We start from the raw sequence: 288,358 nt of genomic DNA, 5'->3' as shown, positions 1-288,358 counted from the left end.
AATGTTACAGATTGAAAAAAGGACGTAAAAGTCTTTCAGCAGGTAAAGAGAAGTGGTGTTGAAGATCAGCCGTTTGACCTGCAGCAGTGTCAGCTCAGAGAATGGAGAAAATACTCCGGTGTCTGGGGAGCTGACAGAGGCGGCAAATGGGAAGCAGGAAATGGAAGTGCTCCTCGTTTCAACTAATTTCCAGAGAGAACAAATGTTCTCAGAGTGCCAGAGCTTTCAACTGTGGGCTGATATCACAGCTGAAAGGCTGAACTGAAACCTCCACTGCTCTGTCAGCACCTATTTCACACACGTCACTGCAATATAGTGCTCCCTGCATGTTTTATGTATGCTCTTGTTTTCCTCTGGAGTCTTTTATGAATCTTTTCTTTAAGAATTTGTGTCAAAATCTGCTGACAAACGTTTACAAATCATGGTATAAAAAGGTTCAGAATGGTAAACCCATTATAGCATGATGCAACATGATACAGGAAGCTACATTCAATATTAAGGTTATGATTCTACGTTTTTCCAAACCCAATAATCAATCATATTTGAGCCTATCGATATCCTACTGAGTTTTACCTGTAAAGTGACATTTAAACTTTAATGTAATGCTATTTGGAGTAGAGTCATGTCATTTAAATCAAAGATGGAAGTGAAATACAATTTATGTTGCAAAATAATATCTTGCAAAGGGAGGGACACGGCCTACTTGGACGAGCACATCTGAATTGAGATTAGATTAATCCAAACTGCAGTACCTCTGTCTGCCATCGAAAAAAAGTTTCAGTGTTCAATGGACACATCAAGATAAAGAAAATGTAGGTTTTTGGGGAAATTTGAATAAACACTGTTGTCTGGATGACATTTGGGTGTGTTAGCAATATTAAAAGAGATATGCCAGTTGTTTCAATCGTGAGAAGTAGAAAAGCATCGTTACACCAGAGGCCCAGGAGGCCTTGTCCTTGCAGCAGAAGCCAGGCTCTCAATTAGATGGCACTCCCCCAACCTTCAGGGAGGGGATCTGGCATTATTACCACCCGACATTTTATCAACATAGCATTCTTTTGTTACTCATCCTGTCGTGATTCTGGAAACCGACTCAACACCAACTAAAGTTTGCTCTCTTATTTCTCTGGAGTCTTATCCCCCCTCAGAATCTGTCAACGTGAATCTGAAGGTGGCTCAAGTGGACAAGCCGACCGAAGGAGATGCATATCGTATATGGCCCGATTATGAGCCGTGATATGTTAGATTAAAAGTGGAACAAATCAAGTAGGAGTCTTTTTGGTGTTCCATTGAATATTAATTAAGGTAATTAACTGAGGTAAATTGCAATTTAGGATGTAATTGGCAGTGAGATGACATTTGAAGTTCAAACAGGACTGAAATGCAGTCACCCCTAACCATATGCTAATGGAATTTCCCTAATCTTTAGCCTCGCTTTTCAACGGATTGGATTTAACTGTCCAATTAGTTTTGACCAAACAACCTCTGAGAGTGTAGCCGAAAAGTGTTCAAAAGAGGCTCGGGAGCCTCTATATAAGGAGTGTAATGAATAACATCAGCACGGTGAGGAGCACATACTGGTTTGAGGAAGTTGAACGAGGGCGAGACTCAGCACAGGGAGAAAATACACTCGTCTTAGAAAGAGGAGCCGAAGGATTTGTGCTCACACTCAGGGGGGGTGCTTAGTGCTGTTCCCTGATTGAAGAAAATCATACAGTATGGATCTGTACGGCTGCCAAAACAAAATTTCTTTCCCCATGCTCCAAACATAAGATTTGGGGCTGCAGAGAAGAGCTGATCGTCTCTTCTTTCAGAGACCAAAGTGGCCACACCGGAATACAAACTGTTTGATGGATAAAACATTTCTCCTGAGTTAAAACTGAGAATCAAACGGGTCCTGATGTAGTTTGTTCCCTTTATGAACCTGTACATGACATCAAATGCATTTCTCTAAGGATTCAACAACACACATTAGACTTTAATAGCTGACAGAAATATAAATGAGCACTTCCCTTTGCATACCTTTTCATAAACATTTAACAAGTGGTAAATCAGTTAAAGATTTCAACAAAGATATTTTACATCGTACTGATCCACCTGATCACTACGCTGAGGTAAAACTGCTTTCAGTGCTCGAGTAGTGTTGTGTTTGATAACAAGAGAGTCGTCACAAACATCAAAACAACACCCGCTGATTCTGGTCTGAAATAACACCACTCATCACATTCATAGAGGGCTGAGGGTCACACTCAAGCTCAACACATAATCACACATGTCACAAATTCAGCACCACTTGACATGAACCAGAAAAAATACTCAGACACAGTATGGATGTTCTGGTAGAGAGGGAGAGAGAGTGTCAAATCTGGAGAGATGGGGTGAATCTACTCTGGGTTACAGGACAATGGCACGTCCTGATGATGCTATATACTTTACTGTTTGGTTTCATTTGGGAGCTGCAGCACACTGTAAACACACACACTATACTGTGCATGACTGAGAAAAAACTTAAACTGTTGCCAGTTTTCCACCGCCCCGCTCTTCAAATGTATCAGTGACCTTGTTTTAAACTCTCTTTTAGTGCTGCTTACAAACACATAAAGAAGCTGCAGCAGACTGAAGGCAGGATCATAAAATGTGGATGTTATGTTTGAGCGCCGCCCTTATGGACCGACAGCCTCTGAAGATCTTATCTCGTTGTGTGATAAATACCTTTGGCATTTGAGTAAAATGCAATACAAGTTACTTCTAGTATTAGAAGTAATAACATCTGGGGTTAAGTGTCTTGCCCAAGGACACATCGGATATGTTGCTAGGGATGGAACCCTCGACCTTCCGGATAAGAGACGACTACTCTACATACTGAGTCACCCCCACATCCAAACTTTAATCCGACACAGCAGAACCCGGATCGTATTTAGCAAGCCCATTGTTTGAGACATTTGAAGTTATCATGCATGTCTGAACAAATGTTCCCTCAGCCTGTCCACACTCATCTGCGATGACTCAGCCTATACACAACAATTGTCTGAAGTAGAGTCATTAATCTCCAGCGCGCTCCGGAGCAATAACAAAGACACAAAAGTCACATTGTGTGGATCAAACAGGAGAACATACATCTAAATTTTGCTTTTTTTCACAGATGAAAGCAGACAACAGCTCTGAGATGGGAAAAAAGTGAAACAAGGCAGAAACTGATGCTGAGGCCACTGATACCATGAGATACGTCCTTGATTTCATAGGATATAGGTCAATGTGTGAGGTGGCTCTGAGGGGCAAAAAATCACTCTGCAGTCCTTGAGTATTCATTAAACCCATGTAAAGTAGTTGTAAGTGAGTGCAAAGGCAGAATCACACCTTTTACTGGAAAGCCCTTGGACTGAAGCATCAGAGACAGGCAGCAAGAGGAGAAAGCACACAAAGGTTCAAATATATTCTCTTCTACCCTGAAATACAGCATGCAATCAGAGCCACATTTAGAGGGCAGTGTGAAGTTTAATCCATTAATCAAAAGTATTTGGCGCTGAACTTCTATTCACAACATCCTTGAATGTTTTCTTGTCCCAATGCCCCCGCTGCTTCAAAGAGTTTTTGCTCAAAAGGAAAATGACCCAAAAACAGCGCTGCAAATACTCAAAGTGTATTTGTGTGTTTAATATAAAGTTTCCAACTGTGTGAGTGGGTTTGTTTAGAAGAGGAGTTTTCCAGACTTTGGGGATTAAAGGGCTCAAACAGTCATCATTAGTCCCAATGTACATATCTTAAATTGAGAAGTTCAGTCCTGTGGTTAAAGGGCATAAAATATAAACTCTGTTACAGTACCTGCTTGGTTTAAAATACATTTATTTTCTTATCTAACTCATCGCATGCTATTTTGTCCCTTTAGGCACACCGTAGCTTAGCTCCCGCTCAGACAACAGCGTCACCCTGCAGGAAGACTGACTGAAAAGAACGACCCCTCTCCGTCTTTGTAAGGCTCACTTCACTTAAAAAAAAAAAAACACTCCTCGATGGCTCATCTGATGCATGAAGAGTAATATCCACCATAAGATATCAAACATTTTACTCCTCTGCTGCTTTCATTTTCTTTTGGCTTCGTACCTTAAGCCGTGATTAAGTAAATGTTGTAACTGTCGGTCTACCACAGGTTCCTTATTTCCTTTCAGAAATAAAAGCAGGTTTGTATCCCAACAGGAAGTAAAGTACGCTTAGCTTGAGACAGTAGAAAATACAAACTAAAATAACTAAAAACTTTTTTGAAATACAAAATAATGGAATTTCAAACATGATAAAAAATGTAATTAATCTTGATTAACTATTCAATTTAAATGTTTAATCAAGATCTAAAAATGGTATTCTTTAATAGTTCTAGTTTCAATAGATATCACCTTGAGGTTACTTAGTTTTAGTCTCTTCTGATGTTATTTTGGAGAAGTGAAACATCGAGTTTAAAAATCAACCCAATGTTCCAAAATCACATTGAGTATCAAAGACAAAGTTATTTTTATCACACCCCTTGTGTTTTAAACACAATCCTCATCAAGTAGTCCATTCATGAGTCTTTTACTTTTGGGTAGAAAACTGTTGCTGAGAAGTGGAGCCATTAATCACACACAGGTGTGATCACAGACAATCATCAATCAGCAGAAAGAAGAGAAGATTGAAAAGAGCTCATTGACACTATGACAAAAAAAGAGAGAAGATTAAGGCACAGAAACAGTGAAAGAGAGATAAATAAAGTAACAAAGCTACAGTAGGAAGACAGACAGAGATTAAACACTAATTTTGTGAAAAAACATTGAAAAAATAGGAGAAGCACTGTTTATTGATCAAATCAGTGTTAAATGAATAAAATAATAATAATCTTTTACTAATTCCAGTTTTTTTGTGTCTAATAATTGAATAAGCATGACAATCTAAGGCGAGCAGGTTCTCATACATCCAGAATGATGGATGCATGTACCTGCTCCTGTAGGTTATCCCTCATAAAGTTCATATATTTGGGACTGTTGGACTTGTGAAATGCTTTAAACACGCAGTATGTATATTCCACCACCAGGGGGCTCTCATTCAAAACAATAACAAAAGATGATGGTCAGGCTGGCGGGCAATCATGGGAGTGATTCTCTCTAGTACTCCCCCCCAACCCCCGATGAAAACAAACTCTGATTTGACCATAGTCAACATGAACGGGCGAAACCGACCTGAGGAAGAGAAGAAGTTGGCTGACGATGTATCCAAGTTTAGTTCACATGATGTTTTTTTTTTTTTTTTTATCACAGCAGCACATACAGCAGTGCAACAGTAAGGTAGCATTCAGTAGCAGTTTAGCTTCCTTATGTAGCTCTCTTTGATGTAACATCCAGTGTTTCCATGGCGATTAACATTTTATACCTGTAATGACGACCCCCACAACCCATATTGTTACAACTATAAAATGAAGGCAATGTAAGTACAAAAAAAAAAATATATATATATATATATATATATATATATATATATATATATATAAAACATAGTTTGTCCATTTTTTTATTAATTCAGATGCTTAAGTGTAAACATTGTAATAAAATTCTACATATTGTACATTTCATTCACCACTCTGAGCTCCACTTTGAGGTTTTACTTTGAGGACTTTGCAAAGTTCACAAGCTTTTCAAATATGATCTCATTTCAAGTCCATGTTTTTTTCATGCCAACCTCAAATACATATATTAACCTTTTTTTTCTGGTCAATCATTCAGAATAAAAAGAAGTCATCATGCAGGTCATTTCATTTCCTGGCTTCTCTACACAAAGCTAAAAGCACAGTCTGTTATTTTGTCCCCCGGTTTGGCTCTGTGCGCGGAGAAGAATCAACATTTCATGAGCTGAATGTATTGTTATAAATCTTTTTATTCAGCCTCTGACTGATGTTACTTTGACTTTAGTGTCAAAGTTTTTACAGAAAGTTTGCTTTATTACTTTTAGAAGTGCTCACCGTATAAGCAGGAAAGTCATCACCTAGCTTCACCTTTTTGTTGTTATTGTCTTCAATCTTTAGGTTTTCAAAAACATACCTTTGCTGTTCAATATATACACTCCTGAACACGTCTGGGAAGTGTCAGGACTGCCTGGTCCTGAAATTTTCCCCAATTATTTTTTTTCCCACGTGTCCCTCACAGCGTGAAGTTTCCTCTTCAGACGTTTTCTCTTCAGACGGGTCTCAGGAGGCAGGACATGACAAGAGGACGCTGAGGTCTCTATGGTTACAATGTATTCCCCCCCAAAAAGTAAAACCCTCTAACAGCAGTTTTTTCCTTTAAATAAAAGACAAAATGGACATATGACAGTATCAACTAAAAAGTACAAGAGAACAAACAGGTCGGAGCAGAAAAGAGTATGAAACAGCTTCATTAAGAGCACAAAGATGGCGCCAGTAACTTCATATGAACGTCAACACCTTCATAATTTCCAAAAGAAGTCCTACTGTGTGCACACAAGAAGCTCACTCCAAATATTACAGGCACATTTTTTGGTGTTTTGGGCATGTGTGAAAACATCATATGACAATGTTTTTCAACACAAAAGACGCCCGGTGCACATGTCAGACTTGATGGGAACTAATGTCACCCATGGGGGAAACAGCAGCACCCGCTGTGAGAACAACTGGACTAATAGAGTTCATATATGAATCAATAATGAGAAATAATTAGTGGCACCTGTCAACTTTTAGCAATTGACTTTAGACAATAGCTAACACAAATAATTTCTAGGAATGAGTAAAGAAACATGTCCTGGTTTATCATTATAAAGCTCTTACTGGTGCACACACACACACTCACCTGCACACACATAGGGTCTTGAAAGAAATATAAGGTGTCGGGATCCTCCATGCTGTGGTTAGAGTCTGTCTGAGAGATGAATGATGGGGATTATTCATGGTCCCTTGGAGACAGTCTGAACTGATGACTATTAAGGTGGGATTCATTGACCTCCACTTGACTGGCAGTGACACCAGAAAGCGCCTCGTGTGGGCCGGTGGGTCAAATTGGATCAGTCTGAGGTCAGTGCTGACACGCAGACCTGGACAGCTCCTCTGAGTAATTAGGTGAGGGAAGGAAGCAGGCTGCCTCAGAAGGTTAGCCTCCATCACTGAATGCTAGTGGATTTTACACTTTCACTATCGCTCTGCCTCACAGGGACAATAAGTGAGATTTTCTTTTTACCGCTCCGCACACCAAACAGCCTTCATATATCCAGCGGGGGTTGATAAGAGTTGTAGATAAATACCGTTGACTTCCATGATTACTTCACAAGGTGCTGACCTCTCCGGCGCTGAAAACTCGCTCTCTGGACCGATCTGTCTGTTGGACAAGAAAAACGTCCTGCCCGTGGATACTTCGGTGTGATCCAAGCCCTCTGTCTGCCGCAAAAAAACACATCTCCAACCCCAGCTGCTAAAGACAGCACTGCATGACTAGTCTGCACTTTTACACTCTAAAAATAGCTCCATGTAAACGCCTTTACATGACAGATTAGTGCAGTTATTTTGGAGAAAGTCTGAACCAGCTTTTTTTTATAATTAAGTACTACTCTAGCAACCACTTCTGGTCAGAAAATTAGGAATGTGTATTAAATATATGTAATGTGAATCTTGTTATTGGATATCAAGTCAAAGTTTACAGGGTGATTTCTTCACACATGTCTTGTTTGTACAGAATTGAAAGTCTTAAAATAAGCCTCCTCACCTTTCAAATGACGACACTGAACACTCCGACACTCAGCAGTGAACGTGTCCTGATGGAGGCATTAGTATGCAGACACCTCCGAGCAGATAATAATCTGCTGTCTGTTGTCCGTCTCACCGTGCTGTCGCAGGCGGGGAATAAGCTGCATGTTGGTGTTCATCATTTCTGCTGAGCCTCAATGGGATGCTCTGATATGCTTAAAGGAGCTCATCCAAAATTTCACCAGCTCAGCGATGCCAAGTGTTCAGGGCCGTCCTCAGATGCTGCAGCCTGATAGATGTGAAATCTGTCTGACCTATTCTGCTGTCTGGTTCACCTGTGTGGGCTCACCAGGGGGCTCAAGTAAGCAGTTTTATTCTCAGGCATTTTTTTTAAAATCATATCTACATGATAAACCTTTTATTTTGCTTTTAAAAGGTATTATTCAGAGTTCAGAACATTGAAGGCTGTGTGAGGATGTTGCTTTTTAACTTTGAAGTCATTCTCAAAGTGCTTTTAGATATTACAGAAAATGAGGTGACAAGGTTCAGAGCGATGATGCATTTTTTGTACTTTGCGCCAGCCGTTCCTACACAGTGAGGTCAACCGAAGGGCTTCAAATAATGCAGATGACGTTCTCTTTCGCCTCAACCCAAACACAAGGACGTCACTGGAGCATTTTTCATTTCTGCGGTTATGAACGCGCCCTTCTGCTGCACAGACACAAACTTGCTGACGTTCTGAAAGTTCAACTTTCCAGTTTAGACTTGTGTTTTGTTTTGTTTTTATCACATTTTATCGACCCTTACGGCAGAATCCATCTTTTTAAGAGCCGTAGACGCCTATGAGCGTCCCTGAGCAGGTAGATGATCTCCGTCCTGCTCAAGGACACTCCAGCACAGCAGACGTTTGCTGTCACAGGTGACAAAATGTTAACGCCGCGTCTGAAGGGTGACATCTCTGTGTCCCTAAAAACCCTGAGTGTTAATTCAATGATAAACCTTTCACAATCCTCCTATCGTACTAATGTGGCATGCTAAAAGAGAATCAGATGAGACAGCAGGCAGGATTCCCACAAATAACTAAACTGTGATAAATAACACACTGTCTGTTTATTACCACCAGGCAATATTACCAACACATAATTCAATCAGTTCAGTCCTAACTGTTAATACTGTCCCCACTGTGACTGAAACACATCTGTTTATCATATCATTGAGCTCAATTATGATAAACAGCTCAAGTTAAAACCTGCTGATATCATTAGTTAGGATTATCAGGCTGATATCAAACATTGGAGGCATGACTTTAAAGCTGTTTGGTCTTCCTACAAAAACAATTCTAGTTATGAAAAGCTTGAAGGACCAATTTCATGTTTTGTACCAGGCTGTACACATGTTACTCTATGCTGTTTTTTTTAATGGGTGTGTCTGTGACTTCTGGTGCTTCTGTAGCCAGCCTCAAGTGAAAGACTCTAGAAAAAACTGCAGGATTTTATACTTTCGCATCATTTTTCAACACCTTAGGTTGCAGCCTGGTTGTAATGGAGTTACAAATCTGTTCCAGCACATAGCCTGTGTCAAAGCTCCAGAAAGAGCTGTTTGATCACTGAGCCACTGGCTCTGCTGAGTGTCAGAGCCAAACATGCAAAAGACCAGGGAACTGTTGTCTGTTACATAGCTCTCTGTAAAACTACTTTATTTACCCGCTGCTGTGACTTGTGGGTTTTAGCAATCGGTGTTGCCTCGCGTGCTTTACAACCAAACACCTGTGTTCAAACTGGGGATGATGGTATGGTACTGGTGACTGTACGGATACTGCTTTACCACACACCCCTAATGGAGACTGAATGAGAGTCCATACTGAAGTTACTGTATATTAATCATTAAAAGTAGCTAAATGTGCAACTAATGCAACAGCTAGTCTAAAGTTAAATCAAAATAAAACTCTTACATATGTGCTCAGTGAAACTTTTAAAGACCCTCAATGTTAACACTCTTAGATATGTGCTCAGTGCAACTCTTAGAGACCCTCATGCTGTGACTGCCAGGTATTATTTCCTGACATAATAACAGGCTGCATGTGCACTAAGCACATCTTTTTCTGTTCTCCCGTTCAGCTACCTGAAGCTCACGGACTGGATGGAACTGAATCTCCATGGAGCTACCCCACTTAAGTCGGGGAATCGCATGCTAATGGCTGTGTTGAGAGCTCGGGCAAAAGCTGTAAATAGAAACCAAAAGAAACATCTTAACTACTCCCCGAGAAATGTGAAGGTGTGACTCAGTCCATCCATATGATTAGATCTGTTCACAGTGTGCTCTCACTGTGCGACGAGAATACCTTGTCTAAGAAGAGGGATTCAATCAAAAGCTGTGCGCTAATTAGCATCAGGCTGAGAACATTATCATGAATTACCTTTATTCATATGTCTTCATTGGCTCTGTAAAAATCAGCCAAGGTTTGTGAAATCCAATTTAATTCAGTAGAAGTGGTTTGATGAAGTCATCCATGGAAAAACAGCTCACTACTCTGGATTCATGTGGGTGTTATTCATTATTCCATGTGGTTGATAATGGCCACTCTCATCAAAATGCTACTTTACATCCAGCAAGATGTTTACGCCAAAGTTCACCGTTTATCTGACTTCCTCAGACAGAGCCTAATTCATTTGAAGTTGCATCATTCACTCCGGTTGCAAAAAAAAAAAACTATATCTAATGAGAAATAAGAAGATAGAAATGATAGTACAAAAATGTACTTTAACAGAACTAGGTTGTCTCTGTTGGACATGTTCCCCATGCAGCCAAACTGGAAGACCCTGAAATGACCACACAATGATCGATAATGCTTGAAGAGCAACTTTCCTCTTTTTTATCCCATAGGAACAATCGTCTGCTTCCTCTAACTCGATATACTGTAGCTGCAGATTATTTGTTCAGATGATATCAAAGGTTATGTGTGTGTTTTCCCCTCATGTCGAGTGTCAAACTGTTGTGTTGGATGTTTATGGACAGCAGAGAGGGCAGAGGAAAGCTTTTGTAATTCAGAGTCTTGTGAGAGTTCTCTGAGTTTTGTGATTTTAGGTTTGAAAATGCTTCAATCGAGATTGTGGAATCGCAAAATCTATTTTGCCTTTTAGTATAGAAGTTGAGTGCTCCTCACTTATATCATGAGCTAATTTTTCTTAACCTTTTCCTGCATGATAAACTCAGCCTTAACATTTCTAAGATTAACTTTTGAAGAAAAATCACTCCTCATTTTATTTAAAGATTTGTTTTTTGAGGTGGCTGTGTGCCTTCATTGTGAAAGGTCAGTGGATAGAAATCAGGAGAGAGAGTCGGGAGTGACAGGAACCACGGGTCAGACTTGAAACCTGGGTCGCCTGATTGGTGGACTACAGCCTCCGTACATGGGGAGCAACCTTACCACTAGGCTTTTAGCACCCTGATCCTAATTGTTAAGGCAATTTAAGAATTATATTTTTCTATCATGGTGCCAAGGAAAGTCTGGATCTAGTGCAGTGTTAGACCTCATGACACATGAGATTCTAATTGTCATGACATTTAAGGTAGGGTCCTTTGGGCGGCAGAAGCTCAGTCTGGGTTGCATTAACTCAGTCTGTCGGGACTTGGGTCTGGAAAAGTGGGGGTCGCCAGTTCAAGTCCCGGTGCAGACCGAGTCTGGAAATTGGTCTGGTAGTTGGAGGGAGCCAGTTCACTTCCTAAGCACTGCTGAGGTGCCCTTGAGCAAGGAACCAGACCCCCCCCCCCCCCACCAGCTAAGGAGTGCTCGCTGTGAGAAGCCCCCCATTACCCTTACAACTCCCCATCAGTGCATGCAAGATCCTACATGAGTGGGTGTTCAATCCGATGTGTGTGGCATGTTCAACATGCAGGATTAATAAACGTTATCTATGGAGCTATTATTGTGGCAAAACTACTTTAATATGCGTAAATAGATCCACAAATGTGTAAAAAGATCCACAAATGCGTAAACTAATCTGCAAATATGTAGACCAATTTCAAAATATTTATTTATTTATTAATGGCAGTGAACTTTTTCAGCTGTAAATCCTGAAGAGACACACAACTGATCGTTTACAACTAAGGCGGACCTCTCCATTGGTTGTCATTTGGCACGTGATAGCACAATAATAGCTCCATAGTTATCTTCTGTTTTGATGAATGAAATGCAGAAAACATCTTCATATATCTCGTGATTGGACGCTCACTCTCATGACAAACTTTACTTTAATGGAAAAACACAAAAATAAAAAAGACAAATATGGAACAATTTAAAGTGAATGTGGAAGATGTTGAATGAGGTTGTCAGGGCTCTTATCATGTGTCTGTTTTACTGAGTTAAGAGGAGACATCTTTTTACTCCATCACTTCCAGCCAGAGGCAGCCGACTGGTAAATACGCCACTTAAATTCATTAGACATGGGATCATAAAGAGAGTAATTATTTGGAGTCCTGTGCCTCCATCCGGTTAGCGTAAGAGTCAATTAGGGTGAACAGCTGAATGTTAACTGGCTCATTAGATGGCTGGAAACAAAGCAAATGTCACATTTCCATAGGAGGACGGCTGATCTGCACGGAGGAGAGCTTAAAGGCCAGTTTAAAGACAGTCAGAGATTTTAATCACTTGTAATGGACCAAACTCTTTTTTTTTTTTTCACCAACATCAACTGCTCAAACTTTTGTTTCCTAATCATGAACCCACCACACAGGAGTTTAAGTTTGTGTCCTAAAGAGGGTGTGGACAGGTGATCCAAGTGTCAAACATTACTTCCCTTATTTCAACAGTTTTATTTAAAACTTTTCTATCACATCGTTCTCCCGCAGTGAAGGACTGTCTTCATGAAGATAAGAAACTCTTTACCTTCCCAACAAAGACTCCATTTGTGGAGAACAAAATGAATTTCTGAAGATGACGTACAGCATTCAGCTCGGAATTCATCATGAGCGGTGAAGCTGTTCGTCTTTATCGGCCCCTTCTGATGAGCGGAGACTAAAATCAGGTCTCTTTTGTCCATGAGCTGACTCAGATGAACACAATTAGCACGGGAATTAATCAATTCAATGACTTACTTGGTTGTTTCTCGTTTCAAAAGATAAAAACAAAGCTGGAGTGTACTCACTTTGATTCAAACAATGGCGTCTCATTCATCGACTTTGTCGTTGGAAAGGACGTTTAGATTTATGGTTTTTTTTTCTGAACATGTTGTTTACGGTGCATCTGTGCAGTTTGTTTACTCTAAACAAGTGTCTGTTTGCACGACTCCATGTGCCCAAACGATCAAACATGGAGGGTAGAACAGGACGAGTATTTAGATTAAAGCTTTGTTTTGGGGAAACATAGAATAGTGTGCTTGATTCTGAAAGGTATTCAACATTATTGTCAAGACAACTCTCAGTGGAAACATGAACACACTCGGCCTACAGAGCAGGAGGGGTCCATGAGACAGCCAGGAGGGGGCTAAACTATCATAACTAAATCTGAACTATCTGAACTAAATGTAATCTGTAGACAGACATCCAGGTTTCTTCTGTTTTCTGTGAGAGAGTTTTTAATTATTCACAGTCTGGGTTTAAAGAGATTTAAACAAAATCAAATACAATGCCCCTAAAATAAACGTTGTATTCGAGCAGTAGTTGATTATTAAAAAGCAAAAGTCAGTGTCAAAGAGAGTTTTGGCTCCGTCTTTGCCTACCTGCTATCACAGTGTTTGTCTCAGGTTTGACTCTACATGTGAAGAGAGTTAGAGCACAGTGAGCATTGAAGGCAGGGTCCTAATACTCAACAAGAAGCTGTATTTATAAGAAGCTGCAGATCTGCTGCCTTACTTAGAAGTGGCCTTTGACTCACAAGGTCAAAGAATGTTAAACTGGAGCTCTGAGTGACTTAACAAGTTTAACGTCAGCTGATAGAGAAAACATTAGACATGACAAAAATAAAAAAGAAACTCTGATTTCAGTTTTTAAAGTGTGTAAATACACTGAGACACATCTCCATTCTTTAAAACGAGGACCCGGATTCCATTTGTTTTTTGTTCTGGGGTGAAATGTAATCTAACACCTCTGTCCCAGGCAAGAGTTCAAAACTTCAGTTTACAAATGTGTTCAAACAGGCATCCAAAGGGGTTAGCTATATTCTATGGACTGCTGGCTTACTTCCTGGTTTCCAAAAATGCCGCTCAAGCACTTGAATGAAAGTGAAATAATATTGTTATCAGGATTGTCTCTCAACCATAACGGGTCAACAACCTTGATGTACTTTTAAATCGAAGAAGTTTAATAGTTTTTAAAAATCTGTGTGTTAGCATTTGGAGGCTCGAAGCAACTCTGAAGGTTTCACCACGGCTGTGTTGTAAAATAAAAAAAATATACGATTTGGTCGACTCTGTAACATGTCAAAGAGTACCATGCTGACAGATGGTGGTGTTGTCGATGGTGCTGGTGCTGGTTGCAGGGATGGTGGTGGCAGGGTAGTGTTTCAAATAAGAAGTGTATTTAGATAATGTTGGGATGGATGCATATCAGTGATTAAACATGTTTTCACAGAAGTATTAACCATGCAGGTCAAACAGGCTGTGATGTTTCAAAAAGACAGAATACCACACCATGATCATTTCAAAAGAGGGACATGATGGGCTGTTATTGATCGTTTCAGTAAAAGAGAGACGCCACACTGCCTTCAGATCAGATCCAGATCTTTCTGCAGCATTATCATTTCAACACTGCAGAGAACAGGAGCTACATCAGTGTGGAATATCACTCCTAACCTTTTGTCTGGATGAATTCTGCTGCTTTGTGACTCGTGTAGATAGTTATCTTCAGCGAGGACGGATACAGCTCGACAAATTACCCAACATCACACACAGTCATACACAGGCGCGCAGGGAGGAAGGATGAGACAGAGCCTGACAGATGTAACAAGCAGACTTTCAGGTTGGCGATTAAACACCAGGAGTCACTTTAGACAACACAGGAACTGAAGGTTTTTTTTGTCAGAGCTGCAAAGAAGCGATACTCCAGAATCTGGACCACAGAGCCGCCCGCAGCTCTCCATACAAGAGCAGGATCAAACAATGCAGGGCAGATATACAAGAACAACACACAAACAGAAGCAAAAATAAATAAAATAGTCAAATGAATAACCTCTAAATCAAACTAAACAAACAAACATGCACACAGACTCAGACGCATGCAGCTGGTTTCCTTTTTCCTGGCCACAAATAACGGGAGACGGCGGAGAATATGAAGCAAGCACAGGAGAAATATTATTCAATTTTTACTCTCATCCATCAGAGTAAATCCCCATGACTCAACTGAAAGTGTTTTCCTATTGGCAAATGTGGCAGCGCCTCGGTAATAAATCATGAGCAAAAGCCGTGGCCTGCAACTCAGCTGACATGATTCTCAACAATTGGATTTTCTTGGCCTGTGCATATGTTAACCTGGCACCGGCGGCCATGAGGCGCCGCAGTTCAGCACCTTTAGGATGCCGGCCAGTGCAAACGCAACAGACGAGCAAAGAGCACTGCTCCTCTAGTGTACAGAACTTTAACTGTTTAGCATTTGTCCTGTTTTTGCCACGAGTTCAAGTAAGAGTCACTGCATATTGAGGCTTAAAGACACTTATTTTAATTTCACTGCACTGATAGAATAATGTTTTCACATCAACAATGGATTCCTCTCCATTCACACTCTTCATTAATAGAGAATAGATTTTTTTTCTTTGCCCGCAGGCGAAATGTAAAGCTATGCAAATTAAAGCAATGCAGCTATTCACATTCAGAATATATTCAAACTTATCTTTCTTTTTAAATACGGCTAATACAACTCGAAGCAGAACAATCGGACCTGCGAGCGGGGTTAAACATCTGCAGCTGTGCCCTCTGCCTGCGCTATTTCCATCTCCGTCCAACGGATGGTGAGAAGTGTTCAATGAGAGGAGGCTGGAGGAGAGAAAAAATGCAGATTAGTCACCAGGAATTGGATTTGTGCTGGTTAGAGAGGCATCCTGAAAAACATGTGAGGAGCTCCACACAGCCAGAATCGAGTAGCGAGTGAGAGTGGGAGAAGAAGGGAGTGGGAGTGGAGGTGGGCGTGAACAACAGCTACTGTAAGAGTTTTGAAGAGAGTGCAAATAATCCACGGGGGGAAATGACGAGTGCAGGGTCTCGTCGCAGTCAGCAATTCACAAACACAACAGCTCTTATAAGGGCAGGCTGACTGTAATTTTGTCTGCTCCTTCATTTTGTTGTTTTGCTTGTTGTTTTTTATGGGGGGGCGCTGTGATTGGAGGATGATGCCCTTGAGTATTTTTTTTATATGAACACAGTGGAGGGGTTTTATGTTTGTGGGTGATTTCTTCTGATGAAAACTCAGAAAACCTTAGTTATGATTCCCCTTTTTTTTTTAATCTTGGCCGTGTTTTTCTGTAAAGAACTTGTGCTTGCTGGCAGATGGGGAGCAAAAGAGCATCAGAGCATGACAATATAATGAGTCTGCTAATAACCACAGTCAGCCAAGCACACAGAAAAGCCATTGTACAAGAGATACAACACTGACTCCGGCTAAGACAAAACTTTCACTTGGACAATCTTTGACGACAGCACAGAACAGAGACACAGTGACTTTGTAACACTGGTCTGATGTGAAATAAAAGTGTGTCAATGAAGTTGTTCACATTTTCTAGTTTTCTAGCTTTGCGCAATTTCGTACAGTGGCCAGCGAGGGGCAAACGATCAACAACGACTGAAACAACTCACATTAAGACAAATGAGCAGCATATTCAGAAAGCTGCTCCAAAAAAAACAATGACTGAAACACGCTGTAAATGTGCCAAAACAATTGAAATAACATTAAATGTGCTGCAAATACTAAAATGATTCTAAGTCAAAAACACATCATCCAAAAACTGCAATTAGAAAAAAAGCTGCATATCTAGTCTTCAATGGAAGTCATCCAGGCCTGTCAAAGAGTCAAAGCCAACCCACCAAGCTTTTTATTATCTGGCGGTTGGAGTTTGAGGCGTGCAGGCAGGGGGAGAAGTTTACCGTTCCCCAGAGATCAAATGAATCCAATAGGATTCCACTGAAGGCCGTAGGCTTGTTGCTCTTCTTGCTGGGTTTGCAATGATTATGGATTTGCAGACGTTTTGTGTCATTGCAGTTGTTTTTGCCTTTTAAAGCATGTTTTTGATTAATTTGTAGCTCCTCTCAGTCAGACGCTGTAGTTTGAGCTCAGAAAGACTTTAGAAATTGAGCACTTAAGAGGTCTCAAGGTTTGCACCATGAATAAATATTTTACAATAGTAAGTGGACCGTTTTAATTTTTTCTCATCAAACAAGAGAGCAGCTAAAAGAAACATGTGTCTCTATTGATATATTTCTCCTCAATGGATTTCTGTTAACTAAAGGGGACATTTTTATTATTTATCTTTTGTTCAATTGTGTTAAGATGAACAGACTGGACAAGAATAAATGACCCTCTTGATACCTCTCTCTACAAGAGGTAAAGCCTTTGAACGTCATCCAATCAGTACTTTATATAAAGGATGAATTGAATGACTGTAAGTTTGTTACTGTGAGATGACACACCTTTCACTGTATACAAAGAATGATCGTCCTGACGCATTTCCCTCCTCAGCTTTATGAGGCTTTACAGCTTCATTCAGGCCATTTTTTTGGTTGTATAGCTTCACTGTTGTGGTTCACTCTCTGTTATGGTTTAAACCCTCTTGGAAGCAGCTGCCAAAGCATGCTGTACACAACATACAGTCCAACACAACAGACATGAGTTACCCAGCTGGTGAGCTCAGTGGAGAGTTCAGCAGCTAAAGAGTCACATGTTTGAGAATTCAGGAAATCCATCAGAACCTAAAAAAGAGGCAGAATAAATGTGCTTCAGCATATATCCTCAGAGAATAACCAATTAAATGAGCCTTTGTCTGCTGGCTGTGGAGACAGGAAGGTGTTAGGTAACATGTTTGACGTAAGATTAGGTGATAATGTGCTATCATCACGACTTCCTGAGCGCCTCTTTGAACACTTTTAATCAATGTTGTTAAAATTAGCTGTTTCTTTATAATGTACGTCAAAAGGTCTTCTATTCTGAACATATTTCAATCAGGAGCTTTTTCAAGATCTGATATAAAAAGAAACTTGAGACAACGTATCATAATTTGACTTTTGATCATTTCTGTTCAATGGAAACTCGATGTAGTAGAAAAACGTGTTGCTGTACAGCACAACTTCACATTTCAGAATCCCTTTTTCAAACATGGTCACTAAAATATGTTAGTCCAAGAAAATGAGACCCAAGCAATTTCAAATCTATAAAACATTAACACAGACATTCATATTTCAGTGTCTTCTATTAACAGTGTGTATATTTCTTAGACTATCATGTATCATTATGATCTTGAACAACACAGACTCATTCTGTCTCATTATATAAAGGGATTACAGATTCCTTCTTTTCACCGGATGTCTGAGCGTGAGTTCTGATGAAGAAAAGCTGCCCTGACGTTGGTAAATATTGCCCCAGCGATAGCAAATGTTTGAGCTCATATGGAAAAAGGGTATGATGATCAGTCTCTGGGTCTCGTTTAATGCCTCTGAGGTGACACTGAATAATTAAAGATATCACGTTCTTTAGATAGAACGTCATTAGAAATGTGTTATTTGCTTTGGAGGTTCTGTTCAGACTTTGACAGCATTTTAGCTTCTTACCTCCTAATTTGTCTGGACTTTTATTAAATCACTAAAAACAAATATTACATTTACCATGGTGAGAGTTTTTAGTCAATCAAACTAATCATGATGGATTATGAAAAAATCATTTCAGTTTAAGATTGGATTTCTACAGAAATTACAAATGTTTTTTGTTTTTTCTTTACAAAACGGAAACCAGGGACGTTATTTTTTATAATGACACTGAAGGGGATTTTGTTCAGTCCAGACGTTTAAGAAAAAGAGATTTCCAGCCTATCAGAAGGTCTGTGTTTTTAATATTTCTGTCTGGTGAGGGCCCTTGACTTTAGTAAACAGAAAGAAGCTGAACAGGATTTTTCAGGCAGCAGTGAAGATAAGAAAGACTACCACTAGGTATATATAAGTTTTACTTCTTCCTACTCTTTTTCGGACATTGTTACTTTTTTCTTTTTTTCTTTTGTTTATCTTATTTTAAATTTTGGTTCGATAATAATTGATGGAAGTCATTCATTTATTCATTCATTCAAAGCCATTAGATGACCTTTATAATACATGGGAGCCCTGTCAGTCATCACAAAACACATCTCTTCTCCCCTGCCTTTGAGCTGCTCCCCTCAGGTCGACGGTGTGTTGCTCATTAGTAGTGTGTAGGACTGCGGTCTTTAAATCCCAGTTCTGAATGAAATGATGATGATAACTTCTGACTCGGTGGTGAGAGCTGACCACGAGTCACACACACTTGGCTGTTCTGCTGCTCTTCCCTCAAACATCTTTTCCCCTCTCACAGCAACAACTAACGCCATCAACTCGCTGAAGCTTTCTCCTCCCACAAAACACAACAGGAGCGTATCTCTAGTCACCATTTTTATTATTTGGTTATTATGTTATCTGAACTCGACGTTAATCTCCACTGTGGTATCATCACTATGATGAGTGCTAACATCCGCCTCTGTCTCCCCTGGTTTCTCTTTATGCTTTAAGCACATGTTGACCAACATCCAAGTTAAACACCACTTATATTGCACTGCTCGTTGTAGTATTATTTTGTTTTTGTGCCTTTTGGAGTAATCTGTCCCTGGAGAGTTACCCTGCTAGCTGCAGTAAAGCAGTTGTTGTTGCTCGTTGTGTACATGTGCGTATGTTTATTTAAGCTGTAGCTGGAGAAGTTTCCCCTCTTTGTACTGTTCCCCTTTGAAATTATTTATTTCTCTATCTTACTTTTAATTTATTTAAAAGCTGTCATTCTATGCACAGAATGGCAGCTGTTGTTTTTTAACATCATGTTACTTAACTTTCAACCATTAGAAACCATTAGAGCAATGGCAGCAGTATAATCGAGGAGTTCAGCACCAAGGACAGTTCCTTAATAATTTCAGCAAAATACTTCAACCTGCTTAAAACACAAACACAGATTCAGTCTAACGAAGAACAAGTTAGACTACCTCAATGCTCTTTCTAAGAAAGTTAAGATTAGGGGATTTTGGTGATTGAAATATTAACATTTAAGATCAGTTCAGTTCGGACATATTCTCTTTGAATATCAGCGATGCACTTCAGTATGTTGGAGTCATGGCACAGCGTACAGGACTTACAGTCGTTTTTAATTTCCTCTCCAGGTTCATTGCTCATTTCCCATGATGCTCGTCAGAGCTCATACAATTCTTTGTGACCCTCGGTTGTCAATGTACTGTGTAACTACACTTCTAGTTCAAAACTACAGGATAAGGATTTTAATGCACTTCAACTCTTTGATTTCTTCACAGAGGTTACATTTTCCTCTGAATCATAGTCACATCTTAGCTGTTTTTTTTACAGACATGGAGAAGACAACTCTCTGCAAACTACAGAAGCAATCATTATTTCAGCTCTTTCAAGTCCAGCAGATAAATAACCTTTGACATGACCCAGAAAATGTCATCTCTCAAATGTGACAAAGATGTAGACTTTCAAAGGGACAAATAGAGTTCTCCTGTGTATCATATAAACATACTTTATGTAACTCAGGTGGAGTGAATGCATACAGTCTGGTCTACTTTGTGTAACTTCTATTCATCCAAACACAAAACAACACTGAGGCTGCTTGGAAGGTATAGTGATAAAAGAGCTCATCCACATGTTTAGGATTAGTGAAATGAAACTTGATGATGCTATGCTTTAACCACACACTGCACTATATGAGACAGATTTGGGGTTGTTGAAAGGGTGTATTTACTGTCTGCAGGACATCTATTTCAGTGCAGCTTATAGTGCTGCCTGCTATAATGAAGGCATCAGCTCAGTTAAATATATATGTTTTATTCTGAAGGTTGTGGAACAGCCATTGTAATTAGCCAGACAATAGGAGTTATTTGTGGAGGGGCTTATGCTGCCATGTTATTCCTGCTGTTTTACACTCATGCTGGTATTTGCTGAGATGCACACTTTGTGAACTTTGATTAGTACCAAACAAAAGAGGAAGGTCAAGAAAACACAGCGTCTGACAGTCTGATGTTGCAGCTTTAAAGCTTGACATGCTGTTCAGGGGTTGGGAGCTATAAATGGTGCTGTCTGTAAATGAGTGATCGCAGTTTCAGGTGATGCTGAGAATGACATCACTCAGATCCCTTCTTCTGTCTTCAGAGAGCTGTCTGATTAGAGGGACGATAAGCGAGATATCATCCTCCGTTTTAACCTTCTGCGTTCAGGAGAATACTTTGAAACCAGTGTATAATCCACCTCACACACTTAGAGCTGCATTCTCTTTCATCACTTACGTGCCGCATAGGCCAAGAAATGTTTCACATGGAGAAACTTAAGTTGGAGTAAAATCAAAGTTGAAATCAAAAAAGGGATTGCTGTGCTGCTTCCTTTTTTTTTCCCCCTCACGATCCATCTCTGAGGACAGATTCAGAAGTGACTCTCTGTGATGTTTACAAAAACATCCTCTCACACAAAACATCGTCGCAGGAGAAGGTTTGCAGACGCTAAATTATGGAATTTTACAAGGCTCAACACACACAGATAATGTATCATCAACAATAAAGACGTGAAATGAAACACTCTATTCTGAAAATGACTTTAACAACATTCATCTTGTTGTGTCTTTTCAAAAAATATCCTCGAAAACAACCAAAAAGTGTGTCCTATATTTGAAATCAGTTTTCCCACCCGCAGCGCAAGACTCAAGATGTATGATTAAAGAAGACGTGTCTGATGATGCTCATGCAGTCAGACTGCTCAGATCTTGTAAAATCTTTGAATGTCGTGGAAAGATCTCACAGGAATATCTGGTAAGATTTTCAGACACGAGTTTCAAACTGCGGTGAATATATTTGGGAATATTTTTTCTTCTTTGGAAGTCATAGGATTTAAAAAGAAAGCAGAATAAATAACATTCAGAGCTGGTTTTTGGGATAACTTTGAAAGGCGGGGTACATTCGGTTTTAAGCTACTTAATGTACATCCCAGAGACTTTGAAGGTTGCCAGAGTCAATCAGAAATAGAGATTCTAAATGAGGTGTCATGGTGCCTTTTCCATCAAGGCTTCTAGACCTCAGAAAAAAACCTGCCTGCTGCTGAATAAAGCTCATTATTTATTCACTTTTTTCAAATCGCCTTTACAGACCTGCTTCAGCTGACCTCACTTTAAAGTTGTTTTTTTATTCCTTTCTGGTGTTATTTCAAAATAACTGACCTTTTTTAATTGACCGTGCTTTCTGTTGTCATAGTTATTGTCCTAGTTCACATGTGCTGGTTTACCAAACAAGGCTCCATGCAGCACACTGAGACACATCTTTGCACCTGATCAGACGGTAACCAAAGCATGAGGGCACCAAGTATTCATCTGACTTCTTCACTATAGGCTTCCTAAAAGCACTGGACTACTCTTTCAAGGTGAGGTAAAGGCTTTGTCAGCAAAGCACCACACTGTGACCAACCTCCTGCTCAGTCTGCATCATGCTCCTGAAGAGGGAGCAAAACTGAGGGCAGGAGTTTAACAGAGTCTGTCCAATCCGGCAATGCAAATGACGCTCCAACCTCTGAGAGTGAGGAGGGCGACCGGCGTTTTGGGCAAGGACTCAGTCAACCTCCGAGGACGAGTTGCACACCGACAGCTACCTGCCAGATGACCTGGCCTCTCTGCCAGACTGAGCAACAAACATCAACCAGTGCATCACGCAGGAGGGCGATACCTACAGGCTACAGAGTGTGCTACTCAGGTGGCTGCCAACTATTTTTGCTCTGAGTTAGTCCAGCCTGACAAAGCACGAGTCGCAAGTTCATGGTGTCACCTTCAGGCTCATGTCCTTTAGCTAGTCAGCTGTTTATGGCTCACTGAGAAAAATAGCTGCCAGAACTTTCCACTGTGATTCACTGTTTTTCCCCTTAAATTGCCTTTGTTGTTGTCATCACTTGTGGTCTGCATAATAACTGTTTTCACTGCTTGTTCTTAAAATACTATTGGTATTGATTCATCAATGAATATTGTTGTTATCAAACTGAGTCACATCATTAGTAAAGAATTTCAACCTCTGATTGGTCGCATTTTTTACTCTAGACTTCAAATAAACAAATGGGACTCTTTTGTCCTCTTCCCACTCCTTAGAGAAAAGTAAGTACGGCATTTACTCTGTTCCAGCTAGAGGTAAGATACAACTGGAACAAAGCCTGTGCTCCAAAACATGAGTGAATAATAGCATTAATCTTTACAAACTGCCTCATTAGTATCATCAACCACAGAGGGAGAGCGGGACCAAAGCGGCTCCCTGAGGCACGCCAAAAACATTGCCCACAGTGCCCACATGAAAAGCTTAAATAGAGCGCAGGAGAAAACAAGAGGCGACTGGTGAACAGAATATCAAACAAACCCCCGATGAACCCTTTCCTGCATCCCTCAATAATGCATTACCTTTTTTAATTAATTGAGGAACAGCCAGGAAAATATGGTTTCCATGTTGATATAGCATTATGGAGGTGACTTTCTTAACATTTAAGTTAGTATTCGCAGTGATGAACTACTATAATGGGCGCATTATGGAAACTGAAGCCAAATAAACAACAGAGAAAGCCTCAGGGTAATATATATTCCATCGTTTTTCGGGCAGAATGAGCCGTGTGTTTTCCCGTTGTTGACTTTACTCTCTAAACTGGAGATGCAGGCAGTCTGAGGTGTTGCACACGTACTATTCAGAATGTGTGACAGAGGCCTGCAGAGCCTGCAAAGCAGCGAGCAACCAGCTCCTCACAGGCAGGAGAAACAAATGGAATTATTTATAGGTGTAAAATATTTATTTGGGATGTGTCTGTGGCCCCATTGCTAAAATATGACACAGGTGAAAAAACCAGAGAGGGCTGTAACATCCAAAGATAAAATCTCTTCCCATTTCACCACCATGAAAATGATTTGTTAAGGTTGTTTCAACATAAAACTGCAAGTCAATAAAATGAAGCTGAATGTCCAAACAGGTTCACAGTAAATCACTTGTGAAGCTCATGATAAACACAAGAGTTTGACAATTTAGGGAAGAATTGTCCCAGATAATTAGATATGTATGAGACGTACAGTAAGATAAGAAATGCAGAACACCGCCACCTCTAGACTCAGTGTGGGCAACTTAATAATAACAATATTAATGAAGTACATTGTGTGAGGCGAAATGCAAATCAGCGTTGACCTTGTTGTTCAAATAGGACTGTGCAGCCGGAATACAGAGTAAACACTCTCATTTTTCAGGTTGCAGGGGGAGATGTAACAAGAGGTTCATGGGAGCTGCAGCAAAACAAGACCGATCTTAGTCATTAGTACGTGTGCAGAAATGTGCAAGCTGTGTCTTTCTTCCTTTCTTTTTTTGGTTTTGGAGTGGACATGTCTGCGTGAATGTGGGATTCCTTTTTAAAAAAATGATCTTTAAAAATAAGCAGCAGTGCCTTGCAGCTTTCAAGAAGAGAGGCCTGACCTCAGTGTCAAAAGCAATGGCTGCTGTTGATTTGGACAACAGCTTAACACATTTACTGTCCTTCAAGCAGCTTGCACTTTTGAATCTCAGCTTTTTGAAAAATCTGATCTGCTTTGAGTTTGATCACAAGAGAAGTTTATCTTTGCCAGAACTGGTTTGAAGCCTCCAGAGAGAATTGTGTGAAATACATTTTTCTGGTTTTGTCCTGTTTGTCTTCATGTGATTACAAATGCTATCAAATACAAACGAAACAGAAAGAAATATTAAAACAGGAGCTGTAAATCCTCAGCTCACAATGATAGCACTCATTTTTTCATCATAGACAATCGGCCACATGAAGCCAACGTAAAGTCCCAGAGGTCGCAATAAGGAATCTAAATGTGACAGCTTTTTGTTCCTAATAATCTCTCATCAGTGAGCTGACTCACATGGATCAGATGTATTATGTGAATGCAGAGAAATTCAGTCGATGTTTGACATTTAGGTTCTGACATTTTCAGTAAGAAAAAAACACACACAGAGCTCAGCAGAGCAGAGACTGAGGAGAAGAGAGGATCAGAAACTTAACCTGGAACCTGTAACCACATTGGACACTCAAGACAACTACAATATCTCCAGAGTTCGGCTGCTCAACCTTCTCACACGCTCCCTCACCCACGACCACTTCACCCCCGTCCTTCATAACCTCCCCTGGCTCCCCATCCCCCCAGCATTATCCACTTCAAACCCCTTATCATCACCTACAAAGCCCTTCATAAACATAACTCCAACCTGCACGCTCTCAGACACACTCTCATCTGCTGAAGTAAACCTCCTGTCCCCCCTTAGGAGCAATGGTTAGTCCTGCAGGGTCTTCTTCATTGCAATTCACAGCCTCCAGATTTCCCTCCAAAACCTTAGAGACTCCCCTTCAATTCCCACCTTTAAGAAAAAAAAACCTAAAAACTTCTTCAACATGGCCTACAACCATGTTTTTTTTTCATCCTCCCTCTCTTTTCTTCTGTGTAATGTTTTCTATGTTGTTTGTTGTTGAAACGTGCTAAATAAGTCCAATGTAATATTATTGTTATTATATATTATTCACTTCTCAGTGAAGCAGCACTGACCTTCAGAACATTCACTGTCAAGTGAATAGAGATGCAGCTGCATTGAGGAAGAAGATAAAGACATGTCCGCACATACAGTATGTATATATGAGCCGATTTCAATGAATGGAGCTGAGAGTGTCTTCTTTAAAAAGCAGACGACTAAGGATCTGCTAATGGATTTAAGAGGTAACATGCACCTAAATGTGTAGAGCATCATGTAAAGCATGAGCGTGGTTACATCACACAAGTATGTTTGTTCGAGACGACGACTATGAAGCAGCAGCAGCAGCAGCAGAACATTCAGAGCCTCTTAAAGTGAATGTGTTGTTCCCTCTCGGGGCCGTCATCCTCTGTCGTCTGTTTCAACCTTTTATTGAGATTCTCCTCAGTTTTTATTTCATCTGCTGGTCTCACGGCATCGCAGTAAAAACTCAGAAACAGCCCTGAACAGTGTTGTTAAAACCTCTCTTCTGTCACAACTATAGTGAAACAAGGGGATGTGAAGTATTTTAACAACCAATAAATCTTTCATAAAAAACAACATGGCTGCTTCTGCTCATGGTCTGGTTTCTTGACTGACTTTTTGCTATGTTATTAAGAGTATTTGTAAGCTCACCTTTCTAATAGGCTATTTTAAATGATTTTCTTGTATAAGTTCCCTGACAGCTGGGATGTAATGATGCATTGATCACCATATTTGTAATTTTTTTGGACACTGTTTTTGTCTTCTCCAGTATGTGCTCACTTTACTTCTACACCCTGCTTTGAAACAAGACGGTGCTATCAACAATTAAAAAAAAAGCTTCACTCACCTCCACCATGTCTGTACGCCTCTCTTTTTCAGTTACTGACATCAAACGAGAAAAGCCAAAAGCAGATAGGCTTCACCTTGCTTTGCAAGGTATCATTAAGTCCCTATACCTTCAGCATTTGTACTATTTAACCACAGAGCAGCAGCTGAGCAGTGTGATGCAATTATAATGTGAAGAAAAAGGAAGCGAAGCTGTCACATATACACCAAATGTTTTGACTTGAAACGTTTCTCTAATGTGCAGGTAAATAAGTGTGAAGGATGTGACTCCCGGTCCTGTTTCTGTGACAGAGGCAGCCTGACTTTTTCTCAAATCTAACAGGGGGAATGTGAGAGGCACAGCGATGTTTACATCTCCACGACTAGCACACAACACAACTGTTTACAGTCAGCCATAAAACATCTCGAAAACAAAGGCAGCAGCAGCAGCCAGAAGGGAAATATGCTGCAAAAACCAATTCAGCCAATAACATCAAACACAAACATGCACACCCATATTTCAGCACTACACAAACAAGCAAACAGCATGGAGATATTGTGCTGCACAATGCCTAATAATAACCAAAAAGCTCAGCACTGCAGTAAAGTCATTATGCAATGTAAACACTGCTAACAGGTTGCTAGCAAGAGGGAGAAACCTGCTAACACCAAAAAAACAAAAACAAAACAGAAAGTAGATTGGAAACATGGTTTGACATGCTCTAAACAACACAAAATACAACAAGTGAGCTCATAGTATGTAAATTAACACAAGCAGCAAACACCTTGCTGACGTTGAGTTCGGAAACGAGGAAGTCCACTTGCAGCCGACAGGTGGAGGAGGTGGAGGAGGTGGAGGGGGTGGAAGGCCTCTGAGGTGATGAAAGCGTTATGATTTCCTCCACAAACCCGGGTCACCCATAGTTCATGAGCGGACACCCAGCCTGTTTATGTGGGCTTCAGCAAATGCAAAGATAGCAAACGTGCACTACGAGCGAGGATACTATTAACAGATTCTGCAGAAAAGAAAATGAGTATAAATTGAGCTTTCAATCACCTCCTACAAGTTAGTTTGTCAACACCAGCTGCATCCTCAGGTTTCTAGTCGGACTGAGATTTATGAGGACCACAGTTCAAACATATTGCGCGATTGGAGAAGGTGCGTTGGACCCAATACAGACTGTGGTTGGACCTTTGTGTTGTATGATCTCATGTCATCAGGTGTGTGTTTCTGTGTGAGTATGCATGTGTGGATGTGTGTTTATCATCAAAGTGTACTAAAAGTGTTTTTAAATACGTTTTGGTTAAGGCAAATTAAGTTAAACAAATAGACAAATAGTTTGTTTCTTATTTATTTTCAAGATAACGAATTATAAATCATATTAATCTCAGGCATTATTTTACCATGATCGGGCCAAAATAACAAACAATGATAACCTTTCAACATATTGCAATTCAAACTGTCTAGGAGGCCTACTTTTCACCTTTCTCTTTTATCTTTATCTAAGATTTAGAAAAAACCCTTGGTCAATCACCAGTTCAGAGAGGTTGTTTTCATGTGTTGGACAAATGGGTTAGGGTTATAATATACTGATACAATATTCATGTCTCTTTAGATGATGAAGCAGAGACAGTTTGCAAGAAATAGACAGGAAGTTCCCTTCAAAAGTTCAAGATTGGCATTTCAGAAATCACTGTTATTTGGAGCCAGACGTGGCCATATTTGGACAAGACGGTGAGTATAGCCTACTTGTAGCTTTCATATTTTGCTGAGAGCTGATGTCTGTCACCAGGTAGCACTAAAGCATACTCTCTTTTCTCGTATTTGGGGTCTTTTTTTAGAAAATAGCATCTTAATGCACTGAAAAGAAGTGGAAACTATGCATTTAGGAAAAAAAGGGAAAAGTTCTGCACACTCTTCAGCTCCCACTGGAACTTTTCTCTGGAGTCACACACTACTTTTCTCTTTTAAACTATGAAATTAAGACCACAAAGTCATTGAGACTTAAGAAAATAACCCCATGGAGTTGCCCCCTGCTGGCCATCAGAAAAATCTAAGGGATAAGCCACTTTGGCACTGTGCTTTATCTTCAGACCCAGGCACTTCTGTTACTTCTTTAAATCAAATGGAAAGTCGTCCCTGGGTTAAAAACTTGTATAAAAAAATGTATCTGTACGAATACATTCAGACAAAAACATAACAAGTCATAGCCCGTCATAGAATAAGAGAAGGGAAGTGATATTTTACATCTAGTGAGAAAATAGGGCATAACATAACTCGTAATTTAATTTTGTCATAAAATGTGTTCTTCCAGGTTATAATGGCTGAATGAACACGTTTATTAAACCTTGTACAGAATAAAAAACACTGCATTAAATTTAATACAATCTCTGGAGTCATTAATTTGAAAGAAACAATGTTTATCAGAGTTTACTGAGCTGTTCTCACTGCTCAGTTTGTGTTTTTGAAGAGTGCAGAAAACTCATTCCGATTCTTCAATAATCACAAGAGACTGGCCTTTATTGACAGAGTGGTTTGTCAGTCTGGAGGACATTGCAATATAATAACCTTCGCCTTCACTGGAAATAATGAGCAGGTTCTCCTTTGTAGGACAGCACCGTGTGAAAGCCATTAAGTGCGCCTTCTGGTGTCTTTACCCAGACAGGTTTGTCAATTTGTTAAGATGACCTTCTTTCTCCATTGACTGTACCCATTATTTTTGCTGTTTCCAGTACATTCTGCCTCTTGGTCACTGAAATGATTAGCAGCAAAAGCAATGACAGCTCTGTGCATTGCAACGTTTTTCACAGCTACAATGAGTCTGCTCATTTTGTGTTAATAATGACAAATTCCCAGAGGCACGGACTGTGTAATTACTCAGCTGAACTGATGGTGTCGACTGCTGTTATGTCCATTTAAAGAACATTTTTCAAGATCCACACTTTACTGTTAGTCAGTTAATTAATCCAAATACCTCGCTGAGTAAGTTGTTTCCTTTTGATTCAGAAATAATCTGCAAAGCTTCCAACACATCTCAAGCATCTTGGCATCCTTGCTCTTTATTTTTACTTCCTGCATGCTTTCAATAAGGAATGAAAACATTAGTGCATATTTTTACGCTGCATAAATCGTTGAGCCAAATGTGCCCCATAAAGAAATCTGTGTCATAAAAATACAGTCAAGTCATCTTGTATTCATATCACCTTTATTTTGCCTGTGTGTGCATATGCAGTACATACAGTGTGATAAATCAAAGCGTTTGTTTTTCCATATTTCTTGCTTTTCCATATGTGTCACTCTTTAATGCGAGGCATTTGTGGAAAAGGAAGGGAGGGGGGGAGTGTTGTTTGTGGAAACTAGAAAGCCAGAGGAGAGTTGTGTATGAATGACTTCTGCTGTCATGAATGGGGGAGATGTGACCCCCCTCCTGGCAGTGTGTTACCTTCCAATGCAGACCCCGCCACCCCCCTCGCTCCAGCTGTGTGCTCCCTGAGTCTGTCTGCATTCTGTCTCCTAAGGCTCTAAACCATCATTAACAGGGAGAGTAGCCCTTCTCTCTCCACTCTTTCACATAAACATAAGCCTCCTGTGCCGGGACCGGCATTCTTGAAATGTCAGAAGAATTGTCCCAAGGCTTTCCGGACGGTTAAATTAAGCCAGACGTGCAAAACTGAACCTCTAATGAAGTACATTAACCTGGAGGACTGAGCATCCATTCACTGCAGTCTGTTGTTTGCTCACAAGCCTCCATGGGGAAAACAGAGAGTGGGGGGTGGAATGAAAATGAGAGGAGATACACTTGAAAAGCGTAATATTGAGGAAAAGAGTCTGCACTGACTCTGTGGCTGGAACACACTGGTACTTTACAGCCTCTTTTTTTAAAGATAGAAAAGATGAGACATTTGTCCGACATCCCTGATACCTCTGACAAAAGAAGAGGACGGAGGAAAAACAGAACTTTATCTGGACCACATTTGTCAGACCGACACAAGACGATGTGCCCACAGACGATGTGTCAAAATGAGCTATTGTGCGTCCAGCTCCCTGAAAAGGCTTTAAAAATGCATTCATCCAGTCGGACACTGGAGATGATTCAGTGCCGCTGCCTCTCTCTGTGGAGCTCAGCAGCGTTTTTAGTTTGGACTAACAGTGACATCTGTCAAAATATCTCATCTGTTTGTGTAAGAGTGTTTATTAAAAGTGCTCAGTGAGATTTAATATGACTGATGCACAGAAATGGCCGTCATATATCAGGAAAAGGTCTGCAGTGTTTGGGAGGGGATGCTGATCAAAGCCAATGACTCAAATCAACGACGTTGCCAAGTGCTGACATTTCTGCCTCTCAGAATTTCCCCTTCGTCCCCGTCCATTTACAGCTACTTGAAGATGAAGAAAGGTGCAAGAAGAGAGAGCTGCAGAACTCTATGTTCTCATGCCAAAAAGCAAATGACAAAGGAGCTCTTAAAGGAGTAACCTTTTATGTTGTATATTATTTTAACTTGTGTTCTGTTAGGAGATACATATTTAAGAGTCATGGTGCGTTGTTGCCTGTAACAGCACCATAATAAAGTTCTGCTGTTATTACACCTTTGTGCTAACACATTGCATTTGCCACAGTGGTGTCCCAAAGCGCTGTTAGGCCCTGCTGGCTATGACATCATTCATTGCAAACGTCTTTACCCCCATTATGCTTCTGTTACTTCCTGCAATGGCAGACAGCTTCGCCTCACCATTCAGCCTCTGTGCATTACACATTAAAGACAACGCCTACCAGCGGTGTACATGTACCGCCTTCAAATGGCAATATGTTAGCGCCAACAGAAAACATGATAGTTCATGTTAAGGGAGAAGGGAGCAGTTGTATTGGATCTGTGATGGATTTTTTAGTTTTCATCTTTCATCATCTAAATATATGGGTGTTGCTGCCATTCCCCCCCCCCCCCCCAAAAAAAAACACTATCATCTAAAGAAGACCAGTGAGTCAAAACAATGTGATTCATAGGATTTGAGAAAGTCTGAGGGTTTATATTCTTTGTTTGCGGCTGATGTTTATCACCCTGCAACCCCACCCCCCCCTTACACAAACACACACCCACACACATTTTTTCAGACGGCAGTAGTCATTAATTGTTTGTCTAAGAATAGTAAAATATTCCAATCTTGAGATTATGTTAATAAAGGATGTTTTCTTTCCTACTCATCTCTTCTTGAAATATGAATGAAATCATCATCAATCAGTCATGAGCTACGACTTGCAGGTGTGTTTTTCAGCTCCTCTGGTTGCCAGTAGAAACAAACATGAATAGAAACATCAGGGGGCACAAGATGAAACCTTTCTGGTGGGTGTTTATTTTTTTTTCTGAAAATAATCTGATATAACTTGTTTAGTATACTGGTCACAGGAGAGAGGTGAAATGTTTCCCTCCACATATAGAGAAGCTCTCACTTCAAACACACACTGACAGAATATATATATGATGATTTTTTCCACTGAGTTCAAACATCAGAGTGGACAGAGGTGATGAGTTAAGGTCAGGCGGAGGTCAACAAGCAGCTGAGGGGAATTTTACTACTCAAGCTGTGAACTGTTAGAATAACATCTGCTATCCTCCATTTATATCTTCACGAGGTAAATATGGAGGATTTTACCAACATGGTTTATTTGAATCTTAAACAACTTGTGTGCTGGAAATACAAAACAGAAAAAATAAATCCCGGGTTCAGCGTGGCCATCCCTTGTAGGGGATTATAGGCAGCATGGTTTGAGGGATGCTGGTGTCTTTTAAAGCTGCAATATTTATTTACCTTGAGGTAAAAATAGTCACACCATTCTGCTGTAAAATGGTTTTGGTCCATTTTTTTTTGAGGGCACAGGTGACCCAGAGAAAAACGCTGTTGATGGTAATTTAGTGTTTGGCCACCAGGAGACAGTGTCAGAGGTAGTAAGCAATAATCAGAGAGCCAACTGCCCAGGAAGTGTGCTAACTGACAGACGTTTTAAACGCAGTCTTAAAACTTATTTATTCAGTCTGGCTTTTATATAGTGCTTTATATAAACTAAAATCTTAACATTGTTGTATTGTCTTTTTTATCCTACTACAATTTTAAATATTCTTCCTATGTATTAATTGTAATATCTTATTGCTTTTATGTGTCATATTTTATTCTTTAATTTTTATACATATTTTTTAATTCGTATTGGTGTGAATTAGTCTCTCAATGATTTTATCAGTGATTTTATAAACTACTTTTTCGTCAATAACTTTTCTGCACTCTTGTAAAGCACTTTGAACTGCAATTTAATTTGTCTGAAAGGTGCTGTATAAATACAGTTTGATTGATTGATTGATTGAAGTTGAACCGGGTTTTCACAGCTTTTCAAGGCTTTCACAGGGAGGCAATATTGACAAGGAAAATGTTGATTATATTCATTTTCAGAGGCATAATACTAAGGAGGAGAAATATTCAGATCCAACAGGTATTCTGTAGGTTTTAGAATTTCACAGATATGGACACATGTATCAGTTATTAATAGTCTGACAGTGACACTGATCATTCTTTGTTGTTCTTTGTTGTTCTTTCTTGTTCTTTCTTGGAGATGTATAAGTGATGCTGCCACTCACCTTACACTTATTATGTACCGTGTGTTTTGACATTCATGACACAGCTCCGTGTAGCTCCTTGTCCATCACACTGAAGGTAGCTGTCAGCTAACATAAGTCAGTAATGGGCCGGCACTGGGATAATTGGCTCAATTTATTAACTTGATTAATCAGGCTCATGCTGAATTAAGTTTCCAAAAGATCAGTGACGCATGATCCAACTCTGAGCAGAGGCTGCTGAAGGGGACTCTTTTGTCAAAGTGTCACCCACAAGGACCCCATAAGTCCACATGTTCCACATGCTGCACTTATGACAATTTACCTGTCAGCCTATCACTCATCCACACAGGTGTGTTCACTTCACATTGACTCACGTGTTGTTTGACACAACCTGCAAGAACAGCAATGAAACTATGAAAAATAACATCGCTAACCAAGATTTTCAACCCTCTCTGAGAAAGCTTTATTAGAAAGAAAGAAAAGAAAAGAAACACACACACACACACACACACACACACACACACACACACACAGGTTTTTCTATAAAAAAGTCTGAGTCTCTCATTTTATTGTCTGCACAATAGCTTCCATATTTGAACGGAGCCGTTCAGATTTTCCCGGGCAATTCCACTTAACAGCTGCAGCCTTTGTGTAGCGCCGGCTGCTATTGACATTATCTATCACCTTATGTTGAATCGATAAAATTTTACTGCCTATAAAAAGCTGATTTCCTCACAGTGAGTAGCCTACATAAGACTCCTCTCTCTAACAGCCCTGAACACGTTTGTTGTAAGCTTGACTGCTCGCTCCAGATGTAGGGAGCTGTGTTTTATTACTGCTTAAACATTCTTTTAAATCAACATCATGTAAAATACAGCGGGGAAAAAAAACGTCTTCCAAAATGACCCCAGACTGGTGGACTCAATTTCTCTTAAAGGGACAGTTCTGTATTCTCCGACGTGAGGTTGTATGAGGAACAGTACTTGTCAATAGTACAGTAAGTGTATTATCCACAGAAGATGCCTGTCAGCATGGCCCCTTCATTGAGAAACTAGAAACTAGCCAGCACAGAAGCTAAGCTCTATGTCGCTGTAGACGGGGGCCCTTTGCACCACGGACGGCCGAAAAATCAATGATGATGTAAGTACACGCTTTCTATCATTCTTCGCTTTACTGTACCAATGGGAAAGCCAATTTGTTTTCGCATTACACCACATACGCGTTCATCGGTCAGCAGCGCACTGATCAGCCGTTTACCGGATTTGAAAGAGAGAACAAATACAACCAAACTACAAATGAAGCATAACATCTAAAATGATGTTTAATGTGTATACAAGAGATCACCTCCAATGATCGGATAATTATACAAATCTCTGAATGCCAGTTTCTGAATAAAGAGGCTGAGTTGACCAGCATCTCATGTGGGTAATAAACTTATTATTGTCAAGTGCACATCCCAACTTCAAAAGTATTAAATATCCCTTTAAAGATGAGACATCATTGCGTCCTCTCATTTGCATTAATCATCAAATACACACGGTGGAAGCATCTGTCCTGAAAGAGTGAGGAGAGCTTGAAAAGAGTTGTTCACATTGAAGTTACCTGCATGTTGGAGATTTGTGTCTCTCCTTTGATTTTTTTGTAATCTTGTGTCGTTCTTTGAAATCAAATGTAACAGTCATATTCACAGAAGTATACACTAGTAATGGTAGACCTCAGGGCAAAGGCTCTATCAGGGAGCTGTTCTGAACAGTAATGGACTAGTTTTAGACTTTTAGACAGTTTGCTGGTGATGTATAGGGGTTAGGATGGAGGCTCGTTATTATGCACAAGAAAAACATTCTGACAAGGAACATAAGAGATGTGAAAGTGCAGGCTGTTTGTCTCAATGCTTCGGCTGCTGAAAGGGTCTCCTAATGGTTTGGTTCTGCAGCCAAGGACCGCTAATTTAACATGATGGACTTAAAGTACATAACAAGTGAGAAGAGGGAAATCTTGAACCTACAAAAACTGCAAAAAAAAAAGTAAAAGAAAAGACATATGAAATGAAAAAGCTCAACAACTTTTTTAATATCCAATAAACAGAGTATTGTGACGCCTGTTATGGCTCCTACACAGAGATTAAGATGGCTCCGACCCCAGTTTTATAATGCACTTAAGAATATGTACACGCTTAATCAAACAGAAAAAAAACTCTCATTATGGAGACACTGATGATGATTGATGCCGTTTACTTTTAAACACAGGATTTCTGCACGCAGACTGTTTCACGCCATGTTGCTCGCAGTGTCGCGTTCACCCTTCACATCGGCTGACATTGTTTATTTATCAGATAAAGCAGCTGGGTCAGCTCGTCGATTAAATCCCATGACCCTCCTGAGCTCTTCACACAGCGGAGCCACGGTGTCACCACCTCCCGCCAACTCTGCTGATCAGCTAACCGCCTCCATTGAGCCGCCTGCCCCTCTCCTCCATTAATTCTATCAACACAGCCTTTCTTCTTGTACTGCAACATATAGCTGCTCTGCTCTCTCTCATCTTTCATGTGACGAGAGAGGAGGGAGGGATACTAGATACCAGTGTTTGCTCCACAGTGGTTATTTTAAAGAGACTGAAGAAAATTAATTGTTGATTTAAAAAAAGAAAAGCCAATCAGCACAAGATTACTTCAAAGTGTCATGCACCCAAAGAGATGCCCAGCCCACATGGACTTATGAGACATTGAAAACAGACATTAGCTATGACATACTGAGAGAAAAAAACCCAAATACTTGGCAGAATATGTCAAACAAAATATCACAACAATGTTGCTCCTTAGACATTAAAACTATTTCATAAAATCAAACATGAAGTGTCCTCCGACGCTGTTGGAAGGAATTGAACAAGATTATCTGACATTTTACAGAAAAGCCTTAAAGGTCACATATTATGCAAAAATACACTTTCCCATGGTTTCCTAACACAAATATGTGTCCCTAATCTGGCCGTTTGGAGACTTTCCCATCATGACATCACAGAGGGGAGTAAACACTCCTCCCAGGTGGGCGACACCCACACAGCTAGGTGTCTGCCTTCTCAAACAGTTGGGCATTGGTGCAAGAAAGGCCAAGCCACCCCAGCCCTTCTAGAGGGGTGTGGCTGAACACAGTTGACTTGCATATAAAGCAGACATGTCTTGGTGAGCTCTGAGACTTGTTTAAACTCATAGGAAAGAAGAATAATATATGACCTTTAAATCTTAGAGTGTGGTACAGGAGAAAATAACAAAAAGTGCATTTTATTATACTCTTCCCCCAGAACTATACAGATACACATACTAATGGCTTTGGGTGTTAAAACATATAGAGTTCTTAACGTATCATCACATGTCATTAGTTTACTTTCTTAGACAACATATATATGTGTCAGTAGACCAGGCTGTCGTTGGCTTGTGAGAGCCGGGGGCAGGTGCAGACTGATTAACATAATTCTCTGCAATTTGTTTTGCTTATATAAAAGCCTTCATACCAGACAGACCTGCAATTGGTAGCTTCACAGTTCTTCTCATGCATAAATAGCCGATCCACATTTTGCCCGATTGGCACATTACCGCTCTAGGCAAATTGTCTAGTTTTCCTCCAGACATGCAGGCGCTGGTCTTGATGCTAAGCTTTTTTTCGTCTGGCTGTGACCTTACACTGTATTTACAGGTTTAACATTGATCATTTCAGCCTTTAAATATGTTTATTGTGCAACGCCTATTTAATTTTTATATGCTACATACCCAACCAGAGACATTGGCTGTTTTATGAAAGGTAACAAGGTTTTCTTATGTCACTGTATTTTGTTCAGGGTGAGGATGTTGATGAACTATTTTAATAGCTCCTTTACAGGTGACTGTTTCATTAGATGGAAAGGAAATGAAGGGTATTAACTTGAATACAAATCAAATTAATTAAGCTTTCACATATTACTTTGTCCATGGACATAATTTCTGGGTGAGTCATGTCAGCTAGATGTAAATTGACAAAGGTGGCTTGACCCGTAAGGAAGAAAAAAAGTAGCACAATCCCCACGCTTCTTCACCATGTTCTCGAACCGCCTCTTCAATTCATGTTTTCAATGAAGATGACCTTGAAGCTGAATTTATTGACCTTGCTTCACAGCGACAGAAAGAATGTAGTATCAATCTTCTCATCTAATTCTCCAAAAATGGTTTAGCTCCAAATGTCAAACATTACCTTTATTCTCCAATCACTGGCAACTTGTCTTTATGCAACATTCTTCTTTTTAGCTCCACTTGAACTTAAATTCTGCTGCTTTTCTTCAGGGCACCTTGATGAGAACTATTTTAAGAGCTGCTCTGAGGGAGATCACAGTTACTCATCCCACTCATGGGTTTTCCATTCCGAGTGTTAGAGGTCAAACCTTCAGTCAGAAGTCAGGGCAAACCGCAGCCACCTCCACCATCCTCTCCTCGGGGGTGTAAAGCTCAAATGGATAATGGGCACATTTTAAGAGAAGCTGGATAAAAAATGACAATTCAAAGTCTGATGACTATTAAATTAAATTAGATAATATTACATAACTAAATAAGGTGTAAAAGAGAATTGCACCGTGACAGGGGTTTTTGGTCACGGTAATCATCTGCAGCTGGATAATAGTACTTTTATTCATTTTAATGATACAGTCCTCCCTTTTATGAGCGCCTTTTCACTGGCTCTTAGATAAGTTAATTGAAATATAGTGCTGTGGAGATAGCAGCACTCGGAATTGAAAAATAACCATTCTCAAGCATTTGTCAATTATGACAGGTTTACAACCAGGTCGTGTGAAGGGTGATGAACTGCAGTGTGTTTTTACATTTATCAGCGGTTATGTTAAGTCCTCAGAAAGGAAATGTAAGGTCACCGTGAATGACTGGTGACAAATGCATTAATACATGCCATGCTTCCTTTCTGTGGGTCTGTACAGATCAACTATTATTAAACCTGCAGATTGTGTTCAAGATAATAAAAAGATAGATTAAATAGATTTAATCACCTAAAATATCCTGATTAAGATTTATAGTAAACTGTTCCAGAAATATAAATAGCACCTAGCGCAGTCTATGAATCTGAGAATAATCTCGAGTTTTGAGCCTTTTTTCTGCTGTACCTGATTTTCATATTTTTGCATATTCGGATGATTCTTTTTTTTTTGTTTAATGTCACCTTCAAATAGAGCCGTCAGAATTTAACTTTGATGAAAGCCTTTTGTGGAGTTGTCAGCTGGAGCCAGAGCTCCTGCAGGGTTTACTCAGGGGGGCTGAGATTGGACTTCAGAGTGCCGAGGAAAAAAAGATGAGCGACACAGGAAGAGCTAAGGTTACAGATTCACCTCATCCCTGGTTGCTTTTAATTCCCCCCCCACCAGTTTTTCACCAGTCAGTGAAAAAAGAAATGGACACAACCAAAGAAATTCAGAATGAAATATGACACCTTTTTCTTCCATTGTGACTTGTGTATTCTTACATCGTCTCCCTGCAGACACTGTTATAAACCGCTGCAGAGTATGAAAGCCTGTCAATCAATCAACACATCAGAATAAATGCCAGAGCCAAAAAATATGATAAATACTTCTTGGAAAACACTCGTCATGATTCAGCATGACATTTTGATAATAGAAAACTCACAAATCATTCACTTTGAGGAAGCCGAAGACGGAAACTTGGAAATGTGAATGCAGAAAAATATATTTTTTAAAGCAACAGTTTATTCAAAAGAAAAAAGTAGCTACAACAGAAAAAAAACTCAAAAACAGGAACCCTAGCTGGTGAATGACTGTAGCTGTGACTGCTGCTGAACTAAAGAATCCAGGGCAGCAGCAGTAGGAGTTAGCATCTAGCAGTTTTTAAGGCACCAAATGTGCTATAAAGATAAAGTTGACTTGACTTTCTGAATTAATTTGGTAATATACCAAATGGTTGTGCCTGAAAGATAAGATGAAAACTAATATGCAACTTTCTGACTTTGTTATAGCTTATAAAGAGTGAGAGTGGTGGCTGAGATCATAGACTGCTTCAAGCAGTTAGGATGCTAACTGCTAACATGGTGTATTAGCATCATAATGCAAAAACAAAAAAAGCGGAGCAGAATGAAGACAGTAAGAATGTGGGAAGAAGAAGGCTGTCTGATCAAGCTGCATTCATAATGCAAGTTAGCACCTCAGATGAAAGTGCTGTGTGTCCCGGGCTAATGGAAACTATAGCTGTAAGGATAGGATGTATAGGAGTTCTGTGTTAAGATAAGATAATCCTTTATTTATCCCACAATGGGGACATTTACAGTGTTACAGCAGCAAAGAGCAAAGATTGCAGACAAAAAGTGAACACAGTACAATTTGAATAAAAAAATAAAAATTAAGAATGTACAAAAAAAATAGATACAAGAAAATAGATTTTAAAAATAAAAAATAGATCAGCTATTGACAAAAGTGTAGTCCGACAAAAGTGTTGCTCTTTATGTTGTAACTTTACATTAATCTGCTGTAAAGTAGCCAACACAAACCAGTTGTTTTTACTAACAGTGGAAGCATTTTGCAAATTCAAGAATCCCTTTTTTGTTGTGACTATGCATAAGATTTTTATCTTTGCAATTTTCTGGTGTATAAATGTTGTAGGCCTCTGTATCCGTTTGTTCAGAGTAGGCAAAGTACATGGAATTGATAGATTGCTTGCAGTAAACACTTAATAACATAACATGCATTACAATAATATACACACCATAATGGCATATCAGTCTTCTGTAGTAATAGCTTCACTTTTGTTGGGTCAAAGATTATTAGCAACAAATCCGTTGCTATCTATCTAATTTAAAAGGCCTTGTGTTGTTGATAATGACATGCTTGTTTGAATCCACATTACCATCATATGCTTTTAGCTGAGTCTATTACCCAGAGTGACTTCCAGCACAATGAGTAAAGAAGCTTAATTAGTTTAAAAGTCCTCATCTCCAACATCACAGGCAGTGAAGAAGAAGTAAGTGCAAAGGTCAGTGTCACGGTGGCCTGATAATAGAGGGAATACGATATTACCCTGCCTCAAGAGTGATCATGAATAATCACCTTGTTTGTTGTCTCACTCTCACACACTTAAACACACGTAGCTTGAACCTTTTGAAGTATAATGTATGAAAATGACTTTCTGCAGCACCCCTTATCTCTCTCTGTTCTGTGTTTATCTGCTCTCCATTTATCAGCTGCTCTGGCATTTCTGCTAAAGCTCCCCCGCTGCTCGTCTCTCGGACAATGATGGACACAGGTGGTCAGAGCGAGTGTCCACATGGCGGAGAGACCAGAGCGCTGTCCCGGGGCTCTGGCAGTGGCCTCGAAGGCTTATCATCTCTGCACAGAAGTGCTCTTTCATGCTTTTGATCTCGTGTAAATTAGTTTCTCTGGCTTTTCTGTTAAAGCAATTTTTCCTCCCCGCCCCTGTCACCGGGAATCCCAGTGGTGATGGGTATGATCAGAAACTTATGGGAGTGTCACTTCTGCCGCTCCCGTGTCTGAGAATGTGACCTTGATTGACAATCTTTGGGAGGGGAGTTAATAAGAAAATGCATCATCACAACCATGCATAAGAAAAAGGAGTGCAGAAAATACAGCGATATGCTGAGTTCAATACACAATCGTCAAGAGGTCCTAAATGAATTACTTGAACTTTCTTGAAGGAACAATTCTATTAAAACAATCTCCATACATTAATAGAAGAGACTGGAAAACATCAAAGAATTGTTACACATATTACAAGCTGACATCACGCAGACAAAAACAGCAGCATCCAGACGTTATGTTACAAAAACATCAATTAGACAACTGAGTGAAAAAATAGGAGAGAAGGAGAAACGTGACATAAAAAGCCACACAAAACTATACTTTGTTACAAAAGCCTTAGCGGTAATTTTTTCCATGAACTTGATCTGAAAAGGCCCACCATTTCATAAAGCACATCTTGACAGGCATCTGACCTGTCAGGAAAAAAAAACATTTCTTTTTATGCTACTGGGGTGACAAAGACCTTTATTGTTGAATCTTCCAACATCGGGCAAAATGATCCCTGATTGTAATCTTTGGGGGGTGAAAGGAACTCTTAGAACAAGCACACGTGCAAACAAGAAGATGATATATATATATATATATATATATATATATATATATATATATATATATATATATATATATATATATCTATTTATTATCTGTCTGTCTGTTCGTATGTCTGTCTGTCTGTCTGTCTGTCTGTCTGTCTGTTTAAATACATTTGGAGTACAGCATGTATCTGTATATTAAACTACTCAAAGGTGATGCATGTAGTATAAGAACTGATGCAATTACTTTATGACACATTGCTCCTTCCTGCAAGTGAGTCACTTATAATTAAGCGTATTGTTACCAGTATGAGAATTGGTGTTATTTAGGCTTGATTTAAAAAAAACACATTTTTCACATTCAGTTTGTTAATTTAGACACATTTTTCAATCAAAAACATCATCAGCAAAAGGCAACCGGCACAGTTAGTTTCACAGGAAGTTGACTTTTATGTTGGAGTTGAAAAAATCAAATTGACAAAATGACTTGATAACCATAAAGTATCTGGTAATTGTCACTGACCTGCATGATGGAGAAAATAATCCAATCCACTACCGTCTGAGTCTGCGATAAGGAAAAAGCTTTCTGTGTCAGAGAGTTTTATTACAGGACGGAAAAAATGTTGAGACCTTCGAGTAAATCTAATTCCTGGTTGATGCACTGATGTGAAAAAGGAGACTGGATATTTAACTGTTCCGCTTCTGAGCTCCCTCCCTTCAGGCCAGAAATGTTATTCATTATTTCTTCTGTCATCGTATATATGAATTACGACACACCAAAAGAAACACTTCCATATAATGGGAATCAGTTTGCAAAACTTAAGACTCAGTATCAATAAACTTCAGCCAAAGTCGGCTCACTAGAGCTGCTCTCCCAACAATATGTGATTAGGAAATATAAAGGTGCTGTGCATGATGTATAGCAGGTGGAATAATGTTTATTAGTTTGGGGCCACCGTGAGGAAAAGGCCCGTCTCCCTCTGCTGAGGAGTGTCACATGGAATTTGTTTCCATTTGTGCCAGGCAGCGAATCAGTCGACTTCATCTTATTTTTCTCTTTTTCTCTTCTATGCATCCCAATGAGCTGAACACTATATCACAATATTGCAGCAAAAAAAATTTAGTATAATGTCTAATCCGAGCTGCTGCTTCCACTGTCAGTCCCTGTTTCCTGCATGACGTTTAAGTAAAGGCAGAAATACATCTACCAGGAGATGAGCTCACACACACACACACACCCACAGACACACACACACACACACACACACACACACACACACACACACACACACACACACACACACACACACACACACACACAAACACGCAGGCACACAGAGCAAAACAGATGCATTTAATATGCTCGTCTGAAAAGGTCAAGTGTTCAAAGGAAATTGCTTTGTCCAGCTTATTGGAGAATGTAATGAGATGGAATTGTTTATGCATTGGCTAAACACTTGTCACAATTGATGCTTTTTTTCCCCCGGTCGTTCTAATATAGAGCAGAAAATGAGGAATCACTTCAGGTTCCTTTAATATGCTCCTGTTCACTCCTGTCTTTGATTCGGCGTGTGACCGAGATTTCTCTAAAGCCTCCACACACACACACACACACACACACACACACACACACACACACACACACACACTCTGCAGCCCGGCTGTAATTGGTCACAGAAATGCTGCAGGTGTGCTGCTGATTCCCTTACAGCATGCAGGATTGTGGCTTTGCCAGTTGCTATGCCACCTTGTGTAGGAAGCTTGTTAGCGTTCATATTTATTTACCAAGGTGCAGGAGGAGGATCAAATATCTCAACTGTATTTAATATTCAATCAAATTGGCTGCAATTTCAGTCTTTTCACAGAGGGGTTGAATCAGGTTTTCAGTTCAGAGACTCCTGTGGTGAGTTTCGCAAGTTGCATCATATTTAAGCTTTTCATTAAAAAAATGTTCTTATGAATTAAATTGACAGTAATAAATAACTACTTGGATTCTAAAACGTAAAGTGAGTGTGTGTGTGTGTGTGTGTGTGTGTGTGTGTGTGTGTGTGTGTGTGTGTGTGTGTGTGTGTGTGTGTGTGTGTGTGTGTCCTACATCTGCCAATTATCTGCACCCCTCTTTGTATAACCTCCACCACACTGGGAGTATCTCGATTTGTGTCATTTTAGATTAAGATAAGGGATACCGTTTAAATTCATAACTATCATTTAATCAACGTGCATCTGTGGATAAGAACATCGTGGCTAATCTTCTTTGATTTTTCTGTCTGTACTTCTTATTGTGGTGGTTGTTTAAGTACAAATATATGTCTTTTTGCAATATCGAGTGGAGGTCGGCAGATGTTTGGGCAAATTAAGTATCTATATACTTTATCGCATCCTGCACGGCACTTTTTGCAGAAGTTAAGTCGCAGTAGAGTTAGTTGTCAGTTGTTGAATATAGTTGTCATATTTAAACAAGTAAGGAGAAAGAAGGCAACATCTTCCTCTGCTGCTTCACTTTTTGATGCTTTATTTAAAAATGTCCTCAGACAATTTTACAAATGAGCAGATAGCTACTCAGTTTTATTGGAATCACGGGGATGACACTGAGGAAACTGAAATCTTCATAACCGTGATGCTGCAACATAATAAAAAAACATGAATTTCCATTTAAATAAGCTGACTTTGTAATGTGACTGAAACAACACGACTCGCTCTAATTGATAGCACTAATGCTGCTTTCTGAGGCTTCAGTTTGTAGTGTTGTAGTATCAGAATTCACAATGTAGAACATGTATTCCTTATATGTGAACAGTTATTACTCTGGGAACAAATGAGGCAACCTGCATTAGTTACAACCAGAACCAAGTGGAAACTTAAAAATGAAATCTACGGTAGACCTTTGTGTGAAGACAAGCAAAGCCTCGTAAATGTATGCAGACACATACAGCAGATAATGTGCAAACCTTGCTCATGTTCTCATGTCATATTGGAATTACGATTACAGAAGCCTGTGTTACTGAGCTGTCTTTTGCAACGATATTAGAAAGACAAAGCAAATTAAGGAAGAGCAAAAGAGGAGCGGAGCGACGGTTACATAAAAGTGACACTGAGGATTTGTTCCAGGAGACTTCACCCAATCCAATCAAGTGGGCTTTTCTGGATGGCTTCTCAAGCGATTCTTGCATCTCTAAGGAGAAAGCACTCAAGTTAACCTGTCCTTCAGTAATGAGGAGATGAGACTTTTTTTTTGGTACAAATGTGAAATTCTGCAGATTCCTGCAGATTGAACACGGCGCAGCACACAGAGACAACATCTCTGTGTGTTTGAATAGAGTGGAGGAGAGAGATGAACATGTTGTGAGAGGTTGTCGTGGACTTTTTTATTCTCTGACAATTGTCATGCTTATTTTCTCCTAAAAATACAAATACCTTTCAATAGTTGACTCATGAGTCATCACTGTATCTGCCGTTTGCTACAGTTGTGTTTTTTCTGTCAGCAAAGGAAGCTACAAGAATTTGAGATATTTATCAAACTTATTGTTATTATAAAAAGTCTGTGAGCAGTGTTGGTTAACCAGAACTCAAATTCCAATTTCGCCTTTTTCGTTATTTGCAGATGCAAATCTAGAAGACTCAAACCCTTCTCTCATCTTTATTTCTTTATTTCTACCTGACACACAAAACCTACTACCCTCCCAAGCCTCCCTCAACACCCACAAAAAGCATACTACCATATGAACACACACACACACACACACACACACACACACACACACACACACACACACACACACACACACACACACTCACACACACAGGCCCACATACTCGGAAATGGTCTTATTTGTTCAGTAAGAAGTCACGACAATGAGAAAGGAGACCAAAACAAGCATCATCAAGATAAATTCACACACAATTGTTTTGTTTTTTTCAGGATTGATTTATTTACCTCACAAGAATAAAAATTTGTGCAGATTTTCAAAAATGTAGGGTGCTTGCTCCACTCCTTTATGACCCTAAAATAAATTTATAAAAAAAAAAATGTTGAAGGCAATGCATTAATTAGGACGTAGTCACATTAAGTGATGGTTGTACACAGCTAGATGTCTGCTAGCCAAGTCCTCCGCTCATTCAAATCACAGAACCTATACACAGAACCTCTGGAGCGTTTTTAACTTCCTGTCCAAATGTAGTCACTTAAAATACACAAACATGGCAACAACAAACTTGAGAGCTTAAACATTCACAAATGTTGCAACGATAGGACTGCTAAAGAGAGACAGGAAATGTTGGGAGGAGTGAGTGGGGGGTGACACGCAGCAAAGGGCCGAGGTCGGACCCCAACCCTCAGCTGCTGCAACAAGAACTACAGCCTCAGCACATGGGAGCTGTGACATAACCGCTAGGCCAACTGCCACCCCTACATATACATTTCTTTAACCACGCTGCTCTGTGCATGACTCAGCATCAGCCTATCAGGATGAGAGTAGAGTAACATGTACAGGCAGAATATCCGATCAGTGAAAGCGTATACATGTCTTTCTTGAGCAATTGTTTAATAATGTATGTTGTTTACCACGATTTGTGTATGTTAGTTCTTGTTATTTGTGACATCTACATCAGCAGGTAAAGTTCACATCATGTTTACCTGGAGAGAAGACAGGAGTCAGACCTCCTGTTGTTGTGGGGCAGTCATGCACATTTTGTTCCTCGCCGTGACCCGAGTAAGGCACACAAAATATACCACCTATAGCTTTTTTTCCAAGTTATTATACCATCCTCAAAAATAATTTTAAAACACTGCTGTGTTAAAATCCAACATGTTGGGGAAAGGAGGAACTGACACTGAAGTGCTTCTGCTTTTGTTGAAGGTAGCAGCGGAGTCAGCGCTCGGTTGCTTTGGTACTGTTTTATTTTGATGAGCTGCCTCAAACACTGTGGGGGTGTTACTGAAGGTGCACTTGTGACTCTCTGAATTCTTACTCAATGAATTCACGTCTGATAAAACTGCCTCAGCACTCACAGCTCATGGCTATACATTATATTCCACTGTATCAGTAACTATACGTGTTCCCCAGAGGTTCATTGTTTGAATATATTTCCCTTCAGCTTGAAGGCTAAATCCTTTAGAACCACTATCTCCTTCTACAAAAAAAAAAAAATGGTGTCCAGATTTAGTGTGGAGAACTCAATGTTTCAACAGCCTTGCAACTTGCAAAGAATGGTAAATGAAAATGAAAGTGCCTCCTCTGAGCCTGAAGTATCTCTGAGCCTCGTTGCAGGGAGACAAGGACACTACGGTGAGTTATTTAGGATGGTTTTCAACACTGTGGGATCCTGACTACGCAACTATCAGAGCAAAACAATTTGCTCTCTTTGGTCTTTGGACACATCTCATTCCTCCCTGGCTGTGTTGTTGTCAGAGCTGTGTCTACATCATGTTACATACATGTGAAGTAGTGAAGCTACGAGCTAACAAACATTAGCCTGCTGGCATCAAAATAGAGGCCACATGCAATTGCAGCTCCAGCCAAGGACAAAATCTGTCGTTAATGGTGCTTAATTATGGTGCGCTCTAATTGATAACTCCTTTGTGCCGATGCGAGGGCAGATGGGTTGGAGGTGTGTCGCTAGAGCAGAGGCTTCAGAATAGCGGCGGTGTCGCCAAACAGCAGTTTGTTTTGGTTACATGCTGGTGCTCAAGGGCGACATCTACTGGATCAAAGTCTCACATTCGTCATTTAAAGATGTGTTGGTGCTCTGGAGAGACATCTTACACATTGTTTGTTTAACTTTTGACTAAATAATTCAATAACAGCAGTAAATAATGGAATAATGCTCAGATTAAAAAAAAATACCTGATGTATTTAGACACGGTTTGGAAATATGCATGACCAGTTTATCTGCATCATTTTTTAAATTTCTCCTTCCAGCAGGGCACTCACTGTTTTATGATGATGCACTGTAACAGCAGATCTTCATATTTTTATGACTGAAAAAGGAAAATAGGCCCAAGTTTTGAGTAATTTCATTACATTAATGACGATTGAGTGGTTTGAGTATGAAGGACATTATTATCACTGAGCGCACTACACAAGCTCTTCAGGAAAACAAACAGGAGCCAAAGAATTGCCTGATAAATAGTTGAGACTATTTCTAAATGATTTCTACAAACACAGAACTTCATTATTAAATGCATATAAAGTGACCTTGTGACCTTCTTTGGCAAAGAATCAATCCATGATTAAATAATAAGTCTTATTTTGAAGACAAACTGGATCTCCTACAGCTCACCTTTGATCGTGTAACGTGGTTACAGTGGCAGCAGAGGTCTTCTGACACTCTCTGAGTCTTTGTGCTTTACACACTATGCCACCAAAAGCATAATCAAGTCCTGTAAAAACGATTTGCTCAGAGAGAAAACATTTTATATGGAGGACGCCTACAGCAAAACCAAGCAGGGAGTTTCGAAAACTTTTTTTTCTCTCTTTAGAAATCCGTTTTCAGTGAAATGAAAAGACCAAAATGTCTCAATACTCTATTGAGTGAAAGATGCAACATCCTGCAAACATTGTCTGAAATAGGTTTAATCTTAAAGGGATTTTGCTTGAAGCTTTCAATGTTTCAAATAGAGAATTTTCAGGGTTTACTTTGTTTATGGATGTTTATAACAACACATCTTTCCAGGCATGAAGTCTTTCACATGCAAGTCCGACAGTGTCCAGTTGTGATCCTGGGGGCTTGCTGTAGGCTACACACTCTCTGGCAGGCAAACTCCACTGGCTTTTGCCAACAACAGCTTGTTCCAGCTGATTAAACTTTCCAAGTCATGAATTGTAATAGTTTGGATTATATGTGACAAGGTTTGTGTGGATTTTGCCCAAGAACGTATCCTCAGGGCTGATGTGTGATTATCACTGCAAGCTAGGAGTAGATTGTTGATGCGTCTCATTTGTAATCACACTGAATTAGTCTGAAATCCATCCCTTAAAGAGCCCATGTTATGCCCTTTTTGGGGTTCGTATATTTAATCTATGTACCTACTAAAGTATGTTCAAAATAGTTAATGTTATAAAAAAGTGTCTGTTTTCATGAACTGCCGCTCCATGCACCGGCTCTCTTCTGACTTTCTCTCTAAGGCTCTGAAGTGACCACGTTCAGAGTCCCCACGTGTGCCAAGTCTGATCTGATTGGTCGGCCTGTCGGCTCTGCCGTAATTGGTCAGTCACTCAGCACGGTTCTCGGAAATATCCCGCCCCTTTTACCATATTGGGAATGCAGCCACTGGCTCCGCCCGAGGGGAGCATAAACATTAGCACCTTAGCACTGCTGTGCTACCACAGGCTACGGCATATCGTGGGCGTGCTACAGAAGTTAATGGGCGTGCAACATGAGCTGCTGGGCTTACCACAACGAGCCAATGGGCTTAGATCAGTGATCTCACACTGACAATGACGTCACACTGGCAATTTTTTTTCGAGGGGGGCTAGAACCGAGCGTTACATGCAGCTAATGCTACGGCTAACAGGAGGAGGTAGGAGAAGCCGCATTTACTCGGACTTTGAATTTTTGCACATAGATGTGCCTAAACATGCACAGGACACTTGGACAACACACTAAAGAGCATATAAAACCAGAAAAAGCAGAATATAGGACCTTTAATGGTGCATACCTTTCATAGTTAAAATGTACTCTATAGGACATTTGTATTGAACTTTACCTGTCCGGCACCAAACATTGGAAAGACAAAGGTAGCAATTAGCGTGTGATTGTCGTTGAGCAATAGTGAACAAAATCTATTGTTTGATGCAAATGTCTGCTAATGCTGCCCTGTGCGAGGTGGATTTGTGAAAAAGCAGAAGTTTGGAAAACAAAAAAAAGGCAATATCAACTTTAGCCAACGATGACTCATCAACTTTCTAACAGATGAGTATTTGATGCTGTCAAGTGAAATATGTAGCATACATAATGACTTTCAAGTGATATCTGGACAAAGCTAGTAAACTAGCTTGTTAGCACAGTGGTGCAGTTTGCAGCTAAAGGGTCAGCGATTAGATTGGTGGTGACCAAAAACAAAGCAAAAAGTGAAACCAATATTGAACTTTTGTTTGCCAGTCAGACACAAACACAGCTCCAAATGAGAGCTAATGTAGTGCTATGTGTACTGAATTTATGGTAACTTTAGAGGGACACATAAAGGTATATTCTGCTGCCCAAAGTGGACAAGAAATCAATCAATTACTGAAGCTTTAAATCTATCATTATTGAGCTAGACGGTTATCTTTTGTGAAACAAATTACTGCTAGAAAGCTTAGGTTCTGTTTTCATAGGGGAATATATGAATATACACATTTGAGCAAATGTCCATGGACTGACAACAACCCAGTAAACAGGTTGAGTAAGTTAACCCGAACCCTCATTAACTTGACAATCAGCTTGCCTGAAATTTAAGTCGTGCATATACAGTATGTGTTGACAATATTGACAACAAATCAACAAGAAAATGGGTAGTTTGTGAAGTTTAATGTTAAACTGCATGACTTTTTTTCACACATCAGATACATTGTTAATATTTACATCAAACATAATCCAAATTAAAAAAAAACAACAGGTTAAATTGATTCACATAATTCCAGCCCGAGCAACAAAAAAAAAAAGATCTCACAACCCTAATTAATATGTATTCAGGCAATATCCTTCCACAAAAAAATGTACAATAAATGTCAAAAGAAATGTGCTGTAGACCTATATATATGTATATGTTTAAAAAAATAAAACCTAAATTGTTACAGTCTTACAAAAACACAAAACAACAAAGTTGAGGGTGAAAACAAAACATGGCAATAATCTTCAGGACATTCAAAAATAATTCAATGTGACTGAAAATGTAAGGAATCATTGTGAAAATAGATACATGTAAATGCCATTTCAAGCACATACGCAGCGAGTTGTGGCACCTACTTTAACAGTTATGATAATAATAATAATAATAATAATAATGATTATTCTTATAATGACAGGAAGGATCTCATGTAGAGTAAATGTGTCACAAAAAGACAAAAGTAGTGTTTCAGTGTTTTTTTTTTATATCGCACATCAGGTACAGCAATATCAAACTCCTTCAGCGGTTCGTCGCCGCTTCTTAAACTAAATGCTAGCACACAAATCGAGCCATTGCAAGACAACAAGGTGAGCACAGGAGAAAGTCTCACAAGTTTTACTCTATCCCAATAACCACCATTAAGAGTAAACACTAAATTACCTTCAACACCTTAAGGTATTTTTTTCACAATTATCACAAACACAAGTATTTTCTTTTCTTAGTTTTTTTTTTTCATACAGCTGACATGGCAAAAAAATGTGAACTTTCAGTTTATGCAAATTTGCTGTGTCTAGAGGGCTTGTGTGTGTAGGAAGCAGAAGTCTCCTGAAATAGGCTCGTCAAGCACATTAGCTTATGTATGGTCTGAACTGAACAGTCTCAGTGTAAAAGGGACTCTGAAAATAAGTGAAGTGCTATCATATATATAACTACGCAGTCTCTAAAAAAATACAGTAGCAAGCTTTTCTCTTCAGCGTTTCTTCAACTGATTTGAAACGCCTTAGGCTATATTAGTACAAATCATATTCAAAAAAAATATTTAAATATGTTAGAAGTGTGGGCTGTCCTTGAAAAAGTCTTTCCCTTTTTAATGTGGGTACCAACTTAAGTTTGAGTTTTTCCCAGGACAACCCAGGTATGTGATTGTCTTCACCTATTGCACCCGCATAAAGAACAACTCCTGCTGGTTGATACCCCCGCACAAACACAGTGCAAGGACCCACAATGCAATGAGCCTCAAAGCAACCGTCCATGAGGAGCTCTACTTTTCACATACAGATATGGAAAATATGGCATATAGCAGGAGAAATGTAAACCAGGAGAATATATAGCACATTGCCAATCAACTACGTTCTATTTCCCGTCAAACAAAGATGTTGAAAATGTAAACGTTGGCATGAACGCATGTGGACAAAAAGGAATGAAACGATGTCTTTGGCAACTACTTGCAGATAATTATAATAATAGTAGCATTAAAACTCATAATAATAGTGTGGATAGATGGATAATAATACATGGAGGGGTAGACGAAAGTAATACTGTTGGATCTCAAGCCCTTTGTTTTTCTTAGTGCTAATGAGGATAACATTCGCTTCTAATAGTCCGAAATATCCAGTCAAACTCTGTAACAGCAAAGCTATTAAGAAAAGTAATGAAGGATTCAGATGAGAGACTGCCAATTTATATCTTCACATAACAACCCTGTCATTTACTGTCATTAAAGGGGTAGTCCACGTCATTATAGATTGATAATTAAGTTTACAAATTATATGGCATTTGCTTTTCTTTTTTTTTTCCCATGAAAACACACCCGATCACACGTACAGTACAGTATATTACTTTCAAAGAAGCAAGCATATGATTGACAGACAAACGGAAATAAACAAAAAAAAAAAATAGCACGATGCTATAAAAGGTCACTATCACTGTAGGAAATGTAAAAAAAAAAAAAAAAAAAGAAGAAAAATAACATCTTGAGTGATACATGGCATATTCTGTACACGGTCTCAGACAGCTGGCAAGAAAGCAAAATATTCAACAGTGAGGAGGCAATCAGAAAACAAATAGGAAGTGTGGGCACGTGAAGGTGGTGGAGGGAGGGGGGGGGGGAGTGGGGGAAGAGGGTAGTTTGTGTTGGCTACGCTAACATCACAACGTGAGCAGGGGTCCTACAGACAGCCTCAGTGTAGTGCACAATACACAGGGGGGTTCAGGGCCACAGATTACAGACACTTTCATCATGTCAGGGAGAAGCCCACACGTGGTCTAAGCGTACAGAATAAACAGAAGCGAGGTGGGAATGGATGCACTTCCCCTTCAGCAGAGCGTAATTTTCCACGAGGCGTTTTTAGGGGGCACTATCATGTCGCCTCCTGCGGAGCTAAAAGTTATGTGGCATGTCACACGGATTGCTCCTTGGGGAACGTGAATGGAGCGCGGGGGCCAGGGGCGGGGACGGGGGCGGGGAAGCTGGTGTTGGAGTACATAGGCTCGCTGGGTGGCTGCTGCGTGTAGGGGTGCTGAGGCAAGAAGGTAACAGGGGGATAGGCCGGAGCGGGCTGAGACTCAGGGAACTGGTCCATGTTGCAGACGCGCTGGTAGCTCATGTATTCAGCCGGGTTCAACACCTCTTCTGGACGCCTCCCAGAGTCCTGCAGGGAGAAGGACAGAAGAAGAAGAAGAGAGGAGATAATTCTGCCGGGTCACAGGGTTTCCTTTAACTTAGGATGGTTGACTAAACCTGACTTTTACTGTACACAGCAGAACACTAAGTGGTTTATAAAACAAACATTATGAACTGTATTTTTCAATGTCAGAGTTCAGCAACAAACTCAGATTTTAGCACAATGATAATAAATATTCATGCATGTTTCTCTACACTGAGCAACCAACAGGGTCAAAACTAATACTTCTGTTTTGATGCATATTTATGCTTTTAGTTCTTCAAAAAAATATATTTTGTCTGTACTTGTCTCAACATCTGCATTTACTTATCAGATTGTACAGAATGTGTTTTGATTTAATAACAGGTTTTTTACTTTTACATTAACAGTTACGGGAAATGTATAAGCACTTAAATATTACAGCACCAGATGTAGCATTTAATATGCAATAAGTGCATAACTGGCCACTAACGTTAGACACTCAGGGCCCTGTTTTGATGAATCAGAGAGGTACAGATGGTGGTGAGAACTGCTTTAGGCCAGCTGCAGAGAAGTTATTCGAGGGTTTGGATACAGATACAGAAAATAGCTGTGTGGTTTGAAATCAGACATTGAACTAAGTGAAGTGAGTCAGTGAATTGCATTTGCCTTGGTTTCTCTTACATAATTGCAAACGATGATAACTGTCAGTACTTGGAGTTAAAGAGTGTACATTATGTTTTGGATGTCATTAAATAACGTTTTGTGGAAGCATGGGAGACAAACTAAAGAAAGTCTTGTGAAAATCGGTAAAGCAGATGATGAGATCCGGTCTTTTTTGTCCATAGTTTTGATCCAACTAAAGAAAAAAAGGAACTACATTTCCCAACATATAGTTTAAAAGCTTTCTTTCCTATTTCTTACAAACCCTAAGTCGTAAAGAAATCCTTCTTATAATAAATGGCAATTCCCACCTGGAAGAAAACTCTGATGACATCATGGAGGCCATTTTCTAAGACTATGGAAAATAAATTGAAGGGCAACAAACATACTACAATTTGGCAGGCTGACCACTGCTGCTCTCTATGAGTTAATATACAGAGTGCTTTTGGCTGAATTCACAAGGTTACCTGTTATTAACATGTATGTTATTCTGAGGATGCAAACAGAATATTGTGAACTCTTTCACTGCAGACTTTGTAAAATGTTCTCCCTTTTTCTCTCCTAATTGAACCAAAACAACTGCAGCGGCTACTCTGCTGTGTTTGTGTTACATCATAACGTTTAAAGCGTCCATTGTCTGACAGTTTTTCTATTAGAATTCAAAACACAGCGCTGCTCGCTCCACTTCAAACTTTATAATGGCTTAAAGATCTTTAATGGAGCTGTGAACACTATGTCCTCAGGATGTCAGCCACCGTGCTGATGTCTCTCTGCTAACTGGCTGTAAAGCTGAAACTTTGAATACAGAGTTTAGAGTCAACAAGTCTGCAGAGAAACGCGTAGGTTTGTTGGATTTACTTTGCATCATTCGGTTGGTGTGTTAGTTTTTAATCACGGTGCTTGCACTGGGAGAGGAGTTCAGTATTCTGGTGTGCTTTGTGAGATGTGCCAACGTGTGTTTGGGTGCATGGGTGGTGAGTCAACTTCCAAACACCACAGATGTTATGTGCTATTAAAAATGTACTAACACGGTAACCAGTATGCTCCGATATCATTGTCCCAGCACAACCACTGCAGGCCATGAAACCACAACGGAAAGGAAAGGAGCTAAATAACTATAAGGTCAGAGGTTTTATTTCTGCATAAACATGAATGAGGCTCCTTCAGCCTTTAAAGTGGAATCACAATAGTTATGTAGGAAAATTAAGATTCTAGTTTTAAACACACTGCACTCTTAGAGAAACAAACACAAGGTTGTTTTACAGACCAGAATTAAATGTACCAACCACCCAAATTAAAAGACTAAAACAAAACTCATTTTGTTAACTTAATACTTCTCATACTGAGAGTCCCTCGAATGAAATGAACAGATCAGTGGGGAAACAGGATATTAGAAAAACTACAACTACTAATATTACAACTACTACACCTGTGACTACACTACTACAACTACCAGCAGAATGTCATTTAAAAAATCAATGAACACGGGTCATTTTCTATTCATCTTGTTTTAGTGCCCTCTAGTGGCCACGTTGAACCTAACTCAGCATTTTCTCCTGAGGGAGTTTCCATCGTCTGTTTGATTTGTTTACAGGTAAAGAGTGATTTAGATGATTGAGCCATGATAATGAAACAAGAGTTCTGGTTATTAAAAACAAAATAAATAAATGAATAAGAGGACGAAAGGAATTTAAACTTACAAAAAAGGATGATACGAACTCTCTTACACTCTTTAATCTGCATAAAATGTGATGCTTGTGCCAAACAGAAAAGAAAAATATACAATAGTCAATAGTCTTTGTAAAAAATAAGGACGTCAAAGCTGACTGTTTAAGTTGATGAATATATATTATGCATAAGTACTGTATCCTCTTATATCGTTTCGTATTTCATCGTATTGTATCCCATATCTCATCGTATTGTCAGGTATTGCATTCTCAGGTAAAGTATTGCATTGTATCAAATTGTATCAAATTGTATCAAATCAAATCATTCATTATTCTACTGTATCCTTTCATAATATATCTTGTGCATATATTATAAAGTGTATATAATGTAAGTGATTAAAACAAATATAAGGTTGTAATAAGCAGGCCGTTAACAGTCTGAGGTCCCATAAAAGCCTAACATGTGTTTAAACTTTAAACTAAATTTTGTGTGAATTTTCTCAACTGAAATGTTATCCTCATGTTAATCAGATTTAATTTATTATATAAATAAGGATACAAACAACATGTACACTAGAAAGCAAATCATCAATGTCTCAAAGAAAAGACGGATTTAAAATGATTCTGGGATGAATGGGGAGACGAGAACAGCGGATCTCACAGAGACGAAGCGCTGAGCGGTGATTGTGTGTGAAGGTGAATCAGTGTTTTCACAGAAGACGGCGTGAGGGTAAACCTTTCCTGACACACACGCCGGAGACATTGACAGGAACGTCTGAAGTCCTTATTTGTTTCAGAGCGGTTTCAAGGACCACTCAGACAGCTGAAGAAAAAAGTTCTGCTTGGTTAGAAATTTCTTTGCTTTCTGACATAACTTCGGTTATTTCAGGCTCAATTTAAACCAACAGTCTGAGAAATAGTTTGACTCCTCGCAGATTCAGACCTGAAACTTAAGCAAAGTGCTGACAGTACAAGTCTGACAAATGATCGAGTGTCACCCCGATGACAAACACAATCAGCTGAGAAATGCTTTCACTAAGAATTTGTCAGACCAGAGAAAACAGCGTGTCAACTCTTGTCATTTTCCCAAAGTAATAGTTTGAGAAATAGTTTAATTTTCTTTCTTGCACAATGAATCTGTCTTCAACATAAATTAAGTCTGGAGACAGTTAGCTTAGCACACAGACTGGAAACAGAGGGAGACGGCTAGCATAGTTTTATTTTATGGTCAAAATCTTCTGATCACATTTTTTATATCTAACAAATTCAAATATTTTAAATAAGATAAAGTGTGGGTTTTCAGTGTGTTGGTGTGCATGGTTATTTCTAGGTGATCCTTAAAGGTGCTTGTAAGAACATTTTGTTTATTAGTAACAATTGAAGCTAGCTCTTTTGTTTATTCCAGTCCTTTGCTAATCAAGCCGACCATCTACTAAGCTAAACAGTTTAGTATCCATAGTTTCACTGGACTATTAAAATAGGGGAAACTAATTAGCAAGAGAGCTAATTAGCATTTTTCCCAAAATACCAAGCTTTCCCTTTCAAAAATGGCATGGTGAAATTAAGTTTTACATGGATGATTAGTCTTGATTCCACCAAAACAAACATTTTCATTAGCAAACCAGACAAATACTACGGAGGCCCTAAGAGGACATGCATCAATACATTTCCTTTTAACCCTGTTTTCTTGTGTTAAGAAGTAAAACTTATTGTTTTTCTCGATATCTCAACTTATTTATATTTGGATAATGCAGGTTTCTCCTGTTCACAACTTAATTTAAGCTGTTTCCTTGAGATCTCAAGTAACCTAAGTCGTTCACAGTCACAGTCAATCACAGGCTATGCAGCGTTGATATCCCAACATAACGAGATCAATAAATCTGGATCGCTGGAAAAAAACTGTAATAAAGAAATGTGTTTGTTACCACAGAGAAACAGAGCAAAATCAAATGTGTGGATGTTCTGCTTCGGGCTTCTGTTAGACACAGTCCGCCGGCACCAAAACATACTTTCCAGGTTCTACTTGTTTTGTTATTTGCACTGTTTTATGATTCATTTATTAGGTTACACTGTATCTGATGTAAGCGTCTTATTTATCATTTATGAAGGCCAAGTACCTTCTAGAAAGTACGTGTCAGAGTTACATATCTATAACTGGGAGTGGGAGGTATTTACGTTGGGTTCCTTCCATTATGGATGTTGATACGGTCAAATCGATCTCCAGGAGGCTCGTCAGCGCAGCCGGGGCTGAATCACAGATCTCTAAACCTGCTGAGAGCCAAATACCTGCTCCACTGACAGCACACCTACATGCTTTACTTTTATTATAAAGTATTTTACAAAAAACGATCACTAATATGAACCTGCTGTCAGAGAATAAAACATGTCTGCATTGCTGTTAGACAGTTTATTCATTCATTTATATTTTAGATTCCTCCTTCAGTGTCCGTCAGTCAAAGAAAAGTTTGAGCTTTTTTATGTGTGTGTGGGTTTTTGTTGTTGCTGTTTGGTATTTGGCACAAAGAGAATTTTCAAATCTTTTCTTTTTCATAAATTTCACTGAGCCTTGAGCCTCCATACACTTTCCAAAAACTAGTTTAACCTCTAACTTTTTGTTAATCAATACATTTCTTGACGACTGAAATCTATTTCACCTTTGGCTGATCTTCAGCAGAAGTCAAACTGAACGAGTCTTTTTTCTGTTTCTAAGACTTTCAACATTAAACTCTGGGCAGCGGGCCAGGGATTTGGATGATTTAGGATAATGGCTGAATGGAAGACACTAACTTACTTTTAAAGGGAACTTAATGTTTAGTAGGCCATTAATGGAAAAGATTATCTTAGACTTTAAGAATTAAAGAGGCACAAGTCAGGGGTTTTTTATTTGGTAAAATTAAAGTCAAATGATCTGAAAGTTAAAAAAGAGAAGCAGAGAGATGAGTTTTCCATTCCTCTGGTTTGACACTTGTGTTTGAATCAATGTTAAGACTAGAGCCTGTGTGAAATATTCTGTGACCATAAGAGGGTAAAAACGTCTTTGAAAGTAACGATCGAATATTACAGAAATCTCAACCAGCGTCTCAGTAGCAATTATTTGTGGCTGCTGCAAGGATGAAACACGGAAAGTGAGGGAACACTGAAAAGTAAACAATAATCTGGTGATGGAGGGGGGCAGGAACATCTAGACCAGATAAATATCTTTCTATTTACAGGATGCTTTCATGAACTGAGAGTGCTGCCTGGTGTTAGATTTCATTCCCCAGCAGACAGTCTCTATCCTTATCCTGTTTTTCTCCTGTTTTTCTTTTTGTTTGTTTGTCAAAATCATAAATCCGTTTTGCCCAATTTTTTTTATGGAAGATCATTAGTAAACCTACAGCATACAGTATTAATAATCTACTATATCATTAATGATAAATACACCCCCCTCGCCTCCTATTAGCACATCTAAGCAGTAAACAACACTCATCACTCCTCAGTATTGTCTTTGTCTCAATGTTGGCAGCTGACAGTTCAAATCAGAACAATGCAAAAGGATTCTAAAAAATACAATATATACGATACCATACAATGTATACGATATGATATGATACTAAACGTTATCGCTCTATATTCTCTATATTTTTGTTTCTATTATTTTTAGTTAATGTTAATGTGCTGTCTGTTCTGTAATGTTTTGACCCCAGGAAGAAAAGCTCCTTTCTTATCATGAAGCTTAAGGGCATCCAAATAAACAGAAACGCAAACAATAGGATAAGATAAGTAAATTACAGTACGATACACTTTTGTTGTGCACATTGAGACATTTTTCTCGGGCATGAATGCTGCACACATTTAGCTCATTAGCTCGAACATGTACTGCTTTGTAGCAGAGTGATCGGGTTCTCATTTTTTTGGACAATTTCTGAAGAAGCATTAGGTTTGAAAACTTGGCTAACTCGGCTGAGGTTCCCTGCAAGTGCAAAAACTGACGCTGGAGGGCAACTTCAAACTTCATATTTTGAAGTTTAGGGTCACTGACCAAGCTGTTGTATTTGTTGGGAGGAGTTGTTGGAAAGCGACATGGTGCATTCAGGTCCACGCTGCAGAGAAAAAAAAAAAAACCTGACGCTGAAGTTCAGAAACTCTTCACAAAGCTGAGCAGAGGTCATTTGTGTCGTTTCACTTTGTCTCAGGTCAAACAAACTCTTTTCTAACTGAGATGGAAACTTTCTTTTCAACTTTGTCCAAATATGTAAAACGAAGAAGTTGATGAAAATGTTCTCTAATGCCTACATTTCAAACTGAGGTTTATCTAAATGAAATCTGGCTCACCTTGAAGTCCTTCTGAAGCGCCCGTATGTTGGACAGATAGCATAACCTTGGAGGAATATGGCCTGAATACATTTTGATATCTGATCATTATGAATCTGTTATAATGAATATGTATAATAGGTAATACAATCAGGCTGTGATTAACAGACGGCTGATTTATTTAACTGATTACTTTCAAGCCTCTGACCAGAGGTGAACTAAAAGTCCCTTAATCTGCTCGGAGAATAAAAAAAGGAATTTGAAAACCTGGATTTGAACTCGAGGTCCGGTCCGTGGCTCAGCAAACCAAGATTTGATTGAACGCTGCGACCTCGTGACTGGAGCCGGTCAGGACGGAGCTTAATGCTTATTACAAACAAGTAACGTTAACAGGCCATTCCCAGGAGGACCTTCATGTTTAACATCCTCCTCTGCTACGCTGCTGCTGACTGAACACATTGTTAATGCTGACATAACGACTCAAACCCATGTTCATTCATTTGCTTTCCTTGTGTCACAGCAGTGTTATCTGATGCTTCCAGATCAGATTCTAATGATTAAACATTGAGGGGGAAAAACATTCTCATAGAGATTCATTTTCAAGAAGATTTTAATTGTAGAAATCAATCTTAAAAGATGTTTTAAATAGGTTAAAAATGGCCGACAGATAAAGATTATTTTAATTCAATTGAACCTGTTCCAGTGGTGTCCTTAAAACACCCACATATTTGAAAGCAGGCTGTCACGTGCGCCTCCCAGATAACGTTCACTTTGAGCCTTATTTCATGAGAAATGATGATAGTGTAATGAAGATTTTTTTAAAACCCACATCCAGAATAAATTAAGTTTTACTGAATATTTTGGGAAGACTTTGAGGAGCTTCTTCCCACATGCAGCTGCCAAAGATTTAATAGCAAAGATAAAGCTGGGATGTTAATGCAGACTGCAGCACATATAGCAACATATTAAAAATGAGGTTACTCTATGCAAAAATATTCAAATCCGGTCATTTGATTCAGTCGAAGTCATGAGGAGAGAGGCAGAAGAAACAAGGATCTGTTCGCCCTGTTGAAACTTTCATATTTGTCTCTGAATAATCGAAGCTGGGTGTATGGTTGGACTTGTCAAATTGAGACGTAAAGAGGACTTGCTCGAGCACACTGACAAACCGACACTGTCATTGGATTTCGTCCTTGCTGCTCACGATGTTGTGTGCACGCTGCAAAAAAGTCTGCTGCTGCTACACTAGCCGCCTGCTCATGTGTTAAAACTGCAATAAACATTTAGAAGAGTGGCTGTGATGGCTGCCTCCCATGCAGCTTTCCAAAAGCTCTGCCTTTTATTGCAAGGTTTATCGCTGCTGCTCCCCAACCGTCTTCTATCGTGTGCTTTAAGGAGGAAGCTACCCGCAAATACACGAGTGAATCTGTTTAGAATAAAAGATAATGATGATGAATTGTAAATGACCTCTTGCCTACTTAGTTGCAAATGCTTGATGCTGAACATATTTTCGAAATGATGTGCTTTTTCATTCTCATTGTTTTCTTTAAAGGATCTCAGGCGTTTTGAGTTTATGACTTTGAATGGTTGGAACTCAAACTGTATCTCCTGCTGCCAAACAGTGCTCCTGGTGTGGCTTTAAATTGTCTCTGCCCGGGGCGGTCAGACCTGAGAGTCACCTCCATAATGAACCAAAAGCTGCAATGCAAGATGAAAAAACAGAAACAATGTGTCTTCTGCCTGTTAGTTATCATTCCGCTTGTGTATCATACAATTTAAGAAAAAGACAAACAATTTATTCCAGCTGTAGATTTCATTCTGTTTTTTTTAAAGCTTTATGCACGATGATGAATTTTTACTTCTACACATTTATGTCCCTAGAATGCAATTGCCTTTAAATGTGAGGGGAATTGCTGCTGCACTATTTCAATAACACACACTTTGCCGAGCGCCTCAGCAGGTCTCAACAATTGCCTGAAGAAAGCTCCTGAATTGCCTGGAGAATTACCTGCCTGTAGAATTGTCATAGAAACCAGTTTAACCAGCCGAACAACATGGCCATTTGTGCCCCTTTATATCCCACTTTGCTGTATGTGTGTAATGACGGTGTTGAGTGTTTCGCAGAGGGCTGTGTTTGTGTGTGTGTTTGTGTGAGATGGAAGGATTTCTCCGTCTCTCTCCTCTGGGCTCCAGATGAGATATCAGAGCAGCATCTTGGGAGACGAGAGCTTGTTTTTTTTCCCTGCTAGCCAATCAGGGCTGTGGAGTGTGGCATAATCAGCTGAGGAACACATTTTGTTTGTCTGTTTAGAAAAAAAAATAATTTTCACCTGATGCATCTGCAATATTTGACACTGTCATTTTGGTTAGGAAACATCTTAAAAACAGCCTAAAGCACAGTGAAACTTTCTACCGCTAAATTCAATTTCACGGACGGTGATTCAACATTTCTCGTTTACGTTCATGCAACGTACACATGCAGCTAAATCGCCCGTATATATTTGGCATTAATATGAAATGTTAAACATGGCAGATACTATCTCGACAGATTTCTCTACGATCAGGATTCATGCATTAAAATACTGAAAAACAAGAAGAGGATGAAGTGAGTCACACTTTATATTTGAAGATAATAACAGAGCGCTTTTATGTCCAATCTTGTGATGGGCGCACAATTATGTGCAGACTAGGTTCTGGTTTGATTGCATCTCTTCACGTCTCTGCCACGAGTGCTATATTGTGTGGAAATAAGAGCCTGAAATATCTCCGCCTCGATCCAACTTACTGCAGAGCAGCGAGGGGGGGAAATCAAAAGATGGCCAGTACCAAAGAGGTAGGAAGACAAAAGGAACCATGTGAAGAACATAAAAGGGAGGTCTGTGCATGTGGAGGGAGGGGGGGAGGAGTGCATCAGTCTGTGTACCTTGAGGCCAGAGTCTGAGGGGAAAGGCCTATAATGGCATGCGCTAGTGTGAGCTAGGCTGGATGGTTGCATACTCGACAAGATCCCCAGGGCCAGTGAGAGCAGAGCTTCGTGGGCTGGGAGAGGAGGCCAAAGCTGCGGTATCCAGCTCCGCATACTGGACATCACAATCCTTGTGGCCAGAATTCTGGAGACAAGAGAGGCGAGAGGTGTGTGAGGAGTGAGGCAGCCAAAATATGAGAGAGTGAGAGAGACAGACTTTGAGTGGAAGAGAGAGGAGAGATGGGGGGTGGGAAATGTCGGCAGATGATCTGATGGTCATGGGGACATTTTGAGTTTGTGGTCAGCCGTGTTAGAGAGAAGAGCAAAGAGAAATATGTGAAAGCACGGAACAGGTAAACAAAACAAAAAATCAGACAAACACATAAAGATGACAAACAAAAATCATAAGAGTCGGACAGAAATTAGTATGAGACCACAAATAAAAGGTCGGAGGTGGAGAATGACTTCAGACTTTGTTTACATGCACATGAAGACATTTTCCATCGTCGTGATTCAGGATAATAGATTGTTTATTTTTGTCCAGTTGCATTGTGTTTATGTCAGATCTGTTTGCACGATTCTGTTGCTCGTGTACATTTCTCAGGAATGATGCAGAGCTCAGAGTTGATGGGGATGAAAACCGGATCTAAACAAAAACAATTGCTGTAAATAAACAAATCAAAACACACACTGGGCAATGTTGCAACTCTAGACCTGTGTCCGTGCAATCTTTCCAAACTCGAAGGACGTATGTGTCCTGATTGGATTTAAGAATCACTCATGGCTGCAACTGCAGGTAATGTGCTGGAAGAGTTTTTTCTTATGGAGAACATCAGTAGTGCATGTAAACGCAAACAAAAGGCCTTCATTTAACCAGCTTTTGACCACCGTGCACAAACACAAGTCGGATAATTAAGTGACACATTGACTGGATGAGCATTTGGCCGAGTGGATGATTGGGTAAATGACCTTTAATGGGTTAATCAATAAACGACAATGAGGTCTTTCAGCGTTGTTTATCCTATTTCAAAAATTCTCCTCCGAATGTCATCTTCTGCTTCACATGGGAGACCCAGGGGGCAGTGAGTCAATAATCATCTTACAAAATGATGACACTCACTGACAACACAAGTGTATGCACACACTGTGGAGAGTACAGTGTGAAAGGTTTCTGTAAAAAAAAACAACAACAACAACAAAACGGAAGTGTTGACAGAGGCTGGAGAGACAAAGACACAAAGGTAACAGGGCAACATTCAGGCAAACACGTTTTTTGATTTCCTTAAACCCTTTTTTACCTTACAGCTCCTGGGCGGAACTTTTGGTTTGTGTTGATTTGGCGCCCCCTGTGGACAAAGCAGTACCTCTCATTTCCTTGCCTTTTCTTGTCCTGTACATTTGTACGTATATTTTTTTGATGAAAAATCACATCCTGCGTTCTATTTAAAGCCAGATGTATCACTCTGCAGAAATCTTTGTCTTGACTTCATCTGACACCCACCCTGCAGCAGCAGTTTAAGCAATTATACTTACAATATAGAAATAATCCGTCTTGTTGCTGATGGTTTTGCATTCTTTATAAAGTCTTATAAAGTCATGGATATTCATTTCCATCTGTTTCATAACCAGCTGAAAACTCCCCACAGGAGCTTTTAAAGGTGATTATGACGGACGTTTAAATCTGATCACGTTTATGGTGAAGAAACTGACAAAAGGAGGATGTTTGTGTGGAGACGGAGTAAGAAACTTCTCAGACTGCGCTGAGGTTTGTAAAACTGAGCTGAAGGGTGACAGGAATCAGAAGATAATGCACAAGTTTATTCTGCGGCGATGTTTGTTAAGCAGCAGCTCAAATCCTCAGAATCTCCTTTGCTGCTGCTGCTGCTGCTGCTTCGGGGGTTTTTTATGTTTTCTGAGAGTCAAAATCGACTGCATGAGAAAGTCGGTGATTGGATCATATCGTTGTATCTTTCCTGTTCGTCTGTTGGCTTGTTCCTGGTAATGAAAATGGTGTCGATGTGAGGGCGGTATGACAGTAAATGCACAGCAGAGATGTCAGCTGTCATCGTCAGCTGTATATACGATGAGGGGGTGTGAGGGCTGAACTGCAATGAGATGATACCTCCCCCCCCCATGCATCTGTGCATCTGTGTACCTTATTTCCACCCGAGAAAGGATTACACAGAAATGATTGAATCTTTTACACATTTTCACATTAATAATTCAGGTCTGTGCAATCTCTCCAGCGTTGCATATTTACGCAGCACTCACCCCCCTGCACTCGCTGGATATTTAAATATCTGTCATATTTGTCATGACCAGGGAGCAATCAGGGGGAAAATTACAGCCACATCGCACTCCAAAATTGGCAGATAGTGTTTTGCCTCGAGAGAATCATCATTAGTAACAGTCGGCGCTCAGCAGTCAATGCATGCCTCTCACAAATAGTGTTTTAAGAAGCTCACTGATGCCCCATTCATCTTAAGAGCAGCCCTGAACTTCACTTTAAGTGCCATGTTATCGGAGATAAGAAATGAATCTGAGGAAAATCTACCCTCTGTGCCCAAAGATTATCAGAATTTAACATCTGGTTCCTTTGAGCGTAGAACCGAGGATGATAGCTTAATATCCTTGAACGAGTCAACAGAAAATCCAAATCAGTCTGTTCGGGGGGGAAAAGGCGGATCGTAATTCAGTTATCCTTGAGAAAAGATGAGTCATTTAATAAACACATTAATGCAGAGCATCAGAAAAACATCACACTTACACATAATCTGAGGTGAAGTTTAAGAAGGGGGTTAAGCCAGAATAGTGTTCATCTCTTTCAAATCAAGGAGAAATCATTTTTTTTACCAAACACAGCAGACAGAAAGCAGATTAAAGACATGTTCAGTTTATAAACCAGAGTGGCCGGCCTGGTTTTTTACAGCCAATTATTTCTTCTGACCGCTTGTTTACATATTAAAATGTACTTTATGGACAAGTGTGTAACTTTGAAAGACATCTAGTGGTGAGATTGAAAATTGCAGCCGACTGATAACCACTCTCAAAGCGTTGTAGAAGAAGTGTTGTTAGCTGTGCAGCATAAACAGAGCAGAAACTTGTCAGAGTTTAGTTTGTCCATTCTGGGCTTCTGCATGAACATTCAAGCCCTGTGGAGAAGAGCTAACTGCTTCTGTAGAGCTATAGGGACTTTGAGAGAAAGAGTTCTTGACTTTATCTGTAACACATAACTGACTGTGGAATAAAACATAAACTGGATTAAAAAAGGCTGTAAAAGCACAGAGCCAATGGTTAAGTGCCTTAACCTGCTTTCTTTCTAATGGCCAGCAGGGGGAAACTATATGGGTTGCAAAAACTACCTGCCTTTTGGCCACCATGGACAAATATTCAATTTTCTGATGAATTGATGTTCTCAATTACTTTTAATGTCTTCCCCCTGAAGCTAATTCTGTACATGATGGTCCTATTTAGACTTAAATTGATAATAGGGTTGGGAATGCTTTGGGGCAGACTGATTGACAAGTCCCACGTCCTCCAAGTACTCCATGGTCACTATGACTAAAATGAATGAAAAAAAATAGAATGTGATCGGACTGCCTAACTTACCAACCATTTGGAGACAGCATGGTAGCTACATCCACCTCTCATATTCAGCCAATGATACAAAAGATACATTAGAAGGATTCATTCTTTGCAGGTTTTGTTCTCCTCAGTGGATTGGTCTCCAATGAAAAAAATCACAAAATATCCCCTTTTCTTATCTTCCAGAGTTCAAGACCTGAACTCAATGTACTCAAAGTTAATACAGAAAATATTTTTTGGGTTGATTATTTTGTTAAACTGTTTAACAGGAGACGGTGCATGGAGGTAAAAATGCAGGAGTGAATTTTAACACCCACATGTTAATGTCGTTACTTTCTGCTCTCTGGTGCACCTTCCTCTCCACTCTTAACAGCAGATGTTTCCTTGTTACACGCAACATGACACTCTCACCTTCATTAGCAATACAGTAAGCGCTGCTGATACTAATTTAAAACAGACTGTTCCTGTCTGCTACTGTGTGGCTGCTGCATTTACCGCTCTGAGACTCATTTGAAAGGATTTCTCTCTGCCGGCACACACATTGCACACTCTTGAGCCTTCGCATGCACACAAGCTGTCTTAAAGTCCCAGCGTTTTTTTTAACTCAAAGCCAAGACTCCAGCCAAAGCAAATAAAGCCTCAGAAAGTCTCCGGCATCTGTGGCACTGAGGGAGGCTCCGCACAGTTAGCAGAGGCCTCTGATACAACAAGGCAAACACTTCACAGTCAACAGTTAGCACTCAGGGGCGATGATGTACTGTCGAGCATCACACTGCAATTTATCTGCACACGGTTGCCATGCAAACACACGCGTAATTATGATGGATTAGAGGAAGAGGAGGGAGGGTGAGGCAGAGGGCAGAAGCAGGTGATGAGTGTGGGGTCAGAATGTAAAACTAACGCTGCACTCACACACACACACACACACAGAGGAAGTCAGCTGGCCCAGAGTAGGAGATAAAGGTGAGCGGTTCAGATGGAAATGATGAGATAAGGAGCTTAGTCAGAGCACCCAGTGGATTTACTGGTCAGCTTGTTAGAAAAGCTCTCGTGCATTTTTTAACACCCGACAAGCAGCAGGGACATCAGCTCGCTGAAAGATCCTCGGTGACATTCAGGACGCGTCACAGTGCATGCATTTCATTTGTAAATCAATTCTAAAATACCTCCGAGCACAACGTCACACATAAAGTTCAAGCCTTTCACCGGAAATTACTGCGGGCCGACGGCAGAGGCTCTGAACCCGCTCATGGCGTCACAACTCACCGGCTTATCAGTGAAGGGGGTCGACTCAGAGGGCGCCATGTCGTAGTAAGGAGGCTGAAGAGGGAGCTTCTGCATTTCCTCGTCCTTGTCCAGGTGAACCACCTGTGGGAAAACACAGAGAGCTCAGAGAGACTCGTAATGAGATCATACAATATCCACAATCCAGCCAGGTCAAGCAGTTTAAACAGGCAAGGTTACTTTCCAATTTGCACTTTACAGAAGCCACTGCATTTGTCGCATATATATCGGTTTAGAGCTACAACACTACAGCAGTTGAATCTTATTTTGAAAGGCTTTTTTTTGACTCTGTGTTCTCACATTTGTTTTTTTTTCAGTGGTAATGAGCAGAAAAAAAATGCAGCCTGACAGCAGTTTGAACTTTTATCCACTCTGCTGAACTCCATGTGCGCATCACAGATATTGTGTCAAATTAATCACTTCCATATCACACAAAAGGTCTGATGCAAACTTCTGTAACAGAGTTGAACAAGTTCTGACGCTTCAGTAAAGATGCATGGGCTAGCTAGTGTTACTCAGCTGGGCAGGGAAAGAACTGCAGGAAGCTGAATACAAATGAAGAGGATTCCAAAAAACAGATATGGTGCAGATTAAATACAGCTCGTCAAACATCGAGTGATATCGAGAGGTAACGTTAATATAGTTTTGGATGTACTGTGAAGGTTTAATGATTCTTTACTGAATCACCTGATATTCAAAATGTAGCCTCTTCCACCTGCAGAAACTTGTCTGAATAGTTATTTTGGGGAATTGGCTTTGTCCTATTCAAGAGGAATATCTTCTCCGACATGCTGAGTGCAGATACCTCTAGAGGGGAACATTTAAAATTGAAAAGCAAAAAAAAAAAAAAAAGACTCTTCAAAGTGTCTGATGCTTGTTATTTTTGTTATTTTCTGTGAAGTGATATGTATGAAACATGCAAAGGCTTTCACTTCTGTGTAACCAGTTTGATCATTTAACCAAACAGGAGACGCCACAAGTCAACGCAACACAACAAGATATCTGCAAGGAATCATTTGGGAATGTATAACAGATGATGAGATAGAGTATTATGCAGATCATTTAATGGTCACTTTTGTGCAGTGTTTTACTTATCACTGCATAATTCTCTGAACAGCTAAAGGAAGTTTGTTCTCTGGTGTAGACAGAAGAACTTTCAGAAATCAAATACTAATATATTTAATTAAAGTAAATACGAGTTATTCATGTTGAAAGAGAGCAGGCACATGAAATGAAGGGTGAAGATGATGGAACTAATCCTGTTTCACTTTAAATATATACATCAAAACAACATGAGTCACACCATGAAACTGCACGTACATATTTTTTTGTAACCCAAGGCTCCTTTTTTTTCCCAAAGAGACATAAAAAAACAAGAGATGGCACATCGTGACAGCTGCTTTTTTTTTTTAAAGATTCAGCAGACTTTGGGGGGGCTGAGGCATGTATCTGAAGTTGTGTTTAAATTCAAGGTGCAGTTCTCAGGTTTTCTGCAGCATTTAAGAGAACTGCAGGTGGTCAAAGTTGTCCTCTATAGTTTTCCTTCTGCAGGTGGCCGATCTAAAAGTTTCAGCACAGCGTGCTCCTAATTGATCTGTCAAACTCTGTAATAACCACAATAAGAAGTTTGATGCCACTGACAGCCGAGTACCTTTTAAGGGTTTCTTACAGTATATTCAAAACAGGCTCTATACACTTTCAATGACAGGGCGGAATTAATGAATTCTCTAATGACAAATGAACACTCACAAAACATTCATTAAACTTTCATCAGACATGCGCATCGCACTGAAGAAAGAAAAGGAAATAAATGAAAGTCACAGAGAACAATGAAGTCATGGAGGTAATACATGTGAGATTTTATACAAAAGATGTTGAACAGAGTGTCTCCTCTCCACACCTCTGTACGGCTCACTTTGAGGGATCAAAAGGCTGCCAAATGCTGCTTGATCCCCATTTTTATAACTCTGGAAAAAAAGGCGTTTGAATGACAGAGAAAATGCACTTTGTAAGTGTGAACGTTTCTGTTCAAATCACATCGAAAGGTGAAGGATTTAAGTGCAGAGTGCTCGATTGTGTTGAGCTGCAGCAGCACACCTCGTATGTGTTCATTAGTTTGGAGCATGAAGACATCGGCCTCCTGCACGGTTGTCGCGTTTTTGGCTCGCTCAGTAACACACAGCGAGTGTTGGCGATGCAGCGAGCGCCGAAGTTGATACTTTGGCTGCGTTGCCGATGTCGCTCTGTGCATTGGGCGATGATAAACCCACAATTCTGCCAATATTCTTCAGGACAGTCGAGTCATCTAGCAACCCATCGTGAAATAAAGCTGTAATATTCAACTCTATCAGGTTCCAAATGTGATAAAATGCTTTACCTGACGCCTGAGTGCGTCTTTAAAATGTCATTAAAACCTTAAATCAGGTTTTTCATTGATGTTCAGGTCGTGCTGGATTGAGCAAAAACAAACTCATCAGCAAAAAAAAAAAAAAATACAGTTTAACTTGTTGAGATAAGAGTTAATTAACCATCTTTGTCACTATTTCTTTTTTACTAGATAACATGGGCACAGGAAGTAGGGGTGCTGAGGGGGCAGCAGCTGTTCCTAAAACCAGGCTCAAATAAAACCATTGCGTCCTTATACAGCGGTCTTTCCACAGCAACAATTAACATGTCATGTCTGACATGGCAGCTCTGCCATGATGGCCGCCACTAAAGACACAGGGCGTTAAAACTACATTTTTTATTAATTTAGATGCTAATTTATATAGATATTACTTAAAGTCTAGAAAAAACTGGTATGGAAATGATTTATTTTTTAAACTAAAGTCAACCAAAACGTACCATGCAGCTGTAAACGGTCACAGTGAACAATGTTTTTATTGGAGATTGTGCACAGGCGCTCCAATGCTGATTATCTCAGTCATTTAAAGTATCAGCTCATCAGGATGATTGACAGCTACGTTCTGGTCCTTTTTTTCATCATGTTTATGTTTTAAAGTTGTTTCTCAGACTATCCTTCAACAATGTTTTTTGGATGAAAATAAATGACTCGATGTTCAAGGGCCAGTCGGTGTTACATCATGAACGTCTGTGCAGTATGTCTTACAGCCCAAAATAGAAGAAAAAAAAACCTTGGCCCTTCAAAGTGTTTTCCTGTGGGTAATCACATATATTCTGTTCTGCACATGCCCCCTCGTATAACGCTGATGCTTCTTGTTTATGCATCCGTGATTATTGTTCATTCATGCAGACTTTACTCATCATGTCATGAACCTTCTGTGATATTTTTTCCTTTTGCTTACTTTTATTTTTCCGGATGTGAGCTTGCTGAGTGTGCAGATTTTTTTTTTTTTTAAAGCAACTACGGCCATGAAAGGGAACACAATAAATCCAGTTAAGTGTCTTTTACAGGCTCATCTTTCTACTAATCGCCAGTGAGGCTGGCATTAGATGCCTTGCTCATGCACTCCTTTGCAGTTGTTGTGCGGGGAGGAGAGGACATTACCTTCCTCTCCTCCATTACTTCCTCTGCCCAGCTGTCCGGGAGTTTGACCTTGGAGCTATAAAGAGTACCATAAAGTTGGATTTAAAATCTCAGTAGTGCTGATACGCGGTGGCCGACTCTGAGGTTAGGTGAATCTTCAATTATCCACATTCTAATAACTCTTTTTTACACGTTATCTCCCCAATTTGGAATGGCCAATTATTCTGCAACACAGTCCTTGACAATAGTAAAGGTCTCTGCGAGCTCACGGTGACCTCTGAGGACTCGTGTGCACTGAACCGACCGTTTAATGTGCACACATCACATACTACGCTGCACTTTTTGTTTGTTTGTGTTACAGACAAATCTACAGCAAACAGCATGAAGTGGAAGCCACTGGGAGGGTTGATGCAAAACCAGGAAAATCCGAGGATTTCCTTTAAACAGTATACTGACGTGATGAAGTTCATTGCAATATAAAGATTGTGTTCTCATGCAGGCTAGACAAGAGAATATTGTTCTTGAATTGAAATGCTGGTCACACACTGAGGCACAAAAGGAGCTGTGCAGAGTTGATGCAACTTTGAAAGCTACACTTTTACATTTTGAGAGAAGGGCTTTGGAATGTGTTGGGACATAAATCAAAAGGCATTTTGCAAGTTTGTGGTGCAGTTTTGTAATCGTGGTTTGAGTACACACACAGACGGGAGCAAAAGCAATGCGGCCTCCACTGTGTCTCCTTCAAAACTCATCAGCTGTGTCCCAACAAAATAAAGACCTTTTTTGAAGAAGGGGGTCCCCGCCTGAGGCTAATGCTAATATAGGGCCCATTGTCATGGCCAGGTTTGGTCATAACTTTATTAAGCCCTGGTATAGAAGACAACAACATACCTGACTTTTTCAAACTAACAGTAAATAACACATTATGACATCAAGATGACACAACCAATCAAATATAGCCAAGACACAGATCAAAACATGTTGTTCTAATCATGCAGTCATTGTCTTTGCTTCTCAGATTAAAAAAAAAAAAAATTCTGTTTCACCACCATCTACAATTTGTTTATTTTCCCAGCTGTGAGCACTCAGTGAGAAATGGACCATGTTCAGTATTTGCACTCGTCCTGCGTGATTCTAGCAGATTCAGCGATTAAGTGCGTTCAGTTTGGATAAAAAAAAGTTTCCATCGTCTTTAACCTGCGAGCAAGTAACTTCACCGGCACGGTACAATATGATGTCCACTGTGTTCATGCAGCCGTCATGGACCTCTGCATGTTTGTACATCGAAGCAGTAACACTGCCAAAGAGTCAACATGAATCTTTACGGTGACTGTGAGTGTTTGTTCTTTTCCCTACAGATCGGTGATGAGAGTGAACTCACTAATCCCCTCCATGTTGATATGTCAGTGTGTCTCAGTCTCCTCTGGGTTTAAAAACAAACAATGCTGTTAAATGAAGCTGTCTATAACACTCCAGTGGTGCTCCTTAATCGACATTCTTAAGGCAAGGTCCAAATACAGTAGAATGAATCAACACAATAAAGGTAAACAAAGGATAAGTCTCAAGTCAGACAAGCTGCATACACTGCGACTGTAAATCCACTTACTTCACAGTGTGAAGTCCAGACAAACAAACGTGTTCCCACCTCAAACAGGGTCTGTTTAATATCTCTGCTGCACTGTGAGCTCACTATTTATGTTTCAAAACTTACCACTTGCCATTACTTTACTTATTAAAAGGGACGTTAAGGAGCAGCAGTGATTACATTGTAATGACAGTACATGTTAGTGGCTTTCCTTGGAGAAAGAGACGTTTCTATATTTAGACATCCAAGCACTCTAAGCTAATTGTGCTCTAACTGGATTGTGGAAGGAAGTCTGTGACAAGAGCCGGTCCAGAGAAGACGAGGAGAAACACCCAGACTGCTTCACAAGACGGAAAATCTGTTACAACATGTGGGAGAATAGTCACTCAACTGTCTTTCCCATGTTTATCTATGATTATTGCTAAAAAGTCCAACTGATAAAGAGAGAACTCACAAGTGTTGAATAGTTCAGTGTTTTGTACATTTTTGTGCATGTTCTGACTGGTATATTATACCTTTTTTTTCAAAGATTTTAAGCTTCAATCTGCAAAATGTCACACTAACAAGTGGCAAAATGTAGAAACTGAAATCTGTAATGTTCTGAGAGTTTCATTATTTTTTATACACAAACAAAACTCCTGAGACCAAAAAAATCACCAAATCTTTCTTCTCGACTCTTTCCAGCCAGAGCCATGGTCAAATTCCAGGGTGATGTCAGAGTGGACTGATGAGTTAAAGAGCCCATGTTATGCCCTTTTTGGGGTTCATATATTTAATCTATGTACCTACTAAAATATGTTCACAATAGCTAAAGTTATAAAAAAGTGTCTGTTTTCATGAACTGCCGCTCCATGCACCGGCTCGCTTCTGACTCTCTCTCTAAGGCTCTGAAGTGCCCACGTTCAGAGTCCCCACGTGTGCCAAGTCTGATCTGATTGGTCGGCCTGTCGGCTCTGCCGCTATTGGTCACGGTTCTCGGAAATGTCCCGCCCCTTTTACCATATTGGGAATGCAGCCACTGGCTCCGCCCGAGGGGAGCATAAACATTAGCACCTTAGCACTACTGTGCTACCGCAGGCTTCGGCATATCGTGGGCGTGCTACAGAAGTTAATGCAACATGAGCTGCTGGGCTTACCACAACGAGCCAATGGGCTTAGATCAGTGATCTCACACTGACAATGACGTCACACTGGCACATTTATTTCGAGAGGGGCTAGAACCGAGCGTTACATGCAGCTAATGCTACGGCTAACAGGAGGACGTAGGAGAAGCCGCATTTACTCAGACTTTGAATTTTTGCACATAGATGTGCCTAAACATGCACAGGACACTTGGAAAACACACTAAAGGGCAGATAAAACCAGAAAAAGCATAATATGGGCCCTTTAAGGCAACAGGTGAAAGTCAGAAAAAATGGATATGAATATTGTTTTTGGCCTCAATCTGTAAACTTTCACACAGAATAGTGTCAGAAATTTGACACCAAAGCCTGTAAAGTTCTTAGAGTTTAAGACGGGTAAGCTCGAGAGGACGAGAAAAACTAGAAAAGAGGAGGAAGAATGGGAGGAGGCGGATCTTACCTGGATGTCATCGGATGTCAAGTGTCCCTTCATGTCACTGTTCTTCTTCTTGGGCGGGGGCGGGGCAGGCTTGTGGGCGGGTGGGAGGTCGGTCCTGTTAAGAAAGCGAGAAGATAACATGACACTCGGCACTGCAGCAGCAATGGTCTCTTCCTTCCTTCCCTCACCTTCTACAGCACTCTATAATGAGAAGTCCTGCCTGCACTTGCCTTTTTCACTCTTTCCTCGGATTTTGAAAGACCTGGTGTCGGTGGCTTTGTTGCGGCGGCAGCCATTCCCCCTGCCCTTTCAAAGGCTCTCGCTGGAGAGACACTGTGCTAATGAGAGTGGGCTGTAATTGGACACTGAGGTGAGGGGGTTGGGGAATGGAGGGGGTATAGAGGGCAGGGAGAAGGGCATGTGTGAGTCAAGTCCTCAGGGTGGATGGAGCCTCATAAAGTGGGCCGAGCGGGACAAACACCCTGCCCACTGTGCGGCCCTCTGTTTGCGCGACACGAGCTGCGACTGAGGGCTCAGCGGGCGGGCTTCACTTCCACCTGCATCCCTCCTACATACATCCCCTACTCCCAAGACGCTCAGCAACCAACCCCCTCTGTTGACACACCTGGGAAAGAACAAAGCCTCAGCAGCTGAACACCTGTGCTCATTTACATGCCGCCATTAGCAGACTGTAAACAACCATTTTCTTCAAATCGACAGAGGAAAATTTCACTGGCGATAAAGGCCACCCCGGCACACAGTCGATGTTGATACGATTATAAAAAGGGGTTATTAAAAAGAGAGCAGGAGAGACAGCCGTAATTGAAGGCTTGATGTCGAAGTTGTTTGAAGTGCATCTGGATAATTATTTCAGACAAGGAAGCAGAAGGCTTGTTGCTGCGAAAAACGCTACAAAGAAAACCCCCTTCCCACAAACACGCTGGCAGTCAGATGTCATCTGCTGCCTTCTGACATGATATCAGGAGTGATCAAAGATAATGAAGTGGAGCACAGACACTGAGCTGTGTACCTACATGCATTATCTGCAGCTCCTCCTCGCCCTCCCATTCGCACTGGTTCACGTCCTGATTGAATAACATGACCTTTCCGCAAGGCCAAGCCGGCGTTTTAATGTGCAGAAAATTTGTGCATGAGTGCACCTCTTAACTCTTTCTTTCACGCTCATTATTTCCAGTCCGTATCACCTTGTCTCCAGACAGGGCTGCCGTGCCACTGCCAGATTCATGTGGCACCCTCTTCAGCCCGCCTGCAGCACAGAGACTCAGCGAGCAGCAGCACAGAGAGAGGCGGCGTGCGGCAAGCTCCCCTCGCCTGCAATAACCTCTTCCATCGCAGAGCCTTGAGAGGAGAGGCATCCATTTTGTCAGCGGCAGATAATTATGAGTCTTATGGAAATGTAGTTTCTGCAGGTACAGCAGCGTGCTCATTATAAAGTATTGTAATCCTTTGCTGATGATTGACTGGATTCAGATACGGGTGAGAACTTTTAAAAAGAAGCTCAGACAGCAGACATGATCATTTTCGTTCAAGAAATGCTCGACAGAAAATGTAATTTTCACCTTTTTTTCTGTCGTCTGAACACACTGAGACACCAAATCACGACATTTGTTTGATTCACTGAAACAAAAAGCCAATGAATACTTCATGTTTTCATATAATTGGAATTTTATTAGAAGAAACTGCAGAAACATCCAACATATGAGACAATACTTTGAACACAAATCAGCTTTTTTCTCTTCATGTTGGACCTGCTGTGTACAAACAGGATGTGTTTATGTAGGATGCTCTATTTGCATTCAGACCCTGCAGCCTTTTGTAACTAACATTTGATCCCACAGGACCCCTGATGATTGCATTTCATTGCACATCATGTCTTGGAGGCAGTTCAAACAGGAAGTGTGGTAGAGCCTCATGTGCAGAATGATTTTATTAAATCTGACCCAACATGAAGGAACCCCTCATCTCATGCCTTCCTCTGCATAGCAACCACCTTCTCTTCCTTTAGTGGTTAAAAATCAGCTATGTTTGCAGCCGTGTTATTCACGAGCAGCCGCCTCAGGAGACTGTCAGTGTGCTCGAATGGGTGACACAATAGCAGAAAAAACGGGGTGAAGGGTGTCATCGCTGTGTGATGAAGCGGCATGTATGTGCAGAGTGACAAACATACCGTGTTGCTGTGAGCTCAGAGCGCATGAGACAAACATACAGGATGTGTGCGCTCAGTAACTCAAAACACGTCGCTACTGTATATCATTCTGTAGCTGAGTGTTATCGATGAGATTTAAATGTGAGAGAAAGTGATAAAAAAGGCCACCTACCAAAGTTCAACTAGTCTTTTTGAATATTAAAGGTAATATATCCTACTTTTCAACCAGTTTAAATAAGTCTCAGAGCTCCCTCAAAAAATATATATTTGAAGTTTCTTGCCAAAAATCAACTCCAATCCTATATTTGATCATGCCTATAAAGCCCCCCTATAAAGTATTTTCTATCAGAAAAGGCTGTTTCTGTGTCTGTAGCTTTAAATGCAGGTGAAATGTGTTGGACCATGCCCTTCTGGAAGGGGATGTGGTTTGGGCTTTCTTGCACCATGTCCTATTGTTTACGGTGAGAAGGCAGACTCAGAGGGCAGAACAAACACCTAGCTATAGGAGTGTCACCCACCTGGGGGAGGGGCTACTGCCCTTTGTGATGTCATGAAGGGAAAACTCTAAACAGCCTTTTTGAGCACACATTTTCTGAAAGTGGAGCAGGCAAAAGATGAAGAGGATTGGACTTTTCTCATAATCAGTTTGTAACCTAGTTTGTAGACAGACTAGGGACACATGTCAATGTTTGAAAAAACATGTTAACGTGTATTTTGTATAATATGTGACCTTTAAGGTTTATATTAGTTAGAATATTGAGAGCTGAATATTTTCAAAAAGGTGCAATACTGATTCACTTATTTGTGAAAAGCTCCTATCTTTGCTTTGAGCGTGAAACTGCAGGACTGAAGTTTCCAGCAGCATCACATTCAAAACATTAAAAGCTTTTGTATGCATGATTATGTCTCTGTTTGCATCCATCCAATGATAATTCAATTTTTCCCAAATTTGGTCTGATTGATATGGTTGTTGGTTTCAGTTATGATGATGCTGAACTTACTTAAGTAATATGTGAGATCGACCAGCACGGTAACATCACTTCATGTCTGATGTGCCAAGAAAATAAGCAGTCAGATGTTCCGACAGATTTTGAATAAACCGACAGTTTAGACGGATTAACCCATTTTAAAAGAGCTAAACCCAAAAGTGAACACAACTGAAATATTTTGGAGCACTAAGTACTGAAGTGCAGTGACATAAACCAGGAAGTCTGTAATCTGTTATTTAGTTTTACTACAGACAATCTGGTAAAAAAAAATCACCATTCTCCTTCGTTTTTTTATTTGACTAAATATAGCTGGACTGTGTGATTGTGTTTCTTGTCCCATCTGATAGTCTGTCGGTGACGTCACCATGTACTCTGATCTCAGCAGAAAACATTGGGAGGAATATTACAGATAAGGATTATGGCTAACACCAAGAACAACGGAGCCAAAATGTAACAGCCTGAAATGATTCCTTTCACAAATAGAGAGAGAAAAACATTTTTCCCAAACACTTTTAATTTATTATGTTGGTCAAGATGCTTCCATTTTTTTTTTAAAGTTGCAAGCAGCTCTTACATTTCCTGTCCAGCACTCTAAAATGTGCATGTGCATCTTTTACTTTAGCTTCAACTTCAGTGTGCACACATTTCCATGAACTAGCTTAGAGTTAGCATGTAGCATGTGGGTCACAGAAAGATTTACATATGCAAACCCAGAATATACAGTATAGTTGTACATAATAAATTCACATGCATGTGACATGACAGACTAATTGAAGCAGGATTGAAATGTAAATGTAAGTTTTTTATTGTCTCATTTTATTGTAGAAAAGCTTCATAGCAGCAGCAGCAGCTGTGGAGTCATTTGAATACAGAATGCATTTTTCCTCATAATAATACTGAACCACAGCGAGCTGCAGCTAAATAATTAAATGACTTCTTCCCCATTCAACGCTTGCTTTCAAGCTAAATAAGATTAGCCTTTGATCTAAATTATATATATATTTATTTTGCCCTTCTTCCGGCCTCGTGTGAACGTTGTTGATTAATGTATCCAGACTTTCTTGTTTTAACATTTCTGAGCGAGCGGCTGTGGAGATTCAACCTTTTCACTGGCTTGTCACTGGAAATAAAGCCATGTGAAGTAAAGACAGTATCATCTCAAAGAGCAACAAAGAGGTTAAGTAAGAGCTGATAGGCTGTGCAACATTAAACATTGATCAAGGCTGTTGCTATGCTTTGACGCATACATTTCAATAATGCTGGAAAAATGTTCATAGCTCAATCTGTGTATCATGCTCTGCATTTTCTCCCTCCATACTGTACATATATTCTGTGAAAGAATCCGTGCCAATCTGTGCACTTAAAGTTTGCTCCGTCATCATCAAGCTTTTACAATACAGTGACGTCCATCTTAGCCTGACCACCTCATGTGCATCTCTTTCGTGTGATCACACACACACACACACACTCCCTCCGCGCTGGCTGTGATGCAGGCAGCGTGTGGGCGTCGGCTTTGTGAGCCGCAGACACTAATGAAAGCTGACAAGCAGCACAAGCCTGCAGGGAGCAGAAAGCACTGGGCAGGAGAGCTACATTCAAGTTTGCACTGTTTCCTACTCAGACATCCACCTTGAAGACCTCGCTCCGCCTCGCTCTGTTGGCTACAAAAGGCTCAGGGCAGCTTAAGGGGAGATTTAAGGGGGATAGCGACGAGAAAACATAACTAATCCTTAAACTGAGGAGAGTAATCTGTGAGGGAAGATTTACAGCAAAGAAAATGACTTTTACAATGCACTCACAGAAAAGTCACCTTATATTAGACGTTTTCCCAACAATGAGGCGTGTCTTTTTTTTTTTTTGGAGCTGCAGATTGTCAGAGTTAAGACATTTCTGAGAGTGTGTTAGAAAACACTTTGTCTGTCTGCTGCATGTGAGGGAAAGTGAAGTGTCGCATCCCCTGAAGGGTTTGGATTAAAGTATGACCACAGCCTCTCTTGTGCACAACAATGTGAAGTGTTTGAGCTGATCCTCGGTGCTCTCATTGATTTCTGTTGATCACAATCTTATTTGGCAATTTAAATGCTAATGATACTTTTAATTGCAAGACGGGATAAATGTGATTTGATCTTTAGGAGGCAATTACTTTCATGCTTTGTCTCGCTCCGATCTTTTCAAAAGGCGGACAACAATTACTCTGCAGAGCTCAGCTTTTCCCCTCATTCCTCACAAGAGAAGAAAGAATAAAACAAAAATCACTTCAGGTTTTTTTTTTTTTCTTTGACAAGTTTATCAAAAACTATTTCTGTCATTAGATGAAGGTTTTGATTCTGAGGACATTTAACTTTACAATTATACACACACGTCCAGTTTCCAACCTTTAGGCATTGATGCTAGATTACAGACACTGCCATAGAAAAGAACATGAAATAAATGATATTTTTTTTAGACAGATGTACTGCATAAAGAACATTCTGTACAGAGACCAAGCACCAAGTTTAACTCATAAACAACAACAGTGAATGGTTCAGATTCACACCATAATAGTCCATGTTTCATGACTCAGAAAGACAAGACAGACAAGTCCTACTTTGGTTACAGCTTAAAGCTAGAAGGTGTCCAACACTGAATTTCCATTGATCACATTTGAAAGGTCTCCACACAGCAAAGGTTAAAGCACTGACGACCAGTTCATAAATCAAAAAGGTACACAAGAACAAATCATAGCTCGACAAATCAAGTCTCCGAGTGCGGTCTTGTAAATTATGCTCCTACAAGAAGACATCAATTTTTACAGCTGCGATATCCCATCTTTTCTCTTTTACTTCAATGTCAGTTCATTAATACTTTGAAGTGTCCTCTAACATCTCGATGATGCGACAAAACTACCTCCGGTCGGAAAAAATGAAAGAATTGTTCATTGTTCGAGGAGAGACGTCTTGATATGTTTGTTGACATCCAGCTCGTAATTCATCATCCTTTTACATTCTGCATGTGATTCTTTCAGATATGTTGGTGTTGGAGTGATTTATACCAGCGAGTATTTGTAACTGTGTCAGAAGAAGCGGCACATCAGGAACACTAGCCACCAGATTCATTTTTTTTTTTCCAGGGGAGCGGTATCGTGATTGGCAGCGCTTTTTCGACATTTTGGAGGTCATACATCACGCCGTGGCACAAGACAGAGCGATGAACACATTATTTCAGAGAACATCGCTTTTGACAGTGCCCATCTATTTTGATAATCAGTTGACTATTGTGCCAGTGCAGCCTCTAAAGGGCCAGTGATTTATTAGGATTGACCAATTTGGAGTCACATCATGTGCTGCTTTGTGAGGGCAAACAGAGGCGTGACTGGCGGTGCAGTCAGCCATGTTATCAAATGCCCAGGCTTGATTAACGGCTCATCAACATGCAGAATTAAACAGTGTGGCTAAATGCTTCCCCTTTACCCCTGACATCAGACACTCATATAAAACTATGAATCTCTCTGCATGAGAACACGCCTGACACATTCTCTAAAACTTATCTGCATTCACATCATCAGACATTTCTTGGAAAAACTGGACAGTTTCTACATAAGACACTTAACATGTTGGGTGACAAAATGGACATCTATAAATATTCATCTGCACAATTAAAGCTTTTGAGCTACATTTCACTACATTAAGCATTGCATGCTAAGCTGCAAGTGAAGACAACCACAACAGTTACACGGCACTGACACCAACAGAACTCTTGCCATGCAGATTAGACGACAATCATGCACACAAAAGGGAAAAGAGCGAGAGGCGGAGGAGGGAGGTTGCACAATGTGGTTTGTTAACAAAAGACATCATCAGTGAGTTTTAGCTTATGTCAAACAAAGCCTCGATAAGCTTACAGATTTCCCTCTGATTAACAATTGGATATGTATGTTCAATCTCGACCAAAAAAAAAAAAGAAGTGCTCTGTTTTGTTCCTAGCTCCCCGAATCTGATCATCTCTGAGTGGAGCTGGATTTTATCTTAAGACTTTTAATTAACTTTGATTTATCTTGGCACTGTTTTCATTCAGTTGTTTATCAAACTGCATCGCTATTATTTCAGAGCCGGATGGGTTAATTCTTATTCTGTCATGCACCAAATAGAGATGTTTGAATAACACGTCAAACGCCCATTTTATTTTTACAGTATCGTGAAGAGAAAGAAAACCTGAAATTCAAAGGTTTTCTGACGTTGAGTCCAGTTTAAATGTCTGATATATGATTGTTGGAGGACGTTTGCTGCTTTCAGCGCTCACAATGGTGTGCTCAAGTATGTCACTTGTAGGCCACCATTACATGCAGGCAACAGGATAGAGGATCCAGGGGGACAGGGGTCAGTGGGGGATAGACTGGGGTCAGGTGCCTCTACTTTCCTTGTGGGGGACTCTGGCTTCTCTGGAGCCTGTGTCACACAACTATCAGCAACAGCAGCAACAGCAATGCTGAGGGAGGGGAGTGGGAGACAGAGAGCAGTTACATTGGCATCAGAGTGAGAAGAGAAAGATAGATTAGCAGGGAGGGAGAAAGAGACAGAAAGCAATGGGAGAGGTAAGAGTCTGTGTGCTTCATTTGTCTTATAAAGCATTCCTGAGAGGTAGCAGCAGTATGTTTGTGGGGCCCGGAAGACCCAGCTGTAGACCTTGCAGAGCTCTGAAACAAGCAGCAGGCGGGGTCACAGAGGCCAAAAACTCGGCAGAGCGTCTTGTCGATGCTTGATGTTAGCATTTCTGCTTTGAATATCAAATCAATTAGCAGATTCTGGAGGGGGACCTCTAATATAAGCTTCGTAATCTCATCATGTGAGTTGATTAAAGGCTCATGTGGACCCTCAGCCAGATTCTGCACACCCCCAACCTTTGTTGTTTTGGTAATATTCCCAGGGAGGAAGGTAGCCAACCCTGCAAACAGCAGCATCATTCCCATGGGGATGTGGTTAGCATCTTGTATATCCAGCATCGCCAAGAGCTGCATTGAAACCCTGGCAACCGTTGAGCTAGCTGTCGTGGCCAGGTGTTTCAGACAAAAGCAATTAGCAGGATACAACTTGAATGCTGGTTTCTGTCTTTCCTGAAAACTGATTTTTTTTTTTTACAACTCGGCCAGAGCAGATGGAAGAGACTTTTATCACCTTACCGATAACACAAAATATATATTTTGGATTGCCACAGCTCAGTTGCTTGTGGATCCCTCAGCTGCATCCTGTGCAACTTCTGTGTTCCCCTCTGTGAACAGGCAGCAGCTGGCAATGTTCAACTTTGTCATGGCCTCCGGTTTGCAGGCAGAACAGCCTCGTTGGCCAGAGGAGGGGAGGCAAGAGTGAATAAAGTTGGCGAGATATGGGCTCTAGCCATCTGCCTGGCTTCATTTGTCCATTTAAACAACCTAGAAACCCTTCGTCTGAAGGTTTTAGGCTTGAATCTCAGTGTCCGAGGCAGATTTGATAGAGGCAGATCAATTTTTGAATCATATATGGAGGAGAAGCTTTCCAAAGAGGAGACTGCTGCTCATGTAATCAGCCCAGATTAAAAGAATAGTTTTTTAATGGGGAACGAGTTCACTTAAATCCACATTAAAATCAAGTAAGCACTTAGTAGCTGCTGCTTTAATGATAATTACTGATCGCTGCAAATGTAAAGTAAGATAAACTTGTTTTTTTTCAAAGTCTGGGAACAAATAGATTTCTTTCATATCGCAAAGGAGCGTATGCCCTGTCAGAAATAAAGACAGGTAGGCAGCGCCATGTTCCCAGAGTCTTCTTCTGTCTCTGAACACATTAACTCCCCCCAAAAAAGTGTTTTGTCTTTTTCAAAGTGTTTCTCTCTCGTGGGCTGACAAGAGTGCACACCTAATCTTACCGCCTGTCCAGCCCTGTGCAATATTCTCAGGCTGAGGCTCGGTACTCACAGGTCATTATCTGTCTCAGTGCGGGTCTTCTGCTGCCGCCGATGGACCATGACAACAGTAACAGCCACGCCGATGATGAGTCCAATGGCGACGACACCTCCAAGGATCCCGATAACACCACCTGGGGGACCCTGCGGCATCGGCTTCTCTGCAGACGAGAGGAGAAATAACAGTGTCAGGACAGCTGCTCTTTGAGTAATTGATGCTGCTGGGTTGAACTTGGGAGGGGAAAAAAATCGAAGAGCAGTGAGGACAAAGAAACACACAAACGCTACATTTCAATGAGGTCCTATTGAGGGTTTCTACTGGCAGGGAAGGCAAACCTTTTTGCAATAAATCACCCAAATTCTGGACTGGTTAAAAATATTTCAAAATGAAAGCAGTAATGAATCCAAGAATAAGAGAACCTCAATGCACCATTGTTAAAAAAAATAAAAAAAATAAACATTTGGCATGGCCTTTGAGGCTTTCTGTCATTAAACACATCCAAACAGTATTTTCAGAGACATATTTCAGGATGAGCCCATTGTCCTGCTGGCTCTGGCACTACATGAATCCACACTGCTGTGGTCACTCAGCGGCTGCTTCTGCATTTCTAATGTGTACGCCGTCAAATGCTCAAAAGGAGCATAAATTGGCTTCGTTTTGACAGCGAACCCAAATGCACTCTTAAGAGCACGAGAGAGCTATTATATTTCAAAGTCTGTGCCAGCAGGGGGTAAAGAAAAAATTATTTCTAGCTTTGCAAAAGAATTGAGTGCAGTTAAGAAAGTAAAACAATTAAGCTAACTGTTGAGCTAAGAGAAAGTTCGTCCAAAACTGACAACTGTTTGTGAGGGAGAATCGACAGTCTGAGCCAGTAAACACTGAAGATTGTTAGTCTCTGCTCTGTGTTCAAGGCTTCAGCGACTTCACTGTGCTGATAAAAGCAAAGAATATTCACTTTTAAATGGCTAAGTGATTTCAGAGGGAAACTTAAATTCAAGACGTTGATGTAACCTATTTTTAAAGCGCTGCAGAGGGCTTTGATTGCCTCCTTTACTTAATTTTAGGAAGTGTCTTTGAGAGCCAATCGCTGGAAGTGTCTTTGAGAGTTTTGAATGCGACTGTCAAAAGCAATCTGTGACCAGAGGAGTTTTTCAGCAGAGAGAAATATTGGAAAATAAGTCCTTTTAGATGCCTGCCTGTAATCGCTTCAGCTCCATACATTGAAAGAAAAGGGACATGCTTTCAAATGAGTGCCTCTGCTTTTTCATCTGACATCAACACTGAGTCATCCTGTGTGAGGTCAGAAGAAATCAGGATGTATTTCATCTGATGTCAAGCAGAGAAAAAAAGCTTTAAAATTGCAGCAGGTCCCACGTGAAACTCTTCTGCTGTGTCCCAACTGATGATAGGTCCACTGAAAAAGAATCGTCGTCCCCTTTCAGAAGCATAAAGGAGCTTTCATTCTGAGGGCAAACACCAGCAGCATCTGTCTTCTTCGACAACAGCAGTTAAAGCTGTCCTTTTTAAGACAGGCCAGGGACCAATCAATGGCTGTGCGCCTGTTGTGACGGGATCCTGCAAATTCTCACCATCTCCCACTTTGAAAAGGAAAGCCTATCTCCTGCCCTCATGATGGCTCCATTATTATCTGGCCGTCCCTCCTGGTGGCGACAGGACAAGGCCTTACTCCCTAGGGGCCTCTTCTCAACAGCCCCAGCCCACTAGCTTGATTCACTGCCCATAATGATGGATACACAGAGGACTTCCTCGCACAATAGCAGCCACGTTACCCCACATTGTACCCGCTGCTCGCCGGCCTCAAAGTCAGTGTGCACATATCATGTCCATCATCTTGTTGCTGTTGCTTGTTCTGCTTTAATTGTCTGTCTCCTGCTACTTTAAAGTCACATCATGTCATTTGTACACACCAAAAGAAAGTAAAGATGTTTTCTTGTGAACACATACACTTCTTTCTTGTGATGCATTTCAATAAAAAAGCAGCTTTGAAGGCTGTGATCTTCCCGTAGCATGGCAACAGATAAGCCAGAACTCCCACTGTTGTCTCACTGCACTGCATAGAGAAAGCCAGTGGGCTGAATTGCATGGCCCTAATGCAAATGCCAGACACAATAGTCTGTTGTATAACACTAACACACAGAGGAGTGGACTGGATCAGAATGCAATTTCCCTGTTGTGCAGCCTTAGGCACTCTGCACACAGGATTTAGACTGTCACCTCCTCACACATAAAGGTAGGCCGAGCCATCTGGCAAGCGGTCAGAGCGCTTTGTCCGCCTCTTATAGAGCTGGAGCATCATCAAAAATTTATCGTTAGGACACGAGTCTTACATTAAAGCATCAAAAGCTTGTCATGGATGCACTGTTTCAGGGAAATTATTTCTGCAAAAATGTTGCCGTTGTTAATGTGGAAAGCAGTGAATGTTGTGGACGGTGCTGCAGAAAGATAAGTGCAACACTGTGTACAATAATGCTGAGCTGGGATCATTTTATCTCATAAGGGAGAGCTCACCTCTTCTACAGTATGTGTAGCCAACAACACACCTTCAAATTCAATTAGTTTGAGTAAGATAGTATAACTGAACCTGATAACTGGTGCCTGATGGTTCAATTACCGCAGAGGAGCTATTTTCTAGGGCATGAAATGCAGAGAATTCAGAAACACATTGGGAGGCCCGCAAAGGTCAACTCTATTAAATAAAAAGCTCAGGTTCCCGAAGCACACCAGAGCCTACAACAGATTGTTTATGGCACAAATCATTTTAAAAAGCAGCTCATGGATGTAGTGAACCTGAGTTCCTGCTGAAACCACTCAAGGACAGAAGCTGTTGAAGACAAGCGGGGACTTCAGACTTCAAGTCCCCTGATGTCAAAGAGTGGAGTAAAAATATTCAGCGATCTGACGAGCGTGACAGTCAAATGAGTCGCCGACAAATATTTATGCCTAACCTTGTACTTGTGCTCACACACTTTGTGCTGCCGCTCTAATCCGAAGCACTGACTGGAGTTTTCTGTTGTGTTAGTATTCTCTGGACTTGTGAAAGTAATCGTTTGGAGATTCCCCCCGTGCTGCACACAACAGGCAGAACTGCATGTAGAGGGGCTTTGTCCTTGTGTTTGAATAAACAGTGGATTGCCAACAGTAATAGGCATGGGGCCTGTGTAACAGTATGCTGCAACTATCTGCTTTCTGCTTTCACAGCCACCAACAGTTACCAACAGCAGCCCCATCATTAATTCCACCTCCAACGTTGCCGATAAAATGCCATAGAAGAAAAATTAAAGGCTGGAAAGTGCTGGAAATCTGTCTTAATGTCTGTCTATAAGCTCCAGCGATCATTCATGATAAACCTCACGTATACATTGTGTAGAAACTGAACATGCAGTAATGCTCATTTGCTTTTTCTATGATAGCTCCTCTTTTCAGCTGATTTGTGTTCTACTGTTCATTAACGCAGCCACTGCACGACGGGCTCTGAATACCTCTATTGTGTATTCTATTATAAGAGGTGTTCTTAAAGTTGAGAACAAATTCCGGCCCCTGTACTTTGCTGTAATAATTACCTTTCATGCCCTACATCACAGAGAGAAAAATGCTAAACTTTATCTTTCATTTTGAAGCATTTTGCTAATAAAAGCCTACTTAAGTGTTTTACCTTACTGTATAAATGCAGCACTTCTACCTTGAATGGAGTACTTTTATCACTTTGAGGTATTTCTTCTGGAAGCAGCAATTATACATTTACAAAGCTTTTAGCAGGGAAACTTCAAAAGTTTTACTCTTTTCTTTTCTCGAGTCCCTCTCTGATATGTTTGTAATTATTGCAGTGTACACGCTTTATCTCACCCTAACTGTACTTAGTTCTTATTATCCCAAAAACAAGAGAGGACTGCAAAAGGAAATGAAGCAGTTTTTTTTATCTGTCTCAGTGCTGAGTCGTTTTGAGTCAAGATAAAAACCAAAACAGCACATGAACATCCTTGAATTGTTATGTCCTTTGGAAACTTTCCATGGCTACTGCTGCTGCTTCCTCAGTCACCTCTAGCAAATACAAAAGCATTATGATAACGATAGGTGCTATATTCACTCTAAAGAGAAGAACATAGCTGTTTCGTATTTGGCCTTGCTAGTAGATACTTTGTGTGGTTGGGTGCAGGGCAAATCCGGCTTGACAGACAACGTTAAGAAATGTAACAGAAATGTAAACTCAACTAAACTGTGAAGCTACACTGCAGGGAAAGAGCTAGTAACTAAAAACATCTTGTTATCATCAGTGATTGGCCTCAACCAACAACTCATTCAGGGGCGTGCCCGGACGCTTTTGACTGTGGTGGCCCGACTGAGGCACTGATGTCTGATGGGGTGGCATTAAGATTGTGTAAATACAAACACACACACACACACACACACACACAAGAAAAGCATTTATTCACTGTGTATATTATTTTGACTAAAACACAGCAGCGTGGCAACGTATAAATTGTCTTCGCTTAATTTTTGAAAGACCCCCAAAAAATGGAATGTGTCATAAATTGAAAACCAAATTGCCAACAGAAGGAAATCTGCCACATTGAAATGCAAAGAATAGCAGCAGCCTGTTGCAGCACAGCAAAAATAGTTGATTAAAACGTCAAGTTCTGCTTAACCTCTCTCCCCTCAACCGTGGTCTCTAGATCACAAAAGGTCAATTCAGAGTATTAACATCAATACGAATGAAATGAAGGATACAAGATCTGCTTCTCCAGTCGCCACTGTAAAATAACACAGAGAATAGTGCGTAAGGTTTATCTCTATGATCTCTATAGGATACTCGTAAAGTATAAAACTGTGCAACCCTTTGACCTCGTTTGATTTTTTTCAAAATCCAACTGAACTCTACTGAGTAAAGGCTGTTGTTCAAATATGTCTTGTAGCTGCCATTGAAAGATTGCTATTGATTTTCAATAAATGTAAGGCAGCCATCCATGCAGCGGCTCGCCCTGTGCTGTCAGCCCACCTCTGTGGTACACCATAGCTGACAGACCTGACCTTGGCTCTGTGTGGCTGCAGTTCCCACTGAGGTGGCTGCAATCTTCATTCTCATCACATCTCGTCCACGGTGTTTATTGAGCTCCAGCAGATGCGCAAGCTATTGTTATATTTTTCCTTCAGCAATGAACCCCCAAACATAGAGCGTATAGTCTCAGACCTGCACACGACTCAGTGGCATTACGCTGATGTCAGTTGGTAGCCCATGGAGAATCTCATTTCCCTGAAGATCCATCAAGAAGGCTTCATTGGCTGAGTGCAACTTCTACTCAGCAGGTTGTTCTGCTTGCTGCAGAGTTCAAACGTGCAGCCAGCCAGAGGTCCCATGGGAATCAGGCTACAGAGTGAATAAGTGCTTCGCATGTGCTCATTACATATTCATTCCTCAAGCCCGAGCCTACAGATTTATATGCACGCAACCCACAGGTGGTGGATACTACACAGAGAAGATCTGACCACATTCTGATGGAGCAAAAGCAACTGATCGGCTGAAGCTGTGGCCTGAAAATTGATTACTTCCTCGCTGCTGCTTGTGGCCCTTTGTGAATAAATGGAACTAGATGCAGAGTGACACAGCAATTCAGCATCTGGACCGTCCCAAATGCGTGAAAACAGTGTAATCTCCAGCACCAGCTGTACCCGACAGCCAAAACATGTGGGCTCTAGTGTTACCAGCCTCCCATAGAACATGTTAGTCACACATACCAGAGCTGGAAGAGTTCAGGTGAGAGGCCAAAGGGTGAGCTGTCTCCAGCTGGAGCAAGGCTTTGCCCACTCCAAATCCAATCTGTCACACAATGCAGCGACGCAGGATTTAAATGGAAGCAGGTTTCTCTCAGCAGATTGTTGCCATGTACCTGCTGAGGCCCGGTGCGGTTTATCAAACAGAGACAATTCACGGCTTAATGATGTCTTTAAATGCTCAGTCACCCCATGGCATTCTGACAAAAAGACAGTAAAAAAGCAAGAGTATAGAAAGCCTGGAACTATAAGGCATCAAACTGATGGCATTGAGAGGACATTTGTGTAGTGGAGCTTTGTAAAAATGTTCCAGTTGTAAGTCTGATCATATTCCAGCAATGGATGTGGCTCCTGGCGCTCTCCCTCTCTCCCATCACAAATTGTAATTGCTATCTCCTCCACAGGGGCTGTAATACTTTCCAGCAATGCTGGGGAGTTTTCAAGTGGACAGATTGAGAGTCTGGCTACTAACCCACGCCAGATCCACACCACCAATGCCAGTCTGAGACGGCCACCTGTTCCAAACCACGGTGACCGCTTTCTACCTCGGCTCGCACAAGAAGCCAATCAGAGTGAAACAGTCGAGGTGTCGCGTTTCTTTTCTCTCTTTATTCATGAGCGGTACAGCTACCTTATGTGGGAGTAAATGCCCAGCCTGTTACTAATTTATCTGGAGGAGATTTTTTTCTTCACAATGGGTAAATGCTGCAGGCTCCAATAAAGAGAAAGAAATGTGGTTTAATGGAGTTCATAAATCTGTATTTCATGATGCCAACTCTTAGCAGCACATGCTGTTTCGTCTCCGTCCCCCCCCTCCTCCTCCTTCTTCTCCCCCCTGAGTGGGTAATCTTGTTAAAGTTCAATGTTTCCAGAGCTGTCTCCTCTGGGAGCTAAGGGTTCCTGATGTCATCCTCTTTTTTTTGCACAGTAGTTTACCCTGTGGACAGGTCTGCTTCCTGTTTCACCTATATCCACACTGATGGTCTGTTTCTGCACCACCTCTCAGACCCCGTGTGTCACAACGGAGAGCGGGGCCGCGGGCGATGGAGGGCAGAAGAGATGTGATGGTGTGTGAATGCTTTTCCACATCAGTCCACAGAGGGCAGCACTTCATTAAATCACAAATTGTTAACACATGGGACGTTTTTATTAGGATGAAACCAGACCAATTATGAACTTTACTGTCTGGGTCCTGCTGAGTGAACATGAAATGTAACATCACATTAAATTTGCTCAGTTTTTCTCATATTTTTAGAGTTTTTCTTTTATTTATTATTTTTTTGCATTTTTATTCTCCCAGGCAGTTAAGGACCAAAATCTAAAGTAATGGATGGATGTCACTGCATGGCTGAATAAATGCCTGCTGAGCCATCCTGTTTCACTTTTCCCTCTCCCATTCCTGGGTAAACATTTTGTGACTCAGTGGTACGTAAAGGCAATCTGGGGAATTAATCACCAGCCTTCAATAATGAAAAAAACACTTAACATGTTTCCACGCTTTAACAGATGACACTCATGGCGAGCCCGAGATCTCCATGTAACCACACACACCGGCTCTCTGTGTGCTGTGTGTGTGTGTGTGTGTATGTGTGTGTGTGGTGCATGGCTGAGTCCGATGGGGGAGATGAAGTGGCGACAAGCAGCACCGATGCCCCCGTCAATGAATGCGAGATTGCAGGCTGCCAAACTGATGCCGATGCTGTCATGAGGTATTACCTCCCGTGACAGGCTAAATAACAACAGTTCTAATTAAAGAATGATTGGAATGGGTGGACCGCTGCCTCCTAATGGGGGAATAAACCGCAACATCGCTCCAGGAAGTGAATTGCACTCATTTATTAACTTCAGGAAGCCGGTAGCTGATGTCAAGATGTAATAGCTTACTTTAAAAGCTACATAACTTTTCATCCATTCTGCCCACTGGCCCATATTCCAGCTTTTTAATTAGTAAAAAAAAGAAAGAAAATAATAGACATATAGCATTGATATATACAGTGGCTTATCAAACAGGCTGCTTTTTTCTGTTTCATGATGGGGGAAACTCTCCTGCAGTTTCCTCTCACTAATCTGAAAACTAGCTTTGGCTCCATAAAAAGAGTCGGGCGTGCAGCGTTACTGATAGGGCTCCCAGTCTCTTTTTAGCAGCCTCTCTCTCTCTCTCTCGCTCCCGAGCCCTTTCATGCACCAGCTGAACTCCTCTATGTGTTGAATGTCAATTTAATGGCTGCTCCATAGCTTTAAACTGGGTGGAATCTCAGTGCTTATACAGATCTGTACCCTCATCTCCGCCTCGTCCTCCCTCTGCTGCCTCCCTCTCAGCGTAAGCAAAATTACTTCTCAGTGTTTCTCTGTGCCGAGTGGCGCGGGGTCACGGCTGTAATTTCCTTAGCCTGGTTAAAAAGCTGACAAGAGTAACAGACCCAGTCAGTCCGGATATGTTCGAAAGCAGGTTTTCAATTTAGCAACACTCAGGCTGGTGAGTCCAAGGTACCCATCTCAAAGGCCGGCGTCTTTTACTGCCCCGCAGCTAAACAAGTGTGACATCTGGAGCTCTATACACACTCCTATGTATTTAAGGAAACTGTGAGGGGTTTACTATTGATGTGAAATAAAATACATGTATACTCTTCGACTGGACTGTTAGAGCTCTCTCTGGAAAATGACCGTTGACTCCTTCACATGATAGCAGGCTTCTGGATTTAACACAGGAATATTAATTCACTCTTCAATATTCATTGAGAGCACATCTGACATTTTGATTTAGTGTTTCTCCTCCACTGACTCTTTGTCTCAGGCTAGAAGTCATCAGCTGCACTGTTAAGCTTTGAAACCGTTTTTATTTCATGTTGTGCATATTAAGGGCTTTATGTATGTTCACACAAATAAAGAGGCCGGATTTATCTCCTGACTTTTTAAAAAACATGGTGCTGTGGCTCCTCTGTAGGCTCTTCAATTGTATTCATTTCATATTTTTCAAGAAGTTGACTTATGTAACATTACTTACAGACAGTAAGTAGATTATTTCATCCATCGTAGATTGTATAAAACATGGATGTAGTCTCAGTGAAGCCAACGATTGCTTTATGAAGCAGAGTATTAAAGCTCAACAAGGTGTTGCATAATAGTGGAAATGCAAACTCCACCTGACTTTTGGTCAACCTAGCTATAGGCCACTAGGTGGAGCCGAGGCGGGCCATAAGCCAAACAGCTTTAACCTGCCCACCTGTCAATCAGATCAACCACGCCCGTAATTATTCATATCTCTTTTCCTAAATATAAAAAAAAAAAACATCCCAGTACAGTGTGTACCAATAAAGATGAGAGATATTCAGATCAAACCTGTTTCTTGAACATGTTTGTTTCTGCTGTAAAAATTGGCATTTTAACATGGGTGTGTATTAGGGCTTTCACACTTGCAGAAAACTCCTGAAAAACTCCTGAGATTTGCCAGAGCCACAGTATGTGTGAACGCAAACAGCCACATTTTTTGTTCTGGCTTCACCTGGAGTTTCTCCTGCAAGACCCCTAGTATTTTTGTACGCTAAAAAGAATACTTCATCTTAGAGTAAAGGTTTTATACTTGAAGGTGATGATGTTCAGTATATTTGACCTGGCTGTCAAATAATGAAGATTATATTCTAATTATAGTCGGTGATTAAGAACACTTTGTCATACAGCTACATTAGTCTGACACTGCAACACTTTAAGATGAATCATTGACACAGTCTTTGTCATCTACAGCGACACGTACAGCCTCCCCGGGTTCATCTCTCAGCGCTATTGACAAAGTCTTAATGAGAAATCAAGTTATTGTTGTGATTGATCAAGGACAAACATGTCATATGATGTGTTCAAAAGCTAGAAGTCAATGAATCGCCCTGTTTGCAGGTTACTCTGGTGCTGACATCACATTATGTATAACAGAGGCTGTGTGAATTCATCTCACCTGGTTCATCTTACACACAGAGAGAGAAAATTAATGTTGCCAAAGTTTTAAGGAATTTCGAATAACAGTGTGATAAAATGTATTTAATACGTCACACGTCTTTTAGTATCTCACTTAAAACCTGATAATTACAACTGCTTTTTTTCTGTTTCATCAGCAGAACTGTTAATGTCTTGTGAAGTGAACTGCAAGAGAAAGAAACAAAGAAGTCTTTTTTTAAGGTCGGTGAAGAGATCATACAAAATGCTTTTAATAATAAAATGTTAAGTGGCTCTTTGACTGACTAATGCAGAGCAACCAGCAAGCCAACAACACATGTCCCGAGGTCATGACTTTTCCTACTTTTCAGGAAAATTTGACAAAACAGACAAAGCTCCTTGGAAAAAAAGGCTGATGATGACCGTCTCAGAGATGACCATCTCAGAGATAACCATCTCGTCTGTCCTCACCACTTCAGAGCAGAGACACAAGAAAACAAACACGTCCTTCAACATGGCAAGACCTGCCGACTGAACCTTTTCAAAGCTTGGTTTGGAAGGAAGAAAAACACAGAACATAAATGTAACTGTGATGATTTTCAAATTATCTGAATCTTTCTCAATCCAAACCGATGTCTCATCGTCCAAATAGCAGCAAGAGCAGCGTCTTCATGGAAACTCATAAAGGCTCTGTGAGCAGCAGCAGCACATTTCCTTGAAACTGCAATCAAATATATTAATGATGCTGTACTAGAAGAACCCAGACTTCACCCCATTTATATTTTTAGAATTTTACTTAATATGTTATCTGTTCAGAAGCTTATTTCAATGCACATTTTAAAATAGTGCAGAAAGTCTTCAGGAGGACATCAAACTCTCTAGAAGAAATTAAGTGGAGTCCAGATAGGCCCACATTTATCAGCTAAAACAACAACAAAAACATTACAGTCTTGTTAAATATATTTAATTTGCTCTGCTTCCATACAGATGCAAACATGTGTAATGGCACAGATAAGTGACTTTCCTGCCTAAGCATATGTAACTGGATGCGTAAAGATGATTTACAGTCGTTTTGGAGTCAGAAGAGCTCAACACAAGACAGTTGTTGTCTTTGCATACATCTGGAAACATCCGTGGACTTCTTAGTGACAATAGGAAAGATAAGAATATAATCAGAGTAGGACAAAAACCACTAAAGTTTATGTCTTTTTTTCATTCATTCATTTCATTCATTGATCAACTGTAGCTCTACTTCAATATTAACTAACTCACATCTAGTGTTAGTTCACAATTGATAACTGAATCAAGGATTCTTCATGGTGTTTTATGTCTGAGTTTGCCTGAGAGAGGACAGAGATTTTGCAGTCCTGGTATTAGTCCTGTTGTGTTTTCAGAGCATACATAAAAAGCAGGAGGAGAAAAGAATCAACCAGAAGACTATTCAGGACATTTTGGTAATTAAAGAAACATTTCCTGGATCCCTGATAAAGGCAGCATAGAGTTAAACTCCAAAAAACAGAATCATTATGTTTGTCACTCCCAAAGTCTTTACTCTTTACTATCTTTACTCTCCTGAGTCATGACAAGCTGTCAGATGGCATGTTTCCTGTTTCAACCATGGGGGGGGATTCATGCTAACATAGTGTACCTTTGTCGATATACAGTAAATGTTGGGTTTTGAAAGAAGAAAAAAGCCTTGAAACCTGCTCTCCACGTGCAAACACAATCAACATGCAGAGAACCTGGCGGCTGTAAGTGAGCCTGAACAATTACAGTGGTAGGCACATCCTCCCTGTTGCTCCACTGGAATGCAGATCTCACAGACTGGCACTAATGTGCAGTTCATTGGGGTTTATGGAAAGCCAGGTTGCAATAAGAAGTTCACAATTGGCTGTTTCCATAGTGCTCAAGATTCAAGGCGAGTACCTGAGAGTGAAAACATGATGGCAGGCAGCAATCGATGGATGTATGAAACGCTTTCATCCAGGATTCCTTGCTCCCATAGAGTTGGAAGCTAAAGAGAATAACACAGTATGGTAGCAATCAGAATTTTCCAAGAGGAAATAAACCCCTTAAAATTCACACGAGGGATTCTCTAGCTCGCACCTCCACTGCGGAGAAAATATATTTATGACGCCAATCTGCTATTATTTCCAACTTCAAATCCCCCACATGAAGCTGAAGTCTGTGCTCTGCTCCGAGAAAAGGAACGTAGGTGAATCTGACAGGTTATTATCCTCGAACAGAGATGGTCACAGTCATTTAGGAAACTGTGCTGACTATGCAAAGAGTGACCATGGGGACATATATGACCCATCACCACAGACCGCAATTTATGGCTATTACGGTCAATGAGGAGGAGAGCTTTTTCAGACTTCTGCCATGAAGGTCAGCCAACAAAATCATTGAGCAATCTCTCAACAGAGGATTACATTCTCTTTGCATTTATGTTGAAATGAAATGAAAGAAAGAATAAAAAAAACGAAAGATTTCAGAATAATTTCACCCCAAATTCAACTCTGATGACACCTCTGTGCTGGTATGCTTTTAGTTTGCATGCATATTTTCCACTGACAGGCAGATTTTTCCAGCACATATGGCTAATTTAAACCCGACCTAACTTAAAAAGAAGGAGGTGTTTTGTCTTCATGACAGACACAAAGAAAATCTCTCCTTGCACTCACAGAAGCCGCCTGAACTCGGATCTGCTTCAGGCCACGTAACAGGGGTGACTATTGTGATTCTGCACGCATACCATCACCTCCCCTCTCTCCCCTCTCCTCACCCCAGCCCAGTGCAGCTCGGCTCCGAACACACACTGCTTAGACACACAGCAGAGCTTTCAAAGGCATTTCATCGAGCTGCTGAGGCTACTTACTTCCACCGCTAAATACTGCCGGGGAATCTCAAGACTCTGCTGCGGTCACTGAAAATTATCTGTGGTGGGAAATCTGCGAGGGGAAGGGAGCATGGGGAGGAGGAGAAGAGAGAAAAAAATAAAAAGACCCTCTAAAGAAACAAAAGTTGTGCAAGTCCTTGAAAACAAATTCTGTCTGCTTGAAGTAAGACGCTTTTCTTGTGCATTACTGTTGTTATTCCCTCTAGCCGAGGAGGACTTGATGTGCAACATTAAGGATGGCTCCGTCCTTGTTTTCATATAAATACAGTTAAATGTGCATAAGCGTGCACACACAGGGTTTGGGAAAATAATCTCACCCATTTTAAAGGAGAGCGAAAAGCTAACAGGTTTAAACATTCACACTTTTCTTCTTCTTTGGGCTCAGTTTGTTACTTTTGGAAACCACTCGGTTGTAGCATGAGGGAATGGAAGAGAAGAAAAAGGATGAAAAGATGTCAACAAAACTCAGTAAGAACATACTTTATTATTCCTCAAGAGCCCAGTGAACACACACGCACACACACACACACACAGTGTTCCCACCAGAGTCCAAAGCAAACACTAACCTTACCCCTACCTTGACAGCAGGGACACAGTTCAGTACGGTCCATCAAGACTGAACAAAGACTCAGACGTTTGATGATTCCTCAAATCACTGCTCCGTATTTCATCTCAAGGAAAAATAGCAATTTTTTTGTCACATAATGCTTCTGCAGATGGAAGAATATACCATAAATTCGGATTATGTATTGGCTGTATGTAATGTGACTGGATTCCAAATCCATGCTGAGTTTCAAATCACAGCATGGCGTGTTTGAGAGAAATGAAAACAATGGCTAATGTTCTTGGAATAAGAAATACATGATTGTACTCCATGCGATGAAACGCCTGACAGACTGCAGAAAAGCAGCTGAACTCAAAGCTGACACAAACAACCGAGATGCTGCACTCTGTAAGTCTGAGCCTGTACATGTCTTGTTCTGACTCGTCACCGCATTAATTACAGATCAGAGTGTTGCCATCAACACTGAGAGGAGATGATCAACACAAACTGCAAAGTGGCTCTTTGACTGGTAATCGTGCAGGAATCAGGGGAGCTGCTTCAGAGACGAGTCGCTAAATGCTCCTATCCACAAAGTGCAAACATGTGGAGGCTCGCAGCGCCATTTACAACCAAATGTTTCTTTGTTCAGTTTCAGTGGAGCTGCAACAGCATAATTTCAAGGAGGACTGGCAGCGAGGACCCCAGAGGGAAGCGTGTTTCAAACACCAGATGCACAGATGATCCGCTCACTCTACATGAATATTTGGTTTTGTGATGTAGAGGCTTTAGGTTTGTTTTTGGAAATAGTAACAGCTCTATAAATAGTACTGGCAGACCTGATGGAACAGTATTACTCTGCATTTCTGATCGTCTCTATCCTTGCCTTTCACCAAGTTTAACAAGTCTGGATTTCATATTGACCTGGTAACAAAGAGAGCCAAACTGCATCTGAGTTGTCACATGAACTAGAGACAATTTGAAAAACAATCTGTGGCTCACAATTGTGAAGAGAGAAGCATTACTCAATGCTTTTATGGACACATTAACTTCTATTGAAATAGTTTGTTTGGATTGTTATGTGCTCATTGTTGTTGGATAGTTGATCTATTCTGCCAAACAGCCACATCTGAGAGCGTTTTGGTGTTCTAGCTCAACAATATCCATGTTAAAGACGTTTGAAATAAGCTCCTTCTCTTTGGAGGTTTCCCTCAAACAAATCATGACATTGCATATTGCAGTCTGTGGGTTTCCCTGAACAAAAAGCCATTGTACTAGTTGAGCATGAGTTGTATTTAACTCACATTTTGCACATCCATCTCAAAGCATTATATTCGTTTGGTTCTGTGTGATTACGCTGGTTTCAGTTTGTCAGCATCTGGATAAATTACTTAAGGACATGTAACAGGCTCATGTCTTGGGACTATTCCAATATCTGAAATTCACTTCCATTGCCTAGTTCTCACCTATCACCTACTCATTTATCCCTGAAGAAGCAGAGTAGGGTTTTCTGGCACAACTAACAAGGTGCATGGAGAGTGAAAGACTTGAAGGGGTCAAAAAGCTCCAGTAACAATTTTATGAAGATTAACTTTATTAACTTTTTTAGGCCCCATCAACTCTAAGAACAAAATCAATGCACGTCTGTTGCTTATTACTACATGTTTTAAATTTGAGATCGTATACTTTGAGAAGTACGCCTGTTACGTCAACGGCACCTTTCTGAAAAGTTGGAAATCTTTCAGCACTTGGAGCCGCTGCAAAAAAAGGCGGAGTGTCGGAAGAAAGACGCTGGGCGCTGCGCTGCGCTTTATTTCCAGGAGGAGGTAGATACACTAAAGATAAGCTGCCTTTCCAATAAGTAACAAGTAAATTACACTTTTCATGCTGGAATGGTCTTAAAATTGCATTCAAAATCTCAAAAGCAACTTCCCAGAAACAAGGATCTGTTCACTCTACTGGCATACCTGTGTACGGTTTGCTTTGATAGAAAAGCATTCAAAGCTTTCCATTCACTTCCGTTGTGTTCGGTTAACAACACTGTACTCTTTAAAGAATACCTCCATGCCTGCATGATTAAAACCAACACTATTCACTTGCGAGTTACCAGTGGAAGAATCATATGTTTGTGCTTTGGATGAACTGACCCCTTTTAAATCCCCAACAACACCTGAGTGTTTCACAACTCAAAGCACCATTGACTTTCAGAGTGTACCTCTCTGATTAATCTGAACAACAGAGGGACAGATAGAGAAGCGTCAGTGTGTTCCAGTTAGGCTCACTGCTCACTGTCTACTGATCTCTTTCAAACTACTTGATTGCTCCTCGTGGATTATCTGGTGGGCGTGCGGCCGCATGAGCAGGACTGTGTGTGAACCTGTGTGTGCAATGTGCATGCAAGTGTGTGCTTTAATTAAAGTCTGCAGAGGTCTGGGAAAAAAAAGTTTAATTTAGCAAGAGGCAGGGTGAAAAATTGTCTCGTTTTCTTGTCTTCATTGCTGCGTTGTTTCTTATCTTCCTTTAAGCTCGGCCACTGCACGTGTTATCTCCAAATTACCAACAGAACTCATTTATTCTTCAATTGAATTAGGTCCCGGAGAGAAGGCCCGCACAACCATCTCTCCTTTATAAAACAAGCCACCAACAGTGACAAGCCACAGCGACACATGATTGGACCGCAGCATGACCCCGGATCAAACACCTCAACCAGACACAGAGGTCTGATCTGTCGCTTTCTTTGTCTATCTAACAACTCGCTCTCCTCTCACTCTCTATAGTGACGTCCATTGTTAACACAAGGTCACTTAATGCATCACAGTGTTCATCAGTGAAATAACTGTAATCGCCATGTCAAGTTTACCTAAACACATTTCCAAATACTTTGCACAGATGATTAAAAAAAAACAGGACTGCATACGACACAATACATTGCATTATGTTTTCAAAAACTGTCTGCAGAGAAAAGAAAAAACAAAGAATTGTGTTCAAACGTGCATTAATGCAGCGCCGTAACAAACTGAAAGTGTTCTTGTAAGTCTGCAGTTTATAATTACTGTCGTAATGTCAGGCCATTGGTCCTCAAACACATTGAACGAATCATTCTTCCTCACTTGAAATCTTGTTTTAATGATGCGTGGCCAATCCAGAGGTTAAAAAAAATGATGTACACAAATCAAGAGAGCAGAGTCGGAGGTACACCACTGATACTCCTTTTAGACCTCTGAAGGATTTTATATTCCCTTCATTTAATTCAAAATAAATGAACTTTTCACATCTTAGCATTCATATTCGTCTTCCACCACATGTCTTTTTCCCCAAAAAAAGGGGACCAGTCTTGTATCTCTTGTAACATTTGATCTCATACAGCGCATCAGATGAAATGTTTTCTGTCTCTGCATGTTGACACACACACACACACACACACACACAGAATGAGCCAACACAGCTGCAACTGATTCCAGTTAATTGGGATGAAGCCTGAGCGAACTAAACATTTCCCATCCATGTGCTCATGTGATTTTTTGTCACAAAAGTAAATACAATAGTGTGAAGCAAACTGTAGAGACAATTTTGTGATGGAGTTTCAGTTTGGATTTCTGCCTCACTGCATTGGTGCTTGTTTTTGTAAACTTAATTTAACCGAAGAAACTGAGCGAGAGGAGAAAGTTCTTTGACATCGGCCATGTCCACACCACATTCTACTCCTACTACATACCCAAACAGTATATACTGCATACTGCCTACAAGCCCGCTAGCAACATATTAGACTACAGGTCATATGAGAGCAGCGATACATTTTGGGATGTTGTAGTAAGACCAGTTTGTTCACATCTCACACTTAGAAAATCTAGTTTACATCCAGGCATTACTTACATTTTCAAAGTTGTATAGCCTGCACTATAATTTGGGAGAGTACTTCAAATTCAATGTAATGTCAAATTTAGTGAATATTATGAAAGCAGTGTGGCCGCTTTTTGTACACAACCATTGGCTTTAATAGAATAGTGGGAAATCTGACAAGGTGAGATTATTTTGGATGGGATAAGCTAAAGTTGAAGGCTACTAGAGTTTAGCATGCCAGTTGAAGAAGCAGCTGTAGGATGAATCAATCAAAAGTCGTAAACTCGGTTAAACTACCTCCTGACATTCTGACCAGTTAAGTTTGTATTTAATCACTTTTTCTTTTAATTGCAAGGTTTCAGAGGAAGTACATTTTAGAATTGTGTTTCACTTGATGAATATGTCCGCTTTACAAATATTTGTCTTTTGCTGCTACACTGAGAAATCTCAATTCTTACCAAGTATTTGTCTTTTTACTGTTAAAGACTCTTGTTTGTTATTTAGATAACAAACAATGTAATCACATTGTCATCACATGTAATACAGATCACATTTTTGTTTTTATCTTGAACATGTTTATCTGCACTCGTCAAGCGGATGTGGTTTATATTGAGTGTAATGAGATATACACTTAGTAGAAATGTTTGACTGTCTTCACCAGCTTCCTTATCCTGTAAACAATGAGTCTGTTTACTGTTCATGCTGCCATTTGGTTGGTGTACCTGAGCTGGAGTCAGGGTCAGTCAGAGCATTTCGACTGATCCACTCAGTGTGTTGGCAGGCTGTAAAACAACAAGAGCCAAATGCTGCTAAAATGTTCCCCAGAGCTGTACCATTGAGAATTAATAATCTCTGTGGTATTATAATGGAAGCAATCCTTTCCCCATTAAAATATTTCATTCATTGCTAATTAAAATATATAGCTTCCTCTTCTTCCATGTAATTATACCATTAGTGCAGCTTTAATGTAACTTAGCATGTTAGCAAGAAAAAAGTGTGGTTCCATGGCTCCGCCCGCTGTGGTCTAACTTAGCCAATCAGGTTGTTTGAGCCTCTTGAGAAATGTCTGTATAATTAAAACCCCATTTGGCTGGCTGTTCCACATACTCCCTATACTGCTTTACAAATATTGCTTTAGATTTAGTCCTACAGTATCTATTGCCTGAGAGACGTCGTGTCTTTGATGATTGTTCTCCCCCCCTTCCTCCCCCCTCTCCCCCTCTGCTCCTACATCTGCTTTCATTTTGCTCTGTGTGTATGACAAACAGCAAAAGAAATTCCAAACTGTGGTCGTCCTAAGCCAGCAGCCCCTCCTCCAGCTTTCTCTTGGCAGGACGGCTCGTGTCTCACATTTAATCATGAATGCTTTGCCAGGCAGCGGGGCCTGGGGGAGAGTCAGTGGGGGGAACAGTGGAAACCTGATCTGGAGAAGCAAGCGGCGTACAGTTTAAACCTCTCCATAAAGACCCAGGAGCCCGGGCCTTAACTACACCATCATGATCGTTTTTACCAGAAAAACAACAGGGTCAGACTTGTTTTTGGTCAGTGACATCGATTTTGAGGGAAATGGCAAAAAGAAAAAGAAAATTGAGACGTTTATAAAAAGGATCAGGAGCCCTTTTTATGACAAACTAATTGCACAGATGGAAAGTGAAACGTCATTCTCTCTGCGTGTTGCCCACTCATTTTTAACCAATTCCTATTTCCATAAAGTGTACGACTCCAGCCTTGTGAATGAAAACATAAACACTGCCAACACATGTGTGATCTGTTAATCCGACCATTTTAAAGCTCCACCAGTGGCCAGGCCCACATCACAGTGTCCAACATCTCCATTCACATCCATCCTGGATAATTGCATCCTCAAAGAGAAGGCTTTAAGGGAGCAGATAATTGAGTGGCACATGAACCTAATCATCACTGCAGAGTCTCTCGGGGGCATCGGGAGTGAAAAACCCTTTATCACACAAGTCTCAAAGGAGAACCTTTCCCTTAATCTCACTCTGGACTCAAAGAGAAGGGCATAACAACTATGGCCACCAATCTCCCTCTTTTTAGTCCGTCAAGTTTTCCTCCCTGACTTTAGAAAACGCATAGAAGTGTCTCTTACTTTAACCACTGATTGATGGTGACATGTTTTGAAGGTTCAATTTCCTCTTTAAAGGATATCTTGGCAAAAGGGTGACGCAACTGAAGAACCCAAATTTAGTGAGTGGAGAGGAAGCTGAGCTGAGACAAGCAAGCTGATTGTGATTGACTGAGAGACCTGTCAATCAAGCAGACTCAAATATATTTCCCTTCAAGCCTTAATATCCCATAAATTCCTGCATAAATAAATTGTCATTAAAGCTTATGTAGGGAACTTTTGGTTTGCATTGCTTTTGGCGCCCCCTATGGACCAAGCAGTACATCTTTGTTTCTCTTAGCGGACCATTGCCAGGTATTGTTTTCTGGTGAACCAATCTCCTCCTGCTGTCTTGTAACTGTCAACTGTCGTACTCACTGTGACTCTTTGTTGTGAACATTGAACACAAAGGCTGTTACCGCAGCTTGCTCTAACTCACTCTGTCCGACATCTACCCCGCGGCAGGTTTTACAAACATAAATGACTGTACAGCAATTTATCCATCCTGTCACTGAAGGTCTTGTTTCCTTCTGTAGGTCATACAGACCCATCAGTGTTCATTTCAGTCTGTTTCATAACCAACTAAAACCTCCTCACAGGAGCTCTAAGCGACATCATCGACTCATACCATGACTTATTGTGTAAAAAAAAAGATTCACCTTGAATGTGAAGCATGAAGTTGTCTCCAAAAATAAATAAATAAAAACATGGGATCAGAGCTTTTTGGAAGCAGTACAGAGTACAGAAGCACATCCACTTGACTTTTTGGCCCGAGCTCAAGTTTCTGTCCAGTTTTTTATTTTTTTGGTTGGGACCAGTTACCTCTCCACTGGTTGCCTGGCAACAGCACAGAGGCAATTAATAGTCTGGCACATAACTCCCGGTCTAATTTCAAAGTTGTTGTATTTTTCTTTCTTGTTTTTAAGGGGGGGGTTATGTAACAGATTGTTGTAGGGGAACAGGGACATGCTACCTATCTATCAGTGAACATCTGATTCCCAAAATGTCGATTTATTACTTTACAACTCATGCGAACATTATCACTGAAAATGGAGTCAGTGTTTTGCAATATGTTGCTGTACTGTTTAGGAATGTATTTGCAAATATTTGGGTTAAAAAAGTTATACTGCTACCCAAAAGTTATTTTCTAAAGGACCATTTGGATACTTTCTTTTAAGATCTAGCTTGGAAGGGGAAACGTTTGAAGAAGTGAGTATTTTTGTATTCCAAAATGCTGTGTACTTTTGTTAGATTCTGTAGAAACAAAAAAACAAAAACAGTTACAAACATGATTGTGAATTTCTGCAGAGCTGTTGTCTGATTGTAAAATTGTCCTACAGAAGTGGTTTTTGGATTATTTTATGGATCATATAACTACTCTGCAGATTCTTTTCTGCTTTTATTCTGATAATTATCGTTATTAAACATAGTTCAACCAACTATTTGAAGCGTTGTCCAGTGAAAAGAAACAGCACGGCTGGGTTCTCTTGTTTGCCTTTCATGACTCATTAGAGACATCTGTAGTAAGCATGTCATTACCCACTCCTCCACCGCACAGCTGACAAAACTGTTCCACAGGAGACCTCGGAGCAGACACTCACACTGTGTGGGAGCCATGTTGGCCCGAGCTGGCAGGGGGCGGGAACACCATCTTTTCTTATTTTTTATTTTTTTACTTTCTCTCAGGCACAGCAGAGTATCAGAGAGAGAGAGAGAGACTGAGCCTGAACCGTATTTGAATGTCAGCCTAACGAGCAGCGTGGCACCAGAGACGCAGGCCGCCGTCATTACTGAGGCTCCTGATAATTACGGTGCGGTGTGGAGGGGGGAACGTGAACAGAATTTTAATAAAAAGAAAACCTGCAGAGAGATAAGCGTGTGCCTGATCAAACAAATGCCTGGGAGAAGAGCAGAGTGAGGAATCAATAAGTTGAAAGATGATTATTTCAGGGAGTATAAAAGAGTTATTTATATTATCTGCAAACTGCTGCTTGACAGTGTTTGTTGCTGGCTTCCCAAAATGCCACATGATGCTGAAACATCTTCTTTTAAGGCAAACCTGCAAACAATGATACTGTGTAAGAACTATTACTCTATCAGACCTAGGAAAATGACAATGGACAACTGTCAAGAAGACATCTGAGAAGTTGCATTAAAATGTCTGTTCAAACACAATCGAGGGTTGATTGTTCTCATACTGTAAGAGGAATGTCATGCACAAACCTTAGAGTTTGGAGCCTTGTAAAAGGTTGTGTTTTTGTTGTTGCTGGGGGCATTTGAAACTTTGTGTACTATACGAGAGTCTGAATATTCACCATGAGGTCTGCTGGGCCCCAGAACACTGTTGCAAATGCTGAGAAATGCTGAGAAACCGACTCTGACATCACTGAGGTTTCCAGAGCGATGGTTTTGGGAATCACTGTCCTGTTCCTCCTTAAAACAAACACACATTGTTCGAGAAGTTCTCATCTGCAGAGATGATGCAAAGAGCCAGATTTTCTCCCCAGGTTCGCTTGTTTGGTTTCTGGTTTCCCTCCATCACGACTCTTTAAACAGAGCCTACACTTTGTTTACCCAGCGTCTGGGCAGCGCCAGCCTGAAGAACACAAGCATTGACTGACAACGGCCGCAAATTAAGACGTACAAACTACTCAGCACTCTTTGAAACGAGAGTAAATGTTTTCACGATAGCGCAGACCGAAACCTTCTCATCGATCAGCTGGAGCGTCAAATGAAGTGAACAAATCCAAACCACCTCCTGCCCCTATGTTTTCTCTCTTCTCCCAGATCTATCAACATTCGGGTTGCTGAATGGAAAAAACGATTCCTTCTTTCTCAACTGGTCTGTGCTGAAACACATCACATTCAAAAAACCTCAAAGTATGGCTGATTAGACCGCCTGAAATCAAAACAGTTGATGTTGTTTTTTAATTAAAAGGCAGATATAGAAGACTATAAACCAGTTATTTTTGTGTGGTTTCATCACATGCCTAGCTTAGTTTTCAGTTTCTGGAAATGTCAAATGCTTTATTTGAAGGAATAACAGTATCAGATGACCTGCATGGAAATAATCACAACACTTTATCGATATAATACAAATCCTGTCAAAGTCTGGATTCCATCCAACAGGGTCACCTTATGTAGACATACACACCTGCAGTGAAATCATTACGAAGCACCGGACCCCCCCAGTCTCACTCCACGTCCCTTTGACGTTAGATTATAATGTCCCTCGAAAAACTTTCAATGCCTTTGTGGCATCTGCTTTTTTTTTTGCAGAGAGTCATGAATTCAATAGAGAAAGGTCCGCCTCGTACGCAATCCATCAGCTGATTGATAGCCGCTCCTGAAAGAACTGCCAGAACAAAACAAGACCCTCTACTCCAATTCCCTCAGAGGCGATGAGTTTTGTCGGGTGTCAAAATGAACAAAAAAAGACACAAGAAGCTGATTCATTCTGGCCTGAAAATAGATGACAGGAGAGGGCCGCTACCACACAAATGGAAACACAGCACAGCTTTGAAAAAAAAGAAGACATCACCTGACGGATGAACAAGCACTTAATTATTAGGTTCCCAAAATCAAACGGAGCATCTTCCACAATGAAGCTGCTCGAACCCATTCAGAGAGCTGTCATTCTGTTAAATGGGCTCGTGTGCCCAGATATCTGTCTTTAAGATAAATAACAGCATGATTAGAGGGTGGACAGGACATGAGCAAATGTACCTCAATCTAATATAATAACACTGTAACATATACAATCAAGGGAGTTCATGGGGGTTCTTCTGAGTCATCAAATGTTTTTTCGTCTTTGTTCTTTACAGAGCTTCGATATGTTGTTGATGCATTTTGAACCCTATGAAATACTCAGCTGACACGATATCCTGTCAGATGAGATTTTTGGGGTTTGTATATTTAATCTATGTACTTACTTTTGTCCGTTCACAATAGATAAAGACCAAAAAAAGTGTCTGTTTTCATGTACTGCTCCTCCTTGCTCCCTCTACGCTCTGAGTCCGTCAGCTACACTCTGTTGAGCCCACACTGTTAGACCCCACGTGGACCAAGTCTGCTCTGATTGGTCTGCCGATCCGTTTTGTTGTTATTGGTCAGTTGCTCAGCACGCGTCTCGGAAATTTCAACATGAGCTGCAGGGCTTGCCACAACGAGCCAATGGGCTTAGATCAGTGATCTCACACTGACAATGACGCCGCACTGACAAATTTTTATCGAGGGGGGCTAGAACCGAGCGTTACATGCAGCTAATGCTACAGCTAACAGGAGGACGTAGGAGAAGCCACGTTTCCGCAGACTTTGAATTTTTGCACATAGATGTGCCTAAACATGCACAGGACACTTGGACAACACACTAAAGAGCATATAAAACCAGAAAAAGCAGAATATGGGACCTTTAAATGTATCGACACAAAGAGACAGTGTTTTCGTATTAACTCCATCTTTCTGATTCAAATGTCATATTTCCATCTCAATTGTTAAATAATATGAAACAAAATAGCCTCTTCTGAAACCTCTGTTACCTCCCTGAGAGGAGCCATGACCAAAACTAATTTCACAACCCCCCAAAAAAGGAATAGTCTGTTGAAAAAGGAAATAGTCTATAAGATTGGAGTGGACGTTTTCCTCTCAAATCAAAAAATGTTTGAATGCGCTTCCCTTCTTTCTTTCTCTCTCTGTGACTTCCATTTCCTTTCATCATGTTGTTATTTCTGTGAAGTTTCTCTTTTGTTTCTGCAGACGGCCCTGCAGCTCAGGTCAGACGCTGTCACCGTAGTTCATGTTGTCCTTATTTTACAAACAGAATTAAAGCAGTTTGATTTGGATTAAAGCAAGTCATCCAGGCTTTGTCAATTTTAAAGTTAAAAAATATAGAAACAACCCAGTCAAAAGGTCTTGGCATGACCCTCTAAAGGTGATATTTTACATTCATGCTCCGACCTCCACCTCAGCGGGCAGGAAGTGTGGACAACAGGAACGCGAGGAATACAAAGGAGAAATCCTGCCTGCATATTATCCAATACGCTCTTTTGTAAAGCGTCTCCAGATAACACTTGTTATGACTTGGCGCTGTACAAATATTGATTGATTGATTGATTGATTGATTGATTGATTTGACAGCTTTTGACTTGCTTTGTCGACCTTTAAGTGGCTCAAGGCCAAGATGCTGTAAAGTGAAACTATCCGGTTGAGTACCTTGACCTTTGAGCTAGTTAAAGGCTTGTGGCGTATTAGGCCAAAACAAGTCGAAATATGCAGGTGTAAGTATGGTTTGACTTGTGTCAGTCATGACATAAGAGATGCTGCTGACACGGTAGAAACAGAAGGAGTTGTGGACAAAGACCACAGGCAGGCATGTCTGAAAACATCTGTGGCTATAAAGGAGTGTAAAGATTTAACCAACACAACAATAATAAGCTCTTACACTGTTACATCTACAGTACTGCAGCTGAAATACAACCTTGATTATAAAAGGTACAAACCAATACTACATCCACTGTCTTACTGAACTACAACATCCTGTAAAGCACAGCAGCATTTAATCCAATTTAACCATTTAAACCAACAGTAAAGAAGACAACTCGGCCCCCTGTATCGAGATATAACATCATTCCCGAGTGCCGAAACTCCACAATAAATATGACTGAGCTTCATTTCTTAGCAACACAACACCATGTTTACTGCTGCACTGGAGGGTACAGTCTTTATGTAGCTGGATCTGTGAGAGTGTGTACAGCTGCTGCTGCGGCGCTGTATACTGTAGCATGCGCTTGTTGTTTGTTCCGCCTGTGGGGACGAATAAAGTTTATTGAACTCAGCAGTTTTCCCTCTCTCATTGCTGGCAGACGCATATAGACACTGAATCCTGTTTTTTCTTTCCTGTTTATCTGTGGAAAAAGAAAACTATACCTGTCCATCTGTTCATACTGTCTGTGAGTGGAGCTCACCTTTAGCATACCTGGATGTTTCAGAATCAATAAATCATTGATGACACTCTGAGAAATACACTTCATGTGGTTTTGCAGAGAGGACGATGAGGATATAGATTCTATACATATCCTCTTCGTCTGTGTCTTCTTTATTTTGTGTATTATTGCCATCAACTTCTGGTCTTATTTCTCTTTAATTGTATAATTATAGCCTTAACAGCCTTTTGTATTTGCATTTATATGACTTTGGTAGACTTCTCTCTGATTGGCCTGACTTCCTGCCAAAGCTCTTTGTAAACATCTGTTTTAAAAGGTGCTTTATAAATAGTTATTATTTCTATTATTCCTCCTCGCTGTCACATCACAGCGAGGAGATTCTTGGTCTGAATCCACGTCAGACAGGGGCCTCTCTGTCTCTGCGTGGAGTTTGCATGTTCTCCACGTGCATGCATGGGTTCTCTGCGGGTACTCCGGCTTCCTCCCACAACGTGCTCATTAGGTTAATTGGTGACTCTAAATTGCTGTAAGTATGAATGTGAGAGTGGCTGCTTGTCTGTCAGCGCTGTGATTGACCGGTGAGCAGTCCAGGGTGTTCCTCGCCTCTCACCCTATGACGGCTTTCGGATCAGCTCCAGCCCCCCTGCTATTCCAAATGGGAAAAAGCGGTATAGATGATGGATGGACTATTTCTCTTTTGGATTGTGAATAATAAGCTTATATACAGCAGCCTGTTAGCCTAGCTTAGCATGGGGGCTGGGGCTGTATACTAATCTAATAAAAGAAAATTCCCAACCTTACTCCCATGTGACCTCCCAGGACAAACAGCGGCACAACCCCTCCCATTAAATAAGTTTACACTGTAGTAGCATACATGACAAACAATAAAGATTGAATGTGTGAGATAATAGTCCTTCTTTTTGTTTCTGTAGTCAAAGCTGGGTTTTTTTAAGATTTCTTTTTGGGCATTTTCTGCCTTTATTGGAGGGACGTGGTTAGAGTCAGAAATCAGAGAGAGAGAGAGAGAGAGAGAGTGGGGAATGAATGGCATGCGGGAAAAGGAGCCATAGGTGGGATTTGAACCTAAGCTGCCCACTTGGAGGACTACAGCCTCCGTACATGGGAAGCGCACACTAACCACTAACCCCAAATCTGTTTTCTTTTTAAAGAAACAGAACAACAAAATGATAAATCCTTTGATTTTAAACATTTACTTAATTATCAGTGAGCTGTCATAGATGGGGGGGAACATTTGACACTAATTGAATGTTTATTTTCATCTGTTTTAACTCAGATTTTTTTCCTAACCATGCAACAGAAAATATTTTCCAACAACTCAGCCTCCACTATGTGTGTAAAAGCAGCCGCTCCCTCCTGATGAATCTCTGTGTTTAGAGAAATGTCCTCTGACGACGCAGCTCGGTGTGCGGTCGACATATTCATCACTCAGCTTTTATTCTGACTGGGGAAAAAAAAAAAGGGCCACATGAATTGCGTTTCAACATACTTCTCCTACGCTGCAGGTCGCTGATAGATGTGTTTTGTTAGATTTCTATTTTTCAGTGGCATGAGCACATGTAGTGCCGCAGTTTGAAGCCCCCGGGGTCACTCTCAAGAAAACATCCTTCACGCCTGTCAGTGAAATGGTAGAAACAGCACAACGGCTCGGCATTGTGTGCGAGTAAACCTCTTTGTGAAGAACTCAAGGCCACAGATTTGGACAAATAAACAAACACATATCAACAGGCAGGATATGAGCATGAGTATGTCATTGTCCAACTTCATTATTAGAGCTGCATGAGAACGACAGGAGGAGTAAATGACTCCTGCCGCAGATGTCGGGGATGCAAAGCAAACCAGATCTCCTGAATGTGTGTTGAGCTGCTGTTTAATTTCAAGTGGAGCTTTGTCTTTGTGTGCTTTGTCTTGTCAAGAGCATCACAATGCCACGTTGCTCATGAAGCAATCAGCCAGGCATCCGCTCTCTGTTGGCAACAAAACCTTCTTTTCAAACAGGAAGCTTCTTACTTCGCAAGGCCATTCATCAGAAAGAAGGGAAACCTGTTAAATCAACACTGGTGTATCGTGTGTCCCTTTGACAAGACACTCCACGGCAGGAAGTCCTTCTGTTGATACCTGCGTAGAGTCATTCCTCTCTTATTGTCTCGCCTTGAGAGGAAGCCATCAGGGCCCCGAGAAGGGTGTGTGTGAGTGAAAGCATGAAACATGTCCTCTGTAATGTCTGTACATGCCACTGTTAAACAAACAGCGGAGGATTATGTGCTGTACTTCATGCCACTGATGTAAACTCCAAAAACTGGAGCAGAACAAATGTTGCAGAATGTGATTCATGAACTTCTAAGGCTTTAAAACAAAGCTGACGTCATGGCAACACATTTGGGATTTTTCTGACGGTGTTTAATTCATAGCAGCAGCGAAATGATTGAGTACACAGAGGGAAGCTAATGCAAAGCAAATATCACAATATGCACATGATCAACGTGTAGTAAAAGATAATCAGGAGGCTGCAGCTCCCGCCAACTTATGAGCAGAGCAAGAACGCAAAGCTTTCCACGAGAAGGTCTGAGTGATTATCAGCTTTCTCTGCCTTCATCATCTTCAGACAGACATAAACAAACATGTCATCAGTTAAAGCAAGCATTAAATCATGCTAATTAATTTCATTTCTAATGTTGATTAGCTAATCAAAGCTTAAAAGAAAATGTGTTGAAACCGTGCAGCACATCAAGCAGAAACCATAAATGTACTGGAGTGAAGTATGTTTGTAATTATTCATGTCTTCTAAATGTTGCTTCCTCCTGAAACCAAACTGGTTTGTGACGGCAGCAGAACCCACGAGCTGCTGGTAAAGTATAAAAAAAATAAACAAACAAACAAACAAACGAAACACTTCTCAAACAGACAGTGCAGAGGAAACAAAAATGTGGTTTTCTGCTCAAAGTGCTAAAAATGATAAACGGTTGTTGCCTTAGCTTGGTTGTTTGTTCACATCTGAAACACAACTGGAGGAATTATAATTATAATCCGTTTTTGTTTTTTTTCTATCTACATAGTTGTGATGTATCAGGCGTGCTCCAAAAACACAGTCTAATCCAGCCGAGAAAAACGAGGCTAAAACATGGATTTCTCCTGTTGTTTAGCACCTTAGACTGTAATATTAAAGGACAAAGCTTGAGTGACATCACTCATCAGTTACTGAGGCGGGTTTGAAGCCTGTTGACAAACTGTTACATGGCGCCCGCCTGTCAATCAGGTCAGCTAAAGACCTTTTTGTGAATAACGCTTAACCATCATAAAATCAAAACGTGTGCTTATCAAGATATGAGCTAATCAGACCTATTTCATTTTTTGAACCAGGCTGTAAACAAGTTGATAACAGGCTGTTTTGAATGGTTGTGTTTGTGACTGGCTGTTCTTCTGCAGCCAGCCTCAAGCGGACCCTCAGCAGACTGCAGCATTTTGCACTTTTGCATCGGCTTCATTTTTCAACCCTGGAGTTCTCCCTTTAGTTGGCACGCAGATGACCAGTATTTTATTCACAATATTCACCTTCGGACAGGTTATGAGCAGATAAGCTCATGCAGATTGTTTTGGATAATGTGGACTAGTTAACTATTTTGTTGGTTAGGTTTCAATACTAAAATTCAAGCACTTCCTGTCTCCATGGAAATCTAAGCAAAGCCGTTAGCGACTAATCCTGGTGGAGTAATGATTTGTTTAATTATTTTGATGATTTATGTAGAAATGATTTCTCCCTTTTCATTATGACTCCTCTCTGAAATAGATCCAGTCATTAAGCCGTGTTTCTCTCATGGAGGATTAAATACCTCCGACATGTTCACAGAACAAAGCAATATCTGCTCTGCTGATGTGCGCTGTGTGACTGACCTCAGGTTTGAGTATTGAAACCTGCTGCTGGGGGGAAACAAATCCTCCGGAGGGAACTAATTGGTTGTGACTCGTCATGGCAACCGGCCATGAGACTTCAGGAGAATTAGTCCCGACTGGCTGTGTTGTGAGGATCAGTTAGTTTATTTTGCATTCTTGCATGGATCAGCGTTTCAAAGATGGCGCTGTGATCTAATCAATGGCTGGCCCTGCGTTTGCATTTGTAGCAGATTAGAAGATTTATTTTAGTTAGCAGTCATTCTGAACCTTTTCAAAGATCACAGTCAGGGGGGGTCAACGCTCACAAGTCCACAGCTACACATTCCCTCAGACATGACTCAGTGTATAACACCCAACTTTGGACTCAATTAAATATTCTCTGATGACCTCTGGTGCCCATAGATAATTGAGTGGTTAAATCGGCCCTGCTGCAGCTACCTGTGTGTCCCTCCAGCATGTAATCACATCCCACTGCTTCTTTTCCTCCACATCTCCACCTGCCTGTCTCATTTCTAACTGAGGGGGCTATATAACTTTTTTTTTTTTTCTTTTTTTTTTTAAATCTAGCACTCTTTAAACGGTTCATCACATTTCAAATTTAATTGGCACTTCACATTTTGGGGAGGTTTCAGCCTGCAGTGTGAAACCATGTCAGCCAGAGGTGAGTGAAAACGTAGCTAACATCAAAAGTGAGAACCTGAGTGAAGTGCACACAGCACTGTGGGTGCTTTACTACAAAGAACGGTACATTTAAGACTGATGTGTCCAGGTTTCCGACCTCTGCTGCTAAGAAAATACCTTACATTTTATTATTTAGTGATTAAACTCTCGCTCTTCTCTGTAAATATTCTTATTTAACCTCTGATTCAATGTGGACATTCAGGTCAATTCTGCAGGACATCAATGCCGGGGTGAAGGCTTTTTTCAAAAGGTTTACACTTAAATATCCTGCCCTGTGTGCATTAACCTGGAAATTCTAAAGGATACATATTATTCACTCATGTAGAAGCACAAACACGCGCGTGTGTCCCATGTACAGAAGCTCAAGTTGTCTAAGTGGGCGGCCCAGTTTCGAATCCGACCTGTGGCCTCTGCATTTCATTCCCCACTCTCTCTCTAACCTCGGTTTCGGACTCTATCCACTGTCCTACCTCTTAAATGAAGGCATAAAAAGCTCTAAAATAACCCTGTAAGAGTAGAAAGGGTAAACTGTACCATTAGAAGAGAAAAGGCTCTGAAGTGTATTCCAATAATACAGTGAAGGACATTTCTTCAGGCCGTTGAAATGCAAAGCTTACAGAACCTAAGGTCATAGGTTGGGGATTTATAAATTTGAACTATTATAGCTTTTAATAAAATAAAATACACCATTACTTTAAAAAAGGACATCTCCTTTGCTCAAACATTTAAATCAGTTCAATGTGGATTTCCTTTCTGCTCTTAATCTGCTCCCACATCGTCTGCAGTGAATATTCATCTTTGTCGCTGCATGTTCTCCTGTCAACACGTCATCACATTTATGTCCTCTTCTCCCTTATGTGCCTGTTTCCTTCTGATACATCTCTGTACATCATTTCCATCATGTTTAATCTGTTATGAGTCACGTTGACTGATAGATACTACAAGATGTTGTCTTTAGTGCGTGCTATTGTTCCATCTATTGAGCTTGAATTGATCTCTACGGTTGGAATGCAGCTAAAAAACAAGAAACAAACTAAAAATGATTGATGATTCACCTTATAACTAAAGTAATGAGTCCTGTTTTGAAAATCAAAGGATTTAAAAACAGATGCGTTTACGTCAGGGCGATCAAGCAAAGCAAGGTTAGAAAAGAAGTAATACAGAAGTCAAATATATGTTTAAAAGCTCAGTGCAGCCACAAAGCACTTGCACTTTGTTTTTTTTTCTTAGACTTTGTTTTCTTATTTGAATGCATCCTCTGCCCTTTCCAGTGTTCTTTGTCTGAAGCTGCGCACAGTCTCCCTGCTGTAAGGACTGGACAGTGAAGCGTCGGCCGGGCAGCCCTGATGATGAAGATTGTTTGTGACAAAGGGTCGTTGGCTCTGCATGATGAAAGACATGCCTGTATGTGCTGATGTGCTGCCTCCTCTGGCACAGTTAGGCTAAATGTAGACTGGCACTGACACTAATGTACACTGATAAAGCTGTGAGAGTCAATAGTCAGGGAGGAGAGGGTGGGGGTGGGAGACACTGGGTTCTTAATTTACCCCATTTGTCCCATTTGTCAGACACTGGAAGTCTCTGGGAACTAGGTTGATGAATCATTGTGAGTGTGCTCTCCCTGCAGTCAGCTGCTTCACTGACTCTAACCAGGTGAAGGTTCATCTCATGGCATGCTCAATGTCTCTCGGGCAGGGGGATTTTAATCCAGACTGACATAATGATGCTGAGTGAGATTTAACTCATCCTGTGCTGCGTTTCCTCTCCCAGTGAGGGTAGCAGAATCATGCATGAGGCTCACCAAGGACACTGGCTATACAAAGTGGTTTAGCCTGAGGAGCTCATTTATAAACACACGTCAATACAGAGAGTGCAGAAACCTAATTGGACCTGCTGTCGAAGTTTAAATGAGAGGCACTGTACAGGTAGGTGCTGCAGCTCCTTCATCTGGGTAACATTTTCTTCTTCTTTAAATTCTAGAAAAATGTGAACCGTGGCTGAAAATATAGCAAGAAGGTGTATCCTGCATTCTCTCTGCAGATGCTCTTTTATGTTTGATGGACACCTATACATGTCTTTCCTCTCCAGCCAGGGTCAAAACCTGCCCCTCAGGTCTGTTGTTGCTCTAGCTCCGAGTCAGTAGTCATATCGTTACAAAAGGTTCCTCAGTCAGTGCATAGCTTCAAATATAATGCTCTCAGAACCCTTTAGTTATATTAAGGTTGAAGGTGAAATTAGCTATGATTAATATTAACATGCAACAATCCTTATCGACTATAACTTTGCTAAATGTTGCTTGGTGTTCATGATGGATTGATGTTGGGTCTCTGTAGAAAATATAACAAAGAATAAGGTCTTTAACCTGCTCTTTTGTAAAGTGTCTCGAGATAACATTTGTTATGAATTGCCTCTATACAACTAAAGATTGATTTATTATCATGCGGTTAACGTGTGCACGACGGTTGCAGTTTTGTTGCTGTTTGATAATAAGTGCTAACATATTTACCCTGGCCATGTGACTATACTAATACAGCATATATGATGTTACTCGTTTTTTTACATTGCGGTACTGAAAAAGTGGTCAACTTCCTAAAAGTAGACGATTCACCTTGCTTTCAGTAGTCGCAGGTTTGTTAGACCCCGAGCTCCATCGCCCTCAGTGGACTTTAGTATTCTCCATAACATATCATAATATGATGAATGGTGAGCAGGATGAATCAGGGATAGTCCTTAGGGATGCTTTTTATTGAAATTTAAGAAGACAGGGGCTCTGATGGGCTCGCAGTTAGGTGGCACCCATGTACAGCAGATATAGACCTCCAAGCAGGTGGCCCCCTTTTCAGTCTGACTTGAGGCTCCTGATTTCTTGCTCTATCCACTGTCCTCTTCGAAGAAGACGTTGAAAAGCCCAAGAATAAATCACAGAGACAAAAGTCATAACTATGGACAAAGCCATAGAGACGCTGTTGAAATGAGCTGTACATAAAGCACGTGCCGGGGGTGAATAAAAATGGATTTACTCTGATTGTAGTGCTTAGTTCTTCAGTCAGCTTGCTTACTAATTGGTTATCATTTCATTCCGCGTGACAATCCACAGAGTGTGTGATCGTCTGTTTTGGGGGGGCTTCCCCACACAACAAGATATTGGATCATAAATGCATCAAACATGTTTAATATTAACGATTTGAAATTGGTTCAGCCATGACATAAAATCAATCTTAACACAACTCACACCACAGGGGAATCTGTCAAGATAATCTAGAACCATCCAGAAATCATGACTTACTGTTTTTGGAAGAAATGAATAGGGCCCAGATTCAGCCTAAACATCTTAACGTGTGTACCCGGCTTTAGTTGGATGTTGATAAGCCAAAGAAGCCCTACAGCCTGGTTTTAGAGGATACAGGATGGTGGTTCCTGCACCCAGCTGCCAACTCAGAATATTTCATCACCCCCATATTGTTCACGGGGCCGCCTGCACTCTCAGCAGGCGGTGAACTTGTTAAGTAAACTTGGCAGCAGCAAGGTCCAGAGCATCATGCTTTTACCCTGAGTGATTTTGTGTTGATCTCTGTAAGGGGAACTGTGGCAGAGCACCGAGGTTGACCATCATGTTCCAATCCTTGCCTGCAGAAAGACGTGCCGATAAGACTTAGGGTGTCTGTGGCACTTTCTGCAGGTTTGATGAGCTCGATAAGGTCTTTATCAGTGACAGGAAAGGTGTTGTGTGAGACTTAGCTGCAGGCTTTCAAAATTTCAGCCAGCTTTTCCCAGGACGCGGTGCATGACTTCATCTGTTGTACCCTTGGGTCAGTTTCGATCTTGCACCCTGATTGTCAAAAAAAAAAAGGGCTGCTCTCTCTGCAAAATGGTACCATTAAGTTATAATGCAAGTTGAAATGTTGTTCTTAAGTATCATCTATCTGATCTGTATAACCCTAACCCTAACCCTAAATTCTGAATATGCAAACTAAATCTAAACTAATTTCCATATAAAGACAAAAATACTTTCCTGATTTAAATAACTGGGAGGAGGATGTATGTTGTGCCTAAATGCATTAACATCATGGACGCTAAATTTAGAGGGCGACATCGTGTCCTTGAAATCCATCTTTGTGTTCCTGCGGCCACGCCCACTCTCTGTACTGTAATCCAGGAGTTTGGGGACACTGTCAGTCACAATTTGTTTTGTCATCCGCCTCCGAAAGGAATTCTTATTATAAGACTTGAAAGACGATTTTCTGCAGCCTCTTAGCACAGGACTTGACGGCAAATAGCACAGATTCCTGCAGACATTTTCTTGCTGAAATCTAAAGTGTGTGCTCAGACTGTAATTTAAGAGTTATTGTGTGTGTAAGGTCACTCAGGCTCAGAGCAGAAAAAAGCGTCGGTCAACAAAGAGATGAAGGGTATGCACACTAACTCCCTCTCAGGCCCTCTTAAACCCACACACACACACTCACGCTATCGCGCACACTCACGCACAGCTTTTTTGAGACTTGGTAAATGGTCACAGGGACGGAGAATTCCCAGCAGGACTTTGAGATGAGGGTTGTCAGCACTTTTCTCACCAGAGGGTTTAGGCCTTTCGTTCTGCTCTGGGATGGCAGAGTTTAATTGGAGAACGCTAATGCGCAGCTGGATAGCAGAGCCGCTCACGCCATGACTGCCTCTGAAAACGGGAGGGCGTGAAACCATGATGTGTGTGTGTGTGTGTGTGTGTGTGCGCGCGAGGATATGTGTGTCTAAATCAGCTACTGCAGGCATCCCTTAAGATGCCAACAAATTTATTCATGGGATCCGAGCGGTTTGTTTATGAGCCTCTCATTTACAAAATAATAGGCAATAATAATTTCAGCAGATTGATCCGGGGTTAATCCAAATAATTGCCAATTCATTATTATTTCACATTTTCTGGAAATAGAATGGACTTGTTCTTGTCTATCACCGGGGTGCAAACATCATGCAGAATCCATCAGGTTTCCATCAGGTCATATGCAAAAACATTTCTTATCAAAGTTCGGCAAAAGTGACCGAACAATGACAGAAAGTATTCTGCATAAAAGAAAACTAATTGGTCCTTACTTAAGAGTTGGATTGTTGCTCTTATAAAGGCAGACGGATGCCTCTAAGGAATGACAATGACATAAACAAAACAGCGTTTCAGTTTTGATTTGGTAAACACAACATTAAAACTTTATCTATGAGTCACTTTTGGGGTTGTCACTTTGCAGTAAACAACCTTCCTTTAGTTTGTCAGTGATCGATGGAGCTCAGTGAGTTTTAGATTTTTGCTTTGTGACTCTGTTTCTTGCAATTTGGACCAAATATGAACAGAATTGGGATGTGCTCAGGTCTCATACATTACCTGAAAATAAATTATTTCATTGACTCATGTGCTGAACATTGCTTTATAATATAATAGCTGAAGAAATCATGTAAAATGAGCAATCTTTCTCTTAAATGTATTTCCTGTTCCTGATGTAGCCCCATAAAAAGAGAGGAAATCACTGATGCATTCGCACTGTTTGAATCCCATGGTATTGTCATCGCTCATGTGTAACTCAGGCTGAACAACACAATCCAACTGAGCTGTAATGGAAGCTATACGAGCCTGTGTTACTATAGGAGCAGTTGTGCCTTATATGCCTCTCACCTGTTTCCAGGATACTCAGATGGATTACCCGCTGTTCCTATTTACTTTCCAACAGGGCAGGCAGGTAGATTGCAGGCAACATTTGATGTCCTAGCTGTGGGTGCTGAAAGCAACTGGAGGCATGCTGCCCACTGCGGCTGGAGTCACTTGTTGTGCTGAACTTTTTTGGTTTATTTCCAAACAAAGGTTTACTCTCTAAACTGCATTTTATAGTTCTCACAATGAGGGAGACAAGCTTCTCTCTGTCAGCACTACATGCTAGAGGATGAAAAATTGTATGACCCACCTACTCTGCCTCTGATTGGCTTACCATGATATTCTTACCCAACCAACCCCAAAAAAAGCAACAATGACTCGCCAATCAGAGACGGAGTAGGGAAGCTCATCCCTTCATGATCCTAGGAGTATAAAAGAAGCATACTACTGAATATTGTGAGTCGGAGGGGATTTAGAAGTGGGAATACCCTATGCAGACAGAATTATGAGTGGGTACCTGCGTACACCCTGCACTACACCACTGGTTGTTTTGATACATAGAGTCTAAGAAGCTCTCAGGGTTTCTGATGAAAGTCAGTCTGTATTCAAGAATTCATTGGAAACCTCAGCAGGAAAAATAACAATATGTTTTTTATGATCTTACAAAGCTTTCATTCAAAACAGAGATTGTTTAGTTTACAGTAATTACAGTATTAAGTGTGTTTTTTGTTGACTTCTCGAGCTGTGTTTGGTTTTACAGTTTGAACCCTGCTGGTCATGATAATTATGGTGTCTGTTACAGGCTGTAAACCATCTTTGAGAAATAAAGTAAAAAACTAAACTGTGACGTTTTTTTGTTTTTGTTTTGTTTTGTTTCGAAAAGCCTGTCATTCGATTTCTCTACCAAGTCTGGAGTGGTTTAAAAGCTGCTTTCACACTTATTTTAAGCTCCGGACACGGCTGGTGCAGCACAGAGGAGACCACAGAGGAGGAGCACACCTGGGAGCTGGGTGAAGTCCCAGCAGCAGCAGCGTCTTTAGTTCAGGAGGAGGAGGAGGAGCGGGGTCATGTCCCTGCTGCTGGTGGGTCAGTTCACACAGCTTAAACTTCCTCCTGCCTCTTATTCTTCGGTGGTAACTTTGTGTGAGGCTGTGAGGCTGTTAAGAGCATCAAATTTATATGATTAAAATAAAAGAGGGTTTGCAGGACAAAAACATCTAATCAGTTCTAAACAAAGCAGAAACACTGACAGGTAGGCGTCGGCGTTGGCGCTTCACAATGACATTTGTGATCTGTTCATTTACAACCCTGTTTGTTTCAGTGAGAGCACAGTCGGCTGGAACAAAAACAGCTCATCGTTTGCAGTTTAATGTAGATGAAAAAATGAACAGAGTTATCTCAGTCTGAGATTTGAGTGAATTTGCCTTTTTCTTACTTTCTCTTTTCCACTTCTTTGGTCATAGCAGGAGCATTTTTCTCCCAATTATGAGCTCTGAGCTTTGGAAGGAGCTCAGAGTGAAACAGGCGTCAACTCGAATCGCGAGAGCAAAATGTGAGGAGACATAAAGAACGAACTGAGAGTGAAAAAACGCAGAACGTCAAGTCGGAGGTGACACAAGTCATTAGAGGACATCCTTGATCTACATGACCGGCGAAAATACCACAAGTGAGAGGGGGAAATATCAGCGGCTGAAGCGAGCTCTCTCATCATCAGGATCCAGGGCCTGCACTCTTATCCGGACGAAAATCAAGACTCACACAGTAGCACTACGGAAAACTGACAATTATTTACTTTGCATAATGTATCAAATAATTACACTATTTATGTCCAAGACTCTCAGTTGCCCTCTCCTGAGCAGTGACCTGGGTGACAGTTTGACCAAAAAGCACAGTTTGTGTTCCAGCGTTGGCTGAGAATCGGACAGTTTGGCTCGTAAATGTTTGCTCTGTGGTCAAACCTGAAACACGTCCAAACTTAAATAACATTGGAAAGAAAATGAATATGCATAACGTTGTGTTTGTTGGCATCTTACTGAGACTTTAAAGTTCTTCATCTAATGTGTTTTTATTCTTTTAGTTCCAGCTGTAGACCGCTCTTTAATTTCAGGTTAGCATGGGATACGATACATTGGAGAAAATCCTTCACCGACTTCTTTCAAGTCTTTTGCCAGATTTGAACTAAAGCCTCTTTAGAGCATGGTGATGTATCACCATTATTTACTTGTTCGACTTATGACTGGACAAACTGGTGCAGCAGCTTAATGAACACTGAACGATCTATAATATATATCATCACATACAGGCGGTGCAAAAAGATGAGTTGTCTGTAAAAGCTTGCAGATGCTAATTAAAATCTCAGACTGATCTGTTTACACTTCAGGTGTGTAAATCAGGGCACAGGTTATATTAGTCCGTCTGTAACCATGACAACAACATGGTTGCTGTATGGAAAAGTTAGCTTTTTTTTTTTTTTTTTTTTTACAAGGTGACAAATATTATCTAACAAACCACGTCTGTCGTGTTATATATAGGTATATATAAAAATAGATGATCAGAATGTGCTAACACCGTGGTCACTGAGGGAGCGTCATGAATGCTCTCTGAGTCAGTGGAATATCAGACTTCTCAGTTTCTCATTTCTGCACTTGTAGGATAGCTTTGTGATGCCAGTCTGTCAGTCACAAAATTCTAGACACATCCGAGTAATGTTAAACGTTTAAAGCAACACTGTGTAGGAATGTGGTTTCTCCAGCTTAAAATCCTCAGAGTTTGTTTCATTAAGGATCCTTTTAAAGGAGTTATCTCCTCCGCAATACCCCCACCTCAAACCCTGCGCCCACTGGTTACATGTTAAATGTCTGTTTCCCTTTAGGTGAACACGTTAATCTAACTTACTCTCCTGCAGCTTAGAGCTAAGTGATGCTGAACTTTTTGAAATGTACAGGCTCAAATTAAAGGACAAGAATGCGTTATTCTCTAGACAATAAAATCAAGCTTCCACCGTCTCAAACTACATTTCAAACGTCCATTGTCCTTCCATTCAGCTGCAGAAATAACTCTTAGCACTCTCTTACAATGAAAGTGCACAGTAGAAATGTAGCCTCACAGCACTGCTAGCATGCCTTTAGACTCTTTATCTTGTTATATAATAAGACACCTGGGGACACATTATCTTTTACCTTAATCCTGTTTTATCTTTCATCGTTTTATACAGCACACTTACTTTTGAGACCACTTATAAAAAATGTTAGAATAAACCTTTCAGAATGGGGAAGTTGATTAAGCCGAACTGATGTAAATGCATCCTTTATGCTTTACAAGGCCGAAGTCCGTGGGAGTGATCGGTCTTTCATCGCCGCAGTGGTGGAGTGTAAACATCTTTACTATTGAACCCTTTAAAGTCGTAGCACATGAAAGCAACACCATCGTTTACAGTCACACGTTTTTTTTTATTATGGACAGGACAATCCCTTGTGACCTCAAAGTGTACACACTGAAACAGGTAGAAAACAAAGGGCAGAAAAAGCCGTGAACAATCTGTTCATCCAAAATAAAAGAACTATGCAGAAACATGATGACAAAAACAAAGTGTTTTTTATAAGAGCGGTGACACAGGTTAGGTCGCTTTTTTTCTCACAACATCAATACTCCACTGAAGTATTCCACTGAATATAGATCCTAAATTGAAACACCATCATTTGAAGAAATCACACATTTCCCCTCTTTTCTCTCAGTAAGTGCATCTGTATACAAAACTGGCCTTCCAGCTCCGAGCCTCCCTCCCCTCCAGCATCCAGCCCAATGGATCGCTCATGCATGTACAGTAAGTCCATTAACAGTTTAATCACTATTGTTTAACGACTCATGGAATTGGCTGCCTGTTTGCTTTCCTGAAGCCTTGAAGATTGATAAATTCAACTCAACATTTCACAGCAGCGCAAAAAAGTTTCTTTTCGACGCAATCTTTCAGAGTTTGCTTCTGTGGCGGATTAAAATCAAAACGCTCGTTTGAAGAAACTCAGAATTGAAGCGTAATGAAAACCAGCACCTCAAGGGGCTGCACTGTTGTTATTGGAGACCTGCTGAACCTTGAATAGAAAGGTTGTCTGAACCTTTTAAGAACAACAAACAGCAAAACCTCATTGCAGACAAGGTCATTTGTCTCTATAGAGATTTGAGTCTTTGTGTCATAGCTTTATACTGTGTATTCTTTGATATTACATTAGGCTGAATGAGCTGACAAAACATGAAGTTGCTTTAGAAGACTCCCTTTTGATTTTACAGCCCCATGAGGAGCATATTTTGAAACGCAAATCCAGCCATAGTTCATCCTTCCAGAGTTCTCTGGAAGAAGAAATTTTGTAGATTTCCACCGGCGCCTCTGAGATGGCCATGCATTTTAAAAGCCTATGTGCCATCAAAGGCCCCTGGGCTACAAAGGGCTCTTTTAGCAAATGGATGGCAACAGCTGCAAACTCTGGGCTGTTCTTAATGTGCACGCTGCAGATGTCTGCACTCGAGTCCCACAGTCTGAGACAGATCTGTCTGCTCTACACTGGGCCTCTCTCATCATATCACTGTCGCTTCATTAAGCACCCAAACTCAGTACCAAAATCCGCCTGGCAGTTGCTCCCAATTAAAGAGAATAAAACCCTCAAAAAAGCTACAGTTCTAACCAGTACCGACACTTGTTATCGATATGTATCCCTTTAAGTGTCTTTTGTTAGCCTGTCAGAAAATAATGATCAGTATACGAGCACATTTCACTTCCCGCGTTTTGAAAATGGTCTTCTCTAAGTGAAGGAAGCTGTTTATTATCAGAAAAGGTAATGAACCTTTCCATTGTAAAGGTGGAAAATATGTTCCAGACTTTTAAAATAAACTGTGTCTGAGTTACACCACATTTCTAAACCGTGTTTGATTGTGTTGATTTCATTGTGACGGGATTGGTCTCGGGCTCAGGCATGACAACAGGCGAGAACAATGGAGGAAGCCACGGCTGACTCCAAAGAGAATCATCCTGCATTAGCACCGCAGCCGCCTCTGTAGCCTTTTAATTCTTAAACCTGGAACGAATGCAGAGCTGAATATTGGATGCTGCATTGCAGAACAGGGAGCTCTGTCTAACGGCTGGATGCCTCAGCCCGCTCAGGAAGATTTAACCGAAAAAGAAATGTGTTCTGGGAAGCAAAAAACATCTGGATTTAAAACATAGTGCTAACAAGGTCTGTAATTGTTAGAACTAAACTAAAATGTCCACGTGCAGATTAAACCTTTTTATTTCCTGCAGGCTCACAGGAAGGGATAACGCTGGAGGATAAATCCAAATAAGCACCTGCATGAGGCGACAGGGATACATTACTGATTAAAACGATTGGGAGAGTGCAATTACCAAAATCAATACACAGCGATAACAAATATGCAGCAGTCGAGGAGCATATTCAATCAGATAACACACATCTATCCAATCAGTGAACTGGGACAGAACATTGTTGACTATTGAACTCATTTAATGCTTAAAACAAATACAAGTTACTTCACTGGGTCATCACAATTGAACAAGAGATTTTTTTTTCATATTTGTAACACCCTCAGAAATATACATTCACATGGCTGCATACAGACAATTTCTCTCTTTTGATTTTTCTCTCAATAACATTAAATCCACAAACTGTATGCATCACCCCTTTTGTATGACAGCGAAGCCGCTAGTGGTAGAATAAAAACATCATTTTTAGAGGTGGGACTTTGGAAGTAAGCTATGCATCCACTTCATCTATCATCATGGGGGGTCTCTAGGTTTTGCAGTCAAAATAGGAATATTTTACACGAACAGGGTCCCTACGCAGTTGTCCCTAAATAAATCCCGACTATAATCTCAACCCTATGTACAGTATTTACAGTGGAATGTCGAACATACTGAATACAAAAAGTAGATTAGGATGGAATGAAGTTACAGTCAGTATTACAAAATAGAAACTCATAACACCCCGACGACATGAAGACAATGTTAACATCTACCAGTTTACAGCATGTCCACTTACATCTGAAATGCTTTTCTCTCTCTCTCCCCCGACTTGTCTGAGAAGCCAATGTGGCAGTGGTTTCATAATGGATGCAGAACCAAGTGAAATGAAACCTCGATCTTGTGCTTTAAAAGGGGGGCAGAGTTGATCTTTGCTTGGGGCCAAAAGTTGGGCCATTTTTTTTCCAGTTTACAAGTTAAATCTCTTTTTAATAGATTTCAATTGTTGTGCTTAGAAAAGTCAGTGATGCGCAACTAAGTTGCAAGACTTCGATCTCTTTAGGACTTAAACTATCCAGTATCGGCTGGGAAAAAAAAAGTGCTGTTTCACCATTTAGCCGGCATGAAACTTTAATATGGTAATGAATGCAGCGTTTTGGAGATCAATTGGTTTAGAGATCAAATGCAGACTCTTTGTTGCTTTTGTGCTGGATGGACGAGCTTGGATGGAGGAACATCCTCACTAGACTTAGTAACATAATCAGGAAGTGAACGTGGTGTGTGTGTGTATTGAAGAGGTTTGCAGTCCAGGTCAGACATCAGTACTATTTTACTCTGTGGCATGAGTAACTTAAATGATGGAGCAGCAACAGTTCAGACTACCTCATGTCTCCTGACTTTGATAGGCACTGAATGCAAGAAGGACAAAACAACAAACATCAAAACATGCGGTTCACATGTTTTTCTCCATCGTGCTGAGACGCAAAACTGAAGAGCTACATCAAAGCAGTTCATCGGCAGGTGAAAAAAAAATAAACTAACAGCTATAAAAAGTGTAATTTACCTTTTTTTGCTCTTTGAAAAGTAGCAACCCCTCTACCATCCATTACTGATTCTCCCTCTGACACGTTCTGGTGCAAACAAGCACCATCTCTCTCAAACTGTTGTGGATATAAAAGAGAAAGAAGGCTGTCCAAAAATGTAACTCAACTCAACTGAAACAACAGACTTTGAGAAAGAAACATGACATTTCTCACGTTTTAATGTCCATCTGTGTTGAACGTGTGGTATAAATTGAGGCTCGTGATCAACATGCTCATCTAAAAACATACAGTAGACAAGCATGAAGTGTAAAACATTCACATCTCCGACTGGCAGAGAGATCTGCTCTCAGAGAGATGCTATTTTTTTTTTCATCTTTATTTATATATATTTATATATTTATATACTTTTTTGTGTGTTAACTGCAATATTGTCGCTGGGTACCAAGTGCCCATAACTCATACCTCTTTCAATACTGAAAGACAACAGAGTGTTGTCTTTTGAGCTGCAAATGAGGACAAAAGCACTTTGAATTGATACAGAAAAAATAGCAACACACGCACATCCACTCCAACACAAAAAAAACATGCATAAAATAAGGCTTGGTATAGTATTTATATTGTTCAGAGCCTGCTGTTTATATCCACCAGATTTGCACCTTTTCTTCCGTTTTTATCCGATAAGTCACACTCAAGTTTTTTTTTTTTTTGTTCCAAGCAAATGCATTTTTGCTTATTGTGTAACGGACCTCGAAGATGAGGACAGAAACAAGTAATTTTGCGACGCTAGCATCCACTGGCACGTGTTAGCAGTGATTTTCTAAAGCCAGAAATATATAATGCCTTCAGACAGGGTCATTGTTTCCCCATTGGCTGCTGTCTATGCCCACATAGAGCGAAGGACGACCATTCATTCCTTTAAAATCCCCTCGAACAGACACTGAAATTCATTTTAGAAAAAAAAAAAAAAAAGATGTAACAAAAACATGGTGAAAGCAGCAGGTGACATATTATACTCAGCATGGCCACCATCATAATTCCCTTTACATGTTTCAATGTGTTCTCTGCAGACGTAAATCAGAGCATGAATTGACAGTTTCCTCCTATCCGAGTCCTTTTACGTCAATGGACGACTCCTCATAGAAAATGCTGTCGGAGTAAGCAGGGAGGCTTAAGCCAATCTTCAGCACAGAGTCACACAATTATGAGGACAGACAGAGTCATTATTGGAGAGAATCCCCCTGACACTTTTCTCTGACAGAGGGGTGAGAACAAAACATCATTATGACAACTGAACACAAGAAACAGACATTTCATTATAGTGGTCAGGTTGAGAGCTCGTGCACACAGGTCGACCTGTTCAAGTCAAGTGACAATCATGACATTTCAGAGCGTTATTGAAGGTTTCTGTGGAAAACGAGAATCACCTAACCACTTAGGACATGATTGTGATGCACCACTTAAAAAAAAAAAAAAGGTGAAACTGTTGTTTGTGATAGGATTGCAGCCCTTCTCTCCCTCTACTATTCCGGTTGTTCTGATGTGTAAAGTAATGTTATGTGATTGAAATACAAAATAAAAAATAAAAAAAACACTCTTTTTCTCTGTTACAGCCATGTCCAGATGGCGCCGTTGACTCACTCCAAGCATATAAACACAAGGGGGGTTAAGAAAATGTAAGCATTTCTTTGGAAAACAGCATTAAAATATCTGTTTTTTTTAATGCTGTCAATATATAAAAATGGTTAATTTGATGGACGATAACCCCGGTCAAAAGAACACAGGTTCTGTATGGAGCTTCTTTTTTTTTTTTTTTTCTCTTTCTTTCTCTGAAACATTTGACCACAAAATTACAAACACTTAAAACTCCATCTGTAATCATGTCAGACATTAAACTCTGGATTCTCAGGTCACTTAAAAATCATACAAAAAGACATTATCAAAAAAAACAACAAAACGGCAATGCTAATGAAATCAAACCAAATCCAGTGTAGGACTTTCACAAATGTGCCCAGCAACACCCCAACCTGCAGTCTCTTTTTTACACATTTAATACATTTAGAACATGAAAAAACACACAAAAAGGAATATTACACCAGTATTAATCAACCGATCACCTCCCTGGCCTCGCTGGTCGGGTGCCAGCGAGACCGTTTACATACCTCAGTTTGTTTTTCTGCCCGTTCACCTGATGAACTGAAACCAAAGCTGTCCTGTTGACACGGTGATGTTGCTAGCACTTTAAATAGACACTTGATTTTTCCATTGAGATTAGTTGGATGGGGTCTGATATGGGGGGGGGGGGGGAGTCAGGAGGGAGGGGGAGTACTGGGTTGACTGAAGGAGGAGTGGGTCTGTGAAGGGTGCAGTGTGATGAATGGCAGGGCGGGGGACGTGATGGAGGTGAGGGGTGCAGTGGAATGCAGGTGGGGGACAAAAGGGTTGTTTGGTTTGCTTGGTGCATGCCCCTAAACATACCACTCTTTCTTAGAAATGACAGAGCCGTCGGTTTGAGAGATCATATCATCGGCTATCTCCGGTTCAGGGGCATACTGGAAGGCCAGAGTCCGCTCGTCATAATCTCGGCTCTCGCCTTCGTCCACAGTGAAATAGGGCCTCTTCAGGTCCTCTTGCTCGCCGTCGAAATCACGCTCGCCCGCCTCGAACCCTCCGGTGCCGCCGATCTGGGCGGGTTTCTTCTCGTCGTCTGAGTCGTCGGGGTACTGCAGGTTTTTGGGGATGGGAGGGTGTGCAGGCAGCCCTCCGGCCTTACTGTACCCGTTCCCGAACACGTGCTTCTTGGTGCTGTAGTCTCCTTTGAAGGTGCGCTGGCGGCGGCGCAGGAATACGAAGAGCAGTATGGCGGCCGCGCCCAATAGGGCGACGCCCCCCACTGCTCCCCCGATGGCGGCACCTGTATTGTGCTGCTCCTGGCGGATCTCATCGCCCCCAGTTGGCGGGTTGATAGGGATTTCTGGGTAGGAAAAGACAGATGGAAGGGAGTGTGTCAGTGCTCTGGTGGGAGGAGGTGCGTTTGTGCAGGTGCAGATTTTTTTTTTTTTTTTTTTTTTTTTTTTTTAGGAAAGATGAAGTAAGGGAGACAAGGAAGGAAAAGCAAAGGGAAAAGGAAGGACCCCCGCCCCACGACAGAACCCCCCCAACCCCCAAAGAGTCCTTACCAACAGTATGGCAAGGTCGAGTCACATGCAGTTTCACACATGAAATAAACAGCCAGTACAACACACAACAGCATCAAAGAGGCGAAAAGACCGAAGAGATTAAAGAGAGTGAAGCTTTGTCGACATGCATTAACCAGCAGCTCTCTCTGTTGGAAGGAAAAATTAAACAATTTAATAAACCATCAGCAGGAGAATTAATTCATGTGGCCTTTTAGTTAATACAATCAAGTCCTCAGGTTTCACACCAGTCACAGCAAACACACTGAATGATACAGTGCAGTCGAGTCCTGCATGAAATAGTACACCATGAAATATAACCACCGTCATCATCGGTGTGGTGGTAATGAAATGAAAGCACACTGCCAGAGGTGATTATCAGCAGCCAAGCATTCACAGCCACGATGCATCAGAAGAACTTTTCTAGTCAGGCGGCAGAGCAGACAGCAACAAAATAGAATATGCATCCAGCGAAAAGTGTATTATTCAGAAAAGATAGCAAAGAGAGAGAGAGAGAGAGAGCGTTATCAAATGTGATGGCTTTAATCTACAGAGTGACAATGACTAATAGCCTGCAAGAGACAAACAATAAAGTAAGATGCTACAGTCTCAAGTCTTGAATTTGACCTTGCAAATACCAAAAAAAAAGATATGTCGCTTTTTCAAATACAAAACAGCCACGAGTGTATCTGAAGCAAAACTGAGCCATCATCACATTCATTCCACCATTTCAGAGAGAGCACGCAGCCTCCTCACAGGAAGATACACAACGCTCTACACTGAAACTAAGTATTGCGAGCCCATGTCCCTTATGTAAACATCCGACTAAGAAGCCCAAAAAAAAAAAAAAAAAACGTGCCGAGCTCCTTCCAGCCGGGAAGCAGAGGAGACTTTTTATCTGAAACGTGATCAAAGCCTGGAGGCGCTCACGTATAGTGCTTGTCTAAACCTGCACAGCAGAGGCACATTTAACTTCAATAGCAAAGTGCTGAATCCTCCACAGATAAGAGGAGGGAGGGTTTGGGGGGGCAACAAAGAGTTACAGCATCTACTAAACAAATGGTGTGGGAGAGTACTGCAGAGAAGAGACGGTGAGGAAGAAAAGGAAGGAGCTTCCTGTTCACGCAGGTCAAAACCACACAGACGCCTACATTACAGAATGTTCTATAGGCAATAAGGCAAGGCAGCTGCACAGGGTTCACTCTCTTTTTACTATTTCTGCTCAGATTTATTTCAATCGTATTGGTGAGCACAGAGCTTACTGAAGTTTATCAGCTGTCATCTAAAGTCCATTCCAGACTCTGAGTCAAACAAAGCAGAAGTATAATTGAGTTAGACTTATTCCATAGAGTAAAACGTCCTATTTGATGCAAATTTACTTCAATTTACATCAACAAATATCCCCCTTTTTTTTTGCAATAAGGTTTAAATTATAGCTTAAATATGCAAAAATAACCAATAGAGATGTGTCAGTACTGATTGGCTGCATAGTCGAGCAATTTCTGTGAAGCAATGCTAAAAGTTCCTTGGAGATAACAAACCTTCAGTTCTGTCAAACAGAGCCACATAGCACACAAAAACCGATGACTCCTGCCATCCTCATCATCCAATTTAAAGGCAATTATCCCAAAAAGCCAGATATCTTTGTTTGAAATAACTGTCATAAACCGTTCAATCAAATCCATTACGCTCTAATAGAACTGTTTTTTTTTTTTTAGTGGAAATGATCCATTTCTGCAGAGCGCCAGTAAAAAAAAAGAAAAAAAAAAGAAGAAGACTGTGGTCAAAGTAAAGAAGCTTCTGAGGCTTTCCTCCCTCCTTTAATTACAATGGCACCCTATCAGTCCAAAGGGACAGAGCTCCCAAACACATCACCCTCCTCAGCCGCCGCTCCTCCGCCGCCGCACCCTTTTCTCTCCCCCGAGCCGACAGAAAAGCTCTCCAATTTCTAAAGCGGCGCCGGGCACAGTCTCAAATATCAGCTCAGGTTTTAATCTGACCACCTAATGGGATTATTCAGACACAGGCCTTCATTACACACATGAATGAGAGAGCAGAGCCAGGTCACCTTTTGCTCAGGAACGAATCCTCCCCACCAAGTCCAAAGACGGAGAAAATCCACAGGATTGAAGGAGAAGAGAAGAGAAAAGGGGAGAAGGTTCTCCTGTAATCCTCTCCTCTACCTTTTCCACCGCCTCGCTCTGCAGCGACCTGAACTCGCTCTCATCCCTTTCCTTATTATCTCATCCAGAGACGGGATGTTTACACTGCCCTTAGTATCTGTGTTTGGTAGCAAGATTAAAGAAGGACTACTTTTTTCAAAGGCTGAAGAACAGTTAATTGAAGTTCTAAGAGAAGCCCGCTCTACAATAAGCAGATATATATTGATATAGAACTTATGGATAATAAATCTGGACGTATGTAGTCGTTGTCCTTGCAGATTTGCATATCTTAGAAGACTGGACTGTTGGCCTTGGTCTTTATCTGCTCTCTCTGGGTGCCCTTCAGTTCAGTCTTAATTAGGCAGCTTTTACCTCACACTTCTAAAAGGTTCCTGGGGCTCAATATTCCCCACTTGAAGAGGTGAAAAACACAGGGCAAAACCATTAAAACTGCACAATAGCAGCAGTAAAAGATGATGCAGCGCAAAAGCCTTCAAAAAGGTGCTCTCCATCACCTCGGGGTCTATAAAGGATCAAGTGACACCACCTCTGACACCCATATTTAAAAGAATCTAAATGTCAACTCTAAAAGAGTGAAGAACGCGGTTATAGTCCGTGCAAACTGCAGACATGAAAGCTGTTGTAAATTTCAGGCATTTTTGTGGCAGAAAACGGCGGCACTGGAGACGAGAAAGCCGAGGTTTCTAACAGAGTTGTTAAGGTGTTTTACTACAGAGGGGATAGAAGGGAGGAGTGGTGCTGTTTCGGATGGCTCCAGCTCTGTAATAGAGGTGTTTATAAGGCAGGGGGAAGAAGCTTTGAAAACACCAAGACCAGATGACTTTGGTGCAGCTGAGGAACAAACTGCAATTATTTAGCAAAAGAAGTGTTTTAGCCAAAGAGGTCTGCCTGTTCTCACCGTCTTACCCTGCTCTGTGTTTATCCCACAGCAAGGTCACATCACAACCCCCACCTCCTATTCTGCCCACTGGCCTTGTGCGCACGAGGAGATAACGAAAAATGGCTAAATATTTCTCTATTTCTGCAGCGTGGCGTCTTTGTCTGGAGTACTCTGTGAATGTGAGGGTATGAAAACACAGAGGCTATGGTGCAAACTAATCACATTAGAGGAAGACTCATGATACAAAATGGAATGGTTGGGGTTTGTAGTGATGTTTGACAGCGCGGAGGAGGGAGGAGGCGTCGCACCGGCACGCTATCGTTACCGACAACACCTGCCAACGAAAAGATAAAAAAGACCTCAAAGCAGCAACGAGGTACTGTTTCAGGCAACAAAAGGGAAGCTGTGGAATATGCAGATAGGTTGCTAACCTTGAGCTGCAACAACAACAATCTTCCATTGAGATTAATAGGTGCCAAGATGTTCTCTGAAAGGCCATAATTCAATGTGGAGGCATGATAGATTCATACAGGTAACATGTGATGTGAAATAGTGCAGCTGTTTAAACGCTGCTACCGACACGTTTCATGTTGTATTAATCATACTTTTTTTTTTTTTTTTCCACTCACATCTGACTCGATGGAGTGGATGATTTACAACCTCCAAACATTTAAGTGACAAAATCTGCTTCTCTCACAACCCGATGAGTGTTTTCCCCTCCGAGTCATTTAAGGAAAACAAATGGGAAGCAAATGCAGCACAGTCGAAGAAAAAAGAAAAAGGGCAGAAAAGTGGTTGAGGAAAATGACACATCAAGGGTCCAGATTTATGGTTAAAGAAAAGACAAATACATTCAAGAGTGTTTAGATTTGATTTTGATGTGTACACGCTGCGGTAGAAAACAGCCTGCAGTGGAAACGATTCAAACGATATGGAAGGGGGAGGAATGTGTGAGGCACCAGAGGGCTTTAAAGGGAAAAGAAACTGTATCAGAAGGTGTCCTGCAGGTAGTGTATGTGGGTGTGCTCAGTCATGTCTGCACATGAAAAAAAGAAGGAGGGAGAGAGACAGGTACAGACATTCCTGAGACTTGGCGCAATCACCTTTAGATGAGGTGTTATGACAAAGGCTGGGGAACATGAGAGAAGATTTCAGAGAGTGGTGCAGGGAGTGGTGTTTTAATCTGACTAAATGAGGAACAAGCAGCAGACAAAAGAGGGATGAAAAGAAAAAAAATGAGAGGTTACTCTGAGAGGTGGAGGAGTGGCAACACGGAGAGGGGAAAAAAGAGAAGATGGAGCGAGAGCCTTTGAGAGGGTGGAGAGTGACAACGGCAAATAAAAGGTGGCATAATGAGGGGAGAGAGAGCGGGGACAATCGCAGAAGATGCATTAATTCGGTGAATTCCAACGATCCTCATTACTCCCCTGTCTGAATTTGCCAGTGGTTGTGAAGTCATGGAAATGTAATGCTGCCACAATGAATAAAAGCTCATCACTGACAGGATTTTAGCATGCTGCCCGGGGAGCCGCAGCCGAGGCAAAGCTCCTTTTCACCCTGCCTCTCTCTCTCTCTCTCTCTCTCTCTCTCTCTCTTCCAATATCTACCATTTCTTCCCCGTTTGTCAACACATTTCCTTTTTTCGCTATCAGTGATTTTACAGAAGCACAAACTCGCTTCAAATGTAGGTTAACGCCTCGTTTGCCATTAAAACCTGCACCCTAGTAATTCAACTTCAATCCCCCTGTTTAAAAAAAAAAAAAGAAAAAAAAAAGCCAAACAGATAAGAGGCACGGGATGTGCCGCAGGAGATAACGCTGTGAAAAAAAAAAAAAAAAAAAAACTGGCATCAAAACGCCGGTGACATCATCCGTGGCATGTTTTGAACATGCAGCGACTCGCAGGGTTGTCCTGTCAAGAGAAACAGAGACTGATTCTTGTTTTCATCTCTCAGGAGCAGAAACAGCACGTAATCTTTGACAGGGGTTTTTTTTTTTTTTTTTGGGGCCTCAACTGGTGACCAAGGATTCAAAACATCAACAGTCTCTGAATAATATTTGTGGTGCTTTATAGTCAAAATAAAGTCAAAGCAGCCATAAGCAAGGCTGCAGATTCCACATCTATCTGTGGCTGAAAGTTTGGGGGAACAAATTGTGCTCACAAAAAAGCTCCTTCTGCACCTTTGTAGATATCAAATGGTCATTTAGTGGAATGCCATTTGTAGTAATCATTCTTAATGCACCTTTAATGAGCAATGAATATTTACACCGGAATCCAAACACCAGTGCTCTTTTCTAAATCATGTTTGCTCATAAGGAAACCATTATTAATGCATCTCTGCATTTCCCTGTTAGCCTGCATGTGGCCCTGCCGCTAAGTGGAAGTGCTGTAAGGATGAGTTATTAGGTCAACAGAAACGCACAAAACAAATCTGCATGTTGGTACGCATTAAGCTAGGAGAGGACGGATCATGTTTGTTTACGACATCAGCTTTTCCACTTGTTTTTAGAATTCTTGTTGTTATTTTGGAGCTGTGTGTGTGTGTGTGTGTGTGTGTGTGTAATGAGTGAATCACAGCTCAGCATCAGCATCAGCAGCAGCTCTGGAGCCAGTGGTCAGACCCTGGGACAGCGTCTGACCTACTTCATCAGGCTCTCAGGGAGGCGTGACATATCCAACACCACACGGGTGGACAGTGAGGACGAGCAGGGCGGAGGCGGAGGAGGAGGAGGAGCAGAGGCAGAGGCAGAGGCAGAGCCAGGCTGAAGGGGCTCAGCCAATCCCCCTGCTCCATCTGTCTGCCACATCCCTCTCTCCCCTGCACATCCTCCGGAGAGCAGAAACAGCAAGCCATGCAGAAACAAATGTTAAGATAAATCACTACGATCTCAGCTGCTCTGCTCTCACATGCTCTCCCCCTGGTGACATTCCCATTTCACTCCCACAGCCGAGCCATCTCTTCCTCTCCAAATAAAATAGACCTCTTTACACACTGAGCATCCCCCCCCCCCCTCCTCCTCCTCCGCAATTTTATGCAAAAAAAAGAGCTGCAGCCACAATGTCTTCTCCCTCACTGCTTTCCCTGGCACAGCACCGCACAGCAGTGGCTTTATGGGGCGGCCTAGTGTGCGTGCACGGGAGCGGCTCATGCTAATGTCTCATTTGGATAATGAGGAGTATTCTTGGCAGGATCTGAGCAGCGAGCAGCCCCCTCCTGCAGCTAGGACGTGGGGGGCTAGAAAGTCGCTTTAACAGCCTGAAGACCCGAAACGCTAAGGGTATGAAGAAGTTCAAGGGTGATGAGGAGCAAGCAGGAGGAACAAGAGACCCAGACACTGGAAACGCTCCTCATCCTGCCTGACAGCCAGAAGTGAGGGAGTAATGACATACACGGTACACATGTGAGGCCTTTGGATCCATGAATAATGCAGGCGCTGATATGAGAAGGCGCCAGAGCAATATGCTATATAGTGCACAGATTGAGACACACTCCACCATGACAAGCGAAGACAAACAAATTTCACATTGCTGGGGGAGCCTTAGCAAAGCCGACATCATAATGTCTCTTGTCTCTGTCAGTGAAAAGAACGAGACAAACGGCTTGCGTGGAGCCGCTCTGCTGTTCGATGTCAGTTATATACGCTGCTATACTTGTTTTTATTCAGGGACGCTCTCGCCACCGTGTCCCAACTTTTTTTTTTTTTTTTTATCACGCAGAGCGATCTGAGCGCTATCATGTTCTTGGGAAAGCGACAGACCCGGTGGTGATGGAGGGAGAGCAACATGCCTGTTCCTCTGCTGATAAAAACTGAACCAAGCCATCAACACCTACTGTTATTTACAGTCTGCAGGTGTTTGACGAGAGGAGAGAAAGTATTTTTTTAATAGAAAACCTAAGAGGGGAGACAGCACAGGGGCCAGACAGAGCAGTCACAGATGAGAAACAGAGTTTATTATCATCTTTAACAAGTGTATACTTCTCGCCCTGGACGGATTTCACGATTGCTATCATCGTTGTATGACCGAGCTGTGTTCACTGGAGGAATCCTCACTCAGAAACAACTTTAGCTTGACAAGCCGAGCACTGATCTTTAACAGGAAACTGCTTCACTGGCTTTAATAACCTTAACACTAAACAATTTTATGATAAAATGGCCTTAAACTGACTGATGGAAACCTTGACGCCTTTTGTTGGGTTTGAATAATATGAAAACCCTCTGCTAGCTCAGCACTGTTGTTGTTTTTCTAATGTCACATTATATTGACCGGAAACCATTTCATCTTATCTGCTCGGAAAGTAGTTGTTGCTGGTGGCAGCAATGATATTAACTGTGACTGTGTAGGCTAATTCATTGTGGGAATAATCAATAATGGAATCAAGTGCGTTCATTTGAGTCAGCCAATTTTCTGACACCCAATACATTTACTTATATTAGAACAGTGGATAGGATAATAAGTGAAGATCTTAAAATCATTTCACAAAGGGTCTTAGATTGGGTTGGGGTTTGGCAGTCTCTGTGGAGAACAGCAGAACAATGTGGCATGAGAGTCGACCGAAAAGTGCCACGAAATGGACTTGGTAAATTGACTAGAGCTTGTAAAGGGCTTTTCTAGTCATCAGTATTAACTACTCCCTTTCATGGGAATTCACATGTCTAGGCTGCTGACACAACAGCAATTTGGGGGTTGACAGTCTTCCCCATTGACACTTCAACATGTGACTGCACCAGCTACCACTGAGCCACAGCCACCCCATGATGACTGTGATGCCACGATGTCATCACATCCTAATTTGTAATTAGTGTTCACGATCTTGTTGGTACAAGAAAGTGAGAAATCAATCAGTCATGAGGGCCAACCAAAAAGGATATGAGTCAAGAGAGAGAGAGAGAGAGAGAGGAAGTTTCATTTGACAGGGCGGGGAATAAGATGTGACGAATAAAAAGTTATTTATGTTTTCCAGGATGATTAAGTGTCCTTTTCATTGGGTCCTTCAATAAACCATCTTCCAACAAGCATCAGTCTTTTATGTTTTTTGGAAAGATATTGAACTACAGAGTGATCTTTCAAAAGATATCTTGGACTGAAGAGGTCACTCTCCACCTCAGAGAGGATAAATGTTTTATAAAAGGTCCGGTTATGACCGCATTAATTCAAGAAGTGCAATAAAACCACAAAATGTGTGTTCTGTGTCCAGTTCAAAGTTGTAATAAGTTTTTTAAGGGAAAATTAAAACATCTATCAGCCCAGAGTAACATCTCCTGCTCAGTAATTCAAATTTATGCTGAGAAAGCTCCCGATGCATCTGCCAACAGCCCGCCGCCGCCGCCGCTGCCTGCCTGCCTGCCAACCTGGTGGCGAGTATTTGGAATCATTATATAGACACAGCTAATGTTGTCGGCTGTGGCCTCATTTGCTCGCATTGTGTGGAGCAAAAAAGATAAAGTTAGACGGTAAATAAACAGCGAAAAGTCAACACGGTTCCTTTTTTCTAAAGACTGTTAGCCCACCTCACCACCTCTGTGACTGACCTGTCTTTGCTCATCAGTGTACCGCTGCATGTGGAGGAATGGAGAAGGTGACGAGCAGTGAAGGCTCTTGACTTGGTACAGGGTGTTACACAAAGTCATGTAAACAGCATCCTGCCCTCTCTTCCACCTCTGTGTCTGCACCGCTCTCCCCTTTCAGTTTGCCTGTCAAGCCCCCCCCCCCTCTCAAATCCACTTTACCTCCTCGTCTAAACTCCCCCAAATCAGACGCACTGAAGCGTCTTCTTCAGCCACATGGATACTGCTTATTTATTTATACTGCAATTGGACTGTCTATGTTTAATTCAGCTCATTTTCACGATGTGGTAAAGATTCCCCCCCCCCCGCCTTCTTTCTGAACTTCATTTTCCCCACACGGGAGCGAACTATTGCTTGTTCAGGCGAGCGTGAACAGATGTTGGCGCCGGGTGCCTGTGCTTATAGAAGGAGTCATCCTCACGTTTTTTTCTTGCTAAATTGAAGAGAGCGCCCTCACTTCTCGCTCTCACACACTCAGTTTAAGCAGACCCCCCCCGTAGCAGAGCTGACTGCACCTCTGCTCTGTGCGCGCCGCAGCTCTGACAAAGGAGGGTGAAAGTGGAATCACCGAAAGGTTCACACACTGGTTGACCCGAGCTGATCTGATATTATCCTTCACAGCTGATCCGGCTAATGTGGCAGGAATTATGCATTGTGTGTGACTCCGCCCCCCCCCCCCCCCGTCTCACAAAGATTAGCCCTGCTGTGCGGCCTGCAGTCAAGGTTAAAAACTATCTAATCAAGTTTTCAGTGATTACTGGAGTGAGCAAACAAATTATTTCCATGGCAAATGTGCTGATTCACTCGGAGGAACTTTCCCACATGCTTAAAAAAACAAGAAACCCAGCACAAGTAACTCCTTTCACAGGGGTGATAATGACATAATTGTAAGGCCTTCCTGATATAAAGGCCATTCATCATGGGGTTGGAGAGAACTTAAAAATGGCACCATCGATTTGTTTGGCGCAGACAAACGGATCGCGGAGCTGGAAAAGCTGATTATCTTAATGAAAGACTGATTGTGCTCTCTTAAGTTGGGGAGGATCTTTTGAGGTTAAACCACATTATTCAGCTCTCTTCCTGTGGCTTTCTCTGCTGCAATATTTTAAATGGAGTCACAGTGACTGGGCGAATAAATCATCCAAAGCAACTTAGTTTTCGTTTTTGAAAACTTTATGGTCTATTTTTTTTTCTTACACCACCTCTGAAAGTGGCGGATAATTTGCTAATCTGATGTGACAACGCGTCGACTTTCCCTCCGGAGGGTTTCTGGAACTGTGGATGTGAAAGAGAGGAGTGTTTGCAAAGAAGAGAAGCATGAACATGAAGCTCATCTCTGTTCTTGTAGAATCATCTCCTCTGACTTTCTTCTTCCCTCAGACTTCCTCTTTCACCTCCTCCCCCCCCCCGACCAAGCCAGGATTGATTAAAACAGGAGAGTGGTTCATTAGATTCTGACAAGAGACACCATATCTGCTGAACACACGTCCTCAGAGAAAGCCCATCTCAGCCCACGTGACTTACCGGAGTCGATGCCATCTCGCCCCGGCAAACACCATCCCCGGACTAATTGAAACAAGGTGCTCCGTGCCCCCTTCTATCTGCCGAGGTGACAGCTTTTCCAGCTTCCACAAATCCGTCCATGAAAACTGAGCGGCTTGATTAAAATGCGCTCTCCTTAAGTGCTCCATCAGTGTTGTTTCCCAGAGTGAGAAAATAGCTTTTTCTGCGCTACAAACCAGTTGTCACGGACATTTTATCTTCCTGACAGCAGGAAGCAGGGCTGTCCACGCGGCAGGTGTATATTGCTGTGTCACTCCGAACATCAGCTTCCAAATAGAAACAAAGAGCATGACTGCCTTATCCATGCATAACGTAGCTAGTAGAAGTCGTGCATTAGGATGGATCTAAGTCTTCATAGTGACATAAACATGCACCACGGTGGTGTGAAATGCTTCATAGATTGATACAGTTTCCTGCAGGCTTAAAAAAACAAAAAACAAAGGCCAGTTATGATTCTTGAGCTACAGAATTCCCATCGTTTTGATCACTGTTCTGGTCTCTCTGTGAGTTGTTGAACAAATGTGCTGCATCTATCCGCTCTGGTCACCTTTTCTTCTCTGCAGAGAACACTTAGCTAGCATAACCGAGGCCCCTGTGCTGCAGCCTTGAACAGCAGCCAGCAGTTTGGCTCTGTCTCTCCTGCCTTGTCTCAGCCGGGGCCCCCCCCGTCTGAGGCGGCTAGGAGGCACAAAGATGCTCTTTTGAAGTTAATGAAGCATCAGCATACTTCTTATACCTCTCCACCGCGGGGGTCATTATGCACAGCCAATGTCAGGGCTGCACAGAGCACATCAAAGAATTAACAGGAAATGCTGTGTCGAGTTCACCTCCAACGCTCCTTTCATGGCGTCACCAGAACGGTTAGAAAGTCTTCCAACACACTGATCTACAGTCAGAGTGTCTTCTTAACGAACATTTCTTTTGCATGTATCTTCAAAGCTTAATGACGTTCTGCTGAGGTGCAGGAGATACTGCTGACGCCGCCACATTAGGAGAGGTACATGCTAACATTTCACAACATCAGCAAAGAGCACAGAGGCGGGTGCATCATATGACCCCGTGTAAGGGAATCCATGTTACAACTGCAAGACACACAAGGGCACGACAGCTCTGCCCCCCCCCCCTCTGCCTCGTTTGTACACACTCCCTCTTTCTGCAACCTGGATCACTAATGTTTGAGAAAAACTGTTGAAAGCTGTTTGTGAGCTTGTGCATCTTGACTTGGAGGCGCCATGTTGGAGCTGATGCTGAGCTCTGAGCTTCAGGAGAGGGGAGGCTGGCTCTCCTCCCTTTAACTTGTCACTGTTACTATGGGAACAGGCAACTTTGCTCTTCAACGTGTACGGGACCCCTTTTGGGAGTGTATCCTCAACAGAAAATCAAGACTTTTACCATCCAAACGTATAAACTAATACTTGCAGATTAGATTTTAGGCATCGGAGGATACAAACAGACCCCCGAGAGCCATGTCGCTTTTAATCATCAGGATGTGTGTTGGCATTAAAGTTGTCAAAACTTTCTGATATTTTGATCGGTTTGGACACCATGTGTTTTCAAACGATACAATCGCAGTTATTTTAATGGCCAAGCTTAAACAAAAAGTACCAAAGCTTTAAAAAAAAACTTCACATCTTCATTAATAAACGTAAACAATAGCTGCTGTGAGGGAAAGAAAGAGCACACTGTTGAAAATTGCACAAATACGTTGGCAACGTTTTTTGCCCCAAAAGTGGGCCGATGTAATTGTGGAATTTTGACGGTATGCATTAGTTTGCCTCCATTGTTTGGCAAAAGAAAAGACCGGATATAAGTTGACTAGGTATCTAAAAATCAATATCGTTTGATTGACTAGATCAAAGTTTAAAAATCAGGTATTGTGACAGATTTAGTCGCCATGATGGTATGCAGCCTAACTCCAAATATCAAGTCCATTAACCGAAAGGAAAATTGACGCGCTATCGAGTGTAAAAATGTAGCTTTAATGGGTAATTACAGGCCTCTAAATGCTACCTAACAATTAAGCGTTGTAAGTACCTCCTGCTGGGAGCAGACAGATTGCTTTCATACTTTCTGGATCGATCGTTTCCTGCAAACCTTTCTATGAATGAAAAAAAAAAAAAGAGTAAACAACAGCTAAAAATACTGCTATTTAAATAAGCTATGCAGACAAATTGTAGCTGAATGCACTCACATTATGAACCCACACATTGTTCACCTCACTCACTGAATAAAATTATACGAACAAATGATGAGAATAAACAGAAAGACTGTAGGGACGATAGCAATGTGGTTTGTTAATTTAAGCAATCAATGAAAAAGCAGAAATAGAAAATGACTCTGGTGCCTTTGTTTTGCCTTTTCAGATGGAAACAGCACTTTTTGCCAAACGGTACAAACGCTTTGCATCAGAATTATTCAACACGAGTCGGTGCTGGGTGATTTCCTGACTGTAGATTACTTCTTCGCTTTCCTGTCTGATAACTAACAATGCTCATAGGAGATTTTTATTATCCCTCTTCCATCCCGCCTACTCTGGATGAACAACTTTGCACAAAGTAGGTAATGACATCACATCCTGCTAAGCGGCTTCTTCCCAGTCTTACTCGAACAGTAGAGAAAAAAAACCACGCTGAAAGAGAGGAAACAGGAAGGTATGCAACGATACTGTAAGGCACAGCTGTTCACTTCACACCAAGCGCAGCGTTCCCAAAGACACGACGTGAGTCAACATGCAAAGCAATGCAAGTTAGAACACCCCCGCTTCCCAGAAACCCAGCAGCACAAAGGGGGGGAAAAAAAAAAAGTCTTTCCATTCTGACCAGAGCAAAAACTGCCACAGTCTCCCAATACCGCACACACAGCTGGGAGCAATAGAAAGAAGATTCCCCACTTCTGTCGCACGTACAGCAAAGTGAAATCTGGTGTATACTGTGGCAAAACATCATCTCCTATGGATGAGAACCCAGCGGAACCACAGTGCGTGTGTGCCAACAATTATGTGGAAAGGGGAACTGAATCAGTTTTGTTCAGCGTTTTGTTTTCCCCAGAAGACGGAAGAGACAAAAGAGCGAACGCAGAGCTCGACTACAGAGGAGGCTGTTTGGAGAAATGTGAGCGTGATGCGAGCAAACCATGATCAATACAGCACCCTCACCTCAAACCCCCATTTTCTTTTACCTTGATGTTATTTTAAGCGCCAATAATAGGCCTTGCTTTATATCGCTCCCACACATGCGCCTGGATGCGAGAGAAAGGGCAGGTTGGGAGGGAGGGCGGCTGTTGCCACACCGTGTGCGTTGAGCTCTGATACACAAACACAGAGGTTTTTTTTTTCCTCCATCTCACCTGCCACACGGTGCAGCAGGGGGGGGGGGGCCGCACAGCGAGGGCAGGAGGGAGCTGCATTGAATTCACACTGACAATCTGCTACAATCAGCCAGTGTGTGTGCACGTGCATAGAGATGTGTCTTTGTTTTGGGGCGATTGGGGGGGGGGTCTGACAGTGCCTGACTAAATCCTCAGCAGGGGTGCTGTATTGATTCGAGCCATGCTAGAGTTATTGAAGAGCCAGAGAAAGAGAAAAAAAAACGGCGCCCTTCGTCCGCCTTACCTGTAATGTTGACGTCCACGATGCCGGTGCGAGTCCCGATGCCGTTGGTGGCGTCGCACACGTATGTCCCGGCCAGGTCGTAGGTCACGAGCCCCTTGAAGAACAGAGTGTTGTTCCTGATCTCCACATTGCTGGGCAGGGAGCCGTTCAAGCTACAGGGAGAGAGAGAGAGAGAGAGAGAGAGAGAGAGAGAGAGAGAGAGAGAGGGAGAGAGAGAGAGAAAAGGCAATAATATAGACACCATAAAGAAGCTGAATTACACCAGACCACAGCAGGAAAAAAAAAAAATAATAATTCTTCTCCCAGGAGTGGCAGAGCAACTCAAAGTGCATGAAAAATACAGTCTCTAGTGCCAAACAAACCTGCGTGTGTGTGTGTGTGTGTGTGTGTGTGTGTGTGTGTGTGTGTGTGTGTGTGTGTGTGTGTGTGTGTGTGTGTGTGTGTGTGTGTGTGTCAGGCTGAGATAAATAGTAGGAATATTTGACAGCACTGTATTTCAGCCATCATCCATCAAGTCCAAACAAAATTATGAGGACAGGGAATCCCAGCAGGCCTAAACAGGTAAGACATAGCTGATGCCTCAGGACACAGACCTTCTTGGCATGTGGAATACAAAACAGACAGTGCTGGGAGGAAGGGGAGGGGGCAGCGAGAGAGGGGCTTTCTCTCTCTCGCTCTCTCTCTCTCTCTCTCCTCAACTACAGCACAGCTCACATGGCTGAACTCAGAACTCAGGGGAGCTGTCGAGAGAGGCAGCTGATCAAGCGATAAATACAGAATCCACCAAATGCCGGGCTGTCAATGAGAACCAGAAGCCCGATTCTTCTGCCCGAGGTGTTTGTCTTCATGCTTGGCGATCTCTGCCTCGTCGAGACCTGCTCGTGTCCTTTGATCAGGTCAGCACTCTTTGAGGGTCACGGATCATGAACACACACCCAACCCTCTCTCCGTTCTATTATCTGGACCCCTTTTGATGGAGCCCGGACGGTGAGACAGGTATCACATTACGTGACAATTAGCCGTTTCCTGTTCCCTTGGATCGGCTTCATGAATGGGATCTAAGTGGAGCCACAAAACATGACTGATAGTCATGAGAGAAAGCTCTCTGCTGTAGACTGTGGTGGTTGTTTTGGTTTCTTTAAACAATAGAGATGCCACACAGACTCTCCTCCCTCCCTCCCTCGCTCGCTCAGAGACACTTTAAGATCGGCTCTTGTGCGAGAACATTAAAAACAATGTGATGCTCCATTTATCACAGAGAGAGAGAGAGAGAGGAACTAAATGGCATTATGGAGAGGCGACAAAATTAGGTCTCGTGCTAACAAAAGGCCACATATCAAGCACACTTGAGCTGCAATAAACAGGCTTTTCAAAGACTCAGCGACGAGCAATTTGTTAATTAATCGATCATAAAATGTCACTTAGCAGCAGCGGATTCAGACGCGACTGGATGCGCCTTACCCAGCAGTTTTTGTTTTTTTAGGACGAGTCAGAGTTTTTAAGTGGAAGATTATTTCTGAGCGTCAAAAAGTATTCAGAACAAAAAGTATTCAGAACAAAAAGTATTCGAAAGACAGCTCGGGGTTGAGTTGCTTCTCGCACGCCTCTCTGGCGACGGAGCTGCAAACAACCCTCCGTACAGTGTGTCACGATTCAATAATCAGTTACCTTGTGAGCCGCCATCAAGTGCTGAGTTCTGCAAAGCCCCAATTGATTTGCTACAGGAATGAAAGGCTGGCGAACCGCGATTCACCACAGATCCCCCCGCCATGTCTGCATTTGTATGAGACATCAGAGAGCGTGTGCATGCGTGTGTGTGTGTGTGTGTGTGTGTGTGAGGAGCCCGAGGGCCAGCGAAATAAAAGACTAACAAACAGCTTGAGAGTGATGCAGATTCTTTGGTGCCTGGCTGGCCCGCTCGTGTATATGCGTTGCGTGTGTGTGTGTGCACACAGATGTGGGTGTGTGGAGGGTTGGGTTGAGGGGACTCAAGAACACAAACACATCAAAGCAGCTTCCTGATTCACTTTAAACTGCGTGATGGTGTGGAGGAGGCAGAAAGAAAGAAAAAAAAAACACACACACTGTGTGCGCTCAAAGGCCAAATTGTGATTTCATATATGTTCTCTTTTCTTTTTAATCAAGTCTAAAAATAAAAATAAAAAGAATCGACATGAAACAGAAGAAGTGTTAATTCATTAAAAGAGGGAAACACAGACGGCTCTCTGGACTTCAAAGCACGTATTAAGAAGCAATGAAGGGACGATGTCTTCAATCAAACGTCCATCTGTTTCATTGGCCTCAAAGTGTCTCACGCTCATGTCGAATGTTTTAATGTGGGGGGAAGTTTTCTGTGAGGAGCTGCTGACGACATTAGCAATACTCAGTGAGAGCATGTGAAATCAAGAAGGCATCAGCCGGTATCGCCCTTCTTTAATTCTGCCTCAGATTAACCTGATTTAAAGATCACTTAAAAGGGGAATGAAGTGATCTGTTCACTTAAGAGGAGCCTCTCAATGGCATTAATAATGGAATAACATGTACACAACACGGATAAGTAAGTGAAGTAATTAAAGGGGACCTGAAGGTAATCACAGTTTAAATTCACTAATAACAATGACACTGCTGTTTAAGTTGGAGAATTTCACATCTGTGAGTAACAGTGCTGTGGAGGGAATGTTTGTTTTCAGGCTGATTGCTTTTGGAAAAAACAAAAACAGACCCCCCCCCCCGTTACTTCTCTTCTCACACTCTAGATATAGTCACTTCCACAATGCCATACAAATGAGTCTTTGCTTGTAAGTTTAAATAGCAAGCTGTCCTTTCAATGTCCAGTCTTTATTTCATCACTCCAATGCCACCTTTTCTTTTTTTTATACACTTTGTTTTATATACTTGTTTTCTGTAGAGTTGACTCTGGGAGAAATGCACACAAATTCCAATATACCTGTATTGTCCTGTACCCGTGCAAATGGCAATAAACATCTAAGTTGATCATTAACCCATTTTGAAAATCGGAAGCATTGTACTCAAACAGAAAAAGAGAGTTTGGAGGGATTTTCTATATTCATGCACACTCTGCAAATAGCAGATACAAAGTGCTCAAAGTGACGGCAGATGGTTTAAATAAAGTTTTGTTTACTTTTTGGCTTCCACAGTGAGCCAAATGAACAAGAAAAAAAATTGAACAAGATTAATTCTTTAAACAACTGATTGTCCCTGGAAAAAAAATGTCCATCTGTATCAACAGCACTAATTTTACAGTGAATTTGGCAACACTGGACATATATGTGTGTATGTACTGTATGCTTATGTGTGTGTGTGTGTGTGTGTGTGTGTGTGTGTGTGTGTGTGTGTGTGTGTGTGTGTGTGTGTGTATCATTCAGTGTGACGCAATCCTGCCGGCCTGTTCTGGATCGTTCCGTCACAGCCTTGTGCTGACCTCCACGGTGGAGCCCAGGGGAACCTTCACAACAGATTTGGCATCTCATTTTCACTGCAGCAATGGCCGTCCCCTCCTATCTGTCAGCACAGTGCCCTCGTCTTTCCAGATCACATCTCCTCACCCTCCTCCTCTTCGACTCCTTCTCTCTCTCTCTCTCTTTCTTCCCTTATCTGCCCAAATCTCCCTTTGCCTCTCGTAAAAAGAAAACCCCAAACGGGGGTCCAAATCTTCTCTATCTCTGTCATCTTTCTGTCGCTGCTGTGTGTGTCACTGTGTTCCTGCCTTGAGAGGGAAATGTATGCAAAACAGAAAAAGGGAAGGAAAAAAAAAAAAAACCTCCCCATGCCTCATTAAAATCCAACAGCGGTCTGTAGAGTAGATACAACGAGGCCACAATGGTCTATTAATCCACATCCACTCATGTCCAATGACATATTTCTCAATCCATCCTTCACTGAGCAATTACAGGACAAATTGCTACATTTATCTCTCAATTTTACCGTATAATACTTTCATTTAAAACTGTGATACGCTCAGAAAAGTTGTTTAATATTCAAAAAGGCTGCACAGACTTTTCTTTTTCCCCCTCTGTAATGCAGCGAAAAAGTTTGATCAAGACAAATTGTTCAAAAACATTTCTTGCTATCTAGCCGTTGTTTTCCCTTCCATGTCTCCGTGCTTTTATATTCAAACAACATCATTTCAGCATGAGCAACTTTCATGCCGCTACTCAAAGCAGATCAAACCCAGCGGTTATTTAGTGACTCCCCGGGGCCTTGGATACATGTTTGCATCTCCTCCCGCTCATGTATTAGCAGTGATAGTCTCAGAGGCAGAAACACTGATGTCAGCCCTGCGGTATGCCGCCCTAATCCAGGACTCTTTACACCAGCGTTCAGTTTCAGCCGGGGACAAACCGCTGCTCTCTGTGCTCTCTCCTGAGAACACAGCAGCCCTAACAATGACGCTTTTTTTTGACCCTCTTACCTGCATGCAGGTCCTTACACTTCAAAGCGAAAACATTCCCACAGCAAAGCGAGCTGTGGTCTGTTTGCATTTATCTCACGGTATCTGCGAGCATCAGGCAGATAGGGGCGTGTGTTGCTCTGTAATTGGCCCATTGTGCTCTGCCTCAGGTCCTAGTCTTATCTTCATTACATGTTTTATAAACAAACAAACATGCAGAGACACATTTCTGGAGACGATGGAGGAAGCCGCTGTGTTATCTCTGAAGATTACCTTTTTTTGTATATATATGTTTGGAAACAAATGTTGGAAAGGAGCTGGATTCATTTGACTAAGCCATTCTATAAATGGCCTTCCTGTGCTTTAGTAAGCCCTCCACACACACACACACACACACACACACACACACACACACACACACACACACACACACACACACACACACACACACACACACACACACACACACACACACACACACACACACACACACACACACACACACACACACACACACACACACACACACACACACACACACACACAGAAGTTTTTTTTTTTCTAGTAAGAAAATAACACGTAGCAATGCTGTCTTGTCTTGAGAGCCTTAAGGGCATTTTTTAGGGTTCAGTCAGACTCACAGTTTCCACTGGTAGATGGTGACAGGGGGGTTGGCGTCGGCTCTGCAGGTCAGCTGAACGTTCTGACGGTTCAGGTACCAGTTTCCATCAAAGCCCTCGATCTTCACCTCAGGTTCATCTGCAAAGGAAGGAGGCACGATACAGTCAGTCATTTCCTCCACAACATGGTCTGTTTCTCAGACTTACACTACTTTTACAATTGATGTAGTTAAGAGCTGAATACTGTTATTGCACAAAAAGAAAAAAACATATAAAAGTTATTTTCAGAGAAAAACCTTTGCAAAAATGTGATCTTTGAAATGACAAGTAGAAGTTTGGTGCGTTTCCAGCAGCTCATTTGCTTTTTTTTATTTTATTTTTTACTCTGTACAAATGGAAATGTTTGGGAGCTGTGTTTACAAGAGAACTTTGTTGACTGTAAACTGTGGCGATCAGGTTACACTTTCAGCCAGGAAATAACTATCGGGTGTCTGAAAAAATAAAGTCTAAAACAACCTGCTGAGGTTCGAGAAAGAGGATGTGTTCTTACACTGCACGTTGAGCACCACGCTGTCGGTGATCCTCTCGTTCCTGTACGACACGATGCACGTCAGCCTCTGCCTGTGGGTCTCGCGGCTCGGCACCACCACGTAGTTGCTCCGCACGGTCACCGTCCCGTTTTGGTTGCGCGTCTCCTGGAACGTGGCCTCGCCCTTCAACCTGGTGTCCCATTTGATCACGCTCGGGGGCTTCCCGTTGGACGACGAGCAAGTGGCGACGGTCATCTTGCGTTTCTGAGCCCTCGCCACGATGGTGGGTGTCGTCAGGTTCATGCGAGTCAAGGGCCGAGCTGCGGAGAAGAAGAAAAAAACCAAGTGGACGGTTAATCACAGAAATCTTGTGTTTTTCTCTTTCACTTTCCTTTCTCATGCTGGTGTCAAATTTGGTCTTCATCACCTACATCAGCTTTAAAGTGAATTAAACGGAGGGGATGAGAGATGAGAAACAGCGGCGTAACACAAATCAGGGGGAAGTTTTTGCTCCCGTCTCTTCCTCAAAGCTGAAAGCAGTTGTCAAAGCTCTTACAGATGTAGAACCCTCTTGCCTACCCAAATGCACAGTCATCCAATTTGAATCCTTTGTGAGTTGCCAATTAGCAATCTACTCTTGTTACATCAAAAGGGAAGGCTTGAGCTGGAGCGAATGCACAACAGAGAGAGAGAGATAGGCTGTGAAGAGGCCTCTTTGAGCGCTGCTGCTTGGTTATCTGCACACAGGTTTGTGCCGCTCACTGAGCCACACAAGCCTTAAAAAGACCTGAGAGGCTCAGTGACACAAAATGGGGACTCAGAGCTGACAAGCAGCCCTGGCAACAGGGACTACTTAAGCCGAGTGCTTCTTCCCTTTACTGGGACTTAATGGAAAACACACCAACACTTAATTTCTAATTAGGCCTCTAATCAGAGTCAGCGCAAGACCTTTTCAAGGCTGCCTCTTTTCCAAGATAAACTACATCTCCAGGCGCTCCTCCTTTTTTTTCCCCCCACAAGATGAGATTACTCAAACGAATTACATTCTCTGAAGTGGCCTTATTGATTTCCGTCTCACCTGCCATTTTTATTGACCACTCTCTGCAGCACTTCCCTGTTTTATGAAAGCCAAATGGGAAGCGGTGTTAAAGGACACGTCAACCCCGGGTCTTCACCTCATGAATTCATCAGAATGATTTTCACTTCATTGCTGATCATGTACACTCAAAGAAATGTCCTCTGTGGAATAGAGAAGAGCCTTTTTAGATGCTTAGCGGTGCTGCTCATCAATCACAGACTGGGCTCTTGAACTGTAAACAACCTGGTTAGAGCTGCAGCTTTCGCAAACAGAGACGGGACATCTGGTTTGAGGTGTTTCACAGGAATTTCAAACTAGTTTACAACAGAGCCTGTGGCAAGGTAGTGTGGAAGAGAGGGGCTGTGGGTGTTTCTTTTGGCCTTTCACTAAAGTGGACAATGGCCCTTTGTTATCTGATTTACTCAACTTTCTCTGCCTGAAGTCAGAGAGAAACCATATTTAAGAGACACATTGTACATTCCTCTGACAACTCGTCAGGCCAGCAGTAACATGTCCGAGGAAATTACTCCTCGACTGATCTCAACAGTTTCATGTAGAAGCTTGAAAACGACCCAAATGCGAACCGAGGCACGCGGAAAGCTACGCAACCAAAGAGATTCTGATTGTGTTACTGTGTGCCGATTGATTTTTCTGTTTTCCAGAGGAAGCCGGAGAAACAATTTAAAACCCCAGGTGATGACGAACAAAATGTACCACCGCAGAGCTGCCAGCAGGAAGTTTAAATGTTTTTCCTAGAAGATAAAGGCTTTTTGCACGGGGTGGGAAACATTTTGCTGAGAATATTGATGCAGCGGTTAAAGGCCTTTCAAGTTTGTAACTTTGCTTTTTCACAGAGCTGAAATATGTGTTTGAGTTCATTAACTTCAAACTTATGTGCTGCAACGGTTTCAAAAAAGATGTAAGTAGAAGAAGTAAACAAGTTGAATGACATCAACCGAGAACCAAGATTATGTTCTCAAGATTAACTGTTGATCAGTATCATTTAAAAAAAATCGTTTTGTCAATTTTACCATTCAAATGTTTCTATACTTCTGTCCAAGTTCTTACCAAACACGGTGAGGTTGACCGTGTTCTCCCGGTTGCCTGCGGGGAACGTCGTGTACTCGCAGATGTAGGCGGCCTCGTCGGACAGCTGCAGGTTGGAGAACACGATGGTGGTGTCCTCCAGTGAGGGCGTGCGGTGGCGGACCGCCGCCTGCTTGAAGCTAACTCGCTCCTTGAAGGGCGGCAGGACGGACACGCCGAGCGCCGGGTTGGCGATGGCCACGTTCTGCTTGGTGCCGTTGAGCTGCTTCTGCCAGGTGACTTGAGAGATCTTGACCGGTGGGTTACTGTTGATGAAAATGCAGCGCAGCTCCACTTGTGATCCCACGAAGCCCGACTTACTGGAGTCCATCTGTACCATCTGTCCATGGCCAGCTAGAAGAAACAGAGAGAAGAAAGACAAAAAACATTTAATTACGATTAACAAGTGTCCAAAGCCGAGCAAAGCACTCCAGTCAATAGCAAGTACATGCCCGGAAAGCCAAGGAGTCAATTCAGCCTGGTAGGTAGTACATGCACGCACAATGCTCTCGCAGTCTACCTCATGGATTCAGCCACACACTCCTATTTTGCTACACAGCCTGTCCCACATACATCAGTGTAAAGAGTTGCTACATGGTGGAGGTTTTTTTTGTGGAAAAGCAGCGGGAGTTATTAACATAATGGGCACATCCATACGGCCCCGTCTCTGAGCACGATGGTCCTGTTTCTGATGAGATAGAAGGGGCCGAGCGAGAACCAATGCATCACTAATGAATGAGTACAAGGGCAGTGAGTCGGAGCCAAGTCATCGTCTGCCGCTCTGCCCTCCACCCACCCGGCAACACACGGCCGGACCGTTGTAATTTTAATTACTTTTTTTTTACTCAATAATACTTCAATGACTGCCTGAAGCTCCCATTAAGAGAAACAATGCGGAGTCCAGTGTAAGCACTCAATACACTGAGAACACACACATAGGCTATATTTAAAAAAAAACAGTAATTATTTACTGTCTGAAGCTGTGAGGAGTTTCAAAGAAGCAGAGCTCAATTATTAAAGACAGGCCTGCTGTAAAGTCGCCTGTGGTTTGGACTTTTATAAACATGTTGGCCTCTCGCTAAACTCGATTGTCAACTTAGCCGTTCCTTTCTTAGCCTCTGCTTTTCTTTTAGAGCAAGAGCAATTAGCTGAGGAGAAAATAAACAAAAGAAGAAGTTTATGATGAATCATTCCCTAAAGTCCTTGATTACACAATCAGTCAAACATGTGCTTGTTTCAGCCACAGATTTTCTGCGTCTTTGTGTTTAATGGCGGCATTAGTAAGTGCTAATGCTGCCATTAAACACGCTAAAGGAATAAACATTTACCATTCGAGTGTAAAAAGATATTTGAAAGGGTGACATGTGGAGTCAGAGGGCTTTGAGTGCTCGTAGACAAAAGAAAAAAATGCTTTTACCATTTAACTCATTCATGAAAACTGGCTGATCGAAATTGAAAGAAAATATTGCAGCCTTGGTATACTTCTAATTTACTCAATTGTTGGCTGTAAATGCAGAAAAACAGATTTGATTTCCAGGTGACCTGGGGTCTGAAAGGACTGCAGTCTGAACAGATGTGTTACTGAAGTGCTGCAGGGCTCCTGCCTCCTGTTTGTCTCCGACACATCTTTGTTATCTCAGCCTCTGATTTATGCTCCTTCCCAGGTGAAGTCTGATGATGTCCCATTTCCTGGTCGGACAACCCCATGGCTGGGTGTTCGTATTTACAACCAGCCTCGGCTATAATTATGTCCTATGGATGGGCCATGGACCCACAGGAAGAAGGACTGAAATCCATCCGTTAATCACGTCGGACTCGTAAAGCCACCACCAGTGAATCAGGTCATAAACGGGGAGAAAAATACGCCGTGGCCTCAGGCGAAGGTGTGGGGCTCAAATACGTGCGCCACAAACACAGCGGCTCTTTAACGCTGAGTTACTGCATGGCGATGATGGATAATCGCATGCGTTCGGAGATAAAGTTCCCACAGGGGGCTCTAAAAGTGTGTAAGAATACGCGAGAGAGATCCATTTATGCATACACCCACAGAATACTGTATCTGATGGAGTCTATCTTCACATGGATCTGTAGCCGGGAGGAGGAGGGGGAGGCGTGTGTGCATGCTGGCTGTCACACTGTTGAAGCAGCAGCAGAGAATGTTGTGAAGGGATTTCTTATTAGAAATATAGGTAGGCAGCCCGAAGGACACCACAGCAAAACATATGCATGGAGAGAGGAGCGAGTTGGCGGAGAGTGTGGCTAGACGACCATTAAGGTGAACATTGTACTTCTTTCCATCCATCACGGCGGGCACACAACTCTCAGGCCCGGGAAGCAGTGCATTACCACAGAAAGGCAATTTCCATCTATTGTTACGTGCTTTCACTCAAGTGCAGCCGCTCCTGCCTACCTCTAATCATATGAAATAACAAAGTGACAACCTTTTGAAGTTACTGAGTGCACATCATCTTTCATTCCCGTCCTGACCACATCAGCAAGACTCTGTCTATAGAGATTTAAACTTGGGGGGATTTGACGATGACAGATTGATTCCCTAATACAGTTTGACAGGGAGGACTGGCAACCTTGTCATCCGCACCTTGAGGAACACCTGTGTCCTTGTGCACCTCAGGGCGGGGCTTGACTCCATTTTTATCACAGCTTTGGATTAGCCGTCCTGGCAGCTGTAGTGTGATATTTCTTGAAATAGCAAACACAATTCACTGTCTGACAACACTGGTTAAAGTTTAATCTTAAGTTGGAGGGAAGTGAGGGGGAGGGTGCTGTAAAAAAAAAAAAAAAGTCATAAATATGCACCTGGTCGGATCTCATCCCCTTTGTTAAAACAATAGTGGAAGGGGGCTGGCTGTGTGAGGAGCTGCAGCCCCTCCCTCGCTCTGCCCTTCATTCTCTGAGGCTGATGCTCCCAGCTCAAATAGAACCAAATAAACAGCAGCTCTCGCAAATGGAAACCAGAGGAATAGGCGTAATTACAAAGCCACAGAGTCTAAACCCCCGCCCCCCCTCATTGAAGGACCTGGGGCGCCCACGGAGACCCCTTTCACTCAAGGACTGGAGGAGTCCTTGGCTGAGCTCGGAGTCGAGCTGTAATTACAGACTACACCACAGAGTGGCAAAGCCATGTGAGAGCAGAGCCACATACATGCAAGAGGCATTAAGACGGTAGATTTAGTGAGGCTTATGAGAGGCAGCGGTGCACAGAGGAGCACAGCAGCAGAAGAAGAAGAGAAAATGAAGAAGAAGAAATGGGCGAAGAAGTGGAGATGCAAAACTGTGAGAGGGAGACAGAGAGTGAGAGAGACAAAAGAGGAAGGTGGGGCTTCAGGGAGATTTGTAGGTGTGCTGTTGGTTTGAGTCTGGCCCGGCGTTGGCGTTTGAGCTGCTGTTGCTTTGTTCTCACACTGACAAGAAGGTGACTGGGGGGACAGTCATGCTCCAATACACCTGAGGCTACACACTGCTCTGACTGATGCCAGTAAAGAGAGGAGACCCATTTCTGGGAAGAAAATCAGCAATAGGACAAACAAACACTGCAGAAAAAGTATGCCCAGGCTGGCAGGATATAAGAAAAAAAGAAAAAAAAAGAAGAGTGGCTCGATTCACTCCAGGTGAGCTGTGTGGATCAAGGGGGACATAAGGGGAACTATTAAAACAGCTGCTGTGCCGTCTGGCCCTGTGCTGATAGCAAGAGAGTCACAAGGCCTCGGCACAGCGCTGTGCACACACATTCAACTGTAATACGATCCGGCCCGTCAGGCAGCAAGGAGAAGCATGTGCTTTGTGTTGTGTTTGCATATGGCTGCATTGGACAGTGTGCGAGAAAAAAAAACAGCTTTCATTCAAATAACCTCCATAATGTTTGTGGAAAATATCCAGGAAAAAAAACAAAAAAAGGAAAACAACACTGCAGGGTTAATCTCCACCGCAAATACTTCTTCTGACAAATGCTGAGGGTGCATGTGTTTAAATCAATCAAAGATTTTATTACCCACATGGGAAAACAAATACAGACATGAAAAACAAGCTCCATTCCTTTCTGTAACAAATCAAAAATGAATGAGAAACATGACATTAACTTTTCATATTTGCCTTTTTGTCTGTGTCGCAGAGAAAAGAGAATCTAATGAAAGTTTCATGCTAAATATACTCCATTCATGCATCTTGTTTGTTCCCACATATTCTTCAGTATAATGTAAAAGCAGGCCTTGTTCTACATATGAAACAAAACAACACTATACAACTCTACACTGAAAAGCCCCGCTCCATCCTCTAAAGCTCCTTCTCCATAAAACAACTGCTATTTTGGCAGCTCATCTCACAAACGGATATGTAACAATATTGCCTTTTTTTTTTCCCCTCTTAGCTGAACTGGCCAGCAACCAATAACATTTCAGAAGACAATTATTGGCTCGTTTAACCATTACTTTGGCCCGGGCTCCTCCAACAGAAATCCATTTGTGTCCCGAGTCACATGAAGTTCAGAATAATTCACCTCTCGCTGCGGCAACGCGAGGGGAGGCAAAGATTAAATAGGACTCGATGCATATTTTAGAAGAGGCACTCATTAATGTCTTCTATTTAAAGCTGCACCAGGCAACTTGGCAAAGAGTCGCTCCCAAATGGCAGCGAGACGTCGCCGTTTGAAGTTTTGAAGACTTCAAAACCCAGAAAAATGTGTAATGTGATGTCATTTATCCGCATCCTTTTTTTTTGGACTTAACTGTTGTCTTCTCAGCAGCTTTTCAGGGGCGGAGAAAGTGAAGCGTGAAAACATATCACTTTTCTTTTTCTCTGACTGTGAAGATCTGATGCTTTTTGTCCAACGGCAAAATGTAAATTAGTTTGAATGTGCCAAAGCTTTAACAACAGAGTTTGAAGAGATAACTGTGTGTTTTTTTTTTTTCCGCAGATGCATCAGCCATATTTTGGTCAAAACATGTTTCCAAGTGCCGCTCCAAAGCTCACCATCGGGAAGACACGTCATCTCCTCGTGCTCGATATGCTTTTGGTTGCTCTTTTGTTTCTTAAGTGGGATGCTGGGAGATAAAACATGGCTTGAGCCACTCGGGATAATGACTGTTTAATGAAGCCCCAGTTCCCACGGCAATGGCACAGGCCTCTGTGCTCCCCTATTCAAGGCCACACATGGGGTGTTTAGGGGGAGTCCAAATCTTCACACAAAACCCCTCCCATTAGCAGCTTGTTTATTCCCCTGCTGGAACATTTTTCATTCTGGTTTTCAGGGGGCTCAACCAGCGGCATTTTGCATGTGTTATCAACAGATAGAAGTGCTTTCTAACACAAGTGATGGTATTACACTATGGGATAACGGTCTCCCTGTGTTTAAGGCTTCATCAAATCCAGATACAGGGCCCTTCATTTAGCTCCAGCAGCCATCTTCTCTGTTTAATGTTGCTATTTGTTGACTGTTACCGCACAGCTCTTTGATTTTGAGTGTCGCAGAATTTGTTTTAATCTGCACTCGGCACTATTTGATGGTGCTTCAGCCGGGTCTCTTGGGTAAACACTGGTGTACCTGCCAAAGCAGCTCTCTTTACCCTCCATCTCCCCGAGCAAACATCCAACTGCAGAGGCAGGCGAAAAGCTCGAGGTAACAGATGGTTAGTAGACCTGTTCCTCATTTTCCACTCTCTGGTTCAAATTTGAAATAGGCTTTTGTACAACACACTCGTTCATTGATGACAATGTAACATCTGCTGCGCTGTAAATTTTAATGATTATCGGAGAATATTTATTATGTTAGGCAACTTCCCAATCTGGGAATGCTCCATGAAAGGCGCTGTGAATTTCATTTTTTTTTTTTTACTATTCCCAGAGGCGGTTTGTTTGGAGGGGGGAGAAGAGAGTAATGACCGAGCGAGGCAGCACAGTCGTGGGTGTGTTTTCCAGAGGGGTTATAAAATTACAACTTTCAGGTTGGCAGCGCGTAGCATTAGCCGCTCAACCATACGCAACGATTCTCGCCTAATGTAGCTGCGTCGTCTCTGAGGCAACGAGAGGTTCAGAGCACAAGCCCACACACACACACACAAACACACACACACACACACACTCACACACACACACACGCCCCTCAAGCAGCTTTAAGGCATTTCAAATGTCAGGGGGGATGCATCAGTCCGCCTGCAACGGAGCTTCTCATCCGGATTCAGCGGGATAATGATTCATCCTCGAACGAAACACTGGAAAACACTGCTACTCCATTTTGTTAGCGTACGGTTTCAAAGAAACAAACACTGATGACACGGTGGAGGAGCTTGTGCCCTCTTTGGGAGCTTTTTACTCTCATCTTCGTATTTAATATATACAGTGAGAAACAGTGCCTGCAGTTTTTCCTGTAATTATTGCTGTTATATTCTGGTCTAAAAGGAAATATGTTTGAAGTAATCTGGGATTTTAGTTGTCTTTGACCGCGGCAATGACAAATAAAGCTGGGCCAAAAATAAAGCTTTTGCCCTAGAGAGAGCGGCAGAGAGGGAGAGGGTGAAAGAGAGAGAGAGGGAGAGAGAGGAGCACATGCATTGAGTGTAAACACAGTATCAGGGAGCTCTGACCCTCCTCCCTCTCCCCGCAGCTTAACTAAACAAGGCCATCGCGGTTTCGGTTCTACGACACAAAATAAACAGCCCTGATGTTACCTGGCCAAATGGTGAGATGACATCACCAACTGATACCAGATAGAGAGCAACTGTCAGTAAACAAAAGGCAGCATACAAGTGGAGCGGAGTGGAGTGGAGGGAGAACCCCCCCCTCCCCCCCTCCCCCCTCCCCCTCCCCCTCCCAGACATCAACCTGGTAAATGAATGACTGCAAGCGTTTCAGTTCGTGCTTGTTTGACTGAAACTGAGGGCTGAAAACAGGGAAGAGATCCAGGTGTTGAAAGAGACAAAGTCTGGTTTCACAAATAAGATGTTGAGCAGCTACATAATTACATGTTTTATTGGACTCAAGCCAACCAGACAATTAGTCACTACAAAGCCACAGAGTGTGGCATGTGTGCTAGTTATTATTTAATAATTTAAAAGTTTCCCCTCGGCTTTTCAAAGTGGGGGGGCAGCAGCTGTTGGACGCCTTAATAAGAGGGAGATGATCAATAAATAACAAGGGCTCCTGTAGAGTGATGCATTATGGTTTCCCAGACAGGCCGCGCCCCGTCAGCTGCAGGTATAGGCTCAGGGCACAGGGGAGATCAGGGGTTACACTAATGTGATGTAGAGGATTTGTGGGGGGGGGGGGGAGTGACACGCTGTGGGTCAGACGTGATGAGCAGATTAGAGCACTCAGGATATTAAAGCGGAGGCGGAGACCGTGCTGCAGGCAACACACCTCCCGTGGAAATCTCAGCATTAGCACACGGTGACACAGAAGCTTCGTCCACACCGCCTTGTGACTCAGTACACAACACAGCTGCTGCAGGAGCTGCTGGGATGCATGTTCAAGGAAATTCTCTTTTCATCTAGATCATTCATTCATGTAAAAGTGAACTAAAGTTAAGTTACACTCTTATGTTAGATGTACAGGTAACCTTGGTCTTGAGTAGTTGATATCTGCTAAATTTAATATTCAAGCCACTTAAAAGTCACAAATGTCATCTTCTGGCCAACCTCCCAGAAGTGAGGATTTGTTGCGTTTGTCTGTTATATTTGTTTCCATATGTTTGGGTTTTTGGACTGTGATTAAGCCTACTTAGCCAAGGGAATTCTATTCATTAATTAATTTAAAAAAAAAAAACATCTGAAAATAATTGACAGAATAAGAGAATGAATCATTTGCTGCAGCCTTTGGTTTGGACAGTTGCCTACATCCTCAAATGAGTCAGTATTTAATGCTGTTTTTCAAACTGTACACACAAACATCTTCACTGAGTAGGCTTCAAACAATGACACACGTGGGACTATCTATAAGGATGCTTTCAGAGTGGGACATATAGAACAGGGGGCAGTGAGTCAGTGAGAGCCCGTACAGCAGCAGCAGCAGCAGCAGCAGTAACCTATACCTCTGTTATGCACTCTGTAAATACAGCAGGAAATGCATATATAAAGTCCTGCCAAAAAAAGTGCTGAGGAAGAGTCTGGCCCGGGACAACCATGCATGACAAATCCTTCTCTCACACCATCTGTTCCATTGTCCAAAAGTAAAGATAAGTCTTGCACAAAGTACAAACACAGAAGACTTTGATGTGTTTGAGTTGGACACTTGAAGATTTTTCAAAAATCACAACAATTATTCTGGATGAAACTGGATGATCAGTTATTGGCAGCGCATGAGGAAGGGATGGACAGCCTGGTGAGTGAAATGACATCAGACAGGTGTAAATCCACACACCTCCATCAAGGTGACCTTTAGAAATACTCAGTGAGGACATAGAGTATAATTTTTGGCGTCTGACCTGTGTTGACCTTTAGCTGTGAGTTTTTTTTCTGCCTCTTTTTGACAAAGGCCAGTTGATATCTCACGGGCATGCAGGAGGTAGGAAGCCCCCCCGGGTGGGTAAACAGGTCCAGTAAAAGCATAGCAAGAAGCACTGTTGCATGACCAGTGGCTTATTAAACCAAGAAAAAAGAGTGCACAATCAATATTTGATTAGAGTCACTTGTGATTTTCTTTCAGACACTTTCCCTCCACATTATCTCCAAACAGCCCCCAAAGATTTCTTGAAAGAAATTAATGCTGTGCACATCATACATTTTTAAAGAGGTGTGGAAAAAAAAACAGAAGAAGTGGCTGTCATCAAAGTGCATCTCTAATTGTGGTTGGGACATAAACAGGACAGCAGGGGCAGCGAGCAGCAGCTCTGCTTGTTGTTGCTATTTTTCTCCAGCATTGCTGGTGCAGGCCATTTATACAGCGGCTCCATTAACATATAGGAGAGGGAATTCACACTCCAGCTGGAGTGGGCAGTGGGCTGAAGCCCCAGTCTGCTATCAATTAACAAGCACACTTAGTATGTGTCTGCGTCATGATCACCGTGGGACTCTGACAAATGCTGCACATTTGCACAAAACAAGTGTTGTCACCCTCGCCCCTCTTCAGCCGATTACCAACCTGCTCGCAGCATGTGATGGTCTTGGACTGCAACATTGCATGCAACCAGCAGCGGCAATAAAATCATCTTCCCAGTAGCATCAACCTAATACTATAACCAAGCAGTCATGCCTGTGCACGTGTACAAGGAATTAAGTAGAAATAAACACGATTATGAATTTCGCCCTGCAGTCACATCATTTTGGCATGGATTAGCATCATGTTCTCACTGGAGAAATGGATGTGCACAGTTACTTAAGCTGATACACTTAGATATGCTATACTTATTCAGCCCTGGACATGTTATCTAACCTTTTTTTAAATATTTTTTCATACATGTAATCCACATACATTTTTATTCCTGTGGTATTTGAGCGTTCGGCTGCACAATCATCACGAGGTGTCCGGCGTCGTTTTGTTGCAGGTTATTTTGCTCTGATTTCTCTACAACAATGCCTCTGGACTGATTTCCTCTGACACACAAAGTTGCAGTACACGCATCAACATCAAGTCTGACATGTAAACAAAATGACAAGATTGATGCTAACATGTGGCAGAGGTGGCTACATGGGAACACGCAGCATTTTCAGCATTAATGTTGGGAGGCTGGCCTGTGCCAAATTCTCCTTTTTCATGTGTGTTTTGATCAGAAACCTTCTACGAAATCCAGCGGTTCTAGGCAGAACTCCGAGACCAGGCCTGAACCGTTTCCTAAACCACGACCGCAGCCTATCTTTCCAAGGCGGGTAAGGGCTTCATGTTCCACATACATATAACCGTTGGAATGCTCACCACATCTCAGGACAGTGTTCATATTCTGCTGCATGTGCTTTCCAGCTGGGATCCAGTGTTGTCTTTCCCACCAGCCCCTGACCTTCATCATGTACAGTTCACACAGCTCAGATTGTTTTCTCAGTACATCAAACTCTACACTATAAGGGATAGTATTAGATCTACAGTATCCCTTATTGGATCTTCTAATACCACACCCATTCATCTTTAATGGTTTTGCATCACTAAAGACAGAACACAGGTCAAATGAGCTCCTTTGTAAGACTTAATCAATACCCCAAAAAGTAATTTCCTGGAGTTATTTGCCTGTCATCTGCACCTTTCATTCTTCATACTGTGGCAGTGTTTTTGCTGGAGAGATTTTAAAGAACACATGAAATAACAACACTTAAATGTCTGCAGGGTCTGCAACTGGCCTTTAAAAAGAAAAGCAACTGGCATGGAGACATGTCTAGGAACCACAAAGCCACAGCAAGGGGAAAGAACAGCCTGAAAGCCGAGTCTGGGTTGGTATGAGTTACTCCAGTCTCCACTGGTTGTTAGAAGTCTAACAATGTGTATTGACACAAAAAAAAACCCAGGACACAGAAACCATTTGGTGAAATCTCAAAGATGTTCACGGGGAAGAAAGAAAAACAGCACCGGTGCTTCTGAAATGTGACTGAAAAGAGAGAGAATGAGAGGTGCAATCAATCAAAGGAATCAAAAATCATGAAATGACTCTTTCCACAGTGGGTGGGTTGTGGGCTTTGGGCAGGAAATGAACTCATAGCGTCTTTTATTACGTGTAGCAGCTAAAAACTGAAGGAGTGGGATTCTACACGTTAAGTAGAGAGTGTTGAATAGAACTGAAACCCAAATTACAAGCGGAAGGGATCAACAATCACTTGCTACCAATCCGAACAATTCAGTTCAAAATGAATGCTAAGTAGCATCCAGATAAAATGAACAATGATAAAGAGAGCCGCCAGCGACAGGAGATAATTGTGCGGTTCAATGCAATTTCAGTGTGGCCAAATTGTAACTGTGACTGCTGTGTGACTGCTCCGCTGACAGCTTGTGCTATTAACTGCAATCAAACCAGCACCATAATTACCCCACGTGTTAAGAGACATTCTGTAGTTAAACTTCACAGCGCGCCAGCTCGGACTCAGAAAATATGCAGGAGGATGCTTTGTGAAGTGAGCCTGCAGGGGATGGAACGGGTCGTGGCTCATGAGGGCTTTGATGAAACAAAGGGAGAGAGAAAGATAGGCCGACAAATCCTGATAGTGTATTACTATTGATCACAGGCAGGGACAGTGAAGCAGACAGTCACAGACAGATTCCACAACTCAATTTGGCCATATCGAAATCTCTGCCCGTCTCTTAACCAATGGAGAGGCATACTTGTTTTTTTTGGGGGGGGGAACGTCTGATTAGCATGCAAGGCTAGTGAAAGACAAGAAGAACAAGCTCGCATGAAGCCAATGTCTTTACTCAAAAAACTCCTGAGGTTTACCCTGAATTTTTCTGCTAGTCCCCTCACAAGATTCCTGTGTGGAGTCGGAGTGAGTGGTGTGTGAACGCAGCAGGATAAGGAGGGGGTGGCGGGGCAGTCATAGCATGCAACCAGTGCATTACCGCTGCAATCTTCATGCACGTAATGGAACTGCGTTATAATCTCTTCTGCTCGCCAGTGGATACTGAGGATAAATCCAATTTGACGATGCATGGATATAAAGGCGTTAAAAATGATCATTACTGCGTTGGGCTTTGCAGCTTTCGTCTGCCACCTTGTATTTCCTCAGTGTTTTTTTTTTTTTTAATCACATCTTACCTCCTGCCTCCCGACCTTCATCTGAAACTCCACGCTGTGAGGGACGTGTGAACAAAGCCACTCTGAAAACGCTCAGGCGCGGGGCTGTTCCTGAAAGTTTCTAGAACATTTTCGGAGTGCAGGTGTGAAAACAGCTCAAGTCAACCTGGGAGCTTTTTGGAGCCACAAATGAATGTTCTCCCAGGTGAAAACGGCTCACGTGGACACCTACAGTTTTGACATTAATAGCCTTTGAAATCTGCTGACAGAGTTAAGACTATACCGCTCTCAGAGACACCAGGGCCCTGTCCAGTGGGAGCCGGGGGGTGAAAAAGCTGCACACAGCAAGTGCAGACTTTCTCCTCAGGGCTGCAGGAGCATTATTTGGAGCTCTTAGCCTCGTGTTGCCCTCCCTTTACTGTGTCCATACTGTGGGCCGCTCATTGTTTGACAGGATTGACAAGCTCCCTGGCAGAGCTGATTAAAAGCTTTAAGGTCAGAGAAGTGGGACAGATATCGAGCGAACACCTGTCTCCTCGCTGTGAGCCAGTCCCCTACTGGGTGTGTCCTCGGCTGGCGCAGGATCAATGGCTCCATTAAGACTCAACCTGGACTTCTTTTTTTTTTTTTTTTTTCCCTCTCCTGACAGCGCTGCTTTGGCTTGCAAACAACCTTTCACCTGAGTCTTCCTCTTCTTGTTCTTCCCCCTTTTATTCCATCAAAAAAGGGAAGTGTTTTTCTCAGTGGGAGATGATCACATTTTCTTCCAACTAAGGGCAGCAGCTAGCCTTTGCTTTAATAAAAAAACATCCACAATAAAATGCAAAAGGACAAGTACACACACGGCAATGTTTTTTTTTTTCCCAGCTTCAGACCTAATTTCATTACGGCTGTCCACATCCGGGTAAAAATAACCCTGAAAGCCCGGATGCCCAGTGAAGATTTGCCAAGGGATTACAGATCATTAAAGAGATTGTTTGAAGTTCACTTGAAGCCTCTCCAAATAAGTTACCCGAATCACAGACTTTATGGTGTCTTGTTCCACATGTGCTCTCTCACACTGTACTTGGTTTGCTTTTTAAGAAAAAAAGAGGGTATCACAAGCTGAAGCTGCTGGTCATGCTCTCTGGAGCCCTGATCCAGAAATGGACATTTCAATTTACTTGAGCCAGAGTTTGGATGATGGTGAATTAAGATATCGGCTCCTGTGGATACCTTACAGATTTCATCCCTTCCACTTACAGCTTCACAGAAGAGAAAAATGCTCTTCTTTAGACATTGTATCTCAAAATTATCTGTGAAATGAAACCCTAATACCACAGCTTTAGCCACGGGATAAGACTTCAAGGGATGGGTGACTTTCACCAAAAAGACATCTCGAACCGCGTCCCACACACCACTCATCACCACTTTCATCTCCCGAGTACTTCCATTTCCGCAGGTTTCCCGGATCCCTCCCCCGCACACTCACCGAGCTGGTCTGTCTTGATATGATTCAGCGGCTGGGCACAGAAGACGCTTTGTGCTGCACTTTTTTTTTTTTTTTTTTATCACATTAATATGTTTTGTAATCTTGTTTGTGTTTTCTGTGGGAAAATAAAGCAGCTGAATAAACCGGCTTAGCTAACAAAGACAGTTTGTAAAACGCTGCCAAACAAGCACTATCACCGTTTCTGACCTGCTCATTTTAACTCTTCTCACTGACAGCCTGTGCTCTGACAATTTTGTGTCAGAATCGTTTTTTTTTTTTTTTTGTTGCACTAGTACGCATCAAGACAGCTTTAATTCACTTGATTAAAATCAATTCACTGTTAAAGCGCCAGTGATTGACAACAAAGGTAGACTGACAGTGAGAGCTCGCTTTTTAAGGTCGCTCATGAACTGCTTAATGACTTCTCACACCAAATAACCAGCTACCATGTACTACAAATCCGAAGAACAACGTTAGCGCTCCATTACTGTGTGTTTCCACATTTAGATATTTGATGAAGATGTAGCACAGATGTAAGGTGAAAAGAGCGAGTTCACACTTGTGCAGCGGTGCTTGCACGTAGGTGTGAAGCCGGGTTCATTGGAGGAAAAGGGTGAGGGTGTTAGTGAAGTGCGAGGTCACATCTCCATTTTGCAGCTGCTCTTTGGCCCTTTTCTCATGTATGCCATTTTCTTTTATTGCGAAGAGCTGGCTTCTCAAGAGGGGTCAGAAGGACGAGAGTGTGGTGTGATGTCCCTGAGCTGAAGAAGCAAAACAATTTGAGTCTTGTTTACTTATTCTTTATCTACTGTTTAAATGATAGTTTCCTAAAATTTCGACTCCTACACCAAATGAGAAAGTGTTGGAGAAAAGCACGTGTACAAAGCTCAAAATTAAATAGAGAACTGTGACACATGTTGACTTGATACTCAAGGTAAAATGATCAAAACCATTTCAGAGGGTATGAGGAGTTTTTAGCTGGTTATGCAACAGACTGAAATGAATGATGTCTCTTTATGACCAATAAAAGTAAACAAGACCATCAGCTAAAGGACATATTTTTTTTTAATGCCTGAAACGGCTGTTCAGGGTAGATGTCAGATGTCAAATGTTTCCTGCCTGCTGCCAAAACAGCCTATTTTTTTTTTCTTACATTTTTCCTCCAAAATTATTTTTCATAACTGACACGTTTGACTGTTCAACGATTTCCGCTGAAAAAAAAACAAAACACGAACTACAAACACAGACGACAAAAACAGCACAGAGATAAGACATACCACTCTGTCCACAGGGGGCGCCAAATCTGCACAAACCATAAGATTAAAGCTACGATTTATTACCATTCAGTTCTGGAAAGAAACAGACGTTCTCTTCTGAGAATTTCTAATTTTGAAAAATACAAGAAGACAGCACAGCAGTTGTAACACCAAAGAGAAGTGCTATTATCTCCACAATCACTTGTAGCAGTTAATGTAATTATATCAGTGACAATTAGAACAATGAGACACAGATAGTTTCTCGTGAGTTAAGGATCACACCTTTGCAGTGCAGTCTGGGTATTTTTATAGACGCTCAGGGAGCACTTACTGTCGGCAGGATTAGAAACGCCACTGTTTTTCTGCTGGAGAGCAAAGCTCATACCTGTTGCCTGGAATAATAGTAGCATGGGTGAACATTTCTCATCGTCTCTGCGCCCCCCCGGACTATAAGTGCTATAAGTGTTCACACTTACTCCCCCACCTCATCATCCCAAACTGACAGAGATGCAGGAAAATGTTTGAGCAGCAATGAGCAGAGTGAAAAAAAGGTCTTGAAAATAGACAAAAGCACATTTCTGCAATGAGGTAAATACAGAAAGTGCTGTCAACTAAAGGTGGGTCTCTGCTCGACATATGGCCCTCATACAGGCCAGGGTAAAATAAAGGGCAGTGAGCTGTGGCAGGTGGATCCCTTGTGGGTACGATCATGTGTTTAATCTCGTTGAAAAGTTATTCAAAATGTTACTTTGTGCGGCGCATTAATCTGCCATGCGCATCGACGGGGTAATTAGAGCTTGTATTCATTTCAAAATGATGGATATGTTTTGCATAGGGAAAGAAAACAGGAAAAAATAAAAGCATTAATCATTTTATCTTTAAAAAAAACAAACAAAAAAAAAACATTGTGCTATTTGAGACAGAAAAACAGCTTCTTATAGGGAATACAAAACTGACAGGACTGTTAGCCTTGTATAGCCAAGCAGAGTATAGAATATACTGTAAGTGCTGCTACATCTACATATACGACTGTACATTCTACTCACAGCACAAGGATACATGCGAACCCTGCACACGCTTCCACTTCATTGGAATAAAAACCTAGAGATTTTGTGAATGATGGAGGCCAGTGGTGAGCTGAAGGACGGGGGCTCTTGAAGCTGCTTTCATCTGCTCCAGCCTGGCTGAAATGTATGCTCACATGCTGTACAGTGACACTGCCGACCCTTCATACATAATAGATGTGTTGGTGTCCGTGAAGCTGCAGCTGCCCGAGGCTAAGGGTTGTTGCAGGGCAGAGACAATAAGACACATTTCTTCCCTGTGTTGTATCAGGCTTGAATGGTTCATGCTAATTAGCAGCCTCTCCAGTGACCATATGTACATGTCTAATGAAAGGGTTGTAGCTAACGATGGTAACTGTAGTCCTGGACTGATTGCTGATGTGTTCTCTTATGATTGGAAAATGATCTCTAACTAGTTCATGTTTTATCTGAGGGGTGAATATTGTTTCCACACCAGCTGCTAATAAGCGATGTTAAGGTTAATGTTTAGGCTTTTGTTTCTGAGGAATGGCAGAATTAAAGGGGAAATGAAAAAATAAAAAAATGCATGTATTTAAACTATGGCTTCACACTTGATCCACTGCGACTCTTCCGAAACAACAGCAGCTTATTAACATGTCGGCTTTTTGTTTCTAATGAAAGAAGATTTAAACAACAAACTCGTATTAATAGCAGATGCATTTAGATGTATCTGCAGTTTTCCTTTTATTCCAGTAATGATCAAAGACATTCATTTCCTGGGAGGTGGGAACAAGTGATGGTGTGCAGCAATTAACAGTGTATTGTTTTCCTATTCCCCAAACAGTTAGTTATTTAGCAATTATCATGCTCGCCATCATTTTTTATAGTTTTCAAATGCAATTTACTTCATGAATACAAATGTCTCGTCCCCTTTTTTTTTTTAAATCCTGTTGTTGTGGGAAGAGAGAATACCACATGAATTAAAAAAAAAAAAAAAAAACTGTTTAATATTTATACAGCCATTTTCTAGCTACAAGCTGATCTCGCTCGGCTGCACTAAAATGAAACTTGTTGTGACCTAGTTAGGAGAATGCCACACGACGAAGCTCGCCCTCTATCTGACAGACTAGCCAAGCAGAAACGGCTACATGGAGCATGATACTTTGCACGGGGGCTCCTTATTGACAGTTTGTTAGCGGGGCGAGGGGGCAGCCAGGTCTGTGTCGTCCTCTCTGGCTGATTAGGAGGCTGAAGGACAAACCCTGGCTGCTCGCAGGAGAGCCAAGGCGGCCGCTCTTTTGTTAATGTGCTGCCACTCCCCTGCAGGGTGAGCAGGCCCGGACAGGCTGAGGCGACCTGCCCCTCTTTCCCACAGCTCAGCCGGCTTGACTTTGCTTGGCTGATGAACTGTGACGGGACACAACTCCAAGGTTGTTTGCGTTGCCTTTTTTTTTTTTTTTTCTGCGGGGAAAGAGTGTGAAACACTGTAGAACTCTGCTGATGGCTCTCAACCTTCATATCAGCTGGCTCGGCTGCACCCGTGACACACTTCAGCGAGCACCTGAAGGATCCCCACTGTCAGGATGTAAGAGAAGCAGCCCGTTCAGCCAGCTGCTTGTGTTTCCTTACAAGAAGAGCAACGTCACAAACCTGCACGGACATGATTTACATTGCACCACCTCAAATGAGTCAGTCCCGTGGTAGCAGATACCGGAGTCCTGAAACTCTCTCCTAACAAAAGTTTCTGAGTGGGGAGCATGTATGTGTGCGAGAAAGATTTCTATTCTTTGAAAATGATTATTCAGATCACTCTACTCTACATGCCATTTCTACCTCAGTTAGAGAGCCTATCATCACCGTTTATGGGTCTCAAAGCGCACTGTAGCTCTTTCTGCGGGTCGTTGTGTGATTAATCTCTCCTCACAGCTGAGAGGTGATACTAAAGGCCCCTTGTGCATGAAAGGTTGTTATTTTGCGCTGCTCTTTTTTTACCTCTGCAGGTTAGAAACATATAAAATACCTCATACCATTACACTTCAGCATCTCCTTCACATTCGCTGAAATAGAATCCAACATCCTGCTGGGGTCATGAAGCCCCGTTACACAGAAGCAATCAGTGAGGCCACTGTTTATTCTTTTTTTTTTTTCCCCCCAGAAAGCTCGACAAATCCTATAGCTGCCAAAGCTCTGCATGCTTATTACACAGAGAAGGCTCTTTAAGTGGTATGATGGATTCCCACGAGATGGATTCTTGTTCATGTTACAAAACGAAGAACACATTTCTGGGGATGTTGAAACATTTTTTTTTTTTTTTTGTGAGTCACGTCTTGGAAAAGGAAAATTTATGCAAACTAGTTCTGTTGTTATTGCTTCTCACTTTCAATAGAGATAACACGCCTATTCTTAACAGCCGGGAGCCTTTTCACTCCTGCTGTATTATTAATACAATCCATCATCACAGGTAAACTGTGCAAAACCAACCACTGGCACTGCAGCATCTTTTTTTTTTTCTTTTTTTTTTTTTACTCTTACAGCTGCTCATGTCCATAAAGATCTTGCTGGAGGGAAGTTGTTTGGATTCAAAAATCCACGTTCAGCACACAGCTCTAGTAAATCCGAGTGATCACACGAGACGGAAAAACACAGTGGCAGAGTGAATGGAAGGTGAATAGCTAACATTATCGTCTCTTCACTTCAAAGGGAAGAAAATACTAATTTCTTCTCGATGGTAGGTTGTTACAATCAAACCAGGCAAACAGTAAGAAAATCACACAGCAAGGCAATTATGTAGCAATCTTCAGTTTGACTGTATAATTATTCTTCCAGCTCAGTCTATCATCCCTGTGAATCCTCTACAAACACTCAGCGACAGGTCCCTGCTGGCCTTCCACATCCACCTAACAAGGGTCGGGTTTCCTCAAAGTTTTCTGAAGTTTCTCTTTTCTTGTTTGTTTGCGGCGATCTCATTTAGCAGACTCAGCATGAGCGGCTGTCAGGGGATTACTCGACGAGATGTGAACTGTTTGTTGGTTTCACTACATAAACCAATTACAGAATGAGGCACCATGAGAGAATTAAAAGTTTGATTAGCCTCAGGGTGGGTGGCAGCTTAATTGGATCGGATAACAGCAGGGCCGCCGATATCTGTGTTCAATGTACAAGGCTATGTGTTTGTATGATAATGCACATGTCTGATAAGAAAGGCAAATAAGTCTGCAAAGGTGTTGGAATAAATACATTTCCTTTTGACTGACCGTTAAGATACAAAACAAATTCCACCATATTTTCAGCACATTTTAGAAATCTGTTTTTATGCTTGGTCAAGCAGGAGTACAGCAAACATTGTTGTGCAATTATGATTCCTCAGTCTACTGTTCTGTACTGTTACACTATATCTTACCTTTTACAGGTATTCCATAACGGGCAACAAAAGCTTTCATTCAGCAAAAGTTAATATAGTTTCACTTAAACACTGAGTGTTAGGGTTACTGTATACAGAATGGACAGTGAAATACCTTTCTGCAAAGTAAGGCAAATATTTAGGGCTCCTAAAGGTCATAAACCCTGCCTCCTCTATATTTACAGATAGGACATGGGTCAAACTATATGATCAGACTGCAGGTCAGATAATATTGGCACGCCGATTTGTGTCCAAGTCATCTTTTCCTGGAGGAGTTTCTTTTTAATTTGTTATTTGATGCTACAAAAAGGTTTTAAATGCCTCGACTGACAGCTCTGTTGAACAATCTCAACAGAGAAAACGAAACAAACACCAACACAAGAGTCGTTGAACTTCAAAACTCCTGAGTGTCTTCTTCAAACCAAGACAAGGATCTGCTCACAGCGGGGAATTTTTGCCTTTTTATTAGCAAGTTAAACATGTGTTTTCGGAAGTGGAAGCAGTGGGACGTCACTATCGCGGTTCTTCCAGAAGATCCTAACTGTGCAGGCTCTGGTTGCCAGTTTGGTATATGTCACCCCCCATTTTGGGATATTTTGGCTTCATCAACAGGAGGAGGCTGGGACATACTGTCCATCTGTATACAATCCCAAACTACACCAGAGTCCATGTGTTTTAAAAGCTGTTTGTAATAAATGTATGTTAGCAATGCTCTTGTATCAACTATAATATTATTTTATTCAAAATTAAGATTATATGACACACTCTCTACATGCAGGCTTAACTCGTAAATGGTTACTGCTGTGACTCGCATATGGCTGCAAAATACAATAGTTCTCTTGATTATGACTTTATGTTGATGTGAAGAGCCAATCACAGCTCGAGCCGTTTTTAGAAGTAAATGAAATGTGATAGAAATGAGAAATAAAAGAAGTGTGTTCATTCTATTGGAAAAGAGCCACACCTATTCAAAGTGGAAAAACAATGAAGACATTATGTCAAAGAACACACAAAGGATTGGTAACATACTGTTAAAGCTACAGACGTTAACATAATTATAAATAGAGGCATTTCTTTTAAAAACTTTTACTGCAATCTCTGGGATCTTAATGTTCTATAGACTGCAAATGCCAGAGGGATAAATTAACTCTGAAGAATATCATTTCTAACCCATAAAGTATGAAAGCTCCCCATATCAAATGATCTAAAAATGATCACAATGCCAAACTAATGATGGCGTTTTAATCATCCAGCTCTGCTCAGTGCCTCGGCGCTGGATCCTGAGTTAGTGAGCCAAGTCTGAGGAGTTTTTGAGTGGGAGAAGCGGCACAGTTTAACAAGTGGAGTGCGGGACATTTTCAGAGCAGCAATGAGCTCGCCTCAGCTCAGTGCATGTCACTATAAGTAAAAACAATTCCACAACTGTGCCATGAATTATAGAAAGCTGCAGCGTTTGGCGCTCACCCCGCATCTGAGGCAACAATCTGACACAGAGCGAGCTGACATTTCTATTTTAGCCACGATGACGTTTGAAGCAAACCCGACATGTTGCTGTCAAGCACTCGCATGACACTTTTCTTCTCCTCATCGTAGCAGCTCGTTATTATTTCCATTCTTTCTTGGAGAATTGTTGCAATTCGTCTTTGAAGATCTTATAGGGATGCCCTTGAACACATTGTTGCGTCTCAAATAAATACACCACATTAAAATCCAAACCTTTCAAGGACACAGGGTTGAGATTAAAGAAACTCTCCCTGCAGATGAACTGCACTTCATTTCAGAGAAATTAGTGGATTATTCTGCATTCGGTTCATGACTTAGTGTTGGGAGTCATTTGGATTCAAACACCCACAGACAGGATTAAAGCAGTGGAAAATAAGGTTCTACTCTATTAGAATTCATTGACCTCAAATGGCCCACTTCTAAACCTGGAGCTGCTAATGAATAAAAACAACAGTCAGATGCATTTCAATTTCATTGTGTCTTAATATTCAATACATTCATCACGAGGTGAGCAGGATAAAGCAGCAGCATTACTGCGTGGTCAGGTGTGCGTGTCCTTCACTGACCTTGCAGGGGTTATCACCCTGAGATTTGGCTCTGACATGTTTACACTGAATATACGGGCTGCTCTGCATGCTTCACAGCCATGTAGCAGCTCCTCTGAGGGGCCGCTGACAGGAGAACCAGAGACACAGAAGAAGAAAAAACACAAAGAAAAAGTAGAAAACCCTCCCTGATTTCATTCCGAGAGGAACATCTTTGTTTTAATTTTCAGTCACACCACCCAAACACTGTCACATCGAAGGATAAGAGTAGCCCACTACTACTAAACAGCTCAGGGACGGCACAATGAGAGAAGGCGGGGGAGTTTTTCAAAGAAAGGCAGGCAGAGACACAAAAATAGACAAACGGTGGGATGAGAACGACACAGATGAGCACTTTTATTCCTCAGAGATTCATTTTATCAGACACCGCTTCTATTTGCCATCTCCTTTGTCTCCTTTTTTTATGTGTTTGGAGAGGTACTGCACTCTACCGTGTGAGTGTGCAAGCGCCCACACTGTAAACAATAAAGTTCCAGATGAAGGAAAAGGTGCTCTGTGAGCTGAAAGTGCGAGACATTTTCAAAAGAGACTTCAACAACAGCGTTTTTCAGGAAAATTAAGAATGTGTTCTGCACCATTAAGCTGGCTTCTAAATTATTTCACTCTATGTTGAAGTCAGTTTCACCCCTTGAATCAACGGTTAATGGGAAAATAACCCCCGAAATAGACCACAGCCAAACACTAAGTGCATTTTAGGACAGTGCTGCACGTCTTTTCCCCTGGGGTACTTTCTTAAAAGCACCCAGAAACACACCTCAGAGGTCATTCAAGGGTGAATTTTTCATGAAGAGGAGCCATAAGCTTCTCTCCTGCTCCCTTTCTGAAATCTGCAAGTACCACACAGATGCTACAGAGGCACACATAAGCCTGTAAGTTTAAATTTCTGCAGATTTGAAGAGCTGAGGAGGGTGAAAAGGGAGAAGAAGAAAAAAAAAAATTGAGCGAGGGAAGCAGAAGGTGGATGCAGAGGACAGAGAGCAGAGGAACATCTGGGGTGACAGATCAAACAGAGAAGTGAGAGGCAGAGAGGCTTGTTTTGCCCCCGTGCAGCGATGGAGGAGAACCAAGCGTGTAGTGCATCAAATTTTCATATGAGCATCAGTGCACAGCTTAGGAATGCATTATGGAACCAAAGCAGCAGAAAATATCCTTGAGGAACAGCTGAATAAAAATGTGGCTTATTTATAGAGCGCGCAGAGAACACAGTAGAATGATTTCATTAAGCTAATTAAAGGACAGTGAATGCCCATCAAGCAAATGTGGGTTTATAATGTAATGTGTGCACAATTACTCTGGAATCATATTCCGATATTTACCTACATCTCAATTAATTTGATTTACATAATAACAGCGCATTTTTTTTTAGTTTTGGTGCGAGTCGTCTTGCAGTGTTGTTTTGTTGGGTAAACATGTGCTGGAATGTCTCCATAGACACCGTCGCCAAAAAAGCTCACACAACCCAACATGTCAGGACTGTGGGAGTTGTTGATTGTAAACACGGCTCGTATTCACAGCCGTGCATGTGTGGTCCTTTGTGAGAGAGAGAGAGAGAGAAAAGTCTTTTTAATGTTTGTGACAGAAAAAGTACGGTGAAGACACACTTACAGCACAAAGACAATCTATTTCCTTTCAGGCACATAGCAGGGAGAGTAATAGCTTTTGGTTCTCACACACGCATCAGTGTTATGAAAAAGGTTCAGAGCTGCTGCCGATACAGGCACGATGCTCGCATGCACGAGTGGCATGTGAATTAACATGGGCATGTTCTGTAAAGACTATGAGGTGAGTTCAATGCAAGCTGCAGCCTTTTTTTTAGCAATGTAGCTAACTGGCAAAGTTCACAAGTGTCTATGCATTCAAATCCAAAAGCAACATTTCTGTCATGCTTTCCCTTTACTTTTGGCCCTGTATTAAAAACAGACACAATTGTGTAGTGGACGTCACTGCATAGGCTCAGGAACACTTCCAAGAACCACTGGACGTCACTGCATAGGCTCAGGAACACTTCCAAGAACCACTTCCTGTAAATACAGCACATTGATGCGCTCACAAATGCAGCTGAAACTCCCCCCAAGCAAAGAGGAAACCGTTTATAATCCAGATCTGGAAAAGTGTCCGTCTTATCTGAGCCCAAGGACAAATGGACTGAGGTGAAGTGGAAAACTAGCCTGTGTCCTTCAACTTCAACTTTATTGTCCCAGAGAGGACATTTGGTTTGCATTAGTGCACATGACACCTGCACATCTGTGAAGGTATTATTAATGTTAATAATATATATAAAGGTTGAGGAGCACATGCTGTCAAATAGACAAACTTCTTTTTCAGGGAAGGTTTGCTTATTTTATTGAGACAATGCCAGACCTCATCCTGGATGTATCACAACAGCACGGCTCTGTAGTGAAAGTCTTCCTGCAGTCCAAACATGCCTCCCATTTATAATGTTAGGGGCATTATGAAATATGAAGCAGAACAAAGGAGACCCTGGACTGTTGAACAGCCAAAATCTGCATAAAATAAGAATGGTAAAACAAAACAAATTGGTCTCCTCAGTTACTAAATGCTTAGTAAGTGTTGGAGCCATGGAGTGGTGGACATGTCACTGTCCTATCCTTTTTCTTTTTTTTTTTGGAAAGTGTTGCTGGCATCAAACTCAAACTGAGCACGTCAGTTTTCAAAAACTGCGACATTTCTCAGCGTCAACATCTGACGTGTTGTCTTTGTACTTTTTTCACTTAAATATGGAGTTTCAAAGTTTTTCAAACCATCCCATGCTGTTCCTATTTACATTTGTGTCCCAGCTTTTTTTTCCAAACTTGGTTGTCATATGGAAGAAGAAAAACATCGGTCTGACATTTGAAGAGCTTTTGTCTGTCTTTTTGACAACCTGCTTTTTTTTTTTTTTTTTTATCAAACCCCCTGAGAAACTAGATTTCACAGAATCAGAGCATCCTTTTCAAATGTAAAGGTCAACATGTTTACCTATTAGAGCACTTCCTGCAGACAGACTCTGCAGTCATCACTGACGGAGGGATGAAAGTTGTGTCTGAGACGTGAGCACTAACCCCCTCTGCACAATACTCTGGGTCTTGTTCTGCAGCACACCTGGTTCCCAGCCTTGGCAGCCGCTTCACAGATGCACACAACAGATGTGCCATTGAGACGAAATAACGCCGTGTAATGTGGGTGTAAAAAGAACAAGTAAACAGCCCACAGGATTAGAATATTCACAGGCATAAAACATGTCTATTAAACTGCAGGCAGGCTTCTTAATAATAGTGTCCAATAAATTGTGTGAACAAACAGCGATTGGTGAAAAAACAACACAGAAGCATATCTGCTTGTCTTTTTTTTTTTCTCCTTCTTGTTCGATCATTTGGAGACGAGGCTGCGTTTGGTTCAGTGGAGGTCAATAAAGCGATACGCTGAGGGCATCGTGACACAGGAGGAGACTACAGAGAATGTAAATAGTTTCTATTAAGGCTAATAAATCTGAAGTGGACTTTATGAATGAGACAGGAGGAGGGAGCAGTGTGGACAGCTGGGGGCTTGCTTGATGTGATAAGGCTGTTTCAGAGTCTGTGGTTTGGAAATGTGATATTTCAGTATGCTTACCAGAATGGTGTCAGAACCGATCGCACTTTTAAGAGCCACACGGTTTTCAGATTGAAGTTCAAGCACGTGTGAGTGGCACACTGAGGTTCTGTGAAAGTTTCATCCGTCAGGACGATGTGTCTTTCAAGGAAAACGTGACATTAAAAAATAGTAAAAAAAAGAGAAATTCACTTTAGTCTAAAAAAAAAAAAAAAAACACGTCTTCAGTCCTGACAAGAAATAGTCCATTAAAGCGCTCAAACGCTGAAGGACATCTTTTGTGTTTCCCCACCCCACTTTGTCCAAATGAATGTTTCAGGTAAACATATCAGCAGAAGACTGGATATAATGAAGTGACTTAATGTGCTCCTGTTGCCTTCGGCTCTACTTCACCTGTTCTATTAAAATGCAGCCGCTCGTCCCTGATCCTCCCACTCTCATATTAAGACATGTTTGTTCACTGCAGTCGCAGGAAGAGGAAAAAAAACACCTATTGTTACTGGTGTCACGAATAGTATCTGAGATACATGAATATTACTTTATTTGCAGTTTTTCAAAACAATGTTCGATGGAAAGTTTCCTGTCTAATGAAAGCTGCTGGATTTAACGATCCAAGTGGGAGGGCGAGCAAGCTGACTTTATTTTAGGTGATTGGCAGGTCAAAAGATGTCTAGACTTCTCTTTTAAAAATGGGCTGAATTAATGAATTTTAATTGTGACTCACAAAATGAAACCATTGAACCAGTTTCATGGTGACTTTGAACATTCTGTCTTTCGGATGGTCTTGTTCAGGTAATAATGCTCCATGATATCCTTGTTCTACTCCTTTGAAAACATGATCCACTTGGGATGATCTTAAATGCATACAGTAGAGCTTACTATGCAGAGGCTTATCTCTCCCCCTCCATAATACAACACATTTCTGACCCTATTTAGCGATGGCAGGGTCCACTTGTGCAAACTCCACCAAACTAATCCCCGGCGTTCGCACTGTGTCGAAATAACACACTCCATACACGTCTCCTAAACTCAAACAAATCCCTAATGGAAATGCACACTGAACAAACTCACGCCTTCTTTAACAAACGAACACACACAAACACACACACATCCACCCACACACCAGCCCAAACCACCTAAGGGTGAGTTTAACGGCTTTTCTAGATTACGACTCCCATCCACAGACCGGTTAAACAGCTTGGTCCACAGCTGATGTCACCAATGCTGCTGCTTTCCTCTTTTCCTTTTTTTTTTTTTTTCTCGGTTTGGTGCAGACGTGTGGGCGAGTCGGGCGTGGCCGCCTCCGCTGCCACAGCTTACTCTCTGGCCAGAGTCACATGTAATTTCTACACATTTCACTAACCACGACATGGCCAAGATGAGACGCTTGCAAACCCTCAGCGAGCACCGCTGCCAGCCAAACACGTCTCAGCCTCTGCTTTGTGCAAACAAGCTTCAAGGTTTGACAGCCAGTCAAGAGCCCATCCCCTGCCATTACCCGGCAGGAGCAGTGCGCCTGAAAGGCCATGAAAACGCTCTAAACCACACGTGAAGTCGCAACATCTGTACCAAGGACACTGCTACTCTGGAGGGAAACAGTGAGGCAAGAATGGAGCCTTGGTGTGTGTGGGGGGGAGTACCTTCCCCTTCATTGGTCGCCCATCTGTTTGGTTTGATTGCAAACAAATGGCTTTATTGTACGTTTTCTCTGAGGTGACACTTTGAAATCGTCCTCCTTCCATCACAATCTGTGTGAACCAATGTCAAGGTTTAGAGAAGTATCAAGAATGATTCATGTGAGGAGTAGTCACATGGCAACAGCTGAACAACAGCTCTATTCAGTGGGCTGAGCTCCTGGAATTATGAGTAATTGTTTCAACAGTGGCTGGGAGACGGTTGGTTTTTTTAGCGATGTAGGTGCAGGCAGGGACTTGTCCTTTCTGTCACAGCTCAAACCTGAACTTCCAGGAGACGTGTGTCGGGGAGGGTGGAGAGAATGCAGAGCTGTCATCTGATAAGTGCAGATTGTGATTATTTATTTAAAAGTCCCAGTGACACCTTGGCAGCGCTGCATTCTTGAGGGGGAAGGTCGAACAAAGAGGAAGAAGCAGGAGACTGCCCGAGAGACTGCTCGAGGAATCCTTCAGATGTCCCTACAGGTGCAGAGGTGGTGGTATTACAATCCCCTCTAACTCTGAGCATCTGCTACACCTACACAAAACTACCAATTTAGGGGTTTTTTGTGCTGCTTTCATGTTGTCCTAATTGCTCCTCTAACTGGGATGCAACCAAGCCAACAAATATGTGCTCTTCAACCCATCTCCTGCTGAACCAGCACTGTACCACTTCTGTCCCATGGTGCATCTTTGGATTTCTGCAGCGCCTGCTCGTTGCAGCACTGCTTGTTGATAGACAGCACATGAATAAAACATTGCAGTATTAAACTTTTATCAACATTGCACATCAGGTAACATTATTCATTACCAAGCTGCAAATTGCAATATGGCGAGAGTGTCTGACTGTTGTTTTCAATGCGATACCACATCCTGAGACTTGAGGTTTACAAAAGTGCAAGAGCAATCAGTCGACGAGTCGATTGTCGGACAAATTCATTACCCTCATTAATGACTTGATCAATTTCAGTCATTTGTCAATGAGAATGCCAAGCATCTGCTGTTTTGTGTTTGATAACAAGGTAAACAGAATATCTTTGGGTTTTACACTTTTAATTACTTAATTATACTAAATGTTTAATCGACAAAGTTAACAGAAAGCAATCTCAGAACCCATCGGCAGTCATCGTTAATCCTTAAGTGACGATGATCGCAGAGGGGAAAGAATGCCAAATTTATCAGAAATCCCAATGAAACCAGGGGTTAGTATTCAAACACTTTCAAGCCAAGAGCAGTATTTATCTTCTTTTTTTTTTTGGGGGGGGGGGGAGGGGTCAATATCCGCTGGACAAGCACCCGTTCACCTGTTTCTTGTGGATCCTTTCTTGACACAGCGTCAACAATATTTATCTCCAAGTTGAAACTATAATGGATTTGAGTTGGACTTCAGAAATCTGTTTATAGAGATAAATAAATATTCTTCAGAATACGGCATTTGTAAGCCAGTTTCCATTTTACCTGCTATTGCTCTCCATACGGACTGTTTTTCCTGTACACACCAAAGCCTGCTGAGTGCCGACACATGATTGGTCAATAGAGCTTGGACTATAAACGAACAACAAACAGAAACCAGAACATTTCCCATGCTGAAAATCTAGACCCCTCCCTCCCAGTACAGACTCTATATTCATGTAGAATCTGTAAATAGTGATCAACCAGAAACGACAAACTCTGGTAGTGCCTTTGTTTTTATACTTTCAAATTCTACTTTAAAGTTTGCTCTGACGTAAAAAAAAAAATGATTGCCCAGCAACCTCACAAGGAGAACTTTGTTAATGCTCAAGTACATAAACAAGCCAAACTACTTGCACATGGGTATTCCTGCACTAATTGTCCACAAGCCAGCAAGCTGCCAGGCCTTTTTTTAACGCTCCTTTAAAGTTGGAAATACACTGCAAACACACCTTTCTGTGTGTACCCTTCACATATTCAAAACGTGACATTTTAAAGCATTCAAAATAAATTCCCAGCTTGTTGTGTTCTGCTTCATTTTTCCCCTCTGAGACGCTTTGTGTCAACACAAAAGGTCTCCTCCCCTCTGCTGTCACCAATCAGATCTGGCCGAGAGTCTTCATCAACACCGTAGCCGCCGTCGACACAAATTAGGGCCCTAATTGCTACAGAACAACCCATTCACTATTGTTTCCCTGTCAGAGTGCTCCCCTGCGCCTAACCATCTGCATTACTTCAATATTTATCATATTATACTGAGTAGCCTCACTTTCCCACAATGCCCCTCCCTAATCAGCCCCAAAAGCATGCTGAGCGAGGGTAATTTCCCCCACGTCCTTTCCACTTTATTGTTTTCTACACTGTACATTGCTACTCTTCCTTTGGGCTAATGTCCTCTTTTTTTACTCACCGTGGCCCCCACACTCCCATCATAATGCTTTGCCAACACTTCTGTGTTCTATTAGCGTCTGGCATTCCTCCACTAATTGCATGAAACTAGGTTTGCAACCTCTTTTACACCCAATCAGCGGGGGGGCAGCAGGGTTCCCCTTCTTGATTATAAACCACATGGAGCATGGGTAACAGAGTCGGCACAGACTCTACGAGCTGCTCAGGTGGGTGTTGAGGGGAAGTTGGGGGCTTCTTATACCTCGGCATGTCTCTCTGTTTGTCGTCACTGGGAGTAAAAAGGGCGGGGAGGAGGGGGGGAGGTAGAAAGGCGGATGGTGACGAAGCCAATTATTTTCACCTATCTGCTGCTCCCTGCCAGCAGACATGTAATCTTAAACGGTCTCAGTGATCCCCGGGCCGGCTTTGAGCCCTTGGAGAATATGCTTTCACAGATGAAGCTGTCACAGGAAACAGCTTGTGTTCGGCAGCATGCTTCTCACCTGTCGCCTATTAGAGAGCCATGGCACGAATTTACAAAATCCTCATTTCCTGAAACAGGAAAAACTCACTTGTTGGCGTTTTGTGTAAAGATGTCTCTGCAAGCACTGATAGTTTCTTCTTAAAACATCATTTACTGTTTGCTCTGAGTCTTTGTTATGTAAATGAGCAGCTGTATATGTAAAAAAAAAAAAAATATCACCACAGAGAGCTCTTAGAGAGCCGACGGGCTGAAATTTCAGCTCTGTAGCAGAGAATAAAGGTGTATGAGGGGGGCTGTTACAGTTGAAGGATCAGGTGGTGCAGACTGACAAAAAAGCTGGACTACAAAGTCTCCATGGGTTATCACTATAAATAAACGACTGAGGCCGAGTGAATGAAACGGTAAATCTAAACTAAGGAGGAAATCAAGCCCTCTCTGGATGAGTCAGCCTTCCCTGCAGTAAGCAGGACATTAACACTGTTTAGTTTAGTTTCTCAACATTTTATTAGAAAGTTCACATCATGGCAGGACCTATAGCTTCCCACTCTCTAGTATATCTTGTTTTTATCTCCCTAAAGTCCCACAGAAGCAGCTAATGCTACTGAAAATGTCAGCCGTTTAGGCAACTAAAAGCTGGCGCTGACACCAGCAATTTCTGCACTTCTCTGGAGATACTGAGGCTTTTTTTCCTCGATAGTGCATCGCGAGGCTGCACACTAAATCCATATCTGAACTAATGGCAAGAGTGAAGCGCCCTTTGGAGCAGAAATGTGGCCCTGTCATATACCCAGAGATGGCTTCAGAAAACGCTGCCGTTAAATAGGGAATTGAAAGCTGGAAAAAGAGACAAAGTTGTCTGATTTTCCACCAATGCACAAAAAAGTCTGCCTTTAAAAGACACGAATAAACCCATTCAGGACCGAACAAAAGACGTCCTTCTGTCTGCGCTGATTTAAAACAACCTGTGAAAGCCCAGACCCCCCTCCTCTCCTGAGCGGCTGCCTTAACCCTTTCAGGTAGTGACAGCTTTATCAGCCATTCGTTTCTCTGTGACACTATTTGGATCTTGAGGTTCAGTTTCACTTCTTCACTTTAGGTTTCTAAAACCGGGGATATTAGACTGAAAGATCAGTTATCTATAAACTCGGACAAAAACATTTCCATTACGTGCAATCAAGACAACTGAGTACAAGAACTAGTTCACTAAAGTGTCTATTTGTGGTTTGATTCAAGATGTGACGCTTCAACTGGATAATGTGAATGTATTGCTTGTTTTAGTTGAATTTATCTGTAAAGGAGAACACAGAGGAAAGTGGCTCTATTTAAGTACATGATTGTCAACAGTTTCCTTCTTCTTCTTATCCTTAGAGCACTCAGGCTTTCTATTACCACGATCAAACAGCTTTTTGTCATACAAACTAAAGAGTTCTTTAGATAACAGCCCAAATGTAAAAAACAAACCAAAAAACATCAGTGTTAACAAATGTTTTTCAGGCATCACTTGATTAAGATAAATCTGATTGGTGGCCTAAACCATTAGATTTATTTGTGGGTTTTTTTTTTTTAGACTCCCTGCTGACACACAAAGAGACCTCACATCTTTAGATGACGACGATGACCTCAGATAACAAACCAGGTAACAACAGACCATGACGAGTGTTACTCATGTATGAACGTGTCAGCTCCAGGTGGACAATCAGTCACCTGTGAGTGTGTCAGTCACACACACACACACACACACACACACGCACACACATCCTCTGCTTTTATGTGGTTTGTCATCACTGTTGGGTTCAAACAAGAAACATCTTCACAGAGCTGACTCAGATCTATAAATATACCCTTCATTTATATTTCATTTATGACACAAGAGGCAAATCAAGGCAACGTTTTCCTTCCTGCTAATGGAGCCTACACACACCGACACTGACCAGACTTCAAAGATTGCACAGAAAGAGTTTTTGAAATGAGGCCATTCATGCTCATTCTTGTCTTTCTGGGGGCTGGACATCATCTGCAACACATTGTGATGGATCTTTCCAAAAGCACTTTTGTGCATGTTCGGATAGCCTGCAACACTTTTTTCCTGAACATGTGAGTCAGTGTCGCATTCAAACCTCAGCGAGAATGGCACTTAAAAAAAAAAGATAACAAAGGTTTCGAAAAGAGACTAATCCAGAAAGATTACAGGCCTCATCTGAAACTGTAACTGTAAACACACACACACACACACACACACACACACACACCTAACAAGTAAGACAACTTTGCAAAAGGCACAACGTGTGTAATCTGACTACAGTGGAGTACCTTGTATCGATACATGACTGCAGGTGTAACATGCACGTTATATTCAGCACATGACAAAAGGGATCGGAGCAGCAGTTCTGCTCCAAGGCATCAGAGAAAATTGATACACGATAAACTGGAATGCAAGACGAATATTATCATTACATTTACTCTTGAGGCGTGTGGCACCGCTCTTAGTGCGAGTGAATACAATAAGAGGAGAGACAATGGCGCGGTTTCTGGCTCCAGGACTCTTCAGGAGGACGCAGGGTTGAAGTTACACGTTACAATCGTGTCAAGTTAATGGTTTCAACCTCAAAACAAACCAAAAAGTTCAATCCATCCGAACTGAAAGGGAGTTTTTGTGGATTTTAAGCATCAACAAAAAGTCGTTTCAAAGGAAGCCAAAGGCGAAGAAACCCCCCTATGAGAGGTTCAAAGAACATTTCAAATCTGTCATCTTGAAGGCCAATCATCTCAGGAGAAAAAGTGTTTCCTACTGAGGGGAAATTACAAACATGAAAACGGAGCCAAAGAGGTGTCAAGAGCGCGGCTGTAATCTGATTTTGGGTTGGGCCTTTAAGTCAAGTCAAGCCTGCGCTCTATGGAAAACAGCCCTGTCAGGACCTGCGTGGTGGGGCCTCCTCTTTGTGTCACTGTCATTTAGCATCTGCATTGGCACGTCAAACAGAATGCCACCCTCTCTCTCTGGCTGCTCGCCCCCCGTACCAGACAGGATGCTGAACAAAGGCCGCAGGATGATAGATGATGTTTTACAACGGCCACAGTTTTTGTCTGCAAGCAGGGGTGGGATGTGGGGGTTCTCTGCCTGACAACTCTTGATGGATATGATTCTGAAAAATGTGTCAGCATGTGAGATGGAGCCATCAGCAGAAGTGCAGTCAGAGGGCTTGGAATCAGGAACATGACAATACAGGGAACAACTGAGGGACCTGGTCTAGAGTCATTATCTCTGACTTTTCATTCATGTTAATGTTTGTTTTGCTGTTCTTTATCATTAGCTCATAAATTTCAAAGAAAACCCCAAGCCCGGGTCATGAAAGCCTTTTGTATGTTCTTTCTCCTGGGAAAAAAAAAAACTTCCTTCAGATCTGTTTTCAAAAAGTAGAAAACAGTCATTTGTGGAATATAAACAGTGGATCTGAGAGGGGTTGAGATGAGCAGTAGCATGACTAAGCAGGAGAAGAAAAAAAAAAAAAGGCCAGTGCCTGAACGGATCAACAGAATCAACAGAAAATCCAAGGAAGCATATGCCACCATGCTGGACAGGCGGTTTGCTTCCAGGAGGAAAAGTCCAGCAAATGCAGAACAAACTGAGGATGATTTAGCAGAGATCAGGACGCCGAGAAAAGACTGTTCACTAACACACACACCCCCCCTCCACATCCGGGGCCAACATCACCCTGCGACATATGTGTTTCCCGGTGCCGGAAATGAAACTCCTGTGTCTTCTCGGTGAGCTGCAGCTCCCAGAGGGTTCATGTGTGAGTCACGGCCACTGGCCCGGCCTGATGCACAATGACAGACCGGGCCTCAGGCAGACAGAACAAATGCCATCACGCCACACTCCGCTCACAGCTCTGCAGCACAAATCACAGCCATTAGCTATCTAAGCAGGCAGCTGTGTCTTAGGAGACGCATTCAAAAGAGGGAATTGGCATTCTACCACACAAATGCATCAGTGGGAACCCAGGGAAACAAGAAGCACATAACAGACTTAACAAGAATTTAACTGCGGCAACATTCGCTCGGAAAAAAAATTCCACATTGTGTTTTGTGACAAACAAGGCCAAACGACAACCTTGATGTTCCTCGAGTAGGTATCAGGCTCATCCTCTAATGAGCTGAGGATGCCAACACCACTTGTTTATGATTCCCTTTTTTTTTTTAAAGAAAGCAAGCTCTTGTCCCTGCTGGTTACAAATGCAAACAGAGTCGATATCCTGGCAAGAAGCGTCAAAACTGGGAAATCTGGCTGCCATATTGATGCACAACTCTGGCCTTACTAAAACACAATCTGTCACAAGCAGTGCCATCTGAGTTACAATACAAATATCATGATTCAGTGAAGGAACAACATGTTTTTCTTTTCTCTCTCTCTCACACAGATATGCACGTAGGCCGTCCTGCTGCACTGTGTAACAATCTACGGGAGATAGAATTGACACAAGTTGGGACAAATTTGCAAAATCAAATATCAGAGAGGTGTAACAGAAAACATTGTCCTCGAAACCAACGGCAGCTTTTGACAAAGTTGGAAACAAAAAACAGACATCTGAAAGAAATCCAAGGTTTTTTTTCTAGTTGTCTTTGTCCAACTTGATATTATGTTGTGTCATGTTGCTCATCTTGAGACTCAGAGACACACAGCAGGATTCAGGAGCCTTTAAATGACCTTCACTCGAAGCCAGAGGCAAAATATTTGAAGTGTTGTGACTTTATTACTGGCTATCAATAAAATTCCTCGTAAACAACCGAACAGGGAACTTCCAGCACTGATAAATTCTCTTCCTGTACATTCTGCACGCCTTGCAGATGAACTGTATACGATGTCACTGAATCCATCAGGCTCTGAATCTTGAATAGATCCTGTTGTTTTCTTTTACGTGCTCACAAACACATACTACACTTGTGGTGTGAAAAGCAGGAGGTCAAAGGGCAGCAACAAAAAGAAAGCCAAGTGTACTTTGAGTGTGACACACCTGGCAACAGCCCCACCGACCTCTAGATGAGTGTGATTAACCCCCCCGGCCTGCGAGCTTTTGTTTTTCTTCTGGCTGCATCTGCTCCAGGGAAGCAGCTCGGGCTGTACGAGTTAATGTACCGATGACGGAAGCGGGCCAGCTGCAATCTTTGAAGGTCCAGGAGAAGGGGGGGGGGGGGGTTATGGGAATTCGGGAAGGCTAAGACGCTGACAAGACGACGGCAGAAGATGGATCTGTCTGTCCAGAATTTGGAAGACATTTGAGCCGACGTGTCAGCCGTTGGGGGGCTGCAGCTTGTAAATAAGACATTAACCTCTGTGATTACTGAGGAGCAATGTGTGTTTTTATTTTTTCATTGCAAAGTGCTTTTCCATACTACTGTAGCTCTCTGCTCTGTGTGAGGGATGGGCAGGGTGGTGAAGAAAAGAGACTTAAAAAAACTGTGTCAGATCCTTTCAAGGGTTGACTGCAGCCGACAAATAAACTTTCCGTCTGTCTTATTTGTGCTAATTCAATCGGTCTGGTATGTGCGCTGAGATAAGTTGTTTTTCTTAGTACATGGAGAAGAGAGCTGCACACTGATGCTGCAGAGTGCACTTACTCGTGCACACAATGAGGTCAGCACGTGACCCCCCTCCGGAGCTCGGTACAAACACATCCCTTCTGCAGAGCTCAGGGCGAAGCGTTAAGGACCATCTGACTGAATCCTTAACATGATGCTGTCCTGACACATCGCGTTGGAAACCACTGTGTGTGTGTGTGTGTGTGTGTGTGTGTGTCTGTGTGTGTCTCTGTGTGTGCTGCTAAAAATACTCCCCACACATGCAACACACTGGAGGGTTGCTTAGTATAGTAGTAGCTCACCATCATGTGTGTTAGTGTGTGTGTGTGTGTGTGTGTGTGTGTGTGTGTGTGTGTGTGTGTGTGTGTGTGTGTGTGTGTGTGTGTGTGTGTGTGTGTGTGTGTGTGTGTGTGTGTGTGTGTGTGTGTGTGTGAGGGGACCTTGCATGAAAGGGAAGCCTGCACACTCTCCATTGTAATGCATGAGCTGCAAACACGCTGCCTGAGCTCATTCACTCTCTCGGACATTTTCATTTTCTCCTATACTTAAGACGTAGAATAGAAAAGGGGGAGGAGCTTACGGCTTTGCATTAATAAATCACAGAGTAAGTCTGCCTCCAGAAAGGTTACACATTTCTAAATGGATCATTTCTTATTCATCTTGGTGGGATTTTTTTCCTGCTCAGCCTTTGATGTATGGCACATCAACAGACTCTTGAGTATTGAAGCCATGTTGATTCATACGGCGCTGGCAGCTCTTGACACGCCCCTTTAAATATTCATCATTAATCTAAGGCTAGAGTATAGCTGGTGAATAATCTGAAAGATATAACCAGACATGGGTATTCATTAAGTCAATCTAATTAATCCTGTGAATAAACTAGAAGTCTTCTGTGCTGCCCTCGGCTGCAAACTCTGACTGAGAGAATCAGGGCTGTGTTATTTTTTTTTTAACTTTAGGAGTTGTGTGAAAGCAACTGCAACAAAACATGTTCACTCATTCAGCGTGCGGCTTTTTAATTTTTAATTAAACCTTTGTTCAAGCGGGGAAATCAGCTGAGAACAAAATCCGATTTACATTAATGACTTGGCAATTTCTAATGCAGCGACTGCAAGCCTGCGAACTCGGGATCAAACCTGTGGGAGCGGCTTTCACGTACCTCCAAAAGATCGAGGAATACAGTAATCTACAATTATGTGGATTTATATAAACTTGCACTATCATGAAAACAGTAATACCTGTAATCCGCTCGTTATTCGTAAACACCACTTTCTCTTCCACCATAAGAAAATCAGTACTGTCTACATCTCGAGCGGCTAAACAAATGAGTCTACATGTGCGGGCACAAAGGGCTTATTCATGCCTGGGAGATCCCACTACCCATCCTTGAAATGGCTTTAATTCAAAAATCTCCAGCCTTTAATGGTAGTTTTCATTGGCTCCCTTTTTTCCACAATTTTCCGCAGGTCTTTGGAATAAAATAAATAATGATTTGTCAGATGAAAACTGTGTTCAAGGTGTGTGGGAAGGCAAACCTCAAAGGCACAAAGATAAGCCGTCTTTCGTTCCCGGCTTTTGTTTATCTGGCAGGGAATTTTAAAAAGATATCATTCATTATTCAAACTGTATGTGCAGAATACCGACTCGTAGCTGCGCTTAGTTTTGGAGACACTCTTTGTGTAAATGTTAAATAAACCAGACCTTTGCTCCAGGGATTACCTCGCAAATGCATGATTGTCATCCCCATATACGCAATAGAAAGATCCACAATGGGCCGATACTGTAACACTAAGCACACAAATGACAAAGCAGTCTGTGCAGAGCTCTTTGGGGGGGGAGTGTGCACAAACTGCTAATCCACTCATCACTTTTCCATTTATTTATTTATTTTTTAATAATACCATTCGCTTTCATTTCTTCAACAGGCCTCTTCCCCCTTCAAACTGTGGACATCTTCACAGGCAGCTGTACTTTAACCACATCCTCCCGCTGTGAGACTTGTTTATTTTGATCTTGTGGAGATTGAAGATGTCTAATTGTGTGCCTGCTTTTTTCCAGAAACACATCAAGACATTTGACATTTTCTGTGTTTATGCTTGGCAAAAGAGCAAAGACTGACAGTGATTGCCAGACAAAAGGGCAATGTTTGTTGATGTGGAGTTGGTGTACTGCAGAGACATTGAATGAAATGAAAGCGCCGATGTAGGGAAAATGCTTCTGCTGCAAATCAGTTGGATGTGTGTGGGACTTACGCAGATATTCCTGTTTTAAAAGGTGTGATTTTTTTTGGTTTAAACACCTTGATAAAAAACTGTTTTATAACCCATCCAATTACTTTGCATACATAAACACTTTAAGAAGAAGTGTAGCTTCTATAAGGGCCTAATTGTCACACTTCTTGAGCATGTTATCACTTTTTATTATGTGAGAGGAAACACATGAGCAAATGTAGCAGAGCTCGGTGCGCATGTATAGGTTTACTGTGAGTTCTAAAGGATACAAACAAGCAGGATGAGTCAATTATCTCCAACACACACACACACTGAAGCCTGTACGACTGAACCAACAGCAGCGTCTTAATCTATGTGGTAAGTAGCTGTATTCTCAGTTGGCACCCAGCTTCTGCTTGATGGATTCTTCAAGCTCGATGTGTGAAAAGCAGTTGTGGAAATCAAAAATTCCCCTGACACTCATTCGCCGATGATCAATTTACCATCCTCCCTCCTCCTGGCTTGCCCTCACACATCAGCATCAATCCGACGCGAGTAAATACAGTGAGAGGCTTAATGCATTTTTCTCTCCAGGGATTCTGCAGACCAAAATGGCATCGGGTGAGCGAGCAAATAAATAAATAAATAAATAAATGTATTCTGTTGAGTGGTGGAGTGGATTGCATTCTGTTGAATAGAGAACAACCCTTTCTTCCCCCGTGCTGTCCGTAGAAAAAGGAGAGAAATGTCTTTTAGTCCAGGCCTCTGAGCATAAACAGCTGCGCACAGACGCAGGAGAGACAGTCTGCAGGCTCATGACACTGGAGGCAGCGATGAAGCTCGGTTCACATAAGGAGAGAAGAGGCAGACGTCCCCATGTTAAGCCAATCAAAAAGGCACCACTGCACAGTCAGCATGTGTGCTCTTGAGCTGAGGTAATTAGAGCCCTCCTTTAGCGTGGCCTCCATTCAAACTGCAATCAGGAGTTTTGGCACAACAAGGACTACGAAAATCACTTGAGCTTAACTAGGTCCATCCACGGTGCTCCGCCATGACATAATCTTCTGGAGAAGGCTGTTTATTTCTCGTTAATGCAACCACTTCGTGTCCTGATATGAATTTTGTGTTCCTGTGGCAATGACAGGAAGGACAAACAAAACAACGTTCAACAAACCTCTTGCAGAAAAGGCTGGCTGAAATGTTTCCCTTGGTCACTCTTTGATAGCGTAACTTCACAGGATTTGATTAATCTCTCCCGGCACATAATCTAGTGCGCTGCCCACAGAGCAGCAGCAATCCCCCACCCCACCTCTGCACAGCAGCAGCTGGATAAGCCGTGATAGGACGGAGTGCACTGTAGCAACTACAACACACCCAGAGAGTTCGACATCGTGACCTTGACTGGAGAGAGCATGGGGCTGACAGACGGGCTCTCTCTCTCTCTCTCTATCTTTTTTTTCTCTCGCTGCTGAAAAGGGGGCTCAGTCCAATTACAGGCCGCTGGGTACATTGTCTTGTTAACTCTGGGCTCAGACTGCACATTTGGGCAGCTTGGAGATCAAGCGCTCGCTGGAGTTGAAATTGACAGAGCTACCTTTTTTTTTTCTTTTTTTTTTTTTTGCTGCTGTCACAGCCTCCTGTGTTCCTCTGTCACTGGCGGGATGATGGAGGAGCAGAATAAGCTGTCTGAGGCGTCTATGCAGATAGTGACGACATCAAAGGCGGCGGGATCCTGACAGCCTTCGTAGGAGGTCTGACTCTTGTTCAGCAATTTAGCAGCAATGCAGTGAAACTCAGACACACAGTGCGCACGGAATTGTAGACCTCTTTCTTATGGTTCAATCTGCTCCTGGTGACACGTGAACCATAGACAAACACACGTAAATGGTGACATTGACATCCACTAAAGATGTGCTTGTATGCCAAAACAGCATTAATCGACCCATGTAGCCTCGGGGTTTTTATAGTGATGGAACAATGATTAATCTAATACATTCTGAAGATTAATTGACCAATGCAATAACCCTTCACTTTGCACATCCATCACAGAATACCCAACCCCCTCCCCATGTACGTTTTTAGCTTCTCATATGAGCACATTTACTGCTTCCATTGGATCAGCTGAAATGCAATATGTTTTGGTTATGGTTTGTTGGTTTGAACATTGACCATTAAAGTGTCAATCAATTCATTTTTAATCATATTTTCTAATTATAGCGCCAAAAATAACAGCAAACGCGATGTCATGATTAGATAAAGAGCAGGTTTGGACTGTTCTCTGTTAATATTTTATGACATAATGCTCCATATGTTCCTCGATTACACCGGTCCAACTACAATCAAAACACTCACTAATAATAATGGTCATTTCCCGGACTACTTTACTGACTGACATTAAAAGGTGTCAGGGTCAGCGTGAGTGGGAATCTTTCACTCTTCTCTCTGAACTTGAAAGTGAGAAATGTTTTCAGCTCAACGACAAAGACAGCGGCTGCTTTTGATCCAAACTCCAGCAGATTACTAATGAGCTATTGACCTATGAATGGCTCTTCAGAAATGACAGCTACCAATATTGACCTTTAAAAGAGGAGTAAATACGACGAGTGTCTCCCAAAAGCTCGGCACCGTGAGCGTGCCAGAGGTCAATACCAAGACTCCATTAGAACCATTTAAGTGAAACATTCTCCTGGAATAAAACGCCACATTTTGCTATTTGCTGAAATGATCCCGCGGAACAGGGATGGAATATTTTAATGTTTTAACCACACGCAGGGGCAGGCTTGATGCGAGAGCAGCTGACAGCCGGAGGAGCGAGCGGCGACCTATCGGTGCAGACCGCGACTCTGAAATACGCCTGAGTGTTAATTGGAAACACGGCACAACTGCTTCCTCACTGAGGCGTGTCATTGGAAAGGGAAGAGGCAGGAGCAGGAAAATATACAAAGACACTCATGAGGATAAAAGAACACGGCTCAATATGATCGGAGCAGGCAGATGAGACGACGCTAAATACACATCTGTCTGAGGCTACACAGTAATCTTAACACAGACAAATAGCCCTTTGTCTGAAAAGGGTCTCCTATAGCTTCATTTTTTTTTAAATCCTGAAACTTTTATTTCCCTCTGGACTAGCAAGAAAAACAACTTAAAAGTCCCATAAAACTTCAGATTTATCCATTTTGAAGGACATATAGCTCATTACTGACGTCAGAAATCAAATCCTCGAATTTCCGAACTATTATTTTTGTGTTTCCGGCTAAACTGAAGGATTAATATTTTCTTTGCCCCCTTGAGTTTAGACAACCTCAGAGGTCTCTGTGAATCAACAGATCACTCTGACAGGCAGGTTTTGTGTTTCTGTTTTTGCACACCTTCCTATATATTTCCAGTGAAGCAGTGGAGCGGGTGAGGCTGCATCTGTTCCAGATGTTTCCTACAGGTGTCGTGTATTGACAAACTACCATCTCCTCTCACAGTTGTGCTGCCCCCCTGTGAATGCCCAACATCCTACCCCCATTCCGTGACCTCCATTCCCCTGTTGGTCAGTCCACAGCAAATCCGAAAAGCCTCCCAGCATCACCATGGCGACGGGCCTCAGTCGAGCAGATGGCCTCAGTGTGCCGCGCGGCAATTAACGGGGGAGTGACGAGCGGGGGAAAAGAAAGTGGGTCAGGCTCGGGGAGGGGGGTGGGGGGGGAAGTGGGGGGGTGCAGGGAAGCTGCCTCTGCCCCGGGCCTGCACACGGACGTATGCACTTGCGCACTAAGCGACGCACACCAGCGTTTGTTCATGCCTCAGTGCACTCGTTCCCCGGGTTCCTCTACCAAAAACAAATACCCAGCGCACACCGGCCACAAAGCCCCAGCAGGACGAACATGAGGAGAGGGTCGAGGGCGGCGACCCGCTCCCCCCGCCCGATCACTCCAACTGTGAGAAGTCACAAAAACTTCCTACAGAATTACACAAGCAAATCCCCCCCCCCACCCGATCGATAGGATTAACCTTCTAAATCCCACACAACAACATCAAGGACCAGCCTTCTCTTATTAAGATTATTTCCACGGGAGCGCCACGACACAAGAAATTACTTTTTTATTTCCACGTTTGAAAAAAAATGTCATAAACAGCAGGGACGAAACACACCGTTTGTTGATGAGGGGTAAATCCAATCAGTTTCATCCCCTGGCTACTTTCATCACATATTCAGGGTCTATTGAAACATGGGGACTTCCATTTTCATCTCGACTTGGACCCACTTGTTATTAAAATCTGATTGAGCCTGTGAAGCGCTCATTACTGACATTAAGAGAAGCTTTAATTAAACTCATTTAGCAGACAATGTGATCTTTAGCACTCTGTGGAGCTTTTAATTTAATGTTCTGTTTTATGTGTAATAATATTCCTACAATTACTCAACAGGCAGGGCGTGTGCTTGAAGATAGCTTTAATGGAAAATACGAGTTGGGTTTTTTTTTTGAAGGGGGGGAGGGGCACTGGCCCCCCCACACAGAAAGAGAAAAAAAGGCCTAATGAGCTGGAAAAAATTGAATGAACTTTTATTTGCTCAAGTCTTTTCTTTCAGCGAGCAGTCCCAACGCGTTTAAATAGAACCTCAGCCAAGAACACCATTTCAAGTCGAACTCCAGTCACCCCTGGAACGAAGCCTCACTCTGAAACAGCATGACCCTCTGCAAACCCCCCCCCCCCAACGGGTCTGCATGTAAATCTCCATTTCCCCTCTTCCTCTTTACATTACCGTCTTTATTTTCTTTTGCCGTTCCCCCTCCCCCCCACACTGCTTTGGAAGGAGGGCACAATCCTCAGACTCATACTGCAGAACAATTTGAACTTGGCATTGTGAAGGGTATGAGTCTGCAGGCCGTAAGAGGGAAAGTATTTCAGAGTTTTGCTGCGGTATTAAACAGCCGCTGTATCAAGTTTCCCATTCCAACATTTGTTCCTCTTTAGCTGTTTTGTTTTTTTTCAGTTTCATAACGCTGACAAAGAAGGTACATGGGACAAACTGCCAGCCCCTGAATGCATCTCAAACAAACATTATTGCCAAGCTTATGCTGCACTCGAGGACGACATACGCTTTCAGGTGGAGGGAGACATTAAACTGAGATGCATCAATAGAGACAGGAAAAGGCTCTCTGACCGACGTGGGTGCAGGGTCAGTTAGTGGGTGTTCTTGTGGCCACTTTACTCTGCATAACTTATAATCATAGAAATGTTAGAACTCATACACTCCAATTGTGGGCGTGTGGGAGGAGGAAACCCTTGACCCTCCCAACCTGCTTGTTTCTCTGGCCTGGCGTGACATTTGGCATCTTTCATCGACTCAACTGACAATTGCTGTGAACTACAAAATGGCCCCGCATGATTCCTCCTCCTGCTATCAAAGCGCTCTCCAGATTCCTGACTGGTTAATTCCACTTGCATACACGAAGCCAAGAAAAGACTTGTGTTGCCAGAGTGGAGGCTCCCATGTGGAAACCCCTGGCAAAGTAACTCAGCTGGAAGAGTGAGGAGGGGGATTGTAAGCAAGCTTTTTTTAATGCATCTATTCTGCATAAAGAAATGAGTAACTCAAGGGGAAATAGTAGAGCAACGATGACTTCAACATGGACTAGTAGTCAGATGGAGGTAGGTCACCTTTGACCTGAAGCGTTCTGTATCCTCATGTAACCATAAGATAAGAGTTGTCTTACATATTCTGTAACCGCAGCGTTCAATGTTACTAATCACCATGACAACCTTCTGCTAACTCATGAACTACATTCTAGATCTCATGTGCTGATATAGCAGAAAATATTCGACAAATCTGCAAATCTTTGTTCAACTTTTAAGAACAGTTTCCCAACAACTGAACATCTGCAAATGAGATCTAAGACGATAGTAGAGCCCAAACAGACCGATAACACAGGCATCCTCATGTCACCTTATATGTTGGCAGATGGACAATGAGCAACCACAGTGCATTACATTGCAGGAAAGAACTCAGACTAAGGGTGAACTTTTTGTCCCACATGACTTTTAATTCAACTTTACATGTATGATATTTTAAATAGTGACGGTTCAAAGTCCGCTATGATCTCTTATTGGCTGTCGCATGTCATAATAACAGTTCTGTTTCAGCTGTAAAACATCCTGCTAGAGGCTTTTTCCAACCTTACATTTAATGGGCTGTGGGAGATACTGAGGCTGACAGGGACACACACACACACACACACACACACACACACACACACACACACACAGGTACAGAGGCATCTCCTTCTCCTCATGAGCCAGTCAGTCCTTCCCATAATGCATTAGGGACACTGCAGCAGCCCTGTGTGCACTTTCTTTGATGGAGACCTCCGCAGTGGTGGGTATGTGTACCTTCCATTTATGACTCCCTTTGCTCCGTGTTCATATACACTTCTCCCAATAAAAGTTCGGTATGAATAGAGCGGAATTCAATGATCTTTACCCCGTAATCGGCCTTTTTACCGACATGTAATGCTCTGTATCGGCGACGCACACAGAATTTTAAGGGGTAAAAAACAGTTGAAGCAGAGCCAAGCTGCACTCCACAGCTTTGCTTTTATGCATACAAGTCAATAGTTTAAACAAGTGCAGTGCTGACGCAGACTCTGTCCGTTACAGCCAGAGAGAAAGAGAGATAAACACAGCCCATTCCCCACTCTGAGGTGGGACAATATGCTCTGATAACTCACCCACCCACTCACCTCTTTTTCACACCCAGTTAGATCCAAACACACTGACTGCACCTTGCAGTGTTAAGGCAGTTAAAAAGAGAGATACAGGACATGCAGGGAGGGAGGGAGGGAGGGAGGGAGGAGGCCGTTTGGCACACCTCACTTTGTGAGAACAATGCAACATTGGAGGGAAATTCAGCCAGGCTTGAAACAATCAATAGTAGACTACATTAGTTGCTTTGGCATAGACCCTGCTAACAAAATGGAAGGATCAATGCCAACTGTGGCCTTTCCCTGTGTTCATCTTCATCTTTTCTACAGCAAAGTTGAATCACGTGCACTGACAAAAGAAAAAGGCAAAATGGAGAATTTGCAGCACTCCTGTAGGTTGACCTCAATCCGAGCATAATGACGAGCACAGGGAAACTGTCAGCTGTGGCACGGAGAGAATAAAGAAATGGTTCATTGCATATTTTCTGAAAATGCTCACATGTATAAGCAATAGAAAACGCTTTTTGATTAAGCACTTATCTTTAAAGTCGATCACAGCGGAAGAGACGGTGCGGACATGAATGAAGGACGCACACTGTCAGAAATGTCAGCTGAGAGCTGACCTGTTATCACTCATATTTTGCTGTCTGCACAGGACGGGGCCACTAAGGAGCTTTGCACCAAGCTTGAGCACACTGGAAGCTTAGCTATATGTCAGGGAGAATAAATAAACCTGTGTTTGTGTTTTTCTAAGCAGCACCCACCCCCCTCCTCTCCCTCCCTTATACCCCCACCACCCACTCCCATTTACAACCACGCTGTTGCTTTGAAGCGCAGTCAACTCCCGGAGAGATATCAGCGCGGAATATTAAATGAGCGAACACCATCACTCATTAAAAAGGGAAACATTTCATGAAACAGACCCCCTTTTGTATCAAGTGCTAAGCAAGCCGACTCTCAGCAAGCAGCGTCCTCAAAGGCAGAGCGGGGAGTCAGGAGGGAGAGGAAAGGAGAGAGGAGGGATTCAGTGACGGGGGGGGGGGTGTGTGCATCTGAGTTTGTAGAAAGTAAAAAGGAGAAATGTAAAGTTCTGGCAGGAGATCAGCTTCTTGTTAAAAAAACAAAAAACAGGAAGTTCTGTGTCGTAATTTTGGAAGCACTTTGATTCTGAACATTTCCATAACGAACTGCTGAAGATGCAGCTAAATATGAGAAAGATTTGGGTTTTTCTTTTTTTTTGGTTCAAAAGTGTTTCGCAAGCTAATCGTCCGTTTCAGCTGCAGCCCAGGAGGGTATTTATCAGAAGACGGCATGTGCAGTGGGAGAACTGGAAAGCTTGTAATGGGATTGACAGAACCGCTTTTTGAAGGGGGGTACGGGTGTTTTCAGTCTGAAGTCGGAGACGGTTTGTGCAAAGAGTCAATGTCTCATGAGTTTGAGGTCACTCATTTAAAAATAAAAGAGACTGAATTTGCCAGATGACAAAGCCACTTATTCTGCACTTAAGTGCCAAAAACACAATAAATCTTCAGTGAAAGCAAGATTTAAACGGCTCTTTGAATTACTTGATGCAGGATGAAATAAAGCAAAAAAAACTAAGAGGGACTTTGAAAAATGTTTTTTTTTTAGTTGAAGTGATTGAACAGTTTTGCAATACTTCTAAAAACAGGAGGACTTCAAAATAGTGGCAAAGAGCAACATCAGAGCAGCACAGTTGTCGCCTAACTTTCATGAAATATTGAACGTTACGGGCTGAAGTGGCTCAACACATCAGACGGCTGATACATCGCTCGGGCCAGCTATACTGACAACAGTCTGCACAAGTCAGCACAAAAAAATCCACTGAGTCAAACTGAAGAAAGACGGCAACTCGACAACTAGTCCATCAAGTTTGAGAATGAGATCCAGTCCGACTCAACTGGTTCATAGAGGTCACTGAAAGACAGAAGTGATGTCAGCACACGGCCCAATGTGACAAAAATCTTAACAATCAGATACCAGCAACTGTTTCCTGTCTGTGACTCGGCTCTATGGTCTTTCTGAGGGACCTGCATCAGGTCACAGTTCAGTCACTGAGAAAGAATTTGTATTTCCTCCTTACATGTTTCTCTTTCCCCCTCACTCAGCAGGTTATCCACTGACTGGTTATCAGGACTTCTTGCTCCTTAATAAAGGCACATCAGCCCAGCTGCCTGGTGTAAATTGACTTGTTCAGGCAGTCACGCCGGAGGGATAGGGAGGAGGGATGGGGGGGCTGCACTGATCAGATCTGCTTCATTTTAAAGGCGTAGAGCCTTAGCGAGAAAAACACCAGGAATGATCCACTCCCTCAATCCCAGATCAGCCCATGACTAAGTGCCCCAGTTGTAAACCCCGACACAATGAGCAAAAGAATGGTATTCCCATATGGCTTCTTCTCTTAAAGCGCTGGAGCAGAAAATACGAGACGACTGCATGAAAATGTTTTAATGATGTTTTAAAAGGCTACGTTCCCTCCACACAGCAGCACGGAAAAACACAGAAATGGATGCTTCCCTGTACAGACATAAATTTCATTTGCCTTTAAATGAAAATGACTGATTACAGGTGGTAACTATAGAACGTCTAGAAGCTATTGGCAAGCCGAGATAGTGCCCCATAAAAACAGAGCAGACTGTCAGAATCCCTCCAACATGTGCGATTATTTACTTTCTACTGAGGAGGAGATTTACATCCACTCAGGAGCCGTAATAAGCCTTTCGTCAGATGCTGAAACAGCTATCCGACAAACTGCAGGGAAAATATGGAACAAGTGTAGTCAGTCGACGCAGAACAAGAATTTAACCATTTAATCCCTTTGACAAGGATCGGCCTAAAAGAAAGAGGACGACTCGACAGATTAATGCCAAATCAGAACAGCTCAGGGCGAGATTTGATCCCACTTATTGATTTTTCTTTTTCCTTACTTTGCTGATTCTGCGATTTGGAGTTGAAACAGAGAAGAATTTAAAGGCACACAATGGCAGCTGCTGCTTGCTGATAAACGTGTTTTGCATCCTGATCCAACATGGAGACTGTCTGGTGAAGGAGCAGGAGAGGACACCTAAGAGACATTATATATCCTGAAGTAAAAACAACGACTGGAAATGACACAGAACTGTGTGTTCTTACCAAACAAGCCTTCTGGTAACCCTAGACTGCTGCTGTCTGGGACAAACATGACTTGTGTTATTTGACTAAACTTCCTTTCCCCCGAAAATAGTTTGAGCCAGTGACGGGGGGGGGGGGGGGGGGGGGATCAGATCCAAACGGCTTCATCATCACAGAGACACGCAGCCGAGCTCTAAGCCATGACTCATTCATTTATTCTCATCATGACTACAACCCTGCAAATAAACTGCAAAACAAAGGCACAGCTAAACTTAATTTTACATTCACTCAGTCCTTAATACTATTTGTGCAGCCTCACGCACCCAGAGAACACTCCATTTTGTCGTAACCTTTCCATTATTTAAGTTCAGTGCTCATCAGCATGTTTTATTCATTCTATTTTGTGATACGCTGCCTGTATTCAGAGACCACAGGAGGGTGAAAAAAACGTGCTTCATGAACATGCAAAGAAAATGATAATATGCCTTTTAGGGTGTGGTTTGTGGAATCAAACTTTGCTAATTCATACTTCTTTTTTTTTAAGCCAAACAACAGAAAAATCCCACATTGGAGATTGGCTTCTGAGATAAATGAAGGGCCAATCAATTTCTAGAATCTTAGAGAGACAAAACTATGCTTTAAAGCAGTTCTGTGAGAGGGATTTGCTGAAGAGCTGACAGCACAAGCACAATGAGCTAAATGCTCACAGAGATGACGTCTGAGTGGCCCAGTGCCTCCATTAGTTCTTCAAAAAAAGAGGAGCCTAATCTCCTGTCAGCTCCCCTCATGCCAGTCTCCCAGGACTCGCAGCCCTCTCTCTCCCATCCATCACCTCAGCGGGGACCAAAGGGAGACTCTCCAAAGGGAGTCGGGATCAGAGCAATTTGCATCCACACTCAAACCATCAAGGCCCAACAATCCCCACCGTGCCTTTTTTCTCCGTTTCACTGTCAGCCCGACGAAACGCAAAATGCCACAGAGAAGCAATTACAGTTTCCTTCAAAAGACGGGGGAGAAATGGCAAAGTCGCGATTGCTAATGATGTTGTTCCAAAGTGGGAAGCAGCTTTCCCTCCCATGATGCATCTGCTTGAACATCCCCCCCCCCCCCCACTGTCTGTTTCAGTGCTCAACGTTAAACATCTGCTACTGCACTTTACATGAACATGCAGCAGTTGTCCTCACGCTGCCTGGCTGTTACATCAATCAATCAATCAATCAATCGAGCTGGAGTAGGTGACATTTCACACACAGAGGTTGACTTCAATGTGCTTTTTAATGGGTCTGAAAAAAAAACGGACCGCACGCTGCAGAGGCTGAGCATGTGAATGTTTGTCAGGAGTCAAAGACCCAACTGTTGGCTTTGAGGCTTTCGGTGACGAGCTCGTGCGTGGAAATCAGGCAGTTTAGCCGTTCAATTAAGCTTTAAACTGTCGAAACAATGAAGCTGTCAATCACAGCTTAACGGGGAAACAATCACCTGTGGTTCATGTCTCTCAGGGGAGAATCACGCAGGAAATAAACACACATAAAGGGCAGTGACACACAAACCGAGGCAGCTGTGTTGTGATTGTAGATGAGAAGCTTACTACCAAATACTCACGCATGAAAAGACTTGACAGATCTGCACAACAGGGTTCTCCAGCAGAGTGATTTCAGCCAGCACGCTGCCAAGTTATTACAAAGATTATAATTCACGGCTACACCCATTTTCATTTCAGAATAATGGCACGTTTCGAAAAGTAGACGCTCGTCCACAAATTCAGCCCTCATTTTCCCAAATGTTAAATCCAACTAAGATGAGGAATTAAAGCCGGGGAAATCTCCTTATCCCACTGCTGAGAGTGATATCTATACGGGCTCGTTCAGCAGCAGGACCCTCAGGATGGAGCCAAGCCGTAAACAACCACCTGGCTGCAAACTCAATTCACACCCAATTAAATATCAGTGTGCAATGCTGGAGAGAGCGAGAGCTAATATAGGAAAGCGGGAACAGAGCTGCTGTTAGAATTCACAGATCCATTATTCTCCATGTTCCTTTTTTTGATAATCTATTTGGCACGCAGCTCGGGATATTTTCCGTTTATGAATTTGGCACTCTTGTGTTTTCTACTAATGGTTATTACAATGACAGGCACAAATGGCTTCTCCCAAATGGATGACTGCAACAGGCTTCTGCAGCCACTTGCGTTTGTTAGCACCATTCTCCCCCCCCCCCACACCCACTTGTTTGTGCTTGGGGTAATGAGAGAAGAGTCTGGAACACGTTGTATATCAATTAAGCCATCAAAGACGCTGGGCATTTATGGCGACGCCCTTTGACCTCGGGGTGAAAAGGCAGATTCTTGTTTTTGCATGTGAAAAGAAATGGGTTCCAACAACAGCTGAAATAAAACTATTTCTAAGCCCTTCCCCTCCATAAAGACGTCTGAGAGGATGAATTATGCAGACACTCCGGTTTTTAAATAAACTGCAGCAGCTGAACAAAAAACAGCAATAAGGGCAAAGTGTATTCATATGATGTCTAATTAGACTCAGAAAACACCTCCCGCCTTCCTCCGACGAAACATTTCTCAAGGACGCTTTAAGGGCAATTTTTTAAGACATTTTTCCACTCCCTTGATTGAACAGCTTCAAAAGATTTCCACCGTGAATCCCAAGGGAACCGCAGTTAATCCTGATCTTCTGCACAAGCAAAGGGATCATCTCAACGTAAATCAGACAGGGGCTTTTTGATCAAAGTATTCAATCAGTCTTAAACACGTGACGCTGTTAGGAGGCATCACTGAACAAGGTCAACGTCGTGGCTGTCCTGGAGCTCGAGGGGAAGGTGGGGGAAAAGAAATGCAAAGATGTGACTAAACATTAGCCTGGAAAGTTATTTTAGACTTTTTTTAAAAAGTGAGTAGTGAAAACAAGGCCGCCATGAGGACAGGATAAGTGAAAAACACTGAAAATAAATGGGAGGATATAAGTGCATTAGTGCCAAACATGACCTGACTTTTGCTTGACCACACTTGACCTTTGTCCATTCCTTTCTTAAAATAAAGGCGCCGGGAGGAATTTACTTGTCAAAGATAAAAACAAAGCAGAAAACCTTCAGCTAAGCCTTAAAAGCCCCCCTTGCATAATGGATCACAACCACACACACATCCATACCCACACACACACACACACCCATACCCACCCACACACACACACAGGGGTTTAAATACACAGTGTTTCGTACTTGGCTTTGTTTTGTTTCCCAATTAGCAGGTTGTCAATAGAAGCAAGAATAATGATGCGTCTTCCGATAGAAGTCAGATACACGTTTTACGCATGCGTTTAAATGATTAGGCCCCTCTTTTGGGAGCTTTAATGTCAGTCTGATCAATGTCAAATTATCACTCCATTTATCAGGCAGTCTACAGCTCATCCTCCGCCCAAAATACACAGTACACACTCCATCCCTCTCTCTCTCTCTCTCTGTCTCTCTCTCTCTCTCTCTCTCTCTCTCTCTGGCTCCTTCAATCCATCAAATATTCAGAGCAATGTCTCAGAGGATGACTGAAGCCAAAGACAAATGTCACCCAAACCTGAGTCACTCTCTCTGAAAATATCAGCATTAAATATGAGAACAGCAATGGCCTGAGGATTTCATTCAGAGTCTAAAATGAAGAATTGTTTTTATTTTTTTTGACACAATGCATGTCTATATTCAATCTCTATATTTTCGATTTTTCAACGACAGACTAAGAGCCAGGAGCAGAGGATGGAGAGGCCACAGGTTTCAATTACCATTCAGGAGCTCTCTGTGGCTCCGAGTTGCCATTGCAATGAGATATTGGAAAACTTGGGGAGAGTGCTGGCTGGCCTGCACGGGTTCGCTCATGTCGCCATCTGCCTGCTGCAGCAGTAACTTCATTATTCTTGCAGCCAAATAAGTATTCTGTCTGCAGCCGTTTGGGGCGAAAGGGTATAGAGTCTGAAGACTGAAACACTTTCCAATTCGCTCTCGCTCACTCATTTGCACATCTTGTTGCAAAACAACAAAAAAAAAGCAAGCAATCAAATCGATCCACCCATTCGTGCATTAATCATGTCTATGTTGGAGTATCACGTAGCACACACACACACACACACATAGTGGACAGGGAGGTGATGATAAAACGAGGCGGATAAGTATCAGATGATAAAGTCTGTGTTCCTGCGGCTTACCTTGGACGTGCAGCGCTAAGAGGAGGATCCACATCCCCACACACATCGCCATGGCTCCTCAACTATCCGGATCTTCTCTGATAAACCTGGCTCTCTGTATGATCGGCTCTCACTCGTGACGACAAAGACCAAGCATGTAACTTCTGCAAAAAAAAAAAAAAAAAAAAATCCCACTTCGGCACCCAAACTAAATTGGTCTACCTCCCCTCACTGAGAAAGCAACGAGACTTTGGGGCAAAACTAGAGGCTCGTGTGTGCGCGCTTCTCTCCACAGCAAAGCATCAATTTCACGTCACCGCCGATTCTCCCCCCCCCCCACCTCTCTCTCTCTCTCTCTGGCGGAGAGTTTGCACAAAGTAGAACCTGGCCGGATCCTCGAAATGAGATCCAAGCGGCTGCAGAAGAGGTGATGGGAGTCTGCGAGGGAAGCAGCAGACGAGGAGACAGAAAGGAGAGTTCTTTATGTGAGCAGCTCTTCTAGTTTAAACATCCAGCCTTTTGTTGCTCCATCCACCACAGCCACTGCAGGACTCTCTCTCTCTCTTTCTCTCTCTCTCTCTCCCCCCCCTCTTTCCTTCCAGGGTCGTGGATCGGGAGGTAAAAGTGGGCGGGAGGTCCTCGATCGATGCTGCGCCGGGAAGTTTCCAACACTTGGGAGAGTTCCTCCGGGGGGAAATGTCGCCTTGTCTTCCGTCTACTGCGCAATTGTCACAGCACCTCACAGATAATCTGCCTGGCACCGTCCCCTGTTTTTTAGTTCCGTTAAGTTCCCGGTTTTCTCCCGGTCTGCACAGCCGGTGAGATCCGCACAGCAGGCACGGTGAAGTTGTTGGAAGTCTGGAAATGGAGGGATGAGACCCCCTTTTTTTTTTTTTTTTTTCCTTCTTCCTTTTCTGGATGAAACACAGTGAAGCTTTATCCCGCTCTGCGCACCGCCCCGCTGATCTGCCACCACAGTGTGTTGCTGACTATCGCTGCTGACGCTTTGGGAGAGATCGGGATCGAGGGGGGGAGGAGGAGGGGGGGTGACGTTGTAGCAAGGGAGGAGCCTGGATTGTCCTGCAAAAAAAAAAAAAGCAAACGCATTGCCTGGGAAAAACTACAGCAAGCCTGGAAGTCCCTTTTTCGGAAGTGACTCAAACTTGTAGGTCTACGAAATAGCTTTTCTTTTTTTTTCTGCAGAATGTGTGAAATCAAAAACCATCCGGGAATTGGCTACATAAAGATCCGCTGTAGAGACGAGGAGAATGGAGGAGGATGTGTGTGTGTGTGTGTGTGTGGGGGGGGGGGGAGTGGACAGAGCGTGTACAGGCATGCTGAAGTCAAACAATGCAATGTGAAAACAACAAGCCACATGTTGAAATCCCCGCGGAGCCTCAGCACAGCAAACGCAACAAAAAGGGACTGATCGTTAGATTAAAGGTAAAGCCCCCTTGTTTGTCAACAGTCTAAACCTTTTTTTCATCAGCAGTGTTTGGGCGAAAAGCAGTCAGCCTGTCAAAATGATCGACTGGCAATTGGTTGAAAAAAGAAGCCCCCCCCCCCCCCGTTTTCTTTTCAAATAGAAAAATTAAAAATACATTCAACATACATTTAAATACATTGACTTAAAGCTCGTGAGGAGTTTTCTACTGACTGAAATGAATACAAATGCCTCTGTGACCTAGAAAGGCAAACAACACTGTCAATTGAAAGAGTGATTATTACTGTTTAGCTCATTTGAATGAAACTGCTGCTGTAGAGTAGGTGTCAGAAGAAGTGAATGACAGCATGCTGCTGAAACAGCCTTTGTTTTTCTTTTCTTTTTCACAGTTTCACAGTATGTGACATGTTCAAAGCAGGCTGATGAGACTTTCTATTAAAAAAAAAATACAAAGCTCAGGACAAAACCAGCAAAGAAACTTTCAAAAAAAAGTACTGCTTAGTCCACAGGGGGCGCCAAAATCGACACAACCTTAAAATCCCTCACAGGAGCTTTATAATGGTGTTATAGCATAAACTAAATTCATGTGTCATGACATTAGAAGAAGGTTAGCCCAATAAATCAGAAATGGTGGTGTTTTATGAAACGTCAGGGATCCTCATAATGACTCCTGCGGACCCAGACCTCATGTGAACCATGAGCCATGTGTATCTGACAAACAAGAAGTCAGGGTGGGGCAGTGAAAGCTGAAATCAAATATTAACCAAATAGTCATCCAGTACATATTATCACAGTGAGGTCATGTTTTTGTAAATGAAAAAGTAGAGGGGAGATATTTTGTGGGTGGTTTTGAAAGTTAAAGTGACATCCTTATAAAGTCAATGCTTCTTTAAACCACATATGAGTAGTATAGCAAGAGGAGGAGGGGATTTTTTTTTTTTTTTTTTTTTTTAACCTCATGAGCCAGATGTCAGAGCTGACAACACAGCAAGCCACCACTCTTCCTGCCTCCTTTCCTTCCTTCCTTCTTCGTCACCCTTCAGCCCGTTCATCCTCTTCTCCTGAAGCAGCCGAACAGGATCAGGCATGAAGGTGCAGCCTGTAAATGAATGGGAGGGATGAGTGTGATAACACTTCCCTCTTGTGGACACTAGTTCCTCTGATAATTACAATAGACAAGGTCCAACATGTTTAATATTGTACGGTCAAAAATCCTGTCTTTGCTGGTGATTTACTACGAGCGGCAGAGAATTATCTCCTGAACAGTAAGAGGAATTACCCGGCATGACAAAACAGCAGCAGGGCCAATTGGTTATTAGGGTCAGTGTTGTGTTTGTGGCGAGGCGACATAAATCAAAGAGTATAAAGTGGATAACGCCATGCAACATTGCACCATCCTTCTACAAGAAGGATGTGCAGTTAATAAACATGCCTACAATCCTGTTAAACACAACAGAAGCAGGCGGGGCACGTTCGTACTGCAGCATACAGATAAACTCAACACTTGACATTTTGTTTTGTCAAATACAAAACAAAAGAGCTGCTGCTTGAAATTCTGTGTGCTTATCCCAAACTAATGGTTTTAGCAAATGGAATCCTGTCGGCTGGATGTACTGTAGAGTCTGCAGCTGAAATGTATTACCGCCTGTTGACTGTCTGTTGGGTATCACGCCAGAAAACAGGATATTTCCACAGCTATGAATAAAATATATACAGTATGAATTAACTATGTCAATTTTACACTACATTTTAGAATTTGGCAGATAATAACTTCACTTCATAAACCTTGAAAAGGTCAGAGCAGCAGCAGCAGCAGCCTGAGGGTATTCAGAGCTGGGTAGTACTCTAAATCTGATAGACTTTGAACATTAAATCCCCTCCTTCCTGAGGACAGCTACACCTTAAACGTGCCCATGAGCAAGGCGTCCTTCGGTAATTTTTCCTCACTGCTATAGCATCTGAAGCTGTTGGAGCCTCGGCATGGTGTCAAAAAGCATCAACGCTCAGACAGACTTCCAGTGACGGATAATGGCTACAAAAACTCGGAGCTCGCCTCTTGACTTCGGTGCATTAACTTCGATGCCCCCCTCCATGGAGCGGCCAAAGTTGTGATTGATTTACAGGCGAGCTGATGAAATTTGAGACACTCACTCTGAACTCGAGCTTGTGCCAGAGCTCAAGGCCGACGCCCCGAGCCTCTGTGGAGATTTAAGAAGTGTTCTGCATGATGAATTTTGAGACGTACGCATCAGAGATGCATCAGAAAAATAGCTGTATTATATTGTATGCCCATTAAAAGGTGACAGACAAAGGGTTTTCTGATTAATACATCATCATCAAACAAGCGGTGATGATGCATTTTACCACAAAGAAGGAGTAATTGATATTTTGCTGATGACAGTATTAGTAATAGATCTTTCAAGAGAGGCAGGGATGCACTATAAAGTATTGTTTAGTTTACAGAAGACTGCATGGTGCATCAGACTTCATAATAAAAGTGTAGTTTGTAGCCTCTGGGTTTACAAAGCAAAGCCAGTGTTGAGTGCTTGTTCATCTAATGGCCAGTAGGGGGAGACTCCTCTGGTTGTTAACGAGAGTCAGACTGTATGTAAACTCTAGTTACAGATTCTACATAAAGATGGAGAGAAGCCTCTGTGTAACTTATATTCTGTTGTTGAACTGAGACTCACAGGAACAGATGAACAGGCGCCACTCAGAGAAGATGCAATGCAGCAAGAAATGATGGCGTTTACGTCGTACAAGTACATGCTGTACAGAAAAAGGAGGTTTCTGTGGTTAATTACAAGTCAGTTGACTGGAAGTGGTTTTAACACTAACCGCTGTCAAACAGGAAGTACTAAGAAGATAGTATGTATTTCCAAAAGCATATCATGTCGTCAGACCACGATGGATGATAACTGCTGATTTGTTGCAAGATTACACTGAACCTACCTCACTAAACATTTTCCATGAGTCTATTGAGTCTTTTGTGAATTTTGAGTCTTTGTCAAAACAGCATGATAATCATTTTTGTGAATTATGACCATAAGAAGAACGACAGACCTTCACAGAATAAGATTTTTTCAAATTAGCTTTAAATGAAGGCTTCACAAAAATGTACGATTTTAAAAGGGCAAAGTAAATATGATTTAGCTATTCAGTTAAATGTAAAATATGCAATAAAAATGTAGATCTATAACACTTTGTGTCTAAAGTTACTGATTGGTGACGTGTTTCCAGTCTCTTTTCTGAGCTCTCTGGGCCTCCATTGACTCGAATTATAAGTTACGTCAGGTGCATTTGCTCCGCTTCATTAAGAGGGAGGAGCTTCTCAGGGCGTTAGAAGAAAAGCGCATAACTACACACCACCACCCACATGTAGGCAGCAGAGGGATATGTGCCATAAACGGAGACATATAGAGTGAGTCATGCTGTGTCACTCGATCCCAGAATTGATCAGAGCAGCAGACGAGACTGTAAGTCAGCAGGTTATGAGGTTTGTCTCCACAGAGCATTGGGAACATTTGCCCTTGAGAACGAGTGCATATAGATTTGTTTGTTGAGTATGAGGAGTGAAATAGATCGTTAAAACTATCGCGAGCCAGTTAAAGGCATTCTCCAGTATGTGTTCGCAACTAGCCTGCCAAACCGGAACTAGCATTAGCTAACATTCTAAATATTGGCTCCTCAAAGGACAAGATATCACCATCCAATATGTGAACTTTGAGTCAAAAATGTTGATCCAGAAACCTTTAGGTGAACTAATGTAGCTGAGCACACTTCTTGAGCGCAGACTGAGTATTACAAATTCAAATATCGCATGAGATCATGTCACTACGTGATCTTTTCTCGTATTTGTCGAACCAATTGTGGTTAATTACAAGTCAGTAAATCTCTACGGGCACATTTTCAAAATAAAAGCCATGTAGGGAGACCACACAATTCAGTCACGTTATGTCATATATCAATAAGTGTGATACAGGGCGTCAGTCAAATCCTCTTTCAGTGATGCAAACATGATTTATAAAGCATGACATCTGTTTAATTGGTGACCTAATGTGAGCTGTCGTAAACTTCAAATTATGGGAACAAAAGTGATGGCAGAACATTGGCAAAGTGCTGATGAGCAAAAACAGGATCCAGGTTTCCAGCAGTCCAGAAAGGCATGAAATCTGCATTGGGTCTGACCCAAGTCTTCCTCCCTGGAGAGCAGACGACTCTTTTCATCCAAAACTGTTAGTTTCCCTGGCCCGAACAACGTGTGACAGAGAGAGTCTCCAGAGCTCTGTGTTTGTAGGGACAAATCTACAGCACTGATGTGTCCATTTATATTTGTATATATGAAATTCTTACGAAACATGATCGTCAGACAGGGAGCCGACTTTACCCTGAGAGCACAAATTATCATCTGGTCAAAACAATGACCTCCCACTGCCAGGCTGCTGTTCACTGATTGCTCTCAGCATTTAACACAGTACAATTATATTGTTTGGAACAAATTACCAATTTTTTGTTAGGTAATAGCTTGATTCAGTTGATGTTAATTGTTTCACCCAACAGACCTTGGCTGGAATATCTTCTATTCTTTGGTTTTCCACAGAGATGGCTGTAGAGGCCAGTGGTTAAATGATTCATACCTGACATGTGGTTCAGTGTCAGTGCAGCTTGACCCTGAATTCTTCCCGAGTTGCCTGTTCACACAGAGGGTTGGTCTCAAGAAGCAGAGCATGATGTTAGAAGGACAGTCGGACATTATGATGACTAATAAGATGTATTCACAGTATTAACTGAAAAGTTGAAAAGGATAAACTGACAAACAGAAAAAAAATAAAGAAGCAGTTTTATTACGGGCAAAAAGATTAGCTGTGGTCGGTTGCAGGTTATAAACGTCATTCCTACTCAACCTCCCTCGTGGCAAATTTCCTGAATATCCCCCGCTGTGTTCACACATTCACTCAGCCGGACTTCTTGTGAAAATCTCACAGGGGGACTGGCGGGAAAGTTCCAGAAAAAGTTGGAGAAAAAACTGAGTCTGTTTGTGGTCACACATTTAGCTCACACTGAACATGTCAAGAACATTTTGAGACTTTTGTGCATGTGTGAAAAGGGCTTCACACTGTAAAAAGTATTTACTCACAGCTTGATTTTTGCAACGTTACAGCCAGAGAAGATGGATTTTTTGGATAAGACTAAGTATTTCTCACTGTGAATTCTGATTGTATGTAACAACAGAGTTAAAGCTTAATGTATACTGGATGTACCATAGGGGTCTCCAGCAGCAACAACAAAAAGTCCTGGATACTGATACACAAGCAGAGAAAGGAAAAAGGCCAAACTGCAGCACCGTACGAGGCAGCTTATCTCTTTCAGAGTGGTCGGAAAGGTCTTATCAACCTTTTACAGTCTTTTTATTGACAGTGTTTTATCTTTTCCTCTGAAGATCAATCAAAGGGACAGGTACCGGCTCTCTGGCATCAGCAGCATGAGCTGCAAAATCACTGCAAGAAGAAAGGAGGAAAAAAACCTGGGAGAGTTTAACTCTCAGCAGGCCCTGAGAAAAGCCCAGAACACATTAGATTATAAAACTGTTACACTCCTTCACCTCTGGTTAAGCAGTGTTGGAAAAAGTGAAGAGCTACACTTCCAAAGCTAAAGGTAAGATTTAAATATGATGCTTTATGAGTTTTTAACAGTGGTCATTCAACAGCAGACTTCTGCCCACGTACTCTGCTGACGATCATCTGTTTTGTTTAATGTAGCTTGAATATTTATTGAACTGTTTTTTAACTGAATAAATAATGTTGTAATGAAGTGAAATTAATTCAACCTTTAACAGGTCTGTGTGTGTTTGTTAGTGCCTGATTTAAGACAGGATGTATGCAGATGTAAGAGTGAAACTGAGTTTATTCTTATTCATATCGTCATCTGTGGTCCAGCACCATGCTTCACAAAGTGGTGGTTTGTGAGATTCCCAAAACACTAAAGACATTTTTAAATGTTGAATTCAATTTACCTGTATTGAAAAAAGAAAGAAAAAAAAAGAGATGGGGGTCGCGGGGTGAAAAGACTGGCAGACCCTGCTCCATCATATGATTTACTGAAATTGAAGTATAATTTGAATGCTACTTTCTGCCTCTAATCAGACGGACAACTGGTTTAATCTAAAATCTTTCAGGAGGGCAGCAGAGATACGGACAAACCCATTTCCAACATATTTGGGATTTTGGTAAATTGTACAAAAAAAAAACTGAATGTGCTGATTTGCAAAACAGTGAAGCCCATAATTACTTGGAAATAGCACAAAGACAACCGAGCAAATGCTCAAAGTGAGACAGCTGGGTGCCCATTTTTTATGAATTTCAAAAAAAGGAAGGAGAATGGCAACAGATGACTGGAGAAGGTGTGAAGTGATGAAAGTAAACACCTGATTAAACATCTCATAATTAGTAATATTATAGTAATGAATTAATATGGTTAATTTGTAACAGGTTAGAAACACGACAGGGTATGAAAAGAACCTCCGAGAGGGGCGGAGTCTATCTGAGGTAAAGGTGGGGAGGGGATCAGCACTCAGGGAAAGACTGAAATAGTGCAACAATTTCAGAATAATGTTAAATCAGGGATTTATTTAGTATTATTCATATTTCATTAATTCAAACTTTAGTTTCAAAGTCTTCAGCTGTTTATTTTTTACAGTAATGAGTAGCACACTTAAGTGAAGGATGCATTGACAGGTGTGACCTGAGCTGGTAACTCAAAGGTTAACATGAGGATCCCAATAGGAACTTATTCTAGAAACCCTCTTAATGATCCTCCTTCTTCATATGAATGGAAACAGATTTTGTAATAAAAAGAAAAGAAATAACACCTAATGATAACAAAACGCTTTGTTACTGTGAGAAAAGCTGGTGATTTTTCTTTGTCAAGCCAAATGCACAGTTCACGGCTGTTGCGTTTTTTTTTTTTTTTTTAAATGTGAAACAAGCCCAAACACAGAAATAATGGCCTCCCAAAGAAATACAGATGACGTACTGTAGCCGGCAGCTTTTCAAATTATGAGTACTGAGCACAGATTCTCTCTTTTATTTATGAATGCTGGTGTGTTTCAGTTCCAAGACAAAGAAGGATGATGCACTTTAGCATGTAGGTGTGTGTGTGTGGGTGTGTGTGCAGCCAATGTGAGAGAAAGACTTTGTAAATGTTTCCTTGAAGGAACGTTTAAGAAAATGCTTCTTTTTTTCACTTTAAGAGGAAATCAATCTGTAATAAAGACGCTCTAAAGTCACATCCTGTCTCTCACCTACAACAATACAAGAGTTAACCAGGCAGCCAGCGATCGAGTGAAAGACAACTGAGGGTACGATGCACTGGCACACGTCTTTATCTGCAGGGATACAATTGACCTGTGTCTGCTAGCTAGCTGCCATTAATGAGAGAGCATTAGCCTTAGCTTATGTGCCACTTAACAAAGAAAGTGCCATTGTGGCAGAAAGCTGAGCTAACAGAATGAAGGCTTTTTCATTGACTCAGCAACTATGTCTCAGCCTAATGTGCTATGGCATAGACAACATAATGTGGGAATTTAAACAGCAATTTGCTAGCTGCAGAATTGAGACTTTTTTAGTATCTTAAACCTTGCTTTAATGCTTACATAAAATCATGAATGTATCCGATAGAGCCCAACACTCAAGGAAGAATTCCCTGCCTAACATTCTGGATTGTTTATACTTTATTCAAAGCTATGCTAATCCATTCACACTTGATTTTTGTGCCTCTCAGCTCTCGTTGAAACTGTGCAGAAGTGTTGTGATTGCATTATCTTTCGCATACTGTGGAGCCAACCGTCACATCTCAGCACTGAGGAGCCCTTTTCAGCGGCAGCAGGATAAAATCTCTTCTCTGAGGATAATGAGATGGATCACATGCATGGCAGCGCTTGCTAACTTACATGGTTTTAACTATCTATCAACGAGCTCATTTTCAAACTACTTCAGGGCCCCTCAGCCCGGGCTAGGCTGTCTCCACTCTGACTGGCTGCCTTGTTAAAATGTGGATGTTTCTGCACCAGAATGCAGCCCCACATGCAAAAGAAATAATCATTCGGAGGGTGCTATCAGCCGTCCCTAAATCACTCGTGGTTTCTTAATCACAGCCTTCCTGATGGCAATAAGCCACAGTTATTTCACTCATCGGAGCTAAAAATAGACAAGGTGTAACATAACTGTGCCTTCTAAAGCTGTGGAAGGCAGGTTACTGTCAGTGATGTCCGCGTGTGGCAGCCAGGGCTGAATCGCTTTCAATCCAATCAATTTAAATTGTAAATAGAAACTGCCTCATTTGCTAATGGTTTTGTATTCAATGTGATGTCTGCTAGTTCGCTATGACAACCTTTTCATGCCAAAAGCCTTTTAGTTTTTTGAATTTTTGAAGAATAACCACTTGGCTGAATGGAGAACAAATTGAATCCAGCTTTTGTGCAAACATTCAAAGCCACGGTTTAGCACGTGTGTCTCAGAAAAAATTTGCAGAAAATGTTCCCTGTCCTCGCTGATAAAAATGCCTATTATAAACGACATCCTGTCTGGTCCTATACAGCAAGGATTTAGTATTTTAGCAAGGAAAACAACCCCAGTGGAGCTGCACGGCTCATAAAGGCTTTCTATTACCCTGGCTTCAGGACACCACAGGAATATGTAAGGACAATTTAAAAATCAGCTACGCCCACCAACCACACCTCTACACTTAGAGAGCAGAGTCCATGCAAATATCTGCAAGGTCGAAAAAGTAATGTGGTGAGAACTTCCACAATGTTGTCATCACACGAGACGGACTACATCAGCTATTTTACAAAGTAATAATGGAAAAAAAAAAAAACTTCCTTCTGTCAGACTGTGAGGAGGACACCTGAAGGTGACACAGCTGTTCTGCCACCATGTTTCTATCAGAGTCTCTATCCTCCAGTTTGGATGCTCGATGACTCAGCACTAAGTTAACCAAATTACTTGTTTATGCAATTATATTGGCCATCCTCAGCTGTGTCACCTGCAATATGATCATTAAACCCAACCCCTTGTTGAGTGGATGTTTCCAGGACACTGCACCCCAGTGTTGTGCTTGTACAATCCAAATATCAGTTGTTGCAATATCAAGGTTTGTTTCCTCTTATATATTCCTCTTAAGACAGATTGCCATTCATTGTTCTTTGGACTGCAGGTAATCCCACACAGATGTATGCATACACTGGATAAACCGCCCAAAAAATGGGTGGTGACTGAAGAAGAAAACAGATTTATAGGAAATTCTTGTTTTTCTTGGACTATGTAAATTAATGCAAAGGCAATGTACAAAAGCCTGCATTGGACATTTTGAATGCTGACTGCGTCTTGCTCAGGCCACTCCAGACGCTTGCCGGAGGCGGGCGATTTCATTTCTTTATTTCAAAGGCATACTTCATTAAGTGTTTGCAGACAGACACATGCTTTCTGTTGGTGCCTATTAACTTCTATTTATATTTCATGATTTATTTACCAGCAGGTTATTAGCATAAAGTGACACAAAAGGCCACTCTGTATTTCCCACAGTGATGCAAGAAACACTGAAATAAGATGGAAATATGAGCAGAGAATGGAAATGAACTTTTAAGCAAGTCACCGTAATGCTCTTATTTTTCACGTGATGCCGTGTAGTTAGTGATTCTCTCACACAGCACATCATCATCATCATCATCCTCATTATCAGTCATCCCACGCTACGTTGGCAAAGACATGATTGGTCAGTCAAAGACATTTTCATGTAGCTATCTTGATGCAGTAGAAAAGTTATTCCACTGCACCTATTAAAGATGCTTTTGCTATAATTGGATCAGAAATGTTTCTCTTGATTACCACGAGTATTGAAGTACCTTTGCATCATCTTAAAACTTAGAGTCCACCATCAATCAAATAAGATGTCACAGGAAAAAATACATTTAACCATTTTTATAGAGTACTTTACGGTATAATGTGGTCCAAGTCAATTTGATTATGCTCCTTTGCTAAGAATTTCTTCTTGCATGACTCTGTTGAATACTCAATCCTGATTGGTAAATTCAAAGGTCAGCTATTCTTAATGTGATATACAGCAAACTATTGTAAGGAACACAGCTCCAATGAAAGACTCTCTAGGAAATGGGTCGGCTACCTTTTCCATCAAAAGAGACATTTATTCCCTGCAGCTGGCCCAAAAGAAAAAAACCAGCAGTAGAGCCACAAAACATATTTGAACCTTTTAATAAAGTTTATGCAGCCTCTCTTCAGTAAGCACATTCACATTAATAATATATCTCAATGAGCATTCTTTGACATTTTTATACCACATTACATGCAACAACTCTCCAGCAGGTGATTTTCCTCCATTACACACTGTCGCCTGTTTGTCTGCAGCAGGACGAATTAGCTCCAAGTGGCCGTTAAAGGAACTGCAGTTTTTGTCACACAGAGTTTTCAACTCTAGGGGTTTCCACTTGACATTTTACTGAATGACTTAAGACTGATAAGCTTTTAAGGAAGCTTTTATTCTTATTCTACACAGAATATCCTGTATTATGTGATGATGCAATTATGCATTAACAATGCAATCATGACTTTATTGTTGTAAGTGTTGCAAAGTGTTACTTTATGAGTACGCAATTTAGACATACATATGAATTTAAATGTCCCCAAGTCAATTCTTTGTGTTTTTATATGTATTAGGCTGATTCATTCCTTTTCATTCTTTGTATATGATTGCATTAATATATTTCATTGTGATTATAAAGATTTCAATGCAGTTCTCATGGTAACATTATGGTGCCACTTCGATCGGGCATGTGTCACGATATCTTGAGATCCTTCTATTTGCGTCATCGTCCATCCATAAGAGAATCAGAGGATGAAAAAGGTCACTTTGTTCCTACACTAAATTGTGGTGGAATATGAGGGAAAGACATGATTGGACTTTTTAGAGCCGACTGTCTGCTGATTCACATACACGTAATAAGAAAGAGTGACAGTGTCTGCAGTCCATAAATACACTTTAATGCTTTTAACAGCATAGCAGCAGACAGAAAGTAATTTCCCCGCCTGTGTTCTCGCAAATTTCATTGTGATATTGTGCGCTGCCATCAATATTAACAATTATAAACGCCATCCGATGTGCATCCAAATTCAATCAATAGCTCTTATGTTAAGCTTTCAGGAAATGCACTGCAGGCAGGAGATACATTTGATTCTGTCATTTGAGTGGGATTATTATCTGTAGACGGTGTCACAAACTCCGCTCTGGAGAAAGTTTCAGTTGGAAAGAAGTTACTTCCTGCTCAACTGGCTCAATCAAAACTTTTGATCTCTAAAAAAAAAAAGCTTTTGAACTTTATATGACCCTTTGACATAGCATTCGTGGTGTTCATTAAAAATGTAACCATGTGATAATAAACTCCAATAGGGTTGTCTCACTTTCCAAAAGTTTGAAACTTTGATACTAAACCAGTTTAAATCTAATAATATCATCACCTGTTTCAAAACCACAGCAGCAAATAGTAGAAGTCCTTTGCATGACATTTTGGACATTTTCTTTCATTTGAATGAATACATTGGAAACGATGGGGTAAGCAGAGGAGGCTGTCACGTCATCTGTTTACTGTTTGTTAACGACATATAAAGGCAACTTTTGCATCAGTATTTGTCAGTATTTGCAAACCTGTGAATTTGAATGGAGAACTGCTGCTCTCTGTCTTCTCTTCCAGCAGCTCTGGGTAACATTATGACTGAAGATCTTTATATTTTTTCATCCTTACATTTGGATTATTAAAACACATATCAAAGTCAGAAATGTGGACAGCCTTGGTTGCAGCATGTGCAAATGCATCCTCATCACACATGGAGCAATATTCAGCATGTGATATCTATAGTTCATATTACAGCTGTTGGAGGAGAGGGAAACCAAACAAAGGAATTCAATAGAAAATGCTTCAAATAAAGTTCCCATGTGGTGTGTCATATGATTGTGATTGATTGAACATGTCTGTGTAACTTTCATTAAATATAAGCTCTAGCGCTTTACAAAACCACAAGTTATTGTTCCTAGCAAAGTCTGTGGAGCTAAACTGCTGAGCAAGAGGGAGAAAGAAGACCCAAGGAGCTGCAAGAGGAGCGTTCTATCTTGAGATCTTTAATTTCAGTCTTGGGCTTCAAAGGCCTGCAGAGAGAAAATGAGAGAGCTGGTGAGTGACCAGTGGGCTATCAGGAAATGGGTGGGCAGTGACACAGGGCTCATCACCGGGACCATTCTGGAGGTGCACACAAGACAAAATGACTCTGTCTGTTCTGAATAAATTCTGGCTGTGGGCAAAAGCGACTGCAATCATACATTTTATTACAGCTGAAACATCAGAAAAGTAAGTCATGGAATAAGTTGAGAATTCGTCATCAAACTGAGAGATGTCACTCACTTAAGAGCGACTGTTTTTTGTGTTTGGTGAAAGATCAAGAGGAACACATTCTGTCTGACACAGACATGGAAAGCAGTTTGTATCTGGGGTACTCTAGTGCATCTTGTTTATTTCGGTTTCATCGCAGTGGGGGCACGGAATCAGCACCAGATCAATCCCCTTTAATGCTTATGTGAGAGGAACATCTGCTTTTCAATTAGATATTTAGCAAGGCCGACAACAGGGGGTTACCTCAAAGAAGCAGCGGTGTCACCGGGGTCTGCAATAATGATGTGGCTAATGTGCCTATCAGACGACACGTGGATCGAGAGCTCAGCCTGCCGCAGTATCTTAAGATAGCTCCACACAGTCTGTTTCTTCTGATAAGGTGCAATCTGATTCAAAGAGATCAAGCGTGCTTGCAGGAATATAAGTCGTGTAACAGAAAATAAAAACCCAGTCAACAGCCGGAGATTAATAAATCCACACCCTCCGTTGGAAAAAAACGTGCTCCTGTCATGTTGTTCTCATGTTCCTATGTGAAACCCCCCCCCCCCGACAGTCCAGCAGCCTATCTCTGCTGCCTTTTTGCCTGCATGTGTTTGAATAATACCCTCTGAGCATGCCAGGGGGTTATCAGCTTTCACCTCCTGGTAACAAGCTGTCTTCTAAAGTTGTTGTGAAAAGTGTTTTCTTTTTTTTTTTTTTAGCAGAGGAAGCAACATTTGAGAACACGGAGATAAGTGAAATAAATAAATAATGATAAAAAAGAGGATCTGCCGGAGCTGATAAGACCTCAAGACGGTGAAATTGATTGCAGTCTGTGTTCCTCAGCATGCACATTTTTTGCTGATCGAACAAAAATCTACCAAACAATTCAGCAGAAAGGAACGGGCTTTGACTTACGACGTCCTGTATCTGTCATAGTCTAATGGCTCAGTTCAAGGGCCACTTGTTTATGTGATGGGGGGGGGGGGCTGAGGGCCAGATGACAGCACTCAGTTATCATTCAAAACCCTTTCATGTTCACTCTACATATTTATCTCTGCAGTGAAATGTGATGGTTACACGATGTAGCTCAAACTCAATGACCATATGAGGAGCCATGGTAAGGGCTCTAACAGGTTCAGAGCAGGACGAGGAGAGTGTTGCTGTTTTTCCCCTGACTGATCCATCCCTGGTTCTCTTCCCCGTGTTTGTCTGATATGTATGTGCAGGAGAGGTGAGGCGTGTTCCCCCTGCTGCTCCACGCATGTCCCCCCCCCCGGGCTTCTCACCTCCTAGGAGGAACGTACAAGCTAGTGATGATCGAACACTGGTGCTCTTCAGCCCTGAGGCTAACCAGATCTGGCAGATTATCCAAAAATACCGCTCACAGCTCCTACAGGTCAGAGCCGCACACCCCCAAACATAAAAAGACAACCGCAGAGCGTGAAAAAGAGCGGGCCGTCATTCTTTAATCCACTGGTTTTAGATTTGTATTATAAAACGGCAGCAATAGTCAGACTCAAACCTGTAAACAACCAAGCATTTGGACATAGACTGTATAAAACAGTTGTATCAGTTACCTAAAAATAACATGAACTTACTTTCATTTCACCTAGCAACAGCCATAGAGATGGAGCGGAGGCGGGTCTTAAGCCTCCTGGGGAACAACTACAATGAGCCAGTCTGTCAGATCAGCCACGCCTCTAATTGTGCAAACTCTCAGCCTTAATGTCAGACCAAATTCATCCTTTTTCTTGTTGGCCAAGAGAGTGAAATAGGAAGACATAGATGACCATGTTAATGTATTTAAGGCTACAGTGGCTGTGAATGTTCAGTTGCATTTGGGTATGAATAGGTCACATTAAATTGAAGTTTAATCATGATTTTTTTTACTCTTTAAAGATTTTTGAGAACAAAATAAAAATGCATTCCAGTTATTTTTTCCTGTCATTCCAAACACATTAACACGTGTGAGAAACTTGTGTTCACCTTCTTATGTCTCCTCCTCGCTACAAGAGCAGCAGCCATCTGAACACTACACAGGGAACCTGGATGAGCACTTGGCTGTTAAGTACACACACGGGCACGATCCCCTCAATTATTGTCAGGCTTGGTAAATCACAATGCATGTATTAAATTCACAAATTTACATTTTCTCCTCCCAGTATTTTGCACTCTAGAAACGCCCCATATTGCATATTCATTAAGACAAATGTACTAAACGGACAATGCGTGTTGTCTTGCACGTTTGACTAATGGCGTGCGTTTAATCAGTGCACGCTGTTAGTAGATCAGCTTGCAGATTTGTTTTCAGGTTATTTTTAGGTTTTACAGATTTTAAATACAAAAACTTTTAGTAAATCAGGCCCTCTGTGTAGAGAGTTGCTCAAACTAAGAGACACGTGTTGGAAATGGTTATGAAAAAAATGCCTAATTAGAAAACAGGAGTGGTACTTCCCCCCCTACAGGCAACCCAGACAGAACCCAACCTGTCTGACATCTCTGCCCACAACAAGCTGCACTACCAGGACTCCTCCCAACAAGCCAACAACAGGGCTCAACAGTGTGATTCCAAAAGTAAAAATCCCATTCATTGTTTCCATAGCAGATTTGATTATTTGCCATAATCTCATAATTATCCAAAGTAGACTTACCTCGAGCTATACTGAGTGTGAAACGATGGTATACACTCCTGTAGAAGACAAGCTCGTATGATATCATCCTCATTTAAAGAAAAACATGGTTTATAAAAGAACTACACTACCCACGACCATAAAGTGTCACAGATACGTCTCCCACTCCTCTGCTCCGAATGCCAAATGGATAATCTTTGTTGCAGGCTAGCTTGTTAGCTAACACTCAATGTAGTAATAACCTTGTTATGCAGCAGTGAATGTCACTTATAAATTCCACAACACAAACTACAACACTTGTATTAACAGTATAAACACTACAACATCTGTAGAAGTCACATTTAAGAAGACATGATATCATTAGCAATGGATTGTGGGATGGGTAGTTCCTTGAATCTGGCCAAAAACTATGTATATAATTAGTCTTGTACCTTTGCCTTTTACTCCATTTTTCAATGCCGTCTGGAGCCGAATCAAACGTTTTAAAGTCCTGAGTATAGAGGTAGCTGCTTGTCTCGGTTCCAGGTGTCAATCTCTTGATTTAAGGATTTTGTGAAATGTCAACTGAGGATTTGAAAAGTGGAAAATGTACTGCGGGAACAAGAGCCGCCCATAAAGTGGGTGATCACTGTTGAGATCTATAGGCATGTTGATATGTTGATAATATTGATAAACAGATTTTATATAAGAGTGCCAAATGTCTTTGTACACAGATGCAAAGATGGGTGACTAAACCCTTTAAATACCCATAAAGAGAGAGAAACCCTTTCTTATGTAGAATAGTACACACGTGCACTCTGGTGAGTCCAAAGTTCCTGGGCCTGCAGGATGAACGCACTCATCCTACTGCGCAATTATTGACTGAATAATGTGAGAGGCATCAAGCTGTGAATCAAACCTGTGAGAAAGAAATGTGCTCTGAACGGTCATTGGAATAAGAAGAGGAAATTGGTTCCCTTTCTCTGCAGAGCTGCGTGTGATTTAAGGAAGGGGAACTTATTAACAAGGAATATTAACAAATATTTGAACCAGGGGCATTTCGTCTTCCTTTACAAAAACTCAATATTCATCGGCATCTGATGTGATTTACCGAGAAAAAGAGATCTCCAGAAAGTGAACTCCAGAAAGTGAACTCCACTTTTATGGACACAGTTTCATTGCAGAAAAACTCTCATCCTTTGAAACTGGCTGAACTAATGGGCTCAAAATCGACGTGTTGTCTGACAATAACACTCTCCAGCGCGTGCACCGAGAGACGCTGCATGCAAATAACCACAAAGCAAGGCCCCTTTTGACTAAACAACTCGAGTGTGTGTTTGTGTACACACAGTTGTCATGGAAACATGGCCAAAACAGCCAATCCCAAAAGGCTGCCAGACGCTGATGCTCTGAGGCTCTTCTTGATGATAAGTCGACCTGACAAATATTTTCACTGTCCCCTTGGAAGAATGAAAGAGCCATCACACCGAGTCGATCAAACAGGATTTCAACATCATTTCACCCAGGAACAGAGTCATCTTTAGGAGACACGCTCACATTTTAAAACTACATTTGCATAAGGACCTTTCAAACCAGAGAGAACACTGTAAAAGATGTGTGACATCTTAAAATAAGCGTATCAGTAATATATAAGAGCTTAAATCTCACTTTGGTGTTTTTGAATAATATAAAAATATAATGAAATTTAACCTATTTATTTATCAAATGCTTATAATTGACAATAATAAATCCAGAGAATCTGTGTTTGATGTTATTGTCATTGCAGGAATCCAAATGATGCAGCGATTAAACAACCCTGAAGTGAAAATCCAGAGTGAACGCGCACCTGAATACAGAGATAACGTTTGAGATGCACGTAAACACACCTGCCTGGAAGAGAGTGCTATTCTCAATGGACTTTCTGCCGTGTAAATAAAGGACATCACAAGCAGCTAAGGCTTGTTGAAGACGTGTGCTGAGGGAGTCGACGCAGCTCGCCAGTGTTCTCGTTTGATGAATGAATGTTAAAAATGCATCAGTATCGACAGCCTCCAAATTGATGTCAGAGGCAAAAAGTGTCCAAGATAATGATTTATTATTCCCTTCATGGTGCTTCAATAGTGGGGCAACATATACAGGCCAATATACAGTTTAATTAACATCATTTTTATCCTCATAAAACATAGGGACATGGGTCTACACTTTTCAATTACAATGTCACTTGTTTCACAATCTCAGTTGTTTTAATGATGGATGGTATGGAGAAGGACAGAAGCTTTAAAAAATCTGCAGTCATATTTTGAACCCAAGAAGAGCACTATTAAAGTGCACAAATACAAATGTTGCCAACGTATTGGTGCATTTTAGACTGTCCTTTTTTGGTAATAAAAGATTATAAATTACCCAATAATTGTTTTGTTGCTATAGTAACAAAATATGTATAATTGAATTCTTGAATTCTTGGAAATCTGTCATCATTATTAAAAAAAAAAAACCTTTGCAACATTGTCAACAAATGGTTTTAAGATTAGTTCAGAATGCTATAATTTAAGAGTTTTATTTTCTTCCTGTTCAAAATTCAAGAAAAAACAAATGACGCAAATCCTAATGATAGTGAAGTAACAGAAGTTAGTCCTCATGTATGGGAGTGAAGGTTTTTACATTTTTGTGTGTGATGAAAGACTGGTATGGTAATTATTTCGATCTAGTGTTACATTTTATTATATGAAAGAAATGATAAGAAACCAAAACATCCTTTAAAGATGATGTGTGATTCTGTTGGGCACAGCCTGTCAATAAGCTGCACAGTTCACTGCACAGAGGCTTTGATGGGTTCACTCTGTGTGTGTGTGTGTGTGTGTGTGTGTTTGTTTGTGTGTGTGTGTGTGAGATGCATTTTGAAAGAGAGTGAACCTGAGAAAATGGAAGAAGGTGTTGAGCTGCTGTCAGAGGTAAACCCAGGTTTAGGACGTGTGGGCGTCTCTATCTGTTTGGCCGCCGGAGCACAGGGATGTGCTTGTGCTGTGATAAGGCGGGACTGGCGCATAAAACAGGCTTAGTCTCCTAGAAAAAGTTCTTTAATCAGCCTGATGCGCTTAGTGAGCAAAGACTGTGGGAATTGAAGTGAAGAAAGTCGGGTCAGATAATGAGACTTACATCTGTAACCTGGAGAATGTGATTTCCTTGAATCCAGCAGAGGAAGAAGAAAAGCTCATTATCCTTATCACTTGACAGATAGGCCAGATATCGATATTATGCATATTTTGTGAGGCCCTTGTCGGAAATTAGCTAAATCCTTCCTCTTTTTATCCCTTTGAATTGTATGTGTCCATTTTCATACTCCACGCTTTCAAATGCATGAGGCCACTGTTTCAATTTGTCTACAGACTTTATCAATGTACTTCATTTTTTGCGCCCTTTCCATTCATTTTCTGAGAAAGCTGACAGTTAATTGAACAGATGGATGATAATCACGTCTGTCGCAAAGCCTCCCTGGAGACCGTCCTCTCCCCTCTGGTGGGGAACAGCCCAGTTTTTTTTTTTTTATGTCCTCCCTGAGCAACAAAATATAATGTGATGGGTGTGGGGGAGATAGGAAAACAGTTTATCAAGCCGCCGAGCAACACATTGCAACATTCAGTAATTACGCCTGACATTGATTAGCACTTAGACTAATCATTGCAACAGTCGAGTGCATTTCCACATTTTTTACTGAGACTTTTTCTTATCAGAGAATGAGTCTTTCACATAAATTCAGCTCAGTGACAAACATTTCTGTGTTATCAGAGAGGAAAGACGTCACTGTTTACATTTTCTTTTATGCATATGAGGTTTTCACATTCCTGATTCAGAAAAAAAAAGCCTTTGCACAGAGGTCACAGTGTTGTTGCAGATGCAGAGCAGCACAGCCAGAAGCTGTTGCAGTGTCTTGCTCAAGGGCACTTCAGTCGCTTGCTGTCGCATAGGCTTCAACCTGTTAAAGGATAAGTCTCCTGTTTACCACCGAGCCAGTCTGCTGAGAGGGAAGGTCATGACCACGCCGAGTCACATCAGCAACGTCTGCTGCAAATAAAATGTGAATTAATCTTGTGTGGATGTAATCAGGAAATGAGAGTCACACTGATGAAAGAATGGAAAACATAACAGAGAGTCAATCAGCTTCATAACAGCCCTTCAACACTCGTGATTTAAGCCTCCGTCGGGCTCCAGCAGCTCTCAGGGTGTAGACTTGTTGGTTAAGTTTGGGATTTAAAGTTTCAGATCAATGTTTTTAAAGTAATTTGCAGGTGCTGGGACATGATTAATGCTTTGCTGCAAATAAAGTCTGGGAGTCCTGATAAGAGCTCAGGAAGCGCTCTGACACAACACTGTGTAAACCCAACAGCACCACAGGTTAGAGATGGAAAATACACATTTCTAATTGTGTGTCTCACCTCTTGGTAATGAGAGTCCCCTTTTCAACAACCCAGAGCCTTAGATTTTTCTTTCCCTGGCTTTCTTCAGATAAAGCAGCTCGGTGGGAGCAAATTAATTCATTGTATAGCACCGAATGCTGGCTGTCGCTTTGATTTTGGGGGATTCAAGCCAGACAGGTTGAGAAGTGCAGCTGTAGGCTGTGGCACATTTGACTTTAAAATGAAGGCACTACAGCCCACGACCTGACGCTGTGTGGATCCAGCAGAGCATGCATCTAAACACAACCTGCAGTGTTTACAAGAAGAACATGTTCAGAACCCACTCGGAAAAAAAAGGAAACTACAAATATTTGCTTTTGTTTCTTTGATTTCTAAAAACGTATGCTCAACGTAGCATCATTGTTCAAGCTCTGGAAATAAATCAAATCATTCTGAGTAAACTGGTGTAAGACAATCAAAGTCTGTATAGTGTGAAATGTCATTTATCACTTATGAGTTACAACTTGCTTGTTGTAACTCCTGAGAGATAAAGTTATTATCATCAAAGCCTCACAGAAAGTAAGAAAACAAAGTGCTTAGTGTCTGCTTTAGCTGGAGTTTGTTTGCCAGTGAAAACACAGCTCTTTTTTTACCCCAACAAAGTCAACACCTAAGGCTCCACACAATGCAAATGCAGCTTAAAACCAATGATGCATGTGTAATGAATTTCCTACATTTGAAATGACTGACTGAGCAATGAGCACTATGTGCATCTGGTGTGGGCAAGGCAGTGCATTTAAGTTGATTCCAGGCAGCCGGGGCGCTCATTTTATTCATGCTAAAACAGAATAATAAAAGAATCACAGACAAGGCAGAATTACAGGGGAGCTAAAAAGGAATAATTTTGGTTGGAATAGCTGCTGTGGAATCACCTCCAGACAGCAAGAGGCCGGTTAGATCCCGCCGCAGCGCTTCCCATTAGCATTATATAAGAGATGTCAAGGCTGGCCTAGCTAACACTCCCCATGATGCTACAACCTACTCATGCATGTTTTACATCCTGTTACGCCGCTGTGAGATCGGGCTGTAGACCCTCTGGAGGCTGAGAAGTGACTCCTCTTGTAGAGGTCAATGCCTTTGCTCGATATATACTTTTTTACATATAAATGCCACAGCGTATACAGTAACTGCCATGAGAGTGTGTTTGGGTGTGTTCAGCTTCAATAGCTCTGACATTAAATTCTTAGCAAGGGGAAGAAAAGGATACGCACAACTCAGTTTATTTTAGTACCACAGGAGCTTGTCTGTCTCTCTCATAAATACTGAACCTTTATTCCTTCAAAGGAGTAGCAATGAGGCACTCAGTATATGTATTTTTATTTTTTTTTCCTGTATCTATAATAAAGGCATCGTTCCTCGTGCACGCTCTGTGCAGTGTGCTAGTTGCAGTCGTGTCTTGTGCCTGAAAAAGTGAGATTAAGATTACGGAGCTACAACATATCATGCAGCAAATGTATCATTTGTCATTGGGACTATAAGGCTGTCATTGCACAGGGGTGATTACAGTGTATATACAGGACAAATGTGTGTGTGTGTGTGTGTGTGTGTGTGTGTGTGTGTGTGTGCCTGTGTGTGAGGATGTATATATATAAATAAGCGCGCTGGTTGGTCTGTCAGTGTAAATGTATCTCTCTTTATCTTTTCCCACTGCAGGCTGATGCACTGAAGAGGGAAGTGTCCTCATTTATAGTCTGGTTAAATAAAGTTACACACATATCAATATTAGTTGTTCAATGAGCAGACAAGCCGCAGCATTTGATCATTTATACTATTTAGAAAATTAATTAGTGCTTTATCTGCTGCACGCACAGCTTGCAGAAACATTTCCACTTGTTACATTTGTAACCTGTATTTCATGTGTAATACATTTTGAAGCCTCCCTTAAAAAAAAGAAAACATCTACAATGTTGTTGTTGCTGTTGTGCATATTATTTGTATTTGCTGTGAATTAATGATGCATCACAATGTAGATTGTTTTCAGGAGTATTATGAATAACATGCATGTAGGATGAGTTTCAGACTTTCTTCTTTCTTTTTTTTTTTCATATTCAAGCAATGTCAAGACTCCCTAAACTAATGCGTCTCAAACTCCCCAGAGCGACTCACCCTTGGTGTGCTCTCTGTGCTGCGAGATACTTTGGAGTATTATCTGCAGCCACAGTGGTCACAGGGAGTCGTCGCTCTCCGTTTCAACTCTGGACTATTTTTTCTGAGCAAGTTATTCTGGCGTAATGTAAAAAAGAACAACTGGTGCAGCTGTATTAATTCCATTAAATGTTAAAGGCAGCAGAGCTTTGAAGGCTGATTTCAGTTTATTTTCGTTAATTGTGCGTGCCAAACTGAAAATAACCCACATTCAAAATGACTCAGATGCAGTTAATCTGGTTTCAGGCGGCGCAGCCTACATAAATTGATAAACATAATTCACTGGACATCTCAGAGTTGCCGTATAATCTGATTCCTGTCACTTTAGGGTCAACGAGTCAACAGTTTTATGTGAGCTATGATGGACATTTTCGTATAATTTATGATTTTATTTATAGTGTTCTTTTTGTGTGTTGGTCTGATAATTAATTATTCTATTTCTACATGTTAAATGCACTGAATGATGATTTTGATATTTCCACACTGAGCTTGATCTACTCCATTTTGGCAGCAGATTACATCTGAATTAATCAGGTTATTGTGATTCTGTCACATGTAATCCTTCACCCCCCCCCCCCCCCCCACACACACACACACACACACACACACACACACACACACACACTCTGCATGTTTGCCTTTGAATGTGGATGTGTTGGCATCTGTTGCTGCTGAATATCTTCACACATGAAAGTGAACTGACATGCCAGGAAAAAAAACTGGACTTTCATGATGTAAGCGGGGGCTTGAAGTCGAACATTTTTGCATCCTGGAATAAAGGAAATCTCTCTTTTGTTGGCATGAGCTCGGGGTGAGACGTAGGATAGCACTTAATGTCATGTGTATGTTCGTGTGTGTGTGTGTGTGCGTGCGCGTCCGCTGCTCCTCCCCCGTGGAGAGCCAAGTAATTTTATGCTCTAATTCTTTCCTTTAAATTAGGCAGGAGGCATAAAATATGAAAAAGGCAGAGATATTTTGAGAGGTCATGTGATTTGTGGCATAAATACTTAACAAGCACTTGAAATGAAACATTTTATTATGTCATGTCTGCAAAGAATGTCAAGTTGTAACTTGATTAAACACTGGAGTAGTCTCTAATGTGTGCTTGATCCTTTATTTAGCCGTGAAATAAGATGTGATGCAGCCATTGGATAATCTGCCAGCCGCGTTTGCATTAAGCTGGGTGTAATGTAATATGCAGTCCCCTGCTGCGACCGTTTCTGGCAAAACCTAATCAAACATAACACACAAAAAAATTAAGGGTTAATTTTCGTATGCATGAGAACTTAAAACGACAACACATTTCAGGCCTATTTGCTGCAGCTCTGAATAGTAATTTAAACGCTGCTGTTTGAAATCGTTAAATTAAACAGCAGTTCTGAACCCAGTTAATCCACTTCTGAAGTGATATAAATATAAGGAACTGCTGGTTACCTTGTTGTTTCAGCATCATGTGAGTTTCACCTATCGCTGACCTTATTATCGCTTTTCACAGTTCATGGCTTTTTGATCCCAAAGCATGTCATCAGACATCTTGTGTCTTTGTTGTGTCTCTGATTGGTTTCTGTTCTGACATGATGTGCTCTGATTTACGCGCGGGATGCCTCGCACCTTCATTGTTTATTATAAGCAGAGAGTTGATGGGAATGAATTAATCGTTGTCGTATCTGAACAGTCTCCCCCTTACCTGCCCACATTTACGAGGTGTTATTTCTCCCATGTATTAGTAAATTGCATGCATGCAATTCATTTCCCCCAAGGCACCTTGTCGTTTTTCTCATCTGAACGGAGTGACTGGGGCATTGAGCTATATGGGAGATATATTAGTGTCCTGCAGCACAGCAGCGAGAGGGTAGGGCCTATCTCCATGATTTATTCCAAATCCAAAAACCCTGCAGGAGCGTGTTGTCAATCCCACTGGCATCACCTTAGGGTCACATCAAGGCAGTGAGTTGGAGAAAACAGAGACAGTTGTTTACAAATGCAGCCGCCTGTTTTGTTCTTGTCGGGGATGGGTATTAAAAAGTAAATTGGGGCTGCTGGTGTATTAAATATGAAGAGAAGGTGACGTGCTGGTGAGATTTGACAGACATTTTTCTCGGCCCCCCAAAAAAGAAAAACTGCACTGCGTTGGTATCAATCATGTCGGCCTTTTCTGTTATTTCAAAGGACTTTTAGAAGACTCTCAGGCAGGCTGCACTAAGAGTTACTCAAGAGTGTTTTCACACATGTTGCACATATCTGCCAACGGAAGCAGGACACTGGCTGTGAGTACTGAGTACTGTATAATATGTCACAGAGAAACACTCCTATCATAAACTAACAATACAAAAACAGGATATTCAGTTCATGGCTGGAGTCACAGTATGCTCCTGAATCATGCTGCTTGCATGCTTCAGTCATCACTCTTCTGCTACGATGCAGATACCCACCCAGAGGTCACTACATGTTTAAATCACAACGCAGAACAGTGTCCTTCTATTGCTTTCACTCGGCTCACGGCACGGTTCATAAAGAAATCGAACATCGACGAGTCAAACTTAAAGACGTACTGCGAAGAAGGCAAACACTTGTTGCAGAACATTTAAGTCATAGCTTTCCAATGTTTGTATTTCCTACCCTCACAGAAGCCCTTCATCTCAATCACTCATCATGTTGCAAATGTGTTTTTACACCATTCTACACCTTTAATCAGTTCTATAAAAGTCGGGATGGTTCTCATATTTTTGAAATGATTTGTATTTTCCATGTTTTGCTGTTTCGGTTTCTAAAGCTGGATGTTTGAACCGTTAATCTTAGTGCTTCACTGAACCCTTCGTCTGACCATATGATAAACACAGATAATATGTGAGCTGATTTAAACTAGGGATTTGTGCATTGAGCTGATTAATAATTTTCCCCCTAAACCATCACACTCACTGGTTGGCACCAGAAGTACATAGTTGGTTATTAATTCAGGCCCGCAATGCCGTCAAACAAACCCGCCCACCACTAGCCATGACTGTACTTCCATACTGCCATGATGCTCTATTACCCTGATGTAAACCTGCATGGTGAACATATGACATCTTGTAGCGTGGATCGGTTTGGAGTTTTAAACTAGAAAATGGTTGTAAGATGTAAATGCTTTGTCAAACTGGTATATTACATGTAGCATGTGGATGTTAACCTGAGAGCCCAGTGGTGCTAGCGCTGCTTACCTTGACGACAATCAGCAAACAAATTTTACACTGTTTACCAGCAGGCGCTGTGATTCCGTGTTTACCAGTGTTTCATAAATTGTGCTCAGTTTTGCCTGTTTTTGTGTGTGTGCCTTTTTGTGTTTGTGTTTAATCAACATGGAAATTAGTTGCAAGGAATATCCCTAACTTAAACTGAAACTCTTTCTGGAATCCATTTTAAGTAGAGACAAAAATTGAGGCCACATAGTTGTGTTTCCTATGGCCGGATGTACACCTGGATCCACAGAGCAGATACAGCATACACAGACACACATGGAGCTGATCTGGCCCTCTGTGTTTAACACAACAGTATTAGACTGTTGTCCAGTTGTAGCTGTCGTACTGTTAATATTCTTTACAAATGGATCATATAGAACTATTTGTGACTGACACAGCCACAGTTATCAAACAGCAAATAGCAACATATACAGCATTTGTTAACGTATAGTAGAGTGCCTGCTGCTTCACAAAAAGCAACATAACAACAGTAAATCATTTTTTTTAGCTTGTCAAAATAAATAATTAAAGAATGACTTTGCAAAAAGCATTGCAGATCAGAGGCTTGAGCAGCATGAATAAACACTGCCTGGCAAAGTATTATTTATGTTCATGTGAATATATAAATCCAAAAGAGATTATGAAGAACAGTCAGGGGACTAATGAAAGAGACTCTAAGTTTACAGCCCAGTCACAGAAAGATGTCTCTAAAGAAACGTCTCCCTCCCAAGTCAAAAAGTCTAAGTCATGGGACAGGGTGTCTAAGTCTGACTCAGCATCCTCACATGGTTGAACCTCATATAGAATGTAATGTACAGAATACAGCAGGTCACGATCGAGTACTCATCGCCTTCTGTAACCTTTTCACCAACTTCCCTGCAGATAGATGCAATCAGTACAGCTCTAAAGCTCACTTTCTGAAACTCATTCTGTTTTTTGTTGAAGGTCCATTCACTATCAGCCTGAGTTTAGGGATAGCAGGACTTGAAAGTGTAAGGCCGTCAGCAGTCAAAATGTTCAATACTTTTTGATACCACATGTTTTTTTAAGGACACTTTGTTTGAATGAGGATAATTTCAAACTGTTAAGCACTGGTATTGTAAAGTAGTCTACCAAAGCTTAATAAACAACTACAGATCTTTAGTCAAACTTTATCCCACAGTTGACGCCAGTGAGAGATAATGCAACGGTGGTTCATTCAAATTCACAGTCAGTGAATACAGATATTTCTTTTGGTATCTCATAAAGATGTGTAAGTCAAGTTAAGGCAAAGAAGGGGACACGATCTAAATGGCACAAATACATTGGCAACGTTTTCTGCCATGTAGACATTGAGTAGAAGAATTTTTTGGCAATTAAAAATGAGAGATTACCCATTTTTTTGTTTCTAGGAACTCATTGTTGTTTGCCATGTTATTATAACAGTTGTCCATACTTGATTTAATTTACTAGTGTGGTATCCTTCTTTAAAACTCGGTTACAATGTCAACCCTTCTCAAGTCTTTTATGGGTCTGATTTAAAGGGCCATTTATTTACATCTACAAAGATTGGTTAATTAGTTAAGATGCATTTCAGGGATCACACACATTCTAAGAGAGAGATTTTGTTGAGAAACACTTAGTGATTATTAAATCATTAAAGTCTGCTGCTTATAATTAAAGTTATAAAATGTTGTACTATTTCCGGCTATGGGTGGAATGTATGCATGGGCATGCTTGTTCTGTTTTCTTGATGTACGTGTTTCCAAACATAACCAATGTGAAATGTCAGTATCATGGAAAGGTTTGTGATTTCCCATCCCAAGCTATTCAAGCTATGGAAAGGTGTATGAAATCAAATATTTTGTAAACACTGTTATGTAGGATTTTGTAACAGGGACCTTAAGAGAGGAGCTGGGATTGTATTATTTGTGGAAAAAAAAATTGTTGTCAACTCTTCTGGCATCATTTGTCTTAAGAAAAAATGCTAGGAGATATTATGGTCATCAGTTTGATTGGCTCAGTTCTCACCCAGCCACAACATCAGGACTGCAGATGAATGTGCACATCAGAGTAAGTTGGATTCAGTCCACATTCTGAGCCAAGAGCAACTGTGCCATAAGAGCTGGAAGCTATGTAGAAATCTTTGGCCTGGTAGCTGTACTAAATTGTTAGTGTACTTCGATCTCAACTGGGCAAAGTTTGGAACAGAAACAAATCATCTGGCTGGCTGTCGACACCGACAACTGTCTGCTTTTAGAGTCTTTACTGTAATGTTTATCAAGCATTTACCCATTGATCGATATATGTGACATTTTAAAATACAGTAGATATCAAATCTATTTTAACTAAAATGTTGTTGAGAATGATGACTTCCTAAAAATTAAAGAGAAAGCAACTGAAGTCAAAGTCCCTCTGAATCTGCTGTTCTCAGCACTGTGCTCTTTCCAAACAATAGACTGGTGATGAAGTGCAACATCTACTATGAAAACAGCATCATATACCTTTAAAAGCTCCTGTGAGAAACTTCGGGTTTGTGTTGATTTTGGCAACATTGGGTACCTTTTATCTACTCGTTGATCTTGTCCTGTCCATGCGGGACCATTGTTTGCTGATTAAAAAAAATGTCAACAGTCAAACATGACTGAGAACCTACAAAGACAGTCAAACGTATCACTCATATCTTTGCGAAGAAAAGTAAACTGCATGCTGTAACTCTCTCCTGACACCAGTGTTCACAAGAAAATAGACATCATTCATTTTGTCACTTATGACCTTGTTTGTTTTTGAAGGGTCACATAGTGTCAACAATATAAATAATTACGTGTTTCATAAGCAGCTAAAAACCCCTAACAGGAGCTTGAACAGGTTTTGTATGTCAAATGACCTGAGACTAGTTGAGTTAATAAGTCCAGTAAACTCTGTCACTTGCAGAATAAAGAGTATACTTATGCTCGGGGATCACAGATTTAAATCCCACAGCCTAATAAATCTTAAACACGAGCATGTATTTTTGATAGCGACCCGTAAACGTGTAGTACATCCTTATGGCTAAGATCTGTGTGAAATAGGTGTGAGAACCATTTCACATAAACTTTTGTTTAAGAGCATTTTAAGTAACAGCTACTTACTTTGTTTCATTCATTCATTACAGTTTTTTTCTTTTAATTACCGGTAACTCACAAACTGGTTTAGAAACAACACCAAGGACTGAGAGAAAACGTCTTGTTGGTAGATGCTCTACAGCCTGACGGTATCCTGCTCTTATTATTGAATTTATTAATTTCCTTACTTGCTGAACTTGTTGATGTATTCTGTCTCGGTGTGATGGAAGTGCGGACATTACCCTCCTATTCGCTCCCATATTGTAGTCCCAGTGGGAAGCATTCATCCCAGTAAGGTTTATTCATGAGGACAGGCGAGTGCCCTGTGCATTATAAATAGAACTGAGCTCTCAGCCGCGCTCAGGATCTGACTGCATCTCGCCAGGCACTACACGTTTGGGCTCGCAAATGCAGCAGAACTCTAAACACAGAAACACAGCTTTTTTTTTGTTTTTTTCCAAATGATAGCATGAGTTCTGTTTACTCAATCACATAAAAATGACACTTGATTTGACAATTTGTTTGCTTTCCCTGCATCGCCATAGTTGAGTCAACATTATAGAACACGCTGTGAGTTTCACAACCCTGAAATCCTGTTTGCTTTGCTCCCAGTTACAGGCAGATTTATTGGCTCGCAGTTTACGTTTCAGCTACCTTGATTGGCAATATATTCTAGTGTTGCTTGTGGTTCTGAGATAGAGGACATTAAAAAATAAAATCATCCTGGATGCTGTTGGCGGCGGAGCAGGCAGCGCTACAACATCACAGCCTTGAGTGTAAGTGACTGCGCCTTTGGTGCACGATATCTGCAGCCCTCTTTAATTTTCCTCTGCTGCTGAAGATTCAACCAAAATCCAAAGCAAACCGCACTGAAGGCACCTCTGATTGTTGACATTCCACCCTGTTTCCTTTTCAAATGGCGAAAGCTGGTTTTAATCTTGGAGCATATTTTATTAAAATGGGTCGTGTCGCCAGAATCCTCTCCCTCAATCAGACTCATGAAAGGCTTCTTTGTGCTGCCTTCTCCGATTGGAAATTTTGATACAGAGTCAGAGTGATTGCACCGTGAGACACCAAAAGGTGATTATCCTGATGGACTAGGTATGAAAATGTAGCCTATTATGTGAGGGGAGAAAAGGTTGATTAAAATGAGTTTGGAGTTGACTTCCTTTTTTCTAACCTCTCCTTGCTGCATTTAGACTTGTCCATGTAGTAAAGACCACTTCATATTTCTAGAATATTCACATTGATGAAGAATAAGCAACTCTTCAGCATGCCCAAAGTTCTTAAAAATAATGATTCATCATTTACGGATTCATTTCAACTAGCTTCATGAGATGTAGAAGATTTGGAATCATTTTGGGAAATGCATTCTTTTCTTTAAAAGCTGAAACAAACGGCCTTTCCTGGGATTGGATGCCATGTAATGTCTTCATTTGACAAAAATAAAATGTTGCATGAGGGTGCGAGACAGCGAGCTTGTGATCCAGCACAAACAATGAACCTGTTTTAAAAAGCGCTTGTACATGTCCATGTGCGATGGAGATCCTTGAGCATTTGAAGCCTCGGTACATGAAGCACAAATGCCCATGTGAGTGTGCAAACAACCCATCGTAAACAAGCGTACCCTGGTTTCTCCTTCAGTGCATTTGTGACATGATTTCTTGTGGCTGTGGAGGGAGACTCGCGTCTATTTTTAGTCTGTGCTAGTGAAAGAACATTTTAGTTTTCTGTGATATTTTTTGGGAAGATTTTAAATCTTATCCCAAATGAATAATACTTTAAACATGCTTCTAATTTAGTGGAAGATTTTAAATCTTATCCCAAATGAATAATACTTTAAACATGCTTCTAATTTAGTGATGTTTTTAAGAGTGTTGCTTTTTGCTGTGCAAAAAACGATTCTCTTGGTGCCAAATATGAACAAATTCATTCAACTTTAAACTGCTATACTGTTTAAAAGCTTTCCTACACCCTATACCATCAGTAGCCCATTCTATTTCTTTTTTTTACTCCACTGAAATGTTATTCTATTTTTTGCTTGAGATAAATAACAGCCAAAATACATTAGTGAGATTTTGTATTGTGAGTAATACAGAGGAAGTGCTGCCCCTAGCGATGTCAGAGTACGTTATAGTCATCCAGAAATAGGTACTGAGGATAGGAGGTGAACATGTCACCCTGACTTAGGTCAAGCCAACAGGAGCTTTGCAGAGAGAACAAAAGCCGCCTAACTGCTTCTCCCAGCCACACAGAACCTTTGTTTCTTGCAGAAGGCTACAATAGCAGCTTATGTGCACCCCAGTCAGATCACTTTCAGATATATCTGCACAGACCACAATGAAGCAGCAGAGGCCATCTATACTTCTTTGATGAGTAAAAAGGTTGATATATTTAGACATTTCATGATTACTTTCTCTGATTGGATCCAAAGGTGCAGGAATTTAAGCTAAATGATGTCTTCAGTCTTCACCGTGCTCTTATTTTTCTTAGAGGCTGTGCGATTGCATCATAAATCTCAAGGCAGGCACATCTGACAACATCATGGAGGTGCACTGAAAATCTGTCCAAACAACTAGAGCAAAAAAAACCAAAACCAAAAGAGTGCTGCCATGTACAATTCCTGTCCATCAACTGATGAAAGATATAAGACAGGTAGTGCTCGGAGCAGGCGGACACTGTACCACTCCGCCTTACAGACTCATGGGAGCTGTAGTTCAATGATAATATTGTATCTTTGGAGACCGAATGTTTTAATCTAATTTTCTGCAGAGTGGACAAATTTTTTTTTAGCGATTACAGAACATTTTTACATTTAGAAGAAGAAATAAAGATTTTCAGCACATGAAGAAGATTCATTGGTTAGCAATCTTTCAAGCGCTGTGCAGCTTCACTGGTCTTATGATTCGATTGGATGATGACTATCCTGTCAACGATTAGATATCACGGTGCATCCTCAGTTCTTTATAATACTGCACATGGCTACAAGCAGTCAGATAAATATGATCTCTTTTTTATTATTTAATAAAAAAAAATACATATAGGGCGACCGTGGCTCAGTTGGTAGAGTCGTCGCCTCTCAACCGGAAGGTCGAGAGTTCAATCCCCAGCCGAGCAACATGTCCAATGTGTCCTTGGGCAAGACACTTAACCCCGCATTGAACCTGCTGGTGTATGAATGGATTACTTACTCTCTGATGTACGTCACTTTGGATAAAAGCATATGCCAAGTGAATTGTAACAAACTGTATATATATATCTGGGTGGGGTGTAACATGATGAGGCTGTGACAGGACATCCAACATGGCGTCTGCTGATGACGAGCCTCCAGATCCCCCTGCTGTAACAGATGGCTGATGCCACTCAGGCTTTGTCCATTAATATTAACAATGTCATTGTCTATGAATGTAATAAGTATAAGTAACTTTGTGCTCAGTTTATTAGACCAGAGTAATATGTTGTCACTGCCTGTTCACTTCTAATGAAGTGGCAGCTTATGAATTCATATCTACATCTTTTTGCACTTCCACAGGGGCTTCATTTAATCTTCTGTCTACCTCACTTCATACGTGAAATCTTTCCCCTACTGCATGTGCTGAAACTCTGCTGCTGCAGTACTGAAAACTACACGATTAATACAAAACCGAAGAGTCCATTATCAAATGACGCAATGATAACACACTCTAAAAAAGATGAGATGGGCAAACGATGGAGTCATCAAGTCACAGGGATTGGACTGAAAGCAGTGAAACACAGGTAACACTGGTTACCCCAGCAAGCCTAGGATATGTTTAAGTCATGTCCACAGATGTGAAACAGAAGTCACAAGATCGGGAACATGTTGTTATGTTGTGTGGTTCCTAAATGCTCATTGTTGGAGTTAGTCAGTGTTGACCATCAAACATAAAGTCATGATCCAAAACAAACCGTTGCTAATATTGCCTCCTCTTTGCTTCATTGGTAAGTCTGTCTGCTGTAAGCTTTGTTTATCAAGCACATTGCCGTCCTGGATCTTGATGTCCATCCATCTACACAGTCGAGTTGTTGTCAGGTACGTAATATCGGTGTTGAATATAGCTTGCACAAACAGCGATTGTGTCTGTTGAAGGTGGCGATGGTGTTTAGGTTAAATGGAAAATAAGTGCCATGTGGTAAATTATGTAACTTATCAGTCAGGCTTAAGGGGGATGAGGAGTTTCTTCACTGAGCACAATTCCTTTAATTAGGGCACAATTATCTAGTGTTTATTTCAAATTGGCAGCCCTAATTGCCGTGTGGGAAAATCTGATGTGTTAGGACGGAGAAAGTGATGTTAGCAGACAAATGACACACGCTGACATCATGCTAACACAAAATCAATCCAATGAGTTAGCAACAAATTAATTTTGTCATGTCTAATGAAATCAGTTAAGATATCAAAGTTGACGCTTTGTTTATGTGATGCTCGGCGTGTGTTTTGGGATTGATTAATATTAGGTGGCGGTATAACCTTAATACGTAACCAGAAGAAACCAGACAAAGCCACCTCGATTATTACCCAGGGAAGGATCTAGAACAGACCGTACCATTAACAAGGCACTAAGGTTTGTTCAACAATGTTGAGATTCAATACAAATATTCACATGGGGACATGAGGGAGAGAGGCTTACCGGCGGTAAGATGGGACGTCGAGGGGTGAGAGGGATCCCAGGGAAAATCACTTTAATCACAGGTGACAGTCACAATCACACACACACCACGGTGAAGTAAAATCAAGAGCGAGGGATGACCAGCACACCAGGGGGGGTACACCAGCAGAATCACCTTTAACTCTCAGCAACTGGAAGTACAAGAAAGGGCAATCAGTGAGGCTGTACTCATAAAAAGAAAACAATATACAAACACAGAATCGACCAAATGTATGTAGTTGGCAGATAACAATTTGCATATTCAGTTAAACAAACAAATGATAAATGCTGCCAAAAAACATCGAGTTGCAGATTACCAAAGGGATAAAAAACCAGAAACAAAAATTAAAGTAAAGAAATAGAAAATCCACTTGAGCTGATAAGATATCAGATTTAACTCAACAGAAAGAAGTTGCTGAAAATCTGCAATAACGTGAGGGAGCTGATCAGACAAACAATGAACCACAATGGGGAAAAATAATGATGTTAATTCAAGAAACCATATTAATATTGAGAATGCACGCTCCCACGCTGTGAGGCGCACATACCAGGGGTGTGACATAATATGTATTTGCCCCTACCGCCGCGGATTGGATGTCACGGTTCGGTGCATGCAGCGCAGCCATACGACTAATATTTCTGAGTGGAGTAAATAGTCACTCATGGCAGTACCCACACTCCAACACATGAATATTAGGCTGCATCACAGAGAGGTGCCATATGGAGCGAAAAACAAGTGTTCAACAACTTATCCCACTGATTTTAAAAAGCAGGTGTGTATTTTCAACATTCACAGGATCAACAACCAACTGGAACTTGCACTACTGTCAGTTCAAATTAAATAAGACTTGGGACTCTGGGACTTTTTGTTGCTTTTATTCCTGTCGCACTGAAGCTGTACCGAACCGTGACCCCAAAACGGATATGAACCGAACTGTGTAACCTCTGTGTACCGGTACACACCTAGTACAAACTGCTCAGGCTGCTTCTGAAAACACTGAAGAGGATCAGAGCGTTTCAAGCTCAAGCCGCGGCCGTGGCAACAGGCATCAACCCGGAGGTCATTGACACCAGCAACCGAAACACAATTCAAGCGCCTACAAACAGGCAAAGCATTGAATATAATAGAGAACTGGAATGACAATTTCCCACTGAAACAAGACAGCTACAGTAATATACCAGCGTCGTGGCAGCGGGAGGAAGGACGTGAGTGGGTGAGCCACAGAGCGGGAGGGAGATGAGAAACACAGACTCACTTTATTGAGTGCATTCATACAATGAATGGCTAATGAGGGCCCAGTTGAAAGCAGGGCGACAGGCTCACTTGTATTAAGACTGGATGAGGCATTTCATCCTGTGACATTAAAATCAGCTGTTAAAACCCACTGAAACTGAGCGCTAAGGAGATCCAACATGGCTGCCAGGGGTGGGTTAAATCACCTGACAAGACTTCTGTGAGGAAAGGAAGGAATGCCAACATTACTTTATTCTCTCTGTATACTGTTGTCCAATGTAATCTTGCTGTAAGTTATACAGCTCGAGAATAACAGCCACATGATAACACAACCTAGACCCCCTTCCACCCCCACCCCTCCCTCTCTGTCTGTGACAGCACAGATGCTCAGAAAGCCTGGGACTGGTCATGGAGTGTCACTCACAATCAGCCTCTGAGTGCCAAAGTGCATTCATCCAGAAAATGCCAGATTCCACTCTAATCATTTTTTTCTTATTCTATCTCCATCTCCTCATACCTTGGCTATCTCAGATTCTGAAGACAGGCTATTGAAAATCTTGACCTTCAGGATGACGGTTATCACTGCTCAGAGATTTGTGTGTGCAGGGAGTTTGTGAAGTACAAATCTCGGAACAGTGCCGGGTTTACTGGAGCTTGTAACTGTTATTTGAATCAGACCTCATGTTCTGTCAGAATACTTGAAATATGAAAATGAGCACTGGCATTATTCTTTGAGAGCCTTGGAGACGGTTTTCCGTCTTGTTTTGTAATGTATAATGATGTCTTGTGGTTAGAATTGTGTGTTGCTTTTTTACGTGTTTTTTTTATCTCATTTTTAACCGTGTGTGTTAAACCGTTTGGGCATGGTTGGCAAAGTTTTCTTCACGCAGTGCTTATAAGAAGTGATAGCGGGAAGCGGCCTTCTTTACTGTGATTATGGGTATGACAGTGATGCTGCGAGGTATGATGCGCTTGTTCTGACTGCATCAGAATCACTACAGGACAGGACAGCAAGATATAGTTTTTTCCGACAATGCATGATTACTTGCTGAAAAGTGTTTTTATTTTCAAGCTCCCTCAAAAAAACAAAACTAAAGTAAAACAATAGAGAAAGATAGACAACTTGCTGCTTACCATGATAGGTGTATTAGCTCAACTGGTGGCATCTCCTGGTGCAGAGATATGTCCCATTTTGATCCAAATATAAGGTCAGTAGGACTTTTCCTGTTTTTGCAGGGACAATGAATGATGGGGTGTGTGTTAAGCATTCTTCAGCAGGAGGTAATTCCTCTCTGCATAGTGCATCTACAATGCATAACAGCCTGACCCAAACAGATTGTAGATGATGTCTGCAGCCAGGCGTAACCACAGAGCCATCCCTTCATGCTTAAATGCGCAGTCAGGATGCACAATTCTCCGTGTGATGTGAGGAAGTAACCCTGTAGCAGGTACAGTGAGCCCCAAACTGCAGTGATGATGCTCGTGCATATTTGATGTTAAATATTTGATGGGAAATGTGAGGGCAGGAAGGCGAGGATGAAAAGCCACGTCTACGCCTGGAACCCGGCATTTGATCAGCATATTAATGCAGAATAGTGATTATACTTGGTCGGCCGTACCTCAAGGCCGGACATTTAATGAAAAAATAAAAAAAGAGGATGACCTTCCAAGCGGGCAGAATCAAGTTTTACCAAAAAATGGAAAGTCCACTATCAGCATTCAATCTCAAAATAAAGTAACCTATGTTCATTTACATAATTAGAATGTGGATCTCTTAAGGAGTCCTCACATGCACGGTGCGGTTCAGTAATGTGTGCTGCAGGACATCAGAAAACTCCACAGAGGACGAGTGAGAGGTGCTTTACAAGGGAGATGAGGCTCCAAGCTGCAAAGACTTGAAACATGAGGTAAAACCAAAGCAGACAGTGTTCTGTTGAGAGGAGCTGATTTAATGCTGCTGGGAAATATTTATTGTCTCTGGCTGTATAGAACTGCTGTAAAATTCACTAGTTCTTATCTACCCACGTAGCACATGATCTGGGATAATGGCATTGTTTGATGAGGCAGCCAGGAGAGCAGACTGCAGAGCAATAAGATAATGTACATGATTCACACATGCCCCATGAGGGGAGGGTTTCAGATTTGTTTTTTGAATCAGGGAAACTGATGGACACAGGATTCTTTGATTCCTGACAGTGATATGCCTAAAACCTGATTATTCAGATTCATAAACTTGTGCCAATGATAAAGCATATTTTTGATGATAAAACAACTCTCTGTCATCCCCAGGGGATATTGTGCAGCATATGAACTGTGCATCAGACTACAGGCAGGGCTTGCACAGTGATTAAGTGTGAAATGTTAGAAATATATGTAAATGTGTGTGTGCAGACAGAAAGGAGAGAAGCTGAGGAGGAGAAGAGCAGGGGTGATCTAAAAGTTCTGTGTCTGCTGGATCCTGAAGTCAATTTGTTTCAGTTTAGAGCAAGCCTACCTTTCCAATGATAAATGAAATTAATTAATTCCTGAGTGACAGCCATATGGCTGTTAAAATAACAAGCCAGTCCACAATTCATCATCCCATTAAAAGTGAGCAGAACTCGGAGCTGATGTTGTTCAACAAAGTTTGTGACAATTATGTGAATCAACCAAGTCTGTGCTTTATATAAGTGGGTCAGCATCCTCGTTCTTTCCTTCCACAGTTTGATGTTAGCCTTTAAACATCATTAAGAATATTCACAACATCATGTTTAAGACAACACTGACCCAGAAAAACATAAATGTTAAAGAATTCATAAAAGGCCATTTCAATCAGATCATGTCAATTATTAGGAATTGATCTAGTTAATTAAAGTGAAATAAACATGACATTCATAATAGGGCCCGACCAATGTGTGATTTCTAGGGCTATTACTGATATCGATATTTGGGGAGATAAAAAAATCTCATACGGATATATCGGCCGATATTTTTCTAGGATGTTTCGATCTGTAGAGATAGCTTGATATAGATATATATTTATTGTGTTGAGCCCTCATATGTAGTTATCAAAGACTGTAAAAGATATACAGTAAAACGTAGACAGGATGGTCACTCAACTGGAAAGTAACTGCACATGTACGTGTATCACTTCTTGACCACCTGGAGAGTGCTAATGCTTTTTGTAATCCATATAGTACACTCTGTTAGTGACAAGCACAAAGAGTGTAATCCAATGATACACAAATTAAATTATGTTTGACCTGTAAATAAATCTAGTAAATTAAGTGCATATCTGCAATAAAAATAAGTCGATACGATAGTCACTGAATATGCTAATATCGGCCGATATTATTGGCTGGACGATTAATCGGTCGGGCTCTAGTTCATGATGTGAGATTTTAAAGATGCATGTTATTGTAAATGTGTTTGTGATGGGGTGAGGACAGAGCAGCATCACTTACTTGGAAATGGACACTGACATTAATGATACTTTTCTTTCTCAAAGGAACTCGGAGCTCTTTTGTAATATTCCCAAGCAGAGCCAAAAAACTGAAACTATCACACTGACAGCAGGGTGGGTATTGGTGCGATATGAAAGGAATTTTCTAAACTGAGTACAACATTTCCAATTCCATTCTGTCACTGTTATCACGTATTTGTCATATTTGTGTATCATGTTCCAATACCGTTTAATCCCTTGTGACAGGTTCTGCAAAATGTACTCTTTTACATTCACTCTCAAGTCTTCAAAGAGGTGCAGAGCAAGGAGTACAAACCCTGAATCCCATGTATTGACATGAGATGTGGGGCTTTTTTTTATTTATAACAGCAATTTTCCTCTCCCCAGTGAAGCCGGGAAGACTTAAAGATTCAGACTGAATCTCAAAACAAATTGGAAGGCTTTGTTTTTTCTTTTTAGGTTGGTGTCACAAATTACAGCTCCAGGACAGATTTGGTTTTAGTTATGGACTGTGCTGGGTAGATGTTCTTATTGCCTGTCAACATTGTTGTTCTGGTTCTTTCCCCTTGATGTGTTACCTTTTTAAATGTCCCTCGGGAATGCAGGACAACAGCAGGGCTGTGCAGACTGAAGCAAAATGTTAGCAGGTTTTGGATAGAAAACTGAAAAAAAAAGGGACTCTTGAAGGGCAAAACATAAATCTGATGGCTTAACTCATCTCAGGCATGCAAGTTATTCTACAACAACATTCCTGTCTGACACTGCTGTGCGAGGACATGGTCACTATGTGTGTAACAACAACAACAATGCGGAAAACTTTACAATTTTATTCATTTATGGCATCGTCCAGTCGCAAAAAAGGCTTTTCTTCCCAGGTACAATAAAGTACTGCATTGCAGAATGGTTTAGCAGTTTAAAGCTGTTGTTTGTAGATTGATTTGTTGATGTTTTGGTAAAAAAGGTTGATAACAAAATTAAAAGTTCCAAGCAGAGAAAGGGATTCCAAACTGCAAAACAGTAACAGAGCATCACTCAACAATCATTCCAAGTGTTACATCTTGCAGGAGCACATGTCTACACATGCTGTTTTTTCACAACACAAGATTTTCAAATCTGAAAAGGTGCAGACGGTGTTTGTGTTTGAGCTAAAAACACGGGACCTGAAGAAAAACACAAGGGCTTCGCTTCCGGGGCTGAGAAGATGAATCTGTTTCATCCAGCAAAGCAAACCCTGGCTGTATACTAAGCGAGACAGGATGTGCCCAGATATGTTGTGTGTTTGGGTTCCACTATTCATCACTTCAAACGCACTCTCAGCTCACTGCCAATGCAGAGCCTCATCCCCGATGCAGCCCAACGGTGTGACTGCCGCTGGTGCTCTCAGCCCAGGAGCCACAGCCAGTGATTTACTATCTCGCTGTATTTTGTCTCACTCGGTCGCACACCACTAGCCAAACTGTTGCCCTGTCACATGCTGCTTTGCCATGTTTGTAATTCTGTGTAAAGCGCCACCAGGGAGGTGGTTTCTCCCCAGCATTCATCAGCGGACGCTCTAATATGGTTCTGTCTAAACTCTACCTTCCAAACACAGAGAACTATGAGTGCGCATCTCGCCGATCAGATAAAAGTGTCGTAATTACAGGCCAGGCAAGTTTGCTCTGTGATTAAGGCTATTGTAGAGACAGTCAGGTGTGAATAAGTGAGGTTTTTCACTTCATTTTGGACCTGCGAACAGAACAGTCTGAACACTTAATGGGCAGCTGACAAGATGATTACTACAATTATCTCCTTTTAACATGTTCTATTATCTGGGTTTAAGTATTTACGTAAAAGGTGGGGATGTGAGTAATGTCTGACATGCATATAACTTGCAATCGACTACATTTGGTGGCAGCTTTTTTCCCTCATCTCTCTTGTTTTCATTGTTTTTTGTACCTGTATTCATGCAAACTGGAAACATCAATAAAAACACACATGAATGTGTAACGGAGGTTCTGACACCGGTGCCCACAGGCTAAATGGTCTTTGCAGAGTGCGGTCTCCCCTCAAAATGAAGCATGCCGATATATAAAAATGGCATTTCATTCATTCACATGTGTACACTTGTTGAAAAGCTTATTTAGGTGCAGTCCCTTTCATTTAGCCAATTAACACTTCTATGTAAAGGTGCTGAGTGTGAAACTTTTCAGACTCTGAAAAGGCGACAGGGAACATATAGGAAAAATTGAACTTGAGCATCCATAAATCCTGTCAGTGAACTGCTCACAGAATGCTCTTGTTTACCGACCTGGCTGTTCTGTGATCACTTTAAACCAAAGGATACCAAACGGACACAGGAGGCTGAAGAGCTGACACTGGAAGAATTGCTCCAGGCGACAAATTCAGATTTGGCTTCTCAGTTTTGATTGGATTTTTTTTTTTCCTGTGTACCCTACAAAGTTTATACCACCCAGACTTCATGTGGGGTCTGACAGGTCGGACTCTTTGCAGAGTTTTCTTCCTTGTAGCTCTATTTTGCGATTTAGGCTTCAACAGCAGGTGTAAATATAAAGTATATCAGCTTTATGTGCCCAGAGTTCCTGTCCCTGCACAACAAGGGAAACACAACTCATTCTGCCATTAAGGAGCCGCTGTTTGTTGAGATTTAAAGAAAAGTCTAGAAGTGCCAGACTGCACCGCCCACACATCGAATGTCCACTGGTGCTTCTAAGTGCAGGAAAAACAAATGCACAAGGGTACCAGGCCGAAAGATTTCCACAACCAAAGAATCAAAAGCACCAGTTATAGGTCTTTAATTTCATGTTTTATATTTCTGATGTGAAAATACAGTTTGGTGATTTGTCGCCGTCAAAAATTTAGCAGCATAACTAATGACACATTATTTATTGTTCTGTTTTCTAATTAATGTGCCAAAGGCATGTACACTGCAAATTTAACCCTTACAGTGCTGCTATCCAAACCAGAGCAGACACGATGGTAAACCATGTCCAGAGAAAACACATCTGCAGAGAGCACAGGTATGATTCAAACACAACAGCAGCTCAGATACTTAGTCTTCTCAGTGGCATGCCTTTAACTGTAGACAGACTCCTAATGCTGCTAATAGTTTACATAAATTAAATGCTGAGAACATTTTCATGTAGAGCAGGTGTGCATGTTAACTGAAATGACTCTGCCTCTTAACTTTTGATTTGAGCCTGCAGTGAGTCCTTAAGGAGGTTTGTGGCGGTCTTAGTAAAAAACAATATGAGTTTTTTTAAAAGAAAGACCTTTAATAAACTGGGGCCCTGGTGGACTAGTGGTGGCTATGAAAAGAGGCTATTATCCTCAAAGTGGGTGGCCTGGGTGTCAATCCGCCCTGTGGCTCCTATATGCCATATGACATTCCTCACTCTCTCTCCTGATAACCGACTCTATCCGCTGTCCTATCTCTGTAATAGAGGCATAACATGCTTAAAAAGGAAGAAATAGTGTTAAGTCAATGTAGAGTCAATATGTTCTCGAACAGAAAGCCAGCAGTATGTTGTTAAATGATTGTATGATACCTGGCCGAACAAATGTTCATATTTAGTTTGTATCTGTAAGAATATCAATCCCATAAAGTCAAACTGTGAAACTTCTCTGCATCTTCTGTGCACCCTTCGTGTTCTCAGACAGTGAAATAACCTTGGGACCTCACACAGAGGACTGTCTGAGTAATAACAATAATATTGGTAAGAAGTAAAATAATAGCAGTCTTTATGTGGTGAAAACGGACATGATACACATATATGAATGTATAGTTTGCTGAAGGAAAGAAGCCTGTCCCTGTGGTAAGTACACCTTACAATAGAAAGCAATGGAAAGTTTTATAATTACTATACTTGGAGACAGTGTCCATACTGTTGTTCTCCCTTCACTTACAAACTGGGAATAGTGTAACATGGAGATATTTTGTCATGCCAGGGCAAGATTCACAAAGACATTTCATGATGACAGGCTCTGATATCAAAGGTCAATTCAGACCACGAGTGGCATCCTGTGGATAAGCAATGCACAACACGTGTAATGGAAAACAACATCCAGCACTGCAAAAACTTCCGACTGTGCTGCACATCGGACAAAGTCAAGATTCAAAAAACATGTCTGAATGACAGACCTACCGCAAGCGTCTTTATTGTCGTCACTGAGGCTCTCAATATGCAAACCTTTTCTTGTCCCTGTTCTTATAATATCTATGTAAACATATAGAGAGCTCCACAAAGCTGAGGTCAATAACGTTTGTGATGAAATTCAATACTGCAACAAAGGAGACTTAATGAGAGGCCAGAAAGATATCAGCATTCCTCTGAAGAACAACAGAATGCATTCTGATTCAATTCAGTGAACTCCGCTAAATGCTTTAGTAGAGGAAACTGTTACATATTAAATATCGGACTATTTGCATATCATTTGTTTCTTTCAATGTCAAAACAATCCTTTAACAGAATCCAAAAATTGCACCACTGTAGGAGCTGATGGGAGCTGTACTTTGGCACAAAGTGTTTAATTGCAGGATGACATATTTCTAAAACTGTTTATCACACTCAGGTTGGTTTATCACACTTACACTTAGTGATGAGATGCGTTACTGGAAGAATAGAAAATAGCATCTGAGCATCACATAGCATTAGCACCCATACTGTTACGACCAGTGAATTTAGGATCCAGATGCAGGACACATAAACAAAGGGGTTGAGTGGTAATGAGGTTTACTGTGGCAAATGGAGATGACTTGACTTTTTATGGAAGGATTTGGCTTTGGCACAACTCCTAATGTCAACAACAAGCAATAAAACTGAACCTTGTTCTGACTGGGGATGTTCTCAATTAGTCCACTAAACAAATATGTCATCACAGAATTACTTATCCGTTCATAATTTATGTTTGTATTACTTCAGGCCCGCAATGCCAGTCCATCGATGTGTCTGAGCTGTAATGCAGCTGTCCGCCACTAGACGGGGCTGTTGTCACTGGCTGCCATACTGTCATAATGCTCTTTACTTAAGGAGATAAGATTGTGCCGTGTCAGGTTAAACGGGCACATGACCACTCGACCACAGCCATGAGTCACCAGCACAGTCATGTGGAAGTTAACCTGCGAGGAGAACTAAAGGCTGGTGGTGCTAGAAACTACCAATGTTAGCCACACTCCACACTCCACAAACCAATTTGACTTTTTTATTTTACAAACAGATGTTGGGATCCTGTTTTGAGCTGTGTTAAAACAATTTGCCGTGAATTTTGACAGTTTTGAGATTTTCTTACCTTTAGACGAGTCGACTTATCAGACTTTGAATTCTACGTTTAATCGACTTTGTAATGAGTCACCTTGGAACATCCCTAGTTTTAAGTCTCACGTGTCTGAACATAAATTTCAGTCTTAGTCAAGGCTCCCCCTACTGGTGGGAAGGAAAATTCAAATAGAATGAAATTTGCACTTAGCAGTCAATACACTCCCAAGTACTTTAATTTTTCCTTTAATTGCTAAAATGATGATTCCAGATCCATCCATCTTTCCATTCATCTTTCCATCCATCCATACATAGCTTGCTATGTTATGATCATAGTAAGATGAGTTGGTGGGGAGGAGGGTGGTGGAAATAAAAATGGTATAGTTCCCTTTGAAATGCTGCTGGGTCAACTGCTGCTAAGAAGCATCGGAAATCATCAAGGAGTCAAAGTATCCCCCTGCATGTGTCAAGCTTTACAGGATGGTATTCAGAGTGTGAGCAGCTCCTTAAATGATACAATTTTAAAATGCTGATGAACAGCTCTTGCTTTCATTGTTATAAATGGCCTTGTATATTAAAATGAGCACCTCCATCCTTAAATACCTCTATACTGTATGCTGATGTGAGCGAATACCAAAAGTGAAATTAATGTATTTCCAATCTCTCATAATAACAACACAGTGGCATTATTTAAGAACGGGTCTGGTCCCAGGACTCGCCCATTTCAGGTACAAATCACATCTGTTCTCAATTCTGATATGATGCGAGACGTATTTTACACAGTAATGAGTTTTTTTTTTTACTTTCTATTAGTTTTTAAGCTTTCCCTGGATGTAGTACATGTTCTAACATCTGAAAACACAATACCAGGACTGTGGTTCCATCTAATACTTGCAACAAGTTAGGCCATCAAATTCAGCATCTTGGAGAAAAACGGTTTTATTGTTGACTCCCCATTTAATTTTTTAGCACTGAAGCTTCGTTCTTCCCAAGTTCAAGAGTTCAGGATGTTTTTTTCCTCGTTAGCGTCACACATTTCTGCCTTAACAGAAATGTCTGCGTCTAAATATTTTTCCTCTTACAAATTTCTGTCTGATTCTGTGTGACATTAAGTAGTCACACAAACTGCCTCGAGGGTAAAAACATATTGTGCACTTGATTACCAAATTACACAGACACCTCTGACCTGAGCATTTCTTCATAATCAATTGCTGAAATTGATGCAGATGCAACATTTTCAGCTTACAAACATGAATCAGTTTTAGTTGAATAAGAATGAGCTAAATAATTCTGTGTAAACAAAATCCCTTATATTGCTTACAGGGTTTGGATCATGTGAAAGCAGTCTTAACAGAGATGAGAAATTCTGCAGGGCAGTACAAACATGTTTTAAAGAACAGTTACTTCTCATTTCAAAAAGTCAGGTTGTGTCGATAGCTCAGGTATGACCTCGATCAAGACTCTGCAGGTTTCCTCATGCATGGCTTTCACTCTTCAGCAAAACACTCCAGGGTAAAGCTGCTTTTCTTCTTACACTCACTCCATACTGAAATCTCTTTGAAAGACAGTCTGTATGCAGCCTATGTTGTTTATGCTTTTTCCCTTTTCTTCCCCCTTTGGTTTACCGAGCGTGGGCAGCTCCACTTCAGCTCTTCCTGCAAGCTTACACTATGTAATTGCCGTCGAGTGCGAGTGTTCTGTATCTATCTCTGTAGGATGCACACGTCAGTATGTTCACTCTCTTTTCACATCCAATCCAACACCTTTCGTCCTTTTTCTCAGATGTTCCTGACATTTGAGAAATAGTGACCCAATTACAATCTAATTTCATGCACTCTTCACTGATGAGACGTGATGATGATGAAACACATGATGTGTTTTCTTGACACAGGTTTTTTGTGAAAAGAATGATTCATGGGAATAATGTTCACCTGGCATGGAGAAGTACTCTATGTGGTAGTTCTCTTCTGTAAATAGATCAAAAGTCTGCACGGACGGACATTTCTCTTAATAACTTTGACATTTGACTATTTCTATTCAATAATGGATGAATGATCAATTGTATATGAGCGTTTTTTGTGATCATGCCAAAATCCAACTCTCCATTGTCTAGGTCTTTATGTTGTGGATTGAGTATTTCAGATAATCTAACAGGAATTTCAGAGATTTATATTCAATTGCATCGTCAATTTCTTTAGATCTTACCAAAGGTAAACAACAATCCAATGGAACCATATCAACTCAGATTATTCCAGCTGTTTTGTTCATCTGGAGTATATAGGACCCTTCTGAAACTCCTAAATGACCAGGTCTGTCTTGATCATTGGATCTGGGACTTTGTCCAGGACCTGTTTAGATACTGGTCAAGATTAGTTTTCATCAATCAAGTTTGGGTGTGTTCCTTTTCTTCCTCCTTGGTTTCTGGTTGTGTTTATCATTATGAGAAATATCTCAGTGGCTCCAACCAGGCTCACATAAATGCTGTGTTTTATTGTGTGGTTATTGAATAAGAAAGAAGGTTCAAATAACGTTAAGCAGTGGCAGGGAGTCAGAGGTGGAAGAGCCGCGAAAAGATGGATGTCTTCATTACCGAGCTGAAAACGGAGCAAATGACAATAAATATAAAAGAGGTCAAACCTACAAGCAGATTTGATTTATTTTGTCCTTCATGCCAGTAAGGACAAAGACGAGAAGAAAATGAGTAATGTTAAATCTGGTGGGGAATACACTAAACATTACTATGCACCCGCTCACATCACAACAACACAAAAAGTGATGACATTATGAGAAGAACCTATGATGTTGAAAACTGACGTCTGAAGCAGAAATGCAAAAAACTGCAGTTCCTTGAGTGTCCACTTGAGGCTGGCTACAAAAGCCAAGAGAGCCCCATTAACAATCATGTTAAAATGCGTAGTTTTACATCAGAAATGAACGTGTTTACAGACTGGTATAAAAACGTGTTTTGGTCTGAATTATTCACACACACTGTGGAAGAGCTACAGTCATGATGTGTTCCTGTAAAGCATGTATCTAATGTTATGTTAAATCATGATTTCCTGTTTTATTCTGACATTCCCCCTGTTTCCTTGTGTGTATCTTCTTGTTATATATCTGACTATAGTTTGAGTGTTTCCTGTTTTATTTTGTAGTTCTAGTGTTTTGTGTCTAGTTGAACTTCCTGCCTCTATGTGTCCTGGCTGTGACTAAATAGACACAACAATCAATCTCTTGATTGTTGTGTCTATTTAGTCTTTGAATTCCTGTTCTTTGTGTCAGTCTGTCGCCTTAACGTCGCCGTGTCTCTGTGAACGCCTTGTGTAGATTTTCTCTGAACTCACTTCTGCAACATGATTTAACAAATATACAGTAAGATGGCTGAGAAAAGTGTTAACTTCCTCCTGTTACTTCCTTCAAAGTAAAGTTTTATCAAGGATCTAATTTCTAAACCATACAGTACAAGTCTGAATGCCTTATCGAACTATTTTTTTTGTTGTAGTATCCATGAATACATAAAGTTATTTTGCCTGTGAATGAAGACGGTGCTATGATGTGTTGATAAAAAATGTAAGTTGTTGAGTTGTTGAGAGGATTGACCTCCAAAAACGAGAGGACGTGTACATAACCACACATTACAAGTCCAAAGAGGCAGCAGCAGCGATGTGCTTGGGTTTCTTCCCTGTCGATGTCCCGCTGAGCACAAAGCAATTTCTTTTTCTTCGTTTTACTTGTCTCTGGTGTACCTGGATGTTTTATTGTCTCACACTGATATTGCTCAAGGACAAAAAAAATAGCGGCAGATAAAAAAAAAAAAAAAAAAATGAGATCTTGTAGACGCTGAGGAAACTCTGAACTGTTGCCCATTACCTTCGCCCTCCATTTGCTTGTGTCAAACATACAATAGCAAGATGGCAAAGGACAAAAACTAGCAGAACACTTAGAGGGGGAGTGATACACCTAGACATGTACAGACTCTGTTCACAACTTCACAGATCGCGATGGGGAAGGGAAGCAGAGAGCTTCTTGATGAAGAGAAATGGCAGGCAGAACTCGATTTGCACCTCTGGAACATGAAAGCAACAGACAATGACACACCTGAAGCCCTCTGTAAAAAAAAACAATTAGAACTATACACCAAGTCGTGCAGTGTTACTGTTATTTAACTTTTGATTGAAAGTCTTTGATGAATCTGCAGGTCTAGAAGCTGGGTTTTTTTTTTTTTTAATCGCACCTTTTTAGTCGCATTCAGACGTCAGAATTTTTGCCTCACCAACACAATCCTGACAATGAGCGCTGACGGTGCCGAGAATGAAATGGATGGAAATTAGCAAAAACATCTAAGTATGCACTTTCATCCCAGAAACACTGGCTTTAATCTCAGCAAGGAGGATGTTTATGTGAGCTGTGCCTCCAATTACTTTTCATCTTATTAGCTCAGATGGACGTTTTTTTTTTTTTTTTGAAAGCGAGATCTTACAGCGAGACGACAAAACAGCGCACATCAAAAGAAGGGAAACGGCAACTTATTTGAAGAAACCTTCCAGGTAACGGCTTCATGCAACAGCAGGGACTCTCGGAGACACCGGTTTTTGCATACAAAGCCTACGCGTTTTCAGATTAATTATTGGAGAAGAACATTTTGTCTGTGAGCTGAGTGACCCGAGCAGCAGTAGCTGGTAGACATCATTTGTTTGAAGCAAATTCATCTTTGTGACAGGTGACGGCTCAGTCTTTTGAACTCTCCTGATTTGTCTAATATTTTGATGAATATCTGGCCGCTGCACTTGAAATAAATGGGCAACAGGGAGACATGACTGACCATAGAGAGTTAAAAGGTGACAGTGTCTTGCATCAGAGGAAATGTGCAGCTAGTGCTCTGTCTATTCAAACAGAAATATCTGTCCTTTATTCTCAGAGTAAATCGGACTCCTTTCCATTTGTTCTCATCAGCTAACCATATTTCATTCCAGCAACTGTACATCCCCAGAACTTAATCTCTCCTCCACATTTGTCATTCTCTTTAATAAAATATCCACATTGTCTGTTTGACAGACAACCACACAGTATGCGGGGCCTGCAGGACGCGAGGATTGAAAAGGGAAAGTTAACATTTACTGATGAGGACACGCACTATTGTTCAAATTTGCAAATTCATCACAAGAGCAGTCCGATAAGCTTTCTGAAAAATATAAACGACTGAGATACTACAGGACCAATAATGGCTTCTCGGATTGGAAACTATAAAGGTGGGGGGGGAATGTATTTCAAATAACCTTTATCTTTCACTGTCAAAGCTGAGACACATTCAATCCTTTGAAGTGTAAAATTTCCCTTAGAGTGTAAACAACTCGCTCCCATCCATGACGTTTACCTCTCCTCTTTGTGCTTGCAATTTTCTACATGAATAAAGAAGCTGCTCCTTTCTCCCACTGGCTAGACCCTGACTGAAGTGCAATCTGTTATAATATCAACTCAAGCCCCCATTGGCAAGCATCATTAGCCCCCACTATCTCTCTCTCTCTTCTTGCATATTTTACTCTGGCACCATCCATGTGGCATTAGACGGCATTACAATCGATTCTGCACAGTGCGATAATTAGTGCTAAGAGTGTGATACCGTTCTTTACAGTGAATATTTCAGTCTTCTCTGACCATTACAAACCCCCAAAAAAATTCAATTATCAGTAAGAAGATCTTCTCTACTCATCAGCACGGACTCATCCAAATCCTCCTGATTTTCTCTCTGCAAGGGTTTTTATCCTCTGCTTGTTTTTGACAATTCCCCATAAAAGATGGTTTATTCCTCTTAAATCATCTCGTAGGATGTAAATGAAGAAAGCTGTGACAGGGTGTAAAAAATTAAATGCCTCTTCCTCTGCCAGACAGCTTAGTATCCTGATAGCGCCGCTCGCCGTGCACCTGGCTCCACACTATAGGTGGGGAGCATGGGCTTAAGATTTCACACACATCCCTGTCATGAAAGATTGAGCATGTGGGAGTCATTGAAATGTATTCATGCTCACAATGTAGAGGAAGCACGGGGCCACAGTAATGGTTGTCAGGGGCTGGTATGCCTCAGTGAGCTGAAGACGACATTTTCTGTCTCACTGGCTGCAGGGATGTTTGAGTTATATAACCCTGCAGGAAGCCACAGATGAGAATGTCACATGTGAGCCCTAATAAAATGCTACATTTAGTAAGTGTGCCATGAAGAGCCTCACATAGTCCAAGTGATTAAATAAAAGCTATGTCTTTCTGTTGCCTCTATAAGAGTGTGATGTTCTTTTAAGTGATACATGGTGATGTATCTCGCCCCATGAGCCACAGCTCGCCTCTCTCTCTGTGTGTGAGAAATCAAAATCGATACAATGCCCAATCCCAAGGATGTGAATAAAGTAACATCTCAGGTAGAAATTGGACATTGTTATTGTAATGTAAGCCTGGGCTCTTTCTGACCTAAAGTGCTGTATCTGAGACTTTAAAAGCCCATCTGAACCTGTTGTGGACCGGCACAGACACTCGTGTTTGTCTGTGAGTCTCAGAGAGTTCTCAGATAACAACACATCCTCTCTTCTACGGGATTCTACATTATCGTCACCCAGGTTAAGGTGTCCTTTTTTTCAGATATGCAGATGGTAGGAAAATAAGATGAGTGCATGTCTGTACGCTCAAATTACAATAATGAGGTAGAAAAAGGAAAAACAATGCCAATGAAAGTTTCTCATGAAGCGCTGGATAAAGGAAGTTCTGGGTTTAAAAGGATATCTCTCTTTCTTATTCCCAGGAGGATAATAACCATCATTTCACAGTGTCTGGGGGAGCAGTGTGGGGGCTTGGTCTGGTATTTGATGAAACAATGCTCGGAGGTAACCTGACCCGGGTCCATTTAAAACAGAAGCTCCCCAAACTACAGCTCTGGATGACCTCAGAGGTCGTGGAGAAAATCTGCATTACAATCAGGGACAGAGTATAGTAAGATGTTCTGAATTGAAAGTAATCCCTGACAATGATTTGTGGAACCACTTTCCCTTACACTGATTGTACTACCAACATAACTAATAAATAAATCAACTGGAGAGAGATCTCTTTCTGATCGTTGGAACGACTAGTTGTCTTCATATATATTTTTTAATTATTTTTTAAGCAGGACTGAAAAAATGCTCGAGATACTTTGGTCGATTGGTGAATGCATCAAGTGTGAGTCCACACTTAACATATAAACCCAGACGGCAATCATAGTGTCTATAGGTAGATTAGGGTCTAATAGAGTATTTCACCTTTTCTAATGACGGAAAGGAAGACAAATCATTTAATCAGAATGTAGTTGTTGGTGGGTCATGTTGTTTCCACTGTAACAGACAGCATGTTCTAGCTGTAAGTGGGGCAAAGGCGACGACATCAGTGTCTTTAAGAGCTGAGTATTTCCCACAACCCCACCATACGATACGCATCACGATACAGAGGCCACGATACTCAACATGTCGTGATTGATTTTGGATAATGGCCATGTCCTACACAGAATAAGGATCCTACAACTTAAAACACTTCTATTCAGGTCCTCAGAGATCCTAGAAATAAAATAATACTATGGTGTTATTTTGAGCTGCACCATAGGTCAATTGTCTTTCAAATCTGTCATCACAGCTTTGCAGACGTATCGATTCTGTAACATCTGCATCCATACTTGTATTTGCAAGGAGCACATGACGATATATTGCCGTATGGATTTTTGGAGCACAGCCTTGTGTCTTTCTGTGTTACTCTGGCAGATTCAAGGGGAACACAGAGATGGTTATCCTGGGGAGCAGGTTTAACTATCGAAAGCTTTGATTGATGAATGAAGGATACATCTATCACAGGTGTCACCTGGAAACAACCTGCTGAACCAGCTTCTGTCAAGTGAAATCAATGTAGGATCTAAGGTTGTTAAATGTCTCCATACTCTGATACTTTTCAGCACCACATGATTAACAATGGCACAATCTTCATTATTATAATGATGAGTAGTATCTTTTAAGTTACAAGCTTTCAAAAAACTTTAAATCTTCAATCATATCTGTAACCAAAGATGTCTCAAGCCAAAGAGAAGGAGCAGTGTCTAAATTGCTGAAATATACTGGTTTATGTATTTTTATGCCGTTTACAAAGTGTGCAGGAGTTTGCTCACATTTCTTAGTGTGCAAAATTAAGAAATGGCCAAATATTGGGAGCATAGAGCTTGTATTTTGTTGCAGTGGTATGGAAACAGGCATCAATATTGTTAGATTTTTCTAGAATCATATGGAAGTTTGGAAATCGGTAACATGACCACCCTATTAAAGGGACCTCAAACCGGTTCAGTGGACCTTTAATAATATTCTTCAAACCAAACTATTCATGTATTTTCCTGAAAAAGAAGAAGAACACAACAAAAAGTGGTTATTCTACCTTGAGTGTATTTGAGTGTCACTTTGATTTTCTCATCCCAAAACCTGAACACAGCACTGTGGAGCAAATAAAAGCACATTATTTGAAGGCAAGAGGCACCTGCTGAGTCCAGACCCCTGAAAACAACAGATAAAAGTTAAGGTGCATTCAATAATGTGTTCTGGCTGACTATGATTGGTTCTTCGGAGGGCACAGCAGAAAAAAAGAAAGCCTCTTTATCTAACACGCTGCAAACTCTGACGGCCAAAAGAGTAGTGTGGAAACCTCCGAAATAGCAGTCAGAGATATTTTAATAAGCTTTTTATTGGAAGTCTTAAACATTATGTTTTATCTCAGATGAGCTACAGCCTGTTGGCGATATGACTGTCATTTATCTGCAGTAATGGCTCTGTGGTTGGCATGAGCTCCATAATTACCCCATTGCCATTTTGTGATAGTCTCTAAAACTTTTAGAGGGTAAAGTACAAAGGACATAAAAACCACTGTCGTGAAAAGTGACACATTCCACATTATTTTTTTGCTCTACACTCTTATCTTCTTGGTTTTCTAACTGATAAAGTGAACCAAAGGTTTAAGGCCTGACAATCATCTTCAATTTTATCCTGTTTTTTCCCCCCCACACTGGTTCAGAAGTTAAAGATCTGCTTCTCTTTATTTACACAGCATCGTCATCTCAACGTGTCACTCTAAAAAAGTTTGTAAAGTCCGACCATTCACCATGCCCAAAACAGTCCAGAGTTTAAATACTCTCATGAACAACTCTCTCACATTATAACGTGAGATTAGGGCTTGAATACGTTGGGCAGTTTCATACAACACATTACACAAAGTAGCTCCAAAACTCCGTTTGTAGATCTCTAGCAATTAGCTAGAAAGGATTTGATTTTGATTTTCTTTACATTTTTAAAAGGGATTATTACGGAGCGATAATTATCACAAAACTATTTGGAAATACATGAATACATCCACAAATGCGTACAAAGATCCACAAATGTGTCACACAGATAAACAAATGCGTAGACAGATCCACAAATATTTACATATATCCAATATTGGTACAGAGATCCAAATATGTGTACACAGATCCACAAATGCGTTCATGGATCCATACAACAGAGAACAACAAATGTGCACAGAGATGCATAGAGCGATCTGCAAATATGTAAAGCTCAGGGCATGTTTGAAATTTTCTGAAGTGTTGCCAATGTCAGATGTTACAGTAGCAGGCAGTCAATAGAGCCCTCAAGCCCTCAAGCCCTCAACACTTAGACTAAGCCATGAATAGTTACAAGTCGCTAACTCGTTTTGTAACAATAAAAGCTCCATAGATTATAGAGATATATGTTCTCTCCAAGCTTGTAAAATATTAGCATGAAAATGTAAAAATACATTCGCACATTGTGCTCTCCCAAGGCTAAAGTTCAGGGTCTGGAAGTTTTCAAGCGATGAATGAATCAACATCGATTAGCCTTGTGTTTATATTTGGAGGTCTTCCACTGAGGTGCAATCCAAGGCAGGAAACCACATGAATCTTACCGACAATACTAAAATGTTTATTCATTCCAATCGCCAGGCAGCAGGATATCTTGACATCTTACGATATAACAGAGTCGCTTTTGCTTTTACAAGTTTGTCTTCCCTGCCTATTTCCTGCTGAATTTGAGCATTACAGGTTTGACTGTTTTCGGCCGGGGATGTTGGAGCACACGTTTATTGCATTTCTCGATGTTACTGTGCTGCAAAGCTCCATTATTGTAAAAGCACATACACCTACGACATGATCTAAATCAATGCAATAAGAGCTGGTGCTGAGGTGCGCTGATCCCACTCACTTTGTCATTGTTTAAAAAGCAGAGCAGAGATCAGATAAAAAGGCAGGCCTGCTCAGGGAGTCTGAGAGGACAAAGAGCTGAAACTAAAGCTTAGAGCACAGTTGAAGTGAGGCCGTTCCCATGAGGTGAACAGGACAAAGCGTGAAATTATTTAGCTAACTAAATGCTGGAAAGACACTTGACATGAACTGACCAGGTTATAAACAGCTGCAGTGTACAAGTATGATGAGTTCAGGCTTTAACCTGCAAGTCTCATAAAATAAATCCATGACTTTCTTCCAGCAGTATTTCAACCTTTCTGCTGTGAACTTCTTACGACGCTTCTGTAAAGACGTCAACAATAATGTGTAGCAATGGCTCCGCTTCTCTGTAGGATTGTTGTTTCACATCAACAATGAAAATGTCCCCAAATTAAACTGAAGAAGAAACAGAAAGACGCAAAGGGCACAAAAGACTAAGTGACTGATAATTAACAAAAGAACACTGCCACTTATTTCCATGACTTTAATTTGCAAAAGTCTGCATGTGACATTTTTTCATATCACAGCCGGTGATGCTTTAATTACAGAGATGGTGAAAGCACTTTCATCGGCAATTAAAGTGAAAGAATGTGGAAATACATGAACACCGCTTCAGTGTCATGCAGAGTATAATGTACGACAGAGGAATCACATGGAAAAAGGTGAAGCCATCTTTATCTCCAGAGCAGCACAAAGTTACCGTACATTTCTACTAAAGCCTCGGAACAGCAACTTGTGTGCAAAACTTTCCAACTGATGACTCCACCGAAGTGTCCGAAGACAAGAACTATTGATTTGTGTACAGCATCCAAACGGATTTAAATCTTTAATTAGCTCAATGGCGTGTAGCCAAATGTAAATGAGACACCTGACTTGTGATTGTGTCAGGGTGTTGATGAAAGGTTCCAACAGTGGCTTCTGGCGGAAGCAGCATTGTCTGTAGTGAGAATAAATCTGATTACTGAAATTGAATTGTGGCTAGTGTGTGTGTGTGTGTGTGTGTGTGTGTGTGTGTGGTCCTGGCTGCAGTCTACACAGCACTCGTGCTCAGATCTAACGCAGCTTAAAGCTAATTTCTTGCTAATCCTGATTGTGATTTTTAAAGTTCAAGTGCAGAGAATACACTTCTAACAAAATACCTACTCCGCTGCACCCCCCCCCCCCCCCCACCCCCACCCCCACCTTGACTTATTTGTTGTGTTAAAGTGTTACTTCTGATTGGCTGCACTGATTAAAGGCTGCTGACTTGCGTATTCAAACTGGCAGCCATGTGGAAGGGAAAAGCCAAAAAAGAATAGCTGCAGAAACACTGAAAAGTGACAAAAAACAGCCGCAAGCCATGATGTCAGTGAAAACATCAGGGGGTCACATCTAATTGTAATATTGTGCTCATGTTTTAATGAGTGCGTTCTCACATACCGTACAGTATATTTAATACGCTGTGAAATGTGTTTCAGTCTGGCGAGAATATCTTAAAAAGTGTGTAAGCACCGCAGGATCACAAACTCACATGTTGAGGAATGTCAACTGTGCTTTATATCCTGCATGTTTGCAACACCTGTCTTCAAACTGACAAGACGCAACCTGCAAATAAATGTCACTGTGACACAGTGTTAAGCACTTTGGAAAACTAAGTGTTGTTTTGACATGGAAACAACCAGAGCCGGCCGCTCAGCCTATTTAATCAAACCCCAAACCCTCAGAGGCTTAATAAATGTCCCTGCCAAGATTCATAAATGGGAGATCAATTATAATTGATTTCACAGTCTGATACATTTATTAAAGTGACATTCATTTATGCACACGCTCACCTGCTCCGCCATCAGCCCTCGGTTGCAGCCGCAGAGAATCAGCTTCCCTACCTCATACTTTATTCAAAGTATCACTGGGAGATTTTTTTCCTTACACTGAAATAATTGCTACAACACTTCATTTCTCACACTGGTCAGCCGATGAGACGTCTCTATAATTTGTTAACTACATGTTATGTACTATTGAGTGTGCAACAGGCAGACGAGAAATGGAATTTCCCTTAAGAGCAGAATAAATTAGTTCCAGGGTGTTACCTGCTGTCACATTACGAGGTAACCCCCCCCCACACCCCCGTGCAGATGAGACCTGCCACTCAGCAGAGCACGAGACCATCAGAGATGATCCCGCCTCACCCATGACACCGCCAACATGTTGGGACAACCCCCGAGTGTAGGACCGTCTGTAGACCACTGACACAAAGTGATGTCCAACACATCCAGTCAACTTATTATTACTAATAACTTATAACTTATATAAGTAATATATATAACTTATTATGTATGAGCATTTTACTGTAAATGTTTGTGTGCATGGTTTTGTGATTGGCATATGGATGAGCCAGCTCAGAGCTCAGGCGGACTAAATCAGAGGCTCTCAATGACAAACAGGGTCAGTTATGAAAATATAAACAACAGTTCATCAACATTAACTATGTTTTTGAATATCTGTCTTGATTATGTTACAACAGATGAACAGTGACCCCCTCTACATCCCAATCACAGGGTAAGATAAATGCAGATGCTAATTTAGCTCCAAATCAAACCAGTAAGCAGCTCCTTTTCTCCATCAGTGCACATGGAACAAATAAAGTGAAGTTAATTTCTAATGACATGTTTTGCCTGCTGAAAGTGTTCTACAGCGCAGCACAGGTCACTTATCACAAACTGTACAGTGATAGCACTCGGTCAACTGTCAGTGGGATAAAACTGGAATCATCAGTAAAGTGACATGCAGCCTTCTTTGTGCTCTCTCTGAAACAGAACCATCAAAATGATACAATGGGAAAATTATTTAATTCCTGACATGCTGTCATAAAAATTATTTTCTTTGTTTTACCGTGCAAATGGGAACAAAAATCATGCTGCTGGTCTTTTGACTGTGTAGGAGTGATGTTCTTCTGCAGGTATGTGACTGCTTGCAGTTATTCGGCTGCTGCTCTTTGTGTCTTGTGGGCTCTACTGTATTTGTGCTCAAGTTCAGTATCTATCTGTGTGTATGGTTTCAAAATGATGCTGATAAAAATGTGTCTGCCAACCGAATTATGTAATACATACACAAGCATGGTCATAGGTAGGGGAGTGCAATATTGACAAGAAAGTATGACCTTAGTATGTATTGGAATTTTGCAGAGAACGATAATAGGCGATACTTTGCATCCATCAAAAATGTGGAAAAAAAACTCTTAAATGTGTTAACATAACATTATATTAGATTTTGATTAAAACAAAACGACTTATCTAAGAAAAACAGTTCTTAGTCATTAACAGGTAAATGCACCAGAGCAAGTATTGAGCTCAAACAGCGCAGGTATGAGTGAACCTTTTCAAAGTGGCCTACAGGATTTATTTTATAAAAGATTGCACAACCACCAAGAAAAAAAGGATTACAGGATTTTAAACTAGGCTGGGAAGGGTGTATCGTGGGTCCAAAGTAGTCAAAAGTTGTTTGAAACCATCTCTCTTGATCACTTGAATTGGTGACATATCCTTTGCAATGTAATTGTTGAGAGTGTAATTTCAGATGAGGCATTATGTACAGGGTTTAATACCCTCACTCATAAACCTCCTGTAAATTCAGTCGATACATTTCTCTCTCTGTCAAACTAACATCCAAAGGGATAATGTCTGACCTGTACAACCTGTCCCTCTATGGCTGCTATCAGAACAGCTTGGGAGCAGGACCTAGGCTTTACTTTCTACGATAACAAATGGAAATGAACCCTTGAATATATACACTCCTCTCTCTTGTGTGTTCATCACACTCTTTTGCAATTTAAAATAGTGGCTCACTTATACACATGTAACGGTCATGTCCCACTTTAGGCGAAGTTCTGGACAGCATTTTTTTTTTTAAAACTATGTCAGAGACCTTTCACCACCAAGTTCAGCCGAACCCTTTGACCGCCATCTTTGGCGTATCTCCAGATTGAGACTCGCCAAAAGCTAAAATCAATGTGTTAGCGTCTACCCAGTTTGCAATTTTGCTTAAGTGGAATGATCCCGTGCTGTGTCCACTGGACCAGAGATACAATGAATGACCTCTTTAAAACTGAAAATAAAAATATGTTACATTCCCCGGGAACAGTTTATAAATTGTGGAACCCCTTCCTGAAATGTATTGAGGCACTCAATACTATCATATCTGAGTAGCCCATAACGTTTGTGTTGCATTATTTATTTGGCTTTTTTTTTTTTTAGAGCTATGATTTATTTAATTCATTATTTTTATCAATTGTGTTGGGGTGGGATAGGGGTGTGAGAGGGTTAGTTTGGGGTGTGTCACTGCATCCTACCATAACCTACTTCTTTAATACAACTCGGCTTACTCTGCAGTCATAAGGAAAGGACTGTTTTGGTCCTTTCTTATTGATGTGTTCATTTTTTACCTTAACCTTTTATTATTCAGGACATGACTTCTGGGAGCAGCTGAGGTTGTTTGTCGTGTTTGTTAGTCTTGTTTTATGTTCAGATGTTTTGTGGCTTGAATGAGTGTTCTTGTTACAGGAGGGGAAAGGAAAAGGAAAATATTTCACTGTTCAGTCAATGTCCTTTCCATCGTTGACTTTCAATGAAAAGACCTTTGAAAGAAAGAAAAACCATGTGAAGAAGTGTACCTGCTCAAAATAATGGCAAAGAGAACATACAAAAGCATCTTCATAGCAAAGGAAGTGGAAGAATGATGAGGCTGAATAAAAGAACGGTAAAATAAAAAATGAAATGAGTAACTCTAAGTCGACCAAATAGATGATTTGTTTGTTCACTTAGTTGAGAAGGTATAAAAGCTCCTGCATGAGAGAAGGTGACACATGCTTTAAATTCTGTTGGGTAAAAGGAGAAAACACTTAATGCGATCAAGAAGAAGAGGTTTAATATTAAGCTCAGTGAAATAAAACCCTATGCAAAAGTGAGCAATATTTGCAACTGGAGGATAATAGAATCAAAACAGAAAAACACAATTTTCAACCTTGAAAACAGCATTTTTATAATCACCGGCAACACAGCGCTCTATGGGAAAATAATCAACAGATCAGTTCACTCTGGTAAAACACGCTCTTTGCAGTGTGCACAGTTAATCCAAATCTTCTAAAACTTCAACATGAACCATGGCACAACATTTCAAACGCCCGTCCTTTAAAGGTGTTGACCAAAAGAAGTCAACGTGGCTGTTTGAAACTACACAAAATTACTGACTGAGTGTTTTAAATGAATGCAAACTCAGCACATACATGGATGTAGAGATTGATCAATGCATGTTTTCTGTTTGTAGTTTCAATGTTCTACCTCTAGATTCTGTGCATAAGCCTGCTCAGAGTTGCGCTTATGTTTACAACCATTTCTCAGTGAAATAACACGTTAATAAAAAGTAATACCACATTTTTCTTGAGTCTTTTGACTCACACATCCAACAACTTTACATGGTAAAGCGAGAGAGTCACAGGATGCTCTGCAACATATGTTTTTATGTTGTCTGAGTTATTACCTTGTGTGACAAAACAGGTCATGGTAATATTTGCTAGAGCGTTCTGAAGGACGACCTGATTTTCTTCTACTCCCAACCATTCTAAAATATACCGCCATGCTGCTGGTGATGGTGCTGGGAGTAGATTTAAGCGCTCAACTCAAGAGGAGGGCAGACTGTTAGAGTTGGATTATTGATTCTCAAGGTTCAATGCGAGTCAGGTGTGCTGCACAAACATCAACTTCCATCAAAGATAAATATCAAATGACAAGAGGTTAATGCGGAAAATTATCTGATTAAAAATACAAGTTGTTGTCTAATTTATTGCTGATCATATCCAGCAGAAGGGTTAGTTTTTTTTTTTGCTTTGTCTAACTTTTATGATGGATATTATTGCTGGGTAAAAACAGTTTTTTGAAAGAAAATTTGAATCAGTGATGGCTACATTGCAACAGATAAGCACAGATTGCCCAAAGAAGGAAAAGCAGTTTTCTCATTATCAAAAAGTGAAGCATAGCTGATGCTTCACTGATTTTTCCAGCTCGGTTTTTTTGAGCTTGACAGTGTACCTTTCTCTGCTCTGCACATTTCAAGTTGTATTTTCTCTTTCTCCATCTCCACAAACAGAGTACACAAGACAACTGTGAAACAGATGGTTTTCTCTCCCAGAGATTCTCTGACCTTTGAGATGAAGAATTGTGACTGGAAGGACTGTGGTTTGAATTCAGAAGCAGATTGGAAAGTGAATAAGAAATTGTCTTCCACTTCTCCACAAGAGCTGCCGTGATGCTTGAGAGAAAGACGTTGGGCCTGAAACTCCACTCGGGGCGCTGCAGAAATTAAGCTCAAAAAAAGGTCTGAAGGTGTGCAACTAGCACTTCAAATAACGAGTGTTTTCATTGACAGGGATTTCTTTCTTGCCTTATTTATGTAATGAGAAATACAGAAAAGAGTTTTTCACATTTCTCAAAAGGTCGTATCATATGTATGGCTGTTTTTCTCCTACCATTAGTAAAATATATTTCAATGCAACTCAGTCTAATGGAAACAGAGCATCTTCACACTAATGGCGCTGAAAACAGCTATCCGTTCAGCAGTCCTGCTCAAGAGAAAACTAAGAATGATTTATTCTAAATATGTCTCTATTTGTTGTAATTTTTTAGGTTGATTGAGCAATCAAGAAATCAGCCAGTAATCGTAGCTTCTATTGACAGTAACTGTGACAGGGTTAAATCATCCTTTATAATGATTGTTGTTCCATAAAGCAAACACCTAAATCTTTAGTTTTTCATCAGGGTGTTTTAAAATGACTCCCAAAAGTATTTTGCTGATTAATAGCTGACAGCCAGGCCATGGAGCCCTCTTTCATTCTAACATTGTGATTAAAAAGCCCCACCATGACAACTGGTGTTCGTTATGTATTCAGTTCAGCACCACATCAATCTCCTATATCAGCCTCCAGAAGCTCACGCTTTACCTGTGACTCACGTTCCAAAGCCTCATGAGCGATGTAAAAGAAAAAAAAAAGTGATTTTCACTTAGTGGCAGAATAAAAAGTGTGCACCCTGTTCTTATTCAGTTATAAAATCCCACTGAACCATGTCTTCTCAAAAGGGCAGAAGAACAGGTTATGTCTGTTTCAAAAGTGGTTCAGCAGATTTCTGACAGTTTTCTGAGCAGAGAGCATCAAAGCAGACAATCAGACTGAAGTCTTGATACCATGCGTCATACTGCCTTCTGTTTTTATCACCTGTAATTCTCTGCATTCACAGCTTCAACAGAAAGTTGTGTTTTTTTTGGTCATTTCAACACTCAATATCATAACCCATTACACTGTTCTTCCTATAGCACCTTATCCTCAAAAGGCCAATTGGTAGACATTAATCCTTGTATGTATTTCATTACCTCATTATTTCTAGGACCTGACCAATATGGGATTTTCGGGGTTGATAGTACGGATATGGATAATAGGGAGAGAAAAAAATCCAATACGGATATATTGGCCGATATCTTTATTAGATTTATCTTCGATCTGTAGAAATAGATAAATATACATATACATATTTATTGCGTTGATCTTTCAAATGCAGTCATCAAACACTTGTAGAAAATATATAATGCGGAAAAGGTGGTCATTCAACTGGACAGTAACTGCGCATGTACGTGTATATGCATATCAAGTGATAGTGGTTGTTGTAATCCATATAGCACACCCTGCTGGTGACAGCAAACTGTTTTTTGACTGGTGAATAAATCTAGTAATATCGGTCCATATCTGCAACAAAGCAGCCGATATCAATAGTCACCTGATATGCTCATATCCGCAGATACTATCAGCTGGCCGATTAATCAGTCGGGCTTTTAATTATTTCCACAACCTTAATCAGGTAGTTGCCTTCAAAATGATTGCAAACAACTGGTAAAACCTGATCTAATATTGTTGTTCTTCTCTCGTGATAAAGTTGCACATCCAGGTAGGAGAATCAGCAAACAAATCATTTTAAGCCATTTCAAGCATTAGTTATCACCTGCTCTTTCTACTGACAATAGTTTGATATGGTGAAGGGACTCTCTGAAAATGTAACTGCAGGCTCTCTGCAGTGGTATGGATTTGTGCTGACTGAAAGTATAACCGAAAAGAGACTGAGTTCATAAAATCTGCATGCTTCATCTCATAGGTCAGGCCCTTGCCTTTATAAGTCTCTCCCTCCTGTAAGGTTAATGGTGTGGGATGCTGCAGCGCTCTTTTGATTAATTACAGCTGGGCTGGGGTCAGTGCCTCCAACCTTTATCTGAAACTACAGCTCATAGCAAACAACTGTATTTACATGGGCGCCGTGAGGGGGCGGACAGCACCAGAAAGACCTGAGCCGGATGAAAACATGTTTGCCTCCAGATATAAATGTGATGAGTCACATCAGAACGAGTCCAATAAATTATAGTGCTAATGTTGTTCCATGTTGGTTCTATTAATACTGTGTAGCCTATATAAATAGAAACTAACTTGGAACACTCAATATTCACAACAAAATCTCAGACCTTGCTCTGAGTGATAAGACCTTGAAATAGCTGAATGCTAACAGAAAAAAACATAACTGCAGCCTGAGCCAGACAGCAATGAAATGAAGTCTTGATGTTGTTATATTGCTAAAGGCATAACATGAGCATCATGTTTTATTCAGTCTCTATGCATGAACCTCACACCCTGAATCCCTTAAAGTGACCAGAGGCAGGCCTGGGAAGCTCTCTGTCTTTGGGCTCCATCCGTTGGTCAATCTGCATAACTGCAACAACAAATATGCTATTGTGGTTTTTCTCTGGTATTGAGCTGCTTGGTTGGTGAACCACAGTGAATATCTTCTCTTTCATGGATGCTGCCCTCTCCTAAGCTTTGCATTTTGTTTTACGCTACATGACATTTTCATAGATAAACTAGATGGTGAACAATATTGTGTTGGAAATGAGAAGTTTCTTTATGCAAAACAAATTTCACACTCTTATACAGCTGTACTTAGTCCTCCACACAATCCAGCCTGACACATTAACCAACCATTTTTGCACCCGCTGAACCAGCTGACAAGAAGTAATCGACAAACCATACAATATTGCGGCCGATTAGATCTCACACATCACTCCAAGGGACTTTTCATTTTCCAAATGAGTTATCCCGCCTGCACAAATGATGTAGCCGCATGACATCAAGTGTTAAATAAGCTTTGGACCAAGGCCATCCATTCTACTTTGCAGCTGCACTGTAATGTCTACTCCACCATAAAAATCTTATTTTCTTTCCAATGCAGGTAAACGATCTCCAGGGATATTCCTGTGCTCATTTAACTTTCTAATAGAGGAGTTTAAAGACATGCAGATGGCTTCTCACAAAGACCAGATAGGCCTTTTCAAGTGCAGCCTGGCATGAGAGCAGTTGACTAAAAAATGCATGAGAAATGTGATGGTAGGTGGATATGTGCTTTCCAAGAAAAATACAATATGCAAAACCCATTTTACAGTTCTTTTCTTTCACTGCAGCCTCAGTTATCATTCAAAACACTGTCAGAAATAATTGGTGTTACATTTTTAATATCTGATTATATGAGATTATCATTTGACACCAATCTATCTCAAGAAAAAAAGACACAGCTGAGCATCTGCACTCTAGCTGAATTCATGCAAAGAACTCTTGGACTGACAGAATATTCAATAGCACCATAGCTGTTTGAACTGACACTGTTTATTTCAGTGTGCCTCGTGTTCTGCACCAGCAAATGTTACCCTTTCTACCAAAGATACCCTGAATGCTTTCCAAAACGTCAGCGAGTCCTTGGAGCTCAGTGGGAGACTCTTACTCATGCTTATAAACCCAGACAGAGCTGTCAGATGAGCAGAGGAATAACATTGATTGAATAGCTGTATGTGTGTGCACTGTCGATGTGCTGGGAAAAGGATAATACCTGCATTTATACAGAAGTTCACAAATTTAATAGCAACAATTTCAATTGCCTCATAGATAGGCTGCAGCTGGTACTTTAACTGTAATGCTGGATACTAAACATTATCAATAGAAATACTGCAGATTATCCACAATAAATATAATGAGAACTTTTAAGTACAACAGATAAATGAAGGTAGAGTAAAGAAGGGGAATCTCTGTTGCCAATTTTTGAGGTTGGGAGTGAAAGTATGCATTATATGTTCATCCATCTTTTTTTTGGTACTGGACAAATTGTTATGAGATTCCTCTTTGACACTTTGCCTCTAACTATGACATACTGCATAATCCCCTGCAGGTTCAAAACGCAGGTGCATCATGATAACAACTTACACAGGCTAAGTGTTGCCACACTGTGCTCATCACACTCCTCGGTGTTGCTCAGCAGAAGCTAAAAGGCAAAGCACTCTGGGTATTGTCTTTCTAACTAATTTGAGCAGGGCAGGAACTTTTGGAACAAATGGTGGCATATATATGGTCCCCGGTGGAGGAATTTAGAGGCTTTCCTTCAGTGGGCTTACAGCTACTTTGGTTTCATAAGGAAGGGCCAGTATTAGTTTGAACTGAATGTCATGCCTCAGCAGTGCAGTCCCTTTTCATCAGGAGCTGCAGCAGACTATAGTGCGTGCAGGTGCTGCATTATTGCACCAAAAGGAGAGTAGTCAAAAGTTTCCCCAAGTAGGATTTTATACAATAGTCTTTGAGTGTCTGAGTCGTGGAGCAAATCAACGATCCATCCACTCAGCTTATTCCAAACATTTGCGAGCAGGATCTGAAATCACATATTTTTACCCAACCCACTAATGCAGCAGGTCACTGAAGAGCTGGCCACCAAATTGTTTTGTCAGCTCCTTCTGAAACCAGTGTAGAACACTTTAGAACAGAAAGCAAGGAATAAATACTGCCTGATAAAAAAAAAAACGCTGTTTTGGGGCTAGGTGAGCCCATTTTCTGTTCCAAAGCGATTCAGTTCAGCTCTCTCAGTGCTAAGTGTCCTACGCCCTAAAATGCCCTCGGCGTCAACTGTTAATTGTCGCTGCTCTCACAGCGCTCTCGATTGAAAATAGATTTATTTCTGGATTATCACTTCACGTCCATGTCACTTCCCCTTAACCAACCAGTCAAGTTAAAAGAAAAAGGGACAGGACTTATGATAATAACTTTGTTAACAACAATGGTGGAGGAGAGTGACTTGTCTTTATGAGGGTCAGTTTCCATGTTTAGAGCTTTTACCTATACCAGGAGACGACTCTTTTACATTGTTTTTGTATTTTCTGGATGTTACTTCGTTGAATAAAAGAAAATATTAAGCATAACTAAATTCTATATACAAAGACCATACGGTAACAACAGAGGGAAGCCGATATGCATTGAGCAGATGATGTAGATAGGTTGTGGCAATTTTCGATGCGTAACCATCTTAGGCTACCACAAATTTTGAAACGATACAATTTATTTTTAAATGATCGAAAGTACAAAAAAAATGAAAAAACTCGCCAAATATCATAACATGGAAGCCATTTTAGAGATGTAGGTATTTTGCTAATTAGTTCTCTGAAGGGAACAGACTCAGCAGTTGACATTCTGCTCCTGTTATTTCCATTTCCATCTATATTAAAAAGGAAATAATCTTCAGAAAAGGTAAAGGGGTAATAATGGATTTGAAGTGTCTGAAAATGTAAATTCTGGTTGGTGTTTTTTGTTTTGGATTTTGAAAATTTCAAAAAAATCAGAGAATCGAAAAAGACCAAGTACTTTGAGTTTTCTGTTGTATCACTACACTGATTTACACAAGTTGTGATCAACAACATACCAGTCCATCAGTCTGTTTAGTCCTGGTTTACAGGTCGTCATGGAGCTGGGGTGATTTAAAATCTAGTCCTGTGTTGTCTGTTTGGATGGAACGTGAGCTGCACCTGAGTCTCCGGTGATTACAGTGCCGGGCTCTCTGACAAATTGTTTAGTAGACGCGCTGTGTCTAGCTCAGTGCTTCATGAGATTAGAATTCTGTAGGCCGTGGTTAAAGCTTTCCCTCCTGCACATAGACCGCTATATTCTTGATGTTTTTCTTGAGCATGGAAAAATAATGGTTATAATAATATTTCAGAGACAGAACGCTCTCACCTGAATGAGCCTGTGTGTTTTTACTACTTTACATTCTTTCTCCCAGGATGCTAATGTGCTGACGTTAGTGTAACCTCCTGCCGAACTGATGTCAATAAACCTTAATCTGGTGTTGTTGTCAGCTATAGCACGTAGCCTGAAGTAACAAGTAACAAGTGCTTTTCATGTTTCTCTAATTGTTTCGGAACAATAACCATTGAGATGGAATACTGTACAATGGGTCTACCCATTTGGATACAACTGACTCTGTGTGAATTGCACAAATAAGTTGGTAATGTTTCAGTAAAGACAGATTTGAAATGTGTTTGAGCAATGTAGACAGAGTGCAGGAGTTTGTCTTACATTTTTGGAAATTAAAACAACACATTGCCCAATATATTCAGTTTGTAGGACTTCTATGTTTTTGTTGCCATGATATCAAATCAGGTATAAGGCAAAATGAATAATTTTTGCTTAAGTATTGCATTTTGAAATTCTGGTGTGGTGACATACTTTCAGAAATGAACACAAAAAGATGAGATGATTTGTCGACTATGCTATTACAAATCTCATCTGAAAGATCAACAGAACACATGTGTCTAACACTGATGCTTATGTTTGTCATCACAGTTATAATGGAGCGATCGCTGCCTTGGCTCATGTTTTGTTGTCCTCTTTAAATTCAGATTACATATTGCACCTTTAAATTATATGTTAACACCAGATTGTTTGTAAGAAGCAGCCCAGCTGCAGAGTAATAAAACCCCCTCTCCCTCCTCTGTCAACACCCAACTCACACAGACACATAAACACACAAACTATCCCTCCTTCCAAACCCACAATCAAATTTCACTCAACATCTGCAAAGCATTCCCAGCAGGCCCGGAACCAACGTTAGCCTGGGGAAATCTATAAGATTGGCCGACCTCACTAGTTCTAGTTTTGTTCTAAAGTTTCAGTTTGTTGTTTTCTATCAGCCAGTGAAAGGTGGCACAAAACCTCGAACAAAGCAGCCTGCTCCACTTAAGTCCCTCTGTTTCTGCCCACAAAAACCATAAATCATCCACGGTTCATTATGACAGTTCCAGCTACGCTCCGGCACATTACTTTGGGAAACACTGAAGTTACATTTCAGGATATCCAAAATCCTCAAATTGCTATCCTGTACTAGTCGTTTTGTTCTCCCTTAGCAATCCTGGTTTTAATTGTGGTTGGTTGGCTGGAAGAGAGAGTGACTGATTGAATGAAGCCTATTCCATTTTTTGATAACTAATTCTCAAAGGCCGAGCTGCTCCTTAGACAAAAATCCTGTTCCATTGGTGGTTTTATGACTTGTTCTGCACAACGTTACAATATCCTTGAATAAAGACTCAAAACAAATACTCCATTATATGAAAGGATGATATTGGATTGGACTGAAGTGACCATGTAAATGCTGGTAGACTGAAACCAGACTTAAATATGTGTAGGTTGAAAAAACAAACCAAATGTGTGGGTGCCAAAATCTATGCAATTCAGCCAGAGGGGGGCAGTGTAGTCACATACACACAAAAAATAATGCATCACATATTGTGAATCATGTAAAATATAAAAATGACAATTAAGAGGGTCCTTCAATATCAGTGTCTGGCTAATGTTTTTGAAAACTCTACATTAAAGGTACTTTCTGGGCTAACTGACCGTTCATGTTGTTTAATACCTAATCACACCTGGAATCTACCATTCTGGTGTTACCAAATGTAAACACTATCCATGCTGTGAGCTTAGAAACTGCGGTCATATACGCATAATCTGTTTTTGAAATAAGAAACCAAACTGAAACAACAACTCTGTCTCTATAGAGGACTGGGCTGAGATTTACGATGACGGATCCCGCCACATGCACCATCCCATTGCTGGAGACATCAGCGGTGCCTGACAGCCTTGGTGACTTGAGCCCGGCTGTGCCTATAAGCCAGGCAAAGCATTGCTAAATTCCTGCACAGGAGGTGCAATAAAACTTGTTTACAAATTCTCAAAATGTAATAAAATGCATTATATACTGTAGCCTAGGTTTGGTGGGAGACTCTAGGGGAAGTGGATATGGTCTATTACAATACATAATAAACAATTTCTCCAAGAAATCCATTGCTTTTATATTTTCTATTCAGTATTTGCACAATGCACAGATGAAACTATGAGTCATATTTGGGCATGTAACTGGGGTAGTGACTATTATTCACCTTACATAAAGCCAAAAGGAAGCTTTATGCTGCTGCAAGCGTTTCCCTCGCATTTCAGAGGCAAAAGAGACAGGAAAGAGTGTGTACTTATTGTGCCGCAGCACAGAAGGGGTTGCTCAAGATTTCCCATAAAAGAGGCACATTGTTTATTTGCTTAACCTCTGGCACCTCTGCAGCTATTCCCCGTCCCTCCATAGAGCGGATTACTTTGTTTTAATCCAGCTCAGAGTGCCCCCGCGCAGCACGCGATAGCACTTCGTCATCATAACGGGCCAGGTATCGACACATGGGCCCCTGTTTACCTCCATAGGGTAGGGGGATTAGGAGCACACGCTTTGATGTCAGATTCACAGACAGGAGTGGAGCAAAGCCAAAAGCCTCTCAGGGCTGTAATGATATCCAAGTCCATTTCTTTACCCCGGCGTTATGAAGCGACTGCAGAGCCAGGAAAGAGGAGAGCAAAAGGAAAAATATGGAGGCCCCAGTGCAGAAGACTTTCTTTAATCTTAACATTATCATTTTATTTGGTTTTATTTATTGATGTTGCGGTGCTCATTTGCATTCTATCACACATTCTCTTTGGTGTGTTCCTAAAAGTCCAACAGGAGATTTAAGGCTTTTAACTAGAGTCCATTATGTTTGCTTAAAAGCTAATGAGTAATAATGTTGTCTCATTCAGGTCTAGCACTTCAGTAAATGCTGTTCCCCATTATGTACACTGTGCTGTTGCAGTCTGATTTATCAATCTATTGTTGTTGTAATTGCTCAGAGAAAATACAAAGGATGTGTTCTTTGTTAGAAGTTGTTGTTGTTGTTGTTAGGTTTTACAGCAGTACAGTCACAGAGGGTCAGTGTTTTTTTTTTCATTATCTCTTAATTTCCCTCTTGGCCTACAACAGAAGCTGCCTCTCAGATGTTGCTTTTGGAGTCTATAAACACTGCCAATGTGTTTTCCGATTGACAAAATGACGTTGAGCGGTGCTGATGCAGTGACATTTGCAGTAATAGGAGGCTGGTAATCTTCACACAATTGCCTCTCCACTTTTGCACTATTGGGGAGGCCATGGGGGACAACACTGTGCTTCTGTAGAAAATCTGCTGCTTACTGAGTGACCGTGAACATGATAGCCTGGCCCTCACTCTTTAACTCTTATTACCCTGTGGAAAATGGGAGTCCTGCGGGATCAAGCCGTCTGTGCTGACTCGGTGAATTAGGAGCAGTCAAGACAGTATAGCCCCTGCAACAACAACAAAAAACAAACAAGCAGCAACAGCTCCCTCAAGTGGTGAAAAAGAAGACTTCTCTCTACTGAGTAATAAAGAAGTCTGTATTAATCCCCGAAGGATTTTTATCATCCAGGCAAATAACTATACTGTCCAAGGTTTTTAATTGCCTTTTAAAACCTTTTCTATAATTTGTCCTGATTAGATTTTCTTCGTATGGCCGTGGAATACAGACTCACAGCAGCAGTAGATGTTGAAATGAGATATTTTAACCTGCAGCAGTGGCCAAGCAGGTATCATCAATGCTTTAGTTTCCTACAAGATGAGTCACTGAAGCTTCATTTTGTCATAACAGTACCAAGATTACATCTATCATGCACGTGTATCAGTTTAATATGGTTTGAAATGATTGTTGATTAATTATCTTTGGGTTTCAGACAGTCGATTGAACAATGAATGGAACTTTTTTCAATCAATTTTTAACATTTTTTTGTACAAACATTTCACGATCAATCAGAATCAAAATCTCAGTTGATCGAAGGATAGAAATCATTTTTTCCAATTCTAAAAAAAAGCACACACCTCTGTTTCTCTTGAGGGAGTGCCTCGAACTTTAAACTGAATGGTCATTTCCTCACTCCTGTTGACTTAAGTCTGACATTGTTATCTCATAGAGTGTGTGTGGTTATGATTTACCCCTTCATCCAACACAAATAGAAAGTAGGAATCTCTAGCATATAGTTGGTTATAGCCAATCATTTTTCATTTGTCTGTCATGTGTACGTCATTTCACCGTGTCTGTATGTGGGCAGTTTTTTCGGTAAAGGGTTCTGTTTCCCCTCAGACTGAATGACAGCTGTAATTATAGAAAATGAACCGCACTCCACATCAAAAACATTCCTCTCCACTCATGCCTTATTGTGAATACATTTCCTACCACTCTTTCAGAAAGTATTTATTGTCAACACACCGCATGGAAATTTGGCCACTAAAAATTGGCAAGCCCTACCCAAGATAGAACAAAGCACAGCCAGGTTTCTTCATACCTTTGACATGTCTAGTTTGTCAGATGGATGGTTGTATGGATGGTTGTAAACATATTTTACTGCATTTTACAAAAAGATGGAGAGAAATTCCTTATCACATGTCTCTCTGGGGATCAAGATCAGAGTGTCACCAAGTGAGTACTAGATGATCACAGACACTTTTAGTTTATTACAATCAAGCAACAAATGAAACAAAAAAAAAATCACTATAAAAGTCTGTCATTTTTAGAGTAAGGAGAAGAATATGTCAAACATGTTATTTATATCGTCGTTCGAACACGGGCTGCCCACTCTCGAGGAGAAAGCCTCTGTAAATGGAGCGCACGCACAAACCGCTAGGCCACCGGCTTCTCCATCTTAAAGACTTTAATTCTAAACATTTATACTGTTTACATTATATAATGTGAAAACAATAAAAACCTGCAAATTAAAGTAAACAACATCTATACCTTAGTGTGGTGGACAAAGTCAAATATGTGGGACTTATATTCAGGAATGACTTGACTGATGATGATGATGATGATGATGATAATGATGATGATGTGCAGCCTCAGTCTTGTTAACTGTATGCTCAAGCTAATATGCTGGCACTCACATTTCTAATGTGCACAGACACAATGTTAAAACAGAGCTTGTTAGAGCTTACTGTACTCCACTGTACACGGCTCACTCGTGGTGCAATTACAGTAAAGCTAAAATGAGAAAGTTACACTCGGCATACAATGATGCACTCAAATTACCACGACGGACGAGTGATGTCAAAGGTTTGTTACTAATAATGTCTCGACAAATGAAGCTGTGCTGGGAAAGTTCATGTAAATGTATGTGTCCATCAATTGATTCAGAGAACGTCATCATAACGTCCCTCACTCAGCTCACTATGGGACTCGAGGTGTTCCTCAAGTTTCTGGAAACATTGGTGCAAATGTCTCTTTGTGTTTTAATTACTGACAAACTGTGAAGTGTATTGATTTTATTCCTTCCTTGATGTCCTGTGTTTATATTTACTCTGTGTTTTATGATGATATGCATCTACGTGTCTGAAATAAAGTATAAAATAGACACAGAAATCAATGTTCTGATTTTTGCTTCAAAGACAAAGTCCATCACAAAGAATGCAGCTGACCACTCTCATAAAGACAAAACTACAAACAACCAGAAATCCATATCTGTAACAAAGCAAGGCCCACTCTTCACTAACTGTGCTTCAGCTTCTACTTCCAATCTATCTTATCCTTTCAAAAGTCCCAGAAGTCTTTGCTTGTTCCTCCATGAGATGTCTCTTGTTCCACATCACTGCTCACACCAATTGCAAACAACAGAAAAAGACCCTGAGCTGGAACTATTTTCATCCCAGGAAACTACTTGCAAATATTTACTAGAGATGCTTGCAGGTAAGAGATTTCTGACACGTCTCAGTGTTTTGATCATATTGTTTTGAACCATGTCACCTGCATTCATGAAGTATCACTTACTTTAGCTGTTATCGGTTTCCCCTTGGGGCGATATCTGCTCCCCACCGCTGTTATCTGCCCCTGTTACATGCAACAACACCTCTTATTGAACAGTTACTTTCTGGCACCTTGCTCTTATCTGCTGCCGTAGAGATCGCTGCAGAAATGAAGCACTTAAATTGACTTATCAGTTGTGTGCACTGATTGTCTCCCGTTTCTGTAATGTCTTTCCTGTCATGTACGTTCACATTTGAAATCACAATTTGCTTCTTAAAACCTCAACCCAAGCAGGCAAGGATCAACAAGGAATCTAAACATATGTATATATATATTTACATATTTAGGTGAATTTCTGTTCTTTGGAATAAAACACAATTGTTTTCATCACAGGTTAACTGTGTTGACTGTCAAAACACATTCACTGTTTGTACTTTCAAAATGCTCTCTTGTTTACAGCAGCCGAACCAAACTGTGTTCTCCAATCAAAGCAGCGTCTATTTGAGATCCATCACAGTAAGAGACGTGAGCAGTTTTAACCGAGAGGAATTTGTATTTCCTCCTCAGACTCTTCCATTTGAATAATCTTTTTGATTCTGCAGAAATTAAGCTATCTGGCGTTTCACAGTGAGAAGAAGCAATGATCAGAGAAGATGTTCACTGTACAAAGTCATAATTTAGCATTACTTTAACAACCCTGTAATCTGAAAAATTATGTGTTACTCAATGCTTGGATCCAGTTTATTCACAGTGCATCCTGAACAAATCTGTAATTTTCCCTGAAGATGTATCCTGCTTGTTTACTAGTTTAATATAATGGTTTAGGTCCTAAATCTACACCTTCATGTTTAACTGTACATTTTACATGCGAGAGCTGTAAGCACATCTTAGGCCTGTGTAGAGCCTGTAGACCCCCAAAAAAAATAGCTTCAGTCAGCAATCTGATGCAACAGAGAATGAACAACCCACAATGACTTCAACCTCTGGATCAGTGATACTGTCCTCATTTTATGCAAACACAACTGTCAAAGACTGCAACAATGAAGACCATCACAATTACTTTCCCAATGCAATGTTTCCCACACTGTGCAGTAACACCAAAATAAAGTTCCATAAACATCCAGTAGCCAAACTGTATGACACTGCATAAATCATTTAATATGGGGTCTTACCTTTAGAGGAGCTTCTTTATCATGCTATCAAAGTGCATCAATCTCTAGGTCGTCGGTCATAGCAGAGAGCAGCCACTAAGCCATATTCTGTCTGGATGAGTCCTGCAGAATAAAGTAATACTTGACTCTGATACATGCAACATACATGCAATATACAAGCAAAACAGTGTATCCAACATGGTGATGGTGAGCAGCTTTACCACTGGGTTTTATTTCTAGGCTAGCTCCGGCCTTTTTCTGAGAGGCTGCAAAGAAGAACCACTCCTTGGCCATAGCCTACTCAATTATAGCTCCAGATTTTCTAGGAGGTAAAAGTGAAATCCTGCTGCTGATTATCACGCTGAAACATATGAGTTACCTCCACACTGTCTGCTGCAAACTGCTGCTAATCATTTCACCAATACACCTGGCCTTGAGAGTTTGTTCTCCAATCACCATTACAAAAGAGTGTAGGAAGTGTTGAGCCTACATCTGTACTTGAGTCAAAACAGCCAAAACACACTGTAAAGAAGTTAAATACTTAATAATTGCTGTAATAAAAAAAACATTACTTAAGTACAAATGTAACTAATTTAATAGAAGAGTGAAAAATATTTTTTGCCATAAAAATAAAAAGGCCATTTGAGTGTTAGTGTGTTTACACTGTTGAGTGTTTATAATAAAGCATCACTTTGAGAAGACTGCATCATTTTACTGTTAAATTCAACATTGTTCAGTTTAGTTTATCTGAATAGTAAGTATCATAATATAGAGTTTACAGGTAGAGCAACTCAGTAAATCATCATAGTTTTCAGGTGAATGCAGTCTACATAGTAACAACCAGCCGTCTGCCTGACAACACTTTCAAGCTATTAGCATAACAAATGTTTGAAGCTATAAAAATGTGTAATTGGACAAACAATTCAAACACAAACACACCTGGATGCACATGAACGTCCCAGCAACATCTGACAGTAGAGCCACGTCGAAGTAAACTGTCTACTGAAGTACAAGTAAACGCCACACCAATTTAAAATCCAACATGGGGGGTCAACCTGCGTTCAGTGCTGCCACCAGTGGTCGGAAGCAGTACTGCAACAATACTGAGCTATCTTATTGGTGTGCATTAGTCTCTCAGTGATTTTATAAACTCATTTTTCGTCAATAACTTTTCTGCACTCTTGTTAAGCAGTTTAAAAGTTTCATTTGTCTGAAAGGTGCTGTATAAATACAGTTTGATAAAGATGTTGTCCTGCACTGGGTTTTTTTTTAGCTGACCTGTGGTCCAGGTCCATTATCATCTGTGCCCTACAGCTTCTGCTTTTTTGTGAAAAGTCACTTTTATTAGTCTTTCTGAACAACTGAGAACAACGTTATTTGTCCATGATTTATTCTACAGTAAACGTGTCTATGCTCATTAAAGAACATTAAAGATATATTTATCTTAACAGCTTTTACAAATACCATGAGGTTTGGACTGCTTAAAGAACTTTCTCATTACTTTACATCCTTTTGAAATAATTTGATCAATCAATCAGTCAATCAATCTTTATTTGTAAAGCACCAATTCATAACAAATGTTATCTAAAGACACTTAACAAAAGCGCATGTATACGTCCTTACTAATTGTTGTATTATCTACAAATACATATAAAACAGGCCTATCTCTGAAGGGATGTTTCACTCCGTCTTCTTGCCCTATTATAGCTGCAGCTCCGCAGTATGCCGGCTAACTAATCCCTGGCCTGCATTTTTGAGTTAACCAAATACAGATGTGCTCAGACCCGGCAAATCTCAAAGTCCAACCCTGCTTCCACCCCCTTCTTTGATTGGCTGGTGAAAATGGCAGAAGTTAGGGGAGGAAGAATTCTCCACCCTGCTGTAAATAAGGTGTCATGATTTCCTTTTTTTTGCCTTTTTTCCTCCTGCTTTCTCCACAGACACCAGTAAGATGGCCTCGGCACATGACAGAGCTGTACTTCAAGCTATATTCAACCCCACCACCCCCTTTGGAGACATCCCTGGCCTGAACCAAGAGGAGGAATTAATTGATGATGGTGAGCGTGAGCCTCTGACTTGATGTGCCTCTGCATATCATGTCACAGCATTTTATGTTTATCATTTCACAGCATGTTGAATTTATTTGAACGCATTCCATTCCTGGACTAAAAAAAAAAAAAAAAAAAAAAAAAACATGACATTTTAATCCGAGTTGAGTTCTTGGTGACGTTTCTGTGTTTTGCTCGCCACGGTACCTGTCAATTGAGTTTGAGTGCTTTTTCAACCTGTTTATCTCCCCCTGCCAGACAGTGGCTTTGACACAGAGTTGCTGAAGCAAGTGAAAGAGTTGGAGATGCAGGGTGTCACGGCAGCAGAGGCTGGGGATTTGCAAGCTGCACTTCAACTGTTCAGCCAGGCAATCCAGATCTTGCCTGGGAGAGCCTCAGCCTATAACAACCGGGCTCAGGCCCTGCGGCTGCAGGGGAACACAGCAGGTACATGCCACAAATTCAATAATAACCCTTTCCAGACGAGCACAGTGTGCCAACACATCACACTGTCGAGTCTGACACCAGCGTGACACCATATCAGAGCTTTGTCTATCTAATTCACTTTGTCAGCAGTGGTACTTCACAGGCTCTGCAGCAGTCTGCTGTTCCCTATTTTAACCTGCTGTATGTTACGAGCATGTCAGGGATGTATACACTAATGGTACAGGATCACAGGGATTTGGGTATTTTTCTCAAGTCATATCTGAAACCTCCAGTGTTTTAGGGATGTATTATAAAAGGTCCTCTGTGTCTTGTAGATTCAGTGTCTTACGGTATGATTTACTGAAATAATACATTTGTAGGTTATAGTAAACACTGTACATTTTATTTGATGGATTTTTAAACCCTCTAGTGAGTTGCTGTGATATTGTTAATTTTCTACATTCACTGCCAGGAGATGACTGTCAATCACAACTTGTGCTCAATACTGTAACATCTTTCACCGCCGTTGTCTGCTTCTAAAATTGGAGTTGCTATCTATGGGTTGTGCTTTTCAATTTGTCTGTAACCCGGTGACAGGTGTTTGTTGTTGTTGTTGTTGTTGTTGTTGTTGTTATTCAGGCTGACAAACAAGATCGTCTAAATATATTTCCCAACACAACGCCTACGTGTCGATTTAAAAATAATATGCAGAAAATGAATGAAGAAAATTAGTGAAATGAATTGAGCATGTAGTGAATCATTGTTGGATCACAATGCAGCAAAATAGTTCCAAAGTACTGTATGGATCTTAATATGTCTTTATTTGTCACTTCAGTGTTTTACAAGTATTAAGACTGTTAATACATTTGAGACTGAACTTTTTTGATTAATGAAGGGTATCAGATCATCGGGTTATAATATTCAAATACTATAATAATAATAATAATAATGAAAATAATAATACATAATGTACATTTTCACATCTAACCCTAATAAAGCACATGCATACTTGAATGAATACTCTAAACTACCAGGTTTCAAAGTAACAGAAATGAATCTATGTTGAATAGCTTGGAGTGAATCTAGCAGTGAGTGACTTTAAGCCCCGGCTGCTCACAGAGCTCTTCTTCTCTCCCTACAGGAGCGCTGGAAGACCTGGACCGAGCCATCTCTCTGAGCGGCAGCAATGATCGGACAGCCTGCCAGGCGCTGGTGCAGAGAGGCCTTTTACATAGATTAAGGTGCCAGAATGACGAAGCCAGAGCAGATTTCGAGAAAGCAGCTGCACTCGGGAGTGAATTTGCTCGACAGCAGGCAGTGGTTCTAAATCCGTATGCAGCCCTGTGCAACAAAATGCTGACAGAGGTCATCAACAAACTACGCAATCCTGACGTGTCTTAGATGCAGTAATGACTGTGGAGAGTTTGTACTTACTTTTGTAAACCTATTATTCTGTGTGGATATGTGTGATAAATAAAGCATTTTTCTTAGCTTTTACCTCCTTTTGATTCCACTTGCTGTGTACATGCTGCTGATTGCAACACAGAGGGGATTTACAGAACATATAGGGTTGACAAACACTGACGAGAATCCTCTTATTTTCCTTAACAAATACTAATTATAGAAGCAAAGCTGTCAAAATTGGCATACTAAAATGTGCATCTAACAAAAACGACAGGACATGTTGAATTGTGCTCAGCATTAAAATACCAGATTTACTTTATTAAGGGTTCACACAGAAGATGTACGTCAGCCTTTTCTCCAGTAGATGTCAGTGTTGCCATGTTAAAAACAACTCAACAACAGCAAAATTCAAACAATGCTCTTCCACCACAAGAAAGAAAAACGATAAAAAAAAAACAACACTCGTCAGCTCAGTGGGGCAAAAAAAGGCAGCTAGTCTAATGTAACACAATGTGCGGGCCTCTCTCAAACACTATAATAATAAATGAGAGAATTCAGTGTCCTCTCTGGGATTGTGAAGTTTCAATTTCTCTCAGTACACACTGCAAGAACAGAACAATCATGAAGCATTCCTCCTTCTTATTGGTAGCATTTAAAAAGGTGAAGTTAATAACGTCGAAATCAGTAGAATATGCAGTTGATGCCAATTCAATTAGTCACATATACAGTGTCCACCTTTCCTATACAGTGGCTACAGTATAGAGCCTTTATTGACTAGATGGGATGTGGGCGCATACATATAATGTCTAGGTGGTTCTAAAGACGGCCTAGCTCGTGTTGTGGTCCGCCCACAAAGACCATGAGCATTATCTTTTATTCTTTACTGCTTCATATTTGTCCATGACCTCTCCCAGGCAGGCTAAAGCCACCGGCTCAGAGCGCTCGTCTCTCTGGTAGAAGGAGCAGCTTTTCAGGTGCTCTGACATGGAGGGAGTGTCTCTGAAGCTCCATCTGTCCACAGGGGAAAACAAAGAGCTGAACTCCCAAACCTGTAAAAGACAGACATAGAGCTGAGGGAGCTGGTATAGGAGGCTGCTGTCATGATATGTGTCAAATGTAGTGCAGCCTTGGCTGAGAGCTTCAGTTCACGTTGTATATCCATGGAATCTAGATCACAGCATTTTTTTTTTTTTATCACATGTCAGACATCAAGATAATACAAATGGTGCCCTTCAAATACCCAGCTGTCATCCACGCAGCCTTATCAGCACCTTGTTTCCACGAATGATCACATATCTGACTTGTTATGGTAGCACTGGGTTTACTGGCAGCGAGGCCTCGGGGCCATTCCTCATCTCTGATATCATTGGCAAGCTCTTTGTCCCATGATCAACTGTTGTGCACGGACAGGCTGTGTAAAAATACACATGTGTATTTCTCTCTCTCTAGGAATGAAATTCTAACGATTGTTGTTTGTGGGTCAGTAAGATATCTGAAAGAACTTGTGTAAACTATAGCCGAGCAACGCTTTCAAGAAACATTGCAGTCCACTTGGATCATAAAGCGCTGCTTACTGTTCACGGGTCTTAACTGAATTACTGTGTTGAGGTCAGCTGTAGTTCTTCCTGTATGTATTTATTTTATCTTCTATCTTCTATTTGTTCCATAGTTTTTGAAATGTGAGCGGTAGGAAAAATAAGTTTAAACCACAGACTGTAAATAATAATGGATGAAGCCTGAGTGATCGGTTTCTGAAGGGCTGCTTTAGATCCATGGTGGTTGTCACATTAGAAATGCTGACTCTATCAAAGGTGGGTCAACTTAACGACAAGGAAAGAGCTGGAACTGAGGCGGGTCTTAAGCCTCCTGACGAACAGCTACAGCGCTTGCAGTCAGATCTGTCACACCCCTAATTATGCAAATCAGGCATCAATTGTTAAATCAAAAAGGGTGAAAAAAATTCATTCAGAGAGGTTCCACATCAGATAGCATTTCGTGATGAGTAATCTAAACAGCCCTAGCTCAATAGTGATGATCCCAAAACATTTAAAGTGTCCCCCTTAAAGCACACTTAAGACTTGGCTGGGTTTTTGAAATCCAAAAACACAAGGCTGCCGGGGTTGCCTTTAAGGCCTCAGACCATTAGACCGCTCGGCGTCCCTGAAGCCTTGTGCACTAAGCTAAAGAGTCTAAGGATTAGTTTAGTGGTCTAAAGTAAATCCAGCATCCCTGGCTATCCAGCTGTTAAATGTGACTTCCCTCACTCCTATTTTCAAATCCTCTAATTTTCAAATAGATAAATATATTTAGAAAAAAGTTCAAACAGCTCACATCTCTGATTATTATTTTTAAGGTTGAATCAGGATGCATTTTGCTTTGGCTTCCAATAGACCTGCTAGTGATTCTTTTTTTGTTTACAAAGTAGATTTAAATCAAATTATGATAGTCACCAGTGCACTGCTTATACACCTAAGTCAGCATAGCAAACAAGTTTACCTTCCAGACTGCTCACTGTGTCTGACCCAATAAGCAACTGGTTTTCAATAAGGACACAGAAAAAAAAAACAGCAAATCTCCAGCAGCTGTTTCAGAGGGAACCTATTAACTGTTGCCAACATGGTGGTGATTCAGTTTGCAATATTTAGAGGACTACGAAGAGCCTAAGTGTGTTAACAATGCAGCAGCTGTCAGGCGGTATGAATGACTGATTTTTCCGATGGCAGGTAGCGGAACAGTGCCACACACTAAAGTGGAACTGATACAGAAGTTTGGTCTTGTGTTTACTTTTCCCTCAACTGTGTGAGACAAAAAATAATTGGTGACATCAGAATAACCATGAATTATGTAGTTATGACAGATTATTAATGAATATTTGCAAAAATAAACAAGGCGACTTGCCTTCTTTCGACATTTCCAGGAGCTTCCCCCGTGGGAGTATGTCTTTTTCTCCCACTTGAGGGAGACCATCCCTCTCTCCTGCAACAATGTGGCACACACCTCTCTCATCAGAAGGGAGACCTTGGACAGCTGAACTAATGTGAAACTGTCGAGGTAAGCAGCAACATGCTGCAGGATCTCTAGGGGCAGGCTGCTCAGGGGATCTGGATTTTGTTTAGCATTTCTCAGAGGGCTGCAGGTTTCTCCGTCTGCACAGAGGCATGAAGGGACATCAGGCCGGAGGACAAAGGCGCTGACATCTTGACAGAATTTGATTGTTGCTGGGCGACCTGAAGGGTGAAACCTGGTCTGGGCGAAAGTGCAGCCGAGGTATGCTAGGGGGCAGCGTTGTTGGAACCAGCCGCTGACAGAGGCCTGTATGTCAGAGTGCACATTCCTGAAATGAGAGCGGAATTCATCGCGGCGGAAGAAGTGGCCACACATGTAGCTGAAGGCTGAGCTTGTTTTGTTGTGTCTTCTGGTGACAGATTCTGCTTCCACATGCACATAGAGACCGGGAGGCTTTTCTGCGATGACATCAGCGAGTGAGGCATCTTGTTTGAAGGGAGCAGAGGCAAAGTTGTAAGTCTGTGTTCCCACATCGACATACAGAGCATCGACGGACGAGCTCTCCGAGATTAAATGTCCTTTCAGTTCCTTTTCGAGGGAGCACAGGAGTGTGGCGCTAACCTCGTCGCACTTTGGAAGATCATCGAGCGAACAGCCAAGGTCTGCGGTGTCAACACTTTGTTGAGTCGTCTTGGCCTTGCGTGCGGGATCCTTCAAGTGACAGCGCTTTGCTCGATAGCTTTTAGGAATGTTAAATGTTCGGACAGTTTTAACCTCGATTGGCTCCAGACTGCCATAAACAAAATCCTTTTCTCTGGGGGTGCATGCAGCAAGTTGGCCAAAGTTAATCAGCATCGCCCCATTGTGAACCAGATACATGTTATATTCAGCTATGTTGACTTCCTTTCCTAACCTCTGAAGGACCCCGTCTTGCCATGGAGCTAGGCCAGTTGCACCATCCATGCTTGGAGTCGATTTCTCTTGGCTCACATGTGAGTCTGCTGTCTCTCTCTGACAGTTTGATGATTCTTCCTTTTCATTTTCTTTTCCCCTCCCCTCCCTGTTGTTTAGGTTGTTGACAGTTTGCTTGCAACCCTCCATATCCTTTTTGAATATTTTCTCCCAGGTGTTGTAGTTCTGAATATTTTCTACATTCCTGTTCGTTGCCAAAGCATCCCTCTCCTCTTGACTCGGTTCTCTTTCCTCCATCGGTGTGCAGCCGTTTGATGTAAATTCACAACAAACTAGAGAACAGGATGACTCTTCTTTTACAGGACTGTCGACCCCATCAGAAATATCTTGCACCATCAACTCAGGGAAAATATTCTTCATTTTGATGGATCGAAACAGCAGCTCTTGGTCCCTGAGAGCCAGAGCGGCATCAAGGTTCACCTCCGTTTGAAGGCTTTTGGAAACATTTTTGTAGAAGGTCAGATTGGTATCCGAAACGGGCCAGCGGTTCCACTCCTGCGAGCAGCAGACCACGCTGGCAGAACACACCTCCAGGTGTTTGGCCTGCCTGTGGCGCAGCATGGTGAGGGGACAGCCGTAGAAAACGTTTAGGCAGGGGACCGTCTCGTTGGGACAGAGTAGCTGGTGTTCCTCTTGCTTGCACATGTGGAAGGAGGCCCCACAGTTTTTATGACACTTGATGATCATGCATGAAAGAGAAATCTGCACGGGGGCTTGACAGTGGAGGTTGTAACACTTGTCACAATGCTCATGACGGCCCGCAGACTTCTCTCTGGTCTTCACCTGGAAAGAAATAGAACACAAGAGAGGAAGAAAAAAAAGAAAAGCTGCTTTTCTCTGTCCACACTGTAGCTCAATAAAATCTTAAAACAGTATTTATGTGAGAATCATATAAAAAACATTGCATGTGCTGATGTCAAACTTTTAAAAAAGAATGCACTTACCATTGTGACTTGTGAACACAATGATGATTTAAGAGGAGCTGTTAGAAAACATGGTCAAATATGTATAAGTTAGCACTTTGATACTTTTAAATACATGCAAGTCATTTAAATGAAAAGTAGAGAAATGCAAAAGAGTGTTGTGACAAATTGAATTTAAATGCCAAAAAATAAGAGTACATTTATAAAGGGGTGAAAAAAAGGTTTAATTTAGATGCACATACTCATGTCATATTCATTTCAGAACATTCACACATTAAGGATGTTAATATATTATCTCACATACAAAAAGAGGTGGTAAAGTAAGAAGCTGCAGCAGTAACAGTAACATTACTCACCCTTTTGTTCCTCTGCACCCTGTCACCTTGTGCTTGCTGGCACCTCAGGATAACCTCTGCACTGTGTCTGGATGTTATAAATGGACACAACAGAGGGGCAGACAGGCCAGTGGGATGGGGCACCATTGTCACACAACCATTAAGAGGCAAGGTCAAGTTACAGCCCCCACCTCCGCTTCTCTGTGAGAGGCTGGTGATAATAGCTGCTAATCCAAGATCTCAACACTTTCACTCCCACATGTTCAAAAACATCAACGTTGTTAGGTGCAACAACAATAACCTTTGTGCTGTCAACACTTAACACTCCATTGTAACTTATGTGTGTTCGTATTTCATTTCATTTACAGCAACATTTGAAAATGGTGAATATATAAAAGTGCCCTATTAAATAGATAGTGTTGAAAACAATGTAGAGTTTTTTTTGGGGAGAAGTGAACATGTTAAATTACGGATCCCCTGAAGTCCCAAAAACTACACAAAAATATATTTTGCGCTAAGATATCATGTATACATATACAACAATATGTGTGCACAGAAGACAACAACTTGTGCACACAGTATACTGCATATCTTTTTTTTATTTTTTTTGTTTTGTTTAAACTTTTTGGGACTTCAGGTGCTCCGAACTAAATACAGGTCATGTTTGAAATGTAAATATAAGACTGTATTGTTTAACAATGTGCTTATTGTTCCTAACCCATGTCTTCCACTAGATGTCAGTAACTCACTTTCAGAAACTGGGGCAACATTTTTTTCCAGCAGCTTTTCCCTGCTGTCAGATATAATTCAAATCATGGATTAGTTAAATTCTTTGGGGAAACAATGTAAGATCAAGAAGGTACTTTTCATGATGCTATGAAAATGTGAGTTTTCATTTAAATTCATACGAAGCCCGTGCAGCTTATTATGTCCCAGAATGAACAGAATTCTTGAGGCAGTTTTTAGGACTCTTATGTGTTTTTTTTTTATGGGAATGAGCTGGAGGGAAACTTATCTTCATCAAGTGATGTTTTGATTAAACATAGAAGCTGATGAATCCCAGCACCTTGTATTATTTATGGAGACGGCCCAGAAAGCTGCCTGTTTTAATGAAATCAGCACTGGTGTCATAACGCAAAACTCTGCTGCTCCTCAACAGCCATTACTGGACTGTGCACATACAGCGGCTCATTATTTTTGATTCTGAAAATGCGTGGTAGCTGATTAAACTAGCAGTATATAGAAAGCTGCACCTGTTGGGCTGTGTTGTTTGTCATGCATGCCATCTCTCTCAGACATTTTTAGAAGCACAGTGTTGTGGAGTATAACGGGCACTGATCCAGTCTAACTAGCTTTAACTAATTACAGTCATTCACATTAGGGCCGGCTGAATTACCATCCCGTTCACTCCCTCCACGTCACCCTGAAAACACTCCCTGACACCCACTTTCCAGCCCGAGTTAAACATTTCTCCAATCCACAATTTGCATCTGGGAGTCTTCATGCAACCTTTTTTTTTTTTTTTCACCTGGCAGCGATTATAGGAGCAGCTTATCAGAGGCAGCTGCTCCGCTCTCTATAGGAGGTGCAATCAGCGTATATTTCATCAAGAGAAACAGAGACAGAGAGAGAGAGAGAGATAAAGAGAGAGAGAGAAACTTTGTTACAAAAAAGACTTTCTATTTCTGTGTCTTGTTGCTATACAACAGCAGCACCCTATATAGATTGATATTAGTGAAGTAAGTGTGCAGTGCAGTTATAAATTCTTTAAAGCAGGTATAGGAATAATGCATTATGTTAGTATAATTACCTCTATGTTAATTAATACCTGATTCAAATTAAACCTATTTTATTTGTGTTGTTTTCCTTCTACTTTAGCAAAGATGGCTGAACATTCACAACAATCAACTGCAAACTTTTGGAACTAATTCACCTTATTGTTGTTGGTGATTAGCTTTTGACTAAAATACCAAATAGTTTAATTTGAAGGTTAGAGTTTTTGGCTTGATCAGTCACTTCCTGTACAGCCTACAGACCTGAGCAACATTACAGTAAAGTAGAATACATCTGTTAGGACCTGGCAACACAACATGTGCCAGTCAATATTTTACTGTTTAAGAAAAAAGATAAATGCCCCTGATGAGAATCACCACATCCCATATATGTTTGTTAAATATAAGGTCACAGTCATAGTTAGTTAGCTTAGCTAAGCACAAAGACAAGGAAAATGGGGGGAAAGCTAGCCCTGCTCTGTCGAAGAGTCTTGACACCTATAAAGAGTCTTGATAGCCATGGCGACCACTTGCCAACTCGAGTCCACCCTGCAAACTGTGGATGATTTTTTTATTTTTGAGATGCCTACAACGACCCTCGCCCTACTTCCACATCTATGGCCCAACAAACTGGCCCATACTGCGTGGATACGACGGTTTTCGAAGCCACAAGAGCTTTTTTGAATCACGTCATAGAGTTGTCCACTTGTTTTTGTCAGACTGGATCATAAAACAGAGAACCCAAAATGAACGACTCCACAAACACTCGAGCAGGTGCAAAGTCTGTTTATTCAGATGGAGGTCGGTACACAATTATTCAAAATATTAAGGCGAAGGTATCCAAAAAGCTAGGCTAAGGCAGGTCAAAATTCAGAAACTGGTTGAAAACTAACTCGGAAAATACACAAGAAAGCTGGAACGTAGTCGCTAAGGAACAAGACTGAACTGGCACAGAAGGAGGGGAACACGGAGACTAAATACTCAAGGGGAGTGAAGACAATTAGACACAGGTGAGACACATGAGGTAATCACAGACGCGGCGGGAGACACAGACAGGAGGGCAGGAAGCAAAGGATTTGAAACCAGACACAGGGTAAGTAACAACATAAATAAAGAAGCACAAAACTAGAGAATAACAGAAGAAAGAAACAAAACAATACTTAGACATGAGAGTTTGAGCAAGGTTGCAGTCACATCTCTCGCGCGCCATACATCGAGTACACATGAATCATGCCAGAGTCCACCTGGGACACAGCACCCAAGTACGCTTAAAGGACAGTACATTTGTGTTTACGCTGATCAAATGAACCGGCCCACTTCACTTCCGGGTCCTTAGTGTGAAACCTCCCAAAGAGTAATTCTGAATCTTTTTCTTAAAAAATGAAAAACATGACAGTCTGCACCTCATACACGGCTGCTAGTGTTTGGACTTCATATCTTTAGGTTTCCTCCGAGTCGACTGAAGATTGCCTGCCTGACAGAACATTTAAGTGAACATAAATTATGGATATAATTCTTTCAATTTGGAATATTGGTCTATATATTCATCAACATGCATGTGTTTTGATGATAATTGTTCATCATTAAAAATTCTGACTTTTCTTCACTCTAAAATATTCCTCCAGTGAAAAAGAGTCCTTTTAAAATGTTGCCTCACAGATTGCAGAGTAAGATGTTTTTTGAGAAACTTATACGTCTCATGTAATAAAAATCTTTCTGAACACTCAGCTTGAGCTCTTATGCAACCCAGCAGTTCAAAAAGGGTATAATTACAGCTTGTCCATTTTCTGTGGCGCAGATTTGAGCAATTCTGAGGCTACGGGTTAATGATTCATGCAGCACCATGTCATTTAACTCTAATTTAATGTTCTGAAATGTGACTGGACAGCTGTAGAAGGCAGACAAAAAAAAAACTTGATTAATATTCAAGGCTTTTAAAGCTGTCAGCAGTCAGCAGAACTAATGAAAGCATCACCGGCTCCAAGCCTCATATTGGAGGTTTGCCTGCGTCTATCAACACATCAAGTAGGCTGCATCCTTATACGGTCTGCAGAGCTTCCTATAAATCTCACCCAATTCTCCGAGATTTTCTCTCTTATTGCTATTCCTCTTAAAGTTGGCCCCATTTTAGGGTTTGCATCTGGTCTATTTTACCTGGGAAAACATATTAAAAAGACCAAACCATGGGGTTGACACAGAGAGAAAAAAGGTGCTGCTGATGAATTTGCAGAGACCTATATAGGCAACTGTGTCAGAACTGTGTTAATTACAGGTCTACCCTGCACAGACCTATCAATAAACTGCAGAGTCCTATGGAAAATGTATAATGGAAATTCAAATTATGTTCCATCTCAAAGTTTGACTCAAAGTCTCCATGAGTTTAAACTTTTAGGCTAAGAAAGCAATGACTGCATGTCTGGATCAAGCATGTGTTGCCCTGCATGAGACAAGCATACACTACACTTTATTTTTCATATAATTTAGTACATGATATATAATCATACAATTTCATATCAATATGTGATTCATTTTTTAACTACACTCCACCACACACATAAGAAAAATGTAAAACACATTATAGTGCAGCTGATACTGGATGCCAATAACATATGACAGTGTTCTTTAACAGACAGGCGCATGTATATCATGAATATTTGTGAGATTTCAAATTTTGTTTCATGTGTTATGAAGCATATTTTTCCTCTGAGAGCTTTTTCTCCATCACAGAACCAGACTGGGAATGTCAGAATTCTTTGTCAGCTTTGAAAAAATACATACTGTATATTTTCAACTAATTCCAACTTTAAAGGCTTTATATGTGATTTTTCACATTTAAATGTAATAGAAATCAAGTATATCCTCTGAAAATAACTCTGTGAGTCATGACTGTCTACAATGAGTGTAACACCCGAGTCCCACTGTCTGTGATGTTTTCAGAGTTTTCAGAGTCCTATCTTCACTTTGTTTACATCGCCCAGACAGCCAGCCAGCCAGCTCCTCCCCTCGCGTATAAAAGTTGTTTAATTGAGGGACTAGAGAAAAGAAGAATAACATACTGTACTCACTGCTTAACTGTGTTTCTAGATCACGCTCATTTCAGGTAAATTTACATGCAGTGTGAAGATACGAGCATATTAAAGATCGCTAGCATTAGCATGCTAACACAACAATGAGGCGCAAGTTGTTTTGGTTTCATGCTGGTGCTCAAGGGCGACATCTGATCAAAGAATCGCATATTAAGCCTTTAAACTATCGCCATCATCTAAAGGTGCTAAAATGTTTTAACCTGCAAATCGCTCACAGCTGGAGGACACATGTAACAGTATATATGCTGTAGGTTGACTATCAACCAATAATGAGCCCCTTCTGGATGACATATCGCAGCGTATGGGTAGGCTACAATAGGAGAGAAAACTTCAGTTCTTAACTTCATACAAAGTTTAAACTTTCTCATTATGCAGCCTCTCTCTCTCTCCTCTCTTCTCATTTCATTAAAGATGGTGTCATACTCTTTAAAATCCCTTTGCAGTTCAACTCTCCAGACTCTTGTCCCACCTGACTGAGTGAAAAATGTGACGGTTTGCTAAGCCTGACCAATGGAAATTTAAATGTTTATGGGCATAACAATTTAGCTTCCAGCCTTTCTGCACCCAATATTCTGCTCTTAATTACTTAGACTAATTAAAAGTACCTCATAATGAAGGCAGTGTAAGTTTGCTCCAGGGCAGCGGACTCTGTGTCATTTGCGTCATTAGTGGAAAATATATATGACAACATTTAAAAAAAACTGTGAATGAGGCATTTCAGTCTACTTTTCCTGATAGTGTCAGGGGGTTAATAACTTCGAAGAGAAGGAGGGCACAGCGTGGGGGGAAGTTTTCTTCAAGTCGTTTCACGCCCAATATACAGCAGTAATAAATGATAGATCATATAAAATTCATGAAAGTAGTAAAAAAAAAAGCTTGTTGTAGACAACTTTAATAATAAAATGCACTGAAGCCATTTATCAGCTCCGTCTCGTCCCCGCAGGAGACAAAAAGAGACTTTAAATGTTAAACGTACACATTCAAAGTCATCCCTCACATGTACAGTCACAGAGCGTCACACAGTGTTCCTCAACAA

General features: G+C 41.3%; 3 protein-coding genes and 1 long non-coding RNA gene across 10 annotated transcripts; 1 reads left to right on the top strand and 3 right to left on the bottom strand.

Annotated features, from left to right (window-relative positions):
* Nucleotides 1-49,455: 49,455 nt before the first annotated feature.
* nectin1b (nectin cell adhesion molecule 1b) lies at nt 49,456-200,929 on the bottom strand. Of its 7 annotated transcripts, none has more exons than XM_065960608.1 (12): nt 199,933-200,929; nt 149,101-149,472; nt 146,975-147,274; nt 146,446-146,563; nt 141,394-141,545; nt 82,361-82,508; nt 80,832-80,898; nt 73,300-73,395; nt 66,629-66,730; nt 63,076-63,123; nt 61,810-61,922; nt 52,022-52,198 (listed from the first exon to the last, which is right to left on the bottom strand). In XM_065960608.1, the coding sequence occupies exons 1-12, from the start codon at nt 199,982-199,984 to the stop codon at nt 52,168-52,170; spliced, it is 1,599 nt and encodes a 532-aa protein (XP_065816680.1). In that variant the 5' UTR covers nt 199,985-200,929; the 3' UTR covers nt 52,022-52,167. The 7 variants fall into 7 exon arrangements, with proteins under 7 accessions (XP_065816677.1, XP_065816681.1, XP_065816680.1 ...); XM_065960606.1 differs by having other exon boundaries at nt 52,060-52,198; nt 61,736-61,922; nt 199,933-200,928; XM_065960611.1 differs by lacking the exon at nt 63,076-63,123 and having other exon boundaries at nt 199,933-200,925.
* Nucleotides 200,930-218,478: 17,549 nt separating this feature from the next.
* LOC114920354 (uncharacterized) lies at nt 218,479-273,476 on the bottom strand. The gene is made up of 3 exons (XR_003808676.2): nt 273,372-273,476; nt 233,950-234,119; nt 218,479-220,462 (listed from the first exon to the last, which is right to left on the bottom strand). It is a non-coding gene; the product is annotated as an uncharacterized lncRNA (long non-coding RNA).
* A 1,772-nt stretch (nt 273,477-275,248) lies between these two features.
* Nucleotides 275,249-277,321, top strand: ttc36 (tetratricopeptide repeat domain 36). The gene is made up of 3 exons (XM_020634845.3): nt 275,249-275,407; nt 275,657-275,845; nt 276,966-277,321. Exons 1-3 carry the CDS (start codon nt 275,302-275,304, stop codon nt 277,223-277,225), a joined length of 555 nt encoding a protein of 184 aa, XP_020490501.2. The 5' UTR covers nt 275,249-275,301; the 3' UTR covers nt 277,226-277,321.
* A 126-nt stretch (nt 277,322-277,447) lies between these two features.
* On the bottom strand, nt 277,448-282,858 carry LOC109984761 (F-box only protein 40). Its single transcript, XM_065960713.1, has 4 exons — nt 282,486-282,858; nt 282,151-282,188; nt 280,127-281,989; nt 277,448-278,277 (listed from the first exon to the last, which is right to left on the bottom strand). Exons 2-4 carry the CDS (start codon nt 282,151-282,153, stop codon nt 278,095-278,097), a joined length of 2,049 nt encoding a protein of 682 aa, XP_065816785.1. The 5' UTR covers nt 282,154-282,188; nt 282,486-282,858; the 3' UTR covers nt 277,448-278,094.
* Between the last annotated feature and the right edge of the window lie 5,500 nt (nt 282,859-288,358).

Source organism: Labrus bergylta, chromosome 11 (assembly GCF_963930695.1).
Source record: "Labrus bergylta chromosome 11, fLabBer1.1, whole genome shotgun sequence".
NCBI lineage: Eukaryota > Metazoa > Chordata > Actinopteri > Labriformes > Labridae > Labrus > Labrus bergylta.
The sequence above is the reverse complement of the archived record's forward strand: the minus strand, read 5'-3'. Positions and strand labels throughout refer to the sequence as shown.

What these genes read in the sequence shown, in the direction of transcription:
- LOC109984761 (XM_065960713.1), bottom strand. An exon ending in CCTGGAAATGTCGAAAGAAG is followed by an intron (nt 278,278 to 280,126) that starts GCAAGTCGCCTT and finishes TGTCTTTTACAG; the next exon opens with GTTTGGGAGTTCAGCTCTTT.
- nectin1b (XM_065960605.1), bottom strand. Translation starts at nt 199,984, where the DNA reads ATGGCGATGTGTGTGGGGATGTGGATCCTCCTCTTAGCGCTGCACGTC. An exon ending in CTTAGCGCTGCACGTCCAAG is followed by an intron (nt 149,473 to 199,932) that starts GTAAGCCGCAGG and finishes TGTTTCTTCTAG; the next exon opens with CTGGCCATGGACAGATGGTA. An exon ending in CGTGGACGTCAACATTACAG is followed by an intron (nt 82,509 to 141,393) that starts GTAAGGCGGACG and finishes TCTCGTCTGCAG; the next exon opens with AGAAGCCGATGCCGCAGGGT.
- ttc36 (XM_020634845.3), top strand. Translation starts at nt 275,302, where the DNA reads ATGGCCTCGGCACATGACAGAGCTGTACTTCAAGCTATATTCAACCCC. An exon ending in GGAGGAATTAATTGATGATG is followed by an intron (nt 275,408 to 275,656) that starts GTGAGCGTGAGC and finishes TCCCCCTGCCAG; the next exon opens with ACAGTGGCTTTGACACAGAG. An exon ending in GCTGCAGGGGAACACAGCAG is followed by an intron (nt 275,846 to 276,965) that starts GTACATGCCACA and finishes CTCTCCCTACAG; the next exon opens with GAGCGCTGGAAGACCTGGAC.